This window comes from Harpia harpyja, chromosome 5 (assembly GCF_026419915.1).
Source record: "Harpia harpyja isolate bHarHar1 chromosome 5, bHarHar1 primary haplotype, whole genome shotgun sequence".
Taxonomy (NCBI): domain Eukaryota; kingdom Metazoa; phylum Chordata; class Aves; order Accipitriformes; family Accipitridae; genus Harpia; species Harpia harpyja.
The window spans coordinates 31298763-31523644 of NC_068944.1; the positions used below are offsets into that span (position 1 = coordinate 31298763).

The 224882-nt window shown below is 41.5% G+C and overlaps 3 protein-coding genes and 1 long non-coding RNA gene across 8 annotated transcripts; 1 reads left to right on the forward strand and 3 right to left on the reverse strand.

Moving 5' to 3' along the window:
• Positions 1-894: 894 nt before the first annotated feature.
• MEP1B (meprin A subunit beta) lies at positions 895-33437 on the forward strand. The gene is given in 17 exon segments (XM_052788209.1): positions 895-1097; positions 2695-2744; positions 2747-2847; positions 10712-10730; positions 10916-10966; positions 11070-11113; positions 12138-12216; positions 13350-13467; positions 17690-17868; positions 19352-19570; positions 22682-22834; positions 23595-23810; positions 26273-26740; positions 28460-28642; positions 29085-29316; positions 32171-32372; positions 33328-33437. Coding segments are annotated over 17 exon segments (2535 nt in total). The 3' UTR covers positions 33346-33437.
• Positions 33438-36617: 3180 nt separating this feature from the next.
• LOC128142199 (uncharacterized) lies at positions 36618-42966 on the reverse strand. Its single transcript, XR_008235297.1, has 4 exons — positions 42532-42966; positions 38766-38893; positions 37650-38101; positions 36618-37555 (listed from the first exon to the last, which is right to left on the reverse strand). It is a non-coding gene; the product is annotated as an uncharacterized LOC128142199 (long non-coding RNA).
• A 14425-nt stretch (positions 42967-57391) lies between these two features.
• On the reverse strand, positions 57392-159248 carry GAREM1 (GRB2 associated regulator of MAPK1 subtype 1). Of its 5 annotated transcripts, none has more exons than XM_052787825.1 (6): positions 158710-159248; positions 134814-134954; positions 80003-80133; positions 69123-70301; positions 63823-63989; positions 57392-60552 (listed from the first exon to the last, which is right to left on the reverse strand). In XM_052787825.1, exons 1-6 carry the CDS (start codon positions 158828-158830, stop codon positions 59643-59645), a joined length of 2649 nt encoding a protein of 882 aa, XP_052643785.1. In that variant the 5' UTR covers positions 158831-159248; the 3' UTR covers positions 57392-59642. The 5 variants fall into 5 exon arrangements, with proteins under 5 accessions (XP_052643785.1, XP_052643784.1, XP_052643786.1 ...); XM_052787824.1 differs by having other exon boundaries at positions 57392-60555; positions 158710-159244; XM_052787826.1 differs by lacking the exons at positions 134814-134954; positions 158710-159248 and adding an exon at positions 94270-94348 and having other exon boundaries at positions 57392-60555.
• Positions 159249-165099: 5851 nt separating this feature from the next.
• Positions 165100-199345, reverse strand: LOC128142223 (ras-related protein Rab-10-like). The gene is made up of 6 exons (XM_052788155.1): positions 199021-199345; positions 192162-192222; positions 190901-191039; positions 181329-181418; positions 175708-175809; positions 165100-166523 (listed from the first exon to the last, which is right to left on the reverse strand). Exons 1-6 carry the CDS (start codon positions 199343-199345, stop codon positions 166449-166451), a joined length of 792 nt encoding a protein of 263 aa, XP_052644115.1. The 3' UTR covers positions 165100-166448.
• Positions 199346-224882: the final 25537 nt, after the last annotated feature.

Below are 224882 nucleotides of genomic sequence, written 5' to 3' on the forward strand. Positions count from 1 at the left end.
AATAGTAATGGGCACTTGTTTTTCAGACAGCCTTGTATTAGGTTCTCTGTTTTTGCAGGTATGGACAGAAGACAGCAGAAAGATGGTGGCTTCTTTTCTCCAGGGTAAAACTGTCGTGGCACTTAGCATCACAGAAGGTGCGATCTGCATGCCACCTCAGTTGTGAGACTGTTCAAACTTCAGTAGTTTCTTTCAGAACGTTTCTTCTTTCATAATTCAAACCACAAGAGGGCACTGAATATTCTTGGGTTGTCTGAGTAAGTATCGTATTGAAGGATGCTAATTCAGTGAGTAGTTGTACTCCGAGACGCTTTTAGATACGGGATTTCTATCCAGATGTTTCACAAAACGTCGTAACTCTTTCATGTGTTTGGTTTAGGGGTGAAGGGAGTGGCTGGGGTCGTTCAAGCCCACAGAAAGAATACTTCTAGCTTCCTTTAAAACCTCAAGCTTACAGATTCACTCGTGGGCTTTCTCCCCTGTGGCAAGCGAGCTGTGCTCCCCCCGGGACTGCGCTCCGGGAAGTTCCCGAGTGAACACCGTAAGGCCTTCAGGCACACCCCGTTTCCTCGCAAGACCTTTCCCTCCCCAGAGGCGTTCTTCGGCGGTCGCCTTTAAAAGCGGGGCGTTGCAGTGCGCGCAGGAGTCGCCGGGGGGCAGCTGAGGACCGCCGCATTCCGCCTGCCCCGGGCAGCCACGGCGGGGCCGAGGCTGCGCTGCGACTCCCCCCCCCCCCCCCCCCCGCCTCAGGCACCGCACGCGTGTCGGCGACCTGGCCGATTCCATCTCCCGGCCGCTGCGGTGAGGAGGTCTGCCTGGCGCCACGCACAGGTACGCTTCGACCTCCCTTCGCATTACTGAGGTCTTCCAACTTGCGCTCTGGCTGGGCGCGCAATGGTTCGGGCTTGCTGCGGGCCTCTGGAACCAGGAGAGAAATTCTGCCGGCTAAGGCTCGCGCTCGGTCGCCTCGGCGAGCGCGAGGCGTCCCTGGAGTACGCTTGGGTCGCCGCATGGTACTCAGTGGCCAGCTACGGCCGCTTCAGTAGCCGCGTACCAGTCACAGGTTGTTTCGCACTGGGATCGGATTCACAGTTACCGTAAAATAGGTTTGCGTGAAAACGCGTCGGACACGATTCCGATTCCCGTGAAAGGGGGAGAGGTGTAATCCTGTGTGAGTAATTATTTAATTTGCAAAGGATTGTTTTTGCACACAAAGAAAAGGTAATGGTTAAAGTACACGTCTGAAGTGGCAGTGGGCAGGAAGGGATGCAATGATGTCATACACCCAAGGTTCTGCTGTTTGCGTTTTAACCTTGCTTTCATTTACCTGTAGCTAAGCAGTGCGAGGAAACGCAAAGTCTGTTTCGTTTTCTTGATAACTCTTAATCAAAGCAAACATGTCTTGTTTGCCCCTCTTCAAGAAGATGGAACACTTGTATTTGATATCTGTTGTAATTTTCACTTTCTTGTATTAGATTCTGTGTGACACCTGCTAGGTTTGTAAACAGCAGAATTTCCTAACTTGAAATACTGCAACTTGAAACATTTTGGATTTGACTGAGGGTCTCTTATCTTGCAGGTTCATCTGACAGCTCTTATCTTCGTTGGTGCTTTTGCCTCATCAGCCAAGGAGACACTATCGCAGTGTTATCCCCATTTGGGAGGTTAACTGAAAAAGTGAAACAAATTTGTGCAAGATAATGCAGGAAGCTTGAGGCAGGGCAAGGAACAATCCACTATCAAAGAATAGTAGACCATTTGAATATCTTCCTACTCTTTAATGTTTGGTCTATAAGCACTGCTAAGTGGGGTACGTCATGCTCTACAAGCTGGCACCTTTCAAGATAATTTAATGAATTCCTATCACTTGAAGTTGACACTGAAACTTATGATCAGTCAGGTTCCACCCAAAGGTCAACAAGCAACCGTGAATCACCATTGTTTGCTGAGCAGTATACTGATAGCAAAATTATCAAAGCATCTGTGCTGATCAACAGATCAACAAAACTGTTCAAATATGAAACTACCTACCAAAAATGCTAGAAAATCACTGTCTGTATAGAGCTATTTTCAATTGTTTTTATGGTTCTCTGTAGTTAGCTGACATTGCATTTTGAAATTAGGTGCCTTTGGCTTTTAAAAAGAGCATTCTTGCTTTCCTGTTCTTCACTCATTTTTCTCTCACCAATCTCTCTGCCCCCATTACTGTCTCTTCCCAGATTACTACCTGCAGACGTAGCTATATGAAGAAGGCTAAAGCAGGTGATGTTTCCCATCTGCATTGGACAATGCCTGATGAATGTTCCTTCTTTTGCAGCGAGGCAGGGGATAAGCACTGCAGTATTATTATTACCTGTGCTGCAGTAGTGCCCACTGGCGGCAGTGCTACTGGGCAGGCATAAAGAGATGGTGCCTGTCCAAGGGAACACGCCGTCCGCGCCGCGGTGCTCCCCATCTGTCTGGTGCTAGCAAAGTGACCTCAGCAGGAGATCCAAGCGGTCACTGCAATAGATCTGCAGCAAGCTCCACATCAAGTTCTGATGTCTTTCCTTTTTGTTGCTTCTACTAGCAGCATGGGAGCATGTGGGTCTATGGGGAAAGAAATGCAATTGACTGGCAAAAGCTCAGATTTTGCAGGTGTCTCTTATAGTTACTCAGGGCTCATTAGATAGCTTAGCACCCATAAAAGTTGTGAAACGTGCTCAAGGCAAAGAATTGCAAGAAAGGAAAAAGCAATCAACCAGTTAAAGACCTGCTCCTTCTGCTTTGCACTTAATGTTTTTACTTTTCCTCAAACACAGAGCTTGTAGTCAGGACACTGGTGGACTCTACCTGCAGATCAAAATGGTAATGGAAATAAATAACATCCTTGAATTCCACAGGTCCCTGACCATGTCAAGAAAGGACGTGAGTTACCTTTGGCTGTTATATGCCCTGGTAACAGTAGAATAAACACGTAATCTAAGACTGTCATTCTTTTTGTACATCTGAAAATGCACACCATCTATTCAAATATGTTGCACTATCCTTTATTAATTAATCTCCAGTAATACTTGGTTATTTCTTACTGTGGGCCTTGGTCTTAGAAGTGTGATATGGCTATAGTGCTTTTCATCTTCAAAGAAAAATGCAAGGAGTCATGTAGCAAAACCCTTTAGGAAAATAAGGGGTAGGTGTATTGCCTGAACATAGACAGTAAATCAGTGATAAAGCAATATGTTTGTTATTGTAGAGAACGTGGTCACAAAAGTAGATAAGGTCTGTAGAAAAGATCTTCCATGATTAGGTGGAAAAAAAACTTCCTTAAGACTGCCCATCTATTTATTACTTTCTCCTCAAAATGTATTAAAAACCCATTTAGCTACTTCATGGGTGACACTGAAATTCATGCCAAGAACTTCCATCTTAAAAGTCCTGACATTCTGTTGTTCCTGTATTGTTTATTTTTCCATTGCATCTTGTTTTATTATGCCAGATGACTGGTTAAGGTGTCAAAACTCTGAGTTTTAATTAAAAAGCAGTGTGACTTGGAGGAAAAGCATATACAGGGACTGTATTTTACAATGCAAGGTTAGCATATAACTTTGGTGCCTTCTCTGTTTGGTGTCACTGTATGTCAATTCCAACACCTTCTCATGTTTTCTTTGGGTAACTCACTTTTTAGCCAGTCCTGAGAGCAGGGATGGTCATGACACAGAGGTTCATACAGCCCTTCTTTGTGACAGGACAGTCATCCTCCTATCTCCTATTGTGAAGAGGTTGGTGTGAGGCCTCACTGCTGGTTGATGCATCTTAGAAGTGGGGATGTGGGAACAGAGAGCAGATTGTCTTGATTATTTGCATGTAAAAGGGATCAAAGAAGTAGAAAAACAGGCTTTTAGGCTTTCTTCCAACACCAAGTAGTAAGACCAAAAAATGTGCTATTTCTTTTGAGTTCATCATATTCCACCATCTCAGGAAAACACTTGTAAGGTACTATAATCAAGGAATAATGGGTGCAGCTGCACTAGTCTTTTAGTTTTGATCAGGAGTGTATTTTTTAAGCAAGCATCATCATCATCATCATCATTCCCACTTACCATGCTTCAGTTCACATCACAGAGCAGTTTTGGAGTGTCCAAATTGAATTCCTTTGGTTTGAAACTAAACCAGAATATGTTCTTCAGATCCCCGCCTAATGCAGTCCAGTTGCCACCACTGATGTCCAGTCATTGGGATCAAATCAGAGCCAGCCTGAAGTAAACCCTTTTGAGATGTGTACAGCATAGACACCAGGTTCTTGGCACCAAAGGTTTCAATGTACAGATCTGTTCCAGTTGGTTGGAAGTACTTGTTACTGTGGACATAGCCAATCTAACCTAGAGAGCCTCCAAAAGGAGAGCTACCATCATGTCCCAGGAGCTGAAGATGACAACATGCAGAATTCAAGGACTGCTGAACTTGCAGAAGAAATCTTGACAAAATAGCTGTTGAACCTTCTAGACATCACTGATTTGAAAACAATTGACGCCATCTTTATTGGTGGGTAGAGGATTACAATACTTACTGTTACTTTTGTAGAAAAAAACTAACATTATAAGAACAACGATATCTACAGCTGCTACTTCTCAATGGATCAGCAATGAAATAAGCATGGATCTGAGCAGCTAGAAATTGCTCAGGTGTCCTCATTGCTTAGGATCAACCCATTTTTTCTTATCAGCTCTGATACTTGAAATAGTATGAGAAATGTTATTAATTTTGATATAATCACTTGGGACTCTGTATTTACAATACAAAATCTAAATACCATTTTTAGTTTTTATGATGGCCTAACCAGGTAGTTGGTCTGGGAAAGTAAAAGGTTAGCCTAGTCTGATCATACAATTACCACAAGTACCTTCAGTTTAAGCGTAAGAAGAAACTATGGCAATTTCAGCACTCTCTGGCAGCTAGTAAGTACAAGAGATGGCTGAAGCTGGAAGAAACTAAAACTCCAAAGAGTCACAGACAGTGGTGATAGTACAATAGTACTGACATTTTAAAAATTAATTTGTATAAATAATCCCAAAGAATACCGTTATTTGAGTTAGTGACAAGTACAGTGTTTCACATTTATCAACAATAGAAATGGCATTGCCTTTTCTAAAAGCAAGGTACTGAAATTATGTTGCTGACAGATTTTTTTTTTTTTTTATGTGCACGCATTTCTCATTTTCCCTTTCTGTCCAAAAATACATATTTATTAATATATGAATGTCTTACCTGCCAAGAGTCTTGCTGGCTTTCAGTTGTTCAAAAGGTTTTAGTGCCAGCTTTATTCACTGAATCACAGGATGGTTGAGGTGGGAAGGCACCTCTGGAGATCGCTTGGTCCAATCCCCCTGCTTGCAGCAGGATCACCTGCAGCAGGTTGCTTAGGGCTGTGTCTGGTTGGGTTTTGACTGTCTGCAAGGATGGAGACTCCACAACCTCTCTGGGCAACCTGTGCCAGTGCTTAAAAACCCTTAGAATAAAAAAAGTTTTCTTATGTTTAAATGGAATTTCCTGTATTTCAGTGTCTGTTTCCTCTGCATTTCCATTTTCTTGTGTCCATTTCATCCTGTGTGTCAATTTGTGTCCAATATTTTTTCTCACAGCAATGCTTAAAAATAGTTAAAGTATACGTTAGTTATCGTACTAGAGTAATGATGGACTTTGCTTACTGGCCAAGAAAAAGTAGGTAAGTTAATTGTTGATGAGAGGACAAAGGTTTTGATTTATGATACTTACTATCTTAAATACCAAGTTGGTCTGAAATTCTGTTCCTGCAACTGCTGACTGAAGAACAACATGGTCTGGTTTTCTGTGCCTGCACTCCTAACTTTGCTTCTTCTTCAGGTGGTCTGGAGTCAGGTAAGAAAACAAAGAATGCATATTCTTTATATGATCAAGTAAGCAATGCAACTTAAGATGAATTTGAGAGGAAAAGACTTATGTATGTTGCTTTTGCAAAATAAGAATTTTGTTGTCATCTGCATGGAAGAAAGAGAAAGATTTCTGTTTCCTTGGGGTCTTAGTGCTGCTATTTTTAATAGGCCTGGCTATACATGGAAAGAGCTTATCTTGCATTTCTCATCTAATAAAAATTTCCACTAGTATTCGAAGTAACGTTATCAGAATAGCAAGTCTGGGGTTAGAACCAAGATAAGTATTAAAATTTATTTTGCTACTCCATATTTGAATGGAAATATGATTTTTTTTGCTCTAATACAATATATTTGATAATCAAATTGATGCCTTTTTAGCCACTGGATATACTTGCAAATGACTGTTCCTCCAATCCAGCTGAACTATTAAATGCCAAAAAAGTAACAGTTGAGGTTTTGTATTTCCTGTCTTTTGTAGTGAAGTGTAGCATTTTGCTCATCTTGTGATAATTTATTGCAGAGGCCAGGAATTTTGGTGATATACAATATAATTAGTTTGGAGAACAAAAACCAATAGGTTGTTGAAAGCTCATTTCAGCTGTTCATAGCTTCAGGGTAATCTATAGAGTAAGGTATTACTTATTGTGATATTACTTGAGTGGAATAACGTTATCTATTTTATGTTATCCAACTTAACTGTCTGATTCTATGAATCCAGCTCCAATATCTCACTGTGACAGTCATATCCCCTTCCACTCCACTAACACGTGCTCATACATCTCCTGAAGTCAAGAGCTCAACCTCATGTCCCCAACTTTCCCATAGTGTTCCTATATCCCCCACTACCCCAACTCACATTTCTCTTGTATTTCTGCTGCCCATCACGACTACCAGTTCCTCTATTCCCAACCTTTTTGAAACTCAAGTCTCAGCCTTGTTTAGATTCCTCTGCAGGCTTTGTTAAAGCATGTAGTAGGTGATGAAGGCTGGTACTAACATCTACAAGCTATCACACATCACACTGACTGGTAATAACCAGCTCCTGTGTGAGAGAGGGGCTTCTAATCACCAGGGCTAATTATTTCATTTTCATGTGCCTTATGGCCAGGAAGAGTTTCTTTCGTATTTCTGGATGCCAGTACTAAAAGTTATATAGTCTGGAGAAAACACTGATAAATTAGGGTGTCTCATCTAAACTTGTTGGCTATACTCCATCTGAAGTCCATGGTGAGGCAGGGAAATTTTCATCGGGTGATTTATTACATCCTTGAATAGCTGTCCAAGCTAGGTGAGGTGGATCATCTTCTGGAGATACCAGCGCATCATGGTGGTGCCATACCTATTTCAGGGACAGCTAAATTATATATGCAGTTACTCATTTTTTTCTCCACTGATTACTGAGTGAGTCTACTTACCTTGTTGTTATGTGACTAAAATAGATGAGATGATGTTTCCCACATGTTCAAGATGCACTTGAATTATTTACCAGTTAAATATGCTCACAAGCCATGGTTTGACCAACCTTTAATGTAACTTAATTCACGTAAACCATGTTGTTTGCCAAAGTTAGGGACTAATATTATAAATGTTCAGATTTTTGTGTGTGTGTAGATTTAAAGGTAGCATTGGTTAGACTAAATTAGATTCCTCTTTGGTATACCGCAGGTAATACAACCTTCCTCTGTGTGTGAGTGTGAATCTGTTGTTTATTTACAAACCTTTTAGAGACTAGAAATGCATCATGTAGATCTCAGTTGTCAGGCTGGTATTGAGATGGAAGCCATTACTACTCAAATGAGTAATACTCATACACAGAGATACTCCTTTTGAAACTGAGTATTTTGCTGTTGAGATTCACAGGACTGAAGACCTAGTTTTGTTGAGAAGAAAGTGGGAAGGAGTGGTGAAAGGATTCCTTCAGTGTAAAATGTTCAGTGACAGTTTTCAGACACTGAGGACCAACCTGTATTTCCGTAGATGATTGCTGAATTTGGTATTCTTCAGTCATGGTCTCACATTTTGGTTTGTGCACCAAAAATGCTGCTGGACTTAGCTACATTGATTTCAGTTTGTGAGCTTTTGCTGCTGATAGAGGAGCTTTTCCATGAGCTAGCCAGTTTTTACCTTTAGCACAGTTATGCTTTCTGATTAGTTGATATGGGTACATTGTAGTTAATAATTATTGAGACCGTAGAAACATTTTACTCTCCATTAATGGTTATAAGAGGATTCAGCATATATAGGTATGATTCTTCTCCTCCATCAACAATCTTTACCAGAAAAGACGATAATGTGATTTTAATCTTTGAATATTGCAAGCTTTACTTGTCATTTTTTTCTTCCACATATAGCTAGAAATCTGTGTGAGAGTGGGAGTTTAAAAGCAAATGAAGTCTTCAAAATGTGTGTTACACACTTTGCCTGTGTACTTTCAGCTTGTTTTACAAGCTGCACTTTCATTTCAAAACTTGAATACGTGGTCTGGATACTGTCTTATGCATATCCAGTGATAACGAAAGGTAATGAGAGGATATACGTGCAATAAAACTTCAGAATGTAAGAGGAGTCTATTGACACTGCAGATTTATGGATGATTTGTTTGGAAAAGATATTTTGGTTTATTAAACTGTATCTATATACAGTTATATACTTATTCTTTTTTCTGAACTCCCCATCCATATTTGTCATGTAGCAACGTAAACCTGAATAATACCAGTTAACTCAGTGAAATGTGAGATCAAAACCAATCCTTCAGCATTTGCATCTGCCCAAGTCTGGAAACAGTTTTTCAATCATCAACTTGGTCACTTTTCCACAATGACACTGGGTTTTTAAGAGTCAGGTATCTTAAAATCTACCAAGTATTGAAACAACCTAAACCTGGGAAGTAAGTACTGAAACAGGGTTGTTTCAGGAGAAATTGGGTCAGGAAACAAATTCTACTCAAAAGTTTTTGTAACCAACACTTCAAGGTCAAAATCCTGCCTTTAGACTGGGCAAGGACATATGTGGGTGGTAGTTTTCATGAAGACAATTAAGAAGTAGAAGAAGTAGTTGATTAAAAACTTTGCCTGTTTATATAATGTTTAGATATTAAGCATTTGATTATGCCAGCTCATACCAATTAGGCATTATCGCTCTTAAACCTATACATTATAGCCTCCACTTGCTTAGGCAAAAAATGGTTTTCCCCTCTTAGGCAATCAGGGTAAATGATCAAAATCTGACAAAAACTGTGAAGCAACAGTTTGAATTAATTTTAATTCAGGTGAATCAAAATGATAAAATGAGATTTCAGGCTTTTGTATTTACAATATTTTTTTCTGCCATTTGCTGAAGTTTTCACAGGACAGTCATTTCAGATTGAAAATGAATCTTTCATTAAAAAGCTGAAATGGGACATTCTGACATTTTCAAAGCTTTCTTTCTGAACCTTTTCCAAATGAAGAAATTTTATTGAAGTTTTTTTTTTTTTCCTGCGTTTGGTTAAAGTTTTTATAGGAATGCTGTCAGTTTTAGGGCCCACAAAATATTTGCCCTCGAAATTGTTCCTATCATTATGTGCCAAAAGTCAGGTCTAGAAGAACATGTACATTTGAATCTCTCTTGAATAGTCTGGCCATACTATTTTCTTATCCAACATACAGATGGTAGAAATTACCACAATTAATATTCTTGTGGCCTGCATGGACTTGATTTTTGCCGTTTTTCGACATTCTGATCTTGTACTGTTCATTGCTTCTATTGGAGGTTGCAGATGCTTATCACACTGGAAAAGTAAGTCCTGCATGCAAAACTGCATGTACAAAAGATAACAAATTGTTTATATGGAGAAAGAAAACCAGTCAGGGAGTGGGAACTATAGTAAAAATAAAAGTAAAAATCCCATCCTGCTTTGCAGAATTGCTGTTATGTCTTACCATTTGCTCTGTCTGTAACCTATATTGCCAGAGCTCAGAATTTAAGGGTGTTTTTTACCTTCAGTTTGTGAACTTCTTTTCAAACATATGAATGCAAGACTTCTGGTGAGAAATAGGAGAAGCCACCCAGCAACAATTGCTTAGAAAGGCTGTTCATGATTTTACTCACTGCGTGAGAAACAGTTGTGTAGTGTTATGTCAAGTATTCCAAGCCAGTCCAAAATGAAGTGTCTAGTCGAATAAAAGAGTATAGATTATATTCTGTAGGCATGTTATGGCAAGGAAAAATGTGCTATGTGTATCTCATTATATCTCACTATGGTCTGTGGATTTTACACGTTGCAGAAAGAGTCTTTGAGTTGGTATTGCTTAGGTAAACGGAGTCCAGCTAAGGCACTGGACTGGGGCTGAGGTGACCTGGGCTCTGTACCCAGTCCTTCAAAGACTTGCTGCGTGATGCCAGACCACTCATTCTATTCCCCCATCTTCAGCTTTACGATGGGAAGTTAAGCATAACTTCCGTAGGTTCTGTAAAGCTCCTGACTAGTAGCAATCCTTGATTTCATAGAAATAATAGGCTGTTTTTTTCCTGTTTGTGAAGGACCATTCAGCACTGCCTGAGCTGTGAGAGAAAAACGGTTGTGAAAACTTCACAGAAGCAGTATTGGGCGACTTACTTGTTGGGCAGCCTGAAGTGGGGAGGACACAAAGCTGACACATAAGCAAATAAACATTTCCAGTCAAATGAGGAGGCGGTGGGTCCAGTCAATCCAATGCAAAGCCATGCGCTAAGTGCTGTCAGTTGAGCTTAAATCGCATCTCTAATACTGTTGAGAGAGTAACGCGAGCTGCATTTCATTATGTGCCTTTCTAATAATATCTTTTTTTCTTCCCCTTCCCCAGCCTGCTCCAGAGACAACTGGTGAGTTCTGTTTAGAGATCTATTTGTATGCGCGGGAGGCAGTCAACAAAACCAGCTGCTCGTAAACATCGCTAGGACAGACACAGATTTATAATTACTGTTATTGTTATTGCATTAATTTTCACACTTCATAAAGATAACAGCAAGGGCTAATGTCCTACCTCACTTGTCTTTCTATTTTTCAGAAATAGATGTAGATGGAGGAATTGATCAAGACATCTTTGACATCAATGAAGGTTTTTTAAAATTCAGATTCTCTTTTAATTTTTTTTGGAGATTTTCGTTACGGTAGCCACAGATCAATACAATAATTGCATCTTAATCTCCTCTTCCCTTTAGCTTTAGGACTAGACCTTTTTGAGGGAGACATCAAACTTGACAGGGTGAGTTCAAATATAAAATATAAACCCATAAATGTATCGTTGACTTATGCAATGTAAAGTATCACTGGCATGGAAATGATTGATGCATCCCACTCCTACTAACAATAAATGCCGTTTATGTACCAATAGACTGAAAATGTTTGGGGATGGGTTTCTACAAAATGTCACAGACAGTGAAGGAGTTGGGGGCATTTGCAGAAACATTACCTAAAATAAGGTCGGTTTAGCTATTAGATCAGTATTATTAGCTTCTTGTTTCCTTTACTATGTTTTTTATATTTGAACTTTTAAGACATTCAGCAGCACTGATCATCATCTGGACAGGTTTATATAAAAGATTCTTCATTTATATGTACCATATTTATTATAAACCAATTCAATTTACAGACCAGTGCTGCAAAACCTTCATTATATAAGTAGATTCACTAAAACCAATGGAAAAATTAGATCGGTAATACCACATTTTAAATCATCTGTCCAGTATCCCTACCTGATCAATTAAAAAAATATATATATTTACATAGCAAGTTACATTTCAAAAATATCTAGTAGAGACCCCTGAAGTGTCTTGTACCCCTGAAAGTTGGTAGTGTTTTACTCTCCCTTTTGGTGAATTGCTTTGGCCTGAGCATATCAGTGGAAGCAAGGACAGCACTTGCTAAGGGCACAGGAACAAACCCTTGCATTATGAAAAATTACAAAATTATTAATCTCTGTACAGTTTTCAGGGCTTTAGATCTTAATGCTTCCCACAGGAGCTGAAGCTGTCCTCACATATGCATCAAAATCTCAGGTAATTTCTATGGAGAAAATGCTGCAGAAGTTGGAAACACCGGTAGAAAGGAGTGAAGGGATTTCAAACCCAAGCCTTAGACCTTGAGTGGTCTTCCAAAGTTTTTGAGGTCTCTGATTTCCTCTATGTCTTACATGGACTTGTAGGAGACATGCTTTGCTTTAGCACTATTGTAGTCCCTGATCCTAAATAACTTTTTACTGATGACTGCATACTTATTTTCTTTCTCAGATGCAGGAACGAAACTCCATCATTGGTGACAGCTACCGGTGGCCCCACACTATCCCCTATGTCCTTGATGATAGCCTGGGTACAGTATTTGCCCGTGACAATGTCTGTATGTTGTGTTGATTGAAATGTTAAATACAGGTTGATAAAGATACTGTGGCATCCTTTTCTCTTGTAAGTCTAGAGCAGGCCATTTCCCACAGCAGGATTGGGCCTGGGTGTGCACAAGCAGGATGTATCATCTTGGGGTTGGTGCTGGCTCTCACCTCCTTTCTTGGATGGTTCTTATCCTGCCATTGCTATGGCCCAGCAGATTGATTTGGTTTTGAAAGCATACGTCTGAGACATGCAATTCTACTAGGCAGAAGAAAAAACAGGGCACTGAAGATCTTTTTAAAGCCAAGAAGCTTACCTGGCCATTTACATCATCTATAGCACCGATGGCAAACTGGAATTCTGGCAGACAATGCAGTTTGCAATGGCACATTGCTGAGTCCCCCAGTGTGGGCCAGGGACGCATCATAGTTTGTCTCTGTCCCTTTGAATCCACCCGGCTGTGGCTCTGCACGGCAGAGGCGAGTGGTGAGACAGGGAGCTTGAGTTCTTACTGTATACCACATGGGGAGATTGTGCCCTCACTACACAACGTGGGGTCATCTTTCTGGTACATGACAGGGAAAAAAAAAAAAAATCACCCACTCCTAGTTTAGATTTGGATCTAAAGTGGGTTGAAACCATGCAAGTTGCTTAGAGGAGATGAGATGATAACTCAGATATAATGTTAGCAGTTCAAGTCCTGGAGAGATTCTGTGAGAGATCTGTAGCCTGCAGTCTGCACTAGATAAAATCTGATGTCTTCATTCCCTATTTATTTAATACTCATTCACATAAATCTCAGCAAAGTAAATGAAATAATTTACAAAATTAAGAACCATGCACTATAATATTTTATATACTCATCATGTCATATTTTATATACTCATCATGTCATACTTTATACATAAGTACCAAAGAAAAATTACACAGAAACAGAACAAGAGAAAGGTAGAATGTCACAACAGCCTAATTTATGGTTTTAGGTCCCTACTCAGGTCTTAATCCAGCAAAAAGCCTGATTATTTTGATCAAAGATTGCTGGAGAAAGATCCACCTTTAGGATTTGCTCCATACAGACCTATTGGCTCAGTATTGACAAGAACACTATTTGCTTTGCAGAAATGAATGCTAAGGGACTCATCCTCAAGGCATTTGAACAGTATCGACTGAAAACCTGTATTGACTTCAAACCTTGGGAAGGGGAGAAGAATTACATATCTGTGTTCAAAGGAAGTGGGTAAGAAGAGTAATGTAAAATAACTTTCATCCTGTTTGGCTTCAGGCTATTTTTATGACCAGTATTCACTCTAAAACACATATATCTAATTATAATTTCGTATTTTTGTTGTGTCCATTTTTCCAGTCTTTTTTTAACTGGAAATTGTAGTAGTTTCCAAAACAGGTATTACCTTCATAGTAATGAAAAATTTCTTGCTGATACTTATTTTTAAATGTAAGAGGAAATCAAATCCTCCTCAAATAAGAGGTAATTTTCTTGGCATGGTAAAAGATATCAGAAACAAGCCAATTATTTTCTTGACTGATCTTTGGATATATGGATTATCATTTTCAAATAGTCATTCTTAGTATACCTTAGTTTTTAGGAAAAAAAATCCCAGCAAAAATATGGTAGCTATCACTGTGGGACAATGAATTTGTTTGACTATAACAAATGGAATTGCATTTGAACAATGTCACACCAGCATTCAGATATAACAGCAATATTTTTAAATGCTGCCTAGCACTGAGATATTTTACAGAGGTTTCACTTTATTTACCTCTTTTGATGAATAGTTATACTATCCCACCTTAAATTTTGCAAAATAAGACCGCAGTAAAGAAGTCAAAATTGCCCCAGCTGCTTCCCTTTCTAAGACAGTCTCTGTCAAAACAGTGCAGCAAGAACAAATATATTCTCCACTCTATGCTGAACCATTTCTCTTTTAGAACAGGAGATTAGGGAAAGCTTGATAGCCTGGTGAGAAAATTTACCTTCAGAAAAATCATTTCCTGAAATGAGAATGCATTCATAAATGGAACAAGATTTTCTGATAATAAAAATGTTTCCCTTTCCCTTTGGCTTCTTCCGAGATATTTGTAGCAGATAATTGTTTCAAAATTTCTTCAGTCTCTGGCTCTTTATATTTTCTACTCTTCATGCTATATACGACATTGAAACTCAACCTTAAAAGATCTATAAGTGGAGACTTAGGGAGCAATGCATTTTCCTGTGCTAATGACTCTTAGGCTTTTTGAGCCAAATGGAAAACTCATGTAGTTAAATTTTTTAGTCCTTTGTCACATAAAGTATGCATTGAATTTGCTAATAATTGTACCTGAAAAAGAACCACAATATTTAGCCTATGGCAAGTAAGAGGCCTCTGCACAATGTTTCATTTATATGTCTATTAAAAATAGATGAGTCATGGTGATGAAGAAGAAAAGTCATTCTAGCTGGATAACATATCTTGCCCTCACTGCCTGGTGCGTCGCTTGCCCTGAAATGTTTCTCTCATCTCAGCTGACACATCCATAAAAAAATTAACGCTCAGCAGCACTTTTAAAAAGATTGGAGCTAAACAGTGCAGTCTTCTGAAAACAGCTGTCCCGTTTCAGTGAGCTAGCTTCAGGCTGTACAGAGAAATTACCATGACTGACCCTGCATTAACTGCCCTTCATTTCACTCCATTCCTCTCTTCTGATGTAACGGGACAAGGTGAAAGGTGGGTAAACCAACCCATTTCCCCTCTGCCATTCCTAATTATTTTTTTTTAATCAGCTAGGACTCTCCTAACTGCAGACTAAAGACCTCAGTCCAGAGGGTACAGTGCAGACAGGAGCACAAAGTTCCTGGCAACACCAGCTGGATTCATGAAGTTTTATTGCACCAAGAAAAAGTTGATAAATAGTCTTTGCCTTTCCAATCTTGGAGACAGAGGAGGTGGGGGAACTTTGTGTCAAAAGGATTTGTAGTAGGCCATAAAGTCCTCATCTGGATTATCCTTTTGAATTCAAATGAAGTCAGCACAAAATAAGTCAGCCACCATTTTGTTGTGTTGACTGCCCTGTGTAAAAAATACGTTTGTAGTCTCTGATGTACGTACACAGTGTCATCAACCCCCCATGCAGAGAGCCCTCTCCCTGTCCACATTCTTTATCTACCATTCGCCAAGCCTTGGCTACTGCCTGTATTATGTTAACAGGTATATATTTATAATGCTAAGTGAGTAGAGTTACATGTAATGTTTTCTAGCGCACAGCCTTCACCTCACCCTCTACTCAGGTCTTTGCATCTGCAGCAGAGGTTAGACCATGGATCTATTTAAAGACCTTTTCTAGACTCCAGCCTGTGTGCTGAGCAAAATACATGAGGGATGCTTGTGAATCACAGAAATGCGGGAGTATCAGATGTGGCAAGTGCCTGCAGAGCTCACAGAACAGTCTGGGAACCTGCAATGGATGTGTCATTTCTCCCTACTCTTCTCATGAAGAGCAGGACTCATTCAGCAGGAAAACTAGCATGGTGTGGTAGAGTCAAATGCTTAGCAGACCAGGGAAGATCAATGCTGTCTCTAGTATTTTCACATGGAAAATGAGGTTTTCATGGAGCTCTCCTGGGAGGTCACTTCAGCTCTTTGCCACTGTGGCACACAGCAAAGAGAACCCATGCAGAAGTGGATTGATACAGATCCCTGGCTAACCAGCTTGGTGCTGGTAAGTCAAAGTGTCTGTGTGCTGATACTGGTGATCTCTGATACTGTGGGAAATTATTTACTAGCAGGACATTAGCATAAAAATGTGCCTGAAATAAGTGGCTTCATCGCTACTGATGGCACGCATCTATCTACTTACAGCCCATCTTCCAAAAACAAGGCTGGTGGAATTAATCAGAGCAGGTACTTTCCTGTTCTAGCATCTGATAGAGGAACTAGCAATGCAGAAAGCATTGAATCAGAGGAGATACAGCTCTCACACACTTGAGGAAGCTGGGACTTCCCCCCATTTTCTTCCTTCCTGAAGACACTGCTAATATGGGTTTCCAGGTGCCCATTGCTCTGGAGTGCCCTGTCCCACTTACTTATCTAGTTTTATTCTCAGTGCTTGGCGACACAGACCATGTATTCACTCCCTCTGCAGCTGCAGAACAATGGTTGTGTCGGCATTTGGCAGTCTGAAGGCAAGGGGAAGCTGCATCCCCCAGCATTTGGATGCTAGTTTTGCCAAGTGTCCTGGATGTGTCTGTAGCCTGCTGTGCACTACGCAGCAGCTGTGAAGCCAGAGGCAGCTGCTTTGGTATGAGGTGGACCCAGAAGTGTGATGGACTTCTTAGACTTCGGCACAACACAAGAAAAAGCTGCGTAATCGATATGAGGCCTTGTTCAAGGGAAGCCTGTGAAATTATGGATGCCACATGTGCTCCTTCCCAGGTCTCATGCTGTGATTTTAATGAGTAATCAATAGCCAAGGCCTGTGCTGCTTTGTGGAAAGAGAAATACTGGGGAATATGTTGCGCTAATAAGTTACAGGGTTCGAAAGTGCATGGTGTGCTTGTGTTTTTAAATTTCTGGGGTGATAGGACTGCAAATCCTATGGCATATTTTGTGCCCGATTAATTTTATGGACTTCATTGGGTAAGTGTTGATTTATTTGCTGCATAAAATATCAATTTAAACGTAGCTCTCTGTGCTTGCTAGTTTGTGGACATGGGGTGCCATTTTATTGGCTTGTGCAGATAGCTGACTGACTTTTTTTATCCTTTAATAAAAACTTCCAGCACAGTTGTGGTTTTGCTCTTTCTTGTCAGCATGTGTCAGCAGCAAGTGCCCTAGCGCAGCAGCTCACAAATAGCTAGAAAGAAAAGAGCTTATGAAAAGCACTGTCAAATCCACCAACCTTTTGGAAGGTAAACACAGCCATGCAGAAGCGTGCCTTGCCTGGCAGCCACAGCCCCTCACAAAGCAAAAGGCCAAAACGATAAAGAGAGAAGCAGCTGCAATGGCAGAGGCGAGAATGTGTATGAACCCAGTTGCCCTGGGATAGGGACAGGCTCAAAGTGCGCTCACAGTCACATACTGTGGTCCAGCTGAAAACTGTTAATTTGCAGTAACTTAATTACTCTAAATTATGTGCCCATAGCCTTTGATGTTCAGCAGAGCACCAACAAAATCCTCATCAGTTTTCTTCCGTCACAAATAGCTCAACATTTTTCTTCTAAAGAAAACCCATTAAAAATAGTAGAGCCAGGGCGGGGGAACTGCTTGTTCATCGAAACAGAGCTAAATGTGAGAGGAAAGAATCTGGTAAGGAACAGATCAATGAAAAAGCGCTTTCTGTAGCAAAATGTAACTTCAACGCTCAAGTTAAAAATACACCTGTTGAACAGATTGATTCTGGAGTTCACGTGGTGTGGGAATGGTATGTATCTCACAGACAGCCCTCTCATTTTATTTCAATGCTAGCTGCTGGTCCTCAGTGGGAAACCGCCAAGAGGGGTTGCAGCAGCTCTCCATCGGAGCCAACTGTGACAGGATCGGGACAATCCAGCACGAGTTCCTGCATGCCCTGGGATTCTGGCATGAGCAGTCACGCTTCGACCGGGATGACTATGTGTCCATCATCTGGGACAGGATTCAGCCTGGTCAGTTACTCCCCTGCTTTTCCTTTTAGGCTCTGGTGTTAGGGGGTTTAGCTGTGGAACATCTCTTCCAGCCATCCTTTGGTGGTCACACTATTCTCTTACCCAGACTTATTTTTCAAAGCCAGTGTATCAATAAATTAAAAATCAAGCAATATCTATTTGGGACAGAAAGCCTCCTTTGTTGTTGCTGTGGTTGTTCCTTGTGCCACGGCAGTTCCCAGAGCCCTGAGTCCTGTTATGCTACATGTTGTACAGCAGAGCAGCAGAAGAGAATAATTTAGTTTGTTTAAATGAATACTGTAAAAGCATGGTTACTCTGGGACCCCTTAACAAAACAAAATTAAAAAAAAAACACTCTGAAAAACCCAGTGTGACCAAAGCCAGTAGAAAATCTCCAGTGAAAACGCCGGTCGTCCTCTTTCTCCCTGGCTGCTATACCCAGTGCAGGCAGCAGAGCTGAGACAGCAGAGCATGCAGAGAGGGCATGCAGGCAGGAGAGACCCCTTCCAGGCTTCCCACCACACGAGTGGTTGCTTTAGCCATGCAGCTTGTGAATGTAAGTGTTGGCGTATTTGGCACAAGCCTGAAAGCTGGCACAGGGTTCCTCGGGACTCTGCTCGGTCTCTGCTTCTTCAGCTTGCCATTGTCCTCTGTGACTTTCAGGCAGTTCAAAAACAAAGTTATAGATGCAGACTTGATGCTTTCCTAACACAGGTACACACAGAAGACTGAAAAAAATAGATAATGATTAAATCTAATGCATTCTTATTTAGTCGTGATCAATAGGCAGGTGCACGTGCAAGTATATATTACAGAAAATGACTTAGACTCTGTTACTTGATTTCCATTATATTTTGCTGACTCTTTAATGACAAGTTGTGCTATTGTTAGCCCTTTGAAATTGCTGCAGCTTTTTTACACTGACCAGAATATAGTTACTGTATTTTGACTAATTTAAAACATTTAAAACTTTATCTTCCATTGGGTAGTTAGTAATGGTTTTTTGCTCATACTCCAGAAAATATCTGTACAGTTAAATTCTGGAAGCTTATCTGATGACAACTTTAACTTGTTTATTGCAAGCTAAAATGACCAGCAATTAAATATCAGAGAATACAGATTAGAAACAGGGAGGCATTACAGTTGCAAATTGCATTAATTTGAGTACTGAAACAGTATCTCCACTTTTGGGTATCACAAACCCATCAAAGTTTATGGGTAGTTTCATGGGGAAAAGATTTCTGGTAGCAAAAAGCTTTCCTTCATCCAGCAGAAGTCATCATGTTATGTTCCAGTGGCTGAAAGAAGAAAGTAAATAACTCTAGACTAGAAATAAACTAGTTTGTATACAGAGTAAGTACAAGTGAATGACTACAAAAAAATATTTGGGGATCTGACGGATTCTCTGTCACTTTGAGCCTGTACATCAAAACTTGGTCTTCTTGGGCAACAAACAATCTTTCCTTTTATTTTTCCTGTTTAGGCAAAGGTCATAATTTCATAAAATATAATGATACAACATCAGACTCCCTGAATGTTCCCTATGACTATACTTCTGTGATGCACTATAGCCAAAATGCATTCAGAAATGGAACTGAACCCACCATCATCACTAACATACCAGACTTCATGGATGTAATAGGACAGCGAATGGATTTCAGTGATTATGATCTCCAGAAACTGAACCGGCTGTACAATTGCTGTAAGTTTCTCCACTTCTTTTAATTTTTTTGCTTCTGGCATTTGAAATAAACAAGGGTGATGATACATACATGCTGGACTCATCCAGGCAGAAGTGAAAGAGATGCTATTGTATTTGGAGAAGTGAACTGTGTTAACAACACCAGAAATACAAGTACAGCTAGAAATAACATAGCCTCCTGCAGAAACACTGCTGCGTAGCAGAGTTTTCTGTGCAATTTTATCTGACCTTTAGTTAAAAACCAGCTTCACTCAGCAGCTGATTTTTGTTCATCCCTTGGGTGGCTGTTTAAAACTTGTGCTTCTACGCAAAGCTTTTTGGTCCCCCCCCGCCCTGTTATTCCATAGCTGTTACTCAGATACTGTACAGAAATGCATATCTTTGCTGTGGCTATCATACCTACCCCGCTCTCACACAATCTGTGAGACAGTGTGTGTGTTCATGCAAATAGGGTACAGATGCTGTTGTGAAGAAAATGTGAGCTTTTGAAATTTGTATTTTTAATTTCAAACCCGGTCTCTTTCAAAAGTGGTCAGAGGAGTTATTTTGCTCATGTGGGATTTATTTTGGAAAGTTGGGTGAAAGTAAGAGACAGAGAAATATAGATAATTCTATTACAAAACTGGAATATAATTCTATAATTGGGATTGCATCAAATGTGCCCTGGCACTCAGATGAAAACTTACTTCACTGCCTCAGTATCCCAAGTAGTGAGTACTGGTTTACAATTATATTTTAAGCCTCATTGTAAGATACCTTAAATAATTATCAAACCATTTTATTAAAACAGCGCAATTTTTTGAGCATACAATTCTGATGAAAATATTTCTGTTCATGCAGGTCTAAACTGAACACACACTTACGTGCAGCCTTAGCTTCTAGCACTTGGCGTACAGTCAATTAGATGTTATAGAAGTACTTACAGCTAAGGATATCTTCAACAGCGGATGGGGTCCTTCTTCCTCTCCATTAATCTTATATACTTTACAGCATTCTCATATATTACATAAATACTTCATGATATTTTAACTTCATTCTTAACCCGTAGGCACATTCCCCAAGTGAAACAAGCCCCAGTCCTGTTGAAATTAGTGACAGAACAGCCACCACCTCCAGAGCAATCAGGATCTGCCCTGCTCCCCAGTCTGTCCCTTGGCTTTGTATAGTATGCACGATATTCGCAGAGCCATAAGTGGTCTTCAGATCACCCATCATTTGCCTAAGTGGCCCCTGTGCCCGGGAGGATGGGTGCTTCACAGGTCCCAGCCCTCACCCACCCGGCTGCTAGACTGATCCTTTCAGGTTAGATGGAAGACTGAGAATGCCAAACATGGTTTGGATGGCAGATATCCTCCCAGAGGAATCAAAAGATTAATTCTTTTGTTGAACGTGACTTAAGGAAAAAGTTTAAGCTGAATTTCTGCTAAAGGCCTGTGTGGTTAGGAAATTGCATTAAAAATGGGAAACTTTGTTCTTAAATTGAAAAAAACCAACCCACCGCATAAGAAATCCTGACTGATACTTCAGTGCTGTTCTGATCTCTTCTTCAGAACTGTCTTTCAGGCCATATGATGACAGTAGATTTTAGTCTGCTTTCCCCTTCTAGCGTATTACTTAACAGAACTGACCATGAGGTTTTCCTCAGCCACTGGACATTAGTACTCAGCACTCATCCCCCATGTATTTTCTTCCAAGTCCAGCCTTTCACTATGTATCAAGAAAGTATCTGGCTTTTGGTGCAGGTGGAGTTCAAAACCTGCCTCAAGCAGTGCCCCCTTCCCCTATTTCAGGAATTAATCTAAGAAATACATCGTAAGCTATTGGGTCTTGCTTTTTTCTCTTCCTGTCGTTCAGGTCACCGCTCCATGCCAGTCAGCTTTTTCTAATTAAGGTAGTTAAGCTACTTCTTTCCTGTTTGGGAAAATTCATTTCATATTTTGTTTTATATTTTGATTTCAAATAGCTCTTTCATCTAATAATTCTCTGTTTTTCTTACCTTCTTGCTGACACCCTAGCTGGGTTGGTTTTTTTTTTTCTTTCTCCAGCAGTCAATATAACATTCACTGTGAAAATCTTTTCTTGGTTTTTACAACATCATACCAATACTGTATCTTAAAAGGTATCAGTCATACAACACTTCTGATGATAGCCTTGCAACCTCTAGAGGATTGTTAGCTTTCTAGGAGGACAGTACAAAACATCTCAGCAGTACAACTGATTTGGCAGCGGTTCATACTGAAGTGCTTCCCTGAGCTACAGCTGAAGTGAAGCATTTGGCATGCCATCGAGGTTGATTTTTGTGATACTCAAGGTCCTTTTTGTGGTGCAGTTAAACCTTTAAACCTGCCACAATATTTTACACATAGTTTGAAAAGCAATGGGAAACAAAACTAATAACAGGGATAAACGTGGACTGTGTCTTCCCTCACCCATCCAGGGTTTGCTTTAGACAGAGAAAACATTTCATACAGTGTTTTTCCTTTCCTATTCAACTGCACAGTCTTCCTTCACTTAATTTTTCACTTGTTATATGCAAGACATTTTAAAAATTTGTATGAGATGAGATATCCACTGGTCCCAAATGTACCCTTGCCAATGTTTTTTTCAATTCAGCATTTTGAAAATCAGGGTTTGCTTATTGCAGTGAAATAACTTCTGCTCTACCATATTTCAGAATAAGCACTCCAACTGATATGTTAGTGAACTTTTATCAAAATCTGTGGCCATGTGTGGACTGGCCCAAAGAAAGCAGAGGAATGAGTGAGTGGGAAGTCTCAGGACCTTTTGACTATGTGAAGGTTGGTGGGTTGGGGCTGGTATTAGTGTTCCTTTTATAAATAAAAGATGTGATATGATAATTAGCTGGCACCCTCCTGTGCTTGCTAAGTGCCCAAAGTGGTCCTGATGACATCTTATTAATGTCAGTGTTAATCGCCAAATGCTTTGAGTTTCTGCACATCATACCTATGAATATTGATGGTATTTGAAGCCACTGATTATTTGGTGTCTTCATTTAGTTTTCTCTGCTCTTGGCTTTGGACATTCAGAATTAAAATGATTAAAATGTATGTCGTGTAATAGAGATTCTTTTTTTTTTTTTTAATGTTATAGCCTCCTCCCTAAGTTTCATGGATACATGCAGTTTTGAACTTGAAAATATATGTGGCATGATTCAAAGTTCAGATGATAACAGTGATTGGCAGCGTTTGTCTCAGGTTCCTGCTGGGCCAAATACTGATCACACTAATATGGGAGAATGCAAAGGTATGAGAAAAACCTGTTCTTATCTCTCTGGGAAGTATTTTCTGCAGAGGCATGCAAGTTGACTTCGATCTCGGCCTTGTTCTCTTTTTATCTGTTGACAAATTACAGTTTATTTTTTAACCAAGCAACATAAATCTACATACTTAGGGACATCATGTGATACGTTCGATTTTCTCCTTATCTGAGAACATTGAATGTCCTTATCTCTTTTGATCTGTTTTCTAGTTTTAGTGTCACATCCTGATACGAGAACCATATAAAATTTTCTAATCTATAGTACAGGCACACCAGAAAGACTGCTGCTTTTCTGAATAATTGCTCAGTAAGTCTTTGGAAAGGATTGGGATTTAGAAATTATGTATATTATGAGGGCTCAGGTGAACAATTAATTGAGAATATAGCCAGTTGTGTCTGAACCTGTCAGAGAAAATTGCATGAGTTCAGGAGCTTAAACCAGTCCTCCAGAGAGAGAGTCAACTGTGAATTACTGGCACTGGGTAAAGAGAACAAGCCCATGCTTTTGAGTACAAATTGCTAGAGAGAGCCAAATGAGGAGAAAAGTTGCAAGGAGAACAGTTCTGCCTTGGGACAATGTGAACAGGTAACAGTCCTCAGTCTGAGGATTTGTACAGGAACTACCTTACCCTGACTTGACCGTGTCTACTAGTGTTACTACAGTTCAGTGTTACGAATACTGGTACGCCAGGAAAATTTTGTTTTCTCTCTCCTCTACCGTTCATTTCTCATTGACTTTTGACAGATTCTGGCTACTTCATGCATTTCAACACCAGTGCTGGAGCAGAGGGAAGCACAGCTATCCTGGAGAGCCGAATTCTGTATCCCAAAAGGGGCTTTCAGTGCTTACAATTCTATTTCTATAACAGCGGTCACGAAAGCGACCGGCTGTATGTCTGGGTCAGGGAGTATACTTCAGCCCATCCGAATGGTACTTTGAGACTCATTGAAGAGATAAAAGGTATGGAATAAAATTGCATTTTGGTTTAATCTATATGCCATATCCTTTTCAAAGTACTGGGGGAAAATACTGTAGCAAAGTGACTCATCTCCTAGTGTTATTGTTTGGCTTCTTCTCTAACTACGTAATTGATTCTCTGCTGGTGAAATTATGCTTGATGGATCCTCAGTCAGCTGTTTTCCAAGAATATAATCAATTACCACAAATTACAAACTCTTGGGTTATCAATATAGTTTTCTCACCAAAATAGCTAAAATTCCATGAGTAGTCATTTTAACTGTTCTAGAATTGCTGGTATCAATAGCAACAGATGAAGTTGGTCATTAGAGTAAATTACAATGAATAAGAAAGTAATAATAAAGAAATGGAAAGTGTAAGTTCATTCCCTGGAATACCTAACATACAAGTTTTAAAAAGATAAATAAAATTTAACTTACTTTTTAAACACGGTTTGAAATGACTTAACTGAAATACATGGGCAGCAGATCATGATTTGAGTGGTAGTTTGAAGAAAATTAAGTTCTTGTGGTTTTAGGAGCCTACAGCCTACAGAACGAGCAACTGAGGTCAGTTAATGGACAAGACCTCTTTAAGCTAGAATTGCCAAAGGCATCTTATGATTCAATTACTTTCTCAAATATTTAACTATTACTTGGTCTCCTTTACAGCTACAACTAGTTCAATCTTCTGGTTACATAAGGGTCTGAGCAAGTTCTTTTGCTAAATAGGTATCGAGTCCGCTCTTCTGCCTCTTTTTGTCCCTTTAGGCTCAGCTACTGCTCACGCCTGTTTTTCTTTTCTTTTTTCCACTCTTTTCTTCACCCTGATGCTTTCATCATCCCTGTGTGCCGTCAGGAATCCTTAACATATCAGGGCTGCTGAGGCAGATGTAGATTTCAGGTCAGTCTGAGCCCTCCAAACCCTTTCGAACCCTACTTTGAAGCCAAGATTAATTTCTCCACACTTCAGCCTTCTTCACAAATACTCTTTCATGTATATTAGGTCCCATCTCCCATTCCTGCTTTCTCAAGTCCGTAATTTCCTTTTAAGTCTCTGATCTCATATGTGTGTCCAAATGGGCACCCTACTTTGACAATCTCTGGTAAAACTTTCAGGAATGGTTTAAGATTAGTTTTTCCCCCAAGCTGTTTCACTTCTGTCATGTGAGAAGTTACCCTCACCAGTCCAGTCAACAAACTGGAAGAAACAGTGACACTACAGCCCTTTCCAGCCATGATCTAACATGCTGGCTGAGCTGCTCATGGGTTTGCACTGAACCACCATGCTCGAGAGGCTGAGGGACAAGCCCTGAATCCTTTCTGCTGGACTGTGGCAGCTGTAGCTGCCTTCAGCTGGGAGCAGGGGAGGCTGTGGGAGCGGGACATTTTACAGCACAGTAGCTGATCTGCTCATTGAATGTGAGTCAGAAACCCCAGTCTTGCATATCATCTGTGCAGTTAAAAAAGCCTTTAGTTTATGCAGAAGGCAATTTAATGGAAACCAGTGGGGTGGTTTTGTTCTTGTTTCTGGGTTTATTTTTTTTCCTTCTAATTATAACGGTAATGAAGAATGGCAAGAAATTAAGACTTATATCTGAGATCCATTGTGTTGTGTTTAGAATCATTAGGGAAGTGAAGCGTGAGTTCTGTACCTGGGACTGGCACCGCTTAGTCCATTAATGCAGCTGAAAGTCTGGTCTTCCATGCTGGTGAACATAAACCAGGCAGCAAAAGCAACTGTTTTGCTGCACACACTGTTAACAAAGGCTGTCCTACCTTCACCTGCCTTACGAGGCCGCTGTGCAGAGGTCTCTGCTTTTGCGTACACTGCTCTTGGAGTCAAGTGGAATTTGCTAGTGCCGGCACTTTTGGATGCAACATCAGACTCGCAGTGAGGTTTTACCACATGAAGTAGGTTTTGCAAATGACTGGCTTTAATTTGAACTTAGTACCATTAATCATTTGATGGGTGAATAGTGCTTCTGCATAGGCAAACTTCCAACAAGCCTTTTAAATATACAAATCTTGTAGTTCTAGGTTCCCAGAATCCTCTGTAGCATTTTTTGTTGAGACATGTTGTTACTCGGTTATTTGAATATACATTTCTCTGATTTTTTTTTTCTTTTTAATAATACAGGTGACAGCCATCTTTGTGCATTTAATTATCACAACATTTATACTAATTTAATGCAATGTTCTTTAAAACTATAAAAGAAAAAGCAGTCTTAAAAACCATTAACACTGTTTTCACTCAAAGAGCTGCTATGCATATTAAATCTGTTGAAAAACTACATTGAGAAAATATGATCTTGAGTGCAAATGTAACATCTACAGGAGAAATATTCCATCATGTCAGTACCAGTGGAAATGAGAAATTCTTACATAGTGTTGATATAGGATCTGTAGACCTGTGCAGTGTTTGACTCTCTTGCTTACTCAGAAATCCCTACCCTTGTTTTTCAGGTTCACCTGCGAGTTACTGGCAGCTCCATCACGTTACTTTGAATGTCACAAGTAAATTCCGGGTTGTGTTTCAGGGCATGAGAGGAAGTGGCTTATCAAAGGGAGGCCTCTCTATTGATGACATCAACTTGTCAGAGACTCAGTGTCCCCACCATGTCTGGCATATCAGAAATTTCACACATCTCCTCAATACAAGTCCAGCAGGGACAGCAGGAAGAATATACAGTCCACCTTTTTACTCTAGTAAAGGATATGCTTTTCAGGTCAGCTTGTTTGTAAATGGTACTGCCAATAACCCATTTAATTTAGCAATGTACTTTTACTTGATTTCTGGAGCAAATGATGATCAGTTGCAATGGCCCTGTGCATGGCAACAAGGTACCATGACTCTGCTTGACCAGCATCCCGATATTCGCCAACGGATGTCAAACCAAAGAAGTATAACAACCGACCCTCTGAAATTATCAGGTTAGTTAAAATCAGACGTGCTATTCAGCCAAAAGATAAGGAGTCAAATTTTGTGTTTGTGTACGTTAGTGCAGGTTTTTTTAGCTTCTAGAATGTTTCATTTGTTTGCAGCAATGATATAATTGATCCACAGAAAAGAAAAAAATTGAACATACAAGTAGGTTAAGCTGGGACCGTGGATTTCAAAGTTGATTTGCATAAGAAACAGGTGGATGATCCACTCCTAAAATTTCTTTCATATGCTCTGTGAAAATGCATTTATATCTGCTTTAATGAGAATGGAAGTTTTCCAGAAAGCTTGAAAAGAAAAATACTGAATTAACAATATGCAGAGTTCAAAGCAGATAAAAGTGCAGCTATTAAATCCCCTCCCTTCTTGTAAAAGGTACAGTGGTGTCAGCGCAAATCTCCAGCTGGACAAAGTAATGATTCATATTATGTAATCTGTACTCGTTCAAGGTGTGAGAAGATAAGGAGCAATTGTCCACAATAACTTGGAAAGGAGGCAGTTGAGGTAAAGATGTAACTCTGAGAAATGCTAGGAATCTCTATAAAGAGAGATATTAGAGAAACCCCCTATATTCATCATTGGATAAAGTTTGGATTTAAGCCAAAATGACTTTCTGCATCAATATAAGGGTTTTGCCAGAAGAAACCACCTTCACCACTGAATTAGTTTCCTGGGCTTTCAGACCATAACATTAGTCAAGGAAGGAAGGCACAAAAATGTCTAATTCACAGTATTACTTTTAAAATTTATGATTTACATTCATTTTTCTGTGACACTGTCTCTACGTGAAAACAATGTGGGTAATCTAGAAAGACTAAATGGTCTCCCCTGTAAATGAAAGGTGCATCACACCAGGTCCTCCATAGATGGTTGATATTTTCCCTGTGCTCTCTGCTATTATGGCCACAGTGCTCAGCCCTTTTCTTTCCCTGACCCTGTGGACGTGCAGTCTGTTGACACTCTGCTCCTTCTCCCTCGTTTATTCATATATTGCTAGTAGCCCCAGATTCCCAAGAGAAGCCTTGAAACTCCTATCCTTTCTCTAACCAGCAGATGTGTTGGAGCAGGCAGTTTCTTCTCCCTCTGTCAGATACTTTCATAGGCAATCAGGCTCAGCTTTGAGATTTAGAAGAAGGTTTGATAAAGGGGGACATCAATGGCCTGTGACAATTCAGGTTTTTCAAGTACCCTCTGCCCTACATCCACATCAAGAGACACCTCTTTTTTTGAGAAGCACCGAATTAATTCATTTTACATATGATTCATGTGCTATTCATCTTCTTGCCCGCTATGCTTTAAAAGAACTAAAAAGACAGTACAACAGGTTGTCAACTAGCTCTCCAGTAACCTCATCTCCAGCAGGCTCTTTTCTCAATACCTCAGGCTAAACCAAGCCATTGAAGATCTCTGTTGTCTTGTGCATCTCATCATTATGGAATCTCAGGCAAAAAAATGCAAATATTGTAGGCAGGTTCAGCATTGCTCCTACTCTTTGAATTTCAGGTAATTTATTGTCTTCTCCATATTCATGAAATCCATGAGCAACTAAGCAGAAGCAGGCAAAGTAGGACGCGGTCTGTCTTTGTTGTTGAGAGAAGCCTCAGTACTAATTTGCAGCAGAGATTATCTGAGAAGGAAGGGACACTATTGAGAAAGAAATCCAGAGTGGTCCCACACTCACATTCAGTTGCTTTGGTTTTTTTCCCCAGATTCCTCATCAACTTATTTTTGGGATAGGCCAGATAAAGTGGGATCCATAGCAAATTTTCCCAATGGAACCGCATTCATGAGAGGTCCAGGAAGTGGAACGAGTGCATTTTTAACTCATCAGAGACTTAGAAGCCGCAACTTTATTAAAGACGACAGTGTTTATATTCTTTTAACAATGGAAGGTATGTAAATATAGCTGATACAGTAAACATGGAGTGTCACATACTAAGTCACTAGTGCTGTAGATATAAATACACATGATGTAATTTGCAAATGAGCAGTTTTGGAACTACGCATGTATCTAAAGTCAAATCATATGTTTGAATAAATTTGTGGATAGGTACATGCACTGTATAATTCCTTTATCTCATGTGAAGCTGTATAAAATGATGCTAATCCTGTGCAAATTATTTTGAATAGAGTACTTTGAATAAAATAGCCTATTTCTGAAAAAATCCAGAGGACATTTCCTAAATTCATCATGCTCCTGAAAGGTAAAAAAGACTATTTATCCATTATACTTGTGGACAGACAATTTGCTCTTTACTATTAGAACTTGTCATTAGAATAAGAGGAAAAATAACAGGACGTAAAGACCTTATTTCTTGCGGTTTTATCATGCAGATATATCACACCTACTATCAACTCAGCCAAGTGTTTCACCCACCTTTGTTGTGAGTACGCCCAGTGCCAACACCAAGCCTACCACTAGGTCTACCACCACCACAACACCCATCACAACAGCCTCTGTCACCCTGACCGAAAAGCCAGAGATAGAGGTTCCCAACTACTGCCCAGACAACCCTTGTGAAAATGATGGAGTCTGCGTTATAGTAGATAGAGCACCAGTGTGCAGGTAACTGTCTTTATTAACTCTCAAATGCAATTTCAGGATGAGTAATGAAAGTTTCTAGTAGAATAAATCTTTGTTCCTAATTGTCGTGGTTTCAGCCCAGCCGGTAACAAAGGACCACGCAGCCGCTCGCTCACTCCTCCCGCCCCCCTCCGGTGGGATAGGGAGGAGACGGAGGAGAGAAAAGAAAAAAAACCTGGAACCTCGAGGGTTGAGATAAGGGCAGTTTACTGGGACAACACAAAAAAAGGTTACAACAACAACAACGGTACTAATGAAAGAATATACAAAAAGAGTGATGCACAGTGCAACTGCTCACCACTCGGAACCCGACGCTCCACCACCGAAAGTCGAGAGCCCTCCCCCCGGCCCGCTCCCCATTTATATACCGAGCATGATGTCACATGGTATGGAATAGCTCCTTGGCTAGTTCAGGTCGGCTGCCCCGGCTATGCCCCCCCACCTCCCAGGTTCCTGTAAAAATTAACTCTATCCCAGCTGAACCCAGGACACTAATGAGAGGAAAGACTATAGCTGAATAAGGCAAATATTTCCAATGGCTACTGCGAGACTAAACTTATGACCAGTTTGGGCAACAAAGCTCCCAACCTCAGCATTGGACCATTTTGAAGTACTCTGCTTGACTTCTCTGTAAATTATATTTTAAACATGTTTATCGTTTTCAGTAATGTATTAGTTCAATGTTATAAAATGGACTGTGCATCCCCTTAGAAGTCCCTATAGCAAAACTTAGAAGAGTTAAATATAAATGCAGTTGAAACAAGAGCATTTATATCAGTAGGCAAAATGTTTAATACTTCTCAGGCAGGAAGCAGCACAGACATTTTAGAATTTGATTCAGAAATATCATGTAGTGCAAATTATGACCATGAATTACCAGAGTGTAGTTGCTTGCCTTTGAAACCAGCAATGAAGGCTGAGGACTAAAAAGATTGTTTGCTCTGCAAGAAAATTAATATCAACTTTTATTTAATTCTCTGTGGATAGATTTATGTAACCCACCTGGCTGACTAGCATTGTTCCAGCTCTCAAACAAGCTTTAAGGCTGAAGATAGTAACCTTATGTGATGCTGTGCCAGGGCAGGTAGACTGGGGGAGTGCTGTGAGGCAAACGCCTAAATGCTGAGAGCAACAAGACTCAGGATGACTCATTAAATGTTATATCTCTCCATTTAGAAACCTTTTAAGAAACAATTCTTGTGCAACCCATCAGAAGCAGGTCACAAATATGAGTAAATGTCGTGAAGCTGTTCCAAGAAGACAAAAAAAAGTTAAGCTGAATGTTATGCCTGATTTCGAAATTATGGAAGGAGAATATTTATTTTCTGACATCTCTGGACTATTTGAAGCTCCAGTGCCTATATAACCTACTTTCCATCCTAGAGAAGTGTGTGACCAGCAGTCAGTTTCCGCTCTGATTTTGTACTGGGAAACAAGGGGGAATGTGATACAGAACTCTGTTTAAGCCGGATCGCATGAAGTCCCCCAACAGTCAGTACCTTTGCAGCGCACTGCAAATGGACTAATTTTCAGGGCTGAGTGTAGTTCTGAGTAAATGGCTTAGGAACTAGAAAAACAATACATAAGAAACAACCAGGGTTAGAAAGATAGGGACAGGTGTGTATTCAGCGGTACTGCACGTATATTTTTTTTCAGTTAGATCATGGGGACCCTCATATGCTCACCAGAAAAAGGTTCGGAGCTGATTGTGATGCTGGATAAGGTGAAGGAATCAAGGCCTGGAGGTTGTTTTTAGTCCTAAAACCAGACAGCTGATAGGATCTTAATTTCTTTTCTTACTGTCTTTTTGGAGGAGGGCAGAGGCAGCTCATACAAGTTCTTTATATTTGACAATAAGCCCCTTCTGGCAATGAGAAGGTCTGATCGGAACATATCACATCTACTAGTGCAGAAGCACTGAGCAGGGAAAGGGGAATATGGTGGGAACACCTTCGGCTGGCTCAGTCCTTGAACTGGGGAATTCCTGCACCTAAACTTTGGTTCAGCTGCTGTCTGGTCAGAGGTGCCTTGAGAGTCTGGCCTGTGGTCTCCATCCTGTTTATCTCACAGGTTCGCATTGCTGCATAAGGTGAGCTTAGAATTAAAAGCAAAGCACACGTGAGGAAACAGGTGGATGAAGTTTTCTGGAGGGTGGTAAATGTGGCTTGATTGGATAAAAACAGCAGTGTAAAGCTTCTGGACTACTTGCCCTAGGAGCTTATTCAACTCCTTCTTATAAAGGATTTTTTAAATTGACTGAGTGAAGAAGATAGAAGGGCTTTGTGTAAAAGCTGAGCATGGCAAAAGGCAGAACTGCATCAGGATACGAGGCTAATTAGTAATAGTTGAAGCAAATATTACATGACAGTGGGTCCTAGTGACAGGTATCAGTTTCATGCAGCAGAAAGTGAGTTTTCTATCATCAACAGAAGTGCTATAAACTTCAAGGAAAAAGCAGCAGATAAGTGAACTGACTGATCCAGACAGTATCTCTATTGGTAGCAAAAGACAACCATTCTGTAGCAGCAACTCTATAGATCAGCTGCGGCCAAGCGTTAAGCAGTCAAAAGGATCAGGATAGCGCTTGGGATTTCTGGCAAAGGCTCTCTGTAAAGACATGACCTGTAAAAGAGCAGGAAGCTGAAAGAAGCACATCCGGATGTGTAAGGACAGTGGGCCACTCAAGACAACTTTATAATAGAAGTCCATTTTAAGATAACTTCATTATGCCTTGGGATATAGAAACAGTACATCAGAGATGCCGTTTTTCTTAAGTAGACCTTTTCATGCCTTTAATCTTTAGGTGATAGCACATGTTTGTTCTTTTACTTTCTAGATGTCCAGCCGGTGACAACTGGTGGTACATGGGAGAAAAGTGTGAAAGGAGAGGGTCCACTCACGAAAATACTGTAATAGTTGTTTCTTCAACCATGGCTGTATTTGTTGTAATGCTTATTGTCACTATCACAACCACAGTGTGCCTTAAAAAGAAATACAGCCAAGGAAAGGAAAATGCGGAGAGCCTGACTCTACAAGTAGTAAGTATTTTGCCTCTTTCAACAAATATATACACACATACATATATCTCTCTATATTTACTAAAAAGTAACAATCAAATCCAGTAAGAAATAAATTGGAAGATGTCACATTTTTGAAGTCTGAAGACTCCAGCTTAGGAATTAAAGAGCTCCATTAAGTGCTGCTAATTTATCAAACACCAAAAAGCCACTTCATTCCAAACCTGCTCTCCTCCTCCACCCTCCCCCCCCCCAATCTTAGTGCCCCAATGGCAGCCTACATTGAGTGGGAGAGTATGAACAAAGGGGCTCATTTTCAATGTGTAACTAAACTGTGTTTTCTGCTCATCTATTACTGCATTTTATACTAAAGATCTCCCCTTAAAACACCTGGATATGGTGCTAAAAAACCCAACCCAAAATGTCAAAACGAAAAGCAAATCTAAAAATTCCCTATTCAATAGCCATTTTTTATGCAAGGAACAAATCAGCCATGGAAATAATGACTTAGGGAGAGGTAAAAGAAGACAGCAGGTTAAAATTATCTGAATGAATGGATCAGAAAGGCCATGTAGTGAATAGCAGCAGCATTTGGGCAGGTTTTGATAGGAAATTTCACAAAGTCCGAGGCACATGGACTCTTAGTTTAAATAGAGACTTAAACTTGGAAATAGCAAGAGTGACATAGCTTAGAGGGACTCACAAGGCCCAGGAGAAATTTTGTAAGGAAATTGAGGAGGAATGGCCTTCCAGACAGCAGAGTTCCATTTTTAATTTTGTACTAATATTCTTTGTGTGATATCCTGTCGAGGTGCAGTACTTCTGTGCAATGCCAGATACTTGACACTGTTACTTTATGACCTTCCAATAAATAATTTTGGTTTCTTTGCAAGTAACGCTCTTACATTATACACATACTTCCCTTCCCTACACACTTTTAAAATGTGGGTTTGGTTTTTTTGTTCTTCCCATTTAGAATAAAACATCCTTCTGAAGATAATGCAAACAAGCATCAATGACACAAGATGAACATCACTGGAAAACCACAATGACATCATCATTATTTGTATTACTTTTGTCTTAACCATCACAATAAAGGTTTGTAAAGTAAAATACTGTGCTAAAGTCAGTGAAGTGTCCAACAGTGTTGTATATCACCATGCAATGGAGAAAAATGGAAATATGTTGTGTGATGTGCCTGCCCTGTCCTTTAAGTCTACCTGAACATGAAGAAAATGTGTAAAACTGCACCCTGATTTTCAATCAACACAGTGAAGTCTAGGTTTGCTATCTTATCGTGATACAGATGTCTATAATAAAAGGGAGCTGGACCCTGTAATCATGGGGTACCCAGTGGTTCTGAGTCATGCAACAGCTGTCAGTCAGTCGTGTGAGGGTATGTGGAGTGTGGGAGCATCTGGTTCATTGAGTTATTTGGTTGTGATCTACTCACTATCAAAGAAATAACAAGTAATGAGGAAAGTGGTAAATTAGCCACACAGACACACGAACATTAATAAGGAAGTCACAACAGAGACAATAATGAGGACCCAGAACGCTTCAGCCGCTGATTGATGGTCCATTAAAGGAACTACTCAGGCAGAGCCTTCAAGAATGTCAATGTGAAGAACAATTTTTTACTGATAGGAAGGGGGAAACATGATTAACATGAGTATTATGGGATACTGGAGGCTGATTGGGATATCGGCTATCAGAAGAGGCTTGTGGACTTATGTAAAAATGACTATGGGATGTTTAGGGGAAGGGCCAAAGGATTCAAAGAAAAGCGGAAGGATCACGGTGGATCAGAGAGGAGCTAGTGTGGGAAGACGGTGTCAGCAACTGGAGAGACCGGCCTGAAAAGAGATCTGTGTGCCAATGACCAGAGGAGATCACAGATGTTAGGGCTTGTAGGTCTAGGTACTAGCACATGGAGGGATTGGCATGCAGTAACTGGAGGGACTGTGGGCCATGGGACTTGGGCTGTAGGGCTTGTAGGTCTAAACACCAGTGACCGGAGGGACTGGTGCATTTGCGTTGTATGTGTGTTGAAAGGTCCAAGTGCCAGCAACCGGAGAAGAGCCATGGGCACCAGGTCTGTAGGTCTGGGTGGCAGCAACTGGAGGGGTCGGGTTGTATGTGGGTGTGTAAGAGATCTAAGTGCCAGCAACTGGAGAGACCTGGGTGTGTTTATATTTCTTCAGTGAATTTAATCTTCTGTGTGTATACGTATAATTCACCAGCAAACTTCAAGCTGAACTAGCTGGCGAGTTGGAGGAAACACTTCCACATCTGGAGGACTCGGTCTGAGCCAGTGGTTGGGGTAAGGGAGGCCACGGTCCAGGCATGGGTATTAGGCAGACTGAGAGCTGAGAGCCCATGGTAATATTCAAGGGATCTGTGATTGTGGGAGTGCTTATGTGATGAGTGTGTGAGCGTATGCATCTGTTTTGCTAGCAAGCATCACGTTGCTCTATCTGGCAAGTAGGAGGTGACCTGCATACCAGTTAAAGGACCCCGGGTCCAGGCATGGATATTAAACAGGTTTAGAGGCCACATTCAAGGGGGCTGTGAATGTGGGTGTGCTTATGGATGTGGAGATTGAGGGCATACATGTTTTCACCAGAGAACCGCCATTCTGATCGGCTGGAGGGGAGGAAGAGGATGGGGCTCTCTGCACTTGTGTGAGTGAGTTTGGGCAGCATTATAGGTGGGTTGTGCTACCCGCGCTGCTCTGTGTGTGTGAGACAGTCTGTGCAGCCAGCCGCATTAGGGACCTGTGTGTGCATGTGTGTGAAAGAGTGTGACTCTTGGATACGCACTCAACCTTGCTACAGGCCAGACCTGCAAGCAGGAACAGCAGCAGCTGCATCCCTGGGACTGGGATGGAGACATCACCTGGGACCGTTCCTGGCTGGGCACATTGGCTGGGGAGGAAGGATCCCGGGTCTGTTGGATTTGGTGTCTCCCTTAACACCCTTGGTAAGGAGGGCTACAACTCAGTGGGATTTGGAGAACAGAGTAGGCATGGAAATAGGAGAAGGGCCAGAGGAAGCAAAGTGTGCTTCACTGAGGACACTTTGTGGAGGAAGATGGCAGTCACTATGGGCACAGATCATCATGTTTGCACTGTTTTGGAGGGGGCCTGCAAGAGACAGGAGTGCCAGTAATAGAAATGTCAGGTCACACCAGATGGTTGGTAGACTGGTATGTGAATATGTTCACATTTAAAGGTCAGCAGCTACTTTGATTCCCCAGAATGGATGTTGATGATCATAACATTTGTCATGCAATTTACCCTAACTCTGGGCGAAAGCAGTTCAAATGTATGGAAATTTGCTGAGGGAACTAGTCTTCCTCTGAATGCTACTGCATGGAACAAAGCAACAAATGTGTATGCTTCTGTACCAACATTATATATGTAGTCCTCCTCTGATTAATATTCTCTGAAATGTAGTTATATTTAAAGCATTCATAGCTGGTTTTATTAGCTTTTGTCAGAACCCAAAGATTCATGAAAACAGCCAGACAAAATTAACAAAGATTTGTCAGAGCTAAGAAACATCCTGGATAGGAAGATATCCTACTATAGATGTCTTAAAATAACTTTCCTATTTTGACATGTCTTCATCAGCAGTTTTCATGCAAATAATCATCCAAATGCGCCTTCAATTAAGATATGCACATAGATTTACATGGAGTTAAGAAGACACAAATGAGACTGTTCATAAATTCAACCCTGGCTAAAATACTTAACATTATAAACAGTGAGCATTTCATAATTTCAAATGTGAACTACCAGATTTGTGACTGCAATGATAATTTATATCTTTTGAAATCCAGATTACATGAAATGGCATAAACACTTCCCTGTGCTTTCATCAGAAGAGAGCTTAATAGACAGAACAATATATTACATTATGCAAGATACAAATTCTGTAGGGTATAGCCTGAAATGGGAAACTTCCATGAGAAAGAACCTTAAGCTTCTGCTTATTCATTTCAAACAGGAATCAGTGAAGAGCACAACTTAAAAATGAATCTCCGAGTCAGTGAGTATGAACAACTCATTTTTCAGTGGTGTGCAGATTCCATAGAGCCAAAAGAGACTGAGTTTTTACTAATGTCATTAACTGACCCCAAAATACTCAAGAAGAAAATTCTGTTTTTTCAATTTACAATGCAGAAAAATTACTCAGGAAGTCCAGCATCAGAGTCAATATTGCACTTCATTGTCTACCAATCACAAAAATTATACTACTAGCTCAGGTTCCTGAACAAATAATTTTTCTTAAAAAGCTGTAGCACAACTGACTTACAGTGATGGTATTCTTCTGTGAAGAAAGGAGGTGAGTACATACATGGTTTAGGAAATGAAGCATTTCAACTGGAGTTTTCTTCTTTATGAGTCGATGCTTTACTTGGATTTGTAATTTAACTGGTTAAAGCTGCCACGCCTCAGTAATGGTCACCTCTTGCAAAAACAGCAATGAAGGTTCACCAGCCCAGGTCCTACAGCTTTCCTCTGGAGCTGACTTCCCTGCTTTGCAAAGACCTTTCCTACATGGTTACTAGGACCGCATCTATTATTTTTAATGAAACAGCTTGATTTTGGAGATGTACATTTGACAGATAGTATGGGTATTCATCACAGATCAGATACTGTGTTGCTCAGCCAGAGAGCCATAGATGGGGTTGCAGCCTGAGTGTTTACCTTACGTTCTTAAAGCAGATTTATTCACAGAAAGTTTTACTAAAAATCTTCAATGTAAACTTCTCCGTATGAAATCACTGAGATACTAATATGGTAGTAAAACCTACCAGTGTTAAATCTGCACCAGGTTCCACTTCTTTTTCCTGTCCTTCTCAAACTGTGGTGATTCAGGTTAAAATTTGCAACAAGGATTTGCTCTGCCTGCATCCCTGGTTAGGCACATTCCACTCTACACATCAGGACTAGTGTAAAAAGCCTATTATTGGATTCCCACAATGTGCAGAACAAGGGCTTGAGCCGTGGACATTGACTCCTCTAGCCCCGCTAGCAAAGACCCAGGCTTAAGTGAATGTTGTCTTCTTTGCTCCTCCTTTTCTGGGCTCCAGACTAGCTGTACAGCTGGACCCAGCAGAGTATGTGCACATTGTATTTCGAGATGTGTGCATGACTCATTCCATACTGCTGAGTCTATCAGGAGTCACAGCATGGGCTTAAAAATAAAATAAAATAATCCCAATATTCAAGTCAGTGGCTCAGGTTTGGGGGAAAAAAAAAAAAGGTAGGCTGTTATTCTAGCTACTTACTGGTCTTTCTTCAAGAATCTCAGCATTGCAGAAAATCTTTTAGGCATGCCACCTAATATCTATGCTAAACAGTATACACAGCCTCATATTCCTGATATAGGCAAACTACACCAATTTCATTGCTATTGGCATCACATGGATCAGCTCGCTCAGTCTAGCTTTTGCACAAGTAGAAAATAACTGAATCGTAATGTCTAATAGATGGCTGGCACTGCATTGTCAAAATGCAAAAAAAAGGACTGAACCTAGGCACTAGCTCTCTTATTTCAGCTAAGCATGTCAGGTGTCTCGTACCACCCAGGCCAGGCAGACATGGTTCGAGGGTGCAGGGCAAGAGTCATGAGTTGTCTTTTTTTTTTTTTTAGGTGCAGATCAGAACAGAGAAGCAGTATCTCTCAATTTTTTTTCCACAGCTCTCCTTTTCCACTGTTACTGGAGCTCAGAGACTTTTGCTAAGACACAGATGCCACCTGTCAGTTAAAGTACTTTTGATTCTTATAAATAAGATCTTAATTCTCCTGTCTACTTGGGCTGCATTTTCAAGCTATCTTCAGTGCTGGTAGTACAGATGGTCATGTCTCAAAAGGAGAAGATAGATAACCACCAAATAAACTGCCTTTTCTGAACAGTCAATTGCTGTTTCTCAAATCTAGAGTTGTCGCTTAGAGACTTTTGTAGTATTTGATGCAGTAATGGCAAAATATCTGAAATTATGAAGAAATTAAATATACAGTATTCTCATTTTCCCACTTCTTTCATCTACATATGTTCTAGTTCATTACAAAAGACAGCTTTAAAGTCAAGTTTTAATAATTCGTTTTGTGCAAGAAGAAGATTGTGAATTTTTTGCAGCAGACAGATTCCATGTTGCTGCTCTCCTTGTCCTCTCCCCTTTCCGAACATCAACAGAATGAACCAGGAAAAAAAAAAAAACAGTGACTACAGCAATTCAGACTGATCCCCCCTCCTACTCCCAAATTAATAATTTTCTGGAGTACATATGGATCAGTCTTCTTCGTATTAAACTTAACTTCTTCAAAACCAGTGCCACCTTTTTTAATTTTTTCATGGAATGCTTTTTTCCTGCCCCCCCCCCCCAGGTTTATTACTTACAACATGAACGTTATATCTGGTATCATAAAGGTTGCAGACAGGTTTCCATTTTCATTTGCTCATGAATTCCTAAACTCCTTCCACTTGAGATGAAACGGTCCATGCTTGATCTCTGCCTTTGACTTCACCTTCTGTGAAAACAAAATAGCATCAGAGAAGCCTAACTTGAATGTCTGGAACTTAAAAGAACAAAAATCAAACCTTATTGTTTCCCAAGGTTGCAATCCTACAATACATAAACATGATTGCTCTTCCAATGCAATACTCATGGGAGAAAAAGATTGCATGCTTTTTATCAGATTTGAATCTTATCTCTAAACAATTTGATGGAACATTTTGATTAACTTCTTAATGATAGCATTTCTGCTTAGCAGGTACTAATATGTAACTAGAACCAGCCATCTTGTTCTGCCAGAGCTCTATGTATGTGCATTTGCCCTTGAGTTTTGTTTTTTTTTTTTAACACCATCTGGATCCATGCAGTCTATGCTACAAAAAGCCAGACCAAATCTTGTCAGCAGCACGTCTCCCTCTTCATGTGTGATTGCTTTTTTTTTTTTCATACTTCTCATCATGTTGTGAACACTTGGGTTTGGAGGCAGCTTTCACTCATGTAAATGATGTTTGCTTGTTCAGAACAGAGCGTTATAAATTACATAAAATAACATTGCAACTTCAGTTTAGTTTGTTAAGTAAGCTATTAGTTTATTAAGTTTGGTAGTTATTAAGTTGTTTAATAAACTTTGTTTATTAACTGTAGTAGGAGTCTCTCTTAATCCTTAGAAGAGTCAGGTTTCATTCTGGCTGCTACTGTCATGCCTTCGTCACCAGAAAAGGTTTGTCGAGTAAGCTGAAAGTAAGGAGAGAAACAGAAAATGAAAGTATCTATCATCTCAGCTGGCATCTGTCAACTTCTGCAGGCACTCAGGACAACTGCAGGTTTGCCTTGGCCAAAAGAATAATGATTGTGCTTAAGCCTTAGCATGTGTGATTGGGAGGAATGGAAAAAGAAAGGCTGCTGGGATAAGGAAATATGAATTTCCCTATGGGAAAAAAAGCTCTAAGGAAAAAAAGAAAATTAAATTGAGCTCACAAATACCCACTATGGGCCACTGCATGATAGCCTACAGGCTGCGTCTCCCAAGCAGATAGATGCTTCTTTGCAACATGAAGCCTGAACAATTCCTTCTGTTCAGCAGCCCACCCATTTGCTCTGCTTTTCACAGGTTCCCAGCTCACAGCAAGATCAATCGCCACTACTTGTGTCCTTTTTAAACCTATTTCCATTAGCTTATAGCAATGTGCACTTCTCTCACTTACAAGCACCATGAGACCTCCGGCTGCCCCAACTGCAGTGCTGCGGAGCCTCTTTAGGCAGCTCTCTCCCTCGGGGAAGTCTGGGAAATGGGCAGCAAGGGTGATGTGGAGGCTGTGTTGCGCAAGCATCACAAAAAACATATTTCATCACTGGAAGCTGGAAGACTGAATAAAAACTTGGAAGCATAACCCCTTCCACGGTTTCTGCCAGAGACAGAGCCAGTGGTGGTACCCTGTGGTGCTGGGTCCACTGTCCCTATGGAGAGCTCATCCCTGCATAGGTTGCTGCCAGGGGCAATAAATAAGAGCGGTTCTTGCCTTGGACGATTTGTTGGAGGAACTGGTGGAACCCCACACTCTGTTTCACTGAGCCACTAAAGACCAGATATATAAATATTTGTCCTTCTCCCTTGGGAGGGAAGTCCCCATCCTGCACCCAGTCCTTCTTGCCAGGAAAAGCGAGGCTGCCTGTCCTGGTGCTTTGCCCCATGCTGGCCACATCCCCACGCAGTCACACGGTGGGAGTGATTGCATAGCAATTTGGTTGGCATCAAGCCTCCTCGCCGGCTACACTCCGACCATTAAAGGCTTGCAGAGCACTGGCTGGCAACCACCTTCCCCCCCAAGAGTGAACTTGAGCTTTGGAACAAATTTGAATTTCTGAGAAATACAAATAGCCACAGATGCATCCATTTTGAATGCAGTGTCGGCAACCTCAAAGGCATTTCTGAAATGAAATGTGGGGAAGGGAGGAACAGAGGTTTATTTACCCTTTTTTCCCCAGAGGTTTATTTACCTTTTTTCCCCCCAGGGTTCAAATGAGCAAGCCACTCTGCCCTTTGAGCTAGCAAAGTCATAGAAATGCTTTCATTTACACCATAATCATGCCTGACTGCCTAGATTAGGTGGTGCTTTCCTAAGAGCAAGTCATCTTGGCTTTCACTTGCCTTGATTTATACCCATATTGCACAAACCACTTTGCAGGCATGTCAGATCACTCTCAAGTTGGCTTACTTGCATATTTGCTTTCTGCCTTGTTTCCCACAGCATCTCACTGGTCTGGTAGACTAGGACTGGGTGGGCTAAAAATGATTTTTTTTTTTTTTTCCATTCCACAAATATTCTTCAGCTATAAAACACTTCCCCATTTCTTATTAGGTGGCATGAAGACCATTTCAAGGCTTTCTTACCAAAAAACCCCACAGGCCGGGGTGCAGGAGCTTTGGTACGTGGGTGCTTGCTGATGCGCAGACAGACGCGCAGCGTGCAGCCTGGTGTGCGGGGCCCGTTGCACAACAGGAGGGTTTTAGAGCTCAAAAGACGGAAAGTTTGATATCTTCGGAAATGCAAGGCTGAGCATCAGTTTCTTAATCAGCAGTTACAGCTGCTGTCAACTGCCTTCCTGGCAACCCCCTGCTGATGGTGGAAGTGGTTTAGGGAATATTTTGCAATACAAAGATCACCTCTTAAAGGGGAAAGCAGAGCACTTTTTGCCATCTTTCAACTGTAGGGCCAAAGCATTTTTGCACACTGGTTTTAGAGCACTGGAAAAATTAAATAGCCTAATAAGCAGTAGAGAAATCCTGACCTTTCTTTACTACCATTTTATTCAGCATATATATGAATGATCAGTTTGTGCTGAATAACTTGTATAGTATCTGTGAGTGCGTGACTTCCCTTAGTTTATTAAGCAGGAGTACAATACAAATCCTCTCCTTCTCCACCACTTTTGGCTTTTGTCACAAGGAGTGCTGAAAGTATTTGAAATTTAAGTAGCTACTGGTGAAGTCAGAATATTTTTTGCACACCCCTTCCAAGAGTCACTGTCTAAGGCGTAGCCATGCACTCCTAATGGTCTGGATCATCTCAGATGGAGCCACACATTAGCAGGATTACTCTTGCCAAAGGTCTTTTTCCCAGCTGCAGCAGGGCTTATTTGTCATTAAACCTCAAACTTCAGTTATGTTTAACAACATGGCAACCCCATGCAAATACAGAGGTATGCAGTACAAAACTTTTACGGAAGCAGAAATGTTGTGGGTCCCAGCAGCTAGAGCCCCAACTCCTCTCCACAGATGTGCAAAAGAAATGAGGGCAGCAGGAGCATGATGGTCACCCCCTTCAGATCCAGGGACTGCAGGATGCAGGCCCAGACCTCTGAGCTGGATGTTAGGGATAGTCATTAAATATTTGCTGATGATGTTAGGAGCTAATTGCTCCAGTAAACTGGAATCTTGGTACTTTCAAGCTCTGGTGGGAGTGAACTTGAATAAATGTTCTTGCACTTATGAAGTATTTTTACAATTAATTGCCCAAATACTCCTGGGAAATAGGAAATCAGTTTCCACAGTTTATTGGAAAGACTGTTAAATCAGGACTATTAGGAGGCTTAAGTAAGAGCACAGAGTAAATTGCTGTCAAATCAGATTGAGAAAAGGTGATCCACCGGTACCTGTTTGTTGGTTTGATGTTTTGCTGCCCCGATGGTGTAGTTTAGTCCAGCAGCCACAAGCAGGGACACAGCAGTCAGTGGGAACAAGCCCAGGACCTCTGGCAGCGCGGCTCCGCCATGGCCGCAATCGTCGCCAAGACACTTCTTCCCCCTTAGCCCCCAAAACCTGACAGCCATCAGCTTCATCACTGTTGGCAGACAGCCCTCAATAGCTGGATGAAGGTGGTGGGAGTGGGAGAGCCAGGAGTCCCTGCTGATGGGTCAGGGGATGATAACCTTGATGTTGCTAACTCCAAGGGAGCCCAGGGCTGTGGTCTCAAAAAATGCAGTTTGCCAGGCAGCTGAAGGGTGGTTACAGCCAGCTTTTATAAGCTGCCACTTGATCTTTGTAATAACTATTTTTTATTCAGTGTTTTCTAAGCTCCTTCCCTGTGAAAGGAGGAAGATGCCTCTGACAGTGTTGCAAGTATGTTGTGAGTAAGTCGAGATGGCTATTGAGAAGTGTCAAAGTTTTTCCTCTTTTCAAGTAACTAAGATCAAAACTTCCAAATTTTAAAACATTCACATAAACCTTTTAAGTACCTTGAAACATCATTAGTACAATTTTTTTCCTAAGCTTGCAGCCTTTTATTTCATACGTTGTTAAAAAATACAGCTTCCATATAAATGTCATGAGATGTATGAATGTTCAACTTCAGTACAACAGGAGAAAATTGTTAGCAAATCAAATCAACACCTTTCGTTATTCCAGGTACAGGAGCCTGCCATGCTCCACTTAGCATGTCCAAAAGCACAGGTTCAGGCAAATGAAAGAAGGCAAAGCATTACAGAGACATGTGCTTGAGCCTTAAAGTTCCCAAAGTTGAAGGGCCCTGGTAAGAAATCCTCCGCATTATAGAATTTTAGTTTGTTTTTTTTTCCAGCATTTCCCCTCCAGAATGCTCCCGAGTCTTAGCAAACTTGGAAATCTTGCACCACTGATAGCTTCTAAATTGCTTTAGCTAGTTGTAAGGTTACACCAACAGTATTGGTGTATAAGAAGGATTGCAATTGTTCATTCCAGTCTCAAACTGGAAAGAAAAGAAAGAGAAGCTGGCATTCCTACGGTCAGGAGTGTAAATTTATTTTTTTATAAAGGAACCTCAACTGTTTTCTTAAGCAAAAGTTTATATTACTATGCTATTATTACATACCTAATACCCCTCCAGACATTACTGCAACACAGGTAGGTACTAAAGACATCCTCAGAAGTCCTACTGTTTCAATAAATCAGATAGAAATGCTTGAACTATGCTTTCGTTATTAGAGTTGTTGCTTCAGAATCCTCCCAGAATAAATCTTTCTTTTTTTTAATTTAAGATCTCATTCCAAATTTCAAAGGAGTATGCCTACCTTCAACCTAGCTTTGCGTTTTATCAAGGGACCAATTTTTGGCTTATTAAAGCTTTAATAGGTAGTGCTTTGGATTGCAAAGCTCAGCAGATCCATTAGCATGTCATTGAGTGCCATTATACAACTGCTTTGAATTTTTGTGGCTCCACATGTGCTATAGTTGGACATACAGCAAGGTAATTCAGGTGCTGGGCAAATGCTTTTGACAAGGGGTTGTTGGATAACAGATCCCATCTGCAGTGACATGGTTAAAATGCCATAGTAGTGCAGTGCCGATGAAGTGTTGTTTCAGTACTGCCAGTAAGTTAAGTGTGCAAGTTGCTCTCTTCAGGAGAGAACAGACATACTCTAACGGAAAGATTTGAAAAGGATTATTGTTTTAGGTTAATCTATTTTTAAAGCAAGTTATCAAATATTTGATTGAAGCTTTGTAGAGAAATAAAGAGATTGATTTATGTAAGGAAGCTTGACACCTCTGCCAGGACATGTTATGTAGCAGGTTAGCATTGTCAGGCTAATGTAACTTAATTATGGGTGCTGAAAACAAAGCATTTAGAAATGAAGTCACAACAGAACAGCCACTGTGCCTACAAGTGACAGAAGTAGAATAGTTCCATCAACTTGAGCGATAAACTGAAGCCCATTCGTGAAATCAGTGGGTGTCTCGCCCGAATGAGCAGTGCAGGATTAGACTCGATTGCGCATCATGCCGGCACTAGTTAGAAACATAGAACAGATGTCAAGTAAATAGGGAAGTGTGGGACAAAACAGAAATAATTGTAAAAATGTGCCCAAGGATAAAATAAATTGATCCTAAGACACTAACAAACATTCTTGTATAAGACGAAATGAGTCTTTGTACTGGGTTGGCTTTTATTTTCTCGCTAATATTGCATAACAGAACTACACTGGCATGATGAGGAGGGGGGATAATAAAATAACTTATCAATGCACTATTAACTCTACATGCTCTTACCTAATAATAAGATATTGATGTCTCCTTTAATGCGTGTCCCATTGTTGAGAACTTTCTCATTACCCCGCAGTAGCATACACAAAATGGCTTTTTTAATATACTCATGGCCATGAACGTTTGGTGCTAAAGACTTGCTTAAATGGTCAAAGATACCCTATTTAAGAAACAGCAAACACTTACATTGCACATTACCAACATTAGAATGGAATCTCATTATCCATTAGCCACTATTAGTGCAATTTATAACTTACTTTAGTTTGAGCTTTGCAGAATTTCTTGATCTTTGCCACATCATCAGCTGAGAATGTGGGTGCTATTTCTTTGCTCATCAGTTTGATATTATTAGCCAGCATTATTGTCCCGGGTATTTTGCTCCAGATGCAGAGAAATGTTATGAGATTAACTATTGAATAGATGAACTATTAAATACATACTGGACCACTGTTTTCACAACACAAAAGGAATCAAATTCAAAGAAATTATTGGATTTATCCATTTTATTATGGCTCAGCAAGTGAAATCCACAGTAAAAGAGGATTCAGTGAAGTTCCAACATCAGAATTCAAAAGAACTAGCAATACATCATACAGCTTTATAGCGCTGGGGATTTCATTTCTTCCTTACCCTGCAATACGAATGGGTGGGATATCTGTATGGTGTGGAGCAGTATGGTATGACATCCTATCAAAGAACATGCTCTGGCGTTAGGGCTACCTTTGAAGGAAAGAGAGAGGACAACTCATTTGTTGCTTTGTTTTCAATAGGCTTGTCAGACACTTGGGCTTCTTCTAAAGACCGATCAGACAAGCCTTGCAAACCCCAGAGGGTGAGAAAAAGCAATCATCTCAGAAACCTACAGTTTGAAGCAGAAAGCAGGGAAACACCACCTTAACTTCTACTTTATGAACCTATCAATCTTCTATACGTTTACAGGCTTTGTAGGGAAGCACTGGCGAGACAGCTGATGCTTCAGAAGGGCCATCAGAAAATGCTTCGGGGAGGGGAGAGTGCAAGTGAATAGAAACCATCTAGAGAAAGAAGCGAATGCAGCCCAAGATCTGCGTGTGAGCAACACAAGCACCCCAGGGCACGGTTGTGTCTCCCAGGTAAGAGGACTTGAACGGAAACTAAATCGAAAGCTAATCCAATTCCAGCTCGGACTGCCTCTGGAGGCTCCTAAGAAGCCCCTGTGTGTTGCTGAGCCTGTCTCAGCCACGGCAGTCAGGCAGAGCTCTCCCGGCTGCCCAACCTGTCCCTGCCCAGGCGAGCGTTGAGCTGCCGACCCACCGCTGCCACCCGCGCAGAGGGCTCGTGGAGGAGCAGGGAGACAGCTCAGGGGCGTTCGGCTGCCCCTGGGGAGGGTCCGGGGCCGGGCAGCGGGAGGAAATTTGGCAAAGAAGAGACAGAGAGAGGTGGAAACGGTTGTTCTCAGCGCCACAGGCGGCACGGCAGGCGTCCCCGCCGGGCGCGGGGAGCAGCGGGGGCAGCAGCCACAGGCGAGGCCTGTTTCTGGCTCTGAACAAATGGGGTCTTTCTGAGCGGATCCTCAGGGAAAAGCGACGGCGTTCTTTTGTAATCAGCACAGAATAAAATTACAATAGAATTCATAGCACTCGAAGCCATGCTGGCAAGAATTTTTTAACTGTTCGGTAAATGCCAATCCCTCCTATTTGATACCAAGTTCATCTCAAGCCAGTCCTGACAGGCAACCTCCTTTGCTGCCATGCCCAACTGCAGGGCCAGCTGGCAGCGACTTGGGCGGGCCGTCGGTCACCGGTGCCTTGATGGAAGGAGATTTTTATGACCGCTGCATGTTCCTCCTGCGCACTATCCAAAAGAAATTAATTTTTCTGTAAATACCTTTCACGTGATATGTGTAATATTGTAAGTAGGACCGTTTGCTCTTGGGATATGAGGTGTTTGGCTATTTCCCCACCGCGGAGGAGGATGGATGGTAACTCCAGCAGCTACGGTCACACAACGGTACGGCGAGGATGCGATGGCCCATAAGTTGCCTGTATTACTGTTCCAGTGCCTGCGTTACCCTGAGCTGCAGCTAACGCCTTGAGGTAAATGAGGACACAGGGATCTGAAGAGACGTCCGCCCAGAGATGCCCGCTCTGCACTGCGGGGCGGCCGGCTCCCCACCACAGCCACATGCCCAGGACCAGCCCAGGCAGCGGGAACCCAGCGAGACCAGTGCCACCAGCAGAGCAGGGGGAAAATGCTGTATTAATACTTGCCATTAATACTTACCGATTAAGAAAACCCAACAACCAGTGCGTATTGCCTTTTATACAGCTGAGAGACAAAACACAGACCAAGTTACAACAAAGCTTAAACCCAAAATAATTACATTTTGTCATAACTCCTTCCACACAGCCCAAGCTACCAAGGAAGCGAGCCGCCAGCACCCGGGGAGAGACACGATTTGCTCCACAGCTCCCTTCAATCCCAGTGCGAAAATTTCCAAATGTTTGAAACAGGGAGCAACTAAATCTTTTAATGCTCTCTGAAAAGCAATCAGCTCACCAAAAGCATCATTCAGCAGCCTCCAATATAAAATAATTAAACCATGAAAAGCTGCCGCAGTAATCTTACTTTAAAATCCTAAATTCCTTTACATTTTGAGGATCTGATGGCATTGACTCCAGTCAGACACACAGAGGCAGGGCAGAGACCGCGGGAGCTTCTCACAGCTCAGCTGAACACACCTCTTCCACTCCTTGAGCAGAGGCAGCTTAACTTTATGAAGATTTGTTGTTGCAGCAAAACTATCCAGGAGTTACAGCTAAATCCAAATTCATTTCATTTCCAGCCAAATTATATTTTGATGCAGGTCGCTAGAAGCTAATCTTTCATCTCTGTTTTTCATACATGAAAATGAAAATAAAGAATTTCAGATTAAGCAGCATTTATCATACTAAACAGAATTAAATCAAATGGAAAATTGCATAAAGAAACTCAGTTAAAACAATCAAATTAAAAAGCCCTTTACCTGTGTGAATGTAATCTTTGATTTTCTGAGAAGAGAAGAAAACCTTATTATTAAGCAAACTTAAAAGGGAGCCTGGATTACCCTTTTCCCATTTCCCTGCACTTTTGAACTGTCAGTCTGTCTTCATGAACAGATTTTGCTTCCTGTCTGTCAGGCAAGTTCACTTGCTTGTTCTCACATGCCAGAAAAACTCATGTTTTCAGTATTGCAGAAGCACTTCAGCTGTACAGCAAGCAGCAGACAAGTAGCAGATGATTTTTTATTCATGCATTTTTTGTTAGTTACATGCATATATACACAGACACACAGGTGCATACACACACCTGCATTCAGTCATGTAACATAGCTTTAGCAAAAACCTGAGCTAACCAGACGCTAGCCTGCTTTTAATAACCTTTTATTGATGCTCTGACTTTTAAAGAGCTCCCATCTGAAACAGCTTACAGTAAGTATTAAAAATGAAGTAGCAAAGCCTTCTAGAAGACACCTATTTAAAATTATCTCACAAATATTTCAGCATAATTGAAGGAATTATAATCCTTTTTCCCCCCAAATTCCAAGTCTTCCATTACATCAATTAAAAATGCATTTATGAGCTTGGCTTACAGCAAAATCAAGAGCAATAAGCAGTGGCTGTTATGAAGAACAGCTGTCTGGGAAGAATTTTTCTGATATATAACACAGGCAGAAGAGGCTCAGTAATGCCTTGGGTCAAATTTTGCTGATGAACATTATCTTAGTTTCTTGGCTGAAATCCCCTCTGGCTTCTAAAAATCCTATTTCATTTCAAGGTAAATTTTGTCTGAGAAATAAATACAGAAACCCATGCAGTAAGGTCGGTTTCACACAGAACTTAAGAAACGCGGAGGTTTGGGGTCCAAGACAACACCTACTTTGTTCCTTGGTATTTGGGCACATGTCCTTTAAATCCCCATGGATGAGTGGGTTCAAACTTCAAACCTTGAGAATTGGGAGAGTTTTTTTCTTTTACCTAGTCAGAAACAAGCATCCCCTAATTCAAGGTGCTCCACAAGTTACCGCATGAATCTCAAGCTCTGTGAGTACCAACAGAAAATTCCAACACCTCTGAAAAACATGCAAGAACAAAAATACCAGAGGCAGAGTCATGTCTGGTTTACAAACACAACATGCTGACATTTTTTTAGTGGTGGCGCTGGGGTCTTTAAATGCATCTGTTCCTAAAATCTTAATTTTTGCTCTAGTACTTCTGAGTAAAATCCAACACAATTTGCAGGTAAAAATTTGCATTTTAGCATGAAACTTTGAAACTCATTAGTGAAGACAGTGACTTTTAAATACAAAACACCACTTCTGCCTCTGAAAGCCCCTGAGATGTAAATCATTGGAGACAGAGAAAGCAGTCCCAAGAAATATCCTGACATAACCTGTTCCCATTCCCTTGCCATGTTCTTTGCTCAGGGCTGCCGCAAGGGAGACGATACCAGGCTGCAACCTCAGGCTGAGTGGCTGTGGCTCAGCTTACACTTGCTTTTTTTCCTGTATGTTGGTCCTTTGTGTTTGGAGATGAAAGGCGCAGTGCGACAGAGAGGCCTCTCCTCTCTCCTTTAGGAACTGCCTTCTCATCTCTGGTTTTCCACAGTTCAAACGTAAGACTTTGAAAAAGATTTCAAAGCTGCATTTTGTACATGGAAATTCATGGCTCCAGGCAGGTTCACGATCAGCCCTGAAATTTCAAGCTTAAGACTAAGAACCTGCAGCCTAAATAGAACTCCTTTTACTTGTGCTTTGCCCTTCTCTGTTTTTTCTGTTTAAAGCCATCAATAGGAATAAGATGATGCCAATTTTCATGGATCATCTATATAGTTTTACTTCAATTTTCTTGTAAAAACACTGGGTTAAGGAAATACGAACACAAGCCGTTTAGATAAGCTACAAAAATCGAATTCCAGCTGCTAGCTATCAAATATAAGTGACGTTATACATGCTTAGGAAACTGAACTCTGTACACCTAGACGGTAGCTGAAGGTATCTCAGTATTCCCCAGAGTGGGGAAATATCCAAACCACTTTCAGGGCGGTTGGAGCAGAAATATCATGCCATACCTTGGGCTTGGGGATGGGTTCATTTCACATGTGAAGAACTGGGGAAAAATAACGAAAGACACTCCACCAGCTGAAAGCGTTGTGGTCCTCAAAGCAGTTCTCACTGCTCAACAGCAGTAGAGTATTTTATAAACATTAGCTACGTGCTTATATATGTAGATAACACCCTACCCAATTCCTTCAAGGTCTGCAGGCATGGTGGAAGCCAAGACCAAGTTTATCTGCAATGGAAGCTCAGAGGTTAAAGTTCTTGGATCAAGAGGGGTGCAGACAGCAGGAGCAGGGCAGGGAAAGGATGGGCTGTTTTGCCTGGACATAGCAGCAGGGCTCCGTGTGGGACCAGAGGCAGCCACCCACCCCCTGCAACCGCCCCGTCACCCATGGCAAGAGGCACCCAGTCAGTCTCTGGAGGCCAAAAGGTAGCAGAGGAGGGGGACACAATGAAAGGATATGCTGGGTTGGGTTTGTAGGTCAAGCTGGGAAACCTGGGTTTGTACTGCTTGTTGCTTTTTTCATTAGTGTGCTTTTTATCCTTGGCCTGCCACACTCCTGCCAGAGGCTGTTTCCAAGTCCTAGCTTTTAGCATTGCACAAGAAGCTCAGATTGAATTCTAGAAAGCAAAAAATGAACATTGGAGACCCCGTGAAATGGCACTTTATTTTTTCAGTAAATCAGCCGTAGCAGAGAAGAATCAAAGAAACAATATGTGCCCTTAGATTTTTTTTTTTTTTAAAGTCAGGAAGGACAGGTTATTGGAAAGCTTACTAGACAGGTAAGAGAAAACTGTTCAAATATCACTGCCTTTCATTACAGGAAGCAGAATAGAAAAAAGTTTGAGAAATCAATAGTAAGGCAAGAATAACCGCAGACCTGTGGGACAGATGGAGACAGAGGGCCGTGCCTATCTCTGCTGCAGTTTCACTGATTTGTTAGTAAAAGGAGAAATTTCAGGGCCATGAAAATGGATGGAGGGCTGGAACACTTCTCCTACAAAGAAAGGCTGAGATAGTTGGGGTTGTTCAGCCTGGAGAAGAGAAGGCTCCAGGGAGATCGTAATGCAACTTTTCTATATATAACGGGGGTTTATAGTAAAGTCAGAGAGAGACTTTTTACCAAGGCCTGTAGTGACAAGACAAGGGCCAGCGGTTTGAAGCTGAAAGAGGGTAAGTTTTAGATTGGACATAAGGAAGAAAGTTTTTACAATGAGGGTGGTGGGACACTGGAACAGGTTGCCCAGAGAGGTTGTGGATGCCCCATCCCTGGAGACATTCAAGGTCAGGTTGGACAGGGCTTTGAGCAACCTGGTCTCGTGAAAGATGGACCTGCTCATTGGCAGGCAGGTTGGACTAGGTGATCTTTAAAGGTCCCTTCCAACACAAACCATTCTATCATTTTATGAAATACTAATCCAGGGTGATTTTCCAGTCTTTCTGAGGGATAAAAATACCCATTTTCTTCAGGAAGAAACTGGAGGGCTGGTTACCAGGATGGCCTATACTTCATTTGTCAGGAGCAGAGGCTATCTAGGACTAGTATTACTATCTAGGAAACTATTTAGGACAGTTTCTAGCTGTCATACATTTCTCCCACTTGCAAGCTGCAGTTAAATAAATAAGATTAGCCAAGATATATGCAGTTCTTCAGGGCTCTGCCAGACCTGGTCTTACATTGTTGATCCATTAGAGAGTTTCCTCCTGCTTTCTGTTTGCACTAATCCACTGGAAACCCAGCCCTGGAGACCTGCCTCACTGACCCCCATATTCATTAAGAATAATTGTTGATACTCTATAATGGAATAGCAGCAGCGCAATTAAAACAGCTCCTTGTCGTGGCAGAGCTTTTATGGGATTGGCAGAGAGTCCTAATGAGATCCCTGAGCCCATTTATCAACCCCTGCAACCCCTACAGCTGGTTTCATCTTTCACCAGCTGTGTGCCAGTCTGACACTGTGTGGCATGTACAAGTACTACAGCAGCCACCGCCACACAAAACAAGAGGACACATCCCTCCGCTTCGTTGCCAGCTCCTTAGACTTGGCATGTTAAATGTTTCCTCCTTCCCCCCCGTTTTTTTTTTTTTTTCCTTTTATTCTTCTTCCTCCTACCCCTGACTCCCTGTGAGGAATGGTTTTCATTTAATCCAAGCACGTTTGGCACCAGATTCCTTTTGTCCCGCCCAGGAGTCAAGGGCATTTTGAGGTCTCATTGAGCAATAAATAAAGTTTTAGGTCATATTTCTATGCTCACATTGTGGCGGCCTGGTTACCCATCTTGAGCTTTCCACCTTTGGAATGTGATGGCGAGAACGGGGAGAAGACACCTCCTTCTCAAAGCCCCTCTACACGTCAGTTCTTCATTGTGCTGAGTGAAAATGAATAGCAATGCTTTATCCTGGGAAAGGAGAAACGCTGGATCCAGGCAACTGAATAAAAATATAAATACTGTCAACTTTCAATAAAAATTGATCTTCACCGGGTATGACAGCCACAGGCAAGAGAAGGGAAAAAACCCAACCCCTACATACAGAATATGATTAATCTTGAGTCTTTGCGCAACCACCAGAGCTGCCATTCCCACAGCCGCCCATGGGGCAGAGGCAGTGGTTAGCAAGGGGCACCAAGGGAACCCCTAAAAATCATACTGCCATGGGAGCAAGGCTGCTAGGGAGATGATCCAGCAGCACCGAGGGCCTGGGCAAAATCACCTGGGGCAACCGCCCAAGCAGCCCAGATTTTCTGTTCGCTCTACAATGGCAAATCCCATCATCTGCTGATGGCACGGAACAAAAGGAGAACAGGAGAGCTTCACCCAGGTTTGCAGCGTTTGGTCACCCCGTGCACAGGAAAAAGTGGCTGCATATGACGTGTGTACCTGGGACATAAAGCATGTTTATAGCTGGGCAACAGAGCGTGGTGGAGAGTGCCCCAAGCTAGCGACGACCCGAGCTAGCACAGTCTACTGCAACGAAGGACTTCAGTGATTAGTCACCGGCGTCACGAGACAGCACGTCAGGCTCTCTCAATATCCTGAAACCCGTAGCAACCTGACTCAAGGACAGGAGCCCCAGCGAGAGGGAGAACAGGGTACATGCAGACTTAACAGATCTAGTGGAGCTCTAATTAGCGAAGTATCATACCAAGAGGAGTGGCACATCCATGAACCTTAAGCTTGCACTTCCCGAAGAGAGCTGCATTTTCAGGTCCTTCCCCTGCCTGTATTTCTTTCTTTTTTATAGGTAGCCATGGTGACTAGAGTCAGACAGGAGATTTATGTCAGGCTTGATGGCTACTATAATACACATAAACAGAAAATGCCTGCTTTAGAGCAGCACTTTCCCGATAGGGACATGGCCACATTTTGACTTGGGCTACAGCCCTTCCCTTCCCCTCTCCTTCACACATCAAATGCTTTCCCACAGTCCCTTTTGCCCAGCCTGGAGCCAACCAACTGGAGCATTCAAAAAATTAAATATTTTCCTTTCACCCTCTTTGGAGAGTGGAGCAGAGATGTGCCCCAGACAGCCCTGCTCATGGTAAATGAGATTTTTATCTTGAGAAAGGAGTTCTGCTTCTTTCTGTCCTGTCCTGTTCCCCCCCCCCCAGCCATGCACATCCTGCCTCCAGACACGCTTCTCCCTTCTCCTGGATGTGAGGGTTGGAGGAAAGCAAACCCCATCTGTCTCAAATGCAACGGCAACCACTGTGGCAGATTCTGCCCTGCTTTACTTCTCATGAACATGTATTAATGAGTCCCTCCATAAAACCCTCCACAACTACTGTTGTGCTGGAGTAAACTTTCTTTTGGCCTAGTGTCAGTGAACGAAGCTTCAGCCCAAGGGGAATTTGGCACAACAGCATCTTATCTGCAGGACATGTGGATGGTTGTAGAGCTGACATTTCCCCCTATTGCCAACATCACAGGAAACGTGAACTGGCAACCTAGAGCACAACGTTGTTTTTCTCCCCACCCAATAAATGCTTCAGAGACTTTTTGCAAAGCAGAAATACTTGCACATGGTCCTACGCTTAAAAGCATATCTGAATTATAATTGAATACATTTCTCTAAAACAAAGATAACAGGCTGAGGCCTTGGGAAAATAATGTTTTAGGTGAATGTCTGCTGGAGACAGGAAAGCTGTCTGGCAACAAATTATTTGGGGAACACATTGCTCGATACTCTTGCTGAAGGGGATCAAGTGAAATTAGAAGACGGGGAAAAGTAATGTGTCTTGAGAGGTTAAATGCAAAAGCCTGATTGCTCCTCTCAATTATCCCAATCTTACTTTGTGAATTTACTATTTGAGAAGTGCTTATTTCTGAATTATACTGAGATGAGCAAGAGGGTAAGTCAGTGAAATTACTAAATGAAAACCAACCATTTTATGTAATACATGCCACCCAACCAATTTAGTACATCAAATTCTGTACACATTGAAAATATCATGAAAATAGTGTCTTTAATATACAGTTTATATACTTACAATATGCAGTTTAAATTTGTTCATATACATTACAGAGATATTTATTTGCACCTGGTTTAAATAATAATCTGCCTTCAGCCTTTTACACAAAAGCCCCAAACAGCACAGAATTCCACAAAAACCATGCTTCGTTATAACGGAAATGTACTAAGCCAAAGTTTCAGGGCTTTCGCTTTTTTTTCCCCAAGTGTTATTTTTTGACCTATCCAAAGTGAATCTAAAGAGCTAAGAACTAACAGATATTTTTAATATAATTCAGAAGATTGTCCAAGTCAAGAGAATCACTCTGCAGATTTTCACGCTGAAAATTTGGTTATCACGCACCAAATGCGTTTTACCAGAAATGGTAAAGTCTGAACAACTCCTGGACTACTAGGAGTTTAAGACATAACAAGTGAAGAGTCATTTATTGCTAGGTCTTAACAAGGGGCCTGCATTTCCCTACTGCCCTGCCGTCCCTAACACCATGAATGAAAAGGACAATCCCTCACTTTGACTAAGATTTCATTCCTACCTTCTAGCTTGCACACAGGAACGCTGCAATTTCAGAGCATCAAAAAGAGGAGCCCAGGAGAGCTGGGCTAAGCCCTAGTGCTTTCAGACAGGGGTGGTGTTCAGCTTTTAAGTAGCACGGTGTACCCCCTGCCTGGCCCGCAGGCAGGACTTTGCTCCGCCGGGCAGTACACAAGTAGCTGGTGCCAGCACACTTTATTTAGTGGGGAGACAATCAAGGAGTTGATTCAAGAAGAAAACATTTCAAGTATTTATAGACAGATTTGAAACACAGTGGGTTTTTAGACAGAATTGCTACTTACGCTGTTTCTCTTGAAGCTGTTGTTGCGGAATAAGGTCCATTAAAGTGGCAAATGAAACTGCTGTATTGGAAAAAACCCTGTGTAATACACAGTTACTTCAAACTCTTGCTTCTAGCTGCAAAGAACACTTCAAAATACATTTTCCTTTTAATTTTGGATGGACCAAATGTTTTCTGTCTCTAAGCTTCTAGCTGTAGGCAATTTTTACAATACGGCAAGAATAAGAACGCAAATATGCACTTTGAGTTGATTTCAATACAGCTTTAGTTAGCCAGCCAGGCAGCAATACAAAGAATGTTAATCCTAGGCACAATGAGCATTTAAAGTAAACCAGTATTTCCCCTAAAGTTTCCTCCCCACCCTGCCCCCGGCCAATTCTGTGCCCACCTCCAGAAAAGCCCACATGCCAAAATTCAGCTTTCACCGCTGAAGGCAGCCTCAGTCCTTGTGCCACCATGCAACTGTTGCATAGAAAGGATGCATTTCCTGGTGCAGGACAACAAGACAGCTCCATACAGAATGACATGCCAGATTTTTTGCTACCAAATGCCCCGGACAAACAAAAACCCCGAGGATAACACACAACTTCAGACACTGATAACTAAATAAGCACCAGAGGCCTTACATTTATTTAATCTGAGGAACGAAATCCAAGGTTAGGAGTGGCCTGTTTTAGTAGACTGCCTCCAAAAAGTACAAGATTTTAGGCCCGACATGTGTTGTCTGAACTTAGTGGCTACATCTCTGCTAGTAGACAAAATGGGCCAGAGCCTTCTCTCAGGCCCCAAGGACAACCAACACAGCTCGCATCAACACGGCTGAACTCCATTAACCCCCAAAACCAGGCTGGTTTCCCCCACTGCTAACTTCCGAGCTGTGCTTGGGAGTTGTCTGGGATCACCCATTGCACAGGCTGGTTGGGTTGCACCAAAACAGGCAAGAGCCCACATCAACAGTTCAGCAGCACGCGACTCCCACGAGAGAGCACCTGTGCCTCGGTGCTGCTCAGTTTGCTAATACGGTTTGCAAGTCCTAGCAAATGCTGAGTGCTATCTCCTCCTATTCTCATCAGCCGGTAAAAAGTTCGTATCACAGGGATGTTCCCCAGAGCTTTCACACACTTCCTAACCACAGTGGGAACATTAAAGCAACCCTCCATCTCAAAGTACCATCAGCAGTGCAGCATTTTGTAAGCTTTTACAGATTTAAGTCTCCAGGTCTTACACCCCATCCTTCTAAAGAGACTGTGTGGTTCTCTGCCAAGGCCTGAAGCTCTCCTCTGCTCCTGCCCCATTTCAAAGGTGCCACCATCCCTTTATTGCCAGGGACCTCCCGTGAGACCAACGCATTCACATCGGTCTGCCCTGTTCAGACTGCCTTCTACAGCGCCAAGGACAGTCCTGACCCCCTAACACCACAGCAGCGAAGCTCGAGAGGAAAGGAAGTAAATTAGATCCCATGGGCATCAGCGCTGCCATAGCTTGGCTACCTACACAGCGGTGGAGAGGCCAAGCCACCACACTCCAGCTGCCTGGTTTCCTCAACACTCTCCTGATTTTACCAGAGCAGACGCTTCAGTCCAGCCTGGGCATCACAGCAGGTAGCTCAATGCTGCAGTCATATAATTCACACAACACAAAGGTTAGGAACACCTGAATCACTAAAAAGGGCTTGGAAAATTAAGGTGATGGGTGGCTAAGGGCAAAAGAAAAGGTCAAATGCTAACATATTATGCATAAAAATAAGTAGGTAGTGCCAGGCCAGAACAAAACAACTGGAAGGACATCAATAGCAAGTTTGCAGTTAGAGGTTTTAGCTGTACTTTTGCACACAGGCTCTGCTTCTGAAATCATTGCACGTTTCTCGGCCTTCCAACAGGCCAGCTGTATTTTGGTCTATGCATATGTGATGTTAATGCAGCACACTCACGAATGCAAATTCCACCAGGCTGCTTGCAAGAAAAACCATTCCAAGCAGGTAAGCAGAGATAACAGAATAGGTCTCCTTCCTTAGCTGAAGAACACTATTTTCTCAGGGATGTCAATATCTTGGAGGCATTAGCAATATTTAATGTTAATATTACCAAGACTGCAATCTCCTCTTTTTTGAGAGAGAGAGAGAGAGAGAGAGATTTTACTTTTTTTACCTGGAATTAACAAGCCAAGCAAAACAGAGAAGTATCTGACATATAAAACTTGTCCCTTTCCAATTTGAACACTCATTTGACATAGTGAGTGTTAAAATGCAATTGATTTCAACTTGCATATGCCTACGAACACGCATACATATCTGAACAGTACTTGAATTTGATTTAGTCTTACTTGCAGCTAAAATATTTTAGGATGCTAATTAAAAAGCATCCGGAGGAAGCTATTGATCTGTTGCTAAAAGTCAATACATTAAGAAAAAGAGTAGGATTATGAAGTCTTGGGGTTCTTCTATTGGGATATTTTTTGGCTCCCTGCTTTCTAGTACCCACATCAATTGGGCTTTGCTCTCTGGTTGGGAACTGGTGGTTTGCATTATTGCAAGACAAATGATGCATCTTGGCTTTGGCATGGACATGACATGAAATTTGCCCAGGCAACAGAACACTCTATTTGCAAATAAATTCTTTTAAATGAGTCAATATGGTTGAGAAAACAGGCAAAATCAGCTTCCCATTTTGTATTTTCTCTTGATGCTCCCACTACGTGCCCTACAACAGAGAAAGAGACATTTTTTGTACTTCAAAAAGGTAAGAAAGGCAGGTGATGGTGTCACCCTGGCCAAGGCTCTGCTCAGCAGCAGGTGAAGGTGAAGCTGCTCCAGCATCCCTGGCTCTGACTACCTGAGGATCATGGGCACGCACACTTGCTGAGGATGGACACCGCAGACTGCTTCTTGAGGACCTCTACAAATCCTTGCATTCAGTACTACAAAGGTAGGGGATCCTGGGGTTATTTAGACCCATTTCGGAGAGCTCTGCCAACTACAAGAAATCAGCAACAGACTAGCAAAAGTTAATCCTATTCCTAGCCTTCTGAGCAGTTAAATTTGAAAGGTCTCCAGGGGCAGACGAATGCCCCCTTCCCGTCTCTGTGCTCCCTTTTGACTGCCACTTCCGTGTGACATCTATTGCAGTGACTTTTGCAGCTGGGCAACTGAATTAACACATCTTACGATGCTACAGTCCCTCCCACTTTGACACCCACATCCTCCTAGCCCACTGCAAACAAGACAGGTGAACTTAAAACATCACAAGCATTTCCCGTGGCATGGCCCAAAACCTCACTTGGCCCCTTCTTACCAGCGTGCCATGTGCTGTTTCTGTTCCCTCCCTCGCTAATGCTTTATTTCAAAGGCATCCTACAGGAGTACTATCGCCTTCCCACACAGATCCGACCGCAGGAATAGGATAGCACATCGAGCGCATTTTCAGATGATCGTAACAGCAGCAGAGGAAACATAAAGGGTTGCCTTTCGCCAGAGCAAGGCTATTGCAAGGGCTGTGCTAGCAGGCTACTGCGGCAGGCAGGATCTGCCGAGAGGAATCTGTGCACTGAGCTGTCTTTCCCATGAGAAAGCTGCATGACCAGAAGTCATGCTCCTTACTCCAGCCATCTGACTACAAAAGCAACTTTTGAAATCTACAGGTCATAAACTTTTAATTGGTCAGGGCAGAGTGGCTCAGTAGGAAAATCCCCCTTCTCCCTCCCTTCTGGGCAGTGAGCTAAGCAAGACTCTTGTTTTAAAAACATTTAACTCTTTTTGCTCAAAGTAACATGGAAAACATATCCACACTACAGGTAGTCAGGAAGATACTGTTAATAAAAATATGCTGCAAGAATAGTGTATTAGTGGCACTTCACAGCAATTCTTAACATTTTCAGATGTAGTGTCAAAACAATGTTTTTGTATATCCGAACATGCTTTTTGTTAACAGAAATGGAAGAAAGTCGCAGCATGTTGCCAAATATTAATTGAACAGAAATAATCCTGTAAGAAATACATTTTTTTTGCAGTTAACACAAAACTGTAAACTGGATCGGTGTGTGTCTTTCAGCATCAAATTGTTCAGTAATAAATACGACTAAGTCTTAAGAGACTACGGAGTAAAAGTTCCCTTAGTGTCCAGTTTTTAGCAGCTGTTGAACGTTCAGGGATGCACAAGGCACGCCTCTGCAGATTCTCTGTTTTATTATTGACATACCAAAAAAAAAAAAAAAAAAAAATCTGTTCACCACTCAAAAATGTTTATCTGCATAGTAAGAATTTTTCTACTACTATTTACAGGAAGGGCTTTTAGTGCAAAAAACAGGAAGTGATGTATTAGCTGAAGTGCATTGAGCACATCTCATACAGTTTCACTAATAACTAGTCGGCATCACATCTTGGGCCGCCAGCCATTAATGAACTGTAGTATTTTCTTAACCTGCAATTTGCTTAGCTTAAAGTCTTCTGACAGGATTTCTTCCGTAAGCTGAACCAGTAAATTGCCATCAATCTTCTCTGTAACAAAAAATGATATGACATCTTCTGACAGACCAATAAACCTCAGCGATTTAGATACTTCCTCTATGGAAAGTCCAGAAAGGTCTGTGGGTGGCTGCCAGGGAGAGCCATCCCCACAAGATCTTGGTGCTAACTGGAGGTGGAGGGGAGATGAGAAGGGATAAGACAAAGAGAACGTATCCTGCATGCCCTTTTTAATGAGATACTGATCTTCCAAGAGGTCTGGAGAACCAGTTTTCGACTCCTCCTCAGCACCATCTATTTTCAGTGGCAAGGGACACATGTCTGTAACTGTTTTCTCTTCACTTGACTTCGGTGCCCGAGGAGGTAAGGCAGGACACGAATGGCTCTGCTTTGCGCTGCTGACTCCCAGAGTTTTCTCATCAGTGCAGTCTAGAGAGTAACTTGCTGACTTTGGACAGCTAGAGATGGTGTTTGTGAACTCTGCTGGGGTCAGCGGGGAGCACCCCACTGGGAGCTCACACCCATCGAAGTCAAAAGTCAAAGGTGCTGGACAGTTTCTCTTTGGCGTACCTGGAGTCTTCTGTCTGGGATAACTGTAGCTCCTGCTTGGATCGAGCAGGAAATCACTCCTATTCAGGCTTTCAGCAGTTCCTGAAAAATGGTTTGGCCAAGATAACCTCGAAGGCAGAGCTTCAGTTGAGGGGCTTCCCAAAGGCATCGTGCTCTCAGGCTCTTTGGATTCGGTTTTCATCATGTTACAAGGGTAGCAGGAAACAGGTGTGCTCTCAGTTGGGTTTGTGTTGTCGCTCTCTGTGACACTGCTTAAGGAACAAAGCAGAAAGGATGTCGTTAGAACAAAAATTTTGGCATCTGAATAAATTCATAAATCATTTGACAGAGTCAGAGGGTAGCTGTCACAAGGAAAGAATCTTTTTTCCTCCGGCAGAACTTTTCAGATTTGAATTAACAACACATTTGAATAATGCATTGACAGTTCTTTTACTCCTTCTGCAAGCCTGACAAGATGCTGATATACCCAAAAGCCTCACATCTTGGTTCTTCAAGCTTGTAAAAAAGTAGATGTCTCAATTCAGTTCTGTGTCATCTCCCGAATACTCAGTTTTTCCACTGTCGAATTCCTGAGGGACACCACCTTGGAAAAGGAACAGCCTCACATACACTAGAAGATGTTCTAATCCTGTATATTTATATAACACAGATGTGTCATGGTATGCAAAAGCTCATAACAGGGGCAGGTCACCACTGCATCCAAGCTTGACTGACATAAGAGATGACCAAAAGCCCTTTTGGAGCCAACATTTTCATTTGTTATGGCACTTGCATGTGCACAGGATCTTTCCCCACCGGTCACTGGTGCAAAAAATGCACCAGTGCACAGTACAATAACACAGAATAAGTTACTACTTACTGCCAAAGGAAGAGTTTTACCCGGAAGGGTAAGCAGACCTAGCTGTATGTGTTGAAGTATGAGGCTTCAGCTTACCCCACAGTTAACTTGTTTGTGTGTCCATTTTCTTAAAAAGCTATGATGAGAAACACTTGCTTTTCAAAGGCACCTAAAGAAAGTCACCCTGGCCTACTTCCAGGTGTTAAACTAAGCTCAGCCTGTCCGAGGGAACTGATGGTTTATATTCAGATGTTCCCGAGAGACAGAGATGCCAACAAAACCACGCAATCTGTTATCAAAAGCAAATGTTGCCACTTTTATGCCACTTTCTAAAAGAAAGTTTGAAAGATTGGGCTGATCTTTGGAATTCTGGCCAATTAAGCCAGAACACTGGAAAAACAATTAGCAGGTTTATAAAATCCTTACTTAACACAACTGACAGAAACAAACAGTTGAAAAAATTGTTTTAATTACTCACCTCTCTCTCCTGGAAACTAACTACTCAAGAAAGAAACTCGGTAGTCATTCTGTGACTGCTCAGTGAAAACTGCTTGAAGAAGGCAGCAGCTTTCAAAAAACCAGCATAGTTTTGAATGGGTTAACATAAAATTCGTTCCCCGCGCACTTACAGTGGGTCAGAGAGGAAGCCAAGCTGGACTTGCCCAGCTCAAACACAAAGTGCAGATGCGTAAAAGCAGCTCTAATCTATATCACTGGAAAATTAGTTACAAAACTCAGCCCCAACAGATGCAGTTTCCCTCTGTCTAACCATCTCTTGGTCTCCACTCCATGCCCTCCAAACTTTTCTTTTTTCCTGTTTATGTCACTAATACAAGTCTGCCAGTTAAGCAGTTGGATGTTTACAATAGCAGAGATGGTTTTTTTTTTTCTCCCCCTCAGCAAGGATACAGTGTCAACTGGTCATTTCTGGCTGCTTAAAGACCAACTGGCATAAAGTATACAGTGCAAAGCATTTTTCACAAACCAGGCCATCAGGCTGCTCAATTCAGAGAAGACAGTCAGTGAGGCATTGTAAACAACTAACTGTACAGAGGAATTAAATGGATTGATCCTGTTTCTGTTCTCTAATTCAATATTAGAAATAGGAACATTTAATGATTTAAAAGATTAATGGAACTACTGAAAACTTATAAAGTAACATTTTTAAAGTGCTTCATATTCGTCCTCCACCAAAATTAACTCATTGAGACTCAGTGCCAAAGGATGCAAGAGAAACCTCACATACAGCTGAAGACAGGCATCAGGCATTTTTACAGGCAGATAAGGACAAATCATATTGGTTTTGTTTATGTTTAAAATATTGGCTGGAACCCTTCACGATCCAGAAAATAAGATCATTGATAAAAATGGCAAGACTTGAAAAGCAACTTCACCAGCAATCTGGTTACTCCACACGTTGCCAATCCTCTAGCAGCTTCCTCTGCAGCACTAGGTCAATTCTACCAAAATGGAGATATCTGGTCTGTACCCAAGATGGAGATGAATTTCATGCAAATATCATGAAGTTCAAGTCAAATAATACCACTTGCATTCCTGAGAAACTTCACTTCTCACTGTTTTCCTGGTTTCTCAGGAGGCAGATATATTCTTGGCTACAAAGAGAGAAAGCAGCATTTGGTGGGCCCTAAATGCTGGGAGGTCTTGTGCTCAGCCTCCTGTGGAGTAGACCTTGACAGAACTACCCAACAGGCTTTCATAAAAACAAATGAGCAGCCTTGATCTAGAATGATCATTGCCAGATACACTACACTAAGCTGCAAATGTGCAGTATAGCTTAGAAAGGCAATTCCAGCATAAGTTACTATACCCGTTGCATCTAGGCTGAAACAATTTCAGTGGTGTTTCAGATCAATTTGTAATATCCAGACAGGTAGTATCTTGTCATTGAAAAGATACCAAAAATAATGGCAACAAGACATTCAAGGCAAAAAGGAGGGGAGACTTCAAAAGGTGTATGCACTTTCTAAAGCCAAAGGAAGAACACGACATTGCTAGAAAAAGGTATGCAGCCACATAATTCAAAACTTCCTGTCAACTTTTGACTAGCCTGAGTGAATTTTCCAGTCTGTGGGTTAGGTTTGTGCTGAAGTGGGTTTGATGTGGAAGCTGTCTGGCCCCCTTCTGCTACACCTCACTTTGCACTAAGTGGTGTCTGCTGGCCTCTCTGTTCTCCATCATGCCCACCCCGTAGGTTCCCATATAGTTGGCACAACACATTTCTGGATTACCAGGCCCCTTTTGTGCCCCCACTTATCAGAGCTGGCTGCACTGCATGCATGTAGCACTGAAATCCCACCTGAAAACTAGCTTTGAGATGTTCTCGTTTGAAGATTTAAGCCTTTCAAGAATTATACAGAACTGTATGGGATTGTCCGTTTAGACAGCTGGTGCCACCTTACAGTGAGATTACCTATAGCAATATGTGCATGTATTTAATATAAGTTGCTACGTCCTATCTAGTAAAACATAGTTTCTGCTGGAGCTTTGCTTCCTCTTGAATCTTTAAAAATAACTTAACAGGTTAGCCCATTTCACAAAAAGTCAGCAACTCTGACACAGCACCATGCCTTTATAAACAAGCGCCTTGAAAAAAGAATACTGCTAAATTTAACTTTCTCAAAAAGTGCTAGCACGGGGCTCTCACAGCTCAAACACATACATGTTGTGCAGTCCTGAAGAGTAGTAGGACAGAGTAGGACTAGGAGAGCGGGTCTGCTGTCGTGCAGGTTTGACTGTACGAGGAGGGATGGAAGGGCTGGTGGACGACGGCTTTGAGCTCCGTGGTGGGACGGGGGGAGCATTCAGGAGCCTGCATTCCTCTTTTACCTGCACAAAAGAAGAACATCTAAGTAAGCAGTGAGAAAAGCTGGGCAACAGCACTCTCAACCAGATGAAACACATCTGGTTCTGCCTTATTCTGTGAACGGAAATAATTAAAAAGGGAGGAGAAGAGAAAAATGATGCTAAGTATATACATTTGCAACAGTATGTGGCTGTCACAAAGAAGTCCAAAAGAACGCCTTGCTACCAGTAGAGCTACTAGCAATCTTTTTTAGGGTGCTTTTCAGTAGTTTGATATCTCTCATTCAGAGAGTAGCAGTAATGAAACGATGTAAAAGAACCTTCCAGTAACATATAAAATCAGACAGGCTGTTCCAGATATTTTACATTTTGTAAGGAGCAATTCATTAGGCTTAAACTTCATTAGTGTTGTTTATTTAGATGTAATAAACCAAGCTTACGTAATAAAGAGATCTCAACAGACTTTGATGTTTCCTGACTTACTTCACCAGTGATAGTCATGCAGCTCTAAGATAATTCCCAGCCTTCCTGCTCCAGGAATAGTACATGTATCTCATATTTACCAGATGCTGGGATTCAAACCTGGAGCTTCAGTCCTTCTGTAGCTGCCAAAGCAGCCCAGGATAAGAATAACTACAAAACTTACAAGTTGAAAGGCGTGGGCAGAAGAGCCTGTTCAAATAACACACCCAGCCAATAGGTCTACTTTTTGCAGCCAACCAACTTTGCAGCTTAAAACACATGACTGTAGCACTGCTTATCTGAAATTTAGTTTGGTCTGCCTAGGTAGAAGCAAAATATCAGGATCCATCTCCATAGAAAAAATGATGGAATTAAGACCTTAATCTCATCAGTACATATTTGGGCGAGCAATTTCATTTAGTAGGGCTAGAGGTGAGCAAGGGTACTTAGAATTAGGCTGCCAGGCAGGATTTTTAAGGACTAAGCACCTCCCCCCGGGCAGGATGAGACCTCTATGTTCTTCTTGTCTGAAACAGTCTTAGATGCACCAGAAAAAGGAAATTCTCTTTGTGTTTGAAAGTTATAGTTTATTTTTAAATTTAACACCACTGCAGAACTAGAAGTTATCTTAGCAGTTCTGCAACACATAATCAGCAATTAAAGTGATTTAATTTATTTAAAAACAAAATAAATGTGGAACCTTTTGCAATCCACTTCAGTGCTTTCAAAATGCAACAACGCATTTAGTACTTTTGTGAAATGGAAAACTGGGGACTAGGACATTGTAGTACATTTTTTCCCTAATTCAAAACAAGTCAAAATTACAGGAAATGCCCAACAGCATAAAACACTGAAATAAATCTTGCTCTAAGGGTTCTTACTTGCTCTTTCAAGAAAAAAAAAAAAAGAATCAATTTTATTCATGTTTGTTATTGAACTCGGGCATAAAACTCTTCAACCATTTTAGTGCTGTGCCCCAAGGATGCCTAAGGACTTCACTTTTTTTTTTTTTTTCCTCCAAGTCAGACTAGGCAAAGTTAATACTGCATGCTACTGAATACATACCCATGGGGTTAGAGAGACCATTCAGGGGAGCTCTTGGAGCACAGCAGACGGTCAAGGGATTAAAGGGATTCTTTCCTGGGAAGACTGCTGGCATTCAAAGGTGCTGGCATAACAAACTATGCCAAGCTCCCTTGCTGACCTAGATTGCACACCAGAACAAGGCCGTAAATAATACCGGTTTGCAGTCCCATTTGGTCCCTGTCACAAGACCGTGATTACAGCTGCCAGACACAGCCCTCGGGAAACCCAGCAGAGGAATAAAAAGGAGAGATTTTTGCAGGTTAAATTGACAAGAGCAAGGGGAAACTTCAGAGGAGAGCTACCCCTCACTAGGTCCAAGCAAAGAGCAATGAAATAAATGCAGAAGAGGAGGGGAACAGCCACGGTGCCCCATGACGATCACCCCGATGGCTGCTGCTGTTACTAGGAAATACTCTTTCGCCCAGAAGCACTAGATGCCGCGTGGCTGCCAGATACACATAAAGTGCACTTGCACTGCATGTCCTGGGACTTTTATTTGTCACCGTCTGAGCCCTCCCATGCTCTAACACCCCTTCCCGTGACCCGGGGATGACGACGCCTTTCTGATGGCGTGAGGTGGATTTTAAGACCTCTGCTCCTTCTCCTTGGTGCCAGCCCAAGCCCCGCCAGCACCCCCTGGGCCCTGGGGTGTCGCTCCTGAATCTGGGGGTCGCGGTGACCACTTCCGAGGCCGCCTGGATAAAACCCACCCTGTCGCCGGCACGACCGCCAGCGTAACACAAAGCCGTTCAACGCTCCTTGCCGATGGGAGCCTGAACTTCCAGCACACTCCATCGGGGATGTGCTTTAAATCAATCAGGAAAACAGCCTCTGATTTTATGCAAATTAGTGTTTGGGGACTGAAGCAATTTCTAATTTACAGGCCTTAATTCAGAGATAATTTTTTTCCCCTCCCCTTCTGCCTTCATGCTACTTTGATTTTCTGAAAGGTATTTAGAAAATACAGATGATATATCAGAATGCTTCATCCTGCCAGAGAGAAGAAAACCAGAATAGCTTCTGAAATACCCAAATGTCCTTTTCTCTCCTGCAAACAGCTCCTGTACACACATTTTAAATTTAGTGCATGAAAAAATACAATTGCCAGCCAACCTTTATACAGAAATGCTATGGAGTATCATTCTAGAGAGAGTGATGACTAAACCGCATGTTCATCAGCAGCTCCAGAGATCGACTTATTCTATAAATACCCTACATGGAAACCATGCAAACATCTCCTCGGCCCCAGCCCACTGATGAATTCAGTAGGTCACCGATACTCATTCCAAAGCTGTTCCAGGAAGCCACAAAACTGAGTTTAAATTTTTATCATCTATGGAGATGTAGGGTTTTTATTTTATTTTTTATGGGGTTACACCCCCCGCCCACCTCTAAATGCAGGCTAATACCTTTAGCAGAAATTATTTCTCCTACATGGCTAGAAAGCAATACCAAAATTGCTGACAGCTCTCCCACATTACCTCAGTAATGTAAGACACACGTGACAAAATCGTACACTTTTCAAAACGACCTTAAAAGAGAACATACATATCTACCCCAAACGCCACCCTGCTGCCCCCAGAAGGGAGTTGCTATGCCACGAGGTTTCCCCAACTGTGAGGGTCCACACCGATGCTGTGCAGGTGCTCCACAGGCTCTCCCAGCATCCCATCGCCCACTCCTCAGGCATGACCTGGGGGGTGGGCACCCCCCGCCAGGAGGGCTGCCCTCACCCTGCTGTGGAGGCAGCCTTCCTCCCCCACTGCCCCCTCGCCCGCTCCCCGGCGCTGGCTCCGGCAGTCCTTTGACCCCATGCTGAAGCAGTTCAGCTCACAGAAATCAGCAGGAAACTAATCATTTTCCAGATCCAGACCTGGTTGCCTGCCCAGGCGCAGGAGTGCCAGAGCCAGCACAAAAGAGGAGCCAGGACCACGTGGCTGGGAAAGGAGGAGGAGGAGGAAGAGGAGGAGGAGGAGGAGGGTAGCTACCAGCCCCACGTTGGTTTACATCAGTGTAGGCTGCCAGGGAACCTCATCCGGATATGGTGCTGTTGGGCACTTGTCCAAAAGAGTCTGGACAAAGCATTGGTGCATACCTGACCTTGGAGGCAAGGAAGCACTCTCAGGTTCCTGCACTTAGACATTACAGGTAAACACTCTTTGCTAAGAAGACATAATGTCTTGACTTTCCTGTCTTTGCTGAAGCTGCTGTGACTGCTCTTTGGGGAAGTTTTGGTGATACGGTCAAAGGGCTGCAGTTGTGCATTTCGTGCCTGTGCTGGCATTCTCCTCCCCTCTCCTCGCTGCACCTCCCCAGCAGCTGCACAGCCTGGCCAGGGGGGTCCCCACGGCAATCCGCTGCAGGCTAACCCAGCACAAATAAATACAACTTAGCTTTCAACCAGACTGTGACCTGGCTCATGATGGAAAGGCTATGGCTACGGCCAACACTGCAGATGGCTGTTAGATGGCAACAGGAAAGGGATGGGATCACCATGGTTTGCTGCAGTTTGGTCTTAGTCTCAGCTTACTGTGCAGCCATGCTCTTGAAAATATCATTGGACTTGCAAATGGAACAGTATTTTCTTTATTTAAATTCCAGCAAAACCCCTGCAAAACTAGTTTGTTAAATTATAATATCTGTTGGGATTCACGTGACATATGTATCTATCATTTAAATTTTGCTAAAGATTCCTAGACACTCTTCCCTGAGGGAAGTTTTCTTTTGTTCCTTCATGTTTTTAAAAAAATAATGTTTAGGACTACGTCAAGAGACCATGTAACAGTTGGATTTCCCACCCAGTCCACAGAAGCTCCTGTTGGTGAAACATATTTGTATTTTTGCCTCTGAAGTCTCCATGACATTTCAGGTTTGGAGAAGTGATTTCTCCCATGAGTTTTCATTAGAAACCCTAGGAGAGGAAACATGCTCTGTTTAAAATTGAGTCCTCTAGAAGGCTCATTTATCAGCTCTGCACAGTTCCTATTTAAACATGTTTGCTTTCAATAAGCAGTACAGAGCGATTAGTTCAGGTCTAGTTCGATAAAGTTTCCTTGAGGTCAATGACACTTAATATCCTTCAAAATCTGCCATAGACTCGTAACAGAGAAGACGATCTCTCATTAACAAACACTTCAAATCCATAAAAATTCTAGCTGTTCTCCTTATCAGGGCCTGTTAACTGAAGATACACACACTAAGGTGATCCAAGGCAGTTCCAAGTGGGGTCATATCCCACAAACTTTGGCCACAGAAAATATGAGAAAACATGGAAGCCACGTGAAGAGATCATGTGGAAAGCCAGGGAAGGAAGGGACCTAGCAATTCTTAGACCTTGTTTGTGGGAGCAAAACCCCCCAATAAATATCATCTTAAAGTATCAGGATTAAGCTATTAGATCAGTTATATTAAATATACTCCGGTGGTTTTTAGGACATGACTTATGCTTTGTAGGAAACTAGTTGAAGTTGCGCATCTCACAAAGCCTCACCATTTCCTTGCCCTCCATGTGCCGCCCTGCCCTGCTCTGTCTTCCCTAAAAAAAATCCCCAAGCAAACTCTTCACCAGCTAAAAAAGAAACAAAACCAACAAAAATAACCCCGACTTACTGCTTCTGATTTGGGAGGCACTGGAGGTGGAGGTAGGGAAACATCTGAAGACTTTGTGGTTGCTCCGACAGTCGCAGGCATAGGAAGAGATGAGGTACCACACTTTGATCGGAAAGACCCTCTGTAGTTGTCACATTTGTTCTTCTCACTTAGTGAGCGAGTGAGAGGCTGGTCGCCAGCCTTTCCAGACCCTTGGTCCAACCACAGTTCTTCGTAAGGAAGTTCTGGTTTTGTAGGCAGAAACATCGGTTCTTCACTAACTTCAGGAAAAAGGTAATCGCTGCTACTGTCACCAGAATCCTGGTACTGAAGAGCATCGTGAGAGAACAGGGCCCACTCGTTACACAAGTCCCTGCAGCCGTGGAGGTTCACTTCACTATTCCCATGCAAGTTGTTTCCATAGACGCACACCGAAAGCCGGTGGAAGGACTGCGTAAGCTCGTCCCGTGCGTAGCTGAGGGAGTTTGGCATGTGGCTGTGCCCCGTGCATCGGCTCTTCTTTGGGCTCTTGCAGTCTTCGTTCCAGTCAGTTTTCACATCTCGCACGGCACGGGAATACTCATCTATGTCAAACTGTTCCTGGCATATATTAAACCAATGCTGGATGAGGGATTCGTGCCACAGCTCCCCCTTCACCAGACTGTCAGGTAGAGTAAATTTCGGAAGCGTCAAGTGCAAGGGAAAATGCATGGGAATAATTTTGTTGCCACGAAGCACACAACAAACCACCACAGTCTTGGTTTGAATGTTGACAAACTTGTACCTGTGCCCTTCACGGATAAAATGCAGGTCGTAAGGGTTTCTTGGTGTAGGACTCGGCACAGTCACGTTAACGGGCAGCCTGGTTTTTTCTACTATATTGCGAATCGTGTGCTCACCTTCTTGCATCTGCACCTCCAGGGGGCTGCGGGTGCTAAACTTGCCCTTACACTGGAAAGGGAGACTGATGCTTTCGTTGGTCCTGTGGTTCATGCAGATGAGGCAGGGCATTTTGCCTCTACCTAGCTTACTAATTGAATTAAGTTTCCCGATTTTTTTGAAGATGGTGTTGAGTCGTGACTTTTCCTTAGAAGATTTTGCATAAAGGATTTCTGCTTGCCCCATTAAAGTGAGCTCATCCCCGGTACTAAGGGTGATGTTGTAAACCTCGGTGTCTTCATTGCATTCACCTGAAGCCACCTGCAACATAATAATAAAAAATTTGTTTTTCCCCAACTGAAGATAATACTTCAAATCATATCAAATCTATTGAGACTGAACTTACAAGACTATATATTGGGAGAAACTAAACTAACTTTACTTGAACAGCTGAGTAGTCAAGTGCAAGATGTTTAACCTGAAGCTTGGCCAAGTAACCAAGTAACCTTTTTTTATTGTTCTGCACATTCCTGCATCTTACTTGAGGGGAAACAGCCACCTGAAACTGCCAAAGAAGGCATGAGAACAAACATAACCAGTTTTTAAAGAAAGGCCAAATCCACATATCCCAGCAATTCAAATAGCCACTTGTGTCATACAGCTATGACAGAGCATGTCTGGATTCTCTTGGGTATGTTTTTCCCACCCCCTTGTTTTTGCTGTTTGCTAGAACTTATTTGCCAGGCTCGCGAGTGAAGCAAACTTCTTTCACCATCTTCAGCTCCCAGAGGAGCAGAAAAGGTGATCTCATCATTATGGATGAAGCATATCCCTTTGGTATAATCTCTTCCAGGCTAGGGGGAATGACAGATAACATCTATTCCCTGAAGGAGAAGTCGAGAATATCGGTCTGTCCTATATGCCTAACTCCCCCTCTGCTTTGCTCGCCTAGTCATAGACTTTCTTCCTCATTTTTTGATCATAATTGCAATTTAAGAGATTAAACAACATATGCACAGCCATGTGTGTGCTTTTTCTAGTATGGAAATTGTACTGGAAAGAAAAAAAAAAAGGCAAAACAGATGTCTAAGGCTCATTTGTTCCTGAAGTTATTTCCTTAAGACTGGAATAACTCTTTATAGACAAGATTGCTCTGCTTCATATTCGAGTGGTTTAACGTGAAAAGCCCTTTTCAGGGACCTAACAGAACCCACCCAGCTCTTCCTCAGCAGCAGTGGATACCTATTTATAGAGAAAGGTGCATCAGATAAACACTACTGGCCTTATTATAGACCATTTGGAAATATTGAACATACTGAAAAATTGCAAATGAAAACATGTTAAAATTGCATATCCCTTCCTCACCTCCGCAACCCCTAAAGACTTCATAGAGCTGTGTGAAGTTCAAATTCCAGGCTTCAAATTCGGGTATCATCACAGAACAGCCACTGCATGAAATCACTGCTGTAATTCCAATTGGTTAATAACTGAGAAGTGCTGTGAATAACTCCTCCTCTTGTAAGACGTGATCTGCAACTCACCCGTATTTGTGAAGTTGTGATTATCTTCTGCAAGCCTTTCAGAGCAAACACACAGGCAGCTCAGCCGAGGTGTGCCGCCTTAGCACTTCAGTCTCAGGGCTTCCGGAGAGGAAGTCATTCAAGCCCTGAATTATCTAAACAAACACTAACTGGTCTAATCCAGGAAACTACTAGGATTTATGGTACGTAATACTCATTCACAGTTCACACCACTGGCCAGACTGTATTTTGAAACGTCATGACATGAAAGGAAAGCACTCAGGTTTTTTGCTGGTAACACCGGTGTGACGCTCATTGCTGGTTTCTCCTCCAAACCGCCACAGAGCGCTGCTTTTGAGCTGCAGCCATGTAGCCCTGCCTGTGGTGGAGCTGATAAGGGCTGAGGACGCACAGGGCTCTCTGCATGTACCGTTCAATTCCCCCCTTCTCTTTCTGAGGGCATGTTCTGTAAGAATATCGGTTTCTAGCATTGTCAAGTCCCCACAAATGGCTTCTTTGGACAACGTGAGCTATGCTGTCAGATATTTTAACTCAAGACGGTATGGTTACAGCTTTTTCTTGCTTCCTGCAGGACACCGGCCGGAGCGAGGGAGGTGTCACAGCCTACGGCTGTGGGAGCTCCTGCTTGGCCAACTTGCAGTTCCCTGGTGATTCACAAACAAACAAGCCACTGTAGAAGGAAACAGCGGGTCAGATGTGAAACCACAGAGGTAACTAACTGGCCAAACTTGACAACGAAGGTCTCACAAAGCAGCTGCTTATTAATGGCATCCATTTCAACCAGCCAAATAGCAAATGGAGTTTTAGATTCAACAGGCATGTTTAAAGACAAAATTATTCTCAGTTAAAAAATTTGGAAAATATTCTCTCTTTTTTTTTTTTTTTTTTAAACATAGTCACAGGATAATAATAGGCAAAATAAGGCTGAATTTCACTGTGCTGGAACAAAAGAAAAATCACGCCATGGTTCTAGTTTGGCACTCTGAGAAAAATACTGTTCTGCACTCTTCCTTCTGAAAAAAAATATAAGATATCAGCTGCTGTCCAAAACTGTAATAAAAAAAAGCAAAAAGTGAAATTGAAAGTCTAAGACTGCACAACTTTATCCCTATCCATTAAACCCTACTATGGTGAAGTTAAGGCTGCTGGTACACCTCAGCAGGCTAAATATATTTTAAAATTTAAATTCTGAAAGTCAAGAAAGGTAACTCCCCTCTTCTCGTGTTAGGTTAATTCATTCATTACCACATGGTAGTTAACATCTGTAAAGCATACATGGTGGGTAAATATGTGTTCCAGGACATTAGCAACAAATATATCTCTCATTCATCCCATATGTAGCAACCACTCTAAAATAATCTAGAAACTCATGCACAGATATCTGTATGTTTTTGTTTCCCAGATTACGTAGCTAAATGAACTTTACTTTGCCCGTGTAGCAATGACCTACGAAAATCAAACTTGCTGTCTTGTTCACTCAAACATTTCACTTTATCAATGGCCACAAAACTTATGAAAACATCAACAAATAGGGCCGTGGACTTTAGCACAGGACATCAGGTGAGGTCTGTAGAATCCTCCAGGTTGGTCAGGACCCCCAGAATAATCTAGTCCAACGTGGTCCTCAAAGCAGGTGTAGTTACAGCAGGGTGCTCAGGGTCATGTCCAGTTAAAATTTTTAGTTTCTCTGAAGATGGACAATCCACATATTCTCTGGGCAACCTCTTTCTGTGTTCAACCACCCTCATTAAATTTTTTTTTTTTTCTTTTACTAGAGCAGAATTATCATGTTCCAACTCATGTCTGCTGCCTGTCCTCCAACTGGGCACCTCAGATGAGTCTGTCGGTCGTCTTTATACCCTCCCACTAGGTCCCCTCAGCCCTCTCGAGGCTGGACAAACCCAGTTCTCCCTGCCTCTCCTAACAGGTAGTTTGCTACAGCCCCCTGACCGTCTCGGTATACTGGACTTGCTCCCACATGTCAATGTCTGTCTTCCTTGTATTAGTGTGCTGTTGGAAAAAAGGCATTTCCCAAACTGGAAGCAATATCCCAGCTGTAGCATCACAAGCACCAAATGGTGGGGAATAATCACCAACCTCAGCCAGCTGGCTACACTCTTGCTAATTCTGCCTGATATGTTGTTGGCCACCTTTGCCACACCACCACTACTGTCTACCAGGTACCCCTCAGACTTTTTCCACAGAGCCACTTTCTAGCCTGTCAGCTTGTTGCAGGGCTTATGGCATCCCAGGTGCTGGGCTTTGCACTTCGCAGGGCTCCCATCAGCCCGGGAATCAGTCAAGGACAGCAGCTCCTCAGAACAGATTTCATTCACACCAAACGGTATGCTTAAAGACAACACGACCTGGGAGAAAGTACATATCAGAAATTATTCCTAAAAGGCAGAATGGGTAACACCACACCAGACTCAGCTCCCTCTACCCTCTAAGCTTCCAGCATTGACCCAACAGGATTTGCACCTGCAAGCACCCCTACGCTCCTTCACACCCCCGCTGAGAGGATGCCCCATGCACCCCCAGCTTCCCGCTACGAAATCACTAGCGGGGTGTAGCAGAGCCCTACGCTATTTCAGATGCTTGGAACTTCTAGTGGCACGTCCCAGCCCATGCATGTGACGTGGCATATCACTGGTATATGACGGAGAGAAGACAGCAGTGCACGATCTCAGAGCAGCAGAATTAAGGTAGTCCAGAACACAGACTGATGCAGAAATAATGATATATTTTTATGGCAAACTGTTAGAATCTCCTCATAATTCTGGAAAACAGGTAATGCCACAGAAGGCAGAAAGCACCTGAGAAGCCTTCATTCAGCTGCATAACACACCCGGGAGGGCTGATTCCAGTCCCAGCATGGCTCCACTTCATCCCACACTTTCAGCTCACTTCCCCCCTGCTGCTTTGCCCACACTGGAGCAATGCTCTTGCCTCCTTTGGGACTTCTGTCAGGTTCGGTTTTGAACCTTCAGGTGTGAAGGCCTTGCAACTGGTAGGAAGCTGAGACCAGCTGAAGGAAGCGGGGGAAGGAAGGTAGGACAATACATTTTTCTCAAACATCTCCATACTGGGACTGTGCCCTCATGTTTTAATTTTTTGTGTGCCCCCTCCTCACATCTTTTATTTAAAACAGAAATTATTCACTAGACAATTCCAGTACAGCAACTTGCAGCAGTAACCACCAAACCTCCAGTTGCTGTCATTACCTGATAAGCACAAAGTCTCCTCCAGTTATTAAACTACTAGCCTTGGGAGCATTCTGAAATAACTCCTTCTCCAAACACATTTATCTTCATGGCTGCTCTCTCTCTCTCTGTTTCACACATTATAACAACAAAGCTTTATGCATTATAACAATGACTCCTACAGTTTTATTTCCCCCTCGCCCCTCTTTTGACCTTCCCAGCCAGTTTTCACGTTCTGTTAATAGGTGAGAATAATCAGTGCTCCCTGCTCTGTGGAAGAGGCAGTGCTTGTCACACTATACTCCAAAGCCATCTAGAAGCTGAAATTGAACAACTCCTAATGCAGAGAACCAGAACCTACTCCATGCTGTACTCGCCCTCCACCTCCCTACTGCCAGATGTTGATCCATATTAACTGTTCACTATTGATGCCAGGATGCTGACCAGAAAGGTTACTGGCTTACAGACATCTTATCAAACACATTGCAAAACAGCAGTGGGTTAAGTCACTATAATATTTTAAGAGTCCCGCAATTCAATAACAATTCAGAAGCCAATTACACCTACTGCAGAAGACAGGCATCAGGAAAGTGATGAATGATTATTTAGGAAACATGTTCTTCTGGGAAAGCTCAAGTACATTGTTTCTTTTGCTTAATGAAAGGTTAACTTAGAAAAATAGATTTTGATAACACCTGAGTCAATATCCTGTCTTGGACTCCAACTGTTCCAATTTGTTATAGTTTGAAGTAGAAGTCTTTAATCACTTGGACACATATGAACTCCTTATAAAAATGATTTGTAGCCTCATATCGCTTGTTATACCTGCTAGATCTTATTAGAGTAATGCAAGCATTGCATTCACAGTAAAAATTCACAGCTAGGATTTCTTTTGGTAGAGCTCTTTTTAACTCTGAGGCCTCTGATTCATAGTTACTGCATACAGTTTTTACTATTAATCCCAAGGGACCTATTAGAGCACTTTTTAAAAAAAAATTATCTTATTTTTTACAGGTGTCCCAAAACAAATAAAGATTATTTTAATATAAAACAAACAGTCTTCAAAAGAGCTATTAGCAGACCCCCCCCTTTTCAAAGAAGTTGACTTAATTCAGTGAGACAGCATCCCATTTCTATTTTATAAACCTCTGTCTCCCAAGACAGAATCAGCAAGTGCAACTCTTCATGTTAGTATACACGCATTTCCCTCTCAGCTGAGAGGGACCTTGCCCTGATTGCTACATTAAAAGCTAGCTTCAATGCTGTTTAAGGATGTCTCAAATAAATCAAAGTGTTCAAAAAATGACACAAAATGTGACTGGTAATACCGCAGAGCTCCAACATGAAGCGCCTCTTCACGTGGCATGTCAGCAAGGCCAGCTCATGAGGCCACTGTGAGGCAATGGTGCTCACTGTCCAGGCTCCTTCCAGAGCAGAAATCCTCTAACAGGTACTCAATGTAGGCACGAAGCAGCAGGTCTGCTTCTCTCTCACTCAAGCCATGCACCAGACGCTGGAGGAAAGAGGCAGCCACAGCAGTGCACTGCCAATGCGAGACACGGAGGGGCCACAGCCTCTGTGTACTGGGGACAGAGGGGGAAGAGAAGAAGAAAAACCTTCTTGGAGCCGAGGCTTGCAGCCTCATAAAGCTGGCATCAAGCCACAAAGGCAATGAGGGGACTAAAACACTAATTCTCAAGGTGAAGTACTATGAATTGCCTGGAAATTTGGAGCTAAAACCTACACACTAACTGATTTCAAGAAAGCTGCTATTGCAGCATTTAAAAATGCCAGTGTAGGTTATAACCCTCTATATATGTGCTTTTTAAAAACTCAGGGCAAGTTTATCAGAGCCAGTAGAATTGCCATCAAACCACGAGATCAATTTTGCTTAACTGTACTGCATTAACATTTGTCAAAAAAAAAAAAAAGGCAAAGTTTTCACTATAGACTTATTTTTGCGAAAATGCACACCGTATGGCCCAATACAGTTAAGCCACTGTGAAAAGAGGATTACGTTAAAAAAAAAAAACAATTCAGGTATCAAAAGTTCACACCAGTCAAACAATGTCTTTGATAGGAAAGAAAAGAATTATTATGGGGCTAATTAACTAACCAGCCTCTCCATCCTGGAAAGGCTCTGCAAACAGCTTCATAGCCTCTCCAGGGAGACCGAGTGGTATCTTCAGGACAAAAATGATATCCTGGAAGATGTGAAGGGTCCTGCAACACTAAGTGGGCTGGTTTTTAGAGTGCAGGAATTCATGGCTTGTCTAATGTTGAATCTATCAGACAATACTGTTGCTTTTTAAGAGAACTTTTTGTGAATTGTCCTCAGTATGCCGTGGGTCTTTTTGTTCCTGGTTTTGTTTTTAAGTCTTAATGGAAATAGCTTCCTGGGTATTTGTACAGACTGCCAGCTGTATGGGACCAGAGCAGTTCACTGCAGAAATCTATTGCTGTTGCTTCAGCAGAAGCTAGGGCCCTGGGGTAGCTCAACTTCCTTAATATTTTTCTTCCTAGCATAGAGAATCAAAAAAACCCTAATCTTTGTAGTGTAATGCTGTTACATAAACAAAATTCTCTGCAATTATGCACTGAATATTAATACAAAAAAGGTTATCACCTATCTGGTCAGTGAAGAAAAGACAGAATGCCTCTAATTTTCAATTAGGAACAGATTAAATACCTATTGACTGAGTGAAATTGGCTTATCCCCAGAACACTCTAAATTGCTGCACCTGTAGATGCTGCAGGCCACTGGGTACCTGAGGTAACCGATTGGGTATCTGAGCACAGTATTGATATGTACGTACATCCAAAGAAGTTACCAGAAGTAGTTTTAGCCATTACAAAAGTTTGGTTTAATCTAAAATTTTTGTTTGCTATTCTGTGAACAGTGACTCCACCTTCCACTCCCATGCTTGATGGCATGTGTTACAGCCCTCCTTCAAACACCCAGCAGGTCCCAAACCCCCTGCCTCAGTGCACTGCCCAGAAAGCCTGCCTAGCTGCAAAACCATGGGGGAGGAAGGAAGGGACACCCATCTCCCCTGCCTCCCCCAGGATAAGGTGGCTTATTTTTCCCTTTAACAACTAATACATGGAGTCAAAATAAAGTAACCCCCTTGGAGAAGATCCCACAGTGCATCACAGAGAGAAGGCAGTTCACTGAACAGCAGTGCTAGCTGTAAAATCCTGCTGGAGCAGCAAAGGATTTACATGGAGGAGCAAGGTTCGCACCAAGTTGAACCATAACCATGGCATATTGGCACATGCAGGCAGACCTCAATGAGCACAGACAAAACCATGCAGTGACTGTCTAGTGGCACCTTGTAACTCTACAGGTTCTTTCTTCAAAAATTATCCATGAAAGACTTGAGTGTTTGGAACAAGAAAGAATTCCCAGACTTCAAAGTTCTTCCTCATCTTAAATGCTTCATCAGTTATTTTAGGCAATTTTTTTTTTCTTTTTATATCAGATTAAATTCAGAAGAGAACATCAGGAGGTAGCTAAACAGGCACACTGCATTGGACAGAAATCAACCCTACTTAGTATTCTTCCCTTTCCTCTAATCAGTTTGACAGGATCTCCCCTATATTAAAATTTTAGCGTACATAATTCTCTTGCATATAAAGGGTTATTAAACACTTTAATAAATCCTGTTAAGTTCATTTATTTTTTGGAAGATGATAACCTTGGAATAGACTTCTGTGAAACTGGAAAAACTGCCAAGAGAAATACTGTCAAGATAACTGTGTAACTAGGTTAAACCTGGATTATTATTACTGTTATTTACATTAAGGAGTATCACTATAATACCTTTTAAAAATGGATTTGATATATAACAGTAAGCTATGCTTATTTCTCAGTTTGCTAAATATGACAGAGTTTTAAGAACACTCATATTAAACTCAAGATATAACATTTTACATTTAAACAACCCTGCAGACGAATACTTTTCTCCCTATAAAAATCAAAGCTGCACATTTTACTGTGCCACTCTCTCGATTTGGTCATTGATCAGCTGAGAAATAATGGCACAGCACTGGATAAGGTCATCAGTCCCAAGGTAAGACTGATTTTCCTGGGTAGAAATGAAATTTTCTTGTTGCCTTGATTTGCCTAAGTAAGTCCTAAACATACAAAAGTGTTCCAACTTTCTCATGTAGCCTACATTCACGAAAGGCTCTCTTTTATGGAGAGCATAGATGAAAACAACCTACTGCCTTGAAAGCCATGAGTCTGTGTCCCTAAATGAATTAGCTGATGAGCTTTCGCATTTACAGCAGTCTGCAGCAATCCTGTTTCACACCTATAAAAACTGCAGACTGGCTGGTGTCCCCCAACTCTAACAGTGCAAGAAAGAGAAAGGTTTCTTCACTAAAAGGTTGTTATACAAACCCCACCTCCCTGTACATGGGACCAGGACACTCTATACTGGTTTTGCACGAGCAGTATCAACCAGTTTCCCCTGCAGGGTACACAACGTGGATCCGCGCCATTGCATCCCAGCTCTAGAATGCTCTTCTACCAGTCTTAGGTGGCGTATCAACTGAAGCAAACCAGACGAGCCCAAAGACCCCTCTGCTCTGTTGGCAGAGCCGACCTACCTTGTGCAGTGTCACACATATAAGTAGGACAAGGAAGAACAAGTTCTGTCTTCACTGTTTCATGCCACTGCACTGCAGTGTGTTTGGTGATAGCAAGCCCTCTTACACTCATGGATGCCATTGCTGACCCTTTGATGAGCCCAAGAGGCATGCACATGCAAACACACACACACAGAGAACAAGTGTGTCTTTTGGGGTTTTTTTTGTTTTATTCACAATGCTATTTAGCCGCAGTAATTTTGAGACAAGCAACCGCATCATTTCACCCTGCGTGCTCCCTGAGAATAAGGCTTTCTGGACAGGGATTTGAGCAGCTGCTGCTTAGAAGAGAATAAAATTCAGACTGCTGGAGGGGGAGGAGAAAAGGGGCAACAAACAACATTTGTTTAAAATCTGGCAGGAGCATCCTAATTAGACAAATTATTGGATGGATCATCAGGACTGCTCTCCAAAGTGACATCGGACAGGAGAGCCCTTAGAGGACATGTTGATTTAAGACTGCAAAAATGATCCCAAAGAGCACCATCACTGAATACAGAACACTACAGGCTTTTTTTCTCAAAAAATCACACTTCCCACACAGCATCATTGCTCACTTGCCATGTATATAAAGGTTGTAACAGTTAATCACTTAAACAGGGATAAATATTTATTCAGGGTCTACCTTAACGTTGAATGTTATTTCCTCCATGACGTAAACTCGTTCAGGAAATGCTTTAGCCACCTCCTCCACACTGTTAAAATACTGCACTGGCTCCTTAATATCTCGGTCTTGTTCCAGCAGCTTAAACTGCCCTGAAAACAGATGATAAACAGAAGAGTTGTAAGATATTTATATTGGACAACTGTCACTGTGGCAACTGCTGGCTCAACTTATTCACCATTTTGCTCAGTCAATTTTTCCGGTTATTAGCAGCCAAACAAGAAGATGAAAGATTGCAGAGAGTCTTCCGAACCTGCTGTGAAAGACACCCCATTTCACCAGTTCAGAACAAAAAGAACATGTGGGAGCTGAAGTTTAATTTAAAAAGATCGTTTTATCACATGCTCTCTAGAAATAGTAAATAACTATGGAGGCATTTGTGTTTGTGTACGTAATTCAGTATAATAGTATCTGTACAGATAGCATTTTTTGGCCCTTAGTATCAAAAGTTTTACAGAAAGAAAACACACCCATTACTATAAAACCCCAAAACAACAAACATAAGGGTTTTGGTTTTGTTTTTAGCATCATCAAACAGCTATTAAAAAATGCTAGGCTAAAACCCTTTTCCCCCTAGGCTTCCCTAAGAGTGGAATAGGACCTAACTTTCCTTAATCATAAATTAAGCCCTTTGAGAACTTTAGCTAACATAAGAAATTAAACCATACACGTTTAAAACCTTTTTGAAGGTGATCGCCTTCAGAAGAGCATTAGAAAGAAGTGTTTCTTGCTGACTTTACCTCCCTCCAGCATGAAAACCTTGGCTATTTTCTAAGTCTTGTAAAAGGCAAGAACTAACACGGAGGCAGCTGCCCCGGGCAGACCTGCCAGGGACAGCCACGTACATCAACCACCTCTCTGCACTACAAGCACAAAGTTTAAAAGCTTTCTTTTATAAACACAGCGATAATGAAAGCTTAGATGGGCACATTTGCTGCTTGTATGACTTAAACTTAAATCAGTGGAGCAATCTTCCTAAATTTAGAAACACTAACTACTACTAAGTTAAAGGCTGGTCTCAGCCAGGGAATAGCACGGCAAGACTTGATGTAAGAAGCCACTCCAGAAAACGAGAAAAAGGCTGAGTAAAATCAGTGGTTAGTGCATCTCCTTTAAATCATATTTTAAAATTAGCAATGCACGCAGCCACTAGATTTTTGTTCCCAAACAGTGCTCAACCTCATTAAAATACATCCAACACATCAGTATGTCAGCCACCTACAGAAATATTTTCTCACTCCTTCGGCATTTTTGTGCACAACACCCTGCTGCCCCTATACATCCCATCAGACTTGAAACTTTTGTGACATGTTCGGAGAATTCACCCACACTAAACTATTTCAGGCCACCTAGCAGCAGAGGAGGAAAGGAATGCAAGCTCAGCAAGTCCTGACACCCCATGAGAAAGACCTGTCCCACCACCCTGCCAGGTGTGTGCACACACGTGTACACACACACACACACCAAGAGAGGTGCGAGACCAAGAGGCTCAGCTCCTCCACCGAACCCCCACAACCCTGCTGACAGAGGCACACTCTTCTTTTCATCAGTATGCTTGAGTGCTGTGGTTGTAAGCCTAAGTATCAACTTACAAGACAGAAGACTTCCTTTTATTCCCTTCCATACATTTTGTCTTTCTAAGTGACCTCAGTAACTGGGAAGTATTATCAGCAGGGTAACTAAAGATGGTGGTACTTCCCAATGCAAGACCATATTTTGCAAATGTTTAATAAGCTTCACCACACTTCAAAAATCAGTTGCCTTGGAGCTTTCCTAACTTCATGTCTGCTTCAGGACACGCTATTATTGGAAGTTCTGCCAAAACAATTCAGGTACTTCAAAGACCAACACTGGAGTAGAAGCAGCAGGACCTTTGGTCTGACCTGCTGAAGCCATTCCCATATATTACAGCAACGTAGTTGACTACAGGAATGGCTTCTCCAGGTCAGACCAAAGGTCTGCCTCGTGCAGCATTCTGCCTTAGACAGGAGCAAATGACAGCTGTGTAAGGAGGACTTTAAGCACATTTAGCAATACCACCCAGACTCTCCTCCACACCTCTAGGAGGAACTCATGGCTCAAGGATGCCCAGAGCAGGGAAGAGGTATCTTTGGGCTTAGTAGCTCCAGAGGTTTACTTCCCTGTAAATTTGTTTAATTGCTTACTGAAGGTATCTAAAACTTTCGTTGTAGACATACCCTCTATCTTGAAAAATTCTGGCAACCTCTTCTTCCACAGACTTTACAGTAGCTCCAGGATTAAGAGTAGAAATTTTAGGAGTGACTAAGCTACGCCTGGCAGACACTATGGGTAGCTACAGGAAACCTGACAGCAGACAAGCATTTGGAAAAACGTTTCACATACTCTATAGAAACATGCCAGGATCCTAAAGCTGAATTTGTCAGCCTGCCTGCTCTGAGCGCCTTTCAGTGCAAAGTGATAGAGGGGCCAGGCAGCCGGCACCTCCAGGCTCAGGGAATCTGGACAATTAGCAGGGAGATGCTCACAGTTGACTGACACTGGAAAGCGTGTTGTGACTGATGCCCAAGGCTCAGACAGGAAGAGATGAAGAGGGGAGAACTGTGCTTTTTAATCCCCAGTCCACCACACAGACCATGTAAGTCCTGGTTTCAGGATTTCCGTGTCAGCCACAGCCTAACCAAGAGGAAGGTGCATTCCCCAGCTCCACAGGTCCTTCCCCCTGCGGGCAGCCTGCTTTCCTGCAAAGGAAATTCAGGGGCAGGGGGGAGCTGAGTGAAGTCAGACCTCCTCCTACGTGGAGTCAGGATGTGCCAGGACATCATGCAGCAGCAGAGACTGAGTTGCACCAGGGAGCACCTGACAGCACAGAAAAACTACTACTCTAGAGCGTAGAGCCAATGACCATATTTCACAGATAGTCACCAAAGGCAAGATGTTCTTAAATTTTACAGAAGTTGTCACACAGTGTTGGTTCACCATGAGCTGGCCTGAGGCTGTTCCTCTCTCCTGCTTACTTCTCAATTGCTGTCCTCTTTGACTACCGACACAGCCACCTGGATGCAACTCTAATTGATTGCCCAAGTTGGGATCCAGGGGTCTGATTTGCAGGATTCCCAGCTGTGGTTACTATTAGAGGCAAGCTGTGATTACAATTTATAATGGCATTTCATACTTTCAAGTTCCACAAAGAAAAAAACCCAAAACCACAGCAAGTTTGAGTCACTTCAGACAGATCTAAGTCCAGTGGGGTTACTTCTGATTTAACACTCCCCCCTTATGTACAGAATGGAGTTGAATACGATACTGCATGGAAGCTACATAGTGTTTTGAAACTGTGAGATACTGCAGTGATAAAATCTTGCTAGTTCACAAAGAAATTGAGAACTCTCACTTCAGAGCGGGAATTGAGTTGGGCACAGTAACAAAGCAGGAATTCACATGAACAAGGAAGGAAAACAACATACTGAATAATAATACATTATATGAACAATACTCATCCAGCACTTTGAATGAGACAGTGGTCTTTAATTCTAGGTTCTCTAGTTACTTTGTTTGGAAGCATAATAATACTATTTTACTATGACTGCTACATATTTAACAACAGATAGTCTGGTGGCAAGAAAAAGCCAGTTACCCATTGCAATCCAAACTTCTACAGAAAAGTCCCAAATTCCTCAGCACAGAACAAATGCTTTAGGCTGTGTGCAACTGGGATGGAGCTTTGCTTCGGTACAAAGAGATGCTCAGAACCGTCTATGTCGCTATCTGTGCCATCCTCCCCTTCCTTCAGCTGAGCCGTGCAAACACAAAGCTGTCTGTGCCTTCGCTGCTAATAAGCAGCAGTTCATGAGGAGGTTGACTACAGAGGAGTACATACAGATCCCAAAGCATACAATAGAAGGGCAGCGTTAATCTCCTCCTGTTATGAAATCAAGAAGTATGCTGTGCATGGAAGCTGTCAGGGCTAGATGTTAAAATGCCTCTCCTTTGGAAAAGATGGTTTATAACTGGAGATTTTCTATAGATGTTTTTTTAAAATTTATTTCTTCATTGAAAAAGACAGACCTTTTTTTACAGGAAGGAGAGAAAGAAGGGCTGAAGAGGGGCCTGCAATACACATTTGAGCCAGATGTCAACTAACTAACTAATGGGGAGGAAGGAGACAATTTCTTATTATGTTTCTCCCTGGTCTCTATTCAAGCTGCCATAAAAAAGACAGCATGGCTGAAATACAAGTTAAATGGACGTAAGTCTGGCTTGACTGCAAGTTAAAGTGGAATTTTATTACACTTCACAAGAGGCACGACTTCATTGGGAGACTTTACAAAACTGACATCAAGCTTAAACAAATCACAAGGCAATTTAACTGTGTGTTAATTAGGAGTTCAACAAAAAATTAAAGAAAATCTAAAGCTAAAACTATACTGTTATAGAAGTTCGCCCCTCTCTTACTAGCACTAAAAGAATAATGAAGTGTTTCTCTAGTAAATCATTACGGGTTCAGAAAGATCAAAGATTTGTAATACCTACACGGTCCACTGGGCAGGTGTAGTTACTCCTTTGCAGCCAAATGCAAGGGAGTAATGAACAACTACTGCAAGCTTTATATCTCTTTACATTTCAGTCTGGCCTCTGGCAGGCACAGTATTGCAACACTTTCATTCTAGTATATATTATCTCTGCAGAATATGAATTCTTATTTCCCTGTGAAGGTACTTACAGCAAAGACAGTAAATCCACTACTGCTAGAAATGAGTCCGGAAAGATAAAAAGGCAGGGAAAGACCTAAACCAGGGCTTATCCTCCAGTTTATGGAGGCATTTATTAAAACCCAGTAGGAGCAGGAAGATCAGTTCATCTTCCTTCTTGCCAGAAGCTGGCCCTGCAACATCTGCAAGCAGGGGCATTAACCAGCCCTTTCTGTCCCAGCCTTCATGTTGCTTCTCCTGCTTAGGCTCTTGCAGGCTTACATACGTTCACAACTCTAAGCCACCTCATAAAGGTTATTTCTGTAACGTAGGATCCACTGGTCTTCGCAGTGACTTATACCTCACCACCAAAGAGTGCAGCAATTTCCAACAGTCCAGAATGTTTCCAAGACAGAAACATTCCTTTTGTAATGTGTCCGTACTGTGCCTGTACTGTGCCTAGACCAAGGGAGTCCTTATCTAGGGAAAGGGTTCACAGGCTGAGCAGTCAGGCTTTCATTGATATAAAAGGATGAGAGCACATATATGCTCATATACCAAAAAGAAAATCTGAAAAAAGAAATCCTGGGGAAAGGAAAAGCAGGGAAAGGAAAAGCAGGGAAAGGAAAAGCAGGGAAAGGAAAAGCAGGGAAAGGAAAAGCAGGGAAAGGAAAAGCAGGGAAAGGAAAAGCAGGGAAAGGAAAAGCAGGGAAAGGAAAAGCAGGGAAAGGAAAAGCAGGGAAAGGAAAAGCAGGGAAAGGAAAAGCAGGGAAAGGAAAAGCAGGGAAAGGAAAAGCAGGGAAAGGAAAAGCAGGGAAAGGAAAAGAAAACGTAGCTGCATGTCATCAGTAGGAAACATGGAAGGCCACTGAAACATCTGCTCAATTGCGTTAGCTGTTAAATGTTTCTCCAAGGAGGCAGGAGTTGTATTGTCTTTCACAGCAGCTTTGATTATTTAGTAAGTCTCTCATCTCTCTATGTGAGACTATATGCAAAGCCCAGCATTTCTCAAGCATGTGCAGACAGCACAGCAGGGTAGCAAAAGTACTGCAGAGGTTTATGCTTCATATTATTTGTTGACTGCTGACTGCATTTCAGTATTTCAAAGAACAGCAGACCTGACTCGAAAAGAAAAGGTTCTCTACCTGCCAGAATACCACCATTTTGGAAAAAGACAATTTTTGTCTACATTTTTCAGCATTCCTGTGCAGCAAGCTGATAGGAAATAACTTTGTTTTCCTCCCCCAAAAGATGATCCTTGATATAACTGTGCAGAGTTGAAGAGCGTAAGCCTAAAGCATAAATAAGATGTAACAACGAAGGGCACAGAGAGGTGGCTTTCTAGATATCAGGGAGAATGAGTTTGCACGAATTGGAAAGTACACTTCAGCACACCCGGTTCTTAGACGGACCTGTATAGTCTTCAGCTGACAGTGTACACAACTGCCCCTCAACACCTGATGCAGAAATAAATTCATCTCAGTGGGGTACAATGGAAGGAGATCTCAGTTTATGGTCTCACTTGTCACCCCATCAACTAGATCATACGGCAGAGCTATTTTGTCCCTATCTAATCCTTAGACAAGGCAGCCAGTCAAGAGCGAGCATGGCAAACCAAAGACTCCAAAATAATAGATTAAGACATAATCCTAACACTCCAGCCTACATGTAATTTTTTTTAAAAATAAAGTTTTTTATTTAAATTGACATTTGCCAATATGTCTTTGCATAGAACCTACATGTGGCATTTTAGTGTTGCGAGAAGTGTTGTCATGGCAGTGTCTAGACCTGAAAAAAGGCAGAACAAAAAAGAATCCATCACATCTTTGATACAGCTATTATGTGACTAACTGGAACCAAGGTGTAAAGTTAATACTGCAGCTCTTTCGGGGACATAGCACTAAGTTAACGTGAAAAGGTTTGGCAGACATGCAGAAGTAACAAGTGGGAAATAAATGCCTTGCTTCACTTTTGCCATCTTCCAGCTTGTTAAAACTTAGTGTTTGTTCACAGCTCTCCAGAGAAGAGAAGACCGCCTGCATGCTCAGGTCCTCTGGAGCTGCAGTCCTGCTGGGGCCCCACTGCAGAGGGAAAAGACTCATCGGAGAGAGAAACTGCAAGTATAAATGGAATCACAGAACGCTGTTTTCAACAGCGGGAGCAGACAGTAGTCTGCAAATGAACTAGTGCAGACAGGCTCACAGCCCTGCTGCCCACGGAGAGGACAGGAAAGCGAATCACTGCTCCATCACCTCTGGGTTCCCCATTGAAGGAGCTACTGATTTCACCTGAGGTTGGGACCCGGCAACAAACTAACATGGATGCATGCTATGGTAAGTTCATCCCCTCAGTCAAAGAACAGGCAAGACAGCCCAACAGTACAGGTTCATCCTTATCAGCCACACTGATAGCTTCTGAGAGCTATGCAGAAAAAGGCTTGAGGGGCATAGGGAAGTTTTTCTGAGTTATTAATAAGAATTTCTTTGTTTATTTTCATATTGTAACCTGCTGAAAGCTTACAGGAAACTATAAAAGGGTGGAGAATACAGCAGGAAAATACACAAGAGTCTTAGGTACACAGCTTCCAAAGGATGACAACTGGGCCACAAACTAGAAAAGCTACAATTGATTCTTATATTATAATCACCATGAAACAGCTATTAAACAGATTTTGAAATACTGCTTCTGTTTTTTAAGAGCTGCCTGCCAGTACTTTTTCTTGAGGAGAGGGGAGAGGGGTGAAGAAGGGGAACTCCTGTGTCCCCATCTGTCCCCAATCTTCTGGAAATTTTGGGAATGTATTAAAAAAACAGATGAAACATGAACTAGAGACATATCTAAGTAAACATAATACAAGTAGAATTCATCGAGTGTACTGGTGCTAAACTTAACAGCACTGCAAAGCAGAGGGCAAGGCACAAAGGCACATTCAGTCAGTACAGATTGCGCAACACTTCATGGGGAAAGAGCCCTTCAGAATGAATAGTTTTACTTCTCGGAAGTATTATGAAGATTTTGAAGCCTTAAATGCCTTTATTCCTCTCTCTGTTATGTCTGCGGTACAAATACCCATTCAACCAAGAGAGAATGAGTCAGGCATCACAACCTGGTGAGACATGTCGAAGCAGAGCATCAGCACACTGACACATCACCTGTGTGTATGCATAGACACCGTTCGAGAGATCAAGGAAGGGAATCCAACCAAGTTTCCCACACAGCAACGCAATGCTTGCTAATCAAAACCTCTAATCCTATGCTGGCAAAGCAAAGGGGATGGTACAGCCTAGCGTTCTCTTTTCTCTTATCTTACTTTTATGACTATTAAAGAGCATAACAAAAAAAAATTTGATTCTGTTGGCAGCATAACAAAGAAAAATTAGTTCAAATGGTGACTGATGATAGCTTAAAGCAGATTTAACTCACAGATACTGCATGAGAGGGAATTTTAGGTTACAGATGATGTAAAAAGACAGACAGGGAAAACAAGCCTAACCTCTAACCTTTGTTTCACAAGTTATTATCATCACAAATACAGGCTTACCACAATGAAATGTTCCATTTTATGGGGTCACCTGTTTTAGTGTCTGGACTGTAAGTTAACTAGATTTAACTTACTCACTGGGTTATCATCAACCTAACTTGTAATTAACATGGTTCTATTCCTTTCCCATGTGTTGCCAACAGACACCAAGAATATTCCATAGCGTGTTAGTTCACACACCTAAGTGACCATGTAGACGACTCTGATGACTACCACACTGTCTGACTTTCCAAATTACTATTAACAAAGCTGTTGCTAGTTTTCTGTTGAACAGTAAGAGTATAAAGACATGCACATGAAGATGGCATGCTCTCCTGGTGAATATCAGAGCTTACCCGGATCACAGCACAAAAAGGCATCAAGAGAGAAAAGTTACAGAGAGCTGAACTAAACCAACCCAGAGCTTTATGAAACAGTGTCGAGATAACTACATTTAACAGCAGCTGCCCTATGACAGAAGCTTTTCTTACATGACTACTAGCACTGTTCCTTTGGTACCAGAGTGGATACCCACTTAGACCTCAGTTATGAAAACGGTAAGAGTCACTGAAAGCTTATAGCTCTGACCTACTAAGGCAGCATCCAGGATCCTTATGAGAACGTCTGCTGGAACTGCCTGCCACCAGAGAGGAAGATTTGATAAGAAGGTAAAGCCAACTTATCCCTCACTTAACAGGAGCCTCTAGCAAAAACTGCTGTCCTCTGCATGAACAGCTGAAAAAGAAAATGAGGTAGAACTAAAGGTGAAAAAGTACATGGTTACTGTTCCTACTGTACTTTGAATCACTTGTCTTACTAAGCAAATACATTGCTTTCATTTATACATTAACACCGATTCAGGGCTAAAAATCAATCCTAAGGAGTGGAGACCCAGCTTAGGTATGTCAACGCAAACTGAACATCAAACCTTGCACTGGATGGCAGCCAAGTCCCTTAACAGCACCTTACATTGTTCTGCCCAAGTAGATTTTCCTATTTTAGTGAAAAACATCACATACATTTAAAATTAAGAAGCTGCACAGACTTCATCTGCCTTTGGATCTATTCTTAACTAGGTGATCATCTCCCAAATCATCAGCATACAGTCGTCCCAAGACATACATACATTAAAAGAACAGGGTTGTCTACAATAGATTAACATTTAATTAAAGCACAAAATAAAGTTGAGATGAGAGTAACAGAATAAACTCCTGGTTAACATCTGAAATTAATATTAGTAGTTTCAAGCAGGCTCAAACAGACCATATTAGAATACCTGTTGAAGTTTAGCCAAGCATGCTGGGATTTTATCACAGCTGCATCAAAAAATTCTGCCTTTACACCATGGATTCCTTCACCTCATTAACACTGATTTCAGTAGAAATTATGAATGTGTAAGATTTCCTCTTCAATGCAGAAAGAGCAAAATCCTGTTTTTTATCAAAACAAAATTTGTCATCATTAGTTCAAAGAAAACACAGTAACACAACTTTGTTCTGTTTGGGCTGATGCCCCCACCAGCAACAGCGCAGTTGTAGTTCATAATCTGCTTGACTCCAAGTACCAAATGAGTACAGAAACCCAACTCCATGCTTCCCCTGCTTCAGCGGATGCCTCCTCATGGGAAATCCACAGGGGAAGAAGCCTTTCTTCCCTTTCACTCTCCCCATTTTGGTTGCTAAACAGTGAACTTTAGTTTCTTGTGCAACTGAAGTGTCAATGAAAGAAACTGGAGTGTTTTCTAAGGGCAGCAATTTTTCAGGACCTGAGATCAGTGCAGCTCTAGTTGAACAGATTCTTCCAATTCCAGTGTCTAAATTTGTTCCAAAATGTGAAGACAATTTTTGCACAGATAAAAAGTATTTTAAACATAGACTGTACTTACAGAGAGTACTTCAATCTATCCCCTCATTACCTGTGGATGCAAGTAAATTATGATATTTATTTGAGGTTAAGATAAAAACCAGACAGAATTCAAAAAAGAAATCCTGTCCACCAGTGGCAACAGAGAAATCTTACACTGACAGATGAAAGAGGCTTCATTCTTAGAGGAAGAGCAGAGGTTGGAAAGAAGGCTAATCATTTTAGGGGACCAAAATCTGATTGCACTGAAGAAAGCAAACTTTTGCAATTTAGAAACTACCAGGTCCCAACCCCTGCGTCAGGCCTGCTGTGAATTGTCTTACTTCACTTTGTTGATTAAAAAAAAATGGAGAGAGTTGCAATTATAGGAAGGAATTTAAGATGTGAAGAAGCGTATTTTTGGTCGTAACACAGACTGCAGAGATTCTAACCAGGAGTGACTTGTGGATTTACACCAGACAACTTTTTGGATTTGGTAGCCATCTCTTAAAAAATAAACTTGACAGAATGAAAGTGGCTTTTCCAAACAACTTTATACACATTCTTCTATTTCTTGGCAAAAGCTTTTGCTAAAACAACAGCAGCAACTGCTGAGCTTAATCCTTAACTCTGCCTTACTGAGCAACAGCTTTTATTTATTTATTTTGCAAAAGCTTCCAAGTCCACACTCACCAAAACTCAAGCTCTTAGTGTTTCTGCCACAGCGCAAAGACACTTTCTTCAATCGTAAACCCACCACCCTTCATGCTTTCTGCTCTTTTGCTGACAGATCTTTTTCCTCCTGTTACTCCCACGTGAATATCCCCACTTCTATGGCCTGACTTTAGTGTCATTCATGGCTTTCTTGCTGAGTGGCCTTTTGAGCCTTTCAGGTTTTGACCCCATCCCATGCTCAACGGGCCCTGGCACAAGTGTAGGACGGTGTGCAGTGAAATATTCCACCCAAGAAGGACAGTCATGTCGACAGTATTGCCTCTGGCAGGCAGTTGCGCTGCAATAAACAAAGCTAAAGAAAAAGTGCATTCACGGAGCAGAAATCTTGAAAATGTACATAGATCAATTCTGTATAAAAAGTGCTTTTGTTTCCTGTTCAGGAACAGGTTTTTTAATTAACTGAATGGAAGGAGTTGTAAAAACCAGGAACAATGACTGAGTCAGCAGCTCAGTTCTTAGTAGCTTGCAGGGCTTTACATGAGACAGAATAAACATATTTCATTCAGAGTTCGTTAGACATTTTTATCAATGTGTAGAGAGACTTCAGAGCTTGGGCTTGGTATCCTGAAAGACCGTCTGTGCATTATAGAGCAGCTTATTGTGTCAAAGCTCATATCTCATTTGCTTGCTGAATACACATGTAGTTTACAATCTCTAGCAGAGTCTGTATTTTACCTCCTCCTCTCTCCCTCAACGTAAATCTACTGAAGTATTGCACTCAAATTACTGGAGAACCTGTCGCTCAAATAGTTCCCAACATTTGTGTATCAGCAATGGAAAGGAAGGGTTGCTGTTCTTCTATGTGATTAAAAAGACAATTTTCTTGGGATAAGTACTATCACTTTGTATCATCAATGGCTGGTGCAGACTGTAACTTAGCTTATGCATTTACAAAATGTTTAAATTAGGAAGGAATTCAATTTACTATAGCTCTGACCACCAGCAATCATGAGCAAGTTTTGAAAAACAAGTTCACTTTATTTCTGGAACAAATTAGACAACATATTTAAAACTGAAATGAAGCCAATTTCCAAAGAAACTCCTTAATTACACAATAGGTCTGGTTTATTCAGCTAAAGTCTCCTGTAAAGGAGAGTATTGAGTGTTAAGTACATTTATGCTGCAGCCAGAACTGTATTAAAGAGAATTTAAAACAAGTGTAGAGCCAAAATAATACATGATCTGAAAATCACCTTAATGAAATATATGTAGTAGCTTATGCTCCAAAAATTGTCATCCATAACATTGGAATATCTATCAAGCATGCAAAGTAACTTGCAGCAAGCAAACATTTCTAATTTTTTTGGTTTAGGATCAGCAGCCACGTTTATATCATCGCCTCAGTTGAGAAGCAGAAGGTGTTTTGATACCCGTATTCTGCATGAGGTAAGCCATCTCTTCACTCACTGTGTACAAATGCAACAGAGTTTCTCTCAGAATCATTTGTCTGGTTTCCAGTACAAGAGGACATTGATTCAGCACTGTGCAATTCATCTATGAAGCAGACAAAGCTCTTGATAACAGCTCAAGATGAATGAAGGAAGCTCTTAAGAATGTAAGAGTGAGTATTTTGGCATATGTTCACAGCGTGTGCTAAATTGTCACAAAAAAAAAAAAGGGGGAGAAGAGGAGATGAGCTGAAAAGGTGGGTGAATAGAGATGGTGGGTAAAAGCACACTGCTTCAGCACTGCCACTTCGTTTAATTTTCACTGCTACTCAAGAAGGCAACAAAGATGACAAATCTAAAATTCAGATCTAAGCAAGATACGCATCTTGCCTCAGTTCTCTTGAATGCATTCTGTCACACATACTTTGTTTCATTACCTTAAATAAGGTGGGTACCATCTAAACTCCTCTCTGGCAGTTCAGATTATCATAGCCGAATCCAAAAGGTATGAAGAAACAGAATGCCCAGCCAATTTTTCCCTCTTGCAAGATGTCTGCCAGCTTGCTGAGAGCCAAACAAAACCAGTTAGTAGAGGCAGCCTAACCTAAACCAGCTCAACAGAAAATAAAAGCTACAGACTACACATGGGGTGGTTTAATTTCAGAAGTGTTTTTAGAAGACCACTTAGGGGATTTTGTTTTCTCCATGTAAATGATAATTCATGGATTTAAAGAGTTGTACTATGCCTCGCTAATGCTTTCTGAAATGCTACTGAATATTTTATCCTACATGTGTTTCTGGTGAAACCTTCTCGCTAATATTGGTTTGGGGCATCTCCGGTTGAAAGCCATTTTTGCACCAATTCCATTTTGTAGCCTTTCACAGAAAGGGCTGTGAAGTGGTAATTATCAGAGTGGCTGGCCGCCTATTTGTCTTTGAATGCGCATGGACTTCCCCAGCTGCTAGATTATTATGAGATATGTTATTACATACTGATTTCTAAGTACACAAGCTAACATTAGCAGCTGCAAATGCTCCAGAGAAATTCTGTGCTTTAAGTTTCTGCCAAAGAACTTTAGTTTTAAAACAAGGTGATCTTAAATCTACCTCTGGGATTAAGAGAAATGCTATTAATATTTTTGGTTCAAAAAAAGAAAAGTTTTTCCTTGAATAATGAAACTAAATCAATACTGGGCAGTTTGTGTTAGCACACAGATTGAAGGATGTCAGGATGCCATGGATGGAAAAAGTGGATATTAGAGTTTCAGACACTTAAAATTGGTTACTGTAGGTATTTAGAAAGATAGATGGTGCTTACAGACCAGAAAAACAGGGACATCCCAAGCTAAAAGCAACTTGAAAGTAAAAAGCCATCAAAAGATCAGTCTCTGCTAGAATTATCACAAAGTATTGAAAAAGTTTTCCCACAGCTTAATGCTCCTTTCAGGAAAATGATTATTTAAATCACTAGAAAGACTGTGACCAGCTAAGCCAAGCCAGATACAATCCGGTTTACAATCTGTGTCATTTTATCTGCTGGGGGGGTCTCTGACTGAGGGATGTCAAAGTGGGCAATTCCAGGGTCCTCACCTTTCTTCCTTGCAATCACTCCGCTTGCTTTCAGCACAACATGCAGGCCTCCCTAGCCACTCTTCAGTCTGAATTGCCCAAGTGGCTGGGAGTCTAAATACCTTTAACAGTTACTTAATGTCTTACCTACAGGTTACTCTTCACCATACCCTAGTGTTGCACTCCTGCCTGCTACAGGCTGCTCATGGCTGACCAGGCAGCTCAGTTGCCAGCTCCGGGAAAGCTCAGCTGAGCCAACACTCAGAAAGCTGTATGCCAACTGACCCAAGATTTTTCTTGGACAGGTGTCAGAAAACCACTCTGCACACTTTCCATCTGATTCACATTAAATGAGCCTTATGATAGCCAAACACCATGAAGCAACGAATGTCTGCAATATGATAAGAAGGTAGCTATTTTTCATTTTCCACAGTAGAGAAGACAAGTGCTACATCCAAACAGAACAAAGGCATACAAGCGTCACATGCGCTATCTATCACACACATCTGCTTCCTTGAACCAGCACACCTGACAGCAGTAAGGCAGGTATGGCAGCGCTGGGTTTCATCCTCAGCAGCGCAGGATGACTGCCAGGGACTCCTGGCACGCAGACCTTGGTTGCTATCACACGCTGGGCTGCTGCTCCTTCCCCGCTATTGTTAAACAGGCAAGGCAGTACACGCTGTGATCTTACACGTCCATGGTGCTGTGCACCTACGTGCCTCACTTCCAGGGTTTGTAGGGAAAGTCTAAGGCCATGGCAGACAGCTAATCTGTGAAGCCTGCGCACATCCTTGTGCAAAGCTGAAGGCTTAGCGTGGCCCTTTATATTTTAGTTACTTGCTCCTTCCCTCGCAAACATCACGTGTGCCAATTCTTCCCTGCTCCCCTTCTCACTTGCTCAGAATTATTTTCCTCTGAAGAAAAGGAAAAGCAAGCAAACGAGTATGTTAAAAATACCTTCTGTGATTCTCCTCTAGGAAGTAGTATAGCCAGGAGTCGGTATGACCCAAATTTCACAGTAAATGTATGAAATGTACAGCAAAGAAATCTATGCTACTCAAAACTTCTTTTTCTTCTACCATTTAAAAAAGCTTTAGAATTAGTATTGAGAGAAATGAAAGTTAAAAAGCATTCTTCCCAGAGTAATAACAGAGGATGAGATTATCTATGACCACATAGCACACCCCTCTAACGGTCAGCAAAAAAAGGAAGGTTAATTAGTAAATAAATTGAGCCAGATACCAATCCTTCACAACAGAAAAGCTACAATATTAGCAGCTTACGTACACCAGAAATACCAAAACCACACACTTAAGATTTTTGTGCAAGATTATAGCATGAAGCACTATGGGCTAATCCAGGAATGCCAGACAATTTAATTACATTTTCTACTGAAAAATTAAACCATATGTATAGCTCATCAGATCAAGCTTTCTAACATGTTTCTGCTTTTGATATCCAACATCTGTCTGAAAATGAGATTTTCGTTTCCCTTATGAAATTTGATTCCACCTCCATGGCCAAACTCAAGTAGCATCGATGGAAAGAAGTGCAGGAAAAAGAGCAAGTGTTTCGTCATCTGACTTAGCTTTATAGCAGACTTCAACCGTTAAATCGTAAAAATGTTAGAATATGACAATTCTTTCTTTACAGGTGAAGGCAATAGGGCAATGCAAGAATAATCATATTTTTTCCCCCCAAAAATATATCCCAAATTTTCTTCATTTTCTGTCTGCAGGTCCACAATTAGTCAGGGTCTCACCCCTCATTAAACAATTCCTCCGACACTGTAGTGCTATCTCACTAGTTTTGGCTGTCTCCTTGAGAATACATGTAGAAGGACTACACATATGCAATGAAAAGACAAATGACACAATGCTTCTGCTGGATCAGCTCATCTGCCATCAACACCTGCTGCCTGCTGTCACTGAGCAACGTGAAGCATGGTGATCTTTACAAACCTACCCATCACGAGGATCTGGGCAATGCACAGTGTTCCAGCTCCTATCAGCTGAACAACATCTATACTAAGGAGAACCATATGAGTAGGAATTTAACCCCAAAAATGCTTGCTGTAAGTGTTATTTTACAAAGTCGCTATACCAATAAAACGTGCTTTTCTGAAGGAAGAATGCAAGCCTGCATATTCCATCTGTATTTTACCTTATGCTAGCAATTTGCTTGCCCATTTTTTCAGCAGCCTCTTTCCAAAGGATCTTAAACTTTCTATGAAAACTTTATTTCATTGAGTGTACAGAACAGTTCTGTATTCAGAAACTTGGTTAAACCTTCCCGCCCCTCATAGAGATCTGAAGTTTTAGAGTTATTTCTTTTCTGCAGCAGAACTATTCTGATACTTTCCCAGTGCTTTGATGCCCACAGAAGGGATGCCTGCATGCATGCTCCCTCAGTGTCACCAACTAGGGTTGGACAACCCTACATCTTGGTGAGCAACCTGAGTTCACACTACACCTCTTCTGTTCCATTTGAGCTAGCAATTTGAATCCAGGCTCTCACATCCCTGCTATAAAATCAATCTTTCTGCTGCAGTCAGAACTGTATATACATAAAAAAAAAAAATGAACTGTTCCAAATATAATCCTTGGGGCAGAGCAGTTGATTATATGGTCAGGGAACTGTGAATGTGGGAAGCAAATTTCAAGCCACTGCTTCAAATCCAGCAGGGCAAGAAATGCATGAGCATACGCATCTTATATGTTATATGCTAAAGTTTTAAATCACCAGTTATTGTATAGTAAACTTTTCTATTTCCATGGTGGATCTGAGAAGCCTTTCAATAAAAAAAACCCCCAACCTTCACATTGAACTCAATGTGGTCCTGCAATAGTTTCAACAGGTCAGCATTCCCAAGGAAAAATGGTATAGCTGAAAATTCTGCCAACTCTAATTTCAAACTGCTATGAAGAGATCATTGAGTGTTCATTCACAACATTCACCCACACTTACCCTAATAGCCTGTGTTTGACTACAAATTTCCTGGTGACGGAAATGCAATACAAAGCAACAGCAAAACGTCTTGCCCACGCTGCTGTCAATTCAGCAGGAAAAAATTAACCTGCATCCCTCTGGTTCAAGAAAAGTTTCATCAATACACATCAGACAGCAGGATCTGGAGCTGTGTATATGTTCTTTTAATGATTTCCAAGTAGTGTTTGCTCATTACACTAATTAAAATAACAGCTCAATCCTTTCAAGGTCGACAGTTTTCTAAGAATTAAACTGCTTTATTTCAGCTTCATCCATCACCAAGAGTAGGAAATCATTCTTACACCAGAAGGGGGTTCCTTCTCACCAGGCAATTTACAGGATAATCCTAGATGCTGCAGCGTTCGGAGAAGCCAGCCAGCACAAGGGGTGCTTTGTTAGAAGCCCCCTGCCTTGCAGGGACACCCTGGCTCCCCTTAGGGCAAGGGTTCAAAGGCTTTACACAAAGCAGTGGAAGGGGCAAGCTGCAATTCATCCTCTTCCCTGCTTTTTCTCCTTGCCTGGGGTGCCAGAGCTGATGCCTCGGAGACAGGTTTCAAGGATCAGGTCTCCAGCTTGACTTTCTGCATCCTTCTGACTTGACAACAAAGTCTCCTGAAGGCTGGTGGCAGGGAGAGGCTTGGGGCTGCCTTTCCTTCCCTGTCAGGACTAGTCCCACAGGAGCAGAGACGCAGTTAAGCTATTACACAGAAAGGAGTTTTGTTTTCTTTTGGCATCAGAACTGATACAGAGAATCAAAGGGAGGATCAGCACTGAAGATTCATTTGTGTATCAAGGGGAAATCCAGAAGCCATTGAAATTGTTTACAGCAGGTTGAAAGAATAATACAAAGAACAAACATTGCACTGACAGATATCCAGATGGCATTTATAGGCAAACCTCAAAGCCTTTAGCCCAGCTAAGTTTCATTATCATTTACTTATTTCAGGATTTTATTTCTAATATTTAAAAAGCACCAAATGGTTTCAGAGAAATGGGAGTCATCATGCCTCCTTCCCCACCTTTGCTTTGTCACTGAATTGAATTTACCTGGCAGAGCAAAACAGTTCAAGCAGCTGGTGCAGATGACAAAGAAGGGAATGGAGGAAAAGTTGTAACGCACTGGGGAACTAAAGGCTGCTGCTTGTGCATCCACAGGGCTTTTCTGTGACAGTTTCATGGAGTTCCTGCAAAGTTACTCACTGCCAGAACAGGCTACCCAGAAGTTTGGAAAAGGTAGAACACACATACAGGAGAAAGCAGGTCTACCACCTTGTATCCAAACACCTAATTCTTCCTACATAGACTCACCCTGGCAAATTCTATCGTCATTTGAAATCCCTGCGCCTAGGAGGAGGATGGTAAACCACAGCAAGGGATGTTTCCCTACCAGATACAAGAGCAAGTCAAGGACTTGCAGTATCCTGTGGAGGCCACTCTCTCCTCAGTGGTAATCAGGGCACAAGTATTCAGACTTGTTTTAAAACAAAAAGCCACAAAAGTTGAAAATATCCTCCATGATTTGTATGAATAAAAGTTTACCAGGCAAACCCTTCCTTTCTACGGCCCCACTTTGTGATACCAAAATTTCTTTACTTCTGTACCAATGTATTACTGGCCACACCGCTGACAGCTTTTTCATGCAGTGGGTATGGACACAGTAGAAACACTTAACGTTTTTCAGACTATCCAGCTAAATCTGGTTGAAAAAAAGGGTCAAAAAGTAGCACTGAATCCTTTACTTTTGTATAACGGCACTGAAGTTAAAAATAGATTTATAAAATATTTGTAATCCTTAATCTCCCTTCAAATCAAAGCAATGGCTAGATTCGCTAGTGATTAGAAAGCCCAAGAGATTTATTTGTAAATGGCTGGCTCAGACTCTGCTAAATCCTCCTTCTTTTTATTTAGCCAGTTTGCTGACCTGGTAACTATTCAAAACATAAATTTTAATGAGAAAAATATCTGACCACCTCCAGCACATTAAACCTCTGGAACAGACATTACAAAGGGGAAAAAAATAAGGTGTTGGTTCACACAACACTGGGGAGGAGGGGAGACCTTTTCAGCAGCAGATTAATTCAATGTTGAGAAGAGACCTAAATCTTCCACATAGGCAATGTGTTTTGTGGTTCCCTGCACAACTAATCTGTTGTTACTTACTCTTTTTCCTTCAGTATAGATGGACCCTATGTAGCAGGGAACGGGATTTTGGAGAACAGCCCTTATTTTGTTCAGTACAATACAGCCTTCTCAACTCTTACACTGCCACTTGAACCCTCAAGTCGTACACAGGCGAGAGAAGGACAATTTTGAAATGAATAAAGCAAATAACTGATTTTAGTCTCCTGTGGGTGTAATGCCACATCCCGACTTAAGGGCCAGTAAAAACTTTTATGTAATATTTTCCACGCCTGGTAGTTTATACAAGTTACCCCCTATGGGTATTTCTTGGCTTTCCAGGAAAAGAGACAGTTGCTAACGTACTGAACAGATTTCCAATCAGATGTTCGGTGAAGGTCAGAAAGGCAGGCATTACATGTCTGCTTGCACATGACTAATTAGCATCCACTGCAGACTAGTGGATAGCTGCATTTGTCTAAGAAAAAGGCTTTAGGCTTTATCAGTGACATTTTAGATCATAGCCAAGGAAGGCTTGCTGATCTACCATGACTCACCCAGACTAATATTTCCCATAGCAAATTTAGTAATACAGAAAGAAGTATAAAAGTGCCCACAATAACCCAGAAAAAAATAATTTCCCATTTTTGGTGAATGCTGATATTTTTATATTGCAACACCCAAGAATGCAATTCACATACTAAACGCGTTCCACTTAGACAAAGTTTTAGCAGATTTTTATCCATCAAGGCTCAGAGAAATGCAAGCGCAATTCCCAAAAGACGAAGGAATTCCCATTCTCATAGTTAGAAGTGAAAGGAGTGGGCTGGAGAGGGAAGTGACTATAGTTAAAACTGTCAAGGAGTCTCAAGGAAAGAATATGCATTGCCTGACCTGAATCTATTCCAGTTTCACATGGTATGAGAACAGAACATTTGTTTCCAGCTGAAGAACAAAAAAATAAACAGGTTTCCATGGCTTTCCTGGGTAAAGCTATATTTGAGTTTGTTTTGAGATAGCACTTTTTGTAAAATAGTTTCGGTAATATTAAATAGTTCAGAGCACTCCAGGCTGGTAAAGGATAAAGTAGTTAGATTGTCAGCTCACTAAAATAACACTGCTTTCAAGTATTGTACATAAACAGAAAAAAACACAATTTCAAGCAAAGAAAACCATGATCAGCAGGAGATCTCTGTTCATACTTCATTAAACAGGATGGAATTTATTGCTCAGTAAAGTTCAGGATGTCAGATTTTTGCCGTTTGCTGTGAAGCTGGACATTGGTGTGAGAAGCAGGTGTGACGGAGCAAAGAGTTGTTCAAGCATGCTAAAGCAAGCATGTCCCGTGAACTCCTCCAGACCACTAAGATTTCATTTAAGAAGTTTGTCCTCTTGAAGTGGCACTTGTCAGCTTTGAGTTTCTGAACCCAAATGTGCCCAAGCACAGCATCGGCATTTCACGTACTCACCCCGAGAAGAACATATGACTAATCTACCATTTAAGAACACCTATGTTGAGCTATGAGACATAGGTCAGGACTTCAGGATTCATTCTTGTGGGAAATTTTGCACTGAGAGGGATTCTGTTTTATCTTTTATAAGCAATTTTTGGCAAGTGTTATTTCCAGCACTGCAACAAAGAAACTGTGGAAGATGGAAAAGGGAAAGAAAAAAAAGAAAAAAAAAAAAAGATTGGTAATATTAATGGTTATATCTAGCAAGGAACTAAATTCACCTAAAATTATAAACTTATGAAGCTTAGAAATCATGGTCCTTTAGCTACAAAAAGGAAACTACCCTAGTTAGCACAGTGGCAGTGTATCTGTTGTACCCCATGGAATGGGGGGAAAAGAGGTGAGGATTCAGAGGAAGCTATTTGGCATCTAGCCCAGAGAGCCACTAAGCCCTCTCCTTCCAGCCCCGCCTGAAGCCCCAATCCACCAGATCGCAAAAATGAGCTTCCAAGGAACGAACTTATGCCCTGGTTTAAGAGAAATCTGGAACTGCATATATGGAAAAGGAAACAGTGAGGCTCAAGTATATCAGGGTCATTACATCTAATGGCAAGAAAGTTTCAGCACACAGATAATTTTGGGGAGATGATATGAAAAACAGGCAAAAGGCTGTTTATTCTAAAAAAAAAAAAAAAAAAAAAAAATCCTAAAATGCAGAGCTTGGTTTCTGCTCCTACCTGGTCACCTCTTGAAAAACTGTGTAGATGTTTGACGAGCCTAAGAGGCAACCTGGAGGGGCGGGGAAAATTTCCTGGAAAGAAGAAAACAAGGAGGTTGAAAAGGGAAGAAAACTGTGCATCAGGACAACTGCTCAGATGAGCATGAGTATTCCCAACTTGGATGCATAAGGGCTTAAACCAGTAGGATCCAGTTTTCACAAGTTAACAGCCATGAGCACTGAGACCTTCTTTCTCAAGAGAAGGGAAGAGAGGGGGAGGAGAACCAGCAAGTTAGCCAAGGAAGGCCATCTGTTAAGTGAGCTTCAGCTATGAACTCAAGACCTGCCCTTACTAGGCTCAAACATTAATAGAAGTGTCCAGAAAACACCAACAGCTAAGCAGAAAAATTCCTTTGAATCAACGAAAATGAAAAAAAATTGAGGCGTCTTATTTCAAAATAGTGTTACCATATGCTATAGCCAGTTAGTCACAAATTAGATACAAAATAAACCTTACAACAAACTGCAAAATGAGAATATTCTTAGTATTTTTGAAGGCATATTCTTGTCAATTAGGAGTAAATAAATAGTTAAATTATATGCATATGCCAAATTTTCTCCTGGCAGTATTTGTAAAGTTTAGAAAGAACTATTTTGGAGAGATACAAGGAAGAAAAGGGAGGGGGAGAAAAAACCTCCCACACACATCCCCAGCTCCTAGCAGAAAGGGAGAAAAAAGTGAATCAGAACATCACTTCCAAATTTCATATTGTAATTCAGAAGGTAGGCAACCAGAGAAGCATGAGAAACTAGATGGCTATAACCCTTTCTACTACACCTTGTAGAACCCCATACAGTTCCTTTCCAAGGAAAAGAAATTTCACCAGTGTACTGCAGGTGATAAAGACAGGTTTATTCCTTTTCTCGTCTTGCTGCCTGACTCTTAACAGCATCTCATAAAAACAAGATATGTGTCAGAATAAAATTGTCCATTTTAAACTAAGGTTTCAGTACTACAGATTCAGCTTTTAGTAATAAGCAGGAAATAAAGGGAAGGAATTTCTACCCTTACAGGACCAATCTGTAATATCCTTAACAAATGATACAATTTAATTTGGAAGGGACCTCTGGAGGTCATGAAGTCTCATCTCCTGCTCAAAGGTAGACTAACCTGAAAGGTGGATCCCAGCACCCCATTCCATCAAGGTTTGAAGGTGTCCAATGATGGAGACTCCACAGCACCTCTAGGTGATCCCTTCCCAGCCTTAACCACAATTGTGGTGACAAAGCTTTTCCTTACATCCAAACCAGATTTTCCCTATTGGACACTGCATACATTGCCTTTTCATTGTGCACTTCTGAGAAGAGTCTCACTTCTCTTCTCTACAAACCCCCTCTGGCTGGTGGAAGATTGCCACCCCATGTTTCTCTTCTCCAGACCGAAGAAGCCTAACTTCCTCCAGCTCTCCTCATACACCATGTGCTACAGCCCCCAACTACCCCAGTGACTTTTTGCTATTGATTACTAATTCCAGATACACTAAAATTTGCGGAGAGCTCTTCATGGCTAAATAAGCTTGCCAACAAGATCATTTTGAAGTCAGCAATCTTCCTTCTTTGACATCACCGACTTCCCTTTATATAGTATGTTGTTGCCATTTCCCTCAACAGGAAGTATGTGTAGTTTCATAATTCAACCTATAAAGGGTTAACAAATACTGGAAATGTAAGCCAAGCCTCCTCTACCCCAAAACAAATTCATCATATATTTAACATGAAAAATATCCACACCACCAACTGCTTGGTTCCACTTTTTCCCTCAGATATAGCAGCTTTCAGGATACATTTGTATAGTAGTTTCTAGCCTTTCTTTACTAAGAATGAAAAAAGCTTGCGTCAGTAAGTACGTGACACCAGAAACTGTGGTGTTAGACAGAATAACAAATGAAACAATTATTGAAGCAAAAAAAAAAAAAAAGAATCAAGAGTTGAGAGGAATTCCCTTGATGGTAACTAAGCAGTCCCCTCTCTGCTATGAGAAGAAAAAAGTCTAAAAGATGCTCGCTCCTCTGACATCAAAATCAAGAGAAATATTAATGACCTAAACAGAACAGGCACAAAGACTGAAAAAGACACTTTCAGAGAGAGATTACAAAATGCCAGTCATGGGAAAACCCTCCTCCCACTCCCATGAGAGCTGCTAATCTCTCATTTACCCCCCCTACCATTTTGCAAAATAAATTATAAAGCCAGAAGGAGCCAATGTAATCATCTAAGTCTTATCTCTTTGATAGCACAAGCCAGAGGACTGCAATGAATTATTTCTTTCGGGTTAAGGCTTACAGGTTTTTGCTTTTTCCAAAGGGGAGGAAAAAATTCCTCTGTTAATCTTGATTGAAATGTTTCCGGGGAAGGAAGTTCTACCCTCAAATTTGTATTTTTTCCTTATGCTCATTGCTACCATTTTGTTTACTTTCAATTCCAGTTCTGCTGTGACTTGGTCTGCCAGGCTCTTTCAGCTTTAACATTACATAGCTTAATTTCACTGCTTTGATAAGGAAAAGCTCTTGGAGACTACAGCTGAATAAAACTAATTTCCCTTCCAAACCCCCAGAGTTTGTGAGCAATATTCTTTTCCAGCCTATCATGTTTATGCCTCTTCTAGGAACTCTGCTTTTCTCCCAATATCTCTTCCACTGTGAAAACCAGCCATAAGTTGTATCCCAGTTGCAGTCACATCAGTCCCAAAGGGAAAAAGAGATTTGTACATGCCTCTGTTTTATATACCCATTGATTACATTAGGCCCATTTACCACAGAGTCAGACAAAAATCTCAGAGTGTATAACCCAGTCCTTTTCAGAAATGGTGCTTCTTAAAGTAGCATTCCACTATCCTGTAAACGTAACTTATTCCTTTGCTCCTACATATATAATTTTTGTATGTCTGTACTGAAATACTGTTTTAACATAGATCAATATGTAACCTGCTTTCATTTACTACTTATGGCTGACCTTCTGTTTCCCAGCCCTTTAATTAATAAAAATACTAAAAACCACACAGATGAGAAAGAATGGATATGAACGCAGCTTTATACAATGCCAGTTCTTAATTCACAGAAAATAAAAGCAGACGTCCAAAGGTTCCCTCTCTCCTCCCTTCTCTCACTTCCAGTGTGGAATTTGTCATCTCTAAACCAATTGTGGAAAATATCTGACCTGTTCTTAAAAACTTCTGGAATGAGAGATTTCTCAAACTGTCTAGGCAATTCATGCCAATATATAGCAACCTCACATTTGGAAAAGTTTTTTGGGGTACTTGGAATAACTCATTTAAATCTCCCTTGCTAGAACTGTTTCCTTCAGAGGTTGTGTTTTCTAGATCTTGATTATTCTTGTTGCTGTAATCTGGATTTTCAGTTCTCTTCATTTTTCTTGAAGTTCAGTGTTGAATGCGAACATGCTGCTCAGCTGATGCCTTACCAACAGCTGAGAGAACAGAATCATATCATCCTACAAACTAAAAATTTCATCTCAGACACTTCACCCTTCCCCTTTCCTTGAGGTAACATCATGACACTGTTGACCTACGTTCAGATCTATAAACAGAAGTAAACTATTACTAAATTTGTTTTCTGTATCTAAATATCCAGTTGAAAATAAGGTCTTTGATGTCTGTTGCCAGCAACGTGCTTGATGCCTGCCTTTTAACTTTTTTTCATGGTCTCATTCTAAAGTGGATTCCCTTTCAGCTGTCAACAATTTTCAAACTGCAACCATCAGTAGCTTGGATGGTTGATTTTCAGACATATCAGAAGCCCACTTTCTTCATAAATAAATAAAAGCATAGCAGAGTGGAAGATGCAGACCACAAATACTACTTGCTTGAATCTGAATTCTCTGTACGGGTGGAAAGGGAATGCTTTCATTTTGGTTACCCTCAACCACCCTCCAATGTATCAACTCAGCATGGACAGTATCTTTGATATTTCTTCAGGAAAAAGAAAAATCTATCATAAAAACCCCCCAGACAATCAAAGAACAGGGGAAAAGAGCTACTGATGGCAAATACAGAATTTTAAAAATATAAACTCAAGTGCCACATGGAACAGGAAAAGAAACAGGTTCTTCGTTTGCCCTATACTTTAAAGTTTCAGTGAGGTAGAACATCTTAGAGAACTGGACCACAATTAGGAAAAACAGACACCTGCAATGATCACTAAGATAAACAAGCAAGATGTTCAGCTGCACACAGATATTTCTGTCTCTGTAGCAATACATAAACAGACTATAAAAACCTAGCAAGGGAGCACTCAGGCTACAACCCTCTAAAAATTCCTCAGTTTAGACAGCTTCTGTTCCTTATAAATAAAACCAACTGTTTTCACCACACATATACTCCCCATGTTTTAGAAATGCTTGTAAATAACATGCACTCCAAAACTATACTGGGTTAGAAAATTTGATAGAATAGATGATGTTTGTATTGAATATCACAATAGTTTTCCAAATGGGATGCTGATGTGCAAAAGCAGTGAGGGCAGTGCAAAATGGGCAGTGCAAGATGGGCAGTGAGTTGAGTAAGAGTCAAAAGAAGCATTTTAAATATGTGAAGTAATGGGTAAGAGTGATATTATGCATATATAAGGGCAAGTGTCTTCAGTTCCAATAGTTCCTAATGAACTGAGATGAACAAACACTATGAAACAACTGTAGAACTCAATTTTAATAAAAAAGATTCCAATTTTTTCTAAATGCTGTTGGACACACAGACTGGTAGTGAATGAAAATCTGCTGCTTGAAGCAATTAAATTCATGTCTTTACTTGTCACTTTCTAAGATATGCTTAAAAGTTCTGACATGGGCTTTGAATTCCTCAAAGTAAATCAGTCCAAGAAACCAAGAAAACAAAGAAGCTTCTGTTGAATATCCTCCTTCTGAAAGGTGTCAGGCAAACATATTTTTTCCCCCTCCTAAGGAAAGAAATCAGAAGCAGCATTAAGAATACGTAAGAGTTTACAGAAATAAACAGTGAAGTAATACCATAAAAGGCAGAAATGAGCCATAAAATTAAGAACTACAAAATGTGACATCTCGATGATGCCTCCCAAGTAATGATTAATATCTGCCTTGCTTCATATATCTTTACAAGTTCTGGAAGCTGCTATATGCCAGGCTAGAGCCTTCTTTCCCGAAAGAAATAAAAATCCCTGGATTTTTCTTTCAAAAGCTGTAAACCAGAGTAGCATTAAGTAGTTTAAGAGAGCCAACCCCTGTATTTTGTACACAGAGTGCAGAAGCTATCCTTAAACCAGCTTGAATCTTGAAAGCTGCTTTCAAGTACTACCAGTTACATACTGCTAGTCCTCTGGATTCTAGAAAGGGCGATCATTTAAGATACAGTTCTGCCTGGTTGATTTCTGAATCGCTAATTGAGTTAGATTTTATTGAATATCTCAAAATACAGCATCTCATAACAACATTCAAATCTGATAGGGGAGGGAAGTACTTTTAAACAGTAGTAAATACCATTAAAACCATCCTCATTCATAATGAAAGATGCTACTGTCTTACACAAGACCAACAGACATGAATTGCATTTTCTGTCAATGAACACAGTTTATGCTTTTCTTCAAATATTTTTTTTCACTTTTTACCAAACAGTGTTTTGTACTACAAACATAATTTTTCCAGTTTGCCTGGTGTCCTCCCATTCTCAGCTGTAGGATCAAAGTGACCTAACTTTAGCCAAGATTTCAAAGTCATTTATGGAAGCAATGTTATTTTACTAAGTACACCAGGATAAACACTATAAATTTCAACAACAGTCTTGTCTGGTAACAGCATATGAAAGTGTTCTGAGTTCTAGAAATATTTCTAGCTGACCAGCCAATATTCTTTTAAATCAAGTGATTAGCCCCCACTACCCACTAACCATCAACAAGAAGAAGCATCTTTTAAGAACCTCTTGGCTCATCTGATTTTTTAGGATGCTGCCTAAGCTTAAATCCTACTAAACCCACTACTCCCAATAAAGACTAATGAAAGAAATCTAGAAAGGTCAATCATTTGCTTTCTTACATAGATACTCTGCTGTACTTTTCACTATACAGACATATTAAGCAACTCTATATGCGTGTAAGGTATCTTTACATGCTGATCTTCTACTACATGCCTAGTATATCATATTTGCCTTAATTGCCATCCACCTGATGCTTATAGTGACTATAATGTTTAGGATCTGAATTACATCAGAAGTAAAACAGTGCTAGGATGGTATTTAGAGAATCAAAATTTTCTTATAATAGCTTTGAGTTCAGATCTATTGGAAGACATCAACAGGGTGGTTAAAGGGCCTAAATTAAATTCTTGCATGTGTGGCCTCTTTAATCCAGATTAATCACAGATGGTGAACGCATGCAATATAAGATCAAGCACCCAGCTCGCTCTCTGAACCCTTCTTCTACTGGTAGCTAGTAAATGAATGCTCTTGAGAAGGACTTGCATAACAAAATTCCTCTTTAACCTATTGTCAGTCAGGTAAGTGTAAAATTACATAGTAAACAACCATCTTCAATTTTCTGAAGGAGAACTGGTTGAGATTAAACTATAGGAAGGCACATCCAGTTAGACAGTGACGTTACAGTACAGAGATACATTAGTGGTTTTCTGTGTTGTTTTTTAAAAATACTATTAGAATTCATTAAAAAAAAATCTCTATTTTAATTGTATAAACCAAAAATTAATGGTTATTTCTGAGAAATCTTCACCGGATTTGAGATCCTACAACATCCTTCCTCATAGTTCACTTCTTAGATTTGGGACTACAGACAGCATCTCTCTTTCATGCCTCAAAAACTAGGCAGTCAGCAGGCTCACCTGCAACACAAGAGGTCCAGCTTTCCAGTCTGTTAGACCAGGGACTGAAGTGGAGATGACTTGTGTTCAGGTGAGCACTGCTGGCTACTCTGTAAGAAGGTCTTTAACATGGCTTTTTCTCCTCCCTGTATAACAAGAAAGCCTCCTCTCCTCACTTGCTCCTTCCCACAGAAAACAGATTTCCCAGGTGTTGAAGCACCAGGAATCAGAAGAGGTCTTAGCTGAATGCACCACTCCAAAAACAACACAGTGCCCACAGAGCACTAAACCAGGCGCTTTCCACACTGCTATCTGTCGGGTAACAACAATGCCCAGTCACACAGAAAACAAAGTGTAAAGGCTGTAAGGCTGAGATCATTTTCTGCTGTACATCAAACTGTGTTTTGCCCTCCTACTTCAATACTCGCGTCCTCCATTTTTTTCTTCCCACCAAGGACTATGTGTCTCATCCCTCCCATGCAGTGCAAAAATAGCTGTTCCTCCCTAAGGACCACGTGCCCAAAAGTCTGCCTGCCTTTTCCAACTGTATCTTGTGAAATTCCAGCTGGTCTAACAAAAATATTATGTCTCCCTATATAACTTGTTGTCGCAGAGAAACAACATACCTACAAACACTACAGCTACTGTCCCTCTCTGCCTGCATTTTTCCTTCTTCCTCAGTTTTTCCACAGACAAAGAAGAAATAAGCCATTCCAGGGTACCCAGGTTTTAAATCTTTAGTTAAGATTTAAAGTCAGGGCTCAGACTGCTACCCAAAAAGCTGTCATTTATTTGCTTTACAGAGAAAGGACCGAAACTGCTCAGAGTGCTAGCCAAAGGCCTTCTGCTCCCTGATACCTCAAACATCCACTGGCATTTTGGCACCAGCTAGATGTAGCACCCACAGAAACATGGGACTGGAAAGAGTCACCTGGGCCATTAAGTTCAGGTTTTTGATCAACCACAGACCATCACAGTAACAGCGCTCTAGTTCACCAAGATCTCCAGGATCACCAACTCCCACAGATTGTCTCATTTTGCACACAGGCACCACAGGATTTTGCATTGGCCTCTCTGTGACCAGCAAAGGAGGACTACCCTATAGCTACAGAACAGCCACAGTGATTCTTCTACAAAAGGGTTCATTTAATTGGAAAGCATTACCAACCTCTGTTTTCCATAGACACAATGGGAGGATGTTGCTCTCCAAGGGTCTCAGCAGGAAAGTGGCTCAGGTTTACGCACCCAGATTTTAAAAGTGTAGGCCCCCATCTTCTCCCAAGCAATCCCTTCACTTCCCAGAGAGGAGAGCACCCTCCCTGCAGAGCCAGGCTGGCTTCTCATCCCCCTGTACCACCCTTTGGAAGAGGCAATCAGCACCTGTAGCTGAGTAGGGTCTTTACCACTGCTACCAGGCAAGATTCACTCCAAAAGATTTTCATCCTGAACTCCCTCCCCATCTACAATTAGGTCAAGTACTAGTAATCCGTCACCATCTGGAAGTCTCAGCCCTGTGCCTAGGGCTGGAGTGTCTGCTGTGATCACAGAAGGTCAAAAATGCCTCACCTCTTCCAAGCAGGCAAAAGCTAGTTTTCCTGTTAATACACACTATGGGGCATATTCCTCTATTTGGCTCACCTGTGCAGGATTTCCAGCCTCAGAACGTGAACTGATGCATCACATAAGCCATGAGCTTCTAGTTTCAGTTCAGACAGAGAGCACAAGCAGTGAGTTTAAGCTTCTTTTTGATCCCTTAACAAGTCTACTTACATTTATCCACCCATGCAAAATTGTCAGGCATCTTTCTCATCTGCTGCAGGACAGTCATAATTATCTATAAACCTTTGGTCCTCATACAGATTTTAATTAAATGTGTTTATAAACTAATTTATAAGATTACAAACAGCATCTGAATCTCCAGGAAAGCCCTTAGGAAGCATTTAAGAGAATTAAGAGAATTTAAAGTAAGAGAATTCACAAACAAAAACACACCTGGAAAAAGCTAGGTAACTGAATGTTTTGGCAGGCCCCCAAGAATTCCTTTTACTGGTAGCGATCAACAACCACCACAGACTCTGATTTGTCATCTACTACTTTTAAAATCATGAGGCCAAACCATTAGCCCTAAATACCACCTTAAGCAAAAACTCCATTCAAATCAAGTTTCCAGAAAAACCGACCTACGAAATGTACCCTTCTCCTTTCTTGTTAAGTAAAAGGTAACACACACACTACAGAAAGTTTATGCTTCAGAGTAATGACATGACAAAATCAAGCACTTGGTAGTTATAGCTATTCTTGATTAGTCCAGAAGTAATATGCAAATTAATGCACTTTAATTCAGTACAGCGTCATCTCAATCAGCTAGGCATAACTGAGTCAATATGCAATCAAGAATCCTCATAAACAGAAGTTTCATCATCTAAGTTAGGCCAGTGTAGTCCTTTGCTTGATGTAAGGACACTTCAGCCTGCACAGCAGCTACAGTTTTTATATATAAAATAACCTAAAGAGGAGCAAACCCTGTACGTACTACTCACCCACTAGGGAAGAATGAGACTAGTAGAGAACTGACAACAATCAACATATCTAGTAACCAAAACCCGGTTCTGTCCTCCTATTCTGCCATGCTTCCTATTCTCACAATGACATGAAAGATGTCAACATTAGTATTGCCAGGTTTGCTTCATCTCCATCACTATTTCAATCTATTTTCATTTAAGTTCTTACTTCAGTACAGCAGCTAAGTGAAAATGTACCCAATGGTACAATCTCCCGCTTTGGGGAAGATTTTCAGGACTGACTAGCACCAAGTAGCTCACACCTACAACAGCTGAACAGGGTGAGACATACCACACCTATGTCTTTTAATTGGCTTGAGAATGGGTTGATGATCATTATATTACTTAAAGAGAAAGTATTTGTTTCAAGTATGTTTAATCAGTGAGGCGTGACCCTTAATTTTTGCTTTGCATTTCATTTTCTACCAATTACCTTATATTTTCCTGCAGGGGCTTAGAGAAGATATGTTAAGAGTACACACAGTTCAGTACACAAGAGAGTTTTGAGGGAAAAGGAAGGTGTCCAAGTTTGTTCCCTCTGCAGTAATGGCTTTTAATGGTCCATCGGCTACACTTAATGCAACTGTGAAAAGCAAGATTTTTTTGTTGTTGTTATTAGGCTTACACTGGCCATAGAAGTATCAGGATCTCCACTGAAAAAAATATTCAGATGGGTCAAAGACATAACATAAAAAGGAGAACCCTGTACAACCTCAACAGCAGGTAAGTGGTCCAGCCACTTCAGTGAAGTTACAATGACCATCTCCAAACTCCACAAGTCTGTCCACCAACATAACCAAGTTTGCTGTACTGAGACAGCCTCCGGGGTAGTCGTGATTTTTAACTTTCAACTGTTAGGTAAAAGTTGGAAACAAGAAGCAGCAGTGTCACCACCCTGCTAGTACTCCGAAGACCAAGTAGTAGGTGGTCCCACAAGCCATAACCTAAAAGTTTCTGCTTTAGAATCAAACTGCTCTACGAACTAGTTAACTTGGCAAGATTTGTGAAGAGTAGCAATGAATGAATGAAGCCTAAGATGCTCAGTTCCTCATAAGCATAATTAATGTATCCAACTATCAAGCATAAGACTGACATTATCTTGGAAAAACTCCAAGGGTCACAGGCATGATACAGGAAAGGAAGCTACAGAAGGAGCTACTGTATTTGCTTAATAAATCTACTGCACAGACTGCTGTCAGTGGATTTTGTTCCAAGAAACTATACAAACAAAAGTCTTTACAGACAGAAGAGAGAGAAGAGTGTGGGAGAGAGGCAAGAAGGATTTGATCTCATGATGTCTAACAAAGTTGAACAGCTGAAACGTTCACGGACAATGTCTGTGGAACTCATGAATTTTCTGAATTATTGTGACAAACTTCAATTTCACAGCCTGAAGGAGATGAAGACCACTTCTTTAAGAAATCAAGAAAGTGCCACAGTATGTCATTTAAACATGAGGCTGTAATTAAACAGACAACTTGTTTTTTGTTGAGCTATTTGCATTCTTTGATAAATTTTCCAACTTTTTCCAAGATGGGAGTCATTCACACACTGTCTATAATAGCTTTTCTAGTAGAATAAATGGATCAAATTTTATAAAATCACCTTTCCTATCAGTTCACTGGAGAACCCTAAATATACACTAGAGTTTGATTTTTCACATTACCTTCTTAAATCACTGTAGTTTAACTAGTAGGCTTAAACTGTGCTCTCTCTGCATGGAAACATAAATGTTAAGCATAAAAGAAAAGATGTCTTTATCACAAATTCTCCTAAATTTAAGACTATATACAATGCAAATCTAAAGATGCCTTAAGATTACACAAAAATAATCTTTCTTCATTCAGCTTTAGGAACAGAAAAAATGCCAAAGGGTAATCAGTTCTTCTTACACCCTTCAGCTATGCTGCCTTTCAGTTAAATTTAATTAATATACCCCAAAAGGTGTTTACTTTCACATCAGACTGTCTGTGGAGTAATCACTGAAACAGAGCAATAAGTAAAATAATTGTATACAAATAGGGTAAGCACTACTGGCTCTCTCAAAGTTGTCCTAAGGAAGCATTTTAGACAGGACTCTCAGATGACCTAGTAGATGGCAAAATTCACTGTACTGCCATTTATTAATTAAGGCTTATTTTAGAGAATTAAGCTCACATACAAGCGTCTCTTGTAACTCGGAAACTCCTTGCAACTAGGCCTTGGCATGTGATTCTGGTGCTCATTACCTTCCAAAGAGGCTTAATTGTTCTGCAGAAATATTTTTTTCCTTGACTTGTTACTGTTAAGGAAGCTTGGTATTACTACCCCGTTATTTTTCTTTTCTCAGTAACAAGAAATTGGCCTTCAGGAACAGCATTGTGCAACTCTGAATTGCTAACAGTCACTAAAAGAGGTGGCAGTAATTAGTAATCATAATTTCATACATACATATAGGGGGGTGTGCGTATATACACGTGTGTATATATTTTTATATATGCACATGCATATACACATATATACATATCAATTTTAAAAACGTGGACCTTATCTTTCAACCCCTGCAAAGAAACAAACAAAACCAAAATTCCCACTTCATAAACTCTTAAAGAATTCCCCCCGCCCCCACCAAATCTACCACGATACACTTAAAGCATCTGTAGATGTTGGAATAGCATACCCCTCCCTCCTTCAGCACATAACCCTGACCCACTTCACTGCAGAACGCTAGTGAAACAGGCTCCAAATATTTCATTCTGCAGCTGGTCTTTAAGCCCTAATAACCAAGGGAGGTTGAAGTCACTCTCTAATCTCCTAATGTGTAAGAATCAACAGAGCTCCCCTTTGAGCAGCCAGCCTACGCCGGAGCACAGAACAGATTGTGTCAAGTGACAGCTGCTTTCTGGCAGAACACGCAGGCTCCCTACCAAGAAAGGGAGGCAGGAAGCATCACTCAGTTGCAGAAGAGGTTGCCAGCTTAAAAAAAAAAAAAAAAAAAAATTCATACAGCCATTTGAATAAGATCCATGCAGCTCTAAAGAGTTGCCTAGATAACATACCCTAAATGTATATATTCCTAAATGTATATATATTCTATTGCCACCTCCTCTTCCCCTCTCCTCTGTTGCTTGCCTTTAATAAGATGAAAGTTTCCCACTGCAAGGACTATTTGCCTATGTATCTGAATGGTGCTTAAGATATTATGGCTGCTCTACAAATAGAAAAAGATTGTCAAGCTCTCTAACTAGTTACACCAAGTTTGAAATCAAATGTCACACAGATACTCACTTTTCTTTAATAAGAATTAGATGTAAGAAAATGAGCTGTAGTCTGCTGATTGATCACAGGTGTATCACTGTGTGCGTATACACACAAACACGTGGAAGCACGTTTCTTGCAATCATGTCAGCCATTTATAAACTAGGCACGTAATAAAAAATGGTTTCATAGCTCCATGTTCTTCCCAGCTTCAGCAAGTATTATTTTAATTTGGAAGTAGCCACCAAATATGGCTTAAGACCAGTTGCGGTGCAATTCAAGTAAGAGGTTTCTGAAGTTCCATAAGCATTTTTTCTGGGTGTCTATAACATTCTGCAGCACAAGGTCAGAATTTTTTTAAATGCTACATTTTTGAAGACAAGTTGCTGGAATTACACTTTTGTACTTCTGGGTGTATTAGGTTCCAAGATGAGGGAAAAGAAATCCAGCCCAAGCACCTTTCCCACCTTTGTTAAAGAAATAGAAACAAAAAACTCCCCAAGAACATCTTGGCAACAAGTCAGCAACTGATTTTTTTGAAGGACCGTTTAGATATTATGGCTGCAACACTTAAATTTGCATTCATATCCTTTAGCTGTATGATTTAAGCCCCTGTTAGCTAGATTTCAGTCCTGCTTAAAACCTTTGTCAGTACGTTAGACACAAAGCAGGCTGCAACTAACTGCTTTGTCAAATCCACATTTATGTGCAAGCAGTCAACATACAGACCAAATGAAAGGATTTTTACCAGTTAGCTTGAGCAGGATGAAGAAAGGACTGGAAAAGGGTATGGAATTAAGCATTTTTAGAGGAAATGGACTATCCAGGTTGGTTGTTCTTTTGAAAGAAGAAGGTCATATAAATCAGACACAAATCAGTTCTAATACTATATGGTCAGTGGAGAATGTTAAACTGCAGACTGGAATCTTTCAAGAACTCAAAAATGGCAAAATGGGTGTAACGTAAATACACCAGACATTAACAGTTCAATTTGTGGATGAAAGAAAAGCCCAACCCCTAAGAATAAACACACCTACAAACAGATCCGGTAATAGGAAGAGTTTTGCAATACAAGATAATACTAATAAAACAGGAAAGACGGTTACAAAATCCCCTCTTGTAAGCGTCCTGATTACATCATGAATTGAAGATTATAAATTATTGTCTTTACTACTTCCTCTAGTGCTTTACATTCTGTTTACCAAACAGAAATAGCATGCAAGGAGTTTGTAGCAGGTGTCCCACTTTGCTCTGTGGCAGCAGCGTCCCACTCAGCCACCGCCAGCCACATGCCAGTGGTGGGGACCTCTGTGGAGACGATGTTCCAGCCCACAGGACAAATCCAGAGCTGAGGCACAGCTGGGGCACATGAACTGAACTCAGGTTCATACTCCGGCACTATGTAACCAAAAGCTGCTGCTGCTACTTGTGAGATGTTAGTGGTTGGACAGACATTTTCCATTGCAACTACATGATGCTCTTCCAGTTTTGCATCTGTGTTCATGAATACACTGCAACTCAGTGCAAAGTTACAACTGTTGGCACAAATATTGCTCTCTAGCCAGATACCAAGTATTTTTAAAGCTGGTCTCTGTTCAGGATCAGGCTAGTTTAGTTACTGTCTTTAATTTAGGGTCTCTCTAGCACAAGCCCACAGGAATACTTCAGCCCAGAGTCAGGAATTCCTCCTCATCTTCCATTATCTCAGCGTGCACCATCTAGTATTCAAAAACACAGGCTCTCATCTTAGAGGAGCAGCTTATATAGACATGGGTTATGACTCTCTCTTGTACATGTCCAGCCTGGGGAACTTTGGTCTCATCCACCTTCCTGCTTCACCTGGGAAGTTCTCATTTTTCTCCTGGCTGGGCCTAATTGATGAGATGGATCCAGAGCAAGACCTTCAACAGCATGTTCATAGTTAGGAAAGCAATTTGTCTCACAAAGAACAACCAGGATGACCCTACTGTCTTGTCCTTGCAAGACTACAACAGTAAGTAGTCTCTCACTAGAAAGTTTTACAGAACTGAACAAACCATAGAAAACCTATGGCCAACATTTTGGACATGCATGTTTTGCTTTTTGAGCAAGATTTATTCTAACACAAAGCAACCTTTAAGACCATATACCAGTAACTTTTTAGAAAAGTAATAATGACTTTTGCCAAATAATATATAGGTCTTGCTAATTGCACAATGAAAGAGGGAAGTGTTTAGTTTAAAATGGTCTAAAATCTACTTTCACAGTTAACAGCTATTCAAAAAGATCATTAAAAATTTCTGCTAGTCAATTACAGCATAAAGATATTTTTTAAATTACTACTTTTCACAGTTCCCAAGATCAGAAAGCTTTTACTCAAAACCTAAACACTAAGGTATTGAACTTGCAGGATAGTGGTGCTTAGTAGCTCACAGAAGAACATGCATCTCTGCATGATTGCAAAACGAGAGAGAGAGAGAACAGTCTAAAAGTGACTTTGCTATATTTAGGAATAGCACAATCAATACAATACAGACATCAACTCCACAAATATAACTCGGGTCAGTCGCCAGTGCCTGAAGCCAATACATCTGCAGGGAAAAAAGAAGTAAATAAATAAATAGATAGATCAGTCTGATAGCATAAGGGGAAAAAATTTCAATAAAAGGATTTGCCAAGCATAGAAGAAATGCTTGCTTGCTTTCTTTTGGGGGAATTTACCAAATCTCTATACAAGTTTAGCAATCTCCTAGCTGTTCTTCACATGTTTACTTAAATTCTCTGTTAGTTAACATGAGATTGTTGAGCAGTCAAAAACATTAAGGTGATACCACACACAGGCTCAAAATGACAGCAAAAAAAAAAGTGGCAACCTAATAATCTCTACTGAAAAAATAACTAACTTTGCAGCTCAGAGGGAAATGTTGCATTATAATCTGGATGCAATCAAATCTCTGGTGGGTTTGTAAATCATTGCTAAGAATAATCTGTCTGGTTGTTTACACTATTTGAAAGAATACTGGTGTCGACACCCAACGTTTGATTTCCATGTTGGGCTGAACTCTTGCATCTGTAACTGTTTGCAGAAAAAGTTTTGTTGTCTCTCTTAGTTGCACATTCTGGAATAGTCAAACATTGTAGTTATTAGGTCTCCACAAATTGTAAGTGGTAATTCCCATGTAAAGAAGTTTGTAAAAGAAATTGAACAGATAAAACCAAAAACTCCACCAAAACATCTACCACCAGACTGAAAGATATCCATGGAAACAGTACTGTGTTATTTTACATTTACTGTGTTATTGACTTCTGCATTGTATATGTTCCACTCACGATGAAAAATTCTATAAATTTACATGGCCATGAAAACAAGTAGATTTGACTACTTATAGAAAGCAACAGTTTGGATGTGGTTTCCTTTTTTTTTTTTTTTTTTTTTTTACTAAAAAGTTATTATACAGAATTAATGTTTATGAGCTAGTTTTAATATGTGCAATTGTATCTGCTGGAAGGGAGGAGAGGAGAAACAACAGTCAAGCGCATCTGTTTCCAAATATTTGATTGGATGTGGTTCACACAGTCTGCAGCACAACTCTTACAAGAAGAGGTGCTCTTACTAAATAATACAAGTCCTTTGTATATGGTCTTGCACCTGCTCTTTTCAGTGGAAACCACATTTATACTGTTCTTCACTCCTATGATGTTTCTGAGCCATAGCAGCTAAGAGTAAGGAATGTAGATTTGGTGCTCCAAAACACAACACCTATAAATCCATTGCTGTGGGTGGTTGGGAGTGACTAATTCAGTGTGTTTGAAATTAATAATTGTACTTACATGCTCCGAGTTTGTAAGTACACATTTTTGTTGTTGCTGCCATTACAACCAAGCTACATTTAATATGGAATCACATTTTTGTTGTTGTTGCCACCATTACATCTGAACTACATTTAATATGGAATCAGCCAAACAAATATAAGCATCCTCATATCTGCATTAGCTCCATCCACCCTTGGGCATTAAACTGATTTTGCTATAGTTTATTTCTATACAGATCTAGATGGACATTCTTTTATAGCTGCTAGATTAAGCTTCAAAGTTTAAGGCAACATGCTTTTGAATTTTAGTTGTTTCTAAATAAGATTTGAAAATCTTGCTACCTGTAGCCTCCACCTTCTCTCATGGAACTGAGCCCTTAGATCCAGGGCATTGTGTCAAATAACTTGAAGTCACCCACATTGCTTCTTTGTATGTCTCACCTTTTGAGCCATGGTAGTACCAGCAGAATACCAGAGAATACAAGTACTTTCAAACACTCAGAAGTAGGCTCTTCTCAAGAGCCCTCATCAGTAATCTAGCTCTGCTCCCATTGAAATTAGTGGGAATTTTACTACTCTCGGAGAGAAAAAAATAAAATTAAAAAAAAAAAAAATCCATGGCTCAACTCAGGAAACGTTATGTACTTCTGCAAGATTACTTGTAACAGAGAGAGTATAGAGTTTTCCTCTGACCTGAGAGGCCAGTTAAGAAGAGCTTCATCTAATGCCTCCCTGATGCTGTTTGTTTTTTCATTTACTCCAAATGTTACCCAAAAGTTCTGACATCACCACCCATGTGCCATAACCACTCTCCTCCTATGGCAGAGAAAGGTTTTTTTCCTCCAGTGAGGAATTACCAAGATGAACAACTGATGAGCTTTTCAAATGAAGGCTATACTTAGTGAAGAATTACCTGATGAGGATTACTAAGCCCTGGAACTACAAACCCGATCATTCAAGACAAATTTCTGAGTTATAGCATTTGTTGATTTTAAGCATAATTGACTTGTGAAACTCATCCAGCCCAAGAAGCCATGGTATGACACGCTCTAGCATGCAATAACATGGAGTTGTGGCTGCATACCACAAACAGACCCCAAACGTAAGAAAACACCACACAAAGTTTTTAAATCCATTTCAGAGGAACTGTTTGAGGGCATAGGTAAGAGGGTGTTTGTATTCATTTTAATGGTTCCTCACATAAAAGGACAAAGTTTTAAAACTGTTTTGTTTGTTTATTTGTTTAGTACAGATAATTCCTGGAGGGGAGACTAATATTTATAGCAATGCTAGTCAAAGTATTCTGTCCCCGTTCCCAAGATCATCCCTCCAACTAAGGAAAGCAAGAAACAAAAAGCCTCATCTGCCAAAACCAGCCCAAGTAATTTCCATTGTTGATTTCTTTTGAAGTCAATGAGGGCAAATGCTAACCAACCAGGTCCCACATTTTAGTTTTCCAAATAGCTATCCACGCAAGGTTTTGAGCTTTACATAGGAGTAAGTCAGCCTTTAAAAAGAGTTTGTTTTAAACCAACTCAACTCAACTATGAACATGATTGAGTATTACTCAAGTGCCGCCTTTCAGACTGCAACAGTTGAAACTTTTGATTCACATTTGGAAGAGCAAGACTTACTGTTGCTCAAGGTGAGGCCCCAGGCAGTAATGCTTATTTTCTCCCCCACTTTATTTTATAAATGCATCTAAAGATCGCTGTGACTGGACCAGTAACTATGAACGATGAAAAACAATCAATACCCATCATCACCACACACAACAGCAAACATTAGAAATACACACATAAAGCACCCATATGGTTCCTATGATATAGGCCTTCAAAGTGAGGGTCTCTATTTATATGCAGTACAGCTCCTATCCATCATAGCAGCTTATGAGCACAACAGGCACTTAAAGCTGAAAATGTTCTTACCCCCAAAAAGTAGCCTTGTACTAAACAAGGCAGCAGATATTTCGTACTGTTGATTTAGGCAGAGCAGTTCTCTCAGGAAGCATTCATACAGTGGTTTTGTTGTCAAAACTTGAAGAGAATTTGATTTTCATAGGCCTTAAATACTTACTAGGTTTCTAATTCTAGGACTCAACCCCCTTCCCTGCTCCCTTTAAAGCTTTTTCAAAATGGAAAGGACCGGCTGCAACCTTCTTTTGCAGAAACTTTCTAATGGAAACACCAGCTTCCTTGCACACCCACTCAGATGTATACAAGCTGTGGCAATTTGTCATACAGGAATTTCACAGCATCCCAGACTTCTTTCCCCACCCCCCTCAAGCACACTAGTTAACTTTACTCTTTGTTCTTAAAATTTGTGAGACTAATGTATCTTGATATTTCATGTAGGTCCAAGTGTCTAAAGCACGTAGTTTTGTCGAAAACTGCATATGAAAGAATTCTTTTGGCTATTTTTTGATTAATCAGAGATACATAAAATTCAAAAGCCTGCTTTTGGGTTGCATTAAATTTACTCTACCCTTTTTCAGATTAATTTAAGACAACAGAAATAAACTAGATACCTTACTAGTTTATTCCTGGATAGGAAAGGATCAGACACTGTGAAAACTTTCTACCACTTACTGTATAGTTGGCAGGACCTACCAGCTCCTGATCAATCCTATTTAATTCACCATGCTATAAAAGTGTACACTCCCTTTATGCCTTAAAATGGAAAAACTATATTTTTAAAAAAAATAATATTAAAAAAATCCCCCTACATGCATCCCCACAGCAAAGAACACAGTTTAGCTGAGCCACATCGGTAAAATTAGGTAGACAATTTTGCTGCATTGCTTTTTTAGTTACTTGCCCATCACAGCATAACTTCGTTAAAATATATTTACATTTCCCCCCCGCAAAAGTTCAACCCACTGACACTGAATGGTTTTTACTGCTCACACACAAAGGAAAGGTATCTGGAAGTAGTCTGCTTTCTGGCATACAAATACCTTGGAAATGAAATCAAAGTGGGATCTGGCATTTGTGCATATATATAGAGTGGCTATTACTCACACCTTGCTATGATAATATGACTTGGCAAATAGAGTCAAATGCCTTCCCCCTCCTCCCCTCCATATTGTACTGCTATAATTGGTCACCAGCAATTTGACATAGAAAAAGTTTGTATGTATGCGCTCAGCTGGCGTGTGTCCAGACAAGGCCCGGAGAGGGAGAACTTTGCAAGTCGCTGCTAGATGCACCCAGTTGGAAGAAAGCCTGCAAGACTGCAGATTAACATTCTACAGAAAAAAAACCAAACAAACCAACAACCCACCCAGACTCTGTTGGCCAGCTGAAAAGCTAGTCCCCAGATTTCGAACCAGTTTGTCAGACACTAGACCTGGCAGTGTCTGAGGCTAGCGGCACTGCTCTGTTTCCAGGCTGCTTAGATAACAACTGCGCAGCTAACAGGATGGACTGGGAGAAGTTATTTTAAGTTGCAATTACTAGTTCGTATCTTATCAAAAGAGCTGGATGCACACAACCATTGTTGCTAATAGCTTCCCTTCCTCTTCTGAAAGAGCAACAAGAATTTTATTCACGGCAACTGAAGATAGAGTAAATAGTACCAGGTGAAGGGTTAGGCGCACTCTGCCACTGCAACCACCCCAGTGAACTCCAGTACCTCCCACTTTTCTTGCAGGCGGTCGTGCTGAAACAGGTTTGAACCACACCTCTCGTTTTCTTGTAGAAATACTTAACCAGCCTCTTTCTTACAGTGACAAAGAATCCAACTAAACCACCATGTGGTGGCAGTGCTCAAAGCTCAAGTCTGCGCAAGCAGCCCTCTCTCTTTAGCTGAAGGCTGGGTAGTCCCAACTGCACACAGAGGGTGGTAAAGTACTTTGCACTTTCAAAGCAATCACTGAGCAGCCAGGAGAAGTGTTAGAAATCACAGCAAGATGGAAAAGTGGCACCACTGCACATCACATGAGGCAGAGCTTCAGAGGGAGTCAGTAGCAGGATGATGGAGAGCAAGGTATTCTCCATTTGCTATACACAAACTAACTCCAATATGAGAACAAACATCGACATCAGATCCAATATTAAAAATCACTGCCATAGCACCGAATATTCTTCAGCAGGCAAAGTTAAGTGTTGAAGGACAGCCTGACCTTGCTACAAGTTCATCTGAAGTCATAAGGCTGAATGAGGAAGTTGGGCATAAATAACTATGTTTTTACTTGCATGACTCCTTACACAGCTACACCTCTGCAATGGATTTCTCTTAGATCCGTCACACAGCTGTTACTAATAGCGGAGACTGGTCATCATAAATTTTATGCTCCCATACTGGTGGCACCTACAGTTAAGGAACAATGGACCCATCAATCCTCCAGACCCACTACTGGCTACCAAATACAGTATTTTCCATTGGGTATTTAATAAAGTTAATTTTAATAGGATTTTATAGACCAGCTGCAATCACTTACTGCCGCCTTTTAGACTACTGTGGCTTTCAGAAGTCAGGTATTATGTTACTTATTTTATTTATCATTAGAAACCCCCACATGCTGTAAAAAGGTACATATGGTAGCCAACCACCATTGAGAGATAAAGAACTGAGTGCTTTCCAGCTTTCTAAACTAGGTTCTGGAACATCTTCTTATAGTTTTGGTAACAAATTGTTGAAGAAGCTAACATGGGGCTTTGTCTTTCTCTAATACTTACATTACGATCTGTTCCTCCCCTCCTCGAAAACCCACCAAAAGGTTGCAGGATTTTTTTTCTTCTTCTGGCAGTAAGATGCTGCTCTAAGACTGTGCCACACACAAACTGGATGAGCAGCCAACTGCCGAGTGGGAGGCTCATTAAAAAGGGCCATTTGCTTGCCATATGTCTCTTTCTTCTAGGCAGACTAATTCTAGTCATTAGAGTTTTAACCAGAAATGCAGATTAGCAAAGCAACTTTTTGTTAAAAATGGTACCAGAAATTTTCCCAAGCAGAGTATTGAGAACCACTCAGAGCTCAGAGTGAGTTACCGGTCCGAAACAAGAGCCCTGATCCCAAAGTGGGATTGGCAGAGCGCCTCATCCTTGCAAGGCCGGCATTTCCCGAACTCCCATGGGGGACCCCCAGTCCCACCACCTCTTCCTGCTCCTGCCCTCCACCGCCACCCAGGCTGCTGCTGCTATTGTCTCCTGCTTCCCCCCTCCACTACCATCTCCCCCTCATTCCTCTCCCTCCCTACTACTGCCGCAATATTTCCCCTGCTCATTCCCACGCTCAGTGGGATGACTACAGGAGTATAAGCTGACAAGATCAGCGAAGCTTGTCTGCCACTGAGAAGTCTGTGCACTGTGCTCCCAGCTTGGCAAGGCAGCACAAGCACATCTGCTCCCAACCATCTACCTAGAACAGCTCTTGCAGACCTTCAGGTCCATGCTGTCTATCTTTAGCAGCGTGGGTACTACCACATCAGTAGACAAACACAGGTAACCCACAGGCATCCATAGGCTTCCTGCAGTGGGGTAATGGTCAGTCAGCAGGAATCAAATTGACAAAAAGGAGAACAACCAACCAACCAAAAAACCCCAACCTCTTAGGATTTCAAGTGCATCCCTCAGCCACCTTTTCAGAATCAGATAAAGCAGTTTTTCAGATAGGAATGTATGCATATGAGATATTATTATAAATGTCAGTCTCTCTTCTATTTACAGAATGGTTTAAGACACTATCAGTCTGAAGACAAACTCAGGTTCTCCATTGATTTCAGTTAGAAAGTTTGTCTAAATTCACGTTATATTTTTATAGCAACTGTCCTCCTGGAAGATCTGAAAGCACTTCACAGGAAAAAACTGATACCATGAACAGTTACAGGTAATGACCATTTCCCCCATCCATCATCCCAACAACACCTAGAGAAGGCTAAAGCTGATCACACTGCAACTCTAACTCCTACTCAGAGTATTTCTCATCCCATGCCCCAGGATATGCTGTAGCCCTTCCCCTGTACCGACTCCAAGGGATGCATCCTTCCCAGCAGCTGGTTCTGGGTTTCCAAGTCACACTTGTAAGAATCTCTCAACTCAGATGCATGAATCTTAAACACAGCACTACTTAATTTTTCTTTTTTTTTTTTTGGTGATGGCATTTGTGTAGCAAATGTCTTAATTCCCCTGATACACTTTGAACCCTAGTAATTCAATTAGCAGGGACACAGTAGCTAAAGAACCAGATTATGCAAGCCACCCTGTCCATCCATCTCACCAAGGTTTCACTTTTCCCATCAAGCTTCACAATAGTCCCACTTGGCCTACACAGCCTTTATTTTTTGAGCTTGGAAATGCAGAGGCCCATGGAGCATTTTATCAGAGACAGGTTTCCCCAATCAGTACTTCCTACTGAACACTCTTTCTCCTCCACCGATACACATTCTCTCACTTGCCTATGTTCAAAAGGTTATTAATGGTAAAAAAAACCGAACCTCCCCCCCCTTTCTTCTGGCAGAAGACCACAAATGCATATCCCATCATTTTGATGAAGACCTTCAGATGTGATTGTGCATCCTAATCACATATGGCCCTCTTCCTTTTTCATGCATGCATGCAGCCATCATGACAAAACCAGGACCTTTCACATGATGAGCTGCTCCCCATACACACTAAAAGAGGCATCAGGTGAGCACCATGAAACAAGGCAACAAGGAACAGACACAGCCGGCTTGAATTATTTCAGCCACCCAAATGCAGCCAGCCAGCCTTAGCTGGCTATTCCCAGTCTACTGCAATACAGAATTCATGTGAGATGAACCGGAAAAGGTTGAACTGGTGACAAATATTTAAAGAGTGTGCTGTGAAGGTGACTCCCCTGAAAAACATAACCTTCTTAGCATTTAGATTTAAAAGGTCCTTCTTATTCTACATAGGCTATCAACCATCCAAGATGACAGTAGCATCTGTCAATGTTGTAGATTTTGTAACAGGTGGCTCACCAGCCAGGCATTCCTAGTTTGAGGACACTCATGAAAGCCCCCATACAGTATAGACATATACACTGTATTTCCTTCTTTGCCCCTGCTCTGCCCGCCTTTGGGATCAAACTGCGCACTCTGATTCAAAAGAAGAGTTGAGTCTCACCTGCAGTAAAGGGAACAAGTGGAAGAAAGAGAGCTTCACATCTGTACATAAAGCTGTGAGTACAGGCTTCAGTTTCCCCTCTAATGCTTAGGTCCTTCAGAATGAGAAGTTAAATACCCATGTTTCTCCTATCCAGTTAGTAATGGTCACCTTTGCTATTAGTGTTAATAGCTTCTCCCCCCCCCCCCAACAAGTTAATCTCTGCCAACTGAGAACAGAAAATCTCTGCACAACAGCTCATGACAGAGAAAAAAGCCAGTTTTTCTACTCCTCAAAGTTTCAAAGCTCAGAGAATTGCCTTTCCCTGACACAGCAGAATTACTGTCTTAGATCACAGGCTAAATTAAACACACAAATTACATTCTCCATATAAACAGTTATACATGGCTTAAATAGCATGGGTTTATTTTCCTATTGGCACCAATTGGTACAGTAGTTCAGTCAAAGCTTAAGACATCTGTGATGTCAGTTGCTTTAATAGGCAGCACTGACGTGACCAGCTCTCGTTCCCAGACGTGAAGTGTGCTGGTTTCCATGGGGAGGATGCTGACTGAAGAATTCCTACCGTACTTCCTATCAGTTGTTTTGAACAGCAAACACTGGCTCGGGGGGGGGGGGGGGGGGGGGGCAGAATCTGTCTGGGCATCCAAAAATTCACAAGATGACATCATCCTGTGCGACAGATTCCTCTGCAGCTCCCTCCTCAAACACACATGACCTATCAAAAACCCTGCTCTACATTCCTGCCAGCTGGGTTCTGTATTTACAGAAGGGAAAGACATTCATAATTTTTGCCTTGCTTGTTTGCCATGTTAGTTCAGTTGTAACAGCTCCGCCGCCAGCCCCAAGAAGCAAAAGGGACAGTCAGTCTAAAAGAGATTTCTTAGACTAATCATAGGAAGCTCATGGCAATTTCAGTAAACCATACCCAAATCCCTTAAGCATTGACGATTGTACTTCTCTGCAAAAGTCTATATCTGTAGCATGCACTACATTCCAGGTAAGAGTAAGAGTCATGGGATAGTTGCATTGGTGACTGCATCATGCTTTGTAAAGATTTCATAGCAGTGACATCTGCTTGCTTTCTTTTGCACCTGCTACTCTGTTCATATGAAAACACAAACCCCAATTTCATGCACCAGAGTTAAGTAAGAGATTAACAAAAGGCATCATTATCTATATGAACTATCAACTCAAAACATACCACTCTTCAGCTCAAACAGATTTTGTAAAAATTCTTCCTCAAGGTTTGCACAGAAGGAAAAGCATATATTTTTTTACTGATTAAACAGTGACCATGGCCTTTACAACTGCCTTGTTATTCTCTTCTCCCATCAAGGGTCAACTTCAAGGCCTGATAGGTGGCATTAAATCGGTAAAATTCTACTTTAGGAAAATAGGTGTGAAGTTCCAGGCTTGCAAGTACAAACTACAGGCTAACAGACCCTCTTTGAGCTTCTAACTACCCTTAAAGCTTTTTAACTGTATGGCTCTTCTACGTGCCTGAACATCTACTTCAGAGTAGGAAAGGGTGAAGCAGCTTCACACTTAATTCATGCCTTGTTCAGTGCCTAGAAACAGGCAGCTTATGCCTACCCCAACCTCAATGGCAGGAGGCTTATCAACCAGGCAGGCTGTAGTGTTCATGCATCTCCTTCCTTTTAAATCCTTAAGTTGTACCTCACGAAAGAGGAGAACAGCTTCCTCTTGGGAATTCAGGAGCCACATTCCCAATTTCCTTGTAGCTAGCTAGTACTTAAGGCAGCCTCAAGTGGTCGGAAACATGGGATCAGCCTGGAACCTCAAGTGCAGCCCTAAATACACCTCAAATTCCCAGTGGGGATCAGCCTTTTCCTCTCAGCTTCCTAGTGGTTAAGTTAGGCAGCTTTTAAGACCCTTCTCCCAAGCACTTAAGTCTTTCTAGCATCATGCAAATGAGCCCAGCGCTCCACTGTACCAGCCAAGAGCTAAGGCAAAGTAATTCAAGCAATGCCAAGCAAATCCTATGTGATTTAGCCCATCTCCCAGTCTTCTGGGAACCAGTTTCCTGGCTGCTATTCCACTGTTCCCTCAATTGCAATCTTTCAAAAAGTCATCCCCCCCAGTTAATTTCTTTTGTACAAGCCTCTAAAGTTCTTTCCTAATTGATGCAACTCCGATCAGCTTCTTTGCTGCCTGCAGAGGTCTGAAACAAGCAAACAAAAAAACCCCCCACCTTACGGTGACAGCTTATAAGGTCACAGCTGAACTTCAGCAAGTTGCAAGTTTGCAGACTTAGAGTAACAGCCAAGAACTGTGGAAGTCTGAGGGGAACGTGATACTTCGAATCATCAGTTGGAAAAGCTGCAAGTTTTCCCTCTCTCCTCCTACTCCCTTTCCCTTCTCACAAATAAAACACAAAGTTCACTGCTGAGGCAAATCTTAGGTTTTTTAAACAAGGGTAAGATGATACTCGTGCTGAAGTCTTCTCTCCTCTACTTTGACAGCTGTATCTAAAAGCATATGCCTCTTTCCACCTAGTACCTCACTGAGATAGTATTGAAAAATATCACTATCATCACAAGCTTTTGTTTCCTTTAAGGCACCAAGCAAATCCCATGAAACCAAACAAATTTTATAGTACAAACTGGTGTCTACAAACCACAAACTCTTATTCCAGGTTGGAAAGCAAGAGAGAAAATACAGGTATTTTCTTTCCATGAACTTCTGGGACATAATCAGACTCTTCCTCCATTATTTGGAATAATACTACCCTGTGAACAAACCCTACTGTTCTCATTACATCAAAGAGCAGCAGCCTTTGAGAGCTGCAGACTCTACAGCAGTTTCAGACATTTCAGACAGTCCAGGCAGCAAAACTGGAAGGTGGATGGGAACTAAACCAGAGCTGAATGGGGTTTCATCAGCAGGCTGAATACAAGCTTCGATATATCCAGCCACTAACTTGAATGTCAAGCAAATTCTACAAATTCTGTAGGTGACTGCAGAAATCTCATAAACAGAAGGTTGTATATACAGAAAGAGAGAAGCAGTCTCACAGTCTGCCACTTTTCATTTATGAGGATGATAGCTTTAAGGAAACTAGACACTGCAAAAAAGTCTGGCTGACTCCAGAGAGATGAAGTTGAGAGCGAAAGATTCTTAGCAGTGCAACCTGATGAAGAATTGCACACCACTGTTTCACTAGAAGCTAAATTTGAACCACCTCCCCACATCAAAAAGGTATTTTTGATCCATAGCTTGCATTCTGGGAAGCTGCTGGTGTACAATACTAGAAAGCAAGTACCATATACACCCCAAACAAACGGCTTGGGCACAGGACAAACTGCTCAATCAAAAATCAAGTAAGGAAGCAAGCAAGCAAGCGAGGAGAAAAAAAAAAAAAAAAGACGACATATGTATACATTCCTTAATAGTTATAAAACAAAATGCAAAGTAGAAGAGATTCTGCAAAACAGGTGGTCAGAGAAAAGGGGAATATTTCATTAGTTAAAGCTGCTACTCCACCAGACTAGCTAATGGGGGGAGATGAAGGAACAGGAAGAACATGTGCACCCCCAGGTGCAAAAGTAGTAAGCGATTTTTGCCAGCAACTTCAGTACCTGCATTTTGATCCTGTGATTTGATATTGCACTGTAGATTAATGGAGAGGCATTTGCCAAAATTTAAACAGGCAAAGAAAAGTGGAATAACAAAGAGATAGGACCATGGGGAAGTCTGACAGCAACTAAACTTGTTGAAGATAACTCTCTGGACAAGAAAAAAAAAAATTAAGAATACAGATATTTGTTCATGTATGGAAGAACAGTTCATCCATTATTTCAAGATGACAGGTTTGAAAAATCCAGAAATAAAAAGACAGTTTCCAGACTACAAAGCCGTGATTGCCTAGAATAGAAAAACTCAGCCTTGGTGGGAAAAAGGAGGTAGCAATTAAATGAAAAACAAGTAGATAAATATATTTTAAGGCATAATAATTTCCCTAACAGAAAAGCATGGAATGATGCTATATGGGCAATTACAAGTGTTTCAGACATGACTGAGCTCAGACTTACAGCTGAAGAGGCTGCACCACTCACGAAAATGAGTGCCCTCTCACTCTGCAATACCCAGGCACTACTCTACAATCAGACTTTTAAATGAATACTGAATAGACTTTCTTCTATTTGTCTATGGGAGAAAAGGGTTGCAGTTCTCAGGAAACTTCACACAATCAAGTATTCAGAGCTACAGAAGTCATAGTTCTCTTTTAAAAGCATGAAGACTATATGCTGGTGGCAACGTTTTATTAGCAGTACCTGTGAAGAAAAGCTTTCAAACGTCCGACTGCTTTTCAGATTATACAAGCTTTTTCAAGAAAAAAACCCAAACAAAATTTGGGTACCAGGGGGTTAAACATGTAGGTTGGGTTTTTTTCTTGGTTTTCTTCTGAGAACATACATTCATTAATCGTTTACCAGCCCACAGACACATGGCAGCCTGCCTCTCTCAGAAGCACTGCATTCGGGCCCTGTTCTCCAGAATTTATATTCAGTTGTACAGCAGAAAAGCCCCAGGAGAACTATGTGATAGTTGGGTGCCAGGTTAAGTTCAAAGCAAAACACAAATTAAAATGCAAAATAAACTTCATATCAGGGAGTGGTGTACCTGCTGGCTGGGAAGGACTCACCTAAGTTCCCTACTCCAGAGCAGTGTCCCTCCCTGTCTTAGATCTCACCCACCTCTTTGAACTTAAAAATACTCCGTCAGAGCTGTACTGCTCCATTTATGCAGAAGAACAGGCGTAGCTCTCCCTGACACTACCCGCTGTTCGCAGGGAGGCAAAGCCCTGGGACAAAGGGCTCTTTGTCTACCACCACCTTCCCTGACCAGCAGACAGCATTAAATTGCACTTGAGGCAGTGAAGAATCTAAATTGAATGTAAGACAAGGAAGCACCCTCTCTGTCCCCAAAGTAACCCAAGTTGGCAGCAGATACCATAAAGCTGTCAAGCAAAGAATGTCTGCCAGTCTGATGTTTGCTCTTCTCTCCAGGGCCATGAAGAGAGCCATAAAGCACACTTACAGAAGACCCAACATACTGTAAACATCTAAGAGCGCTCAGTATCACTAGAGTAAAGATCCAAGCTCTTCCACGTGTTGGATGCATCAGGTTCAGGGTGGGAACTGAGCAACAGCACCTGCTGTCACCATCTCAAGACAACTAGGAGATGCCTAACTCACACCATACTTCAGCGCTCTCCTCCCTCAGTGTCCAAGGTCTGACTATTCCAGATGGGCAGCAGTAGGCCTGCTGGGACTGCAAAATTGTGTCTTAGAGGCAGGCATGCCTTTGGACACGAGAGAGAAACTTCTGCAGCTGCACGTTGCAAAATCTCAGGAAGCTCTCCTGCTCCACCGCCGCAAAGGCAAGTTCACTCTTGAGAAGACCTGCAGAGAGCGTCTTCCTCCGTGTTATCAGGACGCAGTGAGGAACAGGCCCATCAGGCACTGCTCCATGATTAACAAATCAAACCAGTAGGAACAGGTTTTACTAGCACGTTTGTTGTACACCAGTTCTAACACCAGAGAAGGGACTTCTGACTCATTCCCACCCGGCACCCCACCTGGGGAAGGTTCACATGACAAGGTTTTATATTTCCTCATTTAAAAGACTTTAAGAAAGCTATCAGCACACTTAGGTAAGCAATTGGACAGGGCACCAGCAATTACTCTGTATTAGCAGCTGCACACCTTCACTATGTGGTGGGGAGGTGTGAGTTCACAGGAAGAGTATTTCCAACACCCCGGATGTGTTACAGTGTGGCACACCCTGAAATAGGCTGTTACTTTCTAATGTCTTCATAAAAGTATTTTCTTGTATTTTCTTTATTAGTTGCTTCCCATGAGCACATAGACAGCAGCAGTGACACAAGAGGTGTTCCCTCCAAACCCTGGGCAAAGCGGAGTAGAAGCTAAAAAAAAAAAAAAAAAAAAAAAGAAAAAAAAAAGGTAGGGGTTTGGATTTTTTTTTTTTTAAACATCATCTCAAAGGAACAGCTTTGCTCTCAGAATGGAAAAAGCTCTCAATCGGACAGGAGAACAAACCAACCATCAGTTGCAACAACAGAGATAAGGCCCTAAAAAACAACAGTAAAGGTCCTGTTATGATTTGCTTAAATGTGGGAGTGAGTATTTGGGGCAAAATAACCTAGATGCTGCCAACCCACCCCAAAGTACTACTTCTTTCATTGCATACACTCACACCAATACTAGCATGGCCTTTGAAAGAAAAGACTATGCTGTGTAGGTGGGGGTATGCACACACATGTGGGTTACTCCACAGCCCTCTGCAGCTTTTCCTGTACAGCAAGTTTTAAAAGGAACCACATCCAACTCCATCAACTTTCAAATCAGTAATCTGCACACATAAGGAATAGTGGCCATGTAGCACAGGCATTTACAACAGACTGAACGTGGGCTGTTTAGAGTCAGAGCTGAAGACCTCTGCAGCTTGAGCTGATGAATCCTCAAAAATGTTTTTGATAGTTTTGAGCTATATAGCCCTGGAAGGTAACACAACAAGAGTCAGCCAACACCCAGAGGCCACAGCATTCAAACCCCCAGACAGTGTCTTCAGTGCCTTTCAGTTATCACAGAATACGTTTGAGATGAGGCCATCAGTACCCCTCAGACACATCTTCCCGCAGAGGTACCTCTGCAGAGGAATGAGAGCTGTTCATTCCTCTTGACGAGCAGCAGGACAGTGAAATCTAATTCTGCAAGATACCAACACGCCCTGTATCTTCCAAATTCAGATCATAAACCACTATTTTCCAGAGGCTACTAAGGGAGACATTTATCAAGGTAAAGATTACAGTGCTGCCTAAGCCAAAACTAGCAGTAACATTTGACATCAGCTGGAGGGTATGGATGATACACACTCACTTTTAGAGTAGAAATTTAGTATTAAGGATATCATAGTACCAGGAACAATATAAAACTAGTGCAGACAGAAAGCTGGTAAGACCTTCCTGGAAGTATCAAGTGTGAATTGTGTACCTGAGGAAAGCAAAGGACACGAAACCAATATCCATCTGTTGTGATGGTTTAACTTGAACTCTTGTGAAGTTCACTCTCTCATGCCAAGACAGGGTACTATCAGGACAGTAATTTTGATCTGCTCTCCAGTCTACATGCACATGAAGACGTCTTCTGTTTTAGGAGCCAGAAACACATTAGCCATTTGGTTTTAATTACATGAAAATTGAACTCAATGCTACATTAACTTTAAAGAGAAGCAAACTGGAAAGAGTATCCAAGAGAGAATGGTTAGACTAACAGCCATCATATATGACTGTTCTTTGACAGCAACAGCAAAAATTAACCATGTCAGCCATCCCCAACTGAAACAACCAGGGTAGCAGTTTCCCAGTAGGGAAAGGACCATTGGCAGGACTGCAGAACTCAGGTTCTGTTAATGAGATTTCACTTAAATGTGAAATACAGCATTTTCCTTCTTTAATAAGGCTTTATTGTATTTAGGTTTAATAAGTGTAACAAAACCTGATTTAGCAAGTAGCAAAATCAGATTTACTTTATACTCATATTTATATACGCGAGTGATGACTTTGTAGTACTTAAACCCATAATCTCAGGAGAATAACATCAGTTTCAACTTCCCTTCCTGCTCAAGTGTTGCAACCAAAATCATGCTGCAATTTGCTACACTAAAATTCTGCTAGGTGTTAAAAAAAAAAAATTATGCCATTAAAGCTGAAACAAACCTAGAAAGTCATTTTCATGAACTCTTACGTTCCATCTCTAAGGGTCATTCTGGTAGGCAGTACATCTTACTTGATGGAAGTTTAAAGTTAAAGCATGCAAAAAGTCAGTCCTATAATCCAAAATTTATACAGCAATAGAGTTTACAAACATTTGCCTATGAGGACATAAAACCCATCCTCTAAAACCAAAAACTAATGCCTGAGCCCCATATAAGCATTCTTCCAACTGTTCTAGTTATGCTTTCTGCAAAGATGGAAAGTTCTCGCATGCAAGTGGAGGGCTATGCCAGCCAGCTCACACAGCAATCGCCACCAGACAGCACTACCTTTCAGTAGCAGAACGTCCTCCCCAGAAAGGTGATGATTCTGGAGCACTCCCACCACCCAGCCTTCCCAGAGCTCACTGAAGAGCAGACACCCCAGCTAGCTCCAGAGCTAGCAGCATAACTGTGTCAGGTCAGTACCCAGCCCAGCAAGTCTTCTGAGGCAGCTACATTAAACTTTGCCTCTTTAGCACAGGATTCTGGATCCCAAAAGCAGTAAACGCGAGGCACTGCACAATGCAGCACTGAAAGCGCACTCAGTGTTAGCTTGTAGATCTCTGTATGGTACTCCACAGCAGCATAAATTAATCTTTAGGGTATGAAAGACTTCTCTAAATGCATTTAGATGTTAGCACCCAAGCACCAATTGCAGTGCTTTGCTAACTAAACCTTCACATGCTTAGACTTGTCTCTCCTTTCTTGTAGGCAAGCCCATGAGACATGCTCTGGTACTGCAAGTTAGCACTGACCATTCTCATGAAGTTCCTTTGGCAGCATTGAAGCCCGTCACATATTCAGTAAGTGCCCTCACTACATGGCAGTTTCTGAGCTTTCATATATTTTCATCTCATTAACGAGGAATTTATGGCAGGGAACTTTCTGGAGATTGTTTGACAGCAAAATGCGTTCTGCTAACTAAACGCACGCTCTTTTCCTGCATTAACACAAGCCAGGAAGAAAAGCACATTGATACTATAGCAGTATGTTAGGGGACAGACTTTAATTTTGCTGGTATCTATGTAAATTTAGGCTATGAATGAATGGAATTATGAAGAGTCATGAAAATCTGCTTAGCAGATCTTTGTTAATTTTTTAAAAATTAAGAATCAAGCTTTAGTAAACCCCTTAAGATCCAATCTTCTTTCATGCCAATAACCATTTTATTTTCTCTTCCCCTTCCTCCAGGAATCACAGTGAGGATTTTAAAATGCGGCATTCAGTTTGAAGGAAGTGAAGTGTTTATCTGGCCACAGCACTGAAGCTTATGCAGCCAGGAGGTGTTTAAAAAAAAAAAAAAAAAAAAAAAAATCGATGTTACTAAGCATAAGCACTAGAAACTTTATACTAAGAAAGTTAAATTCAGAGAGTTTTAAAGCCACATGTATTATGACACTATATGCCATCAGACCAAAGTTTTTAAATGCGTCTTAAAAAAATTAACCTTCCAGAGGTGAACTCCAAGGAGAATCAGTACATAAGAAGGCAACTGGTATAAGTTTCATCACTAAAATAGGGTGCACCACTGCAGTTGCAGCACTGGTGTGACTGAAATAAAACATTTCAGTCAGCTCTTTTACAACTCAGCACACCCTCATTGCACCAACATTTTAAAGGACACCGTAAGAGAGCTGAGCAGATTACTCAACTGACAACTGGCTATACAGAACACCAAGTAAGACACTAAGCCCAAGTCTTTGCTTCGTAGCCATGGCTCTTTCAGTTCACACTTTCCAGGTCTTTAAATTTTTGTATCCACTGCAGCAAGACAAGCACTTCCCACTCACATAGTATTGTTCTATTCAGCTTGTGAATAAGGACATTAAGCAGTAGGAAACACTATTAAAAATAATTTCCTAGAAAAGTAAAAATAATTTGAAATCGTAAAATAAATATGGATTAGTTGCATCATATCTACTCGGAACAACAGTATTACTGCATCATCCAAAAAGGCAGACAGTGACAAGGAACTACTGAGGAGCATTACTATAAAACTGAAGTATTATTGTGAAGGGTCCCTGGCTTTTAACATGGAAATATTAAAAAAAAAATCCCCTCCAATTTGAATATGCAATGAAGTGTAAAACCCATTCCATCTTTGACCGAACATTTCAAGGCATTTTCAAACTTTCACACTTTTGTCACCACATTCACAGATGAGAAGTGCTGGCAATACATTATATTCAAATTGAAACCAATTCTTCTACATAGCTAATGTTCTGTCCATGCGCTGCCCAATGAAATACATCTATATAGTAGCCCTGGGAGTAAGTCAGTATCTCTTGCGCTCTGTAACATTATCAAAAAGTTAAGTGACAAGACACTGGCATCAGAGACTTAGCTTCACTCTGTCAAATAAAGTGATCAGTGTTAAGTGGTAGGCAATTCATTCTCTTTGAATTTTTATTTCAGGTCAACAATAGCTTTACCTGCATAATGTACAGGGATTTCTATCTTTGGCCCTATGACGTAGTGACCCTCCTCCAGACTGTGAGCTGTAATTGTTGTCCACTGCCGACATGAATGAATCAGAAGATAATCACTCTCTCGAAGGCCTTCTACAGTTTCTCCTGCAAAACAGATGTAGGTTTTTTTTTTTAAAAAAATAAAAAATAAAATAAAATCACACTTACTCCATGAAGAATTAGGAAAACTTCACAACAAGCATTTATTCTTATTGCTGTTTATTTTTTTCAGACTTTTGATATTTAAAAATCCAATTAAGTAAATTTCAATTCTACACAGTATTCATTTTTGCAACGTAAGCACTTTACAGAAAACAAACATAAAGCAAAACAACTCAGTGCGTGAATACAATAGCACAGAGATGTAATCCAGATTACTCAGCAGTGGCTCTGGGGCTCCTTTTTCAGCTTTCGGTATAAATAGACTTTTCATATCTCTATTTATGTCTGCCTATCTCACTTAATACAAATACTTGAGAGCTCTTTTAATTTTTAAAGAAACCAAAAAAAAGTACAGCTTTGTATGTTGAAAGATCAGCATCACACTACGCTACAGCCACCTGAAGCCAAATCTTGTTCATCACTATGAAGTAATTGGCTATCACACTTGCAGATATAGAGATTTCAGCTTTGTCATTCTATCCCTTTGCAAGTCACTGCTTAATTAGCCATTCCTATGCCTGTAAACTTAATCCTGCCACATAATCAGGATAAATAAATAAATAAATAAAATTGAACACACACCAAAGTCGTCTCTCAGAGAGAAACTCAACCAGAAGCCCCCCCCCAGATAATGTCCAGCTCATCTTTGTAACGCGCCCTCTGTGAAATCCATCCCAAACACAGCCAGAGACCCAGCTCTCCTTTCTTCCCCTGTCCCTAACAAATCATCTGCATTTCTGCCAAGTACTCTCCCCTACTCTACCGGTTGCAGTGCCCGATCAGGACTAGAGTGCTTTGCTTGGCTTTCCAGCAATTGGAAGAGCCACATTAGATAGACTACTCATTGCGCCAGCTATACATCTCAAGCATGATATATGAACAAAATTTCACAGAGCAGGGTGTATCATGGCAGACTGCTCTTACATACCTGCAGTCCTGCTCAGTACGCTTCTGCATTAAACACACAGAAAACAGCGTTTCTCGAAGTGCCTTTAAAGCAGCCACGTGAAATTTCAGGAACGCTTAGTAGACACTAAACATGGGCCAATAATAATGAAGCTTTAAATTTCATTTTCCTTTTTCTCCCACCAGCCCTCTGCAGTTACAGCCAAAAATAAAGCAAGTAGTTTAGCCCTGGAATCAAGTTTGGACAAAACCCATCCCCTTCAGCTACTACAACAAACTGCACTTTCTCTTCACCGTCCTCTGATACTCTTTAAAGTCAGTAGAAGAATGAGACTTTCCTCAGCCTGGGGCAGCAGACATTTCCCCTGTTCAATCTCTGCAGAGGAGAGATACTTCCCATTGAGCTTTTTTTTTGCCCACACCAGGCAATCTTTTCCACCGTAGGCAATGGCTACTACACACCCCGTTCCTGCCTAATTTCATGCTCCCATTCTATCAGAAAGTGCCCTCCTACACAATTCAAAACACAGCAACTGGTGTGTGTGAGAACTGTTAGATTTTAAATCAGATGAGACCATTATGACCATCTGCTCTGCCACTCTCCAGCCACAGGATTCTGCTTGTTTCCTCCAGAAACTTGGGTTTGACTAAACAAGGGAGAGACCCTCCCCAACCCGTAGGGTCCGAGAGATGGACTTCCCTGGGTCTGCTGTCCCACGGCCTGTTAAAACTTAAAAAAAGTTCCCATTTTGTACATTTGGGGCTTTAACTTATAACTGTGAATAAACTGCTGTTATGTGGGTGTAGAAGGGGAACAAAAAACAAAACAAAACAAGGTATACAGAGCTCCTTAGTACTAGCTATTCTTGCTCCTATGAAGGTGCCATTTCCACGTTTGCTTCTTTTTCAGAGCACAGAAAGTACTTCCAGGTAAGCAGCACATTTCAAGAACTGGTTTCCATGTGCTCCTTGGACCACATCCCTTAGCAGCCCAGCCAGGCAGACAGGCTGCTTAACACCAGGTCCTGCTCCCTGGGAAGCACCACCCCTCCGCCCACAGCGCGCTGGGAGGAGAGACCTCGGAAAGCCTAGGGATGAGTGGCAAAACTGCCATGCGGCACCGGAGAACTCTTTGGTCCCATCCATATCTTGAAGAAAATTCAGATAGAGGAGTCAGTCACACACCCACTAAATTTTACCAAATCATCTGACCTGGAGCACCTCCTGTTTTCTGCTCACAGGTTAACTCCTAATACATATAAAAATTATCTTCAGCTTGCTGCAACAGAGTTTAACAATTTTGGGTGAAAACATAATAATAATAATAATAATAATAACAATAATAATAATAATAATAATAAATGGTGTTATTTGAAACTCATGTTTCAGTTTAGAGTTACACTTATGCTTTCTATAATCCATGGCAACAAGTAATTATTCCATCCCACAACAAAATAAAACCGGTGACACCTAAGGGAAGAACTAGTATTTTACTAGTTTCACTGACAGTGGTAAACAAATTTTGAAGGACATACAAAGCATCTCTGGTATGCTTTTTCTCTGACTTAAAATCTGTAGCTATAATTTCAGAACGTTGCCTAAAGGAAGGCTGGATTCTACATCCAGGATCGCAGGGAAGTAATTACAGTATGGGTCACCCTCGAAGAGTCTGAGAAAGACATTCTCAGGAAAATAAAGACACCCATTATGAAAAGGTGCTTCCAGTCGTGGCTCACATGCCATGATCTGTTTAAGTGGTTATTCCACTAAAACTGGGTGGGACAGGTGAGTGTAAAAAGAGATTACTAAGGCAGGCCCAAGAGTGACTACGTAATTAAGTCTGCAGCTGGAAGTAGCTGTATTTTTTAAACAGAACCTTGGAAACCACAATTCTTGTTACACCAATTATTTGCTCCAACTGATTACATTGGAAACGAATTTCATGCTTTGCTGCAGGAGAGTGAGCCGAGGAGAGAAGGTGGAGCGGAGGCAGCGGGGAGTTCACCAGCGGCCCTCCGGCTCCCTCACAACGGGCAGGCCTGCCCTGACCCAGCCCCGGTCTTTCCGAACTGTGGGCGAGACAGATTCCTGGGGCGGCTTTATAGGAAGAGGCTCCTTGTCACCAAAGGCATTAATGGACTCGCAAAACCACCTGGCTAATGACGGCCTCCGTGCTATGGGAGGGAACGCAAGGAAGAGTCAAACATGACTGAGGACAACAGAATATTGCAATACGTACTCTCTTCTTTCTTCCATTTTCTTTCTAGGCTGTCTCCCCCTGGAAGACTTGCTCGCTGCCTTTAAAGCGGTCTCCTCCTGGAGAGGAGGACCTTTCAGGCAGGAGACACCTCTGACCCGAGCTACATGACTCAGCTCCCAGCCGAAGCACAGCCCTACAGACTTAGTCCTTTACACTTTTCCCAGACAACTGTACCTTGCAAAACAGCCACACATATCCAATCTGATTTTTCCCCTGATGCAGTAACACAGGTTATGCAAGCCTTTCATTAATCACATTTTAACTATGTGGGAGAGAATTCGGCAGTCCTCGCATCCACCAACTATGCAACTCGGTTCTCACCTATTCAACATACTCCTACACTGCTGCTTACACAAAAATCAGACGCCATGAGAAAATAGAGAACACAGGCCACTAATCTTTAGTAACAGTTTTGTCTCTTATGATCAAATATGGATTAGCTTTATCTTCTCACCCTCTCCTCCCTGCCCCACATGCCTGCAATATAATTAAACCACTACAAAGAATCTACAGGCAAATACTTGTGTTGTTTTTTTCCCCCAAATAGAAGTCAGAGAAGCAATGAACTATCACATGCAATTCCCCACCCTTCCCCAAGTTGCCTACATCTTTCCAAAATATGAGTCAAGTTTATTCATAATAATGCCTAAGACTAAGAAACCCATGATTCGCCAACAGTGCCTAAACCCTAAATAAAGCGTCAACACCCATCCCTGCGTGACAATAAAAGCCTCACACCTCTGAACTGAAAAGTTCGCCAGTATGTTCCTACACAAGCTGTCCTCCTATAAACACTCTGACCATGACCAGTATTTGGGCTACTTCATCATGCATCACAAGCAGCACTGTAACAGCTATTCCTGTGTTCATTAAAAATAAGATGTATTACCATTTTTTAATTACATGATCCATTTCCGTGCAATTCCTAAAACCTACAAATAATGTAAAGCCCACCCTTGTTGAAGGGCAATTGCAAAGGGAACACTGACCACGAAAGGAAAATTGTTCACATGTTGATCCAGTTAAAAAAAAAAAAAAAAAAAAAGTAATTGCTTAATCAAGAGTCCCATGCTGATTAAATACCACCTACATTAAATGCCAATACTTCTTTAATAATTCTTTCCAGTTCCAAAACTGGATTATCCACATTTGGCAAATCTTGGCTCTATCATTGTAAACACTCCAATCTCAAATTAACAGTTAACAACTGTAGCAAGACTGGAAGCAGGATACCTCTATCTGCAAGTTTGGAGATGAATTTTTGTTTTCACCTGCAGTTTTTAAGAACCAGGTGAGAAAACAGAGGCTGGCTATGCGCAGAGACCAAGTTTATATATCGCAATGCTGCAGCACAGAAGGAAGCTCATTGCTTTTGAAGCGAGCACTGACCTCCCTGCAGGTTGTTGCCACCACTCACTTTCTCAACACACATACTTCTATTTAGTTCAGCATTTCACAGTTTCCAAGTATCTGGGGTAAAGCCTCAGGAGTAGAACTGAAGACCCCTCCAGTTTTGAAGGGTCTGAGCACTCCCACCTCCTCTTCGCTTCCTTCTGGATCAACAATTAAAGCTTGGCCCATTACAGTCCATAAAAGAAAATTCACACAGATTCCACATACTCTGCTTCGCCAAAGACAGCAATGACCTTTCAACAACAACCACTACAGAAAAATCATGAAACAAATGGAATAAAAAAAAAACCAACCAAAACCAAACAACTTATACGGTTCTCCTCCTAGTATTGAGAAACTAACATTCAAGTCACTCCAAAATGTGCAGACCAACATGACTCATTCACTCACAGAATCTACATTGCCAAAAATAAGCAGCAATCTACAGGAATATAAACGCTTTATAATGCCACACACTTTGTCATCTTGGCTAAGAGTTTGCATCACTGCCTTAAAGCATAAGCTTTGCATCTGGAGACATTAAAATAGTAGGTAACGAGCAATTCAGAGAAAGAGAAGTCCCACGCAAGGTTCCAGCAACGTAACAGATACCATTTACACACGCCAGATGAACTAGATACCATCTCCTCCTGCTAGGAAGATCGTTACGGAGACATTCCTCTCATCTCATTCATCACAGAAGACTGTAAAGTGAGCTTAATGCTGTCCCTTGCACATCAGTTCAAGCATGCAGAATTTGCTCTTCCTGGAACAAAAAGGCTTACAGAAAAGAGCTTGGAGCTCATGAGAAACTTACGACGACTTTATGAAATAGCTGGTGAAGAGGATGCCTGCAAAACCCCAGGGAAAACTCATCAAGACTTTGGGCCATGTGTTTTCATTAAGCCTGAACACCATCTGCATGCAAGGTAACAGATGCCGTACAATTAAGTGCATCACCCAGCCTGCCTTGGTCAGTTAAGTAGGTGGTGAGTTTAATTATTCCATCTAATGTTCCACAATCGCATAACATATCATTACAGAGAAAAATCTCAGCAACATTAAAAATCATTTCAGTGGGTGCTCAGCCAGGTACCTACAAAACCACATGAATTAATAACTTCAACTTTACCCCCACTGGAGCTTGCCCTAACATTTGCTAGGAATGAAGGGTTAATTTGTGGAACAGCAAAAAGAAGTGGCTGGCTGGTCAGGTGAGCACATCTGCTGTGAAAGAACTACGAAGAACTGCCAGCACGTGGCTAGTGTTACGAGGGACAACTAGCAACCAAGGTTTATTTTGCAACAACTGGAAGCTAAGAGAAAGCAGAATGATTAGAAGACAGAAAAAAGAAAGAAGTGAGGTTCTTACTTATTTATCATGCTATCATTGCACTGAGGAGCCTTACTTACACAGCATCTGCTTCACTGGGCATGCAGCTTCACTGGACTTTCCCTGGCTGAGGACCAACAAGCCATGCATTAAGATACACCTTAACATCCTACCGCATCAGGAAAGACAAAGCACAGTCCCAGCCAGTATGAAATAAAATTATAATCTGTTGCTTTAAAAAAAAAATAATAAAAAGGCAGTATTATGGACTTCGTGGCTCTGTGCAAAGAGATGTTTCAGGTCAGAGGGAGGTCACACTGCTAGCACAAATATAAATGCCAGCACTGCTTTTCTACCCCAAAAGAAGGAACCTACAATGCCATACACCAGTCAACCAATAAAAGCTGTCTTGTTTTTGGAAACGGAAACTTGTGTTTCTGCAAACATGTGCTAGTCACATACCTCCCACAGAGGTAACACCTTACGATAAATTTGATTTCTTTTCAACTTATTGGAAGATTCACAGCAGGTAAAAGCTGAAGCCAAGGCCTCCTCTCAGCACAAAAGCTCAGGGGTCCCCCATCTAAAAGTGGGGAGCCCAAGGCCTAGCACGGATGAGCCAGCACACCTGAAGGTCAGAAACACCCAGCTGTGCACAGCAAGCACCTACTAACTGTGGGCATCGCGCACACGAACTTCAGCCTCCTTGGCAGTGCGGGCCTCTGAGCATCACAGGCACCTGCAGCCTCTCCAAGGTAGGCTTTGTGGTATTGTCAGGTGTTAAAACCAGGCTGGGTACCACAGCATCCTTTTGCCTTTAAAAAAAACATGAGTCATAACTCAGGGCCATTCTCATCTGGGAATCTGTGTTTCCTTTCACTGGCAGGCTCATCCTTTACACAATCTTCAAACAGCTCCCAACGCTTTGGTTCTTGTTCAGCCAGTTGGTTGTTTGCACTTCTGATCTCTTGAAATACAAGACAACAAAAAACAAGGCATAGCCGTCCGCAAAAAAACAGCAGACAGCAACTCCTTGTTGCATAGAAAACAAGTAGGCCAAAAAAGATCAAGGTGTACATCGGGCTGCATCACAAAGATTTTTAACAGTTTGGTCTCATTTGACACAGGGACACACGGAAGCATCGCTAGCGCTCAAGAAGCACTGCACTGAGTGTGTTGCTTTTATGTTAGTAAGAGTACAAGTTCTTTGAAAAACACACACAAAAAGCCCCAAACTGTTAGCATGGGCAATAGGCTACTGGAAGAGAACTCCAAGCAGTCAATTTTCCAATATCTTTGAGGCTTAGCATCTATTTTTATTGGAGTCCAAATTCAAAGAGCAGTATGAATTCTTTCACTTAGGGGACAAGACTGCACTCTTAAATAACCCTCCCTGGTTTTAATACATGCAATGGAGGAGAAACAAAAGAAACGAGTATGTGACAGCACAGTAGAAGACGAACCCACTGTATTCTATTTGTTAATCAAATACCTGCAGCGCTGTCATACATGACCATCTGACGGCAGTTGTCATCAAGGGGAAGAAGGAACAAGTGAACAAATGCCCTTTTCCCCTTATAAGCACAGACATCATCTAAAGTCACAGAGTGGTTTTGTTGTTTCAGGCAGACTGAAACTGCAACAGTGCATGGGACAGCTTCCATCCGACTTCCGATTTACCAGAATGCTGTCAACATATAATCCGTCACCTCCAGCACTCAGTTGCACTGCCAGTGAGATGTTGCTGTGGTAAAACAGGTGCCTCTCCTCCTACAGATCATTTCACTAATATTTAAAGCTTTCTTCTTTTCTAACGCTGAGTTTGGAGTTTACATTTTGGGGGAAGAAACACAAAGTTCTTGTTAAGTCTGAATATTCAAATTAGGACAATTAATTTTATTTTATTATTATTTAGTAGGTCATGCAGCCTCTCCTCATGACAAATAACTTCTGTGTAAACTCTGAGGGAGGGTGGAGGGAGGAAGTCAAAGCTTTTGTTTTCTGCAGGCTGCATCATACTCCAGAGTATCTGTTAGGTATTTATCTATGGAGACATACCTCAATGAATGTCAAAGACTAATAAATATTAAATTAGGGTGGTTTGCTTGCTTAAGCTTTGGCACTGTGCTTGGTTACTGAGTCAAATCTCAATGAGCTGTTCAGCCTGCCAGTGCTATTTCTTCCACAAAAATAAAACTTGCGCTGGTCTGTGATGTAGGTCAGAGGAAAAAGTTCATTAGGAGGAGAACATCATCTGAATTTTCCAGTTTGAAGTAGCAACGGGAATTTGTACAGAAAAAATTCACATCCTTGTAATGTTCCTTAACAAAGGAAGGAAAGAAAACCCCAGAAGTATTTTGTCACAGGAAGAACCCCACTTGTAGCAACATTAATGAACACTGGATCTACAAGGATTGAAAATTTTATGGGTTTTTTTTGTCACTTTGACTGAACAAATAAATGCTTGGAAGAGTTACTCTTGCACAAAATGCCGAATGGGAGAGAAGTAAAAAGAGCACCTAACTGTAGAAAACATTACTACTACTGAAGAAACACCTGCTCTGAAAGCCTCTCCATGTTATCAGTCTCATTTTGTCATTCCATACAGACACAAAAAAAGGTTGATAGTTTTTTTTATCTAGCTGATCAGACAAACTTCCTTGTTTAAAGAAAAGCAAAACAACTTGCATGGGGGTGTATCATGCAAAGTCTAAATACAGACTACCAGTGAGTTACAAGGGTAAGTACTGTAATTTCTAGAAGCAAATATTATAGTTTCTAGGAGCAAGATAGAAAAAAAAAAACCAACCCAACCCAAACAAACGCAACCCACGTTAAAATTTAAACATCTCAGGGCTATAAAATGCAGTGTACTAAATTTTTAATTTAAAGTGGGCAGATTCATTAGGAGATCCTGACAGTGGTTGCATCTGACTGTCTGGGACTGAACATAGTGGAAAAGATGAAAGCAGATGGCTCTGTCCCCAGCTACACAACCTTTTGAGCTTGCAACACAAAGATGTGGGATAAAAATTGCAGTTATATCTAGGACTGTTGATTAACAACCTCACTTTTCAGTTTCCCTTCTTCCTTCTCAAACAATTTCCCACGTAGTTTTAAGTATGTACTTCTGTTTAATTGTTCCATTCCTGCAGCACATTCATTTGTGCAGGTTCCTGTTATCTGGATCAACCAGTATTTCTGTCATGATTCAGACTGCAATCAAATACCCCTCCCTTCAAAGGAACACAAAGTAATATTGACTTCACCTTCCATCAACTGTATAGACTCCACATCTTTCGGTGGATGAAAGGCTTCTCCTGACAGCATAAGGATTCATACTCATTTTGATTTTAATATGACTTACATTCTTCCTTCCTTTGCCAAAAGCAAGAAAATGGAAAAAAATTGCAACTAAAGCAGGGAAGATTAGGCAAAGTTAGTTGACAATCTTGTGTGCTGTCTCTCAAATTAATATTCAACCAGTTGGTCTTCAGAGTTGCTTTTCATATTACAAAAGTGTTTAAAAAAAAAAAAGTGCGTGCTTTTGGGTTTGGGGTTTTTTTTGTTGTTTTTTTTTTTTTTTAAATATTTTTATTTGAGCCATAGGAGAGCCCAGGCATCAAAACCAGCTCAGGTTGCGCCTCACAAACTCACCAAGGTTTTCGGACTGCCTCTCTGGTACTTTGCTGCACACCCAGGAGAATCATCCAACCCCATCCAGCTTAGACAGAGACACTCAGCTGCCCAAAACCGCTCGTCTGCAGCAAGGTCCATTACCAGCAATTACACTTGTCTCAGCTTTGGATGGTGGAGGGAGAGACACTGAATCTTCTCACAGCTTCAGGAAGAGCTGGTCAAGATACATCTACCCAAGAAATAGTTTGTCCACGATTAAGCCTCTTCCCACTGTACACGGTTTTCCTTGGATGAAACACAACTGTTGCTGGCTATGATTGGCCACGTTGCAAAAATTTTCAGTCATGTCTGAACAAGAGGGCACCCAGTTTGCTTCCACCCCTGCTTAGCGAGGAAGGGGCAAGGACAGCATCACCCTCAGACCGCCTAACATCACTACTTGCGGTACTTTGTGCATTGATGCACTTCACCCTCACAGTACTGTGATCAAACTTTGCTCTGGGTGACCATTAAATATTTCACAATCAAGAGAAAGAAGATAAGGCCTTATTTCTGCAATTTCCAATCCCTCTGCAAAAGCCTGATACAATCAAATTGCTTCAATCCAACTGATGCTGAACTCAAGCTATCACCCACTAATACCTAACAAGAGAGCAGAGATTCTCAGCCCCCCTATTCTTTTTATGCCTGCCAGCAAGAAGACAGATTTATTTCTTTAGGATTAGCATTTTGCTATTGGAATGACTGGATATACCAGTACTGTTGCAACAAATCAGCATAAACCATAATCTTGTTACAAGGCTATGGGACAGATTAATCCACTGAAAAATCCAGTTTGTTCCAAGACAAGCTTTTCTCTAGCTCTTCTCTAGCTGCAAATATACAGAGACAGCATCTCAGTGAGTCTTCAAAAAAACCCAGAAAAACCCCAACCAAAAACAAAAACCACAAAACCTGTTTGACCTACTGCAGAGAAGAGGAGCGCAAGTATTTTAAATAAACACTAAGTGGAACTCTGATGCCACTGCCACTGATGGTAAATGCTCTGCTGACTTCAGCAATCTCACAGTCTGAACTTTGGCATCTTGCTTTCTTTGCATTCATAAGAAAACTAGAGGAAAAAAAAAAAAAAAAGAAGAGTAACAACACAGATTTCATTGAGCTTTGTTTGTGTTTGTTTCAAGCCTTCAGAACAAACATCCCAGAATGAGAAACCTTACTTTTTATGAACTCAAGCCAAACAAGCCAAAACACATCTTTCAACACAGACTGCTCTCCACCCCCACACTGGGGAAAAAAAAAAAAAAACTAACCCTCTCAGTACAACAACATCTTAACATTTGCATTCCAAAACACAGTAACTTTCTGCTGCTATCATAATTACTCTTATTAATGCTGAGCATCATCAGATGTAACAGCAGATTTACTGTATCCTCACGACAGATTTCACCGTAAGATTGATCCAACAGAACAGTCAATCACCATGGTTACTTACAAACCACCCTAGAAAGTCTCAGCAATTCTTTAAACTACTCCAATACCCTGCAACATGTTGAATAGTGCCAACTGTTTATCATGGTATCTTTTATTTAAAGGAAAAAAAAAAAATCTTAGAATCACTCAATTGAAAACTGAGATTCTTATGGAAGAAAGTTTTCTGGTTTTGAAGTCACCTAAGATCACAAATCTGAAGCGTTAAGAATAAGAGCAAAGAACGCCAAGTTTAACTACACTTAAAATGATCACAGGTTAGAAATATGGAGAAGGAGAAAACTAAATAACTTTTCATTGCATGCAAGAAAGGTTTCAGCCTAGTTTAGTGTTACCACAGAGGGGGAAAGAAAGGAATTTTTACATCAGCCTCATGTTTAGATTATTTTCCATTTTGAATTCTCATGGCCAAAGTCGGGGGGGGGGGGGGGGGGGGGGGGAAGATTTAAAATATTTATTTGCCCTTTGCAATCAAGGCACCAGGTTTGGAAATGAGGAATCCAAAGAGTAGCTTTCATAAGCACTCTGATAGGTATGGATAAAGAGAATGACAGTGCTACCTGACCAAAAGAAAAACACCGCAGTAATGAGACTTACAAGCAGCCTGCTGCCATCCAAATCAGCTCCTTTAAATACTTCATTAAAAGAGACAAGGTTTTCTTTCATTAGAGGCAAGCATTCCTTATGCTAGAAAGCTCCTGCTCAGATGCATCTATAAACATCGTGAGGTCCACTGGAGGATACACTTCCACGTGCCTGTTTAGCATCAGGTGCCTAGTTGGAGAAGCTTAATACTTAAGAGGTGGGAGGTCAGTATTTAGCATTGCACTACATGCTTTTACTGGCTTCCTATTTTATTTCCAAGCACAGATACAGAATGGTTGCTTTAATTGATAAAAATGAAGGCAGCTGCACACCTCAGCTGCTGCAGAAGTCATCTCTCCCCACGTGCAATGGTTGGGACTCTGGTCAGGGAAGTCTGGCTAAAGCTCCTCAGATTCAGGACGGCAACGAAGAAAATTTTAACCCTAGCAACCTCATGGATTTAAGACCTAGAATTTGATTCTAGATTGCCCTGGCAGACAGAAAACCAGCCTATTCATTCAGACTTTTCTTGGGCACAGCAGGAGAGCTGGGGAGCTCTCATTGACAGTTATTTATAATTAGATGATATTTTAAAATAGTATCCAAGTAAACATGGTCAGTCCTCTCATTATATATCCCAAGTCCTAAAGAGACACTACGCTGCTTTGTGTTGCACAGCAGTCATCCCTGTTTGAACTTGGGGCATCTTGGACAAGCTCCCAATTAAAAATAAAAGTAGCCCAAATGCAGGAACTGCTCAAGCATAGTTTTCTTTGGCTTTGAAAGAACTCATCATTACATTTTAATTTGTCTCCGATTTTTTTGCAGCCTGGGTTAAGGACAGAATAAAAACAGCTGGAAGCAAGCAAAAGTTCAGCTCTGCTCTGAAGTCGGGTTGCCACCTGGCTGCTTGCCCAGTGGCCTGGCCCATCTCCCCATGTCCTCGGAGACCGCGCAGGCACTAATTGATTGTGTGCGCACGGCACCCTCTTGTTGGGGCTATCGTTGCCTTTGCATTTTAGCAATGTCCATCCTGCCCCTTCTGCTCGACCTGGAAAAATTCAAATATCACTAATAAGAGAGTAATGCCTCTTCAAACACGGGCTGACCGCATACACACACAGAAATTTTGGATATTCAACTGTAACTAGGCACCTGTTTGGTTTGGTTACATCCTGGTACAGTAAGAGCATCTGAGCAATATGGGAATACTAACAAGAGGAATGCAATCAAAGCTGCACCTAATTCTTTTCTGATGAGGAACAGTCCTGAATGCAATTTATTTCCATTGTTTCAAAAAAATCTACACTTAAACTGTAAGGTATAAAAAGAATGGCTTTGCTTTTAATAAAACCTAAGGGATAAGTGAATAACATCCCTTTGATAATATTTTTATAATCTTAAGAAGGCACAAAAAGAAAAAAATAAAACCCCTCCTGTGAGGAGGAAAGCTTCTACTTTTGGTGAGCAGCATGCAGAACACAGAGTGAAGAAAAGCCTGTCATGCCTCACTTTCCCCTTGAGGGCACATCTATCTTTGCCCACAGGCCATTTGGTCTTAAGATATTTTGTTATATATTGACAGGAACACAAATTATATTTGACAATGCAATCCATAAAACATGCAACAGAAATGATCTTTTCCTCCAGCTTGCCCTACATTCAAGTGCAGCGGTGTTGCAGCTTAGCTGTTTGTCTACAGCCACATCCTGGGTTTGGTGAATGCAGTAACAAGCATGTGTAACTAGTCACATTTTGTATTTTCATATGGAACCCTACCATCTCTGTGAGTCACATATGCACTGATGCTTTCTATATTCTCCTGCCATGAGTATAACGTAGCTTCATATCCAGAGACTAAAGACAGAAAAAAAAGTCTGACCATAGTGAAATTACATAAATGCAACTCAAGTAAGATCTTAGATACTACACAACGTGTGTGGTTATGGCCCCCATCAAAGAGGAAAAGGGGCATTTCAACCTTGTAATAAATAGAAGCCTGAATGAAACTGTTAAGAAAGAAGCAAGAATAATTTAATATTTTGGAAACCAGTCTTCCAACATGGATACAGACATAAGATTCTCCTTCTGGCTAATCACATCATATAACAAATGGACAAGGATTACTATTATTCTTACAAATACACAGCATCTCCACTCACTTCTGTAAGTCAAGCAAGCAGTCAGTGCTGGCTGACAAAAGGAAGCATTACATGCAAAGCCTACCAATTCATGCTTGAGCCCTGCCAGCAAAACTCCCTTTACTGAAGTTAAACGAAACAGCATGTCAACAGCAAAGTGTAAGACTCCACAGAGGGAGATCCCATGTTATCTGCACTGATATAGACCACCCCTCTGCAGCGAAGCCCAGAACACCCATATCCTTCCAACACCAATGAGTTGCAACTCCAATTTCTGGTCTCAGTGACCAGAAACTTTCAAGTCTCTGGAAGCATCTGAAATAACTTTCCCTGCTTGCTTTCTCACCGCTGGTAGCACATACACAGCTATCACTCCTAGTACATGCACAGCCAAACATCATGTTGCTGTCTGGTCCAAGAAACTTCTTTATCTCCTCCAAGTTGAGGGAAAAGAAGAGGCCATGGAGAGATGAAGCAGCAGTTTGCACAGGAGTTGTAAGAAGCTGGAGGACAGGACAAGAACACAACAGCAACGTGCCAGTAATGCTGGAAGAGGTGAAAGGAAGGACTATCCTATCTGAAGGCAAGAAAGGATAACAGAAAAAATGGAAGAAGCTCCTTGCACTGCTCCATTCTGCTACTGCTAGACAGTACTGGGTGCTTTACCTTACAGCAACCGTGGAAACGACTGTAAATAAGTTGCAACACCTACTGGAAGCCCACAAGTGAAGGACAGTAGCCTGGAGGATGGACTGAATGATGCAGACCGGAGCCAAGGGCTCCTTGAATCCAACCATGCCCCAAAGGGACCCACTGAAAGAGGAAAGCTGGACAAGAAGAAAAGATCTGTGCACATGTGCCTTCCCCCCGCTTACATAAAAAGTTTCCTTCATCTTCCCACCCCAATCTTCCCTCTTTCATCTCCAAAATGGTGAGGTGCCAGGAAGCAACAAGAATAGTCAGTGCTTGCTTTTAGTGGGGCAAGTAAGTAAAATCGCCAGTTGGAACAACAACAACAAAAAAAGCTGCAAACAGAAACACAAACACACGGGAGGGGGTATCCAAGAATTTGTGGATTACTTTGAAATAGTTCCTGGAAGTATTTTAGTAACTGAGTATGCAGACTGTATGACTCTTACAAACCCAGCTGCAAGGTGAGTGTGCTCCCTTTCAGTCCGGCAGCCCAGCTCGCTTCAGCGCTCAGCAGCAGCCACGGCAGCACGACGAGGGAGGGGGACGCTCACATAAGGCCAGCAGGCACAATTTCGGAATGACTGCTTAAGGTGCACAGAGGGACCTTCCTCCGCTTGAACCCTCGGGTCGGACTTGGGCACACAGTCTCTCCCTTCAGGACAGAGTCAATGAGCAGTTTAGGGTGGTTAGTCTCTAGACTCTCTCCAACTAGCCCACATCCTCCTGGCAGAGGGGAACCGCGTCCCCACGCAGCCTCACACACAACACCTTGCTTTCGGAGGGCACGCGCCCCTGCCTTGCACCCCGGTCGGTGGCCGCTATTCCCGCAGCCGGTGGCCGCAGACCCCCGGCCTTTCCCTGGAAACCTGCCTCCCACCAAGCTACGTCCTCACCCACGGGTGACGTACACGTTTTGCCACGAAGGTGCAAAGACAGCAAGCAGAGCAGTGCATGGCGGGCGCTGGCCTGTCGTAGGGGGCTTTCAGCCCCTTACTCAGCTTCTCTTCCCGCTCCCCCAGCTCTGACTGTGAGGAGAAACTCCCCAACTTTCTTGCTGCCACCACTTTGCCAGAAAGGTTTCCCCTGCTCGTTGCACAAATAGGATTGCAGCAAGTCGTGTTTTACATAATATTTACATTTGAGTCACTAAGGTTCAGCCCTGGCATGAGGCAGTAACAGCATCAACTTCATCAGGTTGAGCTCTCAGCCATCTTCCAGCCTCTGAGACCGTATTTAAAACTTTATCCTTGGTTCTCTTTAGGAGCCCAGCGACATCCTCACAGGCCAAGGAAATGTGCACGAGTCTGAGTTTTCTGTGATTACAACTTGCACCAGTTATAACACCAGAAAAGAAAAAGCCAACAAACAAAAAGGGCACTTTTCAAACAATTTTGCATTTCCTGAAGGTTTGCACCTCTAAGAAGCTCCAAGTGACCTTCCCCGCCATAACAAGATTTGCTACTTTTCCTGGTAAAATCACCATCCCCTCCTCTGCTGAGAGCACACCAGCTCTTGCCTGGGCACGCACATGCTGCGGCCCCTGGCACAGGGCTCCCCGAGCCCCCTGAACCCACAGCTCCAGCAGCTCTCACTGGTCACTTGGGGTCTGCATCATGGCTTGATCCAGACACTCGGTGTGCGTTTTGCAGGCTCAGGAGCATCTCCGTCCACACAACAGACTTGGCCTGCGAACGTCTGTAGGATTTGGCAATTCTTGCTCCCCATCTGCAACCCCTACAACATCTCTAGGTTCGTTTCTCCCACATAGTCAGCCACTGCAGTAGCTGTTGGTGTCGATGCCTTGTATGAGCTAAACAGTTACCTCCTCCCCACCTCCCCCCCACCCCCCAGACGCTCCACTGACCTCTTTCCGAAAGCCAAGCTTCTGATCACTCCTTTGCACAAACTGAAAGCCAAATCAAACCACGGGACAAGGAGGCTAGACTCCAAACCCTCCCCACCCCCAGGAAGACATTTCTACCCCCCAGCACACAGCAACAAGCCCGATGGGGCAATACACCATCGAGCAGCAGTACAGGAGATATCGAAACAGAGCAGCTATTCTTGCTGATGCAATGCCTCAGCCAAGCATGCAGGTGCCCCAGCAAAGCTGTGATATCAGCAGTTTTATGCCGACATGCACACCGCTACAGAGACTGCAAAGCAGACACGGCCCCCATCCTCAGCAAAGACTCACTCTTCAATCTGCTTATACACCTCAATTTTATATTTCTGTGCTAGGTCTTCAGATTAGCAGATTTGGCTTAAAAGTGGAGGTGCAGTGAAGTTAGCACCACAAGCTTTTCATACTGTAAATGGTATGAAAATCACAGACCTCAAATGCTACACAAAACTCGCTCCAAAGGGAAGCACCATTAAAAGCAAAAATTTCAGACTTGAAATATTGGCTCCCTGGGTTTTATGAAGGTTGGTTTTGAGTCATATGCAATCCACATTAAGATGATGAATATTTTCCTATAGGGGAGAGACTTAAGCTTCCCTAATCCAACCAACTTGCTGTATTTCCTTTTGGCATTAGGAGTAACAACACCCATGCCCTTCACTGCTGACAAACCACTGCTGGAATGACTGGAACATGCTGTAGCTCTTCCCACAACTTCCACTGAATCCTGGAGCACCAGACCACGCTGGCCAATATCCTCCAGCACTTCATCTTGGCATACTCCCTGGAGTTGCCTTTACTGGGCTATTACAGGGAGTGCCAATTCACGTAATCACCGAAGCCAGGAACACCTAGTTCCAGAACAGTGCTTACAGACAAAGCATAAAACAACAAAACCTTTCTTTCCTATGCTAGACTTGTACCATTCCTTACTACCATATCCCGCAACAGCAGCACGATTCATCACACCACATTTATTTTAAGATTAAGGGTTTTACTAACTGTTCAAGACACCTTAATTCCTTTGATTTTATGTCTATCTAATGGTGTTTCACCTTCCAATACCTGAACTACAGAATTATCCAGGAAGAGTTTGTCCAGGTATGTACGCAAAGGCTTCACCTAACAGAGTCAAAAATTAGAATCATAGAATGGCTTGGGTTGGAAGGAACCTTCAAAGATCATCTAGTTCCAACCTCCCTGCTGTGGGCAGGGACACCTTCCACTAGACGAGGTTGCTCAAAGCCCCATCCAACCTGGCCTGGAACACTTCCAGGGTTGGGGCATCCACAACCTCTCTGGGCAACCTGGTCCAGTGCCTCACCACCCTCACAGTGAAGAACTTCTTCCTTACATCTAACATAAATCTATCCTTGTTCAGTTTAAAGCCATTACCCCTTATCCTATCGCCACATGCCCTTGTAAAAAAAGAAAAAAAAGAAAAAAAAAAAGAAATTTTTTAGAAATTGAAACAAAAAATTTTACAGAGCTGTAAGTTTCACACCTTGTATGGCAGAGAAGAATATGAACATTTATTAAGTATATAAGAAATAAGAGCAAGGCAACTATTTTGCATCTTAGCAGCACTACCACACTACCCATGGTCCAGTGTAGTGCAAATAGCATACTGGTTAAAGAACATGCAGTACACATTATTGTAGATTAAATCATTGCCAAACATGAAAGCAGCTTAAAGAAATCATGGATTTTTAGGTGTAAAATGGCTATGCTGCTGAACTCTTTATGTGCCTCACTAAAAGCCTGTGGTACACCTGGGAATAGGTGTTGCCAAGTAACTGCCCTTCAGCTCCAGGAGGGCACTATAATCTTCACAGACATCATTCGGTACGATGCAGATTTTAAATGAATTAAAAGCTTTTTCACTAAAATGTTTCTGGAACACATCTCTGCCAGCAGGAGAAAAGGAAAAAAACAACCGAAACAAAACCCCAGGAGCAGTGGTTAGTGGCAGCCTGTCAACTGTTTTTTCATTCAATTGTCTTGATGGAAACACCAGACCACAAGGTAAAGGAGGAAAGAAGCAGCAGCAAGGAGGACATGCTTCCGAGATTATACTTTAATGGCAGAACACACAGTATAAACAGTTGGAGTTTCAAAGCTGCTCAGCACATAAGGAAGAAATCAAGCCATGTGGATACAGTGTATCTTGAGGATTTTTGCCTTTGAATCAGAGATGCTCGTCTGTCTGCCCAGTATATGAGAACCGTCACCGCGCACACCACAGTACGCACCAGATGGCCACACCTGGAGTGGGAAATCAGATCATGGCCATTGCCCAGGGTCTGAGCATATCTGAAACCTCTTTCTTGGTCCACATGAAAGCTTTGCCCTACTCCCACACAATTCCTTTTAAAGAATTATTCAATAGCAGACTACCGAGACACCCTGCACTAGCTTCTCCCAAGAAGGAGGTCATTCAAGACAATTAAAGCACGGATAGCAGCATTTAGACCATAAAGAATAAGCCTCTTTGTAGTTTCAAAGTATTGTTCAGCTGCACAGATAACCCGCATTTGTAGAGTGACGCAATACAGAATTTTCATTATGTACACGGCTGCATTGTTCTATTGAGTACGATGTTCTTTGATAAGCTGCAAGGGTGCTCAGTTTCCAGATATTGGAACTGAAATAAGCCCTACAGTAACATGCTGCAGGGAACAACAGTCCCCTGAACATGACTGGGGTAGACGGACGTCACCATGAAAAAGTTTTGAAATGGGACAGAAGAAAGAGAACCTGAAATAAAATAAGTAAATGAAATCTCTTCATCCCCAGGAACAACAGCGGCACAAACTCACTATTCACCTACTGCTGATATTCACAAGAGTTCACACAGGGTAAGAAAGAAGTCATCACCCTTTAAATTTGTTACCTATTTTATAAATTTTTCCTTTCTTTATAGCCACTAATTCTGTCATTTCATCTTACAGCAACCATACATTTACAACGCACAGAGAAGAATTTCCTTTGGAGTCTCAGTGGCTCATCGCAATCCATGGTCTCCCTTCCAGAAAAGTTCAGCGTGGTTTCCCCACTATGCCCAGTAGGGAATCACTTCTCTGTGAGTTGAGGACAAGTGCCACTATGTTTGATCCCAGGAACACCAGTTTACATAACATCTTTTTTTTTTTAGAGCATGTATGAATATGTTTATCCCTTGTGAAAAAAACAAATAAAATCAGAGGACCACATGCCCTCTTGATCCCAGAAACTTTAATCTTTGTACACAAGCTGTGAATTTCTGTGAACTCTTCCAGTTCATACCCAATCTGTGGGTGAAAACTACATACTAGCAAGGGCTGCTCTTTACTTGTGGAAACACAGCAACAGCGGCTGGGTAAAGGGAGTTCCACTGAGAAAAAGAATGGAGTCCAAAGGGAGCAGTGAGCTTACAAAAAAAAAGCTCAGCCTGAAGCTCAGCTCTATGCAAAGCAGTATTTTCCAGATCTTAACCTTCACAGCATTTCTCTTTTACCCTCCAAAATTATCCTTAGAAAAAAAATTACCAGAAATGTAAAGCCCCGAGATAACCATGCACAGCACCATTTCAGCATTAGCAACAAGATACAGTCACAGCTTTGCTGTCAGCCTTTTCTGCCGATGATCTGAAGACACCAACCCAAGCCTCACGTGCACCCATGTTTTCTCAGAGACCAGCGACGCTCACCTTTTGCCCTGTTGCAACAACCACGCTCCGATAAGATCTCTTTCTGCTTCGGGTTCCCAGAGCGCAATCTTTTCCCCACTGCACCCACTCACAAGCCTCTCTGTGTCACTGGGGTGGGATTCAGCTGCGACAATGCAGATCAGGATGGCGGGGAGGCGGGGGGGGCAAAGACGGGAAAAAACACAGCACAAAGCTCGCTCCTCTCTTGCTCTTCGAGTCTTGCTTCTTCTCGTCTGAAACAGCCCACTCAGTGAATTCCACAGCGTGAGTTAAAGTCCATTCATTTTCTTTGGTATGGTGTTTAGCGCTCTTTTAGCAGTTTTGTATTTGAGTTATCCTCTAGAAATATTTAAGCCGTTGCATATGTTGGAAAAAAAAACTCATAGAAAAAACATTTACTTCCTCTCAAAAGTGACAGGTTTGGTTTTTTTCCAGTCTATTTGTTCAATTAGTACAACAATATTCACCAGCAAAATATTAACACACATGAACAGATTAAAACAAACAAAACTTGACTTATGACTTAACAGCATCCAAAAGCATAACCTGGAACACAACTAAACAGTCTTAAAATTTCATCCGAAAATACAGAAGTTGACATATTTATCATTTCTAGATGGATAAGGTAGGCACTGATGCCTAACTACTTCCAACTATATCTTGATGTAACAACAGACTACATCCTCCCATTCCTCCTTCACCCCATATCATCAAGAAAAACCCTCCCTTCTTAGCAGAGGACCAAATTTAGTGCGCATAAATATTTCATAACTTCATCCTGTCAAGAAATCAAACTGAACTACTTAAGGGCATTCTTCCAGGAGCTGCACATCCAGACTGGAAGAATAAAACTGCATTCATCATACCCATTCTCCCCCTTCAAACTGAAAGGCCTGAAGGTGAAGCAACAGTGAAAAACTGGAGATCCTGTGTTGGTATCATCTAAGAACATCATCCACTGAGTGCTAAGCTCCATTAAGAAATGTAGAAACAACATAGAAAGGCTGGCATCTTCCAAAGAAAATATATCTCCAGCTTTTCAGTCCTCTTCTACATCCTGGTCCTCTAGAAGAAATGAATTCCAGCCTTCACAAAACCTCACGATGACTGAAACAACCAGCCTAGAAACAACTCCCTGCTACAGTCAGAAGCCAACCATGAAATCAAAAGGTGACTGAAGACAGACATCTACAGGTGGTTTGGTTTCCAACAGCACGAAACACATGCAGCTTCCACTGATCTGGAGAGGAATTCAGCACCTAAAGAAGAGAGGAGGCCATTCCTGTGCAACCCACCAACGCGTATCTGCAGGCTGTGCAGAGGAGACAAGAGGAGACAAGAGCTGCATCCAGATAAAACTGCCACAAGACACTACTTTGTTAACAGAGGTAGCCTTAAACTTCCTGAGCATTGGAAGACACACATTTGGATTGGACTCTGCATTGATTTTCTTCAGTATTGCATCAAGAAATTCTCTGATAGAGCTCCACTTGTTAGCTTTGCCAGACAATGACAGGGATACAGAGAAACCATCCCGGGCCGGCAGGTGCTCCAGTCACTTCCACAAACATTGCATGTTCCCAACTTTCCTCCTTTAGGAAGGAGGCTATACGCTGATTCATGATTGCTTTCTCTTATTGCAAGACAACCTCCTTTGGAAATAGAAAAAGTGTTCTGTTTGTACCACCAAGACCATGGCGTCTGTGTTCTTTATAAAATATTGATTCGTCTGCCATCTGTAGTCCCAGAAGTTAAAAGGTACAAGTAGGTAAAAGCAGACCCAAGAGCCTCTGCCTGCACGCTGAACCGGCCAGACCTCAAACCAGCTCCAACCCAAAGCCCTTACTTAGCACAGTGCTATACCTGAGCCTGCCTCCTAGCAGGGTTTAGCGTGGGGTTGAACCATTACTCACAGGACACCTACACCAACAGCTGCCTCATGTCTGGCCATCTCAGGGCGCAGGCAAAAGAGCTCAGGTCTGTTTACATCCACTTGCCTGTGCATCTGCTTTAAGTGTGGCACATGGGACAAAAAAGCCTTTGCAAAAAATCCACAACATCTTCTTCTCCCTGACAATTATGGGATATTCCCTTCACCAGGTCTGACACAAGACCAAAAAAAACCCCCAAAACCAAAAAAACAACCTACTTGCTTCAAAACCCATAAACTTTCTCTACCCACAAAGCTCTTTCAGGTCGCTTCCAATGAAGCGAGACAAGAAGAGCGGGGAGATTGGGAAATATAACACGCAGAGAGGGAAATTAGTAAGTCATCAATACATGCATCCTGTTAAAGCCTGAATCACTGCCAGGAATCTCAGGTAAATTGACAACCTTAAGTGCAGTGACTGGAGGCCATCTTAGCTGTTTCTAGTGACAGAAGGTATTACCACGAGGAACTCCTTAACATACCAGCTTTGCCATTCTCACAGGACCACATACATTCGACCGTATGAAAACCAGCCAGCTGCAGTTAAAGAGGCAAAGAAGCTTTTATTGAATCTGCTCCTGAGTGCCAGCTCTGAGGAAGCACTACAAAGGGTAGGAAAAGTACTGCATAATCAAGGGACAAAGTCAAAAAAGCCCCAGCTTGAATCATCACTGGATTATGGGAACTGCAGTTAAGTAATAAACCAATCCTGGTCTTGACCTACACACCGGGGAGTAACAGAGGACAATGCCTGTGCTCATTTTTAACTTTTCAAACCAATACAAAACTTTATAAGAGAACTGTTCTATTACATCATGCAAGTACAAGGTGACTTCATAAGCTAACGAATTAAAAAGCCTGGAAATTTTTCTTGATTTGTGAGTTATCTGCATTCCCTTAGAGACAGGAGAGCTGGACAGTCTTCATGGAGCTACCACGCAATGCACACACAATTATTCTAAAGCAGCTGTCAGAGCCTTTATAAAAAATTTCCCGTATCTCCCCAGCTCTCTGTGCTGACACATTGTTTTCCAAGACACGTATCTAGGAAAGGTAAAACACTGCTGTCGTAGCTATTCTGTCAGACTCGTTTCTTATTTCCTGGAGTAAACAAAAAGCTGCAGACTTGGAAACTGCAGGTGAGCACCCAAGTGAAAAGTAATAAAAAGTTATCTGGAGACTGTAGAGGCTTCTTACGTTACTCCTTGTTTTACAGGTCCGTGGCCTTTTTTAGTGAAGTGTAACACTTGAGATTTAGCCCACTTGGCTATTTAATTAATATCCCTTCTTATTTGGCCTTGGTGTAGCATCACTTCGTCACAACACTGGGTCTCCAGTACTGAAAATGCCCTTCCACGCTTTAATTTGAGACTGCGAGGACCTTTCTCAGGGGCAGGCGGCTGACAGCGAACAGGCTTCACCGAGCTCCCCTGGACACACACGGTTCGGGGGCGTAGGGAGGGGGGGGGTATTACCCAGATATTTTGATGCAAAGCAACGCACGGACTCCGACGCGAGTCGAAGCCCTGCACCGACACCCGCTAACGGCGGATGACGGTGTACGGTCCGCACGGAGCGGCGGGGCTCTCCGGCTGCCTCCAGCCGCGGGAGGAAAGGGAGTGCACCCGGGGGTCCGGCAGCCCGCCCCAGGAGCGGCCCCCGCCGCTCGCCGCCCGCCCCGCTCCCCGCCGGCCGCCGGGCAGAGCCGCCCGCCCGCCCGCCCGCCGCCCCACGCACCGCTGTCCAGCCGGGCGATCTGGGGGAGCCGGTAGGTGCTGACGAGCAGGTCCAGGGGGACGGACACCGCGCTCCACTTCACGTCCTTGAGGCTGCAGCCCAGCGGCGGGCCGGGGTCCATCTTCCCGGCCCGGGGAGGGAGGGGAGGGAACGAAGGGGGGGAGGGAACGAAGGGGGGGAGGGAGGGAGGGGAGCCAGACAGGCAGCGCCGGCGGGGTGCTCCCACCCGGCGGGGCTGCAGCCAGCGGGGAGGGGAACGGAGGCAGCCTCGCTCAGCGCCGGCCGCCCCGGGACATGCCGGGCTAGGCAGAAGGGGAGGCCCGCCGGGCGGCTACCGCGGCTGCTGCTGCTGCTGCAGCGGCTGCTGCTGCTGCTCCCGCCACCCCCCGGGACCGGCTGGGGCCGCCCGCCGCTGCCGCCGCGCCTGGCCCAGGAAGCGCCATCCCAGCACTGACTAATCAACAGGGTGCGAGCAACGCCTGCGCAGCTGCCGCTCCTCCCCGCGCCGAAAAGGAAAGTGCCGGGCTGCCCGCCCGCCCGGCGGGGAGCGCCGCCGCCGCCGCCAAGCCTGTCCCTCTCACTCCACCCTCCGACCGCTCGCCCGACGTGCAGCCCGACCGACCGCCGCCGCGCAGGGCCCCGCCGGGGGGAGCCGTCGGGCGGCCCCGCAGGGTCCCGTTCGTCCCCACCCCCCGCCCCGCGAACTGCCGGGGCTGGGAAAGAGCGGGGAGACCCTAGCAGGGCAGGCGGTGAGGCGGGCTGCGCGGTTGTAGGGGGGCCCGTGGGTGGGTGGGTGGGTGGGTGGGTGCGGGGGCTGGGGACTGGCGCCTCCTCCAGCACGTGGATTTTTTTAACTTGTGCTGCTTCCCTGCAGGAGGGGACGGGGCTCCGCGGCCACGCGTGGTTACGTTTACAGTTGGTAGGTACGACGTCCCACTTCGTTTATCAAAGCAATTTTGAGCGAGCGGGTTGCGTTGCGTCTTCTCGCTATTTAATTTAGCATAGGGACTTCGCCTGTGAAATTCACCCTACATTAAAAAAAAAATCCAATTAGATGGCAACTTGGATTATATAGCTTTTAGTTTTCACCTGTGAACCGTGGACGGGTATTTAAAGCATGAAGAGTAGTGCACAGAAGTTAAGAGGAAAATCGACTTCTGTCGTTACTGCACATGCCAGTATCACGTATATTGCGTATTTGAGGGCCTTTGGACCGCAGGAAAATTTAAAATCAACTACTAGTTCTCTTTTCGAAATGGCTTATGTGATGAAGTCTTACATGATCTTCGTAAGATATTTAATGTTACCATTTTTAATGCATTTTTACTTCCAGACTGCTAGGCTGCAGAAACTCTGGGAAATTAAACCAGATAAACTAACTCTTGGGTGGTTGCGTTGTACTGTCCTTATTTTGTTCACTTTTGTGTCAAAACTGTTTATTTTATTGCAGTAAACTTGGCTACATTTAAGGCTGTACTGTTGACTAGAAACATAGAAGTACCTTTCAGTGATTTGTAAAACGACTCAAAACACCCACAGCTAACATCTTTCTCCAGGCTCACTCTTCCGCGGTATCTGTCTTTGAGAACGCTGGGCATGGCCGAGCTGGGGGAAGAGCTGTTGTACGGAGTGCTCTCCTGCCGCTCGCCCTTCCTCGCCCGCCTGGTGCAGGGCCGGCCGCCGCTGCGTGCCTTTGTAACTGCTGGTGCTGAGACAGACGCGCTCTTGTTCTGCTCTGCTGCAAATGGAGACTGGGACTTGATCCATGCTCTCCAAGATGAAACAAAGACCGTGGAAGCCAGTCGGCACACAGGATTACAGAAAACCCAAATCATCTTGTTTTAAATGGATCTGGGTCGGTTTGCACCTCATCCTGATGTGGGTCCATACTTCAGCTACGCAGTTTGGCACCGGGATTTCCCAGCACTATGAAAAACCTTCGTTCTCTTCACTTGAGTCATGCTGTTGTTAGATCCTACCTCCCAGAATAGTCAGCTTTAACAATATGACACTGGATTTTTTTTCAAGGTAGCTTCCCTTTTACAAAGTTCACCGAGTGCTTTGAACAGCTCAAGTGAATTAAGCTATTGAAGTGCTAAGTAGTATAATAGCTAAGAGCATTATTGTTGAAATACGGAAAGCAAAAGCAAGGTTTTAACTCATTCAGGTTTGACGAGGCTATTTGGTGCAGTGTGTAAGGCAAAGCACATCAGCTCAGACTGGGATTCACCAGGACTTGAAGCACTAGTCTGTCAAGAATTGTTTTTAAACACTATCTTGAGTACCATTAATTCTAGGATAGATACCATCTCACAGCATACACTTCTCTCAGACATCATGCACTTCTGCTGTCTGGGAAGAAATGCATCTTTCACACAGAAATAGTTACTGCTGATTATTCTTTAGAGATTTTTTCATTCTTCAGATGGTTTTAGATGTCCTGTGGCTTTTAAGTCTGTCTTCATATAACTGTGTTTGTGTTCTCTCCAACCAGTGGAAACCCAACCCACTCTTACTCATGCCACTGGAACAAAATGTGTTTTTAAAAAGTGTAACTTCTAGATACTATCTAAATTTCATTCAGTTATTTCCAGGCAAAGAGACATCATAAAGCTTACTACTATTTCAGTGTCCCACTGGAGCTCTGAGAGTGACTTTGTTACGTGTCCTAACTGTACTATAGCTCAACCTCCTTGAAATATATTCTAATACTACATACACCATATTCAAATCACCAGCACATATGAATCTCAGACGATTTCTTGTTTTAATGGCATGTTATGTATAATTAACACTTTAGATATAATAATTTCTCTGATGTCTAGCAATGCCTTAATCCCTTAGTGTGATCTCTTACCAGAGTCTCCTCCTGGTGCAAATGCTAACGAAGCCATCAGACCTCAAGAGGAATCCCTGTGCACAGATCCACCTCAGGACCAGGGCCTCACTGACACAGCATCTTAGTTTTTGTGTACGTGCAGTTCAGGCGTGTTCAGAGACAGTCTTTATGCATCAAGAGCAAATTGTCGCCATAAAACCATAAGCAGTGGCAGGGGGACTCAGAATAATTCCTGAAATTATTCTTAAATGCATTTTGAATTGACTTACTTTCATGTTGATTTCACAACACATTTATGCAGCAGGCTGTAAAATCTCTAGTATATATTTATTCCACTGCCAATAAAATGATTTTTAAAGTATTTTGGATCATCATCAGTTTGTATCTATGCTAACATTTGAAACGGAGCTGTTCACAACAAACTGATTTTGGTATGAATCTGGTAACTTGCTTTACGCTGTAGTATGCATACACCAAATAAGACTCTGAGCCTTATACAGTAAGTTTCATGTGAAGCCATCATAGTCAGTATTTCTTTAAAAGCCCCCATGAATTTGCATTCCTTCTTCCTGCATATGATTTGCCTTTATATCAAAGGCCTGATTTTCATAATAAATACTTACAAGTCCAATGGGAAACAACAGGAGAGGCAGTGATCATTTCAGAATCAGATCCTAAATACCTACCTTTCTCTGGGGTGAGGGGGAAAGGGGAAAGAGAGCAATGCATGTGATATAGCTGATGTCTGTGCATCTAATGTTTTGAAAGAGAATACTATTCCTGTCTTACTGGCAAAATCCAAGCAATCTTTGCTCATGCAAGGTATTCCAAAGAGATCTGAGGGTCTGGTGTGAACATTCACCTTTTATCTTCTATTTCACTGTAGGAGGTGTCCTCCCTGTTCCAGTCAAATCCCTTATTTAACCTTTATTTATTCTAAAAATTCCATCTGTGGGAATTTGTGTGACACTATCATCCAGCCAGCTTTGGAGAGAACTAAATGATGATGCTTTCAACTTACAGCCCATTTTCTAGCCGGGAAAATGCCTCCAAACACAGAATGTTCCAGTTTGGTGGGAGGTTTTTTGGTCCCTTCTAGTGACATAGGTGGTTTTTCCCCAGTGGCACACTCCTGTGAACGTAGTCCACAATGCATATCCTTACAAAAAGGCAGTTGTTTTGCTCCAGGAGAGCAAAAGATGTGAAGAGGAGAGCACTCACGCTACCTGGAGTGTTAGGTGAATCATGTTGCATCAGCAAGCAGGGGTGAGACATCCTGCAAACATTGCATGGGAACCTAAATATTTGAATCTCCCTAAGGTGGGCCAGTGACTGAATCATACCTAAGCCACAAGTAGTAGAAAACACTGCAAGAAGGAAAATTTATAGAAGAAATTCCTGTATTTGAAATTCTGATTAGTGATACAGAGAAGAAATTAAAACTACGAATCAATCTGACCCTCTTTTACCTATTTTCATTGTTAGGAAGTGGAGGAGGAACTAAATGGAGGCTTAAACTCAGAACTAGTAGCTAAACTTCTGCAAGTTCGGAGATCCACTGCTAAAGGCAAAACTGCAGAATTTGATCTACACAGAGGAAGGAGAGGAAGTGAAATAAAGACTAACTTGGCTGAATCTTAAGATCTTCAATGACCTGGAAGAAGGTGGAAAGTAGGTCAAATTACTAAATTATGAATAAATGTATAGACTATGTATGGACAAAACCAGAAAGATAAGGTCCCAGTATGTTAGAAAATTGGATTTAAAAGACAGGAAGGATGTTGGAAAGATGCATAGTGAGAAGACCAAGGAAAAAATTGGTCTGTTATTCCATAGAGGGGGAAATCTATTTAATCATCACCTAATGACTGGTGATGCTGAGATGCCAGTATCCTTAATGACTTTTTTTAAGCTCAGTCTTCACTTGAAGAAGGCAGATGTGATTTCACTACTAGCACCACTAACAAAAGCCTAAGAGCTTAGGCTAGAAAAATGAAGAAATAGACTGGAAAATACTTAGTGAAGTTAAAGATTTTTGGATAGACTGAACCTGATGACACTCCCTTAGGGTTCAAGCAATGTTAGAGCTGCTACTGATGAGCTCCAAGAATCAACAGAGAATGGGTGAGGTTCCAGATTAACTCGAAAAGGATTGCATACCTCTCGAAGTGTGGAAGGAAAGAGCTCTACAAACTGGTTAGCTGAATTTCTACTCAAAAAAAAAAAAAAATTTCAGTAGGTAATCCAACCATTTGCAAGAATCTAGAAAGTAAAGGTAAGAGAAGCAACAGCCTTGGTTTGTCAGTAACAAATAATATCAGATCAATCTAATCCACTTCTATCAGTTAGTAACAGGCTTCATGGATAGGGTAGAAAAAGTGAGGATCACAGGGCTTCATATAATATGCTCTTAACCGAAAAAAAATAATGGTCTAGACAAGTATATAAAATTAGTGCAAAATTATTTGGAAATAATTAGTACTCCCAAGCTGAAAGGATACATTGAACAGGATTTCACTGAGATTTGTCTTGGATCCAGAACTATTCAGTACTTTCATGAACATCTTTGGTGACTGAACAGGGTACACTTACTCACATTTGGAGACCGTATCTACAGGAAGAGGCTCCAACTATGCCAGAGCACAGCATTACGATTCAGAAGGATCTTGGCAGATTGGAGAAACTGAAATGCCACCAAATAAGGAGAAACATTAAGTTCTACACATACAAAGGAATAATCAACTGCACAAGTACATACCAGGATAAAAAAGCAGTTCTTCAGGAAAGAAATAATGGATCATGAGCAGTGCTAGGCTATCTTGCATTATGCTGATGCTGGATTGCATAAATAGGAGTATAATAAATAAGACAACAAATAAATCATTTTAGTCTGTCCAGAAGTTATTATTTAAACTGGAATAGTCTGCTCAGTTTTCAGGTCTACACTCCAGGATAGTTGGGAACCAAGTCAAAAATATCAAGAGGAGAGAGACAAAAATGGCAAAAGATTCCGAAAACCCAAACTACAAGGGAAGGTATAAGGGACAGGAGACCTCTGGCCTAAAGAGAAGAGAGGGGGCAGGCAGAGGTGTTCACCTACATCAAAAGAAAAGGGAGAACCTGCTTTCCATGTGTACCAGTTAGGTTAGGTATTAGGAAACTTCCTGCTTGCCAAACCAGTTAAGTGAGGACTGTACACCACTCAGAGAGACCCTGAGATCTCCATCACTGCAGGTCTGTAAACATCTTCTTGCAGTACAGCAGGGACAGCTGATCTGATGCTGAAATAAGACGAGGACCTAGACAGCCTCTCAAAATCCCTTCCAGCACTATTTTCTTCCTCTGCTATGGTTTTAACTAAGGCAGGGATTATCCTTAGTTCCTTGTTTTCAGGTTTTTCGCTAAACACTAGCTTAAGAAGTGACTGACCATGATGAGTAGTCAGGAGCGGCTGAAACACGTAGCCCTTCCCATCCTTTTGCACCCCTTCTGCAAGTACACTACATGGCCTCGTAGCACAGTAACCTGGCAGTATGCTCAGGCACATTAGGTCCCATGTGCTTCAGAAAGCATTTTCCAGTTGGGCTCATTGTCTCAATATGAAATTTAATAATAATTTGATATTATGACAATCCACAAACAGCCCTCAAAAAATAAGCAGACTTATTTTAGGAGTGTAGTGACATTCCAGAACGATAAGCCAGTGGAGTTAGTTGTTCGGGATGTGCTGGGATAGCTCACAACACAGTTTTGCACAGTAGTATTATTCATTCACAAATGGTGATAAAACAATTAAATTTAATTATCAACAAGAACCACATCTCCCAGGCAAAAAAAAAATTAATAAAAAGACAATATAATCCCCACAATTCTTCAGATTTCCCAACTTGTGTTTGCTTTGTGTGTGTCCTGCAGGTTTGATTTGTGTTCTCTTTGCTTTTGATTAAAGAAAACTGGCATCCTGATTCTGCCCTCATTTAAATTTAAATAAAATCTGATATCCTCCACTGAAATTAAAGATACTACATACCAGCATAAAACAGATCTAAATGAGCAGAACCAGATACCTGATGTATTTATACTTTAAGAAAATAACATAAATATCTCACAATATCAAACAAGCACTGCATACCTTTTTAATATTGTGATCATTTATGACAGAAGGAACATTTGAAAATGCAGGTATGCTGCTAACACCTGTGTGAATTATTTTATAGAATGATAAAAGTTTATATTAGCAAGATAATTATTACTGGATGCATTCTTTGTTCCGTGTTTTCTGCCTTCTAAGAGAGGTTCAGTAACATACTGATCTTGTATATGGCTTATTCTTTTATCTCAGCCCTAAACTTTGCAGCTTCCCTATTCAAGGGTATTCAAGTAACACATATGTTTCTGAAACGGATATGAAAGAAACAAAGCGAAAAATTCCCAGAAAATTATCTTGGGGGACTGCAGTAAATGTCAGCTACTTAAAGAGGTGTTATCTGGGGGATAGCATAAGTGATTTCATATATCAGAAGGTTGCCTCTTTGATAATGTCAATGTTCATTACATTACAAATCTGGTATAAGTAACACAGAAAAAAAAAGTCAGGATTTTTTTTTTAATAAAAGCAAATTAATACACTTAGATTTCATTCCTGCAAACATTTGTATGCAAATGCAGTCATCCTGTGATGCATCTAATAATTCCAAAGTCAGATAATTGTTTTAACTTCACAGTAAAAATATGAAACTATAATATAAACATATCAAAACATTTGGCAACAAAGTTTGTGTAACACAAAGGATGCTTAAATACTGTGTTTTGGGATTACAGGCTCACTTTTAAAATCTTATATGTTGCTTTGCAATAGTTAATGTTTTCTGAAAAGAAAACGGAATAAGAAAACAGTATTTCAGAATGCACAGCAGGTTCTCTTCTTACTTTCATTTAGAGCCACAACATCTAAGTCATATAATACACAGGATTTCTGTAAAACAAACAAAAGCAAACACTTAAGTAACTAGAACACAACAGTTGAAAAGCTTGAATTTTCACTTATTTTAATATGTAAAGGATTTGGTGGGTCCCTGGATATATTTTTCCTTTGAATATTTAATTAAAGATTACAGTTTTCTAATAAATTAGATGGAAACTGATGCCCATGCAAGTCCCAGCTTGGTATATTTACATTCTTTAGCTGCCTCAAACATCTCTCCTAACTCTGAAGGTGACAGATGATAGAAAGTGTCTTTTGAGGAGACACTACAAACCATATGAACTGATCCTGTAAATCTTTACTCACATGAATTGTTCTAGATGCACAGGTCCTTCTTTTGACTACACCAATTTTCACTAATTTGCAGTTAAGTACACTGATCTTTGAAGTATTGAGCATGGGGTGTAAAAATCCAGTTGAAAGGAATAGGGAAATATAGAACATCAGTACCCATTAAAAAAGACACAGATTATTAATTGTTATAAAGGATGTTAACTTATTTTGTGAAATTCACTAAAATTCTCTATTTTCTTGCCTCAATTTAATAACCAGGAATATCCCCAAATGGGAACAACTCAGTCTTTATAAAGATAAACTATCAAAATAGCACTCCGCCCTTGTAAAACATTTATGTACTGATTGCAAAAGCAGATTTAAAAAAAAAAAAAATCAGTAAAACCAGGACTCTTCCTTTCAGCAATAAACTCAACTAGATAATTAGTGCTGACCAGAGAAACAATCAAACCCAGTTGTGCAATACAGTATGAGTACATGTTGCAATCTTGTACTCTAAAACTATGAACACTGAACCCTGAACTGAGGCACAAAGACATAGAGAATATTGTCACTTGCCTAGAAAAAAAAAGTCCTAACTTCGCTACTTGCCATTCTCCTGCCTGCTTCTTGGCAGGTTTACCAAGTATGTAATGATACACAGAGAAGTAAGTGCAACCACTGGATTCACCACATTCCTCTCTCAACCCAAACCCAACAGCCATAAACAACCATTTCTGACAATAAAGAGAAGCTTCCAGAGAGGACAGCTGCCTAAGAAATTCAAAGCACAGGAAAAAAAAAAAGAAGAGGAGGAAAAAAAGGCATCATCTAATACAATGCTTATCATTATTCAGAATTGAGAACTTACACATACAATGTCACAAGGTCTTTGAACATTGAGGACATCCAGAAAGGTTCGCCTGAAATTACTCAGCTGAATCAAAACAAGGAGAAAATAAAAGGTTCCCCCATGTTACAATAAGCCGTATGCCTCCTTGGCTGAGAATATTTAATGCTACCTAAAATTCTGGAGAAGATGCATGAAATTTGTTTCCTTTTTCCTTCTGTAGCCATGGTTTTAGCTCTTCTGGTGTGCTGGTTAGCCTGTGCCAAGGCCATCCCCATGAAGAGCGCAGCTGAGCCCATTCCTCCCTGGGGCTGCAGGGACCCAGGGAGGCTTCTACAGTGCATGCTGCTGGGCAAGAAGATGAAACACCTAGGAAGGGATCAGAAGTGATGGATAGAGGCAGGAGCAGAGGGCAGGAAATGTATCGTAGAGTCTAAACCTCAGGGTGGATGCCAAAGATGTCATCAATAAAATTATTAACACTTATTGTTCTGACTCTGGGGTACTGGAAGATTGTGACTTACTGATTTTAGGAATTACTTGTCATTAGTCACATATAAATCATGTATGAAGAGATAACAGCATGTGCACTTTTACTTGTTTTTTTGTTGGAGTGACAAGAACCAATAGAGCATAACATTTTTATTACCCTTGAGAGTTTGCTCAAATTCCAACATGCAGCTTCATACCTTCTGACTTGTTTTAATTTTTTACACAGTTGTGTAAGGTGCTTGAGTACAGGCATTAGCCATCATGATTTGTGCTAGGTGGAGACAGTATTTGATAGTCTTCAAGTGTAGACAGTAAGTGTAAAGTATGAAGACCTTTTTAAGAGAGGGAGAAAGGCAGAATCAAAAGTACACAACTATAACCTTGTCATCTCAAGGAACAAGACATCACTCTGGTTTAGAGATAAGATTCTGAGAGGGGTGGGGGGGAAAGCTTTGGAAGATAATGGTACAATAAGAAATTTAAATTCACTCTATTGAGACTAAGAAATAACACTAAGCATTGATTATTGTGGACATAGACGAAGGACATAGGCTTTGTTTCACCCCTGCTTTTTCTTCAGAAGAAAAAAATTCAGTTGAAGTAGTAAGTGAGTTCTAGAAAAATCCCTGTTTGAACAATTTCAGAATTCAGGTTTCACTTACTTAACTTTAGAGGAAACAGGTAATTTGAAAGTGTTGCAGGTTATATCTAACTTCATGCTTTCAGTTGAAGGGGAGAAGCTTGCATGTTCCTTAAACACTGAAGATGCTAAATTGCAATTATTTTACTACTTAATACTACTTTTGGGTGGCAAGTAAGCTGTTCATGTATCCTTAGCAAGGATCCTCAGTACTGTAAGTGATTAAGAATGGTGAAACCTATTTGACAACGAAATGGTTCATATAATCTGTAAAATCATTACCTGATAGTAGTTCATCAACAAATTAGCCAGGACAGAAAGACAAGAACCACCTCTCCACAAATAAAGAAAAGGTAATAGTTTGTTTTAAAAGCCATTTAAAAGTTGAGGACTTTAAAAATCACTTCAGTTTGATAAGACTATTTCATACAGGATCTTCATCAAGCAAATAAGAGCCTGGGATTCATTTAAGCAAATGTGCTATACACATATTTAAAAAGTGCACATTCATAACCTGAAGAGATACTATGAGTCCTGCATAAAGCACTGAAAGAACGATCAAGCAATCCAACATAGTGCTCAACTGCAGCCAAGCCTTGGAAGAGGTGGGGCACTCTCCTCTCCTGAAATTACAGCAGGGAGGTATGTAAATCTCTCCCACCTCTGAGAACAAGGCAGACAGCATTCTTTCTTCAGGGCTCCCTGAACACTAACAATTCCAGCTCCCATTTCAGCTTAGCCTGTTAGAACTCACTCCTTGACAAGCCAGCCAACAAACAGCAGAAAACTGTGAAAAGGTGAGAAGAACCAAAATGGTACCAAGAAGCTCAAGTTTCCACTTCAGCATCTTGGGCAAAGTGGGGTTTTGAAAATACTGCCACAGACATAGATACTGCTGCACCATGCAGTGATTTTAGTTGAGATGTTGAAACTTCCTGCTATCAAATACTAGTTTTTCCTGTTAAATAGCACAGGAGACATGTCTTACCTAACAGGTAAGCATCTGTTTAAGCTGGTTTTAAGCTTCCTGCAGAATCAGTGGAGAAAATCATACAGGATGAACAGACGGGTCTCTACAGCTGGCTGTCTCTCCTCCCCAGCTCTAAGCAGTTTGCATCACTGGCGCGCAACAAATAGGTAACTTGTAGACACAGAAATTGTGATGAGATGGCTGAGATCCCAAATGTTTTTTGACCCCCTCCTTTTTTTTTTTTCATCAGGTAAAGAGAGCTAAGCTGGTATACAAAGGGAAATATCATTAAAAAAATAAGGGAAGCTCTTTGAATGGCTTCTAATGGAGTAAATTTATAAATCTTAGTTAAGATCAGCTGTCCTTTCCTTGCTGGAAAACTGCTCAGATTAGCAGTGTCATACCAAGTTGGATTCACCTACTCTGGCACCACTTCTTGGTATTTTGATACTGTTTTAGTTATTTTGGAGGTGGGGTTCACTATGGGTTTGGAAGAATTTTACTCTATGTATTTCAATGCCCCCATCAAAGGCACATCTGGAGTGCCTGTAGGAAAACTATGGGCTTTAGGGAAACAAGCAGAAGGGACTGTAACTGAAGTTTCTATTATTTATAACTTCTTGAAATTCCAGGCATTTTTATTCTCTCCAATGACAAAATTATCATAGTTAATGACCACAATAATTTTGTTTATGTTTAACAGTGATAGTTCACAAAGACTGGCAAAGCATGGCAGCAGGTCTTCTGCAACCAAGTTCATGTGACTTCCGCACCTGAACTACCAGTAGAGAGAGCTCGGTTATTAAGATCAGTCCTGCTGTTTTCTTGACCTGTATTTTCTCTGAATTCCATAATTCTAGGGTTGAAATTACCTGTTCAAAATGCAAGACAGTCCTCTCGCAACAGGAATGGGCAGGACAGGCCACAAGCAGTATCAAGCAAGAGCTAGGGATATATTAGCAGGGAAAGCAATCACTGGGGGGGGGGGGGGGGAGGGGGCAGGGAGAGGAACAGGAGAGGGTGTGGGGTCAGGCACAGCAGGATCTAACTGTTGCGGAGCACCCTCCTCAAGAAACGGGGATGTAGTCCTTACTCCTAAATCCTGCTATTCCCACAATGTCTAAAACACATCTAACCCACTGGCAAAGTGTGGGTCTCTACCTCCCTCATCTGTTAATACCATGGAGACTATAACAATGCTCTACTGCAATTAGTTATTTCACAAACTTGAGAAGACAGCTGTGGTGTTACTTCTGAGGTTCCTTAACCCTACAGATCGTCTGTGTAAGGATTAATATAGTTCCACCTCAAAAGCCCTAGCAATCAGGCTTCAAAGTCAGGATCTTGCAGAAGCAGCAAATGCCAGTAGCAAGTCAAGTGTGTAACATCCCTTTGGTCTCCTGGAGTTTAATTTATTTAACTTTAATCATATGAAACCATATAGGCTGAGATATGGAGTACTGTATAATCAATGGGGAAAGGCACCTCCAGGACACAATTTTATCCTAAAAAGATGCATCTCTTTCCATTGAATAGACAACCACACCAGACCAGTCATGGAAATTTTAGCTGGCTAAGGTTGCACGCTGAGATGAATCTCAACCCCTATATTCAAACATTATGATTAAGTTTTGATTTACATGACCTAATTATATGCTAGTGTTTCCAGAAGAATATCTGAGTCATTCAATGTCTAGAACAGACATTTTTTTAATTAAACAAGATACTGTAGTAAAATTATGCCCTACATTACACCAGCACTGAGTTGGTACCATTTATCCTCTTTGCTTTAATCTCTGTACCTTAGTTCCCATGTGTGCAATGCTGAGTATACTACCTAATGTTACTAAGAATGTTATGAAGATAAAAATCTAAAATAGATCTAAAATACAGCATTACGAGCATTATGAAAAACCTCATGAAGTAATTAATATTCTGTGGTCAGTACAAGATAAATAAAGGGCAAATAAAGCCTGGGGCTCCATGCATGACTGAGGATAATAAACACTGAATGTGCACTGCTGGAGACACAGGGATCTTTTGGACAAACTAACAATTCTATGAAGCTTGGCAATAATGAAATCCGATTTCCTATGGATTTGGATCTTGAAGTGAATTAAATTTGATATCTGTGATGCAAGCTCCAGCTGGAGTGGCTGGTTGAAGCATTTTTCAGTCTCTCTGTGTGGTCATCTCTGTCTCACACTGTATGAACTAACGCTGAAGACTTTCCTTCTGCAGAGTACTCTGCCTCTCCTCCAGCCAGCACCTTCTTTTCACGGAACTTCTTAGGAGCTTAATTATCTTTTAGTTTGACCTCTCACATTTGTTTAAAATCAGCGAGCAAGTTCCAAAGGTACTTTAGGAGCAAAAGAATAGGACACACAGTGTAACCTCAAAAATCTTGTTGCCATAGGAAAGGAAGGTAAAGAGATGAAGGAAGGACAGAATTGAGGCCTACTACTTCCAAATGTTCATCTCAAATGACATCCAGCTGTTAAACATTAAATGTTACTCTCAACAGCCCAGGGCAAGGTCTTAAATGGATTTTGACTGTTCTCTGCTCAGCAGATATATGTTTATTTAATATTATATTAAAATAATCTTAGTAGTCAATCACTCTTTGGAGGTACGCAGAACATAAGTTCCCAGAAAAGGGAAAAACCTCGTTTTTTCTTTTTTTTTTAAATACAGTTTCCCTCCTTCTGCTCCTAGTTTAGAAAAATACCAACCACCACACCCACAAGGACAGAAATATGGAGGCTTTAATATTTTTTTAAAAAGCTAGTTGAGAAGAGTACTAGTTGTCAAGCCATGAAACCAAACAACACAAAAGTGCAAATACTAACTGCATTCTGGGTGGTATTTTTTAGTTTTGGTTGGTTTTTTGGGGACTGACTCATAAGTACTAATAGTTCACTGGCAACCAGAAGCATTGTTAAGGAACAGCTGCCATCTATTAATGAACAGGTTTAGGCGTATCTGAGACTCATAAGAATTGTGAATAAATAAAATACTGTCGTTATTTGTCAACATGTCTAAGCAAACCTCTGGAATAAGCTGTCATTAACATTCATTTCCACTGCAGCCTTCTGAATACAATCAAATCAGTTATTATCAACTGATTGGTCTGAAAATCATGAGTTCTCAAAAATACGGCATGAGTCCTTAGCTGTTACCAATGTGAGCTGACAAATAACATCTGATTATTTTAATGAGACTACCCATGTAAATTAGAGCTGTAGGACTGAGACCCAGCAGAGAATGGCTGAGATGGTAAATATCTGAAAGGTCAAGCAGCGCTTTAGTTATCTGAATCGCTGAGATACAGAAGTCTTCTCTCTCCCTTAAGCCCACTACAAGTAAAATCACAAAATAAGAGATAGGAAAGTGCAGCACAAAATAATGACAATACAAACTTGGGCGGTTTTGGTGGTGGTTTTTTTTTGTCTGACACATTTTAATGTGGTTTTTTTTCCCAGTCCTCCACTGAACCACAACTTGTTCTAAATTTCAAGAGAATCAAGCAGCTCATTACTTCTGTATGAGCTCTGTAACTCCGGACATTGATCTTCCTCATCTACAGGAGTGTTTTCTGCAGATTTAGTTAATAAAGAAATGCCTGTAGTAGATGGTGAACAAGAATGTATATAAAAAATCCTAGACTTTCTCATACTAATACAGCCTAGCGCAGTGCATCTCAAAATGGTCTACTGCCTGCCAGCCTGCCCTGCCTATCTATCTTACTTCTGAACGACCTCCACATACTTCCCAAAAGCATGGCCATAACGGACTTTTTCAGGGAGTTCCTTAAACTGAGTTTCCTCTGTGGGACTGGTAAAGCAATGACATGCTTCCACTGAAGCATCTCATCAGTCTGGGACAGGTGGTCCTACTGCAGAAGTAAGGGAGGCTCAATATCCTGCTACCTCAGACATAGGTGTCCTGGGCCAAAACATTGTGCAAAGCTGTATCTCCTTTTTACAATCAGTAAGTACATATTTTACCACTACAGAATGGATGTATGACTGAAGTGATCTCAGACTGGCATCTATCATGTCATTTTTCACAGCTGCTAGTCACACTTCCTACTGCATTTTCCCTTCTCCAAAATTTCATCAGTTAGAGGAAGTTAAAATTCAAGTACTACGTTCAGTTTCACAGTTTTGTGAACAAGCAAATTATTTTGTCGAACCTGAAAACCATGATGAAACTGTATGGTAGATTTATTTTTTTTACTGTGAACTCTATCTTATCAGGCCAGTGGCAAAACCAATCGGGCTAAAGGAGTCCTTGTTTAAATCAACAATTGCATTTCACCAAAAATGGCAAATTATACACCAAAGTAATGGTACGTGATGCCCCATCAGAGATTGCAAACATTTCTAGAAAAGGTGAAATGTTACTACAGACAAACTTGACAAATTGTCATGGACATATTTTTCCAAACACACATGCATGCACGCAGTGTACAACTGTATTCTCAAGCAGTTCTAATTAAAGCCATGCAGCAGTGTAACATTTTCAACATGGTCTGAATTTGTTTGCATGTCCATACTACAAAACCCATGCAGATGAGTAGGAATACTAAAGTTCCACTTAAAGTAAAATAAGTGCAGGCAATCTTAATGTGAGAAATATCCAAACATCATTTCTGCACGCTGCAGAGAATTTTCTCGGATCTTGCCCACACGCACTGTGCAGAAATGCTTGCTTCACAGATATTTGTCTTTGCAGCAGTTATGATCATAGCTGTTGTTTTGTGGTTTTCATGCTTCATACTAACAAATATATTCTCTATTTACAGTAGACAATGTCTTTTTCACTTACAAGAAAATCAGAGTTATCTTATTTGAGACTTTCTGCTGACTATTCAAGGACCTGCAACTATCCTCCTGTTCTAAATGATATTTGACTGTTGAGTTGCTGAGCTTCATTTTCATGCTGAAGGAATCAAAAGCTTTTCTTCTTTTTTTTTTTTCCTCCTCCAAAATAACCAACGACAGCTTGTGTTACTGCATAATACAACAGGACCTTGATTTAGAAGCCATCCAACCCTGAGCTATTATTCTGACCATCCCCTATGGCTACTTAATCAAAACACTTCAACTTGTGACTTTGTCAGTAATTTTGCTCATTTATCTTTATTATGACTTCAATAGTATTCAGAATGGAAGGTTAGTTTTGTATAACTAATATTGGTGATGAATGGCAATGATAATGCATTGCATGAAGAACATCCATTAATGTCTAAAATAATATCCTACTGTCTAAAAATAAATTGCGATGCAAAACATTCTCAGAGCTAATTAACAATAATTCAGTCCTACAAAAGTATTGCAACTCTGAGGAGTAAGGACCTTTAAGCCAACACACTCGAAGTAGAGATGCTGACTCTGACAGCTACAGTGTTGATTCTACCACTAATTAACTCAAATCTTTAGGTCCTAATAACTTCAAAAGCACTAGCATAAATCATCCAAACAAACAGCTATGAACTTTGGATAAAACATTTGATTGCTGAACATAACAGATCTGCTCATTCCATCAGCATGCGGCATCTTCACAGTGTGCATTTTCTGCAGAAACCTACAGGAAAAAGGAATCTTCCTGGCACAGAATTGGACTACTCTGGAGCTCTTAACCTCTCCCTTGAAGAAAAGCATGGGAAGGAAAGCCACAAATGCAGTTTTCCTGAATTTTCACCTTCTCTCTGAAGTGTATTTTACCTGCTCCCCTCTTCTGTTGTTCTCTTCTCCCACAATTGTTCTCCCCCACGTTCCTCCTCTGTTATGTCTACAGCTACAGGATCCCCCCAAAATATTAACTCCATAATGCAAAAAACAGCACTGGTTGTGCTTCGCTAAACGTCTTCTGTATTTACAACCTTGTTTACCCAATCTGTCAAGAAAAATCTCCCATTTTCTTTCTATTCAGAAAAGGAGCCTACCTTTTCCAGTATTTCTTTAGTCAAGACTGAGAATGCATCCTCAATGTTCACATTATCTTTAGCACTGGTTTCAAAAAAGGGTATTCCATGTTCCCAAGCAAGCTGAAATACAAATGTAGGCAATGGGATGAATAGTCTTCAGGAAAAAAAAAACTTCCTGATACTAATAGCAAGAGATACAAAGGTGTTCTGACAGCTTCTAACATGCTATATAAACACTGACTAAGTAAATGTCAGCTCAGTAAAGTACTCTATATTCATCCTCAGTTTATATATTTCAGGTAACTCTTAAAACATTCTTCCTAAATTTTTACATTTTCAAAACAGCTTTTTTAATGTATCTTTACTTGTAAATAAGAAGAATAAAGTCTAGTGGCTCTGTTCTCAATGTTTTGATTTATTTGGAAAATGAACTGTCTCCTAGGCAATTATTTAGAGGAAACTAATGGAGTGCCTGCAGAAAAGTATAGACACAAATGTACCAAAAACTGTAAGAAAAGAGGAGTGATGAAATATAAAAAAAGAGATGCTCCTTTTTACCAGGGAGAGAGAAGCACAGAGATAACAGGAAAGCAAAGAACAGATATGTATGAGAAAATATATTATGGTAATAGGAGAAGAGAGAAAATACTTAGAAGAAAAGGGCAGCATAGGCTTTACATTGGTTGATTTCATTTAATTTACTCATGTTCTCTCACTTCCAGTGTATTTCCCTTACAGATAGCTTAGAGATATGTTGGCATGAGGAGAAAAAAAAAAACACAACAAAATTAATAGTTTTTTAATCTCCTAAACTTTTTCTAATTTATACAGTTAAATACATGGAGAAAAACAGTTGCATCATTGCCTCCCAGGGGAGGAGGTCAAGGTGAGAATAGTATCTGCCAGAAAAACACAGTGGGAGACTCTATTTATTCCCTTTGCAATGGATCCTTTGTCGGTACACATCTGGAGAAGACTATCACAGGCAAAGAAAATACCCTACTGCTTATAATGGCTAGAAAATCCTGTAATTACTAACCACTTAATGATTTATTTGGAAGGCTCTCCATTAGGATAAAAAGTTTAATGTTGGCAGTTATGTTTGCTTTTACTGAGCTCTAGAAGTAACAAATCAATGTTTTACAAAAATTCCGAAATCAGAGCATGAAGGTACAAGAATTGGACTTCAAAGTTTTAGTCAAAATATAATAAAGATTATATCAAAGGTAGAAAACGAAGTAAGCAAAATGGTTTCTTTTCCAAAATGCTATAAGAATATGTGATTTTGAAAATAAAGGTTGAGATCTGGACCATTTCTTAAGACAGACTACTTCATAAGGGATTCTGCAACTCCAGCTGACTGCTATGAACTGGTTTTGGTACTGCAGCAACTTGTTACAGAAAGTTAAGATCATTTGACTATTGGCAAGAGTCAATGCAAAACAATGATGCATAATGGTTCATAAAGAAAAATACAGCCAATAAAAAATACTGGGCTAATAAAGTGGAGAAGATTGGTTTGCAGCTTATAAAGTACACAGATTCTACTATTAAATATTCCTTTTTTCTTTCCTGTGTCATGTAACAGACTCCTAGAGGCTACCTATGTACAAACTCTGATGAAGACGAACCGTTTTAATCATGGAATCGCAGAAATAATTTGGAAATATAACCCTACTTGAAATGGGACTACTGCCACTAACCCCTACAATATGGGGTCAGCCGTGGCTTTGCCTACCTGAGTCTCGAAATCTGCCAACGATGAAGATTCTACAACCTTTATGGGACTCTGTTCCCTTGCTACATCACCCTTCTACTGCAACTGGTTGTCCTTACCTCCAACCTGAACCTCCCAAGCCAGGACTTGTGTCTGCTGCCCCTTGCTTTATTGTCTGTCTCTACCGAGAAGAGTCTATTTCTGTCATTCATTCAACTACAATTCAATTGCTGTAGACCAATAACAAGGCTCCTTAGCCTCTTTACCCAGCTCCCTCAGTTCTCCTCATGGATTACTGGTACTAGAGTCCAGTCATCTTTGTAGCCATTTGCTGGACTCTCTGCAGTTTCTCAACACACTTCTTGAAATGGGAGAGCCAAAGCTGGACACAATATTCCATGTGGCCTTGCCAGCACTAAGTAGGGGGGATAGTAATCTCCCCAGATCTACCACCCATTATCCTTCTAATGTAGCCCAGCATGCTTTTAAGCAATGAGAGAACACTGTTGACTTACATTCAAGCTGGTGTTCATTGTAACCTCGCAGTCCTTTGCAGCAGGGCAGTGACTCGTGCCTGGGATTATTCCATCCCAGGTGTAAATCTCTGCACTTCTTACTGAATTTCATGATGTTTCTGTTGGCTCAGTTCTCAAGTTTACCAAGGTCCCACAGAATTGGTGTTCTCCCATTTGGTGTGCCAGTCACACCCCTTAACCTCATGTCACATGCAAATCTCCTTGTATCATCAGCCAGATCACTGATGAGGATGTTGAACAACGTGAGCCCCACTACACACCCCTGATGTACTCTGCTCATTACTAGCTACCAACCAGACACACAGCCTTCGATCACTACCCTTTGCCTCTGGTAGTCCAGCCAATTTTCAGTTCACCTAACGGACCACTTGTCCAGCCCACATTTCCTAGCTTCCAAGTGAGGATGCCATGGGAAGGGTGACAAAAGCCTTATTAAATTCAAGATGTATCACGATCACCACTATTCCCTTGTCCACACAGTCATTTCCTGGCATCACAGAAGGCAATCAGGGTGGTGAAGCACAATTTGCCCACTGTTGACTATTCCAGATTATCTTTGTGTCTTTTATGTCCTTGGAAAAGGATTTGATGACAACATGCTCCACAATCCTTCCACTGACTGAAGCAAGGTTGACTGAGTACAGTTCCCTGAACCCTCTTACTTGCCTTTTTTAAAGACAGGTGTCACGCTGGCATCTTTCTAGTCAACAGGAATGTCTCCTAACCACCATGATTTTTCAGTTGACTGCCAGTGGCCCCAGTCACACTGACCAGCTCTTTTAGCACAATTAGGTGAACTTCATCGTGCCTACAGATGCATCCAACTTTCCTAAGCAGTTTCTAATTCAATGCTTTCCCACTGCTGCCTGACCTGCTCCTTCCCAAACCATGCCAGTACATGCAAAGGTGTGGGAGCAAGCACCATCCATGAAGACCAATGCAAAAGAAAAAATAAAATAAAATCAAAAAACCTTGAGTACTTCAGCTCCTCTGTATCATGTTACTACATTGCCTACTACACCTATTAACGCACTCCCATTTTCTCTGTATGTGCACAATATTGGTCAAAGAAGATTAATGTATGTATTATTCCTATTCACCTTGCATACTGGTAAGTATTGTGGCAAGCAAGTCCTCTAAAAATGTAGCTAGATGGAAAAAACCCCAACAGTCCAGTGTTAAAGCAGTTGGAAGTATGAAAACAGCTTTGGCTACTCCCTCTCATAAAGAAACTGGAAAGGCACATTCAAAGAATTACCTTTTTTTGCCTTTGGGAGCATCCTGAATAGATCCATAAATAAAATACCTAAATACATTTACAAACCTATGGGAATTATGCTACTGGGAAATGTTATTTTGTATTATCCTTGAGAACAGTTTGGAGATCTTGAGTGAAATAAGCTCATGTCTTACAATAACAAAATAAGTAATGCCAATATCTCTTCCAAGGTGAAATTTAATTCCAGTTGTTCATTTCTTTTAACTCAAAATATACTACTTCCTAGCAAAGTGCTGCTATGATTTCTTAGTGTTGAAATCAGAGAGATGTGTCTGAAATATTCCTAGAACTGTGCAGAATGGGTTTTTTCATTTGTATTGTACCTGTAAAATTAGCTTTGAAGTCAGGCACATGAAGACAGCAAAAGCAAAAAAAGGAAGAATGTTTTACTTGGCTCTTCCTGTTAGAAAGATTTGATAGGAGAAAAATGGCCACATTATACCAAGTCATAGAACCTTCAACATTTTTATTTATTTTTCAGATAAAAAGATAATGTTATTGGGAGGTGGGTGGGTTTGGAGGAGCCCAAGAAGGTCGAGTTCAAACTTTTGTCAAAGTGAATAAAAAGTTACTAATACAAGAAAACACTTTATAGTGATAAAATTAAATATATTGATTTCTAAGTGATCAAAATTATATAATTACAAAAGAAAACAACAAAAAAATATAATTTCTCAGCATTAAATTAGTCTATAAAGTGGCATAATGATGGCCACTCAGTTATGACAGTTTGTTATAGAAATGCCAACATAGGTAAGATTCCCAGGGAATCTAGGGTCTTCTCTGCAAGACTCTGAACAGAACAGTACTTAGAGCTCATAATCACAGGGTAATATGAAATATGTAAGTATGAATTATTATGTGGCAGAGTTAGTATCAAACTATTTTCCCCTCTTAATATGGACGTTTTCTTCTTTGGAGTGAGAGGACAATTATTAGCTCTCTCTCTGCTAATGGAATCTGTATCCAGCTGGTTCAGTCAGATTCTTCAGCGTTTGTAAATCATGTTAAAAGAAGAAATAGTACAACTGAAGAGCTGCCTTCCTTCAAAACACAGGAGAAATCTAGAAAGCAGACTCATTGATGAGGAGGTAATGATTTGTTTCTGAAGAAAACCCACTGCATTAAGAGAAATTTTGATTGCATGGTTAAGTACGCAGATGACAGAAAATGTCATGGTTAATACCATATGCAAAACCCTACTACTGCCCTCTTGTGCACATGCATCCAGTTACTCTAGATTTCTGACAGTGCATTCTCTGAGACTATACACATATTTTTCAGCAACCTTATTCCTTGTACACAGATAGTACATTAACATTGGAAGTACCTTGCATATGAACAATGAACTTTCAAAAATTTCTATTCATAATGCTGTTGAAAAGGTGGTGCTATTTTTTAAAGTTCCCTAATCTGGGATTATATAATTGGCAAAAAATTATCAGTGTTCTTTTCTTTAAACACAAGACATCCTGCCTGATTCACTCCTTGCTTAACACCAGTTCTTCCCTTACACATGGTCAGCAGGTATAAACTATACTGCAGTCTCAGCTGTACGACATATACACAGTCAGAACTAGCGGAGCTGGATGTTCCATAAATGTATCTGTCCAGTATTATTTAGGGCTATTCACAGACAATGGAGATCACAGTGAACAGGCTGCCAGAATAGTTCTTCAGTCAGGCTGTAGCAAAAAAATCATTGATGGGCGCATCAGGTACCAGAAAAAACTATGCACAATGTATTATGCATTATATTTTAGAATTCCACATTAAAACAGTACTCTGAAAATGCAGACTTTAAAATATTTTTAGTTTTAATTCAAAATGTAAGATTTCTGTTGTAACGCCTAATACTTTTAAGGTACATTTTAACCTTTAAAATAAAAATTGGTATTCTAAAGAGATCAGCTAGGAGTTACTTAATGCATTTCTGCTCATATGTTAAAAAACCCCAACCACTCCAGAACTCCACAACTGTTCTTCTGGAGCAATTCCTAATAGAATTTTTTGAATTCAGGAGCTTTTTATCATTTTCAGTGTAACAGCTCACAGTCACATATTAAGAAACTCAGGAGAACCCAAAGAAAGTACCAGTCATCAATACCTTTTCTCCTTTCTGTTTTGGAACTACACGTTCTGACTCCTTATCACACTTGTTGCCCAACAGTATTACGTCCACTTCATCACCTGCTTTCTAAAAGAGAACCAGCATTAATAAGTGTCAAGTAAGAAAAAAGCAAACAACAAAAGCCCTTCACCTTCAGCTCACGCTAACCTTCAACACTTCATTTACTTGAAAGTAAAGGCTAAATTCTGTCCTGACCTTTTCATCTGTGGAAATATTTTCCATCAGTTACTGGGATTCAGAGGAAAAAGCAATATTGCAAAGAGCAGAAAAAAGCCACCTACAAGTGCAGGGCATAATTTGCAACCCCTTTCAGAAGATATAAAGTATACGGTGCATGGGCACCATCTTCTGATGAATGCTCCATCTTGAGGCTTTAAAGTGACTGGAAATGCCCCAGATTCACAGACACTGCCCTCCCTAAAGTAATGGTTTATGGATTAGCATTAGTCTGGTCTACATCCAGCACTCACAAGTAAAAAGGAAAGAATTTGCTGCACCTGAGAGAGCACCTCTCTGTGCTTCACTTTTGCACACAGACAGTAAAATTACATTCAAAGTGTTAAAACTCAACATAAAACTTTGATTATTCCAAGACACTTGGAAGAAGGCAATAGATTTTTAATGAAGTAAAATTTAAAAACCTCATTGATTTCAAAAGGAAGAAAAATCTAGCTTTTTGACCTTGTCTCCATCCTTCGTTCCACTAATCCAGTTACGTACATGATGACTGTGAAATGCACTGGGTGCTTTACATCAGTGTTATTTTAAGATAAGCCATTGTAACTACACATGACTGGAATAATGACAAGGAAAGAGAACAGTTCTGCAACAGCATCTAGAATTTGAAAACTGACATTTGTTGTGAAAATCATAATATTTAAAACCACTTTTGATGCTTAAATGGAGGAACCCAAGGGTCTCCATCTAGAGACAATTAAAGTTAACATGGTCTGATTCCATGGCTTATATTCTGAAAGTACATGCTCACACAGCTTCTCTGATGACTCAAAAAGCCTGGTCTCAGGCTGCAGGTCTCTTTACAAGGATGTTGATGAAATCTCTGATCTCTGTCAAAGTCTTAATTTTTATAACTTTGCCTTAAGAAAGACAAAACCAGGCACAGACAATTGTCTTCCCCAGAGCTCACACACATACACATGGATACACGTACCTCCCCCCTCAGAGAAATGCAAAGAAAAACCTCTATTCATTAAAGGATGACAGAATCATTATTTTTAGTCCATCTGCACTTTTACAACTAAGTTGCCTAATTTGTAGAGTACAGCAGTAGGCACAATTTATTATTAAAGAACACTATTTCGGTTTTTTTAATCCACTCTCATTTTAGAGTCAGCTAATCTCATTTCATACCCACAGCTGATGTTCAAGATAATGTAGTCTTAAAATGAAGTAAACTCATCATAAGAGAACAAAGTACAGGCCTAAAATACAGAGTCAATCTAACCTGGATTAATAGACCAAAATGTTGGCTGTTTCAGAATGCATCGAAGCTTTACTCATTAAGGTCAATGGTCCTCCTACATAAAATTACGTACGTCAGTCCCTAAAATAGGGTAAATAGACAATTTAATATCATCACATAACCAACTTTTTAAGACTGTATGTAGTTGAAGGTTTTACAAGTGACATTTGACTTTACTCTGAAATAAAAGGTCACAGGGAAATACTAGCACACTTTCTGCACAAAGCCATAAAACCATCCTGTAAATGTACTTCTGTACAAACAGCACAAATTTTTGCAGTACGAGTGTTCTTTCTAAACAGCTTCAAATAGTAACAAAATTTAAAGGAGGTTAGAGATACCAGGCCAGTAAGTATTTATTTCAGCAAATAACTATTATTTCTACATTAATATAATGTAATAATATATTTTCACTTTGAATGGATCCTCCACCAAAGCACTCAAGTAATCCTTTTTTTTAAAGATGGTATCTTGCAGTTTCTTGCTTTTAGAAAACTAAAAAATATACACCAAATGACGTCCATTTTAAATTTTGAAACCTGATTATATAGATGAAGTCTTAAAAAAATAAGTCAATACGACTAGGCAGAAGTTTGACCATGTGCTCAGTTGGCATAAAAACTGCAGAGGTACACTGATTTGAATTGGCCAAAAATATGGCTCTTCAGTGCTTCCAAAAGCTCACTATGTATTTTCATCCTCTTTTATTTATAGCTCAGGAATAAGCCTTCCAAATGCAAAATCTATAGCTAAAAAGAGGATAGTTATTTCACAGTTGTTAAGATGCTATTATGCAAGTCAGCACTGACTAAGCTAATAGAGTCAGGAAACATTTTTTTTGCATGTCATGGAAAAATACTATTAAAAATTTCATCAATTTCATCAAGGCAAGAAGAAATTTTTTTTTTTTTTGAGAAGTGAAAAAAGACAGTGGTTTGCTTTGGTATCTCAAAAATACATCCAGATTTTTTGGTTCACCCTCCTCAGTTTTTCTTCTGGTTTTAACATTTCAGAATTCACATTTTACTGAAATTTAAAATAAAAATAATCTGACTTTGGAGAAAACCTACCTGATTTTTTTTAAACGTCCAAAAAAGAATTATCAGCACTATATTTGTCTCCAAAAATTGGAGTCGAGAATGACCAAGTTTTTTTGAAGAGTATGGAGCCATCAGGTCTCAGCAAAAGGTTTTTTTCCCCCGCTGGATTCCCTGGCAGCTGGAGCCAGTGGTAGCAGAAGCCAGGCTGCTGTGACCGGTGGCCACAGGAGGGAGCAGTGCCAGAGCCTCAAACGCACCAGTGCCAGGGACCGGACTAGGCACACCGGACTCACACACGGTAATACCATGGTGCGCTTCAGCAGCCTGCTGTGATAGGAGCCATCCATCCACGCCCTGAACTAATTACAGTACTGCTCAACTTTCACCTAGCCTGTGCACTCAACCAGGTAAATACCCAACTCCTTGACTATGTGGCGATTAACAGAAATCAAGAATGCAAAAGGAAAAGTATCTTGCTCATCCCTTTTCTATGTAATTCTCCCCCCCCCCCCCCCCCCAATGTTAGGTCTATTTTTCTGCACTTGTTCTCATTTTGCAGGGAAAACTATTTCACAGAGGTGCTGTGAAATTATGTGTCAAAAGTAGCAAGGACACCTTTATCGAAAGAGAACTACATCACATTTGTACGTAAAGGTTATTGGGAGAAACTATCCCTTCGCTTTTTAAATGGTGAGCACAGACCCTACCGTATAATGGCTGGCCTCAACCCTCCCCTGCAGCAAATCGAGTGTGATGACCCAAAGCTCATCCAGACTCCTTGTTGCATAAAGCTATCTATCCAGAATCACCATCTTGTCCCTCCACCACATTTCCAGAGTGTAGCTGTGCAGGGCTGCATGATGTTGATACTAACTGATTACAGTTTGAAAAGGGAACAGAAGTTTGTTTGCAGGTCAAAACAGCGAACTCAAGAACTCCGATCTGATAAATACACTATGGTAATGCTTAATTAGTTTGTATTTGAGGAAGAAATGTAGCATTAATATAATTTTTCAGATTTGAAGAGGAGACAGAAATATGCATGCTCATGCTGCAAGATGAAGGCTGAGCTGGGGAAGGCCGTAAAGCTGGTAAGTTTCCTCCTCCTACTCACCAGACAATGACACTAGAAACCGATCCTTTGTATTAATGAAGAATAATTTGTTAGGAATACACTGTCCCCACAATCTCTTTGACAGCATCACACAGGCAGTGTTCATATTATGATTCCTATACATATGACTCTTTCCATATACTTTTCTTAGTAAGTGCCACATGATGACCTCAGTTACAAATGCCTAGTTTCCAGGACTGCAGTGGAATTGTACAAATGACAGAATTTGTCTGTTAGCAAACTTAGACTTGATTAGATATAAACCAATTTATCCTCAAACTAGTCTAGGATTAGAGATAAACCAATTTAGCAGAGTGACAAGAACAAGAATTTTCAGTTCTAATCAGAGTTGTAACAACAAACCTACCTATGAACTGGAACAATTCGATCCTTTTGGCACCGAGCTTTCCCATCTAAAGATGAAAAACTCAGAAGAGTTTGAAGTCAAGCTAATTTACATTTGTAAAGCATTTTGCTGTGGTGCATTTATTTAAGTATGATGCAGAAACACTGAACGACAGTCCAGGTTCCCAACTCTCAAGATGCATCTAATGCACCGAACCAGAAGAGGGCACTATGAAAAAATGGCCGTAACCCAACACAGCCATACATGTCACATCCTGGTTGAGGAGTCACTTCTTTAAGAGAGCATAAATAGAAAGCTAATATATTCCAAGAACACTAAATTATGTCACCAAGACTTGCTACTTCATGAGAAAATGAATCTGTCCTCCCCATGCAGAAAATTCTGTGCTAGCAGAGAATTTCCAGCAGATAATCATTAGGAACTGGTAATACCATCTTCATGCCACACCAGCAGACTAGCACAACGAAAATCAGTCCAATGTATTTAAAAGAAAACTAGGGCCTACCATCTATGTCAAAAGTTTTTGGAGACCCAGATGCCATGCATGAATCACGGAGCGATTTAAATTGGCAAGGACTTCTGGAAGTCATCTGGTCTAATCCCCTGTTCTAAGAAGGGCCAACTTCAAAGTCAAGTCAGGTTGCTCAAGACCCTGTTAAATCGAGTTTTAAGTATCTCCAGATCCTCTCTGGGCACCTGTTTGAGCATTTGACCTATTTTGAGGAACTTTTTGCTCATGTGTTAGTTGGAAGTTTGTTCAAAACAGCCTGGAAAGAACTGTTCTCTGCAAATGGATTTGGTACACAGTTACTTGTATCTGATTTTTAAAGGCCAAACAGAATCAGCTTTTGAGAACAGGGGCATACAATAGCTAAAAGCCATGTCAGCAGACAAGAGGAACACCTTAACAAATTGGACATCACCCACAATCCTACAAATAAAGAATGGTTTCAGGTTTTAAAGTAGTTTTCCTGCAATTATCATGCTCCTAATGAGTGCATTACAAATCCAATTTTTCGCCAATAATGTCCTAAGATATTAATCTGCAAGTAAGCTTTTTTAAGTACAGTCATGTTACTTAGTTTCCTCTAGTTCTGAATACAAATATTACAACAATACAGATATGGCAGGATATTTATGTCTTGAACTTCCTTTAACAATAATTCATTTTTAATAGGAAAGCTGCTGTATTCCACACTTAAAATAATTGAAATACAATAAGAACATTACTGGTAATCTGATTGTAATAGCACTGACTGGCTAGTTTTTATAAAATCAATGGAGTTTTTAGAAATGCTAAATTGCTTAGATTGTTATTTTCAACTGTTACAAGAATGGCTTAGCACACTGAACAGATTTTTAAAAAACTTTGTTTAAAATCTCAATGTACATAGAATTCAAAAATGAGAGCATAATGTAATAACTGAATTGTATCAAAAAATCCTGTTTGATTTGTTCAGATGCAGGCTTTACATTACCTATTAGTCTGATGTGTAATAAAACCTGTATCTGTTTCTCTTTTTAATTTTTTTTTAAATGTCTACATTTGCACATTTTTAGGGGTGCTGTAGCAACAGCCACTTTGATACTGGGCATTTGTAGGGAATTAAATACTGGTTTGCATTTGCAGACCAAAGTAAATGCAGGGAATGTCACCAACCTCCAGTGAGTAATTAATTTTCATGAAATGCCCTGTGTTTTAACAGTTATTGCTTAAAAACACTTCTTTTGCAATGAATGGCCCCATATATTTTCACCAAGACACTTCAGAAATTGATATCCCACTAGGACTAAATTAAATTTTTTATTATTATCTAGCTCTACTGCAACACTCACTAATTGCTAGTTTTGAGATTGGTACAATCGATCATGCAATTTACATCCCCAGAAATTGTTTTAAATTGAGGTTTTTTCCATTTTAAAAATTTTAAACTACCAAAGTACCTTCAGGGTTAAGATTAAACAATCTAAATATTAATAGCTTGAGTATGTTTACATGAAAGCTTTTAAGTGTCACAAACAGAAAGTAAGCTTGTGCAGGTGTGATTTCCTGATTGACTTCAGCAGCCCTAACCCTGCATGGTGGCTAGAAGAGCTAGTCCCATCCTTCCCTCCACTCCAGCCACATGGTCCTGATGCCTTCTTTGCATTTGTGGTTGTGCATTGTAGCCCACTGAATCAGCCATCCTGTTGATCTAATTAAAGACAACAAGACAAAATGACCCCTTTGAAGGCAGTATGAAGGTAGGTCAGTATTTTTTATCTCTCTCTCTCTCTCTATGTATACACACACATACACATATCAATAGATGCATGTGTATATACATGTCTTTATGTATATAAAAATTGATATATATGGATAATCTACATTTTCAGATTCAGATAACACTACACCTACTATCATACCGTGCACTAGGTTAAATCTTAGCTAATCATCAAACTGTACCACCAGTGACATATCTAGCTATAACTTCTGTTGGTTTGCCTAACAGGAGAAGGAAACACACTTTTCTTAACAAAGTAATAAAACACGTGTATTAGTTGGAATTGTGTGCAGACAAGCCAGTAAGAATATTGTATCATCAAATCTCCTTTGTAACACATTACTCAAGTTAGGCTCTGTTGCCATCAAGAGTTTTAAGATGGCTCGAAGGTCAAGGATTATGACGTGCTAGGTCACCATATTAATGTTCTTAATACTGAGGTAATGTAAATGTAGTGTTTTACCAACAGTTTAAGATATCCTGTGTATATATTATTGGTTATATATAACCATGTGTGGTTCATTAATTCATCTGTATACTGAAGCTGTGAAGAGAGAAAAGGATGCATTTGATGGTTTTATTTTGAGCCCGCTTTCCCAAGATGAACTCTCCCATCCATCATGTCATATTCCTACCAATTCACAGAGTATTACAAAAACTACCTGAATGTTTACTTGATTTTAATCAACAAAGAGTGCTATCTTGCTTGGATTCTTACAAAAGCATACTAACTTACACAAGCATGCTAACTACAAACTTCCATGTTACTGCTTAGGGCAACCTCATTGCTCTCTACAGCTTCCTGAGGAGGGGAAGTGCAGAGGGAGGTGCTGAGCTCTTCTCCCTGGGATCCAGTGACAGGACGTGTGGGAATGGTTCAAAGCTGTGCCAGGGGAGGTTTAGACTGGACATTAGGAAGCATTTCTTTACCAAGAGGGTGGTCAAACACTGGAACAGGCTTCCTAGAGAGGCAGTCAATGCCCCAAGCCTGTCAGTGTTTAAGAGGCATTTGGACAATGCCCCTAATAATACACTTTAACTTTTGGTCAGCCCTGAACTGGTCAGGCAGCTGGACTAGATGATCATTGTAGGTCCCTTCCAGGAGACCTACTCCATTCTAAAACTGACCTGCCTCTAACTAACAGAGAACACATCAAGAGAGACCTAGCAATAAAGAGTCAGGGTACAGGGTTACAGGCAGCTGAATTATCTGATGTCTAAGGGCTTGCCCACTCCCCCCTCCCTGGTTCCTCCTTCACATTGTTCCCACATGTTCTCCTCCTGGCCTTCTTACTCCTGTTTACCTTGCGCCAACTCAAATAACTGTTAGACCTGTCTATGAACCTCTTAAGACTCACTGATGCAGCAGAAAACCATTCAACTGGTTTTGCTGTGTTAAGTTTTCTACCATGTTAGAAAGTCCGAGTGAACCTTGCTGGGCTCTGACAAGCTCCAGAAGCAGCACAGTGGGAGCCAACGTTCAGAAGCAGGAAGGGAGGTGGGAACACACTCCCCGCCTGGCAGCCATGTGCTGTTGAATCACTTCCTATGTCACATGAAAGTACATGTTTCTGGCTGCAGTACCACAAGCAGCTGATCTGACCGACAGCTCACTGCCACCAAAAACGGATTCTCTTTTTCCTCCCCCAGTTCCTCCCACAGCATTCTCCTGGAGAAACTGGCTGCTCATGGCTTGGACAGGCGTACTCTTTGCTGGGTAAAAAACTGGCTGGATGGCTGGGCCCAAAGGGTTGTGGTGAATGGAGTTAAATCCAGTTGGCAGCCGGTCACAAGTGGTGTTCCCCAGGGCTCAGTATCAGGGCCAGTTCTGTTTCTAACATCTTTATCAACGATCTGGATGAGGGGATCGAGTGCACCCTCAGTAAGCTTGCAGACAATACCAAGTTGGGCAGGAGTGCTGATCTGCTTGAGGGTAGGGAGGCTCTACAGAGGGATCTGGACAGGCTGGATCGATGGGCCGAGGCCAATTGTATGAGGTTCAACAAGGCCAAGTGCCGGGTCCTGCACTTGGGTCACAACAACCTCATGCAGCGCTACAGGCTTGGGGAAGAGTGGCTGGAAAGCTGCCCGGTGGAAAAGGACCTGGGGGTGTTGGTTGACAGCCGGCTGAATATGAGCCAGCAGTGTGCCCAGGTGGCCAAGAAGGCCAATGGCATCCTGGCCTGTATCAGAAATAGTGTGGCCAGCAGAACAGGGGAGTGATTGTCCCCCTGTACTGGGCACTGGTGAGGCTGCACCTCGAGTACCGTGTTCAGTTTTGGGCCCCTCGCTACAGGAAAGACATTGAGGTGCTGGAGCGTGTCCAAAGAAGAGCAACGAAGCTGGTGAAGGGTCTAGAGAGCAAGTCTCATGAGGAGCGGCTGAGGGAACTGGGGTTGTTTAGCCTGGAGAAAAGGAGGCTGAGGGGAGACCTTATTGCTCTCTACAACTCCCTGAAAGAAGGTTGTAGTGAGGTGGGTGCTGGTCTCTTCTCCCAAGTAACAAGTGACAGGACGAGAGGAAACGTCAAGCTGTGCCAGGGGAGGCTTAGACTGGATATTAGGAAAAATTTCTTCACCGAAAGGATTGTCAAGCACTGGAACAGGCTGCCCAGGGAAGTGGTTGAGTCACCATCCTTGGAGGTATTTAAGACGTGTAGATGTGGTGCTTAGGGACATGGTTTAGTGGTGGACTTGGCAGTGCTAGGTTTATGGTTGGACTCAATGATCTTAAAGGTCTTTTCCAACCTAAATGATTCTATGATTCTTGAAACCATCCTCTCAAAGGGAACATCTGGCAAGGTCGAAAAGGATGTTTCATTTGATTTGTTTCTTTGGATTCTTGGGATGAGGTAACTACACTAAGGTAATGAAATTAGGAAAGGGAAATCACTGGTTGTGATATGGAATTTTGACCATGGAAGCCAATTAAAATCCTGGGATGAGCTCATGGAGACTGGCTTGTATGTAGCCACACCAGTGACAAAAGCACCGTAACTCAGCATGTGCAAAACCGGATTGGAAGCTATGTTTTAAAAGTACCTCAGAAAACACTCCTGCATCACCATGGCCTTGTCCTGTATAATCTACACTGTATTCCAGTTTCAGATAACATTAATCCTACTGTCATACTGTGTGCTGAGTTAAACGTTAAGAAATTCTGGTTAGAAACATACAGCTCAAGGAACAAGAATAAATCTCATGCAGTCACTTAAAACATTAACTGCAGTAACTCATTAACTAACTTCATTAAGAGATCAACCACTGTTAGATATATTTACCTCATGTATGTCTTTCATCCAGCTCGTTATACTTCGAAAACTGTCCAGATTTGTGATGTCATATACAAGAACAAAGCCTTGTGCACCACGAAAATAGCTGGTACTGAGTGTGTGGAATCGTTCCTGGCCAGCAGTATCCCTGAAAGAAATTTTAAGAAATCACACACACACACACAAACAAAACAACAACAACAAAAAAAGATGATCAAACTGCAGAACCCCCAAGAAAAATCACTTTATTTTAAGGAGTATTGTCCAAACTTGGAATGGTGTACCCTAACATGAAAGGAACAAGAAAAGATAAGGATGAGAGAAAATCTGGGTGCCAGACACAGCAGAGAAAGAAATACACTGGAAATTTATTCTGAATAATACAGCCCTACTAGGGAAGCTAAACCAGTGGTTGAAGTCTGAGTGTAACTTCAAGCCCATCATTGCTTCTTTATATACAGTTAATCATTAAGATCAGTACAAGTCAGGTGATTAAAAAAAAATAAAAATCTGGAGTACAAGCACTGCAGGAGTCAGATGATATCCCATATTCTGACATTTGTAAACTGTGACACAGACAGTAAACTGGTTTAGATCAAAGGTAGGTTTGGGGAAAAAGCCATAAAATACAGGGATGCAGAGATTCCTACACATAATTATGCCTTAAGAAAGCTGTAAACAAGGCTCCAAGACTTTCGTATTAAAACCCGAGATGGAGTAACTGCACATCTAATACTGGATAAATCATACACAGAGATACTTCCTGAGAAGTTAAATACTGGTAAATATAGATAACCTTCAGTATTGGATGCCTGGAGAGATGGCTGTCAGTAGCCCTACACAGCCTTTAGAAAAACCTCAAAAAAAAAAAAACCAGAGTGTAGGTTCCCGAAGATTCATCTTACCAGCTTTCTCTCAGTGACCCTTTTGAACGTACATTTGATGGGTAATGAAATGTCAAATTTTCTTGCTTTGTCACTTCCCTCAATGTTCCTATACAATTAAATATACTTAATATGGATCATAGATCCGCATTGTTTGTATGCTGCAACAGCGAAGTTTTATTATTGAAGCAGCCTAGCGACAACCCTCTTTTTAACTCACATTAGTTGCTGCAAAAAATACGCTCCCCTAGGCCAAATTCAAATTTTAAAATGACCTAGTAGGAACAATTCCACTTTAGGAAGACAGGCAATTAAAAGCAGATGAGATTTTTCATGCTGTAATGTAATTTAGCTGGGTCTCATTTATGATATAAATTAAAACTTACCATATCTGAAGTTTCACTCTTGTACCACTAAACGTTACTGGCTTTACTTTAAAATCAATGCCTAGAAGAAAGAAGAAACATTTCTCATAACATGAATTCATTTTGAAAATTGTTTCTTAGCTCTAGTTATCATGCAGTTTTGAACAAAAAGTGAAAAGGAACTGTATCAAACAAAGAATAACTAGCCAACCATATACATTCAAAATGGAAGTTGTAAAAGGGAATTATCCAATGGTGAACACAACTATGTGCCAATACATTACACAAATACAATACAAAGCAATGCCAATACAAAGCAATGGAGGGGCAGGTCAAAGCAAAGGTGCAGATACTCTGACACTACGTGTAGGTATTTCCATGAATAGGCAAGTGACATGACAGCAGTTTCATGGCCTATGCACAGTAATACTTGGCAAATATACTGGTGATTACAGTTGTTTCCAGTTTCATCACAACAGCATGGCAGCTATGAATGGGGAGGTAGAAATGCTTACAAAGCTGTTACATGCACAACACCATTTTTCTGTCCTTACTTCCAAATCCCTAAAAAAAAAAATATCTAGGGTTACATGAACATGAATAGGAATTAGCTGCACTAGTTAAATGCAAAGAAGACAAACACACACTAGATTTCACAAAACGAAGATAATTGTCTCTACAGCCTTAATCACTGTGTATCCCAGATGCAGAGTGCTAATGCTAAAAGCAAGCATTAGCACTTGAAATCAGTGCAGAATGTTGTCTCTACATACACTACAGATCTTTCCTCAAAGATACTTTCCTTATAATTTATAGTATTTTCCTTTATTATATTATCAAATTAGTACTCCAAATGTGGTAGATGATACCTGGATTTATGGGTTGTTGAAGCTTCAATCTTAATATTAGAATCTGCCAGCTATCAGCTGCCATCTTAGAGTGATGCATTTCCTCACAGTTAACCATTTTTTTTCCAATTACTTCAAGTGCTGAAATTTGAAATACCATTCTATAATTTCTCTGCTCATTTTTTTTCCCACTGAAAAACAATAAGGCTATTTTTGTCAATTATATTAAGTGAAGTTAAGGTGACATTGCAATAGCTGGCCATACTGCATGGTCAAAATTCCATAAGGTCAAAATATGGCTACTTAACATGACTTGAGTGGCTTTTCACTAGTAGTAATGACATTTGAAAGAACTAAACAGACTGAAAAAGCACAAAAATTTTAAGTTAATACCATTGCACTGATTTCTCTAAGAACCTGTCTGCCAAATTACTTCATCAAAGGAAAGCATCCATGCCAATAAACCAAAAATGCAGTAAAGGAAATGCTCCCTTCCGTTTTACTGATAGATGTATTGTGCACAAAACTTTGACAAGTACACTCTCACATGCATGATTCCAATGCTATTAACATTTCTGTGTGTATGTGTGGTAAGAGAGTTTAGGTAGGTTTTTAAAATTATTATGATAATCATGTCCTTCACTTGATGAATTTTTATTGAAGCTCCAATGGAAAGGAAAGATGAAATAATATAATTGGTATCTGTAATTAATATTACACAAAGCTTCCTTGATGGAATTAATAATGTCAGATGGAAATGTAATTTAAGTCAAATTTGCTCATGTAAGGTGAAATTCCAACGTGATGGAAAACATTCACATGGTTTTGTTTAATTATCTGTATCACTTTCTACAGCTGATGTTAGAGCAGTTGAGAGGGACAGAGTACGCACTGGAAGGCTGGAATGTCACTTTCAAATGGTGCGTTGGGAATACATCAAAAAATTAGAATCCAGCCAGGGATTCCCAGACCTAGAGGAAACAGTTCTTAGTTGACATACATTTTAATAATAAATTACTATAAGCTTTTTTTTATTTAAAAAAAGGGAAGCAGAGTGCTGAATCAGACTAAAACTTAATCTAAATTAAAATAAGGCTTATTGACTTCTTAAGTCAACTTCAAAATTTATTGACCTAAAAGGTCAATGAATGTTAGTGAAAAACAGAAGTCAATATGTTCTGCATGCATGAATTGTTCATGTCTTTATATGAAATTTCCAGCAAACTTAGCAAATTGGAAAGACAGAAAAGAAAAATGAGAAATACAATGCCAAAGACAGCTCACAGATTTCAGATGCTTTTAGGCCCATGTATTATACAACATGATCAACATAACAAAGCGAGCATTGATTACTGCTCTTGAGATGAATGTTATTTGAATGCAACAGCTTGTACTTGCTTCTTTTAAGCTGTCAAATAAAACCAAGAAGAGGTATGCTGGGTAGAAGTTCAAATTCTCGTTGTTATTTCCAAGTTTTATAGCCATGAGATTACTTTCTTTTCTTTACATTCCAAATAATAAATATGTCAATGTTAGGACTGAAGCACCTTAAAGACAATTAGGTCTAAAAAGCATCAAGATAGTGAGCCGCAGGGGAACTCAGCTGTGAATTGCTCTTCTCTTCCCTCAATACCTATAAAATAGTCTTTGGCCATCTGCAAAAGTCCTCTTCAAAGAGAAAATTACAACACTCTTTTCACCCCAATACAGCTGGCATGTTCCTGACATAAAAGACTAAAAAAAATATGTTTATCCAGAGAAGATACGAGTTTGAGCAGCTTAGCAGGATGCAAGTGATAGCAGGGACAGAGGGTGGTCCATGCCCAGGTGCAGGTTCTACCTAGCCCACTTACTGTCATACAGCATCTTCAACTCTAGAAACAGGGAAGCAGTTGGTCAGTTGGCAAATGCCCAGTGAGATGTTGTGGGTTGAGTTTCCACCGTGTGTTGTGGTTTAACCCCAGCCAGCAACTAAACACCACGCAGCCGCTCACTCACTCCCCCCCACCCAGTGGGATGGGGGAGAAAATCGGGAAAAGAAGCAAAACCCGTGGGTTGAGATAAGAATGGTTTAATAGAACAGAAAAAGAAGAAACTAATCATGATAATGATAACACTAATAAAATGACAACAGCAATAATGAAAGGATTGGAATGTACAAATGATGCGCAGTGCAATTGCTCACCACCCGCCGACCGACACCCAGCCAGTCCCCAAGCGGCGAATCCCTGCCCCCCACTTCCCCGTTCCTATACTGGATGGGACGTCACATGGTATGGAATACACCGTTGGCCAGTTTGGGTCAGGTGCCCTGGCTGTGTCCTGTGCCAACTTCTTGTGCCCCTCCAGCTTTCTCACTGGCTGGGCATGAGAAGCTGAAAAATCCTTGACTTTAGTCTAAACACTACTGAGCAACAACTGAAAACATCAGTGTGTTATCAACATTCTTCGCATACTGAACTCAAAACATAGCACTGTACCAGCTACTAGGAAGACAGTTAACTCTATCCCAGCTGAAACCAGGACACCATGTTACTCCTACCCATACTTAACCTTTACCAGCTGTTGGTGCATTACTTGAATCAGACTCTTTTCCTGTACATGTCAAGGAATACCTGAAGGAGACTGGTATCTGAGCAGTCACAAGTACTAATAATTACTGTTTTGGTAAGAAGAACAACTCCTGGGATAAGATGGTTTGTTAGGAAAGTAAGAGTGACAAAAAAAAAAAATCCAGCCTTCTTAAAAAAAAAAAAAAAGAATTAAGATGCAGATTACTACTAGTGTTATTAACACAGGACATCTTTACTTCAATATGGTTCATTTTTGTTGATTAACTCTATTTTCTTCTAAAGTGAGTATCAGGGAATCTATGCAGACTTCAGAACTGGTTCTCTTAATTTATCACGCATTAGAAAAAATGTGTAAATCACTTGAATTTGCAACCTCATTCTTTAATTTTTTTTTTTTTTAAATATAGGCATTAAAAAGCAGAAGTTTCCTTTTGAGGAAAAAGTCAAAATAAAATTATCTTTTTTTTTTTTTTAATCCTAAAGTGGGAGTTGCACCACTTTCAACTATGACAGGTTTGGGAGGACTCACACCACTACAGAAACATTTCTCACAGAAAACATGTGTGCTGCAGGACCACAGCCACTGTAATACAGCAAAATAACAAACTCACAGCCTGTGAGACCAGAATCCTGTTCACTTGTATACAAAGGGGTTTTTTGTTCACAAACTTTCTCTATGGCTTTATATGCAATGCCATTGTTTAAACAAAAACATTTATTCTTTATAGTCTATTCATAATACAATGCATCTGCCTTATGATGCGTATAAGTTTAATTAGAAAACTATAACTGCTTATAATTTACCCAAACGGTGTAATTGAAGAGGAGGAAGGGCACCCAGCCTTGAGTGTTTAAGTGCTGCATAAAAAGCTTTCAATGAAAATTTATTGTGGATGCATTTTTTTTTTCCATAAAATATATAATTTTAGAAAAATTCACTACTACTGGAGCCTACTACAAAATGTTTGGGTTTTTTTTTTTTCCCCAGCAATAACACTAGGATTTTTCCTAGTAACACGAACCTGTGATTCATCATGACACAGAAATGAGACTTTCAACAACCTTTTAAATTCTGTGCCTATGACCCTTTGCCACTAAGGAAGGTGGTGGCACATGGTTTTGTCAGGGAACTCAGATGGCTGAGAGACTGCACAGCCTGGATAATCTTCCCTCTTCTTGAATCACCGTTCCAGCTGGATGGATAGGGTGAAAAATCAATTAACATCAGATGAGCATTCAATAGGCTGCATGACAGGCAGGGATCATTTGACTGAGCTTGTATGAAACAGGCATCCAGATGAAAACAGGTATTTGTTTCGATGATGTCAACAAAGAGGGAGAAGACATCACGAACAGAAAAACCATTGCATTGTGTCTTCTTCCTTTACACTGTTACAGGCCACAACCTATAGGCCATGCTCTAGGTTGTAGCCGACTTCATTAAAAAGAAACTTCCAACATTACTCTTTTGGAAGCCATCACTCACAATCCCATTTGTTTTAAAAGTCTGAGCTCTAATACACCTCCTAAGATGGAATTAAATGGAACATGGTATTTCAGAAATTACTTTAAAATCACATTCAGATAACAAATACCACATTTGGATGATTCATTTACATTTCAGGTAAACATTTGCTTAAAAAGTTTTTATATCTCTCAAGAATGGGTTTCAGGAACAGTAATAAAACTACTAAGGTTAATCTCAGTCCATAACTGCCACAAAACTCTTTTATCTTAGCTATTCCTTAAAGTATTTCAACCCACAACTTGGAAAATACATTCTTAATATTATCACCATACATGAGTTTTTGACTCCACAGTGGACTGAATTAAGAGTAAAAGAAATTGTGTCTCAAAATAACAACCTCATGGTCAGGAATCTATGTTCCAATATAAAACGCATCAACAAAGCTGATGTTTATTTTCACGGCCATTCTTTGGGACTCCTTGCTAAGCCTGGTAACAAGTTGCCTGTTGTAAGGATCAATTTCATGACTTCACTGCTAGTTGTGTTCTTCCCTTTTTGTTCGTGTTGGTTTCAGAAGCTGCTTTGCAAGAATGGGCAAGAAAATAAAAAGTGGTTCAAGTTCAGCAATTCTCATGTGGGCAGGTCAAGTCATCTCACATACATTAAGTAATTCCCTGGACGAACTGCTGCCACAGCTACTACCTGTTACTTATTCAGTTACACCAACTCCTCCCACACCGAAAAATGTATAAAAGAGCCATGCATATTCCAAATGCAGGAGCATGCAATTTCTTGTTCATACTTTCTCTTCAAGAGCACAGAAAATGAAAAAGAATTCTTAACACACACACACACACACACACACACACACACACAAACTTTTAAAAATTAGAATTTCCCAATCAGAAATTGGGAAAATCTCCATGGCAAATCAAACCACTGCACCCACATTACAGGTTTTCATGCTGATGACCCCGTTTTCAGCATGTGGACAGTCAACTTGCCATTCCCCATGGCACCGTGGGGCTGGCGTACCACGGCAGTGGGGAGTTCCCCATCACCCCCCATCTGCAGAGGTGGTGGGAAGACAGCATGGTGGCGCAGCACAAAACTGCCTTGGTCTGGCAGGGCTAATTATTTCCATCACACCAATGGCTCTGCTTTAATGATCATGCACGCAGCTACCTATGGTAGAAGGTATCTTGACTTTACACCGTCAAAATTATTAGCACAAGGTTAAATCCCTTTCCAGCATGCAAGATGGAGGAACTGGATATTTTACTGATGTCTGACAACTCTTTGAGGTAGATACCGTTTTCTCTGCACCTGCAGAGGTGTACAGCAGCAGGGCCTCTGTCCGGAGTCGTGGGCAACAAGGAACATTAAGAAACAAGTTGTTTTCAAAAGTTTTAAAAAAAGATTGGGTTCCGAATGCCTCAGACAAACAGCAAGGACAGCGTAACAGCCGGCACAAAGAGGTCCGGGAGCCAGGCTGACGCGTTTCCCGACACCCTGGCAAACCTCTGCGAAGGTTTAAGTTGCTAGACGTGGCCGGACACACCCAACAGTTTAACAGAGGGAGATGTGACAGCTCCAAGACGGGCAGTGCCGAGCCGCCAGTGCCGGCAAGGTTGTGTCTGAACCGCGCCCCCGCGGCCTGCGGGCATGAGGCGCGCCCGCGGCGGTGAGGGAGCCAAGCGGGCGCCCAGGCGGCCGCCGGCCCACTGGGACACTCGCCAGTCCCTCGGGGCGTGCGGCGAGCGCGGGCGTGCCCACACAGCCACCCGCCGTCGGGGTTCCGCTTCGCGGCGGGCTGCGGGGGCCGTGCGGCGGCCTGGCGGGCACCGCGGGGGGTACGGGGCGCGGGCGCTGAGGGGCGGCAGGCCGGCGGGGGCGCCCGGCGGACACGGGCAGGTGCCAGCCCGGCGGCTGCGGGAGGGCGCCGGCAGGGCCGGCTGCCTGGGGGCCGCCGCCGGCCCGCGGTCACTCACCGATCGTGGCCAAGTAGGAGGAGGTGGGAGCCCCGGCGGGCGGCGAGCCGGGCTCCGTGTACCTCCGCACGATGGAGGTCTTCCCCACGCAGGACTCCCCGGCCATCACGATTTTCACCAGCAGCGGCGCCTTCCCCGCACACCCCTGCCCCAGCCCCGCCATGGCGGGCGCCGAGTGCCGGCCGGGGCGGGGCGGGGGCCGCAGCGCCGCGGGCCGCCCCGCTGTGAGGGAGCGGGCGCCGCCCCCGCCCGCGGGGTGTGTGTGGGGGGCGGGCGGGGGGGGGGCGGCGGCTGGGCCGGGGCCGGGGCCGGGGCCGGGCACCATCTCCGCCGGCGCCTGCGGGGCGGCCGCCGCAACCCGCCCCGCACAGGTGGGGCGGGCCGCACGGAGCCCCGGATGCTGCTGTGGAGTGCCGGGCTGCGGGGGAGCGAAGTCGGCTTTTTAAACCGGTTTTCAAGTGTAGAGCGTGTGTCTGCTGCTTTTTGCAATCTGACTGCACGTTGCCGCCGTTACGCCAGCCAAAATTCTGCGCACGTGCTATAGCAAATACGAAACCGGTCAAGCCCTAAGTTATTTAATTCCTGTGATCGCTAAAGAGATAAAAACTGCGACCAAAACGGTTGACGTGAGGTAACGCCGTGCTGTAGGCCGATGCTGTGGCCTGCAGCAGTCCCAGAGCTGCCACCGCGGCCGGGCGCCGTTGTGCTGAGGCACCGGGGCTGTGCTCACCCGCCCTCTCCAAACCGCGCCTTCGCTCTCCCTTAGCGGCCGTCGACTGCCTTCAGGTGACTGACAGCCGCCTCGGGTGACTGACAGACAGCCGCTTCAGGTGACAGCCGCTGGCGCGCAGCCTCCATCGCCACGCTGAACTGTGCAGCGGGGCCGCGTTAGACCCCTTGCAGGTCCTCTGCAGGCTTCCCCATGCTGCGCTTCAGCCATGGCCCTCAGTTAGGGTTATGAAATCATGCCAAGATGCGCTTTTTTTTTCGTGAAGTTGCATCACCGGGGAGGAAAGAGGGAACTTTCACAACCCCCATAACAATCCCCCCGTGAAGTACAGAAATAAACAGTCTGGTTTCTCATTACTTCCTACCATTAGAGACAGAGGCGGGGGAAATCGGTTTTAAGTATTTCCTCTTTTTCACTTTTGATTCGTTATCATCTGACAGTCAAAGTGACCTGTAATATACAAAAAAATGTGTATATCTACAGTGCCGACTTGCCGCATGTATGTCTGGATGTTTTTACCAGAATCCCACACTGCCCAAATGATACGGCTCTTGGCCTTTTGCCGATGTGCACGCTCAACTTGTCCAGTGTCACAAGTTTAGGAGTGGGATATATTTGAATTAAAAGTACTAACAGACATTTACAAATTATTCGCTTCTATCTAGGCCTGTAATGACTCTCCACAGGTTTTGACATTTTCATCTTCAACCCTTCAAGCAACTCCTCAATCGATTCATGTATCACAGAGCAGTAGATGTAACATACTTGTTTTTTGTGGAGGACAATTTATGACTGGGTGAGTTCCACCTAGCACAATTCGGGACGTCTTCTTGTCAAAGGCCAAGTATTATTTCAGGCTTACTTCCCCATCACCCCAGTCTGAACCACACACCAACCCACACCTCAACTTGGCACTATTGGACTGGTTAGCCACAAACCTTTAGGACTTTGTGGTAGGAGATCTTCAAAGGGTGGCAGCAACTTGTTTCTCAATCAGTGCAGTTTCCTTCATTTCTGGAAGAATGAGAATTTCAGCTGCAAGCTGGGAAATAATCAGTAGCAAATGACTGATAAAATCAACTACTGAGTTAGGTGGTCTTTTTAGGAGTGACCTCTGAGATGTGACTGTGTAAAAAAAACCCTACTACCAAAGAAGGCATCAGTCAAAGTGTTTCCATTAGGGACAGAGAAAGGCTGTGTATTGGTGAGGCTGAATACATTCTTGAATGACTGTTGGCAGAAGAAGTTGACCCTACAGGACGCTTTCAGCCAACACATCACATTATGAAAGCATTTGGGGAGCCTGTCCTGTACAATAAGCTGCAGGCATGTGGGTTGCTTAGTTTAACAAAACAAAGCCTAGGAGGGAGTGTGATTACTCTCTGCCAGGGATTAAATAAGGAGGTAAAAAAAGCTGCTTAGACAAAAGGATAATAGAGTGAATAGCTATACACTGACCATGAATATGGCCAAGCTAAAAATTGTGATGTTTCTAATGATATTTCAGAAAATTCTTGCAATTGAGGTAATTGGGAGGAAAATCTTAGTAAAGGCAGAACAAGATGAATTTGTTAGGGAGGCTATAACCGCCTGCAACAGGGAAGGACTGGACTTCATAAACCAGAACTCTTCCTATGAGAAACATCCCCTGCTATCTCAGCAGCCCTGTGAAGTTCTGCTTCCCCGTGCAGAAATTTGAAGCTACTGTTGATCTGAGCAATGATGGGGTGCTAGCATCTTCTGGTAGCTCTCATGGATCAGGCATCTTCTGGTAGTTCTCATGGATCAGAGGTGACAATGTGTATGGGAAATCTGTAACACTTACGGATAATCTAACATCTGCAGCAACAGACGGGTGTCTGCAGCCAGCTGTGAATCAAACCTGCTCCAGTCCTTCTGTCAGTGCAGTTGCAGGAGCGAGGACAAGGCTGGTGCTTCGCCCTGTAGGTGGATGCTCTAGCATGGGTTTGGCAGACGCATGCATGTGGGCAGCACATTGGTTTATAGATATACCATAAGACTTTGTCTTTATTGTGGAGCCTTCTCCCCTTCTCTACTCTGAAGCTGTTCTTCACAAAATAGCTTTCTCCAAATGAGGGCAACACTGCAGCTGCCTACAGCAGTTAGATTTAGGTGATAGCCTGGGCTGATGGTGTTAGCAATGATGCTACACTAGCTCAATCTTTACCCTCTGTTGTCTGTCAGGCCAACCAATTTAAATTAAAAGGCTCTCCACAGTATTTTGTACATTGAAGTGTTGATTATGAGCAATGTGCAAGGCAGGATTCTAGCTAATTTCCTAACGAAACTCCAAATGCCCAGGGTTACCATTGCTATCAGTGAGTTACAGTATCACTTTCCTCATATTCCTATCCACAAGGGGACAGTCTTTCCATCTCTTACCACCGACTAAAACCATTTAAAAGTTAGCTCCTTGAAAAGCTACCATTCAATGAATGAAATTTGATTTTTCTTTAAAATTCATGTTTCATGCTTTATAAAAAATTTCTGGATCTTTGTAAACTTTATGATGTTACTGTATTTATAGAGCTAATAATAAGTAAAGTTAGTTTAATGAAGCTAATGACTTGAAAATAATGACTATGCAGCTACAAGACAATCAGTGCAAAGCACAAAACAAAGTTTCCATGATATTCACTGAGATATCCTTGGAAAGGATGTCTTTGCCTCTCATTCAGCTTTTTTGATTGCTCACTTCCATTTCTTTGACTCTATCTTTCCAATAACATGACAAATAGTAATAATAATAACAACATAATTTTAAATAGCATTTAGACCTGTTCATTTTCACGCAGAAAAATGACTAGAATTATTAGAATTTAATTTTATAAAATGTTGATTTATTACAACATTGCATTCATTTTCACTGAATACTTGTAAATTATTAGTGTTACTTTTGTAGATATCATACATTTTTGCTTCTTATCTGGAATGTTCGGTTTAGGAATAACTGCTCAGTCTACTCCCAGAGTACTGGAGGACTTTGGGCAAAGAAGATAATACCATATTTTTTAATTTGCAAAATATTCACACAAGTTTGGGGATTCACCTCCTAGTTTGCTTTAGTGTGGCATATTACCCCAATCTCTCCTGATGAGTCAATGAATTTTTACAGCAACTGATTTTTCATACAGCCAAACCCCTACAAAAGGTGGGCTAACTCTTCAGTGCAGTTACAGAAACTACTGAAAATTACTCTGAATGCAGGAAAGAACCAGATTGATTCTTCAGCAGCATATTTCATGCAAAACATCCAGCATAATCTTGTCACTAAGCCTGCTTTGGACATTCTTGCAAGCAACCATTATAAAAAAAAAACAAACCAGTTAAGGAGATGAACGTAACTATAAACCAAGGATGAAGAAACAGCAGCGTTGAAGTACAGCCCAGTTTCTGAAACATAATGGTACCATTACAGATGCCACAGCCTCCTTAATGAAATAAAGCTTACAAAATATTGCAAAGAGGTTAAATGTATTTCCATTTGAAATTATTTTGATGGAATATTAGAATACTAATGCAGTTACAAATATTAGCAGCATATTCATGCAAGTTTTCCTGAACTGGAGGTGTAAGCTAAAAATGGTAATGAGAAGAAAGAGCAAGGTTTAATTTGGATTTAAAATCCTCAGTACTAAGTCACTGCTCGTGTCAAGATTACTCACTGAATAGATTCTGTTAAGTGACCGAAGTGAAACTCTTTGCTTTCATTAGCGTTAAGATAAAATGACTTTTGAGTGGACAAAAGTGAGGTAAATTACTCATGATAGGCAAAACAGGGTTCACTAATCCTTAAATGAAATTTCTGGGCCAACTGTAAAGTATTTTAGTTATTTAAGAGAGAGGATTCACTGTTAAACTGGAATATAATTTTTAAGATTTCATCAGAGAACAGGGCACCTCTCCAAGTCTGAATGACTCAAATGTGGGGTTACTTATGAAAACGCTGTTGAAAAGTGATTGCAATGAGGTACCTATTGTTTATAGCTGCTTATGACCTGGTTCGGAGTTGTAGGGGCTTTTAATTTTTTTTTTCCTTAACAATAGAAGTCATCATTACTTACTGGGTTAGCTTATTATCTCCAGTTAGAGTATCCCTCGATACCTCCAGATTCAGAGTCACATTTCTGACCTAATAAGGAAGACATATATTAGCAGAAGAAACTGAAGTAATCCAAGCCTTACATCAGGGGTCCTGACCCCTTCAAAAACTTAAAATTGAGACCAACAAAGAGACCAAGCAAGTGTGGCGCTCAGCCCTGTCCAACATTGTTCCTCTTGGACCCACAGAAGTTGTTAGCTATGAATATTTAGTAGCTTCCTAGTAAAATTGTCGCTTGGCAACTTTAAGAACACTTTTTTAAAATTAAAAATATTAGAGTTCCCATATCAGTAAAGGTACCCTTTCTTCTGCAGCATATGATTTTTTCCTGAATCTGGAGCAGCAGAAGGAATAGCTGTTTTAAGAGACCATACTGACTGCCATCTGTATAGTTAATAAAAACCTGATTATACCTGAAGTTTGCTCAGAAAAACTCACAACATCTATGGCAGGGTCACGAATGTTATTTTTTTCCCTTAGCTTGAGCCTGCCTCATCTCCAGTACTGAAATACCAGTACACTGGTATTGAAAATGAAATGAATGAAATGAAAACTGAAATTTCTGGGAAACCAAACTTTTGACCAGTTCTAGTATCTGAGTGATCTACTGCTGTCAGTCACTCACTGTCAGCCTTGCTCACTGAACAGCCTGAGAAGTACGAACTTTAAATACATATACTCTTCCCAGAGTCTCTTTGACTTCCCTGTTTTACTCAAAACTGTGCTTTCTTTGGGTTGCTGCTTAATTATCTGGTCAAGATTTTCAAAATCATTATTCAGTGTTACATTTCTAAATTAATATCAGGAACTTCAAAAGTTACCTTGCTGCACAAATGCTAAATGGAAACTGCTGGACCCACAGAAATTTAGTAATTAATTTTGTTGCCTACGTAGAGCTTTAGACAATAAGATATTAAAAGCTAATTCTTTAAAAGATTCATTTACCCTCCAGATACTTCATAAAGATTACTCTAATGTGTTTTTATCAGATAGGAATGTTTGAAATATTTTATGTGCTGGGTTGCCAATAGTTATTTGTGCGGAGGGGGGCAACGAGATGATGTCTTTGGGTAGGCAGTTACTGACCATGTGGAGTGAACTCTTGCAGCAGACGCTGCGCAGCCCTGGTGAACAACCCCAGCTGCACACTTGGGAGTTTCCACACCGCTCAGAAGTGTTTCAGGTGTGTCAAGCACTACATGTACCTCTTCTTTACATTATATTTGCATTTTTTGCCATTCAAAAGCCATCAGAATGCACATAAAACCACACAAAAAAATGAAGAGAGTGTAGACTAAGGTGCCTCCTGTCTAAGCAGCCAGTAACTCTGGGAGAAAAGGAAATTAGGTTTGATATGACTCATCTTCATCAAGACTAGGTTTTCAGCTCTGTGAGTTTACAAAATAAATATTTATCCCTGGCTTTTTGGGCATTGACATCAGACCACTTGTCTATAATTTCACAACTTCACTCTTAGCCTTTTTTTAGATAAATGCTTTGCCCATCTGCAGGATGCAAGTTAGCAGCTTCTCTTTTTTCTAGGTTTCCAGGAAGTTTGTCAGGTTGTGTCTCCTATGGCCTGCAGCCTCTTCTCTAAATTCAATAAAAATTAAGTGTTTTGCTATGAATTACCAAATAAGCATTTTGTGACTCTCTGCAACAAAAGTTGAAACATATTGTAAAAAGAATAGGATTCATTTGGAACAACCAGACCTTAAAAATTACATGGGTGTTATCTTGGTGGTAGAAAGCATCTTTTCAGAGAAAAAAATGCTAAAATGATTTTTTTGATGCAGGGCTTTTTTGTGTATTTCCAGGATCATATTAATCTTGAAAATTATTATTCAAATAAAGAAACTACTATAAGAGAAAACTGAAAGACAATTGTTTAGCTATTACTGATAAAACTGTGTGTTACCATGATAAATTGAGAAAAAAGGGATTAAGGTTTTAGCAGAACATGTATAAGAGTATCATAGTCCTGATTCTTTACTCTATTATACCAATTTCATCAGATGGTCCAATAAATTGTATTGGCTCAAAGGTCAGGCACTATATTCCTAGCAGAAACATTGCTGCAAAAGTTTAGAAAATATTATTTATTTTGAAGGCAAATGAATGTGAGTAGATAAAACAGTTAAATGCAGGGAATTCAGGCTGGCTCTGCAAAAGTCATGCAGTGCACATTGATATCATTTCCTTCATGTTGAGTATGTGCTCAGCTCAACAAGGAGAAATAAAAAAACACTTCGCAGGATTTAGATAGTTTATGGGCTGAAAGCCAGAGACATGTGGCCATGGTATAGAGGAGGCACAACCCCACTGTGTGTAAGCACACTGCACGTGCGGACGAGTGGTGCAGGTCAGTGCCAAGCAAAGCACAGTGGCCGCATCCAGGCACGGAGCAGTGGGAGGGATGCTGGGGAGATGAGAGCTCGGGAGCAGGAGGCAGTAAGGGCTGTTTGCCCTGGGTTAGTTCAGAGGGACTGGTGAGTGTCATTAAAAAATCCATGTGCTATTAACACATCTCTGGCCATAGTGAAAGCAGTGATTGTTTAGGGAGAGGTTTGGTGGGTCAGTGGCTTAATGAACTGGAGAAGGGAGAATATTTTATGCAGAAAGTACTGCTAGTGGTGGTGGGAAGGGCCGTGAGAACAGGGCAGGTGAGAGATGCTAACTGGTTCTGCCCTAGCAAAGTCAAGAAATCAAAGTTGATAAACTGGGGAAAGCAAGTTCTCAGTATACTTGAAAGAGGCAGCGCGGTGGTTACGGTAACAGGTATTTTCAAATTTCAGCTGATTGAAGAGAAGTAAGATGAGTAAATGAAAGATGGGAGGATTTCTGTAATCAGAGTGAGAGGCAGTTGAGGCAGAGAGAAATATTTCCGTTACAAAGACAACTAGGAAGGATTGATTCTGATATGTTACAGAGAAAGAAGTAACATATGTTTGTTTCTGAGGTACATGGATAGTATGAGAAGACAGATGTACAAAATATTCACACGACCTCACCTTTTCAGTGACTTCCTGGTCTTCTTCCCTCTTCCTTCCCTCTCCTCTTTCCTTCTTTGCCTGCCTTGGCTTCTCCTGACCTGGTAAAGGTACTACATCATAGGAATTTAAAAAGTATTACATTTGTAGCATCAGCAGACACAGAAAAAAAAAAGGAAAAAAAGTCAAGTTTTATACCTTTGTTATGCTAATCATGATGTTCATCTCTGTGCTGAGATTTTTATAGCCTCAGGTTGCTCTAGTTAGGCTTTGTGGACATTTCAAAATGCAAAGTTAGCTTAAGGTATAGTATGAGTCATCTGTAGCCATGGGAAGCCCTTGCACTCAGACAACTACAGCAGAATTAAGTTTTTTTTCTAGTAGAGTGTATGCTGATGTGTGTGTATTATAAGAGAGAATTTAGGGCTAAAATTATGCTTTATTTTGTTTTGCATATTACAAGTTATTTCCTATGTTTACCTCCCATATCTCCTGAAGTGAAGGTGTGGTGGGTTGACCTTGGCTGGATGCCAGGTGCCCACCAAAGGTGGTCTATCACTCCCCTCCTCAACTGGACAGGGGAGAAAAAATATAACAAAAGGCTCATGGATCAAGATAAGGACAGGGAGAGTTCATTTGCCAATTACCGTCACAGGCAAAAGACAGGGTCAACTCGGGGAAATTAGTTTCATTTATTACCAATCAAATCAGAGTAGGATAATGAGAAAATAAAACCAAATCTTAAAACAGCTTCCCCCCACCACCCCGCTTCTTCCCAGGCTCAACTTCACTCCTGATTTCTCTACCTCCCCCCCCCAAGCAGTGCAGGGGGATGGGGAATGTGTGTTGTGGTCAGTTCATCACACATTGTCTCTGCCGCTCCTTCCTCCTCAGGGGCAGGACTCCCCACACTCTTCCCCTGCTCCAACGTGGGGTCCCTCCCATGGGAGACAGTCCTCCACAAGCTTCTCCAACGTGAGTCCTTCCCACGGGCTGCAGTTCTTCACAAACTGCTCTAGCGTGGGTCCCTTCCATGGGCTGCAGTCCTTCAGGAGCACACCGCTCCAGCGTGGGTCCCCTGCGGGGTCACAAGTCCTGCCACCAAACCTGCTCCAGCATGGGCTCCTCTCTCCACGGGTCCGCAGGTCCTGCCAGGAGCCTGCTCCAGCATGGGCTTCCCATGGGGTCACAGCCTCCTTGAGGCATCCACCTGCTCTGGCGTGGGGTCCTCCCCGGGCTGCAGGTGGATATCTGCTCCACCGTGGACCTCCCTGGGCTGCAGGGGGACAGCCTGCCTCACCATGGTCTTCCCCACGGGCTGCAGGGGAATCTCTGCTCCGGTGCCTGGAGCACCTCCTACCCCTCCTTCTTCACTGGCCTCGCTGTCTGCAGAGTTGTTGCTCCCACATACTCTCACTCCTCTCTCCTGCTGCAGTTGCTGTTGCGCAGTTTTTCCCCTCCCTTCTTAAATCTGTTATCCCAGAGGCACTACCACTGTCGCTGAAGGGCTCGGCCTTGGCCAGTGGCAGGTCTGACTCGGAGCCAGCTGGCATTGGCCCTGTCAGACATAGGGGAAGCTTCCAGCAGCTTCTCCCAGAAGCCACCCCTCTAGTTCTCCTGCTACCAAAACCTTGCCATGCAAACCCAATACAGAAGGTACCCTGGTAAACAGCATCCCTGCCTATCTTCCTGTTTTCTCCGCATTTTTTTAGCCAAGTGTTGTATGGCTGACTTCCATGTAACACCATCCATGAGAAGCAAAATCTGAAAGTACCGTTAATCATGCACCTGGAAACAGCAGCCATCTAATTGCCCACCCTGTTCTTTTCTTGTGGAAAACAGGTCTGCAGGGGACTTTGCCATAGGCATCTATATTATTTGGAAAAAAAATAATCGGGAAGCATCTTAACATCACAAAAAGAACCCCAGAGAAGGAAGAGAAGGTGGAAAGATACGTTATCATCAAGACATAAGGACTAGGGGGAGGACACTAAGTACATGTGCTCTATTCTGATTTTTCTTAGCATGTCTAGTGTCAGGAGCAGTGTAGACCAAGGGGGCTGATTGATCTCCAAATCAGGGGGACAGGGAGTAGAAAATCAGAGCAGAGGTAGAGGTGAAGGACTGAATTCATCCTTGCAGGGGCCCGTAGGCACAGTTTATGGGAACGCTTTCCTACAGTGCTTTCAGAAGATCAAAATAGAGTATGTGGCTTAGAGAGGCCACATACCAAAGGCCAAGCAGCCATGACAGACAGCTTTGATGGGAAGCTTTATGTACTCTTCACACTACTTTTTTACCTAGTAATGGAAACAAAGAGGAAACCATGCAAGCAGTCTGCTTATAGACAAGCCTGAGAACACACAGGCTACATCTGTATCACCTCTAGTAGAAATACCCATATTTCAGTTCAAGTTCACCAAGTGAAGCTGCTGCAGGAGTAAACCAGTGAAGATGCTCCATCAGTCCTGTAGGCATCAGCTCACCTCCCCTGGCTATCACTCACCGGCTTGCTCCCGTCTCCATGTGTCCTGCCATGGCCAGTCCTGCTAGTTCCCATGCCGGATGCTCGTCTTCCACATCTGGACTTGCCATTCCAGCCCCAAGGTGTCTGTCAGCCCATCACAGGTGGAGTTGAGGCCACAGCCCTGCTGCCTGTGGTGGAGCATCATTTTTGGAGGAGAGACACCGGTATCCACTGGTGGCAGCATTTAATCCTCTGAGCCTTGATTAGCAAACTGTACAGCAGCTGGCAACTCCCCAGACAGGTCAGCTTTCCAGGGCAGGACTCTTCTTCCATGCCCAAGAGCACCCAGCTACCCCCAAGCCCTACCATAAGGGCAACATGAGCACGCATCCTCCCATTTGTCATCAGTAACAAGCGATGCTGGCAGGGAGCTCCCAGTGAGGACCTCTCACATTTGGACTGTGCCACTTCACTGTGAAATCACCTGATTCCCCTGACCTTCAGATCTGCTGGACCCATCTCCAGTCCCCACTGGTCATGGGGCACAAAGCTGGGACTGGGCTGGGTGCGCTCAGAGCTGGGGGCTTGGTAGACCCCTTTTTTAAAGGCTCTTATGATTTGAAGTCACCTTCTCAAATTGCCCTCATGGTCTTGGTTAGTGCAGGTTATCTGAATGACTGTCCGGAGCAGGGAATAGTTTTTAATTTATTTTGCGGTGACTCTTTTCTGATTTAATGGAGGTTGCTGGTTTTATACTTGTTTTCACCGGTCTGACTATATTTTCCTATATATCAAAAGCATGCAGAGTTGCAGATAGAACTTTTTTATGTATCATATAAATCTGTTTAAGTGAATAAATAAATAAACACTGCCACAATGGAGTAAAAGTGAAAGATTGCATTGATGCTATTAGGAGTAGAAATATCTTGGAAGTACCACTATCAAATCATCTGTGAAAATGCCATATAGGCACATGCACACACATAACCCACAGATAGTATGTTTTCCCTCAGATAAATGTCAAAAATGCAGGCGTCCGTTTTCATTTAAGTACCTGACATATTCTTCAAATCCAAAGTGCGCTGGGCAGATACCAGAGCATCTTCCATTAATCCTTAAAAGATTTAAATAGCATTTTATTTATATTTAGCATTCTGAAAGCACAAAAGAGAATAATAAGAGTATTTGATGCCTAGATCTTATAGGCTTCTTCCTGAAAAAGACTGCTACAAGAATAAGGCTAAATCAGTAGTAGCTTAATCTGTTGTAGAAAATGTAATTTATGTTGCTATGTATCATGTTAACGACTCTGAAACAATGTGCGCATTATATTTTTTTTTCATTTGCAATTTGGGATTCTCAGAATAAGAGATGCAGAGACAAGGATAACCCATGTTTTCCATGAGAGATTCATGGAAACTGAAAAATAAGGTCTTTTAATAGTTCATGATAACTGTTTTTCTTGGCTTAAGTGTAGGTTTTAAAAAATGGTGCTCATTGTTTTGCTTGTAGTTCTTTCATGCATGGACAATCATGCTGATGATGCATTTACTTCAAGTGAATTTTCCAATTGAAAAAGTGCTCTTGAGTAGTTTAAGTACTATGAATCACCAAAACCTCATCTAAGTCCCATAAAAGCGCTGGCTGCAGAAAGCAGCCCTGGGAAGAAGACGTATTGGGATTGTACTGCATGACTCAGTTGAACGGAAGTATATTTTGTCAACACAGAAGAAGTTGAAGAACCTGACAGTTCTGTAAAAATGAAATTATAATCTGCTAGAAAGACAGAAATTAACTCTGCTGCAGCCCCCCTGTTATATCCCTCAGTTGTTCCTCACTGGTCTGAAGCAGAGATTCTACACGTGAGAACTTCAGTCCTTGAAACACAGGATTTTTGTGGGATCTATTTCATTCCTCATCTCTTTCTCTACTTTTTATTTCGCTAATGTCTCCCTTCCTTCCTAGTTTCCCTTGGCTTAGTCTGACTGTTGGAAGTTCTCTTTTTCCTATTATCAATGCCTGCACCATTTGGACGAGTGTTTCTGAGACAATGTCTTGTTAGTATGAACAAATGCAATCTATTTATTTCTTATATAATAATATTTCCACTGAAACAACTTTGAGTCATAAGTATTTGGGAGGGAGAGATTACTGATTCTTAAGTTATTATTCAGTTCTTATGTAGTTTTTGTTTAAGGCTACCTTTGAAAGCAGATAAAACTATTCACTAAACGACAGCATTCAAGCTTTTCAAAATGGCAAAGTGTTTGATAATAATTTCAAAATGTTAAGCTATTGGCTTAGAATTTATTTTTAATTTATGATATAACTTAAGGTTAAAAGTTTTTAAAAGTAATTTAAATATGCTGAGAGTTTTAAAAATTTTAGTGTAGCTTTCTGTATCTTAGATAGCATTGTATAGCCTCAAGTGAGCAACCCAAGTGTAGGGGGTTTCCTTGTGTTTGGAATTTCTGTCAGGATCAAAGGCCTTGGGGCCCAGATCTGGTCACAGACTGCTGAGCCCATATGGTGCTCCTGCAAGGGCTGAGAGGGTCACTGTGGTCATAGCATCTCTTCTGCTTGCTGCCACTTACGCAGCGGTAGGTTAGTTGGTGGTGGAGCCTGGGATGGTAGATGGCTTCCATCTTGCCCTGGTGAAAGAAAGTATTTTTGCCCACATGCATCCACAGAAAACATTTTCATTTTGATCGTTTTCCCAAGATAATTTGGATACAGGTTGAGATGTTTAACATGAGCTAGGGGAGCTTGCACGAGTGGTCTGGACGCCAGAGAGGGGGACCACAACCGAGCCCTGGCCATCAGTGCTGGCAGGCTGCCCACTGATGCAAAACATCATATATCTGCCATCAGCTTGGTTACTGCTCCTTGGGAGTCTGGAACAAGAGTGCCTGAAATGTGCCTTTAGGGTGGAATATACCTGAGAAAATTTGATGGTTTATCCCATGTTTTATTTTTTTGGTGACATCATTGATTCACAAGCTGGTTAGCCTTACTTTGGGGATTAGCATTCTCATGCTGTTGTTTGAAATAAAACACTTTGTGAAGGTGAAATGTAATTAAGTAGCTCACACCCTCTGATCAGGTATTAGAACAGTAACTGTAGAGCAAGCAGGAATAAATAAATTGTCTTTTGGCCTCTACAGCTTCCTAAGCAACATGGATGATATCTTCCTCTTCCCTGTGGGATACTTGGAAAGTAATGGGCATGTAGTGAACAATCCAGACTCGATGGAATTGATCAATTTGTGAGCCAAGGATGTTTTGTAGGCACCAGGCTTCAAGGACGCTTTGTTTGTGGACACATATTTAGCTAACGAGCGCAAGAGCATTCCAGACGCCTTTAGAAGGCCTTGAAAGAATAAACAAGAAGACAAAAAAAGAAAGACACCAATTAGAAGAACACAGGTGCGCATTCCATGATAAAGGGAACTTGGCAAAGAACCTCAATTCCACAGCTTATCTTGACCAATTAGACTGAGACAAGTTTCGCATGTTTTAGTTAATACAACCAATTATGCCTTATGTTTATGCGCGTGTGCAGTGTTGTTATAACCAATCATTAGTTGTAACTAGGCGCGTGGACAGCTCATGCTAACCAATCTCTAATTTGCTTATGCGTGAACAGTAACTAGAATGAATATATAAACCGAGCTATCTTGGCAATAAAGTGGCATCTGCTTGATCATATTGATTGTGCGCAGTGTCCGTGACTTCCGCGTCAACACTTCCCCTCTAAAAGAAAGTTAAAAAATGTTGGGGGACATATGGAAGGGAGGGAAGCTATATGAACATGAATGTTTAGCACCTGTTGAAGAGAGATGTAACAGAGGATGCAGTTGTGCCACAAAGGTATGAAATGATCAATGCTCAGTTCTAACTCGGCCTAATCCTCTTGAAGACATGCCTCCCTTAAGTAAAAGCTCTGTTTTAAATCAAGTACATTTTCTTTGATTTACAGTCAAAACAAATCAAACTTCCATCCAGGTACACACACACACACACACACACAAAGGTGAAAGAGCGATTGGGCACATCATTTGAAGTATTGATTAAGCAATTGAATGTCATTTGGAGAGACAGTAAAAAAGTGTTGAGAAAGTCCCACGTGCCTTGTTTAGTGAAACAGACTCCTGCAGGGGGACACACAGGTTGTACACCTGCGTGACAAACTCGTGTCCCCCTTCCAACAGAAAGCAAATAATTAATTTTACATTTCCAAAATGTGTCTGTTTGCAGTTTGCCTGGAAACTTTAATTGGTGCTTTCTCGGGGAACGCCATTCTGCTCAACATTATTTTTGTTAAGCTTCCCTGGTTATTTGTACACCAGAAATTTTGAAGTCACTGCTAGGACTTTTTAAAGGAGTATGACCAGGGGAGCTGATGATGTGCTGCCCGGTCACACGCACAGCTCCCATTTTCCCCATATGCTACTCCATACAACTCTGCTTACCCTGTTTTCACAGCTGCCTCATCCATCATTTCCCATACCCTTCCTGGGGTTTCCACCTTGTTTATCTCTCCAACACTGTGTTTCACAAGGCATAGGTAGGACCTGGTGTAATGGGAGGACCAAAGAGGTGAGAGAAGCCACGATGGGGGACACAGGGGCTGATGAGTTGTTAGAGAGAAAATTGAAGCAGACTCTGAAACTTGACTCTTCTGTCCTTTACAGACTATAGTTGTTTGTGCTATACTGGGGGCATGACTTTTCTTAGATTAAATCAAAATCTGAGAAGTGACCTGCCTCAAAGATGACTCAGTTTGTACTTTGGAGTCTGGGGTTGTTTAGATTGACGAACAAAATTACCTTGGACTACTGCAGGCTGTGGCTAACCAAAACAGCTGGCAAGCCAACAGCGGTGCTGTGGTTGTGGAGACTGAGGCAACTGTGGCTGTAGTTGATCCACAAGTGTGACCATCAATATTTTCTCTGAAATAAGGATAGTTAGCAGTGAGAGAGTGCTCCAAAGCTCTTCTGGAGCCATTGATCACATACATTACAAAGCACATAGGAGTGTGTCAGCTTAAAAGAGTGCTGCTTGATGACCGGTGAAGTTGACCAAATCTCACCTGCAGAAGAAGCTAGAGATGAAAACAAGTAATGAAATGTGTGGCAGATAAGTTACATGGAATAAACCTGGAAAATTATAAACCTAATGCTATCTTTAGAAAGCAGGGAAAGGAAGAGCCAGAGACTCACGGAACAAATAATCAAACTAGCTGCAAGGACAAATTGGATTTGTCAAGTACAAATTGTATTAAACCAGCCTAATTCCCTTCTATGACAGGATAACAGGCCTTGTGGATTAGGGAAGAAGGAATAAGAGTCCATAAATCATGACTTTGGGGAGACTTTTGTCACAGTTACATGTGGAATGCCCATGAGCAAGTAAGGCAAATATGGTCTGGATATGTCAGTCCAAAACCCCTTCAAAAACTAAAGGGGATAATTAATAGATCGCTGTTGCACTGGACCATGTTTCAAGGGGAACATCCAAGAGGTCTGTCACGGACCTGGTAATACTGAGTGCTGAATATTCATTCAGAGTAAATTTCAGTAACAACATTGCTGATGAAATGAAGAGCATATTAGTTAAATTTGCAGAAAACACCAAGCTGAGAGAGCTGCAAACACTTTGAAAGGCAGAATTAGGATCCAGACTATACCCTGTTTCTTGGAGAAGGCAATGAGTACAAAATACTGTGCAAGTTCATAAGGAAAAGCACTACACTCAGCAAGGAAAATCTGCACTCCAAAACCCACAAAACTGGGAATAGCTGAAACAACATAAAAGTAATGGATAAGGTCTGGAAGTTGTAGTGAGTATGAGTTAATGATATGGCAAAAAGGTAAACATTGTACTGGGCTGTATAAGAAAAGGCGCTTTGTCTGCAATGTATATGAAGTTTTCTTCCTCTGCTCAGTGCAGGTCTGGTGTTCAGCTGGAGAATGGTGTCCAGTTTCAAACACTTAGAGCACTTACTTAAAGAAAAAAACAAGTGAAGTAAGGTGGATCCGGCCATTTTCTTTATTCTCCTCTAAACTCTTTGGCAAAATTAAAGGAACCAGGCTTGTTTGACCTAAATGAGAGAAATTAAAGCAGACAGATTAATCATCTTCAAAGACATAAATAGCAAAGACGGCAGGAATAACCTCAAAGAGGACAACAATAACCTGTCAACAAGCAGTAAGGAGTCTACATTGCATCAGGAGAGATTTTGGTTAGATATTATGAAATATCTGAGAGCAACAACAACGAGGCACTGTTACAGGTTATCTAGGCAGATGCTAGCATCTTCATTGTTAGGGTTAGGATCTGGTTAGGAAACATTGAATATTGCTCAGGAAAGATTAGGTATAGCTGATGAGTGGATAGGTGGTCTTTCCAAGTCCCTTCCTGTTTATGATGGCTCTATGTATGTTTTGGATTAAATATCAGCATAATAAAAGAAATTCAAAACAGTTTTCAGCCACTGGATGTAATAGTAGGATTTCAGTATCAGAACATCAATGTTGTAATTTCCTGTCCTTGGCAAAGTAGAGTGGGAACTGACCCTTTGTATAGGCAGTGTAGGCATCTGGCTGAACTATTAGATCACTGAGCCCAGCAAAACAGCACAGTCCTGCTCTCCGTGCTGCTTACTCCAGAGCCTGGGAAGCCAGGCTAGGGAGGGCAAGGCAGATGATAGACTGAGCTCGTGCTGGGGTGAAGGACCCTTCCCAGGAGCATTACCTCTATCCTCTGGAAGAAGAGGGTGTATCACCACCTTGGCTCCAATCCAGCACTGTCCTTTCCTTTTGCTTTTCCTGAGGCAGGAGTAGAAATATGCTTGTATGTTGCTCACCCTGTTGAGAAGCCTGTGCGAGCTTTGCAGAAGGGGGAGATACCATTCCCAATAAACTTTTACTCTGTTACTTTCTCAACAGCCAAAATTTTAGCAATTCTTTTGTTAAAGTCACCTTTGTCTGGGGAATACAGACATCTCAGAAGAGAATTTGAGGATGTTTGAAGTCCTTCTCTGTGATCATGTTTTATAAGCCAACTGGATTGTGAATTGAAGATAATTGGATGCACTGATGTAATGAGCTAAAGACCCATATGACAATTAATAATTCTATCTAAATAAAGTTCTAATTCAATATTTTTGGTAATGTAACACTAGATGTAATAAAAGAGAAGAAAGTCTTCTTTCTCAGCTTTTCACAGACGAGTTTTAGACTAACCCTGCAAACTCCTGCCTGCATGCTTAGCCTGACTGCAGCAGGGCTGTTGGCAAGTATGTGAATTTAAGCAGATGGACAGGCATGGATTTACAAGAGGCACTAACTGGTATCAGTATAGTAAAACCAACACATTCTCATGCCATGCGATGTGCCAACAGTCATATAGCCATACAGCCTCTTTGCATTCCCCCGTTTTGATCAGAGTTTAGGATGTGCAGAGGTGCAAGTCTTTGTAAGTACAGTAAACTTCTTTCTTGAAGTCTAGGATCGCTCAGCACTTCTTGTCATTAAAAGTGGAGGCTTTACAACAGAGTTCCTTCCTGTCTTCTGGAGCCAGAAATGTGGTACATGTAATACAATAATATGGGACTCCTTGGGACAAAAGTGTGACACACAGCAAGGGATAAAAAAGCAGCTGAACCTTTGTGGTTCAGCTGGGCCCCTGGTGGAATCACAAGACAAAAAGTTCAAAGCCTGAACTGATTTCAGGTTTTTGAAGGACCTACCTGGTGATTAAAGATTTCAGGTCTTCACTAAAGCTTTTGATAATATTTCTAACATCAAAACTCTCTCAGAAAGATGGATGTATAATGGATCAATAAGAGGAATGATTTTTGCATTGCCAACCTTTCTTTTCAGTCACATGTTAAAGACAAAGAGGAGATATTTTCTGTCAATCCATGGCTTTTGAGAAATTACTTAGCCTCCACTGAGTCACTTGTCTTTGTTGCTATCCTATCATTAATAATTATACATAAATAATATAGATGCTTCTCTCATGCAAAAAGGAACCCCAGTAGCACATTAAGGCTCTCCAGGCTTCAGTTCCAATCTTCTATCACTTTCTGTGCTGTGTAAATAAATTCTGCTCCCTGTAAAGGCAAGGTTGAACACATATATGTCACAGTTCAAAAATGGTCTGAGGTGCACGCTTCTGGCTCTTGGACAGCATTTCAGCAGGCACAGATCTGCAGCCCACACTGAATGGCATATGCTAAATTCCTAATCGTGTTGTAGATGTGATGGTCTACAGATATGACAGACACAGACTGCAGGAAGAAATTATACCTCTTTTTTTTTCTTGGAGAAACTGATATAGCTGGAAAAATAGCCAAGTGTTCAGGCACCAACTTCTCTGCAGATAGAAAAAGCTAGAAAGCTTCTCTATGTTTTTACAGCCAGATCAGTGGGCCTAACCAAAGATATCATCTCTCCTGACAGAGTTGCCCCACAGCAGCCAGAACGGCGGGACTCGTCAGTGCTTGCTGGTGGTGTGTGCTGGCGCTGCGATGGCACCTGCTGTGGGAGCCTCCATGGGGACTGCGGTCCCCCTGGACATGGTGGAAGCGGGACAAGGCAGGGATGTGGCAGCAGGAGGTGAGTGGGGTGAGGAAGGGAAAAACCTCACCATTTGCCCCCACAAAGCCCACCTCTACCCTGCAACCCCCATCAGGCTTTAATTTCCCCTCAGCCATCAGGCACCCCAGCTTTGCCCCTAGTTCAGACAACGTCCCTGCCATCTCTATCCGATGAGCCTTCAGCCCCGTTGCTCCTCTTCTGTCTTTCCAGCAAGCCTACTCGCCACCCCAGCAGCAGCAGTCACCCAGCAGCCACCTGCTCTGTGGGCATTGATTAGCAACCATCGCTTGCCACAGACTCCAAAGATGAAAAAGGAGAAATGCCACAGCTCTTCACTGAGCACAAGTTCAAAGCTCTTCTTTCCAGGGAAATACTTAAGGAATCAAAGTCTCAAACAGGAGAGAGAAATTATAGCAGAATAAATCATATCACAGCAAGATCGGTTCAAAAGTGCTAAGAGAGGAAACACAAAATATGAACATTCCTTCTTAATGTTAAAATAAAGGATTTAATATTACAAAAGGAGCCTGAGGATCTATTCAAAAAAAAAGGGCAAAGGTTTTAAGTTATCTCCTACTTTTACAGGCTTGGTGACTTCACCTTCTCAACAGTTTGCTCAAGTCCAGAAGTACTTCAGGTCCTGCATTAACTAGACTGTATTTCCACAAAATATGGCCTAAATACTCCATTTTTTACTTCCTTTATATATTAGACTTGAACTTCTGCTAAATGCGGAACTGGGAAATTTTTAAAAGCTGAGAAAAGTTCATAATGGGGAAAAATAACAAAAATCATAAGAGGACTGGTACCTGCAGAGAATCTGTTTCGCCCTGGAGCTGCTTCCACCTTTGTCTTTCCCTGTGCACTGGTCTGGGGTCATGGTGCCTGTACAAAAGCATCAATTTCTACAGCAAGCTGGTGTTCAGGGAGCGAGGCATTTCACAACACGGTGCTGATGCTCCAGCAGCCGTACACCCTGGGGACATTTTTTTGTGCAGCAAAAAGAGTCATCCTGTGCCCAGAGTAAGGACTTTGCCTTGCGCATACCAGCTCAGTGCCCTAGCTAGTGCCTATGTCCCTTTATTCTAGGAAGCCAAAGCAATATTGCCCTCCACTGGTCCTGAAATTAGTTTAGCTGCTAATGTGAGTTGGACAAGACCGTTGTTGGTACCATCAGGGGCACTTTGAAACCAAGACTCGGATTCCTGAAACGTGTTGGTGTTGTTCCATCGGTGCTAGGAGCTCTAGCTTTTCAGCCTCAGCTGTAGCAGGGACAGTCATTACCAGTGGCGGTGGCGTGACTGCACAGCAGAAGGGGTGTACGAGCAGCGTCGCCTCCTGCAGGGACCAGCGCTCTGCAAGGGATTTTTGGTCCGGGGATCTGTTGCTCAGCTTTTACTCAAAGCAGATGGAAACTTCACTCAGCGTGAGCTCTGGCATTGTCCAACGTGAGCCTCTCTAGCGAATGGATTTGCTGTCATCAGCAAACAGGGACATTCCCATCAGGTGAAACCTGCAGGTCCACTAAACATTTCAGATTTCTAAAGCTTGTGATATTATGTTGAAACCCATGTTTTCAACTATTATGTCCGCTCCGGGCACACCCTGCAGGTGCCAGTGCTGGCTCCGAGGCACCCAACGAAGCCAGCGTCACTTGAATACCCCAGCCAAACACCAGCATCCAACAGCTCCATGCTAACAGCAAGGCAGATAAAATACTTCCCATCGCACTTTGAGCACCGTCCAAGGGCTGTGCAGGCAGTACTGACCTCCGCAGGCTGCTGGTTTATTCCTTGAGAGTGTAGTGTGAAGGTGTGTGGCGTGAAGGTGTGTGGCACCGGTGGGTTTCACCTGCATGCTGGTGACACGGAGGAAGCCTGTTAGATGATAGGTGTTTCTGGTACGGTGAGCAGCAGTGAAATGATTAACCGTCCTGGCATTTAAGTGACCATAATTAGGCTTCCCGTGAACAACCTTTTGAGATAAATAATTGAAATTCACACCTGGGTCCTACAGCTTTTCAGCCTATTTGGGGCAGGCTGAAATTAGGTGTGTAAATCTCCTTGAGCACCTTGGGTGCTCTGCAGTTGTCTTAAGGAGCTCTGGCAGTCGCTGGCTTGGCCTGCCTAGTTCAGTCTTTTAACCTGCTGTTCCCAGCATCACCCCCATGAATAAAAATATTCCTGGTTTGCAAGGCATGCTTCCTAGAAAATTACTCTTCTAAGGACCCACAAATCTTACTTCTGTCTGAGCGTGGCTTGATACACCTAGAATAGCTGTGGGAAATAACTCCAAGACTGCCTTGGCTGGTTGAAGTATGGAAGATTTTAATATCGATACACTTATTGTGACTTATCATACATAAGAAAAACTTATTTAATTTCCACCATCAGTTTCTTTCAATGAGGTTGGAAGGGGTGCACAGGAGCAGCTTGGATGCTAGAGAGGTTTCTTGCAGAGTTAAGGACTTAATTTTAGAATAATTTCCAATAAGTCACCAGGAAAGATTATGGGCTGAGGGGTTTTGCAGGATATTAAGAATTATATCGCCCCTTCCAGAGCTACCTGCAAATCCTGTGCTGGTGTGATAAATAACCCCACGGTTACCAAAAGACGGGGTGCAACCAATGTCCTTGCAAACTAGAAGAGGTGTGTTTTCCAGACAGCAAGGTAGTGAGAGCTACAGTTGTTGTTCTAATGCTGTTAATGGGTGACAGTATGCTAATTAGTCAGATTAACTAAGCGGGTGAGTCATGCACTAACCCTTCTTGAAAGAAAGTGCCCATTTTGAGATGCTAAATGAGAACATAAATGCAATCAGGCATAGAATTCTTGAAAGATAAGACGAGAGCAGACCTGCTTGTTAATGGAGCCAGTGAAATGAATTCTGCTTTGGAAAGGGGTGCACTTTTTCATATTCAGGGTTTGTTTTAATGGGGAAGGGTTCAAAACCTTCAGATCTATACAATGCATTTCACTCAGGTCAAAGTAACTTTAATGACCTAACATAACAAAGATATTGCTGATATTCTCTGCTACGCTTCCACCTTCGGAAAGACTTCTTTTTTTTTTTTTTTTTTAATTAGAGGCATTCAGATGTTTCAAATGAAGACAAAACTATAACATTCTGAAAATACACAAAGCCCTCTCATCTATAATTGATGGGAAAGTATTAAAAATGTTTATGTGAATGCTCAAGCTTTTATACTGAAAAACTACAGTCTCCCCACATTTGAGAAGTCAGCATCGATGCTCACAGGGACCACAGATGTGGTCCTGCTGTGGTGCTGGGAGTCACCGCCGAGGGTAAGAAAAGGAGGGCCGGGTGCCCTTCTGTGGAGATCCGTGCCATTTTTTGGTGTGTGCGATCCCTTCCTTTCTTGGTGGCCACCCGCTATGTGCGTTAGCCTATTTTAACCTTTTTCTCAATCACTCATCAGCTTTCCAAGTGCCTGACGTGGTGAGAGGAGGATGCACCAGGCCTGGCTCCTCGTAGCTTTTCAACTGTTACTGAAAAAGCCGGTCAAAGAAACTCTGTAAGACTTGATTTTGGAGTTTTAGAAAGCAGGCATTCTTTATTGCAGCGCTGGGTGCACAGGGGATCGCTCCACCTATCGTGCACACCGTTTACCTACAGCAAGCAAAATTTATATTGTTCCAGTCATATACATATTCATATTATTGTTTACATAGTGTCCACCGTTTGGTCATGTGCAGTGTGGGTCATCTCTTTTTCCTAGTTAGCTGGCCTTGGCAAGTTTTAATTACAAAAACTCAGCAGAACTCAGTTTATCATCAAGGCCCAAGGCTACTTGTCTGTTGACGCACATCAGGCCCGAGGCCTCCTGTCTGTTGGCGCCTTTAGCGCATACCATTGACAAAGCTCAAGGTTTTCTTATCTAATCAGTACATACCAAAATTTTGAAGTTATTCAAGCAAGCAAAAGTTCATCACTACAGCGATACAGTAAGGTTTTTCCTTCTCATGCCTTTGTTCAAGGCATCAGCTCCCCCCTTTTATTGAGACTTTGGACCTACAAATCCAAAGCCTCAATACCCAAACTTAATTTTCATGTACACTTGACTACAACAGCTACAGCATTGAATCATTATACAGGCTAAGATGCACACACAGATTACAATTATTGCAATAATGAATAGATTTTTCAACCAAATCCAATTAGGTAGCCATGAGGTAAGTTTGTGCCATAACTCCTCAAATCCCCAGGACGTATTGTCCTTCATAACCTGATGTAAGATCTTTGTTTGTTTTCAGATCTCTGCTAGATCAGTAGAAATTCTGCTGCTTTGATCTACATATGTACAGCAGCTCGTATTAACAATTGTACAAACATCTCCCTGTGAAGCCAGTAGTAAGTCAAGAGCCATTCAATTTTGTATCACTACATGAGACAAACTAGGTATTTCAATTTGTAATGCCTGTATGGCATCAGTGGTTCTGTTTTCACAATGATCACGCCTGTAAATGGTGTTTGCTTGTGCCAGCACCTCCAGCATTGCTTTGGGCACCGTGGGGCTTGCAGGCACACACTGCTGGGGACGAAAGCCACGTCTCCACACGAGCCAGCGGGGAGGTCAGGCAGTGCGGCGAGGAGGGCTAGCGCTGGGCAGAAGCTCTGAGGGAGCGATGCCCGGCGGGGGTTCTGTGGTCATCGGGACCTCATGAAAAAATACAGGCCTTACCACAACTACCCCTGGGCACTGAATTCACCATGAAAATATTCTGCCTCACGCTTATTTTTGAACATGCTCTGTAGACTCACCATTTACCAGAACTAGTCTTTTTTGTTAAAGATTTCCAACCCTTCCAGATTGATTTCAAGGCAGCTGCTTGGCAGTAGGACTGCTATAAGTGCTGGCTCCGGTAGTCTGCCTTCTTTTCTAACCCAAAGTCTTTCCTATGCCACTGCAACGGCCACTGGTTTCCACGCCAAAGGTGGCTGCACTTAGATGATTGGTGAAGTGATCCCTATATATATTTGCAATTCTCTGAAGTGCCTTGAGGCTTGCAAAAGGCACTATATAAATCAATTAATAACAATATCAGAGGTCAGTCAGCCAATAAGAATACAATTTAGTTTAATGAGAGATAAATAAGACAGACAGAGTGAGAGGGGAAAGGGAGCTACAAGGCTCCCTACTCAGTGCCAGGTTCTAAATACACCAGCTCCTTGCTTTATCGCAGTGATCATCAGAAACACAGAAGATAATTGTGTCATTGCCATTTCTTAGTCCAGTGTAATATCTATTACTGGTTTTGATGTCTTACTCAGCTCTGTACCAGTATGATTTTAGGAAGAGTGTACATTATTTTCATGAAAACAAATATGAGCATGAGGAAGCATTTTTCCCTTGCGTGCAATTCCTACTAAAGAATTTACATTCTTCTAATTTACTGGTTTACTGCACCACTTAGTGCACTCCTGAGATGTGCAGAATGTCCTCACAGTTAAGAATGTGCAGATGAAATTTACCCTTTTTGCACTGAATCACTCACTCTTCCCTTGGAAGTCACCATGCTCTTTCCTCCCTCTAAATCTCCTTTAACCACTCTAATAAAAGAATAGATTATTCTGCATAGTTACAAAATGGATCCAAAACAGACGGTTGGCAGTTTATTTGGATTTTAGGGCATATATATATATATATATATATATAATTTTGTGGCCAGTCTGGTACTAAAGAGGTGAATGGAATGACATTGTTTTACACTTGATTCTTCCTATTATGTGGGACTGTGGATGTAGGAATGAAAATTCTCCATTGTAGCCCCAGACAAAAAGCTGGGCTACATCACCCTCATCAAAGCAGTATTTGATAAGTTACCAGAAGACGTGGGGAGATAACCTCAAGTGGGGTAGGACAGGAGATGGGGGAGGCCCGCGTGGCAAAACGAGGAGGTGTTTTGTGTTTGTGCCACACCGGTACACAAGCTGCACAGCCTGTCACTGTGTCTGTGTCCACATGAACTTGTTGGGATGCGCTGGATGATGCCGTGGGCCCCACTGCCCTGGTTGTGCAGCCTGGAGAGCTGTTAGGGAAGGTGGCAGCTCCTGTCTTGCCCCTGCATGTATCATTTCTGGGGGTCCAGAGGGAGCTTGTGCATTGGTACGGGTGCTGAGAAATGTTCCAAGGCTCAGTATTATAGAAACAGCCATTAGCAGCAGAGCATGAAACATGTATCTAGAGCAGAATAAAGCAGTATGAAGCATTCTTGGTGAGCAAGCCCATAGCTGTAGGGCAAGGCTGATTTGGGCTAAAATTTGACACAGCTTAGTGTAGCATCATTACATGCAGAATCAGCTCACCTGGTTATTTCTAGGAACTTCTTTTTTTTTTTAGCTGTGTCTGCATGCACTGCATGTCTCTTCGTCTGGCAGTTGCCTACATCATGCTGTAATGGGGTACTTGTTCAGACCTCAAGCCCTGTGGCCACGGCGAAAGGAGGCAGAACAGACCTTCCCAAAGCTCTTTGACAAAAGCCAAAGCCAGACGGAGCTGACTTCACACACATCAGCACTTGGGAGGTTGCATCCCCCCAAAATTCCACTTACATTTTTGAGCCCTTTCATGTGCCTCAAAACAGCAGCCTGTGCAAATCTGGGGCTGTCTGCTTCACACTTAGGTAATCCACTTGCAGCAACTCAGATCGGGACATGAAAACATCACTTCTGCAAGGGGGGCTGCTCTTTGTTCTCTCTCCCCCGTGCCAAAAAAAAGCCAGCCCTGAACACTGTGACAAAGGATTAGCTCAAACTGAGGCCAGGCTGCAACGTAAATAGCCAGACAGAGAACAGAATGGCTTCTTTTATCAAACTTAACATCCCAAAGCTCTACTGATTTCATTGTCATTATGGTGGTGATTAATTTGACCCAGAGTACTGCCACCCACTGTTAAAGCCTTCGCTGCATCCCTGTTGATAGCT

Bases quoted from the DNA above. Each gene is read 5' to 3' on its own strand.
- GAREM1 (XM_052787824.1), bottom strand. From the start codon at position 158,830: ATGGACCCCGGCCCGCCGCTGGGCTGCAGCCTCAAGGACGTGAAGTGG. The intron at 70,302-80,002 runs GTAGACCCTGAA...ATTATGTTGCAG, and splicing joins AAATAACATTCAACGTTAAG to GTGGCTTCAGGTGAATGCAA. The intron at 63,990-69,122 runs GTAAGTCGGGGT...TCTTTTGTGCAG, and splicing joins TGCCTCCCAAATCAGAAGCA to GTAAAAGAGGAATGCAGGCT.
- LOC128142223 (XM_052788155.1), bottom strand. From the start codon at position 199,345: ATGGTGCCCGGCCCCGGCCCCGGCCCCGGCCCAGCCGCCGCCCCCCCC. The intron at 192,223-199,020 runs GTGAGTGACCGC...TCTTTCTTCTAG, and splicing joins CTCCTACTTGGCCACGATCG to GCATTGATTTTAAAGTAAAG. The intron at 191,040-192,161 runs GTAAGTTTTAAT...AATTTCTTTCAG, and splicing joins AGAGTGAAACTTCAGATATG to GGATACTGCTGGCCAGGAAC.